Below are 243,793 nucleotides of genomic sequence, written 5' to 3'. Positions count from 1 at the left end.
CGGGCATGCTGGTGCATGCCTGTAATTCCAGTGACTCGGGAGGCTGAGGCAGGAGACTCGCTTGAACCAGGGAGACAGAGGTTGTGGTGAGCTGAGATTGTGCCATTGCACTCCAGCCTGGGCAACAAGAATGAAACTGCCTCAAAAAAAAAAAAAAAAAAATATATATATATATATATACACACACACACACACACACACACACATATAATATATATTATATATATAATTAACATACCTACAATTTCTATGTAAACTGTATAAATCATTTTTCATCTATTCATAGGGCTTAGCAACCATTACCACAATCTAATTTTTGAACATTTTTGTTCCCCTGACCCTGAACCCATTAGCTGTCACTCTACCTCACCTACCATTCTGACCTCTTACCCCTAAGCAACCACTAATCTACTTTCTGTAAATTTGCCTGTTCTAGACATTGCACATAAATGGAATTATATAACATGTAGTCTTAACACCATAACTTTCTAAGTTCTTGTCTAAAGTTGCCCCCCTTTTTATCTGTCATTTTTCTACTTTCTACTTGTTTCAAACTTTCCTAATTTGAGACACTTAAAAGTGGTTACATTTTGCAAACCAAGGCCATGTTGCTTTTCATTTTGTACCTTTTTGTAACTATTGAACTTACTTTTTTTTTTTTGGGAAGGAGTCTCGCTCTGTCGCCCAGGCTGGAGTGCAGTGGTGTGATCTTGTCTTACTGCAAGTTCCGCCTCCCAGGTTCATGCCATTCTTCTGCCTCAGTCTCCTGAGTAGCTGGGACTACAGGCGCCCGCCACCATGCCTGGCTAATTTTTTTGTATTTTTAGTAGAGAACGGGGTTTCACCGTGTTGGCCAGGATAGTCTTGATCTCCTGACCTCGTGATCTGCCCGCCTCGGCCTCCCAAAGTGCTGGGATTACAGGTGTGAGCCACCACGCCTGGCCAACTATTGAATTTTCTAACCTGTACTTTTTACTTTTTAAAGTTATCAACAGTGGCCAGCGCAGTGGCTCACACCTGTAATCCAGCATTTTGGGAAGCTGAGGCGCGTGGATCACTTGAGGTCAGGAGTTCAAGACCAGCCTGGCCCATGTGGTGAAATCCTTTATTAAAAAATACAAAATTAGCTGGGCATGGTGGCGGGCACCTGTAATCCTCAGAGGCTGAGGCAGGAGAACTGCTTGAACCCGGGAGGTGGAGGTAGCACTGAGCCAAGATTGGGCCACTGCACACCAGCCTGGGCGACAGAGTGAGACTCCATTTCAAACAAGTAAAGATAAAATAATCAACAGTGGTTATTATGAGCTACTTTTTCTTTAAATTTCTGAACTGAAAAATACATGTTATATTTTATTTTTTGAGATGGAGTTTCACTCTTGTCTCCTAGGCTGGAGTGCAATGGTGTGATCTTGGCTCACTGCAACCTCTGCCTCCCGGGTTCAAGAGATTCTCCTGCCTCAGCCTCCTGAGTAGCTGGGATTACAGGTGCCTGCCACCACTCCTGGCTAATTTTTGTATTTTTAGTAGAGACAGGGTTTCACCATGTTGGCCAGGCTGGTCTCAAACTCCTGACCTCAGGTGATCCACCTACCTCGGCCTCCCAGAGTGCTGGGATTATAGGCGTGAACCACTGCACCCGGCCATGTTATCTTTTAAAAATAAAACTTGGCCAGGCCTGGTGGCTTACGCCTGTAATCCCAGCACTCTGGGAGGCCGAGGTGGGCGGATCACGAGGACAGGAAATCGAGACCATCCTGGCTAACGCGATGAAACCCCGTCTCTACTAAAAATACAAAAAATTAGCCTGGCGTGGTGGCAGGTGCCTGTAGTCCCAGCTGCCCAGGAGGTTGAGGCAGGAGAATGGCGGGAACCCAGGAGGCGGAGCTTGCAGTGAGCTGAGATGGCGCCACTGCACTCTGGCCTGGGCGACAGAGCCAGAATCCATCTCAAAAATAAATAAATAAATAAAACTTATCACCTTCCCAAAGCCTTTCTTTTCCTCCAGGGTTTTGTCAATAGTACCTTGTTCTTAAATCAGTTGTCCTGTCTGTTCTCATCTCATGTATTCACAAATCTTTTCCATAGATGTCTCCAACGGCTGGGGAGGAGCCTTATTTCTGTGCTGAGGGTGGTAGGAATCAGGGTGGAATTGTGGCCATGCCTTCCTCCTGTCTCCGCTGCCTAAGAAGTTATCATCCAAGCTCCATTCTCAGTTCCCCCTAAATTGCTGCCCTACTCTAGTCCATATTTTCAATAAAACACTTTATACTGCATAACCGGACGTGCTATTTTTTTTTCTTCAGTGTTTTCTTCCCCACATGAGTTGTAAACCCCTTGAAGTACAGAGGGGCTACATCTCCTGGACAGAGTTAGGGTTTAGGCTTAGGAATATGATATTAAGTTTTAGGTGGATTGGAGAGTACAAGACAATGTGTTTCTGCATAATTGTAACAGGCTTGTACATCCTCTGCTATATTTACTCCTACAGAGAGGGAGCCATGCCGCTTTAGTCAAGATCAACTCAGAGGCTGTGAAATTGTAGGTTTCTGGATTTCTAGAAAAGTGTTGCGATTAGCAATGTTAAAAGAATAATGAAAAGCATAGTGAAGGATGAAGGTGTGTGAGTTAAGACTTTTCAGATTCTTGGAGGGGGAGATTTAAAAATGGCTACAATTTTTTTTTTTTTTTTTAGACAGAGTCTCGCTCTGTCCCCCAGGGTGGAGTGCAGTGGCCAGATCTCAGCTCACTGTAACCTCTGCCTCCTGTGTTCAACCGATTCTCCTGTCTCGGACTCCCGAGTAGCTGGGATTACAGGCACGAGCCACCACACCCGTCTTACTTTTTTTTGTATTTTTAGTAGAGATGGGGTTTCACCTTGTTGGCCAGGCTGGTCTTGAACTCCTGACCTCAAGTGATAACGCCTGCCTCAGCCTCTCAAAGTGCTGGGATTATAGGTGGGAGCCACCATGCCCAGCCCAAAGTTTTTTTGATAGGAGTCCGCTTTCCCTTTCCTTGGATTTAAGCTGGTCTTGGTGACTTATGTGACCAGTAGAATACAGAAGTGATGTTCTGGGACTTGTGAGGCTAAGTCATAAGAAGCCTTCTAGCTTCCAACAGGCCTCTTGGAATACACATTCGTGGAGTCGTGAGTCACCGAATAATAAGTCCAACTACCACGTGGCACTGAAACCACATGGAGAGCTGCAAATGAGAGATGGGCCAGGGAGGCCCAGCTTTCTAGCCTTCCCTGCCAAGGGCATGTGGGGAAGCCATCTTGGACCCTCCAGATGAGCCCAGTCATCACCTGAATATCCCCAGGCAGCTCTGGTGGTACCTCATGGGACAGAAATGTCCAGTTGAGCTCTGTCTGATTTCCTGACATAGAACTGCGAGATATAATAAAGTGGTGGTTGCTTTAAGTCACTAAGTTTTAGAGTTGTCACACAGCCAGCTGAAACACTTGGAAATACTGTGCTTGTGGCTTTTTTAATTTTTGCCAGTTTGATGCACTTAAAAAAACCAGGGGAGTATATGTTTTATTGCATTAATGATTAAAAGTATGCTAGTCTAAAAAATATAAAATAATTTAAACCTTATTTTTTTCTAGTTGACTTCTCAAAAATGGTGGCATACTCAAGAGCTCCCTTCAGAGTGGTTTCTTAATTTTATACTCTCTTTTTTCTTATTTCTCCATCAGAATCATCACTTTCCTAAGTGCTTTCTGGTAAGGTTGCAAAATTGGATAAGCTGTGACCCATTCAAACTCTTTCACCTTCTCTTTTTCCACTTGAGATTTTAGGAAAGATGGAACGGGGCTGGAGCGCTTCTGAGCGTGTCTTTGCTTTGAGTTCTCTCCCTCAGATCATTCGGTCTTGGTGTCCCTTCATCTGTTCCTTTGTCCATGCCACCTTGTGCTTACTGGTTTCAGTTTTGTGTGTTTTCTGGATATTTTCATGCTTTCCATCCTTTTCCCGTGTTAGTATTTTAGGGGAAAGTATTTCACTGGGAATTCTTTGAGGGAGCAGTCGGTGTTTGTGGTCTCTGAGGCCTCTGGTTTGTTCAGCCTGGTATATGTTTCTTTGTAAGACTCAGTTCCCTCTCAGGCACTAGATAGTCCCATTTTTTAGTATCTTCTGTTTTCTCACGTTGTGATCTCTTTTCCTCTTCCTCTATTTTAGTTTCCCATTTTGGAACCATATTGTATTTCCATGCTTCTTCCATCATCATTTCTTGATGCTATTGATAGTAGTACGCCTCTGCTTTAGCAAACTGGAAATCAGAAGACACGGCCTTAAGTTTATGAAGTGTTTCATTCTCCTGCTGAAACTTGTGGACTAAACAGTTTCCTCACTTCTGAAGAATGGACACCACCTAGGCTGGGCGTGGTGGCTCATGCCTGTAATCCCAGCACTTTGGGAGGCCGAGGTGGGTGGATCCTGAGGTCAGGAGTTTGAGACCAGCCTGGCCAATATGGTGAAACCCCATCTCTACTAAAAATACAAAAATTAGCTGGGCGTGGTGGTATACGCCTGTTGTCCCAGCTGGTTGGGAAGCTGAGGCAGGAGAATCGCTTGAACCTGGGAGGTGGAGGTTGCAATGAGCCGAGATCGCACCACTGCACTCCAGCCTGGGCGACAGAGCAAGACTCCATCTCAAAAAAAAGGATGGACACCACCTAAACCCTTATGAAAGGGAAGTATTAGAACATTTTAAGTTGGATGTCCTTTATTCTATTTCCATGGTACAGATCTAAAACTCCTACACCATGTCCCAGTTAGGGACACTTTTTTGTTTTCTTAGATGGAGTCTTGCACTGTCACCCAGGCTGGAGTGCAGTGGTATGATCTCAGCTCACTGCAACCTCCGCCTCCTGGGTTCAAGCAATTCTCCTGCCTCAGCCTCCTGAGTAGCTGGGACTACAGATGTGTGCCACCATGCCCGGCTAATTTTTGTAATTTTTAGTAGAGACAAAGTTCCACTATGTTGGCCAGGATGTTCTCGAACTCCTGACCCCAAGTGATCTGCCCGCCTCGGCCTCCCAAAGTGCTGGGATTGCAGTTGTGAGCCACCGTGCCCAGCCCCACATACCTCCTACACTCTCCTCCTGCAGTGTTCCCTCCTACCTGAGGACTTTGCCGTAGCCTTCCCTGAGGAATCAGAAGCAGTCCCTCCGGAGCTCCTCCCTCCTCGCTGCCAGAACCACCACCTTGCCTCTGTCCCAACTCTGCCTTCCTGCCTTTACAGAGGAAACGCTGCCCCTGTGCCTTTCCAAAGCCAAGCCTTCCACCTGTGCTTGTTGAGCTTCAAGACTCAATTTTGCAATTATCAGATTCCCTTTCCCCAAAATCTCCCTGCTGCTGGGTCACTCCCATCCACATACAAATAGGCTTCAGTATATGTCATCTTTAACAAAAGAGGAAAGCTCTTCCTCTATTGTACACCCTGCTCCGGTTTTTACCCGCCTTTTTTACTCCTCTTCACAATATAATTTGAGTAGTTACCTGTGTTCCTTCTCCATTTTCTCACCTCACCTTTTCTCCTCAATCCACTTTTGCTGGGTTTTCATCCCCCACCCCCTTTTCCCCCCACTACTTCACTGACTGCTCTTGTCTAGGTCGTCACTGGTTTTTTTCTTTTTTTGAGACAGAGTCTTGCTCTGTCACCAGGCTGGAGTGCAGTGGCACAATCTCGGCTTACTGCAACCTCCGCCTCCTGGGTTCAAGCGATTCCCCTGCCTCAGCCTCCTGAGTAGCTGGGACTACTATGGTCCTTATGTAGACCACTCTTCAATTTCAGCTTAAACGTCACTCCCTCAGATCTTCCACAAACTCTCTCAGAGAAAACCTCATCCTTCCATGACACTTACAGTAATTTATGCTGTTTGTCTAATATCAATGCTCCTCACTAGACTAAGCACCCCTTTGTGGGGGCAGGGGTGGTTATTCTCTGTTCAGTGCTGTCCGGCCAGCACCATTGGTGCTCACTGAACCAAATGCTGAACTAAACAGGCAGAGAGCACTTTCCCTCGAAACACTTGGGCCCCTTCTACCTCAGGGATAAGCTTTTTATGATTATGATTATTACTGGCTCCAAACTCCATGGTAAATGTATTTCCTCACCTGAATCTTCTTTTCTAATGGGGAATAGGACCCTACTGCAATCTGAGGGTCTTGAGTATTTTTAGCCCAGGCCAATCTAGAAGATCAAAAAGAGAAATTATACTAGGATTTGGAGAAAGGTTTCAGGAAACATGCTCTAGTGTGAATTATATTAGGGAGTTGATTTGGGACACAATTTCCATGTATAGCAGAAGGCATTTCTCTCTGCCAACAGGCAGGACTCTATGGTATGTTTAACTTCTGTCTTTGCCCGAAGGAAGGAAGGAATGCACTCTGATAAAATTTGAATAAACAAAGAGAGCCGCATTTTGTTTGGGGCTGAAACTGTCAGAAGTACCTTTATATTAACACTGGACAGAGAAGACCATATTGCTATTTCAAATATCACAAACCACTGTTTTTGTATATTATTGCTAGGACAAAGAACTTAGCTTTGATGAGAAAAGTTTTCAAAGTCGGTAAGTACAAGAAAACAAGCAAAAGTTGGTATGTACATTTTAAGTGCAGTTATGTGCAAAGTTATTAGCAAGCAATATAATTTATAAGCTGTCATTAATTTCCAACAACAGCTATCTAACATCTTTCATGATTCTTGACAAAGGTTTACATTTTAAACTGGTAATAAAACTGTATGACAAAAGTTTTTTAAAATTTAATGCAGAAAAATATAGCTGAGAAATATGTTACTTAGGATAGAGAACAGTCATGTTTAAGCATCCTGGAGACCTCTTCTTAATCTGATTAGTTAGTAAATAGGTTCTATGTTTAACAACCTGCGTTATAAATATTTTGTTTTCTTTGGTTTCTCTTAGCAAAATAAGGGAAAGATTTTGTAAGACAGAACTGGAAAAAACAAAAGACTATTTGTCTAGTAAGTATTAATAAAGCTAATTTCTTAAAAAGACAGACTCATAATACTGTTTTATATTTTTCTTTTCTAAGAGGTTCTTATATTGTTTCCATAGCAACATTTATTGAGTTTAGTATACACTAGGCATTACACTATGAACTTAAATGGATTATTTTACTTAGCCTTCCAAACAGTCTTATGAGATAGGTCTTTATTATCCCCTAATCTTAGCAAAGGGACTGAGGCTATGAGAGGTTTCATGACTTGTCAAAGGCCCCAGGAGTAGTTTCAGAGTCAAGATATGTGCCTACATGACTCCAGAGCTCATCATTTTCATCCTTGGGCTATACTTATTCTCAGATAGCTGAATATTCTCTTGCCCAAAATAGCAGGAAAATAATACCTACTGTTCCTCTGCACTCAGCCTCAATCATTCGGAGTCTGTCACCAAAGACTCAGATCCTGTTTGTTGATCCTTCGCTAGTCCCGTTCCACTTCCTCCTCATAGCACCTTGAGTCACTGCCTCATGCTGTTATGACGCCTTTTGCTTCCACCATTGCCCTATCAATTGCCAGCTTTATATACATCTTTGCTCCTCTCTCTCCAACTCTCAGTGTCTGCTCTCCCATGTTCTAATCACTCATTCTCTATTCTGCAAAGCACTGTTTTCCAGACATTAAAGTTTCTGACCCTCTTTCAGACTTTCAGCTACCTACTATTGATCCTTCAGGATGCCTTGGGCTGATTTCTAAGGCAACCAGAAGCAGTCACAAGCTTTTCTGTGTGTCATCGCTATCCTAGACTGAGACTACTGTGAGGCAGTATGTGAAGACATAGTATGGTTGGCAGGGAATGGGCTTCACTCAGTGTAAGCTGGGCTGAATGGTCAGAGAGAGAAGCTAAAAGGGGCTGTGTTTCAACAGGCACAGGCATCCCATCTCAGTGCAGAGAAAACAATGTAAAAGGCAATGAAAGCATCTGATTTGCTTTTCTTTGGCATATATGTTGAGTATTCTCCATGGAAATGGAATCAGTGTAAACCCTTGGAGAGGATGCTGTATGCATATTCACAGTAGTTGGAGGAGGCTGGGTGAGTGGGCAATTGGCTTAGTCATGTGGCCTCATCATCACTTAGCTGGGGTGTCACTCAGCTAAATACTAATGCTGGGGAGGTTTTAGCTTTAACACACTTTAATATATTTTTAGTCACATATTATTTATGTTGATAACTGGTCTTTAAAGATAGGAAGCAGGCCGGGCACAGTGGCTCACGCCTGTAATGCCAGCACTTTGGGAGGCTGAGGCGGGTGGATCACAAGGTCAGGAGTTCGAGACCAGCTTGGGCAATATGGTGAAACCCTGTCTCTACTAAAAAATACAAAAATTAGCCAGGCATGGTGGTGCGTGCATGTAGTCCCAGCAACTCGGGAGGCTGAGGCAGGAGAATCACTTGAACCCGGGAGGCAGAGGCTGAAGTGAGCCAAGATCACGCCACTGTACTCCAGCTGGGGTGACAGAGTGACATTCTGTCTCAAAAAAAAAAAAAAAAAAAAAAAAGGAGGAAGCAGGAAGCAAAAAAGGTACCAGTGTTGAAATGTTGAAATACAAATGAATGAAAATGATTCTGTATATTCACTTCAAGATACTCTCTACCATGTATGCAAGCTGCATTCATCCAAAGTCATCATGTAGCCCAATGAGACATCTCTAGTTCTTTAAAACAAATGTGAAAAGGAGAAAATACAGTAATTAATTACCTGGATTCTTACTTAGGAATTAAATCTGTCCCTCCCAAAATGTGCCATGTGCAGAGAAGTGATTCAGACTGTAGCCCAGCCAGATGTGGTGGTTTATGCCTATAATTCCAGCACTTTGAGAGGCCAAGTGGGAGGGTCACTTGAGCCCACAGGTTCAAGACCATCTTGAGCAACATAGTGAGACTTCTATCTCTACAAAAAAAAATTTAGGCCAGGCTCAATGGCTCATGACTGTAATCCCAGCACTTTGGGAGGCTGAGGCTGGCGGATCACCTGAGGTCGGGAGTTCGAGACCAGCCTGACCAACATGGTGAAACCCTGTCTCTACTAAAAATACAAAATTAGCCGGGCATGGTGGTGCATGCCTATAATCCCAGCTAGTCAGGAGGCTGAGGCAGGAGAATTGCTTGAACCCAGGAGGCAGAGGTTGCAGTGAGCCAAGATTGTGCCATTGCACTCCAGCCTGGGCAACAAGAGCAAAATTCCATCTCAAGAAAAAAGAAAAATTTAAAATTGGCCAGGCTTGGTGGCATGCCTGGGGTCCCAGCTACTTGGGAGGCTGAAGTGGAAGGATTGCTTAAGCCTGGGAGGTCAAGGCTGCAGTGAGCCGTGATTGTGCCACTACACTCCAGCCTGGGCAACAGAGTGAGACTCTGTCTCAAAACAAAAACAAAAACAAAAACAAACACCCAAAATCATATTCATAAATAGTTACAAAAAGTAAATATATGGCCAGGCGCAGTGGCTCACACCTGTAATCCCAGCACTTTGGGAGGCCGAGGTGGGCAGACCATGAGGTCAGGAGTTCGAGAACAGCCCGGCCAATATGGTGAAACCCCATCTCTACTAAAAAATACAAAAATTAGCTGAGCATGGTGATGCGCACCTGTAGTTCCAGCTACTCGGGAGGCTGAGGCAAGAGAACCTCTTGGACCTGGGAGCCGGAGGCTGCCATGAGCCAAGACTGCGCCACTGCACTCCAGCCTGGGCGACAGCATGACACTCTGTCTCCAAAAAAATAGGAAGCAAAAAAAATACCAGTATTGAAGTACAAATGAATGAAAATGATTCTGTCTATTCACTTCAAGATACTCTCTACCATGTATGCAAGCCGCATTCATCCAAAGTCATCGTGTAGCCCATTGAGACATCTCTAGTTCTTTAAAACAAATGTGGGCCAGGCGTGGTGGCTCATGCCTGTAATCCTAGCACTTTGGGAGGCCGAGGTGGGCAGATCATCTGAGGTCAGGAGTTCGAGACCAGTCTGGCCAACATGGTGAGACCCTCAACTCTACTAAAAATACAAAAAGGTAGACAGGCGTGGTGGTGTGCGCCTGTAATCCCAGCTACTTGGGAGGCTGAGGTGCAAGAATTGCTTGAACCTGGGAGGCAGAGGTTGCAATGAGCCAAGACTGCGCCACTGCACTCCAGCCTGGGCAACAGAGCGAGACTCCATCTTAAAAAAAAAATGTGAAAAGGAAAAAATACAGTAATTAATTACCTGGATTCTTAGGAATTAAATCTGTCCCTCCCGAAATGTGCCATGTGCAGAGAAGTAATTGAGACTGTAGCCCAGCCAGATGTGATGATTTATGCCTATAATCCCAGCACTGTGGGAGGCCAAGCGGGAGGGTCACTTGAGCCCAGGGATTCAAGTCCATCCTGAGCAACAGAGTGAGACTTCTATCTCTACAAAAAAAAATTTAGGCCGGGCTCGGTGGTTCACGCCTATAATCCCAGCACTTTGGGCGGCCGAGGCTGGCGGATCACCTGAGGTCGAGGAGTTTGAGACCAGCCTCACCAACATGGAGAAACCTTGTCTCTACTTAAAATACAAAATTAGCGGGGCATGGTGACGCATGCCTGTAATCTCAGCTAGTCAGAAGGCTGAGTAGCCTCCTGTTGGTGAGCCAAGATGGCGCCACTCACTCCAGCCTGGGCAACAGAGTGAGACCCTGTCTAAAAAAAAAAAAAAAAAAAAAAACCCCAAAACCCAAAAAAACAAAACCAAAAAAAACTATAGCCCCCCAAAATAATATTCATAAATAGCTATAAAAGTAAATACATGGCCGGGCGCGGTGGCTCACACCTGTAATCCCAGCACTTTGGGAGGCCGAGGCAGGCGGATCACGAGGTCAGGAGATTGAGACCATCCTGGCTAACATGGTGAAACGCCATCTCTACTAAAAATACAAAATATTAGCGGAGTGTGGTAGTGGGTAGTCCCAGCTACTCAGGAGGCTGAGGCAGGAGAATGGCGTGAACCCAGGAGGCGGAGCTTGCAGTGAGTGGAGATGACACCACTGCACTCCAGCCTGGGCGATGGAGCGAGACTCTGTCTCAAAACAAAACAAAAAATTAGCTAGACGTGGTGGCACGTGCCTGTAGTCCCAGCTACTCAGGAAGCTGAGGCACGAGAATCGCTTGAACCTGGGTGGCAGAAGTCGCAGTGAGCTGAGATCACACCACTGCACTGCAGCCTGGGCAACAAAGTGAGACTCCATCTCAATTAACAAACAAACAAACAATACATGTATTTTATGCTTTAGAAAAGAATTTCAAACATCAGGTCATGTAATGGTTCAAAAGCATTAAATTACGTTTCATTCTACATTTTATATTAACTTGATCTCCAAACCAAACATAACACCATTTTAAAATTGATAAAAACCATGTCACTCAGATTTCAAACTCATGTGATATTAATTCAGCCAAAATTCTTATACATCTATGACCTGACGGGACCATAGGATACCACAAGCCCCTTTCATTCATTGGCTAAGAGTCAGGCATTGTGTGAAGTGCTAAAAGGCAGCCTCTTATTTACCCTCATGTGAAAAAAGAGAAGCCTCTTTTTTGATAAAGAAAAATATGCAGTCCTGAGTGTAAGCCTCCCTTTAAGTAATCAGCTTAAATTAAAATAACACTTATATAAAGAAAATCACACGGACCTAAAATTACTTTTTATTTAAGTACTATGTTGTAAATTGTTTCTCTTTTCTGACAAGAGAAACTAGACCAGAGAAAGAATATTTTTAAGCCAGTAAAATAAACAGAGAACTTTTCTGATAGTAAATCAGGTTGAAACAAACTATGAGCAAGACTGGGCTTTGCTCTGTAAGTGAAAGACTGCCTGAGTTGTGAAGAAAATGACTCTGATCTTCACACACCTAAATTTTAATCCTTCATAAAAAATCATGAAATGTGTTTAAAGAGTTATGGGAAGTCCTAGCTCATGGAGAAGATGGTGGTGATTGAATGGAAAGGGTTGTTAACCCCTTCTCACATAAAGTGAACTTGATATGAACTTCACAGTAAAATGCAAGAGCAACTTTTGGCATTGGAAACAGCGCCTTGCCTGCTGTCTCCATTTTGCAGAAGTCTGAGTGCATCCAATGGCATCTAAACACCAAACACGGACCCCTCCAACAATCCTATGAGGTGATAGGAATATCATCCCCATTTTACGTATGAGGAAACTTTAAGAGAGTTAAGTGACATGTTTAAGGCCACAAAGATGCTAAGTGGGAGACTGCAACTTAAACACCAATGTCTAAAAACAAAGCCTGTGATCTCATGCATATGCCATCCCACACAACCTTGGAATATCAAAGGAGTGGCAACAGTCTACTTTTGGTGAACTTACAATCCAAGTAGGCGGGAAAGAACTATATGCAAATATATCACAAGTGTAATAAAGGGGTAAAAATGCATTGCTTACATATTGAGAGATAACAAAGGGCTGGAGTCTTTAATGTGAGGTGGAACTGAAGACAGAGGCCTTCTTGGAAAAGGAAGTGCTTCTTGAAGTAGATTGAGAGCACAATCTGAGCAGAAATGTGGGAATACTCCTGAGACCAGCCAGGAGATGACTCAATCAAACTGGTTGTTAACAAGAGGAAGTTACACAAGCCAGAGTACCACATACACAGGGGGATGCTGGAAGCCAGAATATAGAGTACAGTATGGGGAAGGGACACTGAAGCCAGGACATGATGCAGAGGAATCTTGATGACTTTCCAAAACAAATAAAGACTCTGAAATGCTGTTAACAGCAAAGTGATTAAAAAGAAGAGATGCTTGATAAAAGATCCTGAAACCATAGGGCCTAGAAGCAGAGACAGAGAATTGGGCTGGTACACTAGAGGTGCAAGAACCTGGTTCTAGACCAGCACTGTTCAACAAAATTAGAATGTGAGTCACAGATGTAATAGAAAATTTTCTAGGAGTTTAAAAAAATAAAAATAAATAGGTGATTTAGTTTTAGTGATACGCTTTAACATAGTATATCCAAAATATTGTCAACCAACATGTAATCAACATACAAAGATTTTACACTGCTGTTCTTTAATCAACTTTCTTTTTTTAGAGCAACTTTAGGTTTACAAAAATATTGACTGAAAAGTACAGAGAATTCCTACATACCTTCTCTCCACAAGTTCCTCCTATTATAAACATCTTGTATTAGTGTGGTACATTTGTGATAACTGAGGAATCAATATTGATACATTATTATTAACTGAAGTCCATAGTTTACATTAAGATTCACTCCTTATCTTGTACCTTATATGAGTTTTGACGAGTATATGACACGTGTCCATTATTACTGTTTCATACAGAATAGTAGCACTGCCCTAAAAATCTCATGTCTGTACCTATTCATCTTTCCATCCCTCAATACCCTGAACCCCTGGCAACCTCTGATCATTTTACTGTCTCCAGAGTTTTGCTTTTGCCAGAAGTCATATAGTTAGAATCATATACTATATAGGCTTTTCAGATTGGCTTCTTTCCCTTAGCATTATGCTTTTAGGGTTCCTTTATGTCTTTTCATGACTTGAGAATGGCAATCCAGCTCATTTCTTTTTATTAGTGAGTAACATTCCATTATATGGATGTGCCAGTTTGTTTATCCTTTCACCTCCTGAAAGACATTTTGGTTACTTCCAAGTTTTGGCAATTATGAATAAAGCTGCAATAAACATTTGTGTGCAGGTTTTTGTGTGGACGTCAGTTTTCAACTGCTTTGGGTATATAACAAGGAGCACGATCACTGGATTGTATGGTAAGAGTATGTTTAGTTTTGTAAGAAACTGCCAAACTGTCTTCCAAAGTGGTTGCAGTGCATGTTGCCTCACCATCGGTGACATATGAGAGTTCCTGTTGCTCCACATCCTTGCTAGCATTTGGTGTTGTCAAACTTTAGCCATTCTAATAGTTGTGTAAAGGCATCTCATTGTTGATTTGATTTAATTTGAAGTTCTCTAATAACATGTAATGCTGAGCATCTCTTCATATGTTTTATCTGCCATCTGTTTATCTTTAATTGTCTGTTAAAATCTTTTGCCCGTTTCTAATTTGGCTGTTTGCTTTTTTATTGTTAAGTTTTAAGAGTTCCTTGTGTGTTTTAGATACCTGTCCTTTATCAAATACGTGTTTTGCAGTTTTTTTCTCCCAGTCTGTGGCTTGTCTTTTCATTGTCTTAACAGTATCTTTTTTTTTTTTTTTAGATGGAGTCTTGCTCTGTCACCCAGGCTGGAGTGCAATGGCGTGATCTCGGCTCACTGCAACCTCTGCCTCCCAGGTTCTAGCGATTCTCCTGCCTCAGCCTCCCAAGTAGCTAGGATTATAGGTGTGCGCCACCATGCCCGGCTAATTTTTCTACTCCTAGGAGAGGTGGGGTTTCATCATGTTGGCCAGGCTGGTCTCAAACTCCTGACCTCAGATGATCCGCCTGCCTCGGACTCCCAAAGTCCTGGGATTACAGGCATGAGCCACCATGCCCGGCCAACAGTATCTTTCACAGAGCAGAAAGTTTTAAATTTTAATGAAGTATTACTTAATTTTTTTTCTTTCATGGATCATGCTTCTAGTGTTATATCTAAAAAGTCATCACTAAACCCAAGGTCACCTAGACTTTCTCCTATGTTATTACCTTGGAGTTTTACAATTTTGCATTTTACATTTAGGTTTATAATTCATTTTGAGTTAATTTTTTACATTGGATATAAGGACTGTGTCTAGATGTATTTTTTTTTTTGCATATGGATGTCCAGTTCTGTGCCATTTGTGGAAAAGACTATCACTTTTCCATTGACTTGCCTTTGCTCCTTTGCAAAAGATCAGTTGGCTGTATTTGTATGAGTCTATTTCTGGGCTCTCTGTTCCATTTATCTATCTGTTCTTTCACCAATACTACACTATCTTGATGACTAGCTTTATAGCAAGTCTTGAAGTCCAGTAGCGTCAGTCCTCCAACTTTGTTGTTCTTCAGTGTTGTTTTGGTTATTATGGGTCTTTTGGCTGTCCATATAAACTTTTGAATGTTTGTTGATATTCAGAAAATGACTTCCTAGGATTCTGACTGGGACTACTCAGAATCTGAAGATCAAGTTGTAAAAAACTGATGTCTTAACAACATTCATCTTCCTTCAACGAACATAGATTCTCTCTTCATTTATTTCATTCTTTATTTCGAGGTTTGTAGTTCTCCTCACATAGATATTGTATTGGTCCTTTCTCACACTGCTGATAAAGACATACCCGAGACTGGGCAGTTTATAAAGTAAAGAGGTTTAATTGACTCACAGTTCCACATGGCTGGGGAGGCCTCAGGAAACTTACAATCATGGCAGAAGGAATCTCTTCACAGGGCAGCAGGAGACAGAGTGAGTGTCCAGCGAAGGGGGAAACTTCTTATAAAACCATCAGATCTCGTGAAAACTAACTCACTATCACAAGAACAGGATGGGGGAAATCGCCCCCCATGATTCAATTATCTCCACCTGGTCCCTCCCATGACACGTGGGGATTATGGGAACTACAATTCAAGATGAGATTTGGGAGGGGACACAACCGAACCATATCAGACATTAAACATATTTTGTCAGATTTATACTTATTTCTTTTTTCGTTGCTAATGTAAATGGTATTATTTTAAATTTCAAACTGTAAATGTTCATTCCTCTTTTTTTTTTGGAGACAGGATCTTGCTCTGTCGTCCAGGCTGGAATGCAGTCTGCAGTGGGATGACCTTGGCTCACTGCAACCTCCACCTCCTGAGTTCAAGTGATTCTTGTGCCTCAACCTCCCAAGTAGCTGGGGATTACAGGCACATGTCACCACGCCTGGCTAATTTTTGTATTTTTAGTACAGATGGGGTTTTGCCATGTTGGCCAGGCTGGTCTTGAACTCCTAACCTCAAGTGACCTGCCTGCCTTGGCCTCCCAAAGTGCTGGGATTACAGGCATGAGCCACTGTGCCTGGCCTGTTCATTTCTTTTTTTTCTTTTTTTTCTTTTTTTTTTTTTTTGAGACAGAATCTCACTCTGTCACCCAAGCTGGAGTGCAGTGGCTTGATCTCAGCTCACTGCAACCTCCACCTCCTGGGTTCAAGTGATTCTCCTGACTAAGCCTCCTGAGTAGCTGGGATTACAGGCATGTGCCATCACGCTGGGCTAATTTTTGTATTTTTAGTAGAGATGGGGTTTCACCATGTTAGACAGGCTGGTCTCGAACTGCTGGCCTCAGGTGATCTACCTGCCTCGGCCTCCCAAAGTGCTTGGATTACAGATGTGAGCCACTGTGCCCAGCTAGCCTGTTCATTTCTGATATATAGGAAAGCAATTTATTTTGGATATTAACAAGGCTGTATCCTGCTACCTTCCTGTAATTGGTCATTAGTTCCAGGAGGCTTTTTTTTGTTGTTGCTGTTTCTTTGGGATTTTCCACATAGACAATCATATCATCTGCAAACAAAGACAGTTTAATTCCTTCCTAATCTATATACCTTTGTTTCCTTTTATAGTCTTAGTACATTCACTAGGACTTCTGCTAAGACATTGAATAGAAATGGTAAGAGAGGACATCCTTGCCTTGTTCCTGATTAAGATCAGGAGATATAAGATCATTTTTTAGGAGAAACCACCTAGTTTCTCACCATTAAGTATGATGTTAGCTGTAAGACTTTAGTAGATGTTCTTAAATTGAGGAAGGTCTCCTGTATTTTAGTTTGCTGAGTATTTATCATGAATGGGTATTGAATTTTGTCAAACGCTGTTTCCATATCTACTGATATGATCATATGACTTTCTTTCTGATTTGAGGTGATGGGCTACAGTAATTGCTTTTCTAATATCGAACCAGTCTTGCATACCTGGAGTAAATCCTACTTGGTGATGGTGTATAATTCTTCCTATACATTGTCAGATTTGATTTTGGTATTAGAATAACGTTGGCCTCACAGAATGAGTCAGAAAGTATCCCCTTTGCGTCTATTTTCTGGAAGAGACTATACATAACTGGTATAATTTCTTCCACAAATGTTAAGTAGAATCTACTAGCGAACCCATCTGTGCTTGGCGCTTCTGTTTTCAGTCATTAGTCATTCATTAAACGTCTTTAATAGATACAGACCTATTCAGATCTTTTTCTTCTTTGGTGAGTTTTGGCAGATTCTACCTTTTAAGGAATCCATCAATTTTCTCTAGGTGGTCATATTTGTGGGCACAGAGTTTTAATTATATCCCCCTTTATTACTCATGGATAATGGACAATAAAGGTCCATGGATCAGTAGTGATGGTCCCTCTTTCACTTCTGATACCAGTAATTAGTCTTCTTTTTTTTCCTTAACCTTACTAGAGGTTTATCAATTTTATTTCACAGAACCAACTTTTGGGTTCACTGATTTTCTGTACCCATTTCCCCTATTTAATTTCTTTGATTTCTACTCCAATTATCATTATTTTTTTCTGCTTATTTGGGATTTGGCCTTTTTTTAGCCTTCGAAGGTAGAATATTGATTTTAGATCTCCTTTTTAAAGAATGCATTTACTGCTATACATTTCCCTCTAAGCACTGGTTTTGCTAAATCTCACAAATTTTAAGTTGTGGTTTCATTTTCATTTAGTTCAATATATTTCTTTTTTTCTTTTTCTTTTTTTTTTTGTGTGTGTGTGATGAAGTCTCGCTCTTGTCTCCCAGGCTGGAGTGCAATGGCATGATCTCCGTTCACTGCAACCTCCGCCTTCCGGGTTCAAGCGATTCTCCCGCCTCAGCCTCCCAAGTAGCTGGGATTACAGGCGCCTGCCATCATGCCTGGCTAATTTTTGTATCTTTAGTAGACAGGGTTTCATCACGTTGGCCAGGCTGGTCTCGAACTCCTGACCTTAGGTCATCTGCCTGCCTCAGCCTCCCAAAATATGGGGATTACAGGCGTGAGCCACCACGCCCAGCCTAGTTCAATGTATTTCTAAATTTCTCTTGAGACTTATTCTTTCACCAAAGCGTTATTTATAAGTGTGTTGTTTAATCTCCAAGTATGTTGGAATTTTCCAGCTGTCATTTTTTTTTTTTGAGACAGGGTCTTGCTAAGTTGCCCAGGCTGGGCACAAGTGATTCTCTGCCTCACTCTTCTGAGTAGATGGAATTATAGGCACACATCACTGTGTGTGGCTAATATCTGTTATTAATTTCTAGTTCAATGCCATTGTGGTCTGAAAGCAGACACTGCAGGTTTTCTAGTCTTTAAAATGTGTTAAGCTGATTTTTTTATGGTCCAGAATGTGGTCTACTTTGGTGAATGTTGTGAGCTTGAGAAGAAACTCTTAGGTGAAGAATTCTATAGATGTCAATTAGATCTAGTTGACTGATGATGTTATTTGATTCAACTATATTTTTACTGATTTTCTTCCTGGTAGATGCATCAATTACTGACAGAGGGGTGTTGAAGTCTCTTAGTATAATAGTGGATTCATCTATTTCTCCTTGTAGTTTTATCAGTTTTTGCCTGATGTAGTTTACCACTCTATTGGATGGTGTACCCACATAAAGGATTGTTATGCCTTCTTAGAGAATGGATCTCTTTATCATTATGTAATGCCCTTCTTTATTCCTAATTTTCTTTACTGTGAAGTCTGTTTTTTTCTGAAATTAATATAGCTACTCTAGGTTTCTTTTAATTAGTGTTAGCATGGTATAACCTTCCTCATTTATTTACTTATTTAATTTTGAAACAGGGTCTCTGTTGCCCATGCTGGAGGTCAGAGGCGTGATCATGGCTCACAGCAAGCTAAACCTCCTGTGCTCAAGTGGTCCTCCCACCTCAGCCTCCCAAGTAGCTGAGACTACAGGCACACACCACCAGGCCCAGCTAAAAACATTTTTTTTTTTTTTGTAGAGACAGGGTCTTGCTATATCGCCAGGGTCTTGAACCCCTGGCCTCAAGCAATCCCCTCCTTGGCCTCCCAAAGTGCTGAGATTATAGGCATAAGCCACCATGATTGGTCCATCCTTCTGCTTTTAATCTAAATGTGTCTTTAAATTTAAGGTGGTTTTCTTGTAGACAACATATAGTTGGGTCTTGTTTTGCTTATTCATGCTGACAGTCTGTTTTTTAACTGGTGTCTGAGATCACTGACATTTAAAGTGATTATTGATATAGCTGGATTAATATTTGCCATGTTACTTTTTTTTTTTTTGAGACATAGTCTCATTCTGTTGCCCAGGCTGGACTGCAGTGGCACAATCTCAGCTTACTGCAACCTCTGCCTCCTAAGTTCAAGCGATGCTCCTGCCTCAGCCTCCCGAGTAGCTGGGATTACAGGTGTGTGCCACCATGCCCGGCTAATTTTTGTATTTTTAGTAGAGACGAGGTTTCACGTTAGCCAGGCTAGTCTTGAACTCCTGGCCTCAAGTGATCCACCCGCCTTTGCAGATCAGTCAGAGTGGTGGGAGAAACTATAGGGAAAGGAGCAGGCCTTCTTTAAGGTCAGAAGGCTCTGCATAGCTTCGGGGGAGAAAGCTGAAGGCAGCTGTTCTCTAACCCTGAGGCAGAGGGCGAGGAGTATGTGCAAGGGAGTGAAGGGGAAGTTATCTTGATCAGGCTCGTGTGTTTGAAGTTGTCCAGAAACTGACCTTTGAACATCTGCACAAGGTTCCCTGAAAGGGGAACAATAAATGTTAATTATCCACAGATTGTGTTTGCTCCAGGCTTTTGGCACTGTACTTGCACTGAATAAAAGCAAGCAGCTCCAGCTTCTCGGGGCTGCACTCTGGCCACTTGAGCCGGGCAGTGCACTAGCTGCTCTGACACTTCATGCCTGTGTCTGAGTACTCATTTCATCCGTTGGTCAGCCAGGGTCTGAGGGACAGACCTGGCATGCCTTAGTCTCCCGAAGTGTTGATATTACAGGCTTGAGCCACCGTGCCTGGCCCATGTTACTATTTTTTTTTTCTGCTCTTGTTCTTGGTTTTTTTCTTTTCTTTTTTTCTGTTCCACTCTTTTTCAGCCTTCTTTTTTTTCTTTTCTTTTCTTTTTTTTTTTTTTTTGAGACAAGAGTCTTGCTCCGTTGCCCAGGCTGGAGTGCAGTGGCATGATCTTGGCTCACTGCAACCTCTGCCTCCTGGGTTCAAATGATTTCTCGTGCCTCAGTCTCCCAAATAGCTGGGATTACAGACGTACGCTATCATGCCCGGCTGATTTTTGCATTTTTAGTAGAGATGGGGTTTCACCATGTTGGCCAGGCTGGTCTTGAACTCCTGACCTCAGGTGATCCGCCCGCCTCGGCTTCCTAAAGTGCTAGGATTACAGATGTGAGCCACTATGGCTGGCCTGCCTCTTCGGGTTTTAAGTTAAGCATTTAATATGATTTGATTTTTTCTCCTAATTTAGTCTATCAAATGTTTTTGCTTTTTAATTTATTTTTAAAATTATTTTCATTTATTTTAACTTTTTATTTCCATAGTTTAAATGGTTGCCCTTGAGTTTGCAGTATACACTTTTTTTTTTTTTGAGATGGGGTCTTGATCTGTCACCCAGGCTGGAGGGCAGTGGCGTGATCTTGGCTCACTGCAACCTCCATCTCCTAGGTTCAAGCAATTCTCCTACCTCAGCCTCCCAAGTAGCTGGGTTACAGGTGACTGCCACCATGCCCAGCTAATTTTTGCATTTTTAGTAGAGATGCAGTTTTTCCACGCTGGCCAGGCTGGTCTCGAACTCTTGGCCTCAGGTGATCTGCCCGCCTCGGCCTCCCAAAGTGCTGGGATTACAGGTGTTAGCTACCGCACCCAGCCTGCAGTATACGTTTATAACTAATCCAAATTCTCTTTCAAATAATACTATACCACTTTATGAATAGCACACAAGTACCTTATAACAGCATTTCCATTTATTACCTCCCATCCCTTATAACACTGCCGTCATTTATTTCCATAAGGTTCAATGATCATACTACTTACCCATAAGCTATAATTACCAAATACACGTTTTTTCTGTTTTTTAAGATGGAGTCTCGCTCTGTCACCAGGCTGGAGCGCAATGGTGAGATCTCAGCTAATTGGAACCTCTGCTTCCCAGGTTCAAGCGATTCTCCTGCCTCAGCCTCCTGAGTAGCTGGGACTACAGGCACGTGCCACCATGCCCAGCTAATTTTTTTGTATTTTTAGCAGAGGTGGGGTTTCGCCATGTGGGCCAGGATGGTCTCAATCTCTTGACCTTGTGATCCGCCCACGTTGGCCTCCCAAAGTGCTGGGATTACAGGCGTGAGCCACCATGCCTGGCCCAAATACAAGTTGTTGTTATTATCTGTGGCCAACTGCTGTTAGATCAATTAAGGTTAAAAACATTTTTACCTCCATTTATTCCTTCTCTAATGCTCTTCCTTTCTTTATGCAGATCTGAATTTCTGAGCCACATTATTTGCCTTCTTTTTTTTTTTTGAGATGTAGTCTCGCTCTGTCGCCCAGGCTGGAGTGCAGTGGTGCGATCTCCGTTCACTGCAACCTCTGCCTCCCAGGTTCAAGTGATTCTCATGCCTCAGCCTCCCGAGTAGCTGGGATTACACGTGTGTGCTACCACCATGCCCCGCTAATTTTTTGTATTTTTAGTAGAGACGGGGTTTCATCATGTTGGCCAGGCTGGTCTCAAAGTCCTAAGCTCAGGTAATCCACCTGCCTCGGCCTCCCAAAGTGCTAGGATTACAGGCGTGAGCCACCATGCCCGGCCTATTTGCTTTCTCTCTGAAGAATTTCTTCAACATTTCTTGGAAAGCAGGTCTACTGGCAACAAACTCCCTCCATTTTTATCTGAGATAGTCTTTAATTCCCTTTCACTTTTGAAGGATAATTTCTCTGGATATAGAATTCTAGGCTGTTTTTTGTTCTTTCAATATTTTTTAAATACTTCACTCTCCTCTCTCCTGGCTTCCATGGTTTCTGAAGAGAGGTGTGATGTAATTCTTATTGTTGCTCCTCTATATGTAAGGTCTCTTTTTTCCTCTGGCTTCTTTCAAGATTTTCTGTCTTTGATTTCTGGTGCCTTATATATGATACACCTGTGTAGACTTTTTGGCATTTGTGCCTGCTTGGTGTGTTCTGTACTGTTGTAGTTTTAAAATTCAAATTAATTAGGGTCAGGCGCGGTAGCTCATGCCTGTAATTCCAGCACTTTGGGAGGCCGAGGCAGACAGATCACCTGAGGTCGGGAGTTCGAGACCAGCCCGACCAACATGGAGAAAGCCCATCTCTACTAAATATACAAAATTAGCTGGGTGTGGTGGCACATGCCTGTAATCCCAGCTACTTGGGAAGCTGAGGCAGGAGAATCACTTGAACCCGGGAGGCGGAGGTTGCGGTGAGCCGAGATTGCGCTATTGCACTACGGCCTGGGCAACAAGAGCAAAACTCCGTCTCAAAAAAAAAAATTAATTTAAATAAAACAAAAAAATTTAGTTCCCCAGTCACACTAGCTACATTTTAGGTGCTCAACAGCCACATGTGGCTAGTATCTACCACACTGGTGGCCAGATCCAGATAGTTGAGGAAAGGAGATCAATCTAGGGCTCCTGACAGTGAGTGGCCTGCAGAGGAAAGCACCTCCTGGACTCTGCTGGCACCTGAGGCACCCTGCTGCTCCTGTTCACCTCCCTGCCTCTGCTCATACAACCCAAACCTGCTTCCTGGAGTGTCCCTCCTCTCTGTCCTCAGATTATCTTTATTTTACCCTTTTTGCTCTGCCTTAACTTAGGTCCCATCTACTTACAACACCTTTAGAGGGAAAGGAGAATGTGTTTTACTTTATTACCTTTAAGAAACATGATCTAAGCCTGTTGTCACCATGCAAAGATCCTTCACATCACCAGGGCCTAGGGCCGAGCCTCACACTTGTGGCTTTGTAGACTCAATATTACATCTGATAACATTAAAAATGTTAATGGGGGCCGGGCACAGTGGCTCATGCCTGTAATCCCAGCAGGATTGGGAGGCCGAGGTGGGGGGGATCATGAGGTCAGGAGTTCAAGATCAGCCTGGCCAACATGGTGAAACCCTGTCTCTACTAAAAATACAAAAATTAGCTGGGCGTGGTAGCGCGCACACCTGTAATCCAATCTACTCAGGAGGCTGAGACAAGAGAATTGCTTCAGTCTGGGAGACGGAGGTTGCAGTGAGCTGAGATTGTGCCATTGCACTCCACCCTGGGTGATGAGAGTGAAACTCCATCTCAAAAAAAAAAAAAAAAAAGAAGTTAATGGGACCGAAAAATTTTTTTGTCACCATGTTATTGTCAAGTAAGAAAATGAAAAGCAAAGACAACTGTCTATTGCTAGCATCTCATAAGCAGAACGACATTCTAATAGTGTCCTCCATTTTCCCCCAAAAAGGAGGAAACTAAATGAAGCTATGTATTTTTTTTTTTTCATGGAAGACAAAAAAGTTGCCTCTGACCTTGAGCAAAATAGACATTTAGGAACTCACACAGCTCCAAACCTAGTATTTGTTTATCTCTTTTCCATTTCGATTTCTTTTATCTTTATTACCTTTTCTCCCTCCAAATGTCTGTTATTAGTTGTTTAACCTTGGGTAAGTTATTTAGCCTCTCTGATCTACATTTCCTAACTTGTGAAGTTGCTATAAGAATTAAGGGAGTTAACACATATGCTGGCCGTGCACAGTGGCTCACGCCTGTAATCCCAGCGCTTTGGGAGGCCAAAGTGGGCTGAGCTCCCAAGCTCAGGAGTTTGAGACCTGCTTGGGCAACATGGTGAAACCCCGTCTCTACTAAAAATACAAAAATTAGCCAGGCGTGGTGGTGTGCACTTGTAATCTCAGCCACTTGAGCCCAGGAGGTTGAGACTGCAGTAAGCTTTGATTGTGGCACCGCACTCTAGCCCGGGTAACAGAGTGAAACTGCCTCAAAAAGAAAAGACAAGCCAGGCGCAGTGGCTCATAACTGTAATCCCAGCACTTTGGGAGGGCGAGACAGGAGGATCACCTGAGGTCAGGACTTTGAGACCAGCCTGGCCAACATGGTGAAACCCCATCTCTACTAAAAATAAAAAATTAGCCCGGTATGCTGGTGCACTCCTGTAATCCCAGCTACTCGGGAGGCTGAGGCATGAGAACTGCTTGAACCCAGGAGGCAGAGGTTGCAGTGAGCCAAGATCATGCCACTGTACTCCGGCCTGGGCAAGTGTTAGACTCTGTCTCAAACAAACAAACAAACAAACAAATCAAAAACCAAAAAACACCACATATGCCTAGGACTTTGGACATTCTCATTATTTTTCAAGGCTGGCATGTCTTGAAGTGCCCTGGCTGAGGTTAGTGTAGGACTTAGGATAAGGATGAGGCTTTAGAGGGACAGAAGTGAAGTGGGACAGGAATATTAAGACCAAAAAGCCTCCTGGTCCACCTTCTGTCCAGAGCATATTCTGCTCTCTTTCTGATGCATTCCACGGGCTTTGCTTTTGTTCAAAATGAGAGCCGGTCTGGGAAAGGACTGGGAATAGTCAAATCTGCCATAAAGAACAAAATGGATGAAGCTTGACTTAAGAACATGAATACTGAGATATAGCATGCAGTTTTCAAGTTTAAGAAGTTGGAGGAACGCCTGAGAAGCTGCTGGATATTACATGGCCACTCCTTAGGTGCCTTCCGATTGTGGGAGGCACAAGTGATGCTTGGCAGTATTAACAAGCGTGGGGAAAACAAAGAGAGATCAGACTGTTACTGTGTCTTCGTAGAAAGAAGTAGACATAAGAAACTCCATTTTGTTCTGTACTAAGAGAAATTCTTCTGCCTTGAGATGCTGTTAATCTGTAACCCTAGCCCCAACCCTGTGCCTGCACAGACATGTGCTGTGTTGACTCAAGGTTTAATGGATTTAGGGCTGTGCAGGATGTGCTTTGTTAAAAATGTGTTTGAAGACAGTATGCTTGGTAAAAGTCATTGATATTCTCTAATCTCGAGTATCCAGGGACACAATGCACTGTGGAAGGCCACAGGGACCTCTGCCCAGGAAAGCCAGGTATTGTCCAAGGTTTCTCCCCATGTGATAGCCTGAGATATGGCCTCGTGGGAAGGGAAAGACCTGACCGTCCCCCAGCCCATAAAGGGTCTGTGCTGAGGAGGATTAGTGAAAGAGGAAGGCCTCTTTGCAGTTGAGGTAAGAGGAAGGCATCTCTCTCCTGCTTTTCCTTGGGAATGGAATGTCTCAGTGTAAAACTCGATCATACGTTCTATTTACTGAGATAGGAGAAAACCGCCTTATGGCTGGAGGTGAGACATGCTGGCGGCAATATTGCTCTTTACTGCACTAAAATGTTTGTGTAAAGCCAGACATAAATCTGGCCTACGTGCACATTGAGGCATAGCACCTTTCCTTAAACTTATGACACAGAGATCTTTGCTCACGTTTTCCTGCTGACCCTCTCCCCACCATTACTCTATAGTCCTGCCACATCCCCCTCACCGAGATGGTAGAGATAGTGATCAATAAATACTGAGGGAACTCAGAGACCAGTGCTGGCGCGGGTCCTCCGTATGCTGAGCCCTGGTCCTCTGGGCCCACTGTTCTCTACACTTTGTCTCTGTGTCTTACTTTTTTTCTCAGTCTCTCGTCCCACCTGACGAGAAACACCCACAGGTGTGGAGGGGCTGGCCCCCTTCAACAAGTCACCAGGCCACCAAGAAACCTCCTTCAGCTAGGTACATATCTAACACAGGCCCTTGGGGTCAAGAATGTCAAAACTCACCTCAAAAATTTATTTCTATTTCTCTGAGTTTCATTTCACTTTTTTAAACACACTTAAAACAATATTGTATCATCAGCTTTATTGTTGACTGGGAAAACTATGAGGACAGACAGGCTTAAATTATCTGTGCACGCAGAGGGAAAGATAAGGCATATTACCTTGTTGGAACTCTTTTTTTTTTTTTTTGAGATGGAGTCTCGCTCTTTCGCCCAGGCTGGAGTGCAGTGACGCGATCTCTGCTCACTGCAAGCTCTGCCTCCCGGGTTCACGCCATTCTCCTGCCTCAGCCTCCCGAGTAGCTGGGACTACAGGCGCGTGCCACCACGTCCCGCTAATTTTTTGTATTTTTTAGTAGAGAAGGGGTTTCACCATGTTAGCCAGGATGGTCTCTTATCTCCTGACCTCGTGATCCACCCGCCTCGGCCTCCCAAAGTGCTGGGATTACAGGCGTGAGCCACCGCGCCCGCCCCTGGAACTCATTTTTTAAAAAATTTTTTTGAGATGGAGTCTTGCTCTGTCACACAGGCTGGAGTGCAGCGGCGTGATCTCGGCTCACTGCAAGCTCCGCCTCCCGGGTTCACACCATTCTCCTGCCTCAGCCTCCCGACTAGCTGGGACTACAGGCGCCCACCACCACGCCAGGCTGATTTTTTGTATTTTTAGTAGAGACGGGGTTTCACGTGTTAGCCAGGATGGTCTCAATCTCCTGACCTCATGATACGCCCGCCTCGGCCTCCCAAAGTGCTGGGATTACAGGCATGAGCCTCAATTTTATATTTTGCCCTAGACTCTTATTCCTTAAATCTTCCTTAAAATAGTGGTTGCAAAATGGAGGCCCATGGGCTGGATTCAGCCTGTAAAACTGTTTTGTTTGGACTGTAGAGTTAAAAAAAACAAACAAACCCTGTATTTCCAGCATCTCATTAAAAATCGTATGAGGCACCGGACTTATAGTGGTACAAGACAGCAACTGTCTCTAGCTGACAGTTGTTTCCTTTAAAAGCCGTTAAGAGTTCTTTAATTTGCGAACCCTCGCCATTCACGGAATACCTGCTTGTGTTCTTGTATTCAGGGCACTGGAGTGCGTGCCAGCTGGTCTGGAAGCAGCTCCAGCAAGTCACTTACACGGTGGCCAGGGGCGGCCTGACTTTCAATCCGAGACCCGCCGGGAATGACTTTGGGATAATCACAACCTCCGGTCCTCAGTTTCCTTACCTGTGAAATGGGGCTGATAACGCACAGCTGTGGGAAGCACCGGCCCAAACGCAGGGCTTGGGGACACGACCACCATCCCCGCCCACGGGTCCCCGCGCCAGGCTTCGCTCTCCACCCCTCCCGCCGCGGGCCCCAGCGCTTCGCCGAGGTCGGCCCCGGGCGCCAAGAGGCGTGGTCGGCCCGAGCGGACCCTCGCGGCGGCCATGGCGTCGGTGGTGGAATACAAGGGCCTCAGGGCCGGCTACCACTGCGGCTACTGCGATTCCAAGGAGGGCAAAGCGTCCTGCGGTGAGTGTTCCCGACGCCGGAGTTGGCGCGGCCGCCGCGCCCCGCACAGGCCCTCGGCGGGGGAAAGGGCAGGCTCGCACCCCGACTCCCGCTTCCCTTCCCCTCTTGACTCTCCCCATCCTGTTTCCCTTCCCGCTCTGTCTCTCCGCCTCACCCTCACTGACGACGGCGGCCCCTTATGGAGAAGGAACGGAAATAGTGGAAAGCTGCCCTCGGTCAAGATGGCGCGGGCGGCGTCAGCTCCAAGAGGCGCCGGGCCGGCCGGGCCTGCGGGCGCCCGAGTGGCTTCGCGCGAGCCTCGGGAGGCTCCCGGGCGGCGCGCTGCATTGTGGGGTGGCGGCGGCGGCCGCGCTAGCGACGCGGGGCCGGGCGGCTGAGCGTTCGCGGGGCCGAGGCCATGGCTTTCTGGGCGGGGGGTTCGCCCAGCGTCGTGGACTATTTCCCTAGCGAGGACTTCTACCGCTGCGGCTACTGCAAGAACGAGTCGGGCAGCCGCTCCAATGGTGAGCGAGCCGGGCCGGCGGGCGTGGGAAGCCGGGCGCCCGGGTCTCGGGATCCCAGGGTCCCCCAGCGAGGACGCGAGGGGGCCGGAGCCCCTGGCCCCAGTGCCACGGCCGAGACGGAGGGGGCACTCTCGGGAGGGCCGCGGCGCCGGCTTAGCGGGGCAGCTTCGCGGTGCCTGTTCTGCAGGAAAATCCTAACCGGTGCCCGTACTCTCGAAATCGTGGTGGTCTCCCCAGAGTCGGGAGACGGACGCCCGTCTGGGGTAGATTGTGTGAGGTGAAGGACGGCGCGCAGTGCCAGGGAACGCCCCAGAGCCGTAGTTAATGGCCGGGGCTGACCGGTGGGTGCTGCGGTGGGAGCGTCCCGGGAGCGAGGGCGAAACGCGGTGCAGAGGGAGCTGTGGGTGTGCACACAGGTGCCGGTCATGTATGAATCAGACTTCCCTGGACGAATGTACAGGAAGGATGAGCCCTTTGCATCTCTGGGTTAAAAAAAAAAAAAGTTAAAAAAAAAAAGGACAAGAAACTGGTGACCGCGGTCGCTACCGGCGAGGGATTCTGTTTGTCCTGATCTGTTTGAAATTTTTACCATTTGCTTATATGCCGTGTCTTTCCTCCACCCACCCGGACGACAGCAAAGCCAGCCCACAAGTTTGTTTTGTTTTTCCATCGTGATTCAGATTTCTTTGGGGGAGATTTGTTGCTGGTAAACAAAACATCGTGTTTATTTCCTCTCTTGCCATGCATTTGCCAATATAGAATGTAGACTCTATTATTTTAATAGAACAGTCTAGCTTTGTGGAAAACGAGATTCGCATGAAAACACACAGGCATTTTCCATGAAAAAGGTGTAAGTGGGGAATGATTTGGTCGATAACGGTGTGTGCATTTGCTCCTTCATTAAAAGTGTTTATTAAGTGCTACTTGTGGGCAGCGGTTTTGAGTAGACAGTTATGCAATCGTTAGAAGTGAGGATTATGAAGACTAAATGGAAAAATGCTTCCAGTTTGGACTTAAACGGAGAAAATCAACAGGATGCAAATGGCTTATGCGACATGATTACAGTTCTGAAAGGAAGAAGGCCCGGAAGTACACCAAATCGTGACAGTGGTAATATGGCCTTAGAGTATTGTGGATTTCTACCTTCTCTTTTTCAGAATTTTTGTATTTTGGCTATAATATTTATCAAATCAATAAGTTACATTAAACGTGCCTAAAATTAATATTTTAATAGGTCATTACTTATTTTTTTCCAATAATTGTGATAAGAGAAAATTGGCTAACATAAATGTCTTGTATTTCACGTTTTGTCGAAGAAACCTGCCTGCAACCTTTCCATCAAGAGAAAATAATCATCAATTTCTAGTATCTCGATTTTAATTTTAATACTCTTTATTATGGGGCATCTACTTACTTGGTAGGTGAGTTTTATTTTTTTATTTACAGATGATGAAATTGAGGCTTATTGGGTAACTCCTTAGTGTGAGTGAGTGCCTGCCAGGTGTCGGGATATTTCTGTTGGACTCCAGTGCCATGCTTTTCCCACTATATTCTGCTCTATCAAGCCTGTCATATCTCTGATGTGATTTACTGTTTACAAAAGGGAAAAATCCATTTATTTATTTATTTATTTTGAGACACAGTTTCACTTTTGTTGCCCAGGCTGGAGTTCAGTGGCACAATCTTTGCTCACTGCAACCTCCACCTCCCAGGTTAAAGGGATTCTCCTGCCTCAGCCTCCCGAGTAGCTGTGATTACAGGTGCCCGCCACCACGGCCGGCTAATTTTTTTGTATTTTTAGTAGAGACGGGGTTTCACCATGTTGGCCAGGCTTGGTCTTGAACTCCCGACCTCAGGTGATCTACCCGCCTCGGCCTCCCAAAGTGCTGGGATTATAGGCATGAGCCACTGCACCTGGCCCATTTCTTTTTTAACTTTAATTTTTTTTTTTTTTTTAAGAGGCAGTCTTGCTCCTTTGCTCAGGCTGGAATGCAGTGGTGTGTTCATAGCTTACTGCAGCCTCAAATCTCAAATTCCTGGTCTCAAGCCTCCTCCCACCTCAGCCTCCCAAGTAGCTGGGACCACAGGCACAGGCCACAAAACCTGATTAATTATGATTATTATTTTTTTTTTGTGAAAACAGAGATTTGGTATGTTGCACAGGCTGGTCTTGAACTCCTGACCTCAAGTGATCTTCCATGTTGGCCTTCCAAAGTGTTGGGATTATAGGCTTGAGCCACCACCTCATGAAGCCTTTAGTTCTGATATGCCTTTAAATGTTTCCTCATAGTCTTCGTTTTTTTTCATAGTTGCGTGATTATTCCATCATGTTGACAACATCATAGCCCCTGTAATCATCTTCCTGTTCCTTGGCATTTGAGTTACTTTCTTTCTTTCTTTCTTTTTTTTTTTTTTTGAGACAGAGCTTCACTCTTGTTGCCCATGCTGGAGTGTGGAGTGCAATGGCTCGATCTCGAGTCACTGCAACCTCCGCCTCCTGGGTTCAAGCGATTCTCCTGCCTCAGCCTCCCAAGTAGCTGGGATTACAGGCATGTGCCACCATTCCCGGCTAATTTTGTGTTTTTAGTAGAGATGGGGTTTCACCATGTTGGCCAGGCTGGTCTCAAACTCCTGACCTCAGATGATCTGCCCATCTTGGCCTCCAAAAGTGCTGGGATTACAGGCGTGAGCCACTGTGCCCAGCTGAGTTACTTTCAGTTCTTACACTTAGAAGGAATATTGTTACATACTTTTCTCCAATTTTTGATGCTCAAGACTGTACTGTAAATATATACCTGTATATAAATCAGGAGAACTAATAAGCACAAAACATTTTGCTAAGTTTTCTGAAGAGACCAGCATGTTAAATCATTGGGGATATTTATTAAAGTTTGAAGGTCTGATGCAGTCTGATTGCAGTGAGGACTTAAATTTATGCTGTCATAGAGACTATTGACTAATCCTCAAATAAATATAATTAACTTCGATGTGTTTTTTTGAATGAAAATATATATAGTGTCATTCTTTATTTGTGCTGTGTGTATGCCCAACTAACAGCTGTGAAGTATGTACAAACTTTTCATTTATCCAATATGAGTGTTTTGGAATTTTAACCTAAACACTCCTATTTTTTTTTTTTTTTTTGAGATGGAGTCTCACTCTGTCGCCAGGGCTGGAGTGCAGTGGCGTGATCTTGGCTCACTGCAACCTCCGCCTCCCGAGTTCATGTGATTCTCCTGCTGCAGCCTCTTGAGTAGCTGGGATTACAGGCGCCCGCCACTATGCCCAGCTAAATTTTTGTATTTTTAGTAGAGATGGGGTTTCACCATGTTGGCCAGGCTGGTCTTGAACTCCTGACCTTGTGATTTGCCCGCCTTGGCCTCCCAGAGTGCTGGGATTACAGGCATGAGCCACCGTGCCCGGACACACACTCCTATTTTTAAACCTCACACTTTGAATTTAAAAAAGAAAAAAGGTTACCCTGCCGTAATTAACACACTACTTATTTTTTCAGGCATGTGGGCACATTCCATGACAGTACAGGATTATCAGGATCTCATAGACCGAGGATGGCGAAGGTAAAGCTTCCAGATACAAAGAGACTTCCTACTGTTACTCAGGTTCTTGAAAAATACAGCATGCCTTTGAAATGCTTTCCTGTTGGAAAGAGGTTTAAGAAAAATTTTTATTATATTCTTTTATGTAGTGATTTTTTGTCTCCTTTTTAAAAAACTTTGTTAGGAAAATGTCAAATATCTATAAAAGCAGAGAGTACATTAGAATGAACCTCAAGTACCTATCACTAAGCTTCAGCAGTTATTAACGTTCTGCCAATCATGTTTGATTCTCCTGCTCCACCTTTTAATATTTAACAGCAAATTACATCAGTAGGTTATTATGACATTTATCCTATCAATAGATAGGCAATAAGTATGTATCTCTAAGAGAGAGGTCTTTTTTTCTTTTTAACTTATCCACAATGCTGTATCACACCTTACAAAATTAATAAAAATTCTTTGATGTTACCTGTTACCTACTTTTTATTAGATTTTCCAGATTGTCTCAAAAATGTCTTCTTTAACAGTTTATTTGGATAAGGATTTCCTTAAAGTCCACACATGGCCTGTTTTGAGTAGTTATTTTTATGTGGATGATTTTTAAGTAACTCTTAGGTAAAGTTCCTTGTGTAAATATAAGTAATATTAAATACTGTACGCTAATACTTGCCAAAGACGTGGGATTGGGAGCACCAGCTGAAATATCACAACTTTCCTTAAACTTAATGAGATTCAAAAGGTAGACATAGGTCAGATTTTAAAGGACTTCACATGCCATGATAAGGAACTTTTTTTTTTAGAGACATGGTCTCGCTCTGTTGCCCAGGCTAGAGTCGCTCTCTTGCCCAGGCTAGAGTACAGTGCCATCATCATAGCTCACTGTAACCCCAAATTCCCACACTCAAGTGATCCTCTTGCCTCAGCCTCTGCAGTGGCTAGGACTACAGGTGTGCATCACAACACCTGGCTAATTTTTCAGTTTTTTGTAAGATCTTGGCTATGTTGCCCGTGCTGGTCTCGAACATCTGGTTGCAAGTGTTCTTCCAGCTTAGCTTTTCAAAGTGTTGGGATTATAGGTATGAACCACCATGCCTGGCCAGAACTTTTTAGAAGGCAGTCATGGAAGGATTTTATGGTAAGAGAGAAATGTGAAGGAATTTGTTTTAGAAAAGATTGTTCAGATGGCTGAGAGGTATTTGAGGGGGGGTCATAGAGGCAGGAAGATGAGTTCAAAGGTTATTGCGCTATCCAGATGTGCGATGATGAGGACTGTCACCTTAGTGGCAATGGTGATAGAGAAGAGGGGACAATTTAGGATAGGGTTTAAAATGAAGGAAAGCTTGCTAATAGGATATAGAGGTGAATTCCAGGGAGGAGTTTAAAATGACTCCCAGGTCTCTGACTTGAGAACAGAATGAACAGTTCTGTTAGTACCATAGACCTGGAATGCATGGAAAGAAGCGGGTTAGTTTTGGGGTACTCCGTGCTGGTGCATGTGGAATACCCAAGTGTGGTTGTCACAGGCATCACATACATGAGTCCCACAGCATCGTGGGCATTTCTCTCATTGCCCTTGTGGTATTGGGGATTGGTGGCAGGTGAAGGCAGAGCAGGGGTGGCAGATGCTGGTGAGAGGGGAACTGAGATGATTGGCCGTGGGGTACACAAGTAAAGCTTTAGGAAATAAAAGGCAGGGTTCTAAACTTTGCTACACGCACTTTGAAGATTATTTGGCTTATGAAGAGTAATTAAACCTACATGCATTTCTACAATGTTGATTAGATTTTTAACCTTAATTTAATGCTCCTGTGCTAGGCTGTTTTGGTGCAAGTGAAAAATATATAAGACATTAACAAACTATTTTTATAATTTTAGAAGTGGAAAATATGTGTACAAACCTGTCATGAATCAAACATGTTGTCCTCAGTACACAATAAGGTAAGAATTTTAATTAGTAGAAAGAGGATTTATAGTATGAAGATTGTGTATAATATTTTAGTAGTCTCTTGTGCTTTTTTAATGTTTATTTCCGCTCTAGGTAGATGTCCTTTAAAAGGAAAAGTAAATGAGTTATGTCTTTTCTTCATACTGATGCTGTATTTATGTGCTGATCAGTAGGTTTTAGTAATATTGTTTGATTGGTTCAGATATAAATATGTGAAAAAAATACCCTCTTAATTTAGCAATCTTGTCAATGAATGCCATGAAATATTGGGAAAATGTTGGTAAATATTCACATTACTTTTGGATATTAAATATTATAGGACTTAGCTTAGAATTTTCTGCATTCTGGTGTATTGCTTGACACAGTGCTTGTGTTCAAGCAATGCTACAGGCTCCTATAAATTACTTGGTAGGTTCACGTTCTCATGTTGTGGGATTCAGGAGGACAAGAGAGACCTCGGGTTAAAACAGGAGAAACTTTATTGAGTGCACTTAGGCCCAGCTGACTCAACGTCTAAAAGACTGGGCCCGGAACAAAGACTTTTATACACAGTTCACAGAAGGGGGTGGGCTAGCTTGAAGCAAGCTTACAGTGGCGTGAAAGCAGGGATACAGAGGCAGGACAAACTCAGGATTGCACATGACCGTTGCCAAGCAACCCAGATGTCCGTTATCTAGGTTTGCCTGGGCTTATCCCATAATCTTCACTATGGTGCCCAGGCAGCTGCAGTTCAGGCCTACTCAGGCTTCTCATGACATTCATTGTACTTCTCAGATAAAACAATACTTGAAGTCACTAGTTACAGAGAACAGGAATCTATGAACTCATTCCGTAAAACAAAGGAAAATTTATTTTTTCTTCTCTGCATGTTGAGTGCTGGGAGAATCTCCAGAGCACACTAGATAATATTATCAAGGCTTTTCCTGGGTCTGGGCCGTGCCTGTTGCTGCCTCTGGGACAAGTCGGCCTAATACAGGAAAGCTTATTTATCTTTCTTTTTAATTTTATTTTTCTTTAATTTCCCACCTCACTCACTTATAAGTGGGAGCTAAACCTTGGGTACTCAGACATAAAGATGGCAAAAGTAGAAGCTGGAGACTACTAGAGGAGGAGGGAGGGCGTGAGCTAAGGGTTGAAAAACCAACTTGGTATGACGATCAGTACCTGGGTGGTGGGATCATCCATATTGCAAACCTCAGCATCATGCAATATATCCAGGTCACCAGCCTGTACCTATACCCCCTGAATCTAAAATAAAAGTTGAAAAAAAAATTAATTGGAAGGAAGAGGGCTTAAATTTAATCTGCCACTTACACTTAGAGTCCAGTTTTTTTTTTTTTTTTTTAAAGAGACGGAGTCTCGCACTGTCGCCTGGGCTGGAGTGCAATGGCGCGATCTCGGCTCACTGCAACCTCTGCCTCCTGGGTTCAAGTGATTCTCCTGCCTCAGCCTCCCGAGTAGCTGGGATTACAGGTGCCTGCCACCACGCCCGGCTAATTTTTTGTATTTTTAGTAGAGATGGGGTTTCACTATGTTGGCCAGGCTGGTCTTGAACTCCTGACCTCATGATCCACCTGCCTCAGCCTCCCAAAGTGCTGATATTACAGGCGTGAGCCACTGCACCTGGCCCAGAGTCCAGTTTTCTTAAATGGGAAACTTAAACCAAAGTCTATTTTCCTACAAAGTCTTCGTTGGATTTTTTCATAATCTTTTGGATTTTCCATGTACCTTCTCACCTCACCCTAACATAGAAAAATCTTCTCTCTTATTCTGGTTATAAGGTCATCATCATCTTTTTCTTCTTTTTTCTTTTTTTTTTTGAGACAGGGTCTTGCTCAGGCTGGAATGCAGTAGCACAACCATGGCTCACTGCAGCCTGCCTGCCAGGCTCAAGTAATCCTCCCACCTCAGCCTCCCAAGTAGCTGGGACTGTAGGTACACACCACCAGGCCTGGCAAATTACATTTTTTTTTATAGAAAAGGGGTCTTGCCATGTTTCCTAGGCAGATCTCACCATGTTTCCTAGGCTGATCTCGCCATGTTTCCTAGGCTGATCTCCAACTTCTAGGCTCAAAGGAGCCTCCTGCCTCAGCCTCCCAAAGTGCTGGGATTATAGGTGTGAGCTACTACTGCACCTGAACCTTTTTTTTTGATAGAAAATGTGAAAAGTGCGTTAACATTTTGAAGCATGTATTTGCCCCCAATTTCAATGTGTATATATACTCATAAAATTAAAAGACAGTTTTACTTTAAGAAATGAAAAATTAAAAAATTAAACAGTTTTTTGTCCATTAGTTTTTTTGTTTGGTCCTCAAAGCTGTCTCCCTTGGTTGCTCTTAACTTGTTTTTGGGTTGCAAACCATTTTGAGAAGTCGATGAGAGCTGGCCTCCTGCCCAAAGGGATGTAGACAAAAATATGTAACATTTTGCATATCCTCCCCACCGAGACTGAGTCTTGCTGTGTCACCCAGGCTGGAGTGCAGTGGTGTGATCTCAGCTCACTGCAGTGTCCGCCTCCTGGGTTCTAGCAGTGCTCTTGCCTTAGCCACCTGAGTATCCGGGACTACAGATGCCCACCGCTAGGCCTGGTTAATTTTTGTGTTTTTAGTAGAGACGGGGTTTCACCATGTTGGCCGCGCTACTCTCGAACTCGTGATCTACCCACCTCAAAGTGCTGGGATTTCAGGCGTGAGCCACCATGCCCAGCACATTTTGCGTGTTAATTTTAGAATGATCGCAGACTCCCAAAGGTTCACTGATACTTGATTAGGAGCTTTTTTTTTGAGATGGAGTCTTGCTGTCGCCCAGGCTGGAGTGCAGTGGTGCTATCTCGGCTCACTGCAACCTCTGCCTCCCGTGTTCAAGCGATTCTCCTGCCTCAGCCTCCCGACTAGCTGGGATTACAGGCGTGCACCACCACACCTGGCTAATTTTTTTGATATTTTTAGTAGAGATGGGTTTCACCATGTTGGCCAAGCTGGTCTCGAACTCCTGACCTCAGGTGATCTGCCCGCTTCAGCCCCCCAAAGTGCTGGTGTATCTGGAGTTGGTTCCTTCTGGTGGGTTCTTGGTCTCGCTCACTTCAAGAATGAAGCCGCAGACCTTCGCAGTGAGTGTTACAGCTCTTAAATGTGACGCAGACCCAAAGAATGAGCAGCAGCAAGATTTATTGTGAAGTGTGAAAGAACAAACCTTCCACAGTGTGGAAGGGGACCCTAGTGGGTTGCCACTGCTGGGTAGGGTGGCCAGCTTTTATTCCCTTATTTGTCCCTGCCCATGTCCTGCTGATTGGTCCATTTTACAGAGTGCTGATTGGTCCATTTTATAGAGTGCTGATTGGTCCATTTTATAGAGTGCTGATTGGTCCATTTTACAAACCTCTAGCCACAGAGCACTGATTGGTGCGTTTTACAATCCTCTAGCTAGCTACAGAGCGCCGATTGGGGCGTTTTACAATCCTAGCTACAGAGAGCTGATTGGTGCATTTTACAATCCTCTTGTAAGAAAAGTTCTTCACGTCCCCCCCACCCCCGCCCCGACCCAGAAGTCCAGCTGGCCGTTGGATTGGCAGAGGATGAGAAAAATGGGGTCTGGTTTGCTGACACTGTGTCATTACACAAAGAATAGAATGACAGAGTATCCTGTGCTGTCCTCTTTCAGTTTTCGTGGTTATAAAGAGAAGGTATCTTCTAAGGCAGAAGTCATTTGTCTTCAATTAGCAATTTATTGGATTATGGACAGGATTCTATTCATAAGTTTGAAGTTGATTGGCTTAATCTGTGATCAGAAAAGGGTGATTTCGATTGGTTAAAGAAAAAAGAATCTAAATTGTATTTGGTGCCTGTTACATGGAAAGCACTATTCTAAGCATATTGCCTTTATAAAAGGGGATTCATTAACATTGCAAAATAAAGTAGTTATGTGATTTTTGCATTTTACGTGGCATCAAATGTTTCCTGAATTGCGTCTCTTTGTAATTCATTATACATCATCTTTTTTTTTTTTTTTTGAGACAGAATCTTGTTTAGTCTCCCAGGCTGGAGTGCAGTGGCGCGATCTCTGCTCACTGAAACCTCCGCCTCCCAGGTTCAAGTGATTCTTCTGCCTCAGCCTCCTGAGTAGCTGGGACTACAGGCGCATGCCACCATGCCCTGCTAATTTTTGTATTTTTAGTAGAGACGGGGTTTCACCATATTGGCCAGGTTGGTCTGGAACTCCTGACCTCATGATCCGCCTGCCTTGGCCTCCCAAAGTGCTGGGATTACAGGCGTTGAGCCACTGGGCCCAGCCACATCATCTTTTTATGGAGTCATTTTCCATATTTACTCTTCTGGTTATTTTTACCTTGTATATAACAGCAGTTGCAATGAGAACTTAGATAAAGGAAAGGGGCTTATAGCTAACAGCTTAGCTTCTTGTTAGTCAGTAGGGACTCTCCAGTATGTGTGTATAAATGAGGATGAACTTTTCTGGCTATGATTTTTTAAGTTTTTTATTTTTATCAGAATTCCACATGCTCATTAAATGTCAAGTTGCAATAAAGTTTGTTTTGGAAAAAGCAATCCCCCAACCCCCCTGTCCCATTTCCTGTTCCCCTAAGGCAGTCATCTTGAAACATTTTAACTAATTCTTTTGGTTTTTCATCTCCCTGTCTTTAAGCAACATGCTTATATAATTGTAACACTTGCATTTTTTTTCTTTTTCTGTTAGTTTTCTCCATTATTTCCGGGCTTCTCTCTGTGGAAGATAAGGATTTAGTTTTCTCTTATCCCTGTTTCCCTGCCACATTCAAGCTCGTTTTTGTCCCCATCCCTAGCTTTCCATTCAGAAGTGTGATTTTGGGCAGATGTGTTCATATCCATTGTGACTGTGTAAATATGCTTCACAACTGAACCATGGCGGGTACTGTGATTACTTTTCCTGCACAAGTTTTTGCTTTCCTTGGAGTTACTAATTATCTTTTTTGTTTGCATAGTGTATATAACTATGACCAGATTATTTTGAAAATAAATCCCAGTTATGTAAGTTTTTTCTTAGTATATTTAAACGCATCAAGTGCTATGATCGCTTTTATCTACTTGAGAAAAGTCCCTTGTGGAGCCTTCTGACCGGCTTGATCTGAACAGGTTACCCCCTGCACCTGAAGCATCACGGTCAGCCTGGGCTATTTTTTTTTTTGAGATGGAGTTTTGCTGTTGTTGCCCAGGCTGGAGTGTACTGGCACAATCTCAGTTCACTGCAACCTCCACCCTTGGGCTCAAGTGATTTTCCTGCCTCAGCCTCCTGAGTAGCTGGGATTACAGGCGCCCACCACTATGCCTGGCTAAGTTTTGTATTTTTAGTAGAGATGGGGTTTCATCATGTTGGCCAGGCTGGTCTCGAACTCCATACCTCACATGATCCACCCACCTCGGCCTCCCAAAGTGCAGGGATTACAGGCATGAGCCACCATATGTGGCCTGGGCTATTCTTTTTACTGTCATCTTGGGGATTTTTTTTTTTTGTTTGAGACGGAGTCTCGTTTTGTTGCCCAGGCTGGAGTGCAGTGGCGCGATCTTGGCTCACTGCTCCCTCTGCCTCCCAGGTTCAAGTGATTCTCCTGCCTTAGCCTCCCGAGTAGCTGGGACTACAGGCATGTGCCACCATACCTGGCTAATTTTTTGTATTTTCAGTAGAGACGGGGTTTCACCGTGTTAGCCAGGATGGTGTTGATCTCCTGACCTCGTGATCCACCTGCCTCAGCCTCCCAAAGTGTTGGGATTGCAAGCGTGAGCCACCGCGCCCGGCCTGGGGATTCTTTTTAGCACCTGAGTTGGAAACCCTTCTTTCTTGGATTATTCCCTTGTTTTAGTGAAGCACATCTTCTAATAGAGAAAGTGCATAAGAGTTACATTTTTGAGACCTTGTGTGTCTGCAAACTTTGATTCACTGCTCAAACTTTAGTTTGGGAGGGTACAGAAGTGCAGGATGAAAATAATTTTTCTAGAATTTTGTTCCACTATCGTATTATTACTGTTGAGAAGTGCGGTGATATTCTGATCCTCATACCTTTGTCTGAGACGTGTTCTTTCTCTTTGGAAGTGTTCCTTTTTTTTGTTGTTGTTTTTTGTTTTTCGAGGCAGAGTCTCGCTCTGTTTCCCAGGCTGGAGTGCAGTGGTGTGATCTCTGCTCACTGCAAGCTCCGCCTCCTGGGTTCATGCCATTCTCCTGCCTCAGCCTCCTGAGTAGCTGGGACTACAGGTGCCTGCCACCACGCCCGGCTAATTTTTTGTAGAGACGGGGTTTCACCTTGTTAGCCAGGGTGGTCTCCATCTCCTGACCTTGTGATCTGCCCGCCTCGGCCTCCCAAAGTGCTGATATTACAGGCATGAGCCACTGTGCCTGGCCGAAGCTTTTCTTTTCTTCTCTTTTTCTTGTTTTTTTTTGTTTTGTTTTGTTTTGTTTTTTTTTTGAGATGGAGTCTCACTCTGTTGCCCAGGCTGGAGTGCAGTGGTGTGATCTTGGCTCACTGCAAGCTCTGCCTCCCAGGTTCATGCCATTCTCCTGCCTCAGCCTCCCAAGTAGCTGGAACTACAGGTGCCCGCCACCACGCCTGGCTAATTTTTTTTGTATTTTTATTAGAGACAGGGTTTCACCATGTTAGCCAGGATAGTCTCGATCTCCTGACCTCGTGATCCGCCTGCCTCGGCCTCCCAAAGTGCTGGGATTACAGGTGTGAGCCACGGCGCCCGGCCTCTCTTAGGAAGCTTTTCTATCCTCTGTTCTACATTTCATAGTCAGTTTGGCTATGTGTCTGTTTTTATCCATCACAGACAAACTGGAGGGGCCCTTCTTATCTGGGGGCTCGTCCCATCTTATCCTTTAGTTCAGGGGAATTTTCTTAAATTTTTTATTCTATCTTTTCACCTCCATTTTCTTTTTTAATGCCTTTATTTAGATTTTGGACCTTTTAAACTAGTCTCTGACTTTACCTTTTCTCTTCAGTTTTTCATCTTTTTTGCAGAATCTTCTGGAAGGTTTCTTCAACTTCAGTTTTCAGGTCTTCTACTTAATTTTTACATTTCTCCTGTCATATTTTTACTTTTGAAGTTGTTTTTGTTCTCAGACTCTTATTTGTTTATTTAATAACACCTTGTTATTTTATGGATGTAGTGGCTTAATAAACGAGATCTTCCTAAGGATTTTTTTAAAAGGTTCTCTTCTTTCTGTCATGGTCTATGTCCTCCAGGTTACTTTCTCCAGTTTGTTCGGTACCTATCTTTTCAGTGGAGGCTCTTCTCGAGTGTCTGGTGATTCTGACTTTTCAGTGTTCCATTGGAAATTCCGTGTACCTGATGGGTTTGGTTTACTGTGGGTCTTGGGTGTTTCTCGGCCTTGTTTACTGTGGGTGATCTGGCTGGGCTCTTCTGTTGGGGAATCCCTGATGTTAGTATTTTTAGGTCTGATCACATTCTGGAGAGAAAGTATTTCATAACCTGCTGTTGTTCTGGACCTGGGTTGGTGATCTCAACATGTACTGTGTACACTTTTATTTAAGCCGTTTTCAGTAGTACCGCTGCTTTCAGCTGTGGCTTGCATCCATCCTGTAAGAGGCTCTATGTTACTCTTTCCTGCAAGTTTGCAGTTTTCTGCTGGGTTGAGTAGGGAGTCGTCTAGTCATCTGCGGATGGGAGAGGGGATCTGACATCTATCCTAACTGCTTCGAAAACAAGACTTTGAAGGGATCTTTCTATTTTTAGACCTAACTTTCACTCATATTTCCAGAGCTATGAGGTGTCACCAATCCCTAAGACTTTTAAGGGTAATATAGAGAAAATTGGCTTTTTTTTTTTCCACTGTTGGCCTAGGATTCAACTTTCTTTGGTCTGTTAAAACAGCATTGCTTTGTATATCTGTTTTCCAGCTTCTAACACTTCTGTCCTTCTCTTTTTTCTAGTGTTTTATGTCTTTCTCTCTTTAAAAAAAAAAAAAATCTCTTGCTGGGAATGGTGGCTCATGCACGTAATCCCAGCATTTTGGGAGGCCGAGGCAGGTGGATCACGAGTTCAGGAGTTTGAGACCAGCCTGACCAACATGGTGAAACCCTGTCTCTACTGAAAATATAAAAATTAGTAGGGCATGGTGGTGCATGCCTGTAATCCCAGCTACTCAGGAGGCTGAGGCAGGAGAATCACTTGAACCTGAGTGGCAGAGGTTGCAGTGAGCCAAGATGGTGCCAGTGTACTCCAGTCTGGGCGACAGAGTGAGACTCTATCTCAAAAGAAAAAAAAAATCTCTTAACTATAATCTTAGTGTGATGTGGGCTGGGATTAGAGGCTACATTAAGCCCCATCTTTAACCAGAAATCTCAGGCATGAGATGGTCTCATTGTACTAGGTGATATCCAGAACTGATTTCATTTCTTCAAGGTTTGAGTTCACTTTTTAAATATTTATTTTGCTTTCCTAGGTGCCGACCTTTACAATTTCAGCCTTCAAAATCTCACAAGAAGGTTTTGAAAAAAATGTTGAAATTTCTAGCTAAAGGGGAGGTTCCCAAAGGAAGTTGTGAGGGTAAGATGGGCTGGGTCTAAAAACGATTTACTATCTGTCTTTGCAACGGTCCCACTTTCAGTCATCTTGGGAAGGGGAAGGGTCATTAATACAGTCATGTACTGCTACTACTATGATGACAGCGACTACTGTTAGCACTGCTATTACTGTTACCATCGGCCCCCAAGTCAAGGCATGGGAATATATATCAGAAGAGTTTAGCGTGGAAAGAATATTGAGGATCATGTTAAATTTGTGATTTCTTGGAGTTTATCAAAATATCTGTTTCCAGAATGCTTTGATAACTCATCTTTCTTGATCCTAATACTATCCTTATGAAGTAAATAGAAAGTGCCATTGTCTCTCAAGAAGCAAGTGCTTACATGCAGCTTGGACAAGATTGCCCTATTCCTTTTAATGCTGAATAAAGATCAGCTTTTCTGTGTTTGAATAAGGCTTTACTTCAGTAAATTATACTGTTTGAAATCCTCTTATTTGTGTGATCAGTTTTGAATTGTGAGTGGCTTTGCTAAAACATAATAGCATTTATTTAACTTTAGTTACACATGATTTGCTTTTTTTCTTAGTCTTTTTACTAATTTTGGTTTTATTTCTTTAAATTTTCATATTGGGGCCGGGGGCAGTGGCTCACGCCTGTAATCCCAGCACCTTGGGAGGCCGAGGCAGGCGGATCATGAGGTCAGGAGATGGAGACCATTCTGGTTAACATGGTGAAACCCTGTCTCTACTAAAAATACAAAAAATTAGCCTGGCGTGGTGGCAGGCGCCTGTAGTCCCAGCTACTTGGGAGGTTGAGGCAGGAGAATCGCTTGAACCTGGGAGGCAGAGGTTGCAGTGAGCCGACATTGTGCCACTGCACTCCAGCGTGGGTGACAGAGCAACAAAAAATTGGCCGAGCTTCGTGGTGCACGCCCGTAGTCCCAGCTACTCGGAGGCTGAGGCACAAGAATCAGGGAGGTCAAGGCTGCAGTGAGCCAAGATCCTGCCACTGCACTCCAGCCTAGGTGACAGAGCAAGACTCTGTCTCCACCAAAAAAAAAAAAAGGAATTAGGTTCTGAGTTAGAAAAATGAACATGGAGATAAGCATTGAAGATGCTGTCCATTTGTAAATTGGTGGTTGCCTTTCTTTTATTTTTGGAGACGGAGTCTTGCTCTGTCGCCCGGGCTGGAGTGCAGTGGCTCAATCTTGGCTCACTGCAACCTCCACCTCCCGGGTTCAAGGCATTCTGTTGTCTCCGCCTCCCGAGTAGCTGGGACCACAGGCACCCGCCACCACATCTGGCTAATTTTTTTGTATTTTTAGTAGAAACGGGGTTTCACTGTGTTGGCCAGGCTGGTCTCAAACTCTTGACCTTGTGACCTGCCCGCCTTGGCCTCCCAAAGTGCTGGGATTACAGGTGTGAGCCACCACATCTGGCTGCCTCTCTTTCTTTTGTAGTGTTTATATTTGGTTGTTTATTTGACTTGTTACAGGCTTCTGAATTATCTGTGCCTGGAACTAGGAGTGATGTACTCATTAGAGTAAAGGAATAAACAGCTATGACAAAAAGATACCAAAATGCAATAACTAAAAGAAAGATAAAAGTCTGTTTCTTTCGGGGCCGGGTGTGGTGGCTCACACCTGTAGTCCCAGCACTTTGAGAGGCCAACACAGGCGGATCACGAGGTCAGGAGATCAAGACCATCCTGGCTTACACGGTGAAACCCTGTCTTCTCTAAAATTACAAAAAATTAGCCGGGCTTGGCCGGGCATGGTGGTTCACGCCTGTAATCCCAGCACTTTGGGAGGCCGAGGCAGGTGGATCACGAGGTCAGGAGATCGAGACCATCCCGGCTAACACAGTGAAATCCCGTCTGTATTAAAAATGCAAAAAATTAACTGGGCATGGTGGTGGGCGCCTGTGGTCCCAGCTACTTGGGAGGCTGAGGCAGGAGAATGGCGTGAACTTGGGAGGCGGAGCTTGCAGTGAGCCGAGGTCGCGCCCCTGCACTGCAGCCTGGGCGACAGAGGGAGACTCCTCAAAAAAAAAAAAGTCTGTTTCTTTCCTCACATAACAGTTCAGTGTGGGTGTTCTAGGTTGGCGTTCAACTCTTCTCCCCACCAGCCATTCTGGGCTTTTCTTTAACATGTGATTTCCCAGGTTGCTCTGGTTTTTACTAATCCAGCCATTGTGGGGAAGGGTAGAAGTTCAGGGTCGCAAGTTTCCTTTAAAACTAGTGAGGCATAATTGGATGTATCAGTTGTGTTATGTTCTGTTGGCAGGAGCTTGGTCACCACTTGTAAAGGGACTGGCAGTACATTGCCCTGCTAGGGCGCCACAGTTTTTGTTTTTTTTTTTTTTTTTTAATTTACTGTAGAGATAGTGTCTCACTATGTTGCCCAGGCAGGTCTTAAACTCCTGGCCTCAAGCAGTCCTCCTGTGTTGGCCTCCCAAAGAGCTGGAATTACAGGCATGAACCACCATGCCCAGCTGTGCCAGTCTTAAGTGCAGCTCTCTTATTTTGGAGGATGAGAATGGATTTGGTGGACAGATAGTAATTCTGCCACAATGGATAATAGGAACATTGTATTTCTGTATTTACCTAACTGTATCAAATAACCCAGCTGATGGATTTTTAATTTCTTCTGATTTGTAGATGAGCCCATGGATTCCACAATGGATGATGCTGTTGCGGGTGACTTTGCATTGATAAATAAACTGGATATACAGTGTGATCTTAAAACACTCAGTGATGACATCAAAGAGAGTTTAGAGAGTGAAGGAAAAAATTCAAAGAAAGAAGAACCTCAGGAATTACTTCAGTCACAAGATTTCGTAGGAGAGAAGTTGGGCTCTGGTGAACCGTCACATTCAGTTAAAGTTCACACAGTTCCTAAGCCAGGTAGTAAAGATTTTTGATACCAAGTCATATTCACGGCTTTGCTTTTTGCTGAGTCATTTTAAACCCTGGGTCTTTCCATCAGCCAAAAGGATGACTTAGTCGTGCAGTCTGTAAAACAGAACCCTGCTTTGTTTATTATTGCCTAGAATTAGATGGACAAATCATGCCTTTTACAAACTACTATGCTTAAAAAGCCTGTAACAATAGCCTTATCCCTAAATACAGATATTTTCAAAGAGTTCCATTTCTACTTACTACTTTAGGGCCTTACAGGGTTGAGAATCAAATTTTTCTCAGTGAAAAGGAGTGATAAACATTCTTATTTTAACATTAAGTGAGACAACATGAATTATAGTTATTATGTCCAAAATACAGACATTATAAAATTCTTCAGTTTATCATTAAATTTTTTAATGTAATTTTAGTGTATTTTAGTTTTAAAATGTCCAGATTTTGATGTTTAACTTTGCCTTTAATCAGGTAAGATTTTTTTATGTTATTACTTATAAAAGAATTAGGCTTAATAAGTTTATCCAGTATTAAATGAATTTAATATGTGTGTATATGACTCTTTTAAAATTATTTCGTGAAATGTGAAGTTGGATGGTTATTAGTTTATTAGATGTGTCAGTTTTTGAATTAGTTCTTATATTTATGCCAAATGATCCAAGGGAAAGATTTTTAGTACTATTTTAGTTTTTCTTGTCTAAACTATGTTACACATGTTAAAGTAGAGAAAATTCTCCATTTGCAATTTTATTGAATAGTTTTTTACATAAGGTTTTCATGTTAAGTTGATTTTGGTCTGAGATTTCATCCTAATTAATACTAATAGTTCAAGAAAATATTTATTTTTTAATTTGAGACAGGGTCTTGCTCTGCCGCCTAGGCTGGAGTGAAGTGGCGTGATCATAGCTCACTGCAGCCTTGAGCTCCTGGGGCCAAGTGATCCTCTTGCCTTAGGTTCCTGAGTAGGTAGGAATACAGGAGCTTGTCACCATGCCTAGTTCTTTTAAAATTTTTTGTAGAGACAGGGTCTCACTATATTACCCAGGCTGGTCTCCAACTCCTCACCTAGTTATCCTCCCACCCTCGCCTCCCAAAGTGCTGAGATTACAGGCATGAGCCACTGTGCCCAGCTCCCAGTGAAATATTTTGAATAATTCAGACAGTTTCTTTCAACTATTTCTCTCTGGGGGGTAGGGTCAATTCTTTTATTATTTTTTAATAAAATTACTTATAGTTTGTCAAATTTAAAAAATCGTTATTCAAACATAGATGAACATAGATTGAATAGTATAATCGACTTCCATGTACTCTACCTGCATTTGAAACAATTACTGACTCATGTCATAGCCACTCTTGTTTCATCTAGTTCCCCCTTCCAAAATTATATTGAGGCAAATTCCAGACATTGTGATATCCTGTATTTCAGAATACGTTTCTAAAAGATAAGAACTTTAAAAAAAATATTCACAATACCATTATTATACTTGAAGAAAATTTCTTAATGCCATTGAATAGTGTTCAAATTCCAATTTTTAAACATTTGTTTGTGTTAGGATCCAGATAATGTCCACATATTGTGATTGTTGATATATTTAAAAAATCTCTTACGGCCAGGAGTGGTGGCTTACAACTGTAATCCCAGCACTGTGGGAGACCGAGGCAGGTGGATTGCTTGAGCCCAGGAGTTTGAGACCAGCCTGAACAACATGGTGAAACCTGTCTGTACTAGAAATACAAAATATTAGCCAGGTGTTATGGTGCATGCCTGTAGTCCCAGCTACTTGGGAGGCTGAGGTGGGAGGATCACCTGAGCTTGGGAAGTCGAGGCTGCAGTGAGCTGAGATCGTGCCTCTGCATTCTAGCCTGGGTGGTGAGAATGAGACCCTGTCTCAAAACAACAACAACAATCTCTTTTGTTCTAGATATTCCCCTTCCATCATTCCTCAACTGGGTTGTTTGTCTTGGGTTGTTTGTTCCACTTTCTGTATCTGACAGGTTACGTTTGCAGTTTAACATGTTCCTCTGCCCGCTTATAAATTGATAGTTGGATATAGAGCCTTGATCAGATTCTAGGCTAAATTTTCTTTTGTCTATTTTTTTGCCGTGGGGCAGGGGGGCAAGTCTTAATCAGATTTGAGTTTGAATTATTTGAGGATGGGCAAGATCACTTCATGGGTGTTAGAGTGGTCTTTCAGGAGATGTGTAATGTCTGGGTGCTTCTCTTTTTGTTAGTGCTAATAGTCATGGATGTTCCATGCTTAAATTCATGTATTAGATACTCTATCATTTCTTCGTTTCCTGGCTGGCTGGACTGCTTCTATAAAGACAGCCTTCCGCTCATCTGTTTGTTTCTCATAAAAACCCATAGCAAAGGCAGGATATGTTCTTTTTTTTTGAAAGAATCTCACTCTGTCGCCTACGCTGGAGTGCTGTGGCGCGGTCTGGGCTCACTGCAGACTCCACCTCCGGGTTCCAGTGATTCTCCTGTCTCAGCCTTCAGAGTAGCTGGGATTACAGGTGCATGCCACCACAGCTGGCTAATTTTTTATATTTTTAGTAGAGACGGGGTTTAGCCATGTTGGCCAGGCTGGTCTCGAACTCCTGACCTCAGGTGATCCACCTGCCTTGGCCTCCCAAAGTACTGGGATTACAGGAGTGAGCCACTGCACCCGGCTGGTAGGATACATTCTTGATTCCTTCTTTTTATTTATCATTTTTCAAAATAACGTCTAACAGTGACCAGTTAGTTTTCTTGTTGGTATCATTGGGAACTCATGGATCTGAACATACTGCTGTTGCAATCTGTTGCTCCTCTGAAAGCTTCTTTAAGTTGGCTTTTGAGGCCTTTCGACATAATCCTGGTAGTCTTTGACAGCTTCCTTACTATTTGGCATGATATTATGCTCCTGGAGCATCTTGTACAGGCATTTCTTCGAGCAGTTGTGGTTCCTTTTAGTGGGAATTGGTATTTGGAGATCACACACTAGATTAGGAGTGCACATTATTGCTGCTGGCTTGGTCATTGTTTTCTAGGCTTCGTTGGCAAATAGACTTATGAGGTTATGAGTTCATACTGATATTTCCAATTCAAATTCAGGACTACAGCATTTTAATCTTTTTTTTTTTTCGAGACGGAGTCTCGCTCTGTCACCTAGGCTGGAGTGCAGTAGTGCGATCTTGGCTCACTGCAAGCTCTACCTCCCGGGTTCACGCCATTCTCCTGACTCAGTCTCCCTAGTAGCTGGGACTACAGGCGCCCACCACCATGCTAATTTTTTGTATTTTTAGTAGAGATGGGGTTTCACCGTGTTAGCCAGGATGATCTTGACCTCCTGATCTCGTGATCCATCCGCCTCGGCCTCCCAAAGTGCTGGGATTACAGGTGTGAACCACCGTGTCTGGCCGCATTTTAATCTTTTTCTTTATTTTTTTTTGACACAGTCTCGCTCTGTTGCCCAGGCTGGAGTGCAATGGCGCTATCTCAGCTCACTGCAACCTCTGCTTCCCGGGTTTAAGTGATTCTCCTGCCTCAGCCTCATGAGTAGCTGGGACTACAGGTGTGCACCACCACACCTGGCTAATTTTTGTACTTTTAGGTACTTTTAGTAGAAATGGGGTTTTGCCATGTTGGCCAGGCTGGTCTCGAACTCCTGGCCTCAAGTGATCCACCTGCCCCGGGCTCCCAAAGTGCTGGGATTACAGGCATGAGCCACCGTGCCCAGCCATACCTTTTTATCTTTTTCTTTTTTTTTGATGTTTGTAGTTTCTTCTGCACTGAGAAACCTAGTTCTCAAGAACACTGAGGATGGTAAAATTAGATTAGAATATCACACATTAACCTTTTGCTTTTTCCCACATTACACAGTTTTAGAATAACAACCTTACTTCCAGCAGTATGGTTACTGAAACATTAAAAACTATTTTTGCAGGGTTCTTATTTTTTTCACTTAAGGTATCTCTCACTAAAAATCCGAGACTATTTAAAAATCCTTGGATTTTGGCCGGGCTCAGTGGCTCACACCTGTAATCCCACACTTTGGGAGGCCGAGACAGGCGGATCACCTGAGGTCAGGAGTTTGAGACCAGCCTGGCCAGCATGGTGAAACCCCATCTCCATTAAAAATACAAAAATTAGCTGGGGGTAGAGGTGCGTGTCGGAAATCCCTGCTCCTCAGGAGGCTGAGGCAGGAGTATTGCTTGAACCCAGGGGGCAGAGGTTGCAGTGAGCTGAGATCACGCCACTGCACTCCAGCCTGGGTGACAGAGTGAGGCTCCATCTCAAACAAACAAAAAACCTTGGATTTTTTTTTTTTTGGAACCTGCAAAAGCAAACCTGCATTTCCTTTTTATTTTATTTTATTTTATTTTGAGACAGGGTCTTACTCTGTCTCCCAGGCTGGAGTGTAGTGACACGATCAGGACTCACTGTAGCCTTGACTTCCTAAGCTCAAGCAATTTTCCCACCTCAGCCACTGGAGCACTTGGGACTACCAGTACACGTCACTACACCTGGCTAATTTTTTGTATTTTTAGTAGAGAGGGGGTTTTGCCGTGTTGTACAGGCTGGTCTTGAACTCCTGGACTCAAGTGATCTGCCTGCCTCAGCCTCCCAAAGTGTTGGGATTACGGGCGTGAGCCACCACACCTGGCCTAAAAAAGTTGATTTGTAGAGATGAGGTCTTGCTATGTTGCCCAGGCTGGTCTGGAACTCCTGTGCTTAAGGAGTCCTCTCACCTTGGCCTCCCAAAGTGCTGGGATTTAGAGACATGAGCCATCATGGCTAGCTTGCATTTCCATTTTAATTTAAAAAATATTACAAATCTATTCCCTTGGACTTAATTAGAAATTATGTAGGTCTCCTAAACTCTATTTAAATCACCTGGGACTAATCAGGAATTCTTGAGTTGCTTTGAACCTCTGTGGGTGCAGGGTTGGTATAGTGTACTGATTTTACACTGATGATCTATTTTCATTCTGTTGAAGCAATTTATTGACCTGGGAGATCTGTATCCCCTAATATGCTGAAATCCTACTTTTTTTTCTCTCTCTTGGAGACAGAGTCTCGCTGTGTTGCTTAGGCCTGGAGTGCAGTGGTGTGATCTTGGTTTGCTGCAGCGTCTACCTCCTGGGTTTGAGCGATTCTCCTGCCTCAGGTTCCCAAGTAGCTGGGACTACAGGTGCACGCCGACACTCCCGGCTGATTTTTTTGTATTTTTAGTAGAGACAGGGTTTCACCATGTTGGCCAGGTTGGTCTCAAAACTCCTGACCTCAGGTGATCCGCCCGTCTCGGCCTTCCAAAGTGCTGGGATTACAGGCGTGAGCCACTGAGCCCCGCCTGAAATCCTACTTTCCACTGTAGTAACGTAGTATTTATAAATGTAGAGCAAAACAATCATGAGAAGACTTACCCAGCCCAGTGACTTAATTAGTGTAAAGACGATACAGGTAGTCAGTCCTTCATAAAAATGCTGAAAATGTGTGTTTCTTAGTTCATGTTAGTTTTAAATTTGCTTATAAATTTATAACTTCTGTAAGGAATGTAATTTTCAGTATAGAAAATGGAAGGTTTTGAAAATTACTATTTATGGAATGTTTATATAGGTAAAACATTATTTTAGATGTTGGTAATACAAATAATAGCTAATAATAATAGTTAACCCTAATTGAATGGCAGTTAATTTTTTATGAGCTGCACAGGTATTAACTCATTTAATCCTCACAGGAACTCTATAGGTAGGACTGGTTTTTGTTTTTCTTGTACAGACAGGGAAACGTGCCCAAGGTCAGCTAGCCAAGTGACAGAGCCTCGTCCATGACCTCAGGCAGCTTGTGTCAGACAGAGTGTGTGTGCTCAGAGCAAATTTGAGAAAAGACACAGTCTGTAGTCCAAGAAAAGTAATTCTGTTGGTCAGTAGAGTAATAGTTATAGAAATGGTCTTTTGTTACCTGGTTCAGACTTAACTTAGGCTTATTTAAAGTCATTTTTTAATAAGTAAACTTTATTTTTAGTTAGAAAACATGTTAATGAAGTTGTGATACAGTCTGAACTGTTTGTGAACTCACTATTTTCTCATCAGATTGGTTTTCATTTGATCAGCTTATGGTCTCAGGCAAGCCCTTTAACCACTCTAGGTTTTGATTTTCTTCTCTTTAAAAACTGAATTTGCTAGTTTTATAAACCTTTTTTTTTTTTGCTGACTTTGATATGGTTTGTGAGTACCCTGTTTTGGGATTTTTTTTTTTTTTTTTTTTTTTGAGACGGAGTCTCGCTCTGTCACCCAGGCTGGAGTGCAGTGGCGCAGTCTCAGCTCACTGCAACCTCCACCTACTGGGTTCAAGCAATTCTCCTGCCTCAGCCTCCCAAGTAGCTGGGACTACAGGCGTGCGCCACCATGCCTGCTTCATTTTTTTAATATTTAGTAGAGACAGGGTTTCACCGTGTTAGCCAGGTTGGTCTCAATCTCCTGACCTCGTGATCTGCCTGCCTCGGCCTCCCAAAGTGCTGGGATTACAGGCATGAGCCACTGCACCGGGCTGTTTTGGGATCTTAAACACCTTATTTCTTTAATATCTTCTAAAAAATTACTAGCATAATGTTCATTGTTGGAAAATTCGGCCAGGTGCGGTGGCTCACGCCCGTAATCCTAGCACTTTGGGAGGCCAAGGCAGGTGGATCACGAGGTCAGGAGTTCAAGACCAGCCTGACCAGCATGGTGAAACTCCGTCTCTACTGAAAATACAAAAAATTAGCCAGGCATGGTGGCACACACCTGTATTCCCAGCTACTCTGGAGGCTGAGGCAGGAGAATTGCTCGAATGGTCCGGTAGGCAGAGGTTGCAGTGAGCTCAGATGGCGCCACTGCACTCCAGCCTGGGTGACAGAGCGAGACTCTGTCTCAAAAAAAAAAAAGAAAATTTGGAGAAAAGAGAACACTACAAAGAAAGGTAAATCCTGTCTCTGTTTCTGAAACAAAGTAAAATGACTGTTACCATGGTGTCTCCTTTCCAGGTTTTTTTCTAAGTATTTTTATTTAGTTTATAATAGTAAAAATTTTTTTATTTTAAAGGGATGTCAGTTTGATATTTGGTCTGTTAATTAGAACAAAACTCTGATTAACTACAGCTGAACTAATGAGACCCAAATACCTGCAGTATTTGGAGAAAGACACAGATACCTTCAACTAAGCAAGGATTCCTTTTTTGTTTTTTGAGACAGAGTCTCACTCTGTCGCCCAGGCTGGAGTGCAGTGGTGCCATCTCAGCTCAGCACAACCTCTGCCTCCTGGGTTCAAGTGATTCTAATGCCTCAGCCTCCTGAGTAGCTGGGATTACAGGTGTGTGCTACCACACCTGGCTGATTTTTGTATTTTTAGTAGAAATGGGGTTTCACCATGTTGACCAGGCTGGTCTCGAACTCTCAACCTCAGGTGATCTGCCCGCCTTAGCCCCCCAAAGTGCTAGAATTCCAGGTGCACAAGGATTCTTTTAATTTAAAAAAACCTGTCAGTGTTTGCGCTGGGATCAGTATTCCTTTATACCTGGTTCCTAAGTATTTATGTTACCAGTGCTTTCAGAGAAATGTCCCTCAGAAATGTTGGGCAGAGATAGCAGTGTCCTTTTAATGCAGCAGGTACTTTGATTTGATTGTGTTCTTCCTCACAAAGGCAGAGAAGTGGATGAATGTTTTTTTTTAAAAAAAGATATTTGGGCCGGGCCTGGTGGCTCATTCCTGTAATCCCAGCACTTAGGGAGGCCAAGGTGGGTGAATCACGAGGTCAGGAGTTTGAGACCAGTCTGTCCAAGGGAGTTTGAGACCAGTCTGGCCAACATGGTGAAACTCCATCTCTACTGAAAATACAAAAATTAGCCAGGCACGGTGGCACACACCTGTAGTCCCAGCTACTCGGGAGGTTGAGGCAGGAGAATTGCTTGAACCTGGGAGGCGGAGGTTGCAGTGAGCTGAGATCATGCCATTGCACTCCAGCCTGGGTGACAGAGCGAGACTCTGTCTCAAAAAAAAGAAAAAAAAGATTTTCAGCAGTAAGAGCCACCTTGGAAAGTTTCTGTGCTATTTACTTTCTCTAGCAACTCCCACTTCTAAGGTAGAATTTTAGATCCACTTACAGCTCTGTATCAGGATCCTCTGAAACATCTACCCCAAAGCTAGCCTAACCATTGAAACTCTTTGGACTTACACTGTAGAATCTTTGAGACATGTGAAAAAACTTTTCTAGAACCAAATGTGATTGGTCTAATATTTTAAAATTCTTTTTAGGCAAAGGGGCTGATTTGAGTAAGCCTCCATGTCGAAAAGCAAAGGAAATCCGGAAAGAAAGGAAAAGGTTAAAACTAATGCAGCAGAACCCAGCTGGAGAACTTGAGGGTTTCCAGGCTCAAGGTCACCCACCATCTTTGTTTCCACCAAAGGCTAAATCCAACCAGCCAAAATCACTCGAAGATTTAATTTTTGAGTCTTTACCAGAGAATGCATCACACAAGTTAGAGGTACTTTGGAGGACTTTTGTTGTTTGTTTTATTATGATTTTTTTTTGTTTGGGCATATCGTTTATTTTTATTTGAAGTTCTAATTAGTTGATGTTTGCTAGTTAAATAATGAGAATTTAAAAGAAATTAAAGAGAACTGGGAAGAAGTAACATTTGTATTTACTAAGTTAACTGCTGTTTGAGGGAAACTCCTTTTTTTTTAAAAGACTTTTTGAGAATACATAGTTGGCCACCAAACTTGTGAAAACAGTGTCAATTTTAGCATGCTACCTTGATTGAAATTTAATAGTTAAAATGAAAGAAATACTCTTTAAAATTGTGTTTTTAGCAGTTTTGGTTTAGATAGTGAAAGACAATAGATTACACAAGGCAAATCACTATTTCATCCATTATAATATTCTGATCTTGGTAAAGACAGCAAATGGTGTCATATACATAAGCCAGCAGTTAGGAATTATCTAAATAGGGCTAAATTGTACTGCTGAAATCCTCTCTCATTAGTGCCAAAACCACTTTGGGCATAATATGAATACTTTTAGAGCCAAATTCCTCCATTTTTCCAAATTTATTTTCGTTTCTAGATCAGATCAAGATTTCTCAGTATTAGTTTCTCATATATAAAATTCAAAAACAAGGGCTGGATGTGGTGGCTCACACCTGTAATCCTAGCACTTTGGTAGGCCGAGGCAGGTGGATCTCTTGAGGTCTGGTGTTTGAGATCAGCTTGGCCAACACAGTGAAACCCCGTCTCTACTAAAATATAAAAATTGGCCAGGCGTGGTGGCGTGCACCTGTAATCCCAACTCCTAGAGAGGCTGAGACACCAGAATTGCTTGAACCCAGGAGGTGGAGGTTGTAGCGAGCTGAGATCACACCACTGCACTCCAGCCTGCGTGACAGAGCAAAAGACTGTCTCAAAAAAATTCAAAAACATTAGCCATAATGATTTTTATCTTATTCTCATATGTGATTAGTAACTGGTCAGCCTTTGAATTTTGTAGCTTACTATCATCTAAAAATATCACTTATCACTGAAGTCCTGATAATAAAAATTAACTTTCATGCATTCTAAGCCTTAATTCAGTATATGTATTATCAGACGTAGAATTTAGCTTTTTTTTTTGAGACGGAGTTTCACTCTTGTTGCCTAGGCTGGAGTGCAATGGCGCGATCTCGGCTCACTGCAACCTCTGCCTCCTGGGTTCAAGCGATTCTCCTGTCTCAGCCTTCTGAGTAGCTGGGATTACAAGTGCCCACCACTACGCCCGGCTAATTTCTGATATTTTTAATAGAGACAGGGTTTCACCATGTCAGCCAGGCTGGTCACGAACTCCTGACCTCAGGTGATCACCCGCCTCGGCCTCCCAAAGTGCTGGGATTAGAGGTGTGAGCTACCTTGCCTGGCCAGATTTTAGCTTTTATAACTCCTTGGCTACTCTGATTTGGATACAGATTTTTTTGTCCTTCCAAAATTGTAAACAGAGTTGAATACACTACTTAAAATATTTTACAAGGTGTCTTTTATCTTTGATCATAAATAGTAATGTATTCAGGAGGCCAAGCACGCTTAACATAACAGTTCTCCAGTGGTTACTTGTACTTTTTGAATGTAATGATACTCAGGATGTATAGAGATCTTTTACCACTGGGTGTCGCTCTTTCTTCATAGAATTACGTCTCACGGCACACATGTCCAGTTTCCAGCTGTTTTCATTGCATTGCATTTGACTGTTTTACTGTTCTGTTTTGCTAATACATTTTAAGTGGCTAGTAAATAATGTTAAAGTAAATGTTAGCCATTACTGCGTGCAATTACTGTTTTAAACTTATCCTTATTTTACAAGGTTACTTGACCAAGATGGTGACATTGTAAGATTTGAACAAAGGAAATGTGACTTCAGAGTCATGGTTGTTAACTATGCTATGAAGTAGGAAAACTTTATGAGGTCTTTTTAACTCAAACAGTCAAGTTTTAAGTTGAGGGTTAGCAATGATGAATGAGTGGCCAAAAAATGTATTCATATTTTTAGTCTTTCTTAGAATTACTGGTAGTTGTGCACAACTAGAGGGTATTTATTTGTGTGTGTATGTGTCGTGTGTGTACGAGTGCTGGAAATACTCTGCCAGTTTACAGTAGAGGCAGGCTTACATAATTCAGTCATGAAAGCTGAGGCTTATAGTTTAGAGGGGATCGTCCTCTTCTTAATGAGTCTGTAAGTTACAAAAATAACTTTTTTCTTTATTTACTAACTGGTTGGTTTTTAATATTAAAATATTTAGGTGCTTTAATAATTGTTGAAACTTGGTTTCTTGGATGGGAGTTACTCTTAATGCATATTCCACAGAATGAATAAATGAATGAATTAGTAAACTTGTTTTTTTAACTGCTTCTGAAGGTGAGGGTGGTGAGATCATCTCCACCAAGTTCGCAGTTCAAAGCCACACTTCTGGAGTCTTACCAGGTCTATAAACGTTACCAGATGGTTATTCACAAGAACCCACCTGATACGCCAACCGAAAGCCAGGTCAGCAGGCCAAGTGTAATTTTCCTGTGCAAACAGAGCTTTCCCTTCCACTTAATATCATTTAATGAAATCTTGGTTTATTTGTGCTACATTTTATTTGTGTTCAATTTGCAGCATATCTGCAAAGACCTAAGACTGAATTAATGGACATTCTGAAAGTGCAAATTTTACCTAGTGCCATGTTAAGTACCAGCCATGTATAATTTCAGAGTCAAAGTAACATGTAAAATTATTTAAAGTCACTATTTTAGATGCATTTATCTAAAAGATAGTAATAGAGCTCTAAATTAAAATACCTGTGAGGAAAACTCAGGAAACTATATTTTTATGGTAGATACGTACTTTGCCTAACATGATTTTAATGCTTTATCTGTATTTGAAAGATGTATGTAGGAATAATTGATCCCAGTTAAATTATTCTTTATTAATGTGCTACCCTTGCACAATTGAGTGGGACTAAAAAAGGAAGATAGTAGAACATTTTAATAGAAGAACTCATATGCTAATAATTTTGTAAGTTAAATGACCCAAGAAAAATCTGTAAAGGAAAAAAGCTTAAAACACTTAGTATAAGTAGAGGTGGCAAAAGTAGCGATCATCACCATGATTAACAACAATATTGACTCTAGTTTATGCAGAAAACTACAATTAGTGGAGAGAGAGAAAAAAAAAAGAACAAATTGTTGGCTCTTATGAGGTTGAGATTTTCATAAGTTTTAGTACAGTTAGCACTTCGGTCTCTGCACCCGTCTGCCTCGTCTAAGGTTTCTTTTCATGACAAATTCGAGTTCGAGCTTTGGCGTGGATTTGTGGAGATCTTACTGTAGCCTCACCTTCAGAAGCATATCATCAGAGATGTTTCAATAGCATTTGCTTGTATTTTCCTTGCTCTGAAGGTGAGGTTAGTACCTGTCTCCTTTGAGGACCCAGAGTTCAAGTCGTCTTTCAGCCAGTCCTTTTCTTTGTATGTCAAGTATCAAGTGGCCATACACCAGGATCCACCCGATGAATGTGGGAAGACTGAGGTATTGTTAACTGTTGTTTTCTGTGTTGATAAGGTTGTCTGGGAAGAAGTATAATATATACCATTTTCTTGTCAGGTGGAGCTGATGACCCTTTCAGTGTGTATTACTGAACTTCTGTGAACACTCACATGACTCATACATGTGAGCATTTTAAATCCTTAGAAAAAAGGATTGCAAATTCAGGATGCGTTCTTAGTGTTTTCTCTAGGAACCTGAAAGTAGTGGTTTATAAGGTCAGTCATCCACTCTAGGTCAACAGTCATTTACTGAGTGCCCATCGTGTGCCAGACTGTGCACCACAGAACAAAAGGAGTCTCTGTCTTCAAGAAATTGATAATCAAATGGGAAAGACAGACCAATAAGCAAAAATACCTTAACAACAAGTGAATTAGAAAGAAATACCTACACCTAACCTACCGAACATCATAGCTTAGCCTCGCCTGCTTTACACATTCTCAGAACACTTATAATCTGCAGTTAAGCAGAATCATCTAACACAAAGCCTATTTTATAATAAAATGTTGAATATCTCATGTAATTTATTGAATACTGTACTGAAAGTGAAAAACGGAATCGTTTTCCATCATTGTAAAGTTGAAAAAGCATAAGTCCAACCATTATAAGTTGGGGACCTTCTGTTAGATATAATATGGTTTAACGGGCGTTTATTGAGGGTCTGTCTTTGTCAGTCTTGGGATATTGAAATGAATGAGATGGCATCGTTGTCACAGTAGAACCATGGTATGTTGGAAGAAAGAGGCCAACAGATGCAGAAGAATTAGAGTTTTGATTTTTTGACTGCTTTTGTTTTTTTAATGACACGATGTGTAAGCTAAAAAGAGAGGGTTAATACAACAGGAGTTAATGCTGCATGTTCCCTGAGAAAGGGCTCACTTCCCAGATCCCCCAGAGTCTTCTGGTTAAAGTGTCATTTGCAGACCTGCAGCATCAGCAGTACCTGGAACACAGACTCTCAGTCCTATTCATTCAACATCTACTTTTTTTTTTTTTTTTTTGAGACGGAGTCTTGCTCTGTTGCCAGGCTGGAGTGCAGTGGCGCAATCTCTGCTCACTGCAACCTCCACCTCCCGGGTTCAAGCGATTCTCCTGCCTCAGCCTCCTGAGTAGCTGGGACTACAGGCGCGTGCCACCACAGCCGTCTAATTTTTATATTTTTAGTAGAGATAGGGTTTCACCATGTTGGCTAGGTTGGTCTTGATCTCTTGATCTTGTGGTCTTCCTCCTTGGCCTCCCAGAGTGCTGGGATTACAGGCATGAGCCACCGGGTCCGGCCAGAATCTACATCTTAAACTGGGTTTCCAAAGGATTCAGATGCACATTTCAGTTTTGAGAGGCTATGTCCTAGGTTCCCTGTTGATCCATGCCACTGTGGGTGATAGCATTTGCAGATAGTAAGGATTCTGCTAGGCCTAGGAAGCTTCCTTTGATATTCTCAGGGGGTCTTTTTGCTTTCTGAACTTTCCTCCTTCCTAGTGCTCTGGAGATGATGCCTTTCTACCTCCCTGCTTAGCAGGTAGGAATAGTTGGACAAAATGTTTCTGTGGCCCGGTGTATTTATTCAAGACTTCCCCAGGAGCTTCTCCTAGTAGGCTTCAGGCCTCTGGGAAGTCCCTTTATGCAGACTTAGAGCAGCACTAAAGGCATTCATAGTCTGAATTGGGGTGGTAGACAGGTATGCAATTCCAGTGCCTTTAGAATTAGCCATTGGATTAGTAGGGACAGCCAGCTTAGTGTGAAACTGGAGGTTAGAGAGGTTTTTCTGAGGGAAGTGACATTTGAGCCAAGTCTGGAAAGATGAGTAGGTGTTTGCCAGGACAAAAAGGGAGAAAGGTGTTCTGGGCAGCAGGACTAGCAAAATGCAGAGGTGTGGAGGGTAAAATTGTATGCCATTTTGAGGAACTACTATTAATACTTAGTTTAGTATGGCCAGAACATAGAGTACCTGTTAGGAGGTAATAGGGGATGAGGCTTTTTTTTTTTTTTTTTTTTTTTTTTTGAGACAAAGTCTTGCTCTGTCTCCCAGGCTGGAGTGCAGTGGCGTGATCTTGGCTCACTGAGCCTGGGCTCACTGCAGCCTTTGCCTCCCGGGTTCAAGCAGTTCTTCTGCCTCAGACCCCTGCGTCTCTGGGATTACAGGTGTGTGCCACCATGCCCAGCTAATTTTTGTATTTTTAGTAGAGACAGGGTTTCACCATGTTGGCCAGGCTGGTCTTGAACTCCTGACTTCAGGTGATCCACCCACCTTGGCCTCCCAAAGTGCTGGGATTACAGGTGTGGACTACTGTGCCCGACCAAGGGATGAGGCTTTTTGGAGGTTTAGGTAGGAGCCAGATTTTTAAAAAAATAATATTTTAGAAATACTTAAACTGCGACATACCTATCAGCAGTCTTCAACTAGCCTCAACATGCTGCCATTCTTGTTTAATCTATCTCTCCATACTTTTTTGTTGTTATTTTGCTGTACTATTTTATACCAAATCTCAGACATATCATTTTATAATTAAGTCCTTCAGTATGTATCTTAACTGACTTAAAATGTGGGATGATCAGATACGTGCCTCCTAATGTAATCCAGTAAGAAGTATAAACCACCACCTGTGGAATGTTCTTGCTAAAGAAATTGAATCTGGATCTATCCAAGCTTCTAGATCTACTGACCAGTTCACAGGAAATATGAGGGGTAAAGGAATACGTTAAAATGACACTTGGGCACTTAGATAAATTACCTAGTTTCTTTAAATAAATTAATAAAGAAGCACTTAAAAAGGGAACTCTATTCTTAGATTAAAAGTTATTAATATAGACATCAAAAAATATATAACTACAGTACCATTATTACACCCAGCAAAATGTATATTATTTAATGCTTAGTACATGTTTGATTTTTTTTTTTTTGGTGGGGGGAGACAGAGTCTTGCTCTGTCGCCCAGGCAGGAGTGCATGGTGCCATATTGGCTTACTGCAGCTTTGCCTCCCAGGTTCAAGTGATTCTTATGCCTTAGCCACCTGAGTATCTGGGACTACAGGCATGTGCCACCACGTCTAATTTTTGTATTTTAGTAGCAATGAGATTTTGCCACATTGGCCAGGCTGGTCTTAAACTCCTGTAATCCTAAAGTGCTGGGATTACAGATGTGAGCCACTGCACCTGGCTGATATACTACATTTTGTTTTCCACTCATCCATTGATGGAATTTTTTTTTTTGAGCCGGAGTTTCGCTCTTGTCAACCAGGCTGGAGTGCGATGGCGTGATCTCTGCTCACTGCAACCTCCGCCTCCAAGGTTCAAGCGATTCTCCTGCTTCAGCCTCCCGAGTAGCTGGGATTACAGGTGCCCACCACCACACCTGCCTAATTTGTTTTTTTGTATTTTTAGTAGAGATGGGGTTTCGCCATGTTGGCCAGGCTGGTCTCAAACTCCTGACCTCGTGATCCACCCGCCTCGGCCTCCCGAGGTGCTAGGACTACAGACGTGAGCCACCGTGCTCAGCCTTGGGTGGTTTTTATTGTTTGGCTTTTATAGAAAATTCTATTATGAACATTTCACGTTCACGTTTTTATGTGGATGTGTATTTTCTTGGGTGTATACGTACGCGTGGAATTACTGGGTCACGTGGTAACTCATGTGTTTTCCTTTTGAGGATCTGCCAGACTTGTTTTTCAGAGAGTGAAATCATTTACCATTCCCACCGGAAGTGTATGAGGGCTCTGCTTTCTCCCTCCATGTGCTCACCAACACTTGTGTCTCTTTTTTCTTAAAATTGATTTTTATATTACTTGTAGCATGTGTAAAGTGGTGTCTCATTATGGTTTTGATTTGCATCTCCCTTCCTGTGCTTTTTGGCCTTTTGCGTTTCTTCTTTGGAGAATTGTGTATTCTAACCCTTTGCTCATTTTATTTTTTATTTATTTATTTTTTGAGACAGAGTCTCACTCTGTCGCCCAGGCTGGAGTGCAGCGGTGCGATCTCGGCTCACTGCAAGCTCCGCCTCTCGGGTTCGGGCCATTCTCCTGCCTCAGCCTCCCAAGTAGCTGGGACTACAGGTGCCCGCCACCACGCCCGGCTAATTTTTTTGTATTTTTAGTAGAGACGGGGTTTCACCGTGTTAGCCAGGGATGGTCTTGATCTCCTGACCTCGTGATCTGCCTGCCTCAGCCTCCCAAAGTGCTGGGATTACAGGCGTGAGCTCCCACACCCGGCACCCTTTGCTCATTTTTTAATTGGATTGTCTTTGTTACTGAGTTGTAGGAGTTTATTATATATATTCTGGGTACAAGTCTCTTATGTATGTGATTAGACTCTTTCATTTTGTGAATTATCTATATCCCTAGGAACATTTCCTGGTGCAAATCTATTTTGTCTGCTCTTAGTAGAGCCACTCCATGTTGTGATTCTTGTTTGCATGACACATCTTTTTCCTCCTTTTACCTTCAATCTGTTTGTGTCTTTGAATGTAAAGTGTGCCTCTTTTAGACACCATGTAATTGACCTGGGTTTTTGTTTTTGGTTTTTTAAAGTCCATAGGGAGAACAGTGTCCCTTTTCATTGAAGTGTTAAATCAGTTCACATTTAATGTTTTGATTGAACTAGTTGAATTTATGCCTTCCATTTTACTTCCATTTCCATTTCCTCGATATGTCCATGTTTTTTTTTTTCCTCTGTTCCTTTTTTTTTTTTTTTTGAGATGGAGTTTCGCTCTTGTTGCCCAGGCTGGAGTGCGATGGCGCAATCTTGGCTCACTGCAACCTCCGCCTCCCGGGTTCAAGTGATTCTCCTGCCTCAGCCTACCTAGTAGCTGGGATTACAGGCGTGTGCCACCACGCCCGGCTAATTTTGTATTTTTAGTCAAGACGGGGTTTCTTCATATTGGTCAGGCTGGTCTCGAACTCCTGACCTCAGGTGATCCGCCTGCCTCGGCCTCCCAAAGTGCTGGGATTACAGGCATGAGCCACCGCACCCAGCCTTCCTCTGTTCCTCTTTTACTGCTTGCTTTTGCATTAAATATTTTCTAGTGTATTAAACGAATATTTTCTAGTGTAACATTTTAATTCCTTGAATGATTTTTTTCACTATATATTTTTAAGATATCAGTGGCTGCTCTAGTATTTAAGATAGAGATCTTAATTTACACAATTGACTTCAGATTTATATGAACTTAATTCCAGAGAGATGTAAAAAAATGTTACTTCTGTATCATTTTAGTCCCTCTTTCCCTTTTTTGTGCCATTATTGTTATACATATTACATGTATCTATGTTAAAAATTCAATAATTATAATTATTCCTTTATATAATTGTGTCTTTTATAAAGTTGAGAAAAGGAATAAGAACAATTAGTTATTTATAATTTCTTACGTTAACCAGTTTATTTACTATTTCTGGTTCTCATTTGTTCTATGGATTCAAATTACCTTCTAGTATAGCTTTGCTCCTCTCTACTTAATGAAATTACTGTCAAATACATTAATTTTCTCCATGTTATTGTCCCAATGGTACAATTATCTACATAACGTTTTTACAATTTTGTTTTTTTTTTTTTTTTTGAGACTAAGTCTCACTCTGTCACCCAGGCTAGAGTGCAGTGGCGTGATCTTGGCTCACTGCAACCTCTGCCTCCCGGATTTAAGCAATTCTCCTGCCTTAGCCTCCCGAGTAGCTGGGACTACATGTGTGTGCCACCACTTCTGGCTAATTTTTTGTATTTTTAGTAGAGATGGGGTTTCACTATGTTAGCCAGGATGGTCTCGATCTCCTGACCTCGTGATCTGTCTGCCTCGGCCTCCCAAGTGCTGGGATTACAAGCGTAAGCCACCGTGCCCGGCCTACAATTGCTTTTTAAGTCAGTGAAGAGAAGAAAGGACAGTATGTATTTATTTATGAGAAGCCTCTGATGTCACGCCCTAGAGGGCTCAGCCTGGGGCATATGCACAGTCACCCTGGATGTCAGTGGTCTTAATAGTGTTCTTTTTGTCTCTCCCTGATCTTTTTAAAATGTTTACCACTGAGGCTGGGCGCCATGGCTCATGCCAGTAATCCGATCACTTTGGGAGGCCAAGGCAGGTGGATCACCTGAGGTCAGGAGTTCGAGACCAGCCTGGCCAACATGGTGAAACCCTCTGGAGGGTCCTACTACTAAAAATACAAAAATTAGCTGGGCATGGTGGAGGGCACCTGTAATCCAGCTACTCAGGAGACTGAGGCAGGAGAATTACTCCAACCTGGAAGGCAGAGGTTGCAGTGAGCCGAGATGGTGCCATTGCGCTCCAACCTTGGCGAGGGCGACAAGAGGGAGACTGTGTCAAAAAAAAAAAAAAAAAAAAGTTTTGTCACCGTTTGTGTCCCACCCAAACTTCCCCGTATCTCTTTTCCAAATAAAGAGCACTGAGGAACCCCCTTTCCCTAACCCCTCCTCCCTTCTCCCCCAAATCTTTCTGCCACTCTTGTGCTCTCTTTGAATGACACCTCTGGTCCAGGTAAGATAATTAAATTTGGGGCTCATTAACAGGGATTAACCTGCCAGTTGCCCTAGTGATAGTTCTATTAAGGAGATGGTCACTGCTGCAGATGAGATTCTTCACCGGTCGTGTTTTCATCCTAGAAATTCTTTCTCCACTTGGCAAACCCTTGGCCTACAGATAGAGAGTGCACTATCTGTGGGGCTGACTGCTGAGAAAAACTGATTGGGATGTGCTACTTGGCTTCCCAGTCTTGAAGCATGGTGTTTTATATTGAAAGAAGCTAATTTTGGTGTGGAGTTCAAATGTACTTTTCCCCTGTACATGACTACAGTTTTCTACGTCAGGAAATGGCCAGTGTTCATTTCTTCTCTTTCTGCTCTAATGCAGAAAGAGAAGCCAAAAAAGTTCTTTGAAAAGTTTGCATTATACTGACTTGCTTTAAGGGACTCTGTACAGTATCACACTGTGGTGTAGTTTTGTTAATATAAGAGGGAAAACTAATTATGTTCAAGAAAATACATTTTTTGCTTTTTTCGTTGGAAAACATTTAAAGTAAAAAACAGTTAATATGCCTATTTGAAGATTTCAGGTAACCAACCACATTAGTGCATAAAATCCAGTCTGACTCTGTAAAATAATCATTTAAATACTCTGAAAAATAGGTTATTTTTTGAGAAATTTGATGCAAAGATAAATATAGATTGCCTGGCTATTCTAAGCAATTCTTTTCAGTAACCTTAATACAGACATCATTAAGAAATAATTTTTAGGCAGCTAGAAAGGGTAAAAGTTCTCCGTGGAATTTTCCTTTAATAAAAAGCAGCTCTAAACCATTTCTTCTCTAACAGAAAGCACCCTGAGGAGTCAGGCATAGATATGCAAACTAGAAGCTTTTATATGTAAATGCAGGCAGCTGTACCTGCAAGCCAGGTATATTCAATATGGTCTCTCCTGCCCTCTTTTTCCTGTCGCCACCATGTGCCGGCATCCTGGTAACCTCCATGTAAAATCACATGTTCAGGTATCATGGCCACCACCTGGTGGAGGCCACATTTGCATAATAAAAGACTAGGGTGGGAGGGTCAGTCTTTTCGAGGGCTATATAAATGGCATACCCGATCAACCCAATCCCCTGAGCCCCATGTAAATCAGTTACCACCTCTTCAGTCCTCTGTACAAAACCGATTGCCTTCTGCCACAAACTGGAGACCCTTTTTGGGCAACCCACTTTCTCAGCTTGAGGAAGCCTTTTCTCTTTCTTTGTCTGCTAAACTTTCTGCTCCTAAACCCTCTCCTCGTGTGTCTGTGTCCTGAATTCTTTATTGACCGTGACAAAGAACCAGGGTATATACCTCAGACAGTGGAGCCGTTTCAACATCTTTAGAAAAGTAGCACATAATTGCAAATAGTGAAATAATATAGGACTTTGTAAATTAATCCAGTATGTGTGTTTCCATGACTGTTTTCAGTCATTCAGGTAGATATCAGATTTTCAGAAAGTAATGTGATATAAATTGGAGTAATTTGTGACCTGTCTCGTTTATAATACAGTATAAAGCTAACTTTTAAGAATCTTTATTTTTCAGGATACCAGTAATTCTATGTGATAGAAACATGAGATTTTAGCTGAAATTCTATTGATGTTATTCTTTAGAAAATACTGTTGTCTAATAATATGTGCCGTTGGTTTCCTAGAATAGAGTTGACCTCTCATCTCTTCTTTACTGTCTCAAAAACAGCCTAGTCATAAACCCAGTAATCTCATCATACTTCTGCATTCACTGACTAATTGTTTCCCAAATTTTATTATCAACATTATCAGACATAAAGGAAAATTGAAAGAATGGTTTACTGATTATACTGATGACCTGTACATCCCTCACCTAGTTTCAACAGTTGTTAGTTTTTCTTTGCTTTATCTTTTTTTTGTGTATGAGTCATTTTAACATCCATTATATATCATGACATTTTACTACTAAATTCTTTAGCATACATGTTCAAACAATGAGATGTGCTTCTACAAGACGTGGTATAATTATAACGCATGAGAAACTTAATGATAATTTGTAAATATCATCTACTATTTAGTGCTTATTTTACATTTTCCCATTTTAAAAGATATAGTGTTTAATCAAAGTTTATTACATTTTGTGATATCGTTTTAGATTCTTTTATTCTAGGGCAGCTTCTTAATTTTTTTCTGTAATATTGACTTCTTTTCCTTAACTTTCTACTTTGAAACTTTTGGAGTTTTTGAACAGAAAAGTTGAAAGAATGTAATGAACACCCAGACTCCATTCACCAATGTTGACAAGTTGTTAACAACTTTGTTAGGTTTACTTTATCTTTCTCTCTTGAACCATTTGAAAGTTGTGCATGTTATGACATTTTGCCTGGATGTGCTAAGCATACGTCTCCTAAGAATAAGTATATTCTCTTATATAACCACAATATTTACTCTTTAAAAACTGTAGAAATTCTATAACATCACAGTCCATATTCAGATGTTCCAAGTGTACCAAAAATACCTTTACTTTTTTTTTTTTTAAGAGACAAGGTCTTGGTCGGTCACCCAGGCTGGAGTACAGTAGCATGGTCATAGTTCACTGCAGCCTTAAACTTCTGGGCTGAAGTGATCCTTCTGCCTCAGTCTCCCTTCTGAGTAGCTAGGACTACAGGAGTGGACCACCATGCCAGGCTAATTTTTAATTTTTTTCCTTTTGTAGAGGTAGAGTCTTGCTATATTGCTCAGGCTGGTCTTGAACTCCTGGCCTCAAGCAATTTTTCTGCCTCGGCCTCTCAAAGTGTTGGGATTACAGGCATGAGCTATTGTGCCTGGCCCCAAAATAGAAAATAGCTTTTATAGATGAATGAAAATAGGATCCAGTCACGGTTCACACATTTTACATGAACTGTATTGTGTTTATGTTATGTTTATGACTGTTCTGTTTCTGTAATCTTTTTTGATTTTTTCATTTAATGACTTTGACATTTAACCCAATTATCTTTAGAATGTTCCGTATCACAGTTCGGTTTTTGTTGTTATCTAGTAATCAGATTCTTAAGTGTTCTTAAAAGTTTAATGTTTTTAGGTGTAGGTTATGTGTACTTAAAAAAAGTTTTTTATTGAAGTATAACGTATATACAGAAAAGTATGCATAAGTGTTCAGATAGATGAAATTTCACAAATTGAACTCACTGTTAGATTAAGAAATTGCTACTCGGGAAGCTAAAGCGGGAAAATCGCTTAAACCCAGGACGCAGAGGTTGCCGTGAGCTGAGATGGTGCCACTGAACTCCAGACTGGATGCAGAATGAGACTCTGTCTCAAAAAAATAAATAAATAAATAAGTTGATTACTACTAACTCCTCAGAAGCCCCTGCTTGTTCTTTTCCATCACTACCGGTATTTTCTTGACTTGTAAAACTACAGATTAGTTGTGCCTGTTTTATACTTAATGTAAGTAGAATCCTACTCTTTTGAGTGTGGTTTCATTTGCCCAACATTATGGTAGTGTGAGTTATCTATTTTATTTTGCCTGTTGTAGTAGACTGTTAACTCTCATCGCTGTATAGTGTTTTATGTATGACTATCCAGAATTTATCCCTTTCTACTGTTGGTGGGAATTTTAGTAGTTCCTGGTATGAGGCTACCGTGAAAAGTGCTGCATATGTACATCCTTATACATACCTTTTGGTAAACATACGGACACATTTCTATTTGATGTGTGCCCAATAGAAATGCTGTGTCGTAGGGTGTGCAGGTGTTCAGCTTTTTTCATATTGTCAGTTTCCTCTAGGGCTTGTGCCAGTCTTACTCTTTTACTGTATCATATCAAGCAGCATGTAATGTCGGTTGTCCTTCATTTGTGATGGGGACATTTAAGTCTGTTGTCACTTGGTTTGCTCACTTGGTTGAATAACAGCCATCAGCTCTCTTTATTATTATTATTATTCATTTATTTTTTGAGATGGAGTCTTGCTCTGTCGCCCAGGCTGGAGTGCAGTCGCGTGATTTCGGCTCACTGCAAGCTCTGCCTCCCAGGTTCATGCCATTCTCCTGTCTCAGCCTCCCGAGTAGCTCGGACTCCAGGCGCCTGCCACCACGCCCGGCTAATTTTTTGTATTTTTAGAAGAGACAGGGTTTCACTGTGTTAGCCAGGATGGTCTCGATCTCCTGACCTTGGGATCCGCCCACCTTGGCCTCCCAAAGTGCTGGGATTACAGGCGTGAGCCACTGCGCCCAGCCTCTTTATTATTCTTATATTTTTTTCTTTGTAATTAGATCTTCTCATTTTAAAGGCATGTTATACCCTTATTATGATAATATTTCTGAGGTAGGAGGAATAACCTCTTTCCCAATAACCTGTTGTCCATTTGTTTTAGCATCTTTGATGATCCTTGCCTGAAGTAGTTATTATGGAGAGGTGGGAGAGGTAGCAAAATGGTGATTTGTCTAATTGTATTATTGTTTCTACACTTATTAGCTGAAATTCTTTCTCTCTGTAAAGAAGAGATTTCTCTCTGTATTCACAACTCCCTACCTCTCACCATCTTTTTTCCTTCTGATAGCATTGTAGGCTCATGGCCTTATATGAAGTGCTATAATCCATTGCCATCTGTTTTATTTTTTATTTTTCTTCTTATCGTTTTTTGAGACAGAGTCCTGCTCTGTTGCCCAGGCTGGAGTGCAAGTGGCGTGATCATAGCTCACTGTAACCTCAAACTCTTGGACTCAAGCAGTCTTCCCACCTCAGCCTCCTAAGTAGCTAGGAGTACAGGTGCACATCACTACATCCAGCTAATTTTTAAATTTTTTTTTGTAGGGGGGCGTCTTGCTGTGTTGTCCAGGCTGGTCACCTGGCATCACCTGATCCTCCTGCCTCAACCTGCTAAAGTACTGGCATTATAGGTGTGAGCCATTGTGCCCAGCCTGTAATGTTTTTTAAATTAGTTCAGGGAACTTCCTATGAGAGATGGAAATAGGAGGCGATATCTACTTCTGAGGGATGCTTATTTTGAGGATAGTTATCTTATATTCAGGTGTATGTATATTCACTTGTTTAGACAATGAGTGTGGAAAGGAAAGGTCGTGATGAGTCCATTCTGACCCCATGGAGACTTGAAAGGAGACGGTGGAAGCTGCGCCACTGTCTCACTCCGCCACCAGGTGGTGGTGTAGATCGAGAACCCTTTGCTCTTTCATCTTGGCTCAGCTTGCTCTCTGCAAGTTGTGTGTTCACAGCCCAAGAAGTATGAATAAAGGCTTCTTTTTCTATCATTTATTGTAATTTTCATTGAGGCATTAAAAGGATAATTACAAGTGATTCTTTGCTTGTTAAAGGTTTTAAATATTTTCTGGACTTTAATCTCGAGAAGTTTTCATCTTTATTTTTTTTCCTCTTAATGGCTTACATTTTTGTATATGAAAGTAGTAACTTATATTTAGAAAATTATTCAGTGTATTAGAGAATTGACATTCTCCAATTAGGCAAAGACCAGACAATCATATATAGGCACACACAGTAAGTTCTCACTTAATGTCATTAATAGTTCTTGGAAACTGTGGTCATAGGTGAAATGACATACAAGGAAACCAGTTTTACCCTAGGCTAATTGATATAAACAAGAGTTAAGTTCCTACAGCATATTTCTGGTCACAAAACATCACCAGACTTCTAAATAAAAACCAAAGCACTTCTAATATTAAACATTGAAATAAATGTGAGCTATACATACATTTAAGAAAGATTAATAAAAATAAGTAAGATATTATTAACCCAGTGATTTCAGTTCAGGTGGCGGGGAGCTGTAGCCTATTCTGGAAGCTTAGGGCGCAGGTTGGACACTCACCCTGGACAGGAGTCTGTTCCACCACAGGGCATATTCACGCACACACCCACACTCACACTGGGACCATGTATACACAGCAGTGAACCTAACGTGCACACGTGTGAGATGTGGGAGGAAACTGGAAGACCCAGAGCAAGCCCACACAGATGTGGGGGGAATTGCAAGCTCCACACAGACAGTAGCCCTGGCCAGGAGGTGGGTTTTTTTTTTTTTTAAATCATCAATGTATTTTTGGTTTTTGTTTTTTATTTTTTGTAGAAGCAGGATCTTGCTATGTTGCCCAAGCTGGTCTCATACTCATTGAAGTTATAACAAAATGATGTTGAGCAAAGCAGTGCCACCTGAGAACCTGCTGGTGCTACAGGTTGAGTATCACTTATGTGAAAATCTGAAATCCAAAAATGCTCCAAGATTAGAAACTTATTGAGTGCCAACATGACAATCAAGGGAAATGCCCATTGGAGCTTTCAGATTTCAGATTTTTGGATTAGGGATACTTAACCTGTATTTTATAAATATTTAACTCTGGCATATAATTAACAGAATGATAGTAAGATCCGAACATTTTGAAACTTTTTAATATTTATTTAATATTTATTTATTTATTTAGAGACAGTCTTTCCCTCTGTTGCCAAGGCTAAAGCTCAGTGGCACAATCTCGATTCACTGCAACAACCACCTCCCAGGTTCAAGCGATTCTCGTGCTTCAGCCTCCCAAGTAGCTAGGACTACAGGCGCATGACTCCAAGCCCGGCTAATTTTTGTATTTTTAGTAGGGACAGGGTTTCACCATGTTGGCCAACCTGGTCAGGAACTCTGGACTCAAGTGATCCGCCTGCCTGCCTGCCTTGGCCCTCCAAAATGCTGGGATTCCAGGTGTGAGCCCCTGCACCCAGCCACATTTTGAAATGCTTTAGGCATGTTTTTTTTTTTTTTTTTTTGAGACGGAGTCTTGCTGTCACCCAGGCTGGAGTGCAATGGCGCGATCTTGGCTCACTGCAAGCTCCACCTCCCAGGTTTATGCTATTCTCCTGTCTCAGCCTCCCGAGTAGCTGGGACTACAAGCGCCCACCACCATGCCTGGCTAATTTTTTGTGTTTTTTAGTAGAGATGGAGTTTCACCGTGTTAGCCAGGATGGTCTCGATCTCCTGACCTCGTGATCTGTCTGCCTCGGCCTCCCAAAGTGCTGGGATTACAAGTGTGAGCCACCGCGCCCGGCCTCTTTTTTTTTTTTTTTTTTTTTTTTTGAGACGGAGTCTCGCTCTGTTGCCCAGGCTGGAATGTAATGGCATGATCTTGGCTCACGGCAACCTCCACCTCCCAGGTTCAAGCAATTCTTGTGCCTCAGTCTCCCGAGTAACTGGGATTACAGGCACGTGCCACCACACCTGGCTGATTTTTGTATTTTTAGTAGAGACAGGATTTCACCATGTTGGCCAGGCTGGTCTTAAACTCTGGATCTCAGGTGATCCACCTGCCTTGGCCTCCCAAAGTGCTGGGATTACAGGCATGAGCCACTGTGCCTGGCCTAAAGCACATTTTTTAAAGCCAGGCTAACTTACTTGAATAAAGTAGAGAGCTTAGGCAATTATTTGTATAATTCAATTAAGGAAGCCAGTTTCTTTAAGCAACTCCTAAGTCAGGGAACACTTGTGTATTGTAGTCTGTGTCAAGGTCCGTGACAAGACATTTATTACTAATAGTAGTAAAGACATTTATAACTAATAGTAGTTAAATGACCAAAGCTTTTCAGTCATTTACTATTGGAGAGAGACACTGTTATATCTCAAGCATGTTCCTTTTTGGGGAGATCCAAAGGGGTGGAGTCAAAACTAGCACTGGGAACATTCATCTTTCTTTCCTTCCGTTTCTTCTCTCCCTTCCACTCTTTTCCCTTCCTCCCTCTTTTTCATTGTTTGACATAGGCTCTTGCTGTGTCACCCAGGCTGGAGTGCAGTGTCGTCATCATAGCTCACGGCAGCCTTGAACTCCAGGGTTCAAGCAGTCTCTCCTGCCTTGGTCCCCTGAGTAGCTGGCACTACAGACATACGCCACCACACCTGGCCTTTTTTTTGAGAGGAGACCTTGCTGTGTTGCCCAGCCTGGTCTTGAACTCCTGGCCTCAAATGATCCTCCCAAAGTGCTGAGATTACAGGCATGAGCTACTGTGCCAAGCCAACATTTAACTCAAAGTTCCTTTCGGTCAGTAACTTCCTAAAACTTGTCTCAGATCACAAAATCATACCATCATACAACATTGGAGGTGAAAGGATTTTAGGATTATATAGATGAATGTCTCATATTTAAAGAATTAATTAATTTGCCTAAGGTAACATGAGTAGTTAGTGGCAGAGCAATGTCCTGAAATTGCAGTGCTTTTTTTTTTTTTTTTTTTTTTTTTTGAGTCTGGGTCTCACTGTGTCGCTCAGACTGGAGTGCAGTGGTGCCATCTCGGCTCACTGCAACCTCTGCCTCCGAGGCTCAAGCAATTCTTCTGCCTTAGACTCCCCAGTAGCTGGGATTACAGGTGCTCGCCACTACCGCCCGGCTAATTTTTGTATTTTTGGTAGAGATGGGGTTTCACCATGTTGGCCAGGATGGTCTCCAACTCCTGACCTCAAGTGATCCACCCGCCTTGGCCTCCCAAAGTGCTGGGATTCCAGTCGTGAACCACCGCACCCCAGTCTGCAGTGCTTTTTATACTAGACATGATGTTGCCATTTGTAAAAGTTAAAGTGGGCCTCAGTAAAATATGGAGTGATTGACATCAGTGAGTGAAGTGTTCATTGTAAGCAAATTTTCCAAGCATTGGAAACGTTTTTTATTGCTGAGATATTATGTACTCTAATAATTTAAAATGACAATGTTCCCAAAATGTCTTGTGTTCTTCCTCAGCTTCTCAAACAGAATGCCGAGCAGGACTTGCCTGTTGATAATGGCTCTCATATTTTCCTAGGAATATTCTTCTGCTCTTGTCGTATTTCAGTGTGCCATGGGCTACTGCTTTTATCTCTAAAGTTACTCTGTTGTCCCCTTTATCCTTTCTCTTTCTTGCTGACAATTCTTGTGTTAGTTTGTCTAGTATTAGCATTTGTTCCCTTTCTAATTTGTAATTTCTTAATATGCTCGTTAAAATATGGAGCACCTAAGTACTGTCGAGGCATTTGGTAACTGTTTAATCAGTGAGTAAATCAGATAAAGATCTCTTGCTCTTGTGGAACTTGCATTCTGGGGGTGTGGTTGGGGGAGAATGGTCAGAGATAGTCATTAAACAATAAGCATAATACATCAGTAAATTATACAGAAGGTTAGCAGGGGGTGTTGTGGGAAAAATAGAGCAGGTATAAAGGAGGGTTGGAAGTATCGATTATTGGCTTGGAAACTAGATCACCAAGTTTATTGTTAGTAAAGTTACAGTCAAGAGGAAAGTGGGAAAAGGAGCTTGCAGGACTCTTCTGTAAGTTGGGAATATAAGCATTAGGAGGTGCCTTTTTGAGTCCTCATTTTCACTTCTATTGTTTTTTTCTGGGGTTTTGTATTTGATTTCAATGTCTGAAGTTCTGGAGTAGCTTGATAATTGACCTCTGCTTAAGGTTTAGCTTTATATAACAATAATTATTACAATTAATTTGAACATACATTGTTTTCTGAAAGTTGAGGATTAAGACCATGAAATGGGATGTTAGCTGTCAAAAGGAATGCTTGGCATGAAATGGATGCTGATTCTTGATTAACCTCCTGCCTGAGAACAAATGTGCCCAGTGATAGACTCTTTGGATTGAATGGTGTGAAGGTGATATCAGTACTGCCAAACAGTGCTTGCTGTGTTTACAGTTCCATACATTTTGGGTCAGGATATTGTTGACATGAAGGCTGAGTAGCATCCAGGGTGAAAATGTGAACTCTAATCAATCATTTCTGCCTTAACTCTCATCTCCTCTACCTACTACCTGTGTGGCTTTCAGCAAGTTCCCAATTGCTCAGCTCTCTTCACTCCAGGTTCCTCATTTGTATACAACACAATTTGTTGTGATAATTACATAAGGCTATACTTGTAAAGGTGCTTGGCCAAATAATCATTGACTAAACTTTTGTTACTAGGTCTGGATGATGTTATTAGGAACTGTCAGAGATCCTGAGGTCAAGGGCAAGTAAGTGATCCTTCTGGTTACCCAGTCAGCATTTGCACATGAAATTTTATTTTTCTTGGTTGTTTTGTTTTTCTTTTTAATTCAAATATTCGTCTGAATTAAAAGAACATATGTTTTACATTTTAATATTAAAATCAGCCTATTCAAATAAAAAAAGAAGTAATATTCAAAACCACTCAGTTTGATTTATCAACATATAATTTTAGTCTTTGAGAATTTTTAATATTTTAATTTTTCCTTTTATGCCACAGAAAACCTGTAGGCCGGGCACGGTGGCTCACGCCTGTAATCCTAGCTCTTTGGGAGGCCGAGGTGGCTGGATTGCCTGAGTTGAGGAGTTTGAGACCATCCTGGGCAACATGGCAAAACCCCATCTCTACTAAAATACAAAAGAAATTAGCCGGGTTTGGCGACGTGCACCTGTAGTCCCAGCTACTCAGGAGGCTGAGGCAGGAGAATTGCTTGAACCCAGGAGGCGGAGTTTGCAGTGAGCCGAGGTCGTGCCGCTGCACTCCAGCCTAGGTGACAGAGCAAGACTCTTTAAAAAACAAAACAAAGCAAAACAAAAAACTTGTAAAGAATTTTTAATATGTTGATTCATCTATTATACCACATAAAACCTGTAAAAGATATCATTTGGGAAAAGATTTATTTGTGATTTTCTTTCCTTTTTTTTTTTTTTTTTTTAAGAGACAGGATCTCATTATGTTGACCAGGCTGAAGTGCAGTTGGTTATTTGTAAGTATTATGATCACTGTGCACTATATCCTTGAATCCCTGGGCTCAAGCGATTCTCCTGCCTCAGCTTCCCAAGTAGCTGGGACTACAGTCACGCTCTAGTGCCTAGTTTCTATTAAAATACGTGTATTTCTTAATTGCTTTACCTAGAACTGGAGACAAAGGAGCTATAGGTGTCCTGTTTTTTTATTCTGGTGGTAGAGCTTCTTGTTCATACAGGAGCAGATCTCTCGTTTTGATAAGTTAGCTATATTGGGGTACTGTAATCCATAGCATACTTTGTGCTCGTTACACTAACTTATAAAAATACTGTATGCAAGAGTCTGAAGAAATACACAATGCCCAGCAGAGTGTCTGGAATGGAGTAGAAGCCCAGTGAACATGTTTTGAATGAATGAGCAGCTGAGTTGACTACTTTTAAAAAAACAGCTGGAGAGAGAATTCAGTTGTTGCCAAATTGAAAGCTACTTGGGAAGAAAATAGTGTTCTTGAAACTTGTGACATGAAGCAAAAAGGAAAATTCAAATGATGTCATAAGCTTTTGACAGTTGTTCTACTATAATAAGTAAAAGCTGCTCTTAATTTCCTGAGTGAGAGTGTTGAGCAATTTACATACAATGAGTTAAGCACATTTTAGTGAGTGCAAAGCTCATGTGATAGAAACAACTTTGCTGTGAGTGCCATTTGTCTTTAGCTTTTGTATTTTAGGTCTGTTTTTCACATTAAAACTGAAGAGCATCAAGTTTTATGACCTCCTGGTAATCACTTGACAAGTGAACAATAGTACCTTTTGATGGCTAGTCTAAACAAGGAAAGTTTGTATTTTCACTATGGTCATTCATTATATATGCCAAATAATTTTAAGTAACTGCCTGTATGATTAAAAAGCAGTTGATTTTCATCTAGTCAGTAGTAGTTAATTATAAAAGTAAAACATATATTACATATGGTTATTTATCCAGAGTATAATTCTGCCCTTAAGAATATGTAAAAATAGGGAATATATTTGTATAGGTCTCTAAATATTTATATATATATACATATATATGTATATATATATTTGTGGGCTTTTATGTGACATTTATTCCAGAAATAGCTCAAAATTTTGTAATGGCTTTCATATTACTTTTTCCTGGACTGTGGAAGAATGTGATTCTTCTATTCAAGCAGTCATATAATCATTTAATTCGGGGCATGTTCCACTCACTGTGGTAGATACTAGGGATGCATAGATGAATAAGACATGTTTGGTTCTTGTATGTTTTAGCCCACAAATAAAATTTAAAATATAAGTGTCATTTCATAGCATTGCATTGATGTTAAAATGTTAAAGATCATTAGTAATACATGTACCTGACAAGATGTGGGCGTATTCAAACTTGCTTTACATTAGTTGGTCTGGTAAATTATGCAAGCAGTACCTGTAACCATTATCAATATGTTTATGTTAATATAGTCATTTATTCTTAATAATAATCAAATAGCTAATAACATATTCCATTTTTATTACTTTGACCAGATGGCATTAAAAACAAATTTGTCTTTATTGTGGTTTCCTGCTAATTTTGATTTCTTGGTTTTGTGGTATTTTCTATTTATCCCTAATTTATGTTATTTGGATTTTTGGAAGACACCCAATTTTTTAAGGTTAATTTGAAAGATTTTGCCTAGCCTAGTGTAATTTCAGTGATACCTAGTTTTGTCCTCCATATTTCTTGGTATGTATTCCTTGCTCCTCACAAATGGTATGTGCTGGAAGTTTTTCTGCAGGAAGCTAGTGCTTGGAGGACATGGATGTTCCCAAGAAGGTCTAACAAGAAGGGGACAGGTTTTTACTTCAGCATTACTGGGTCTTCCTTACTGGTGACTGCTTCTCTCTGTTTATGGAATCTCACCGTGACCTGATGACTTAATTCTATAGAGTAGCCAGGGGCTGTGAAGAAACATGGGAGAAAGAAACGATTATGAATATTCATTTACTCATTGATGAATTACTCCCATTCACAAATGAATGGATGCATTTATTCGTTGAATTCACGAGTAGTTGAATGCATGTAGACATTTAAGTAGCAAATATTTGAGTCCCTACTATGTGCCAGGCATTATTTTGGACTGAGGATGTAGCATAGGGAACAAGATAAAGTTCTTGCCCTCAGGGAGACTATGTGTTAGAGAGGAAGATAAATAATAAGTATGCAATATAGTGCCAGAGTAATGTGTGCTAGCAAGATACATGGAGGGATAGAGTGAGGGACAGCGTGGTGGAAGGTAAGAATAGATAAGGATATCAGGAAGAGGCTCAGATAAAGGAAGCTCGTTGACAGACACCTCTATAAAGAGCATGCACTTTGTGCATAGCTGGGGGAAGTACATTTCAGGTAGTTGGGAGAGTACCTGATGTTTTCAAAAAACATCCGGGACACTGATGAGGCCGGAACACAAATCATGGTGGCATCTGTCTTGATGATTTCTGTTGCTTGTGAAAGTTTTTTTAAAAAAATCCCCACCTATACTTTTTGCCATTTGTTAGCTGAATTTTTCAGTATCATAAAATTGTGTATTTTGTTGTAGACTTATTTTCTTGTTACCTAAACACCTATTTGTCACCTTATTTTAGTGTTATTTTAGTTAAGCTGAGACTCTTCTTGTTGGTATCTCTGGATTTTATTGCTTTCTTGTTGAGTTCTGGTTAATGGTATTGTTAAGTCCTTGGTATAATGAAGGGAAACCATAGATTGGAAAAGGTTTTGAGGTTCTGATGGTAATTTTGCTGTCTGTAAAATAATGTAACATTTTTGGATCTCAGTATGTAAAAGAGGTGAACTAGATAATTGCTAAGATATATCTTAGCTGTCAAATTGTGTGCTTTCACTGATTTTAGGAAAAATCCCCAGGTGGAACTATAGTTTTTTCTTCTTTTTATTTCCTTTTTTAAAATTAATTTTTAAGTTTATAGTGTAGTAAAGTGCATAAATCTTAGGTGTATAGCTTGTTGATTTTTTTTTCTTTTCTTTTCTTTTTTTTTTGAGACACAGTCTCCCTCTGTCGCCCAGGCTGGAGCGCAGTCGTGTGATCTCGGTTCACTGCAACCTCTGCCTCCTGAGTTCAGGCAATTCTCGTACTTCAGCCTCCCAAGAAGCTGGGATTATAGGTGTGCACCACCATGGCCGGCTAATTTTTGTATTTTTAGTAGAGACAGGATTTTGCCATGTTGACCAGGCTGGTCTCGAACTCCTGGCCTCAAGCAGTCTACCCGCCTCAGCCTCCCAAAGTGCTGGGATTACAGGTATGAAACAACACGCCTGGCCAAATTTTTACTTATGTATATGCTCTTATAGTCACTGCTCGGATTAAGAGAGAACATTTTCAGCATGCTAGAAGGCTCCCTCGTGGCCCTTCCCAGTCAGTATTTTCCTACCCAGAGGTTAACTACCCTTCTATCACTGTAGATTAATTCTGCCTGTCCTTTAGCTTCATATAAATTTATCATACAGCATACACTCTCCAGTCTTCTTTTACTTAACATTCTGTGTGAAATCCATGTGACATATAGTAGCAGTTTTCTTTCAATGCTATGTAGTATTCCATTGTGTGGATACAGCATAATTTATTAATCTGTTCTACTATTGCTGGGCATATGTGTTGACAGCTTTTGCCTGTTACGAATAAAGTTGCTATGAACATTCTTGTACGTATCTTTTGATGGACATAACACTAATTTCTCTTAGATATATACCTGGGAGTTACACTGCTCAGCCATGGAGTAAACATCTTCAGCATTTATAGAAATGTGGCCAGTTTTCCAGAGTGCTTGTACCATATAAACATGCTCGTTGTGCCACATCCTCATTAACATATGGTGTTTTCTGATGCTTTAGTTTTAGCCTTTCTGGTGAGTGGATAGTAGTATTGTATTGGGGTTTTAATTTGCTATTTGCTGATGACTAAATAGGGAGCTTTTTACGTATTTATTGGCCATTTGAATATGCTCCGTTTTGTTAAGTCTTTAAGAGTTTGCCCCCCTACCTTTTTAAAGTTGGATTCTTGTGTTTTTTCCTTATTGACTGTGAGAGTTCTCTATATTCTCTGATATGAGTCTTTTGATATATATATATATTCTAAATATCTTTTTCCAACCTGGAAATAACTATACTCCATACCTAGGAAAATATTATTTTGGAAGAATCTAATTTTGAAAGCCTTTGAGTTTTGGTACATTTCTAAACACTTAGCTTGCAGATCAAGAATGTCAGCAACAGATGTAAAGATTTCTCTTGTATAAAATTTCGGCCTTAGTGTTTACTTTAAAAAACCAGAAGGTGTTTTTTTCTCTTAAACATACTTGTAAAATTATTTCCATACTTCTTATGAGATGTTTTAGTATTTTGTGCTGGTATTTATTTAATGCAATTAACATATAGGCCTTAGGTCATTAGCGTCCTATGGCAAATGATCTTCCTGTTAGAGGAGCAAAGGATTCTGAAATCAGTACAGAATGCCACCAGAACCAGAGTCTTTCTTTGGTGGGTGTTCTGTTTGATGATTTTGCCAAGAACATGTTTTTCTTTGTGATTTTATATGAACTCTGTTTATGATGATTTTGTTTGCTGCTGATAATGTTGGAAAGCAACACAATTTTTTTTTTTTTTTTTGAGACTGGAGTGTCGCTCTGTGGCCCAGGCTGGAGTGCAGTGGCGCTATCTCGGCTCACTGCAAGCTCCGCCTCCCGGGTTCCCGCCATTCTCCTGCCTCAGCCTCCCGAGTAGCTGGGACTACAGGCGCCCGCCACCACGCCCGGCTAATTTTTTGTATTTTTAGTAGAGACGGGGTTTCACTGTGTTACCCAGGATGGTCTCGATCTGCTGACATCGTGATCCGCCCGCCTCGGCCTCCCAAAGTGCTGGGATTACAGGCGTGAGCCACCGCGCCCGGCAGCAACACAATTTTTTAAGATTCCATTCTTTTTGAGTGTAGCTCTTTAAGATATAGAATTGTTATACTGTTATCTGGATTTTATAGATTCATATTGCAAACTTAAAAGTTTAATTTTAGAAACAAACTAGGCTTGAAGGTAGTAAATAAATGATATTTTAACAAGTTCATATGTATATCATTGGTGTTAAGTATAGAGCCACCATTTCTATTTATAAAATATATGATGATTATTATAGTGAACGTAGGAGGTAGATATTAGTGAATAACCTAACTTACAATCCAAATCCCTGTTGCTGTTAGAAATTAGGGAGAAAGGTGCAAAAAATAGTAAAAAGATATTTAGTGAAGTAGCTCATTAATTAGGATATGTGTTAGCAAACTTTGAAATCAACATTTAGAGCAAAACATTTATAACTAGCTCTGCATATTAGTGTTTTATGGGCTTTTGTGATTCTGGGCAGATACTAGAATTTTTCAAGAGGCATTTTATTATAGTACATCTGTGGCATTGCTTTGAGCATTTGCCCATAACATCACCAGGAATATTATTGGGTAGGGACCAGAACTCTTAAATGGGGGAAAAAAAGGGCGAATAATTCATTGATAGTATTGGATTTTCTGCCATTTTTGAGAGTGCCACACTGAGTATTTTCAGTGAGCAATTCTAGTAAGCACAGATTGGGGAAAACAAATCAGAGCTGGTAGGGACCAGTGTTGCCTAAAATGAGCTTTGTGGAAAATGGATTTTGTGGAATGTTAATAGATATTATATGAAATTAAAAACAAAAATCTCTAGTCATGTAACTTTGGGAAACACTTGACTGAGGTTGAAGTAGAAGAGTTTTTTTGTTTGTAAATACAGGAATGTGAAAAGCCTTTAATATATCAGTGTAGCCTGCAATTCACTAAGGTAAGGAGGAAGGGGAGGTGAGGCCGCTATATAGTAAGAGCATTTCCCAGACTTACGTGGCCATGGAATCGTTTTTTAGAGAGTGTCTCAGGAGACTGCCGTGCCACAGGATACCACCTGGGGAAGGTGGTTTGGCTGAAATCCTTTTACACATCAAAAACCAAGACCTGGCTGGGCGCGGTGGCTCACGCCTGTAATCCCAGCAGTTTGGGAGGCCGAGGCGGGCAGATCACCTGAGGTCAGGAGTTCGTGACCAGCCTAGCCAACATGGTGAAACCCCGTCTCTACTAAAAATACAAGAATTAGCCAGGCGTGGTGGTGGGCGCCTGTAATCCTAGCTACTCGGGAGGCTGAGGTGGGAGAATCGCTTGAACCTGAGAGGCGGAGGTTGCAGTGAGCCGAGGTTGTGCCATTGCACTCCAGCCTGGGGGACAAGAGCAAGACTTCCTATCAAAAAAAAAAAAACAAAAAAAAACCAAAAAAAAACCCTCAAGGCCCAAATTACTTAAGTGGGTAGACCTAGGAAGATTCTAATCCTCAGGCAAAAAAGGAGATATAATGCTTCAGAAGACAAAGGTTTAACTATATTGGAGTGTAAATAAGATTTTTGTTGTCTTTTTTTTTTTTTTTTTTTTGAGACGGAGTCTCAGTCTGTCGCCCAGGCTGGAGTGCAGTGGTGCGGTCTCGACTCACTGCAAGCTCCGTCTCCTGGGTTCACGCCATTCTCCTGCCTCAGCCTCCTGAGTAGCTGGGACTACGTGCCCGGCTAATTTTTGTATTTTTTTTTTTTTTCTTTTAGTAGAGATGGGGTTTCACTGTGTTAGCCAGGATGGTCTCGATCTCCTGACCTCGTGATCCACCCGCCTTGGCCTCCCAAAGTGCTAGGATTACAGGCGTGAGCCACCACGCCTGGCTAATTTTTTGTATGTTTTAGTAGAGACGGGGTTTCACCGTGTTAGCCAGGATGGTCTTGATCTCTTGACCTCGTGATCCACCTGCCTTGGCCTCCCAAAGTGCTGGGATTACAGGTGTGAACCACTGCACCCGGCCTTGTTGTCATCTTTTAAGATGTTTTGAATCTTAATGTCTAAGGTGCCAAATGTAATCAGAAGAGGTAGCACAAACAATCCTTTCTGCTACGTTGCTTGCAATTGGGATAGAGAATAGCTATAAAAAAATGAATTTAGGGAATTACTTGAATCTGCCCTTTTTACTCCCCACTAATAGGTTAAATAAGATCTTCTCAAACCTTAGCTTCCACTCCTTGTTAAATACAGATTTAATTCTCATTCTTTTGATGACTTTTTAAATGGGCGCTAGCTGTGTCTTTTGGCTGCTTTGAAGGTTTTATTTGTCTGCAATGAAATATGAAACAATAAAACTTTTTTCTTTTGTGGAATCAAATTAATTTCTTAGAGTTGTAGATTTATCAGAGACATTCTTTACATAAAACCTAGTTTGCACTGCCTTAGAACTACCAGTTATTTATAGTGTAAATATGTGCCAGAAATTGAACAGGGATGGGAAGGGAGTCTAAAATGTTAAGTTAACATAATTTAGAGTCGTAACTGACTTAAGGCTTCCAAATTCCTGATAGAATTTAGTATTTTACAATGAGGTGTAATTTAGATTGATAATTGCAAAATTTTTAAATAAAGGTTTTATTAGATTATAATCTAAAATAATCAGACCTGTCCCCTGACAAATTATAGGACAGTAAGTGGAAGTAGGGTACAATAAGTGAAAAGCCCAGGAAATATAACTGGAAGTATATTTTGTTAATGTGAGGAAATTTTGGATATTTGATATGACTAGTTATAAGATTTGGAATTTCACTTTGGCAAATAGTGACACCTTACTGATGTTCCTTGGGTTAGGAAAAAAAAATGTTATTTATCTTTGTAAAAAATGCCTTTTGGTGTTGAGTGTTTCCTTTTTCTTTAAAAGATAGGAATTTAACCACGGTTACTTATTAAACAAATAAGGCATTTCAGGAGCAAAGTGGCTTGAATTATCTGTTGAATAGTTTATATTACAAAGAGAAAATAATTATCATTTTTCTGGTACCTTTTTTTTTTTTTTAACTTACCAAAAAGGAAGTCATTACATCCAAATTGCTAGGATCTTTTGACAAAATTAGCAGTGTATTTTCTTTGGTCCTTATTCCCCCTACCCCTATACTTAGAAAAAGAACTTACTGATTGTAACTAATAGGAGGTCTAACTACAATTTTGTGCACTTGGAAAATGGTTTAGAAAATTTTGGTAAGCATTAAGTGCTTCTTTGGCGGGAATGAGAAAGGATTATGTTATGAGTCAGGCTACCGATGATGAATAGAACAATGGTACCAGGCTTGGTAAATGAGAATACTTTAAGAAAAGCAAGGTCAGTAAGAAGCTGTGGAGCGTGAGCACTGTCTGTGTGTATCCTTTTTCTTTTTAGAGGCCTAGAGGATTTTGAAAATGGTACTGATGCCTTTTATGCCTGGATTCTAAATATAGACCATAATTCTTCAGTTTTTTAAAAAAAATTCAAGACTTGACAGAATAATTGGCATTTAGAATTTTTATAAATTTTATCAAGTGAATCAAATTGACAGTGTTATTAATATTGTTACAGGTAACTTAGCTGTTAAGTTTAAAAAGCCAAATATCATGCAGGTTATTCCTTTATTGAACTATGTTAAATCAAGATACTCCTAGAAGTAATCTTTAAAAGTGGGTACATAGGAAGATAAAGAATATGGCTATGTTAACCTACGATTGTTATTAGAATGAGAAAATTATATGCCCATCTGCAGAATCAGATATTTTGTAAAACATATTACATTTTTTATGTTTTCAATATTACGCCCAAATATTTTGAAAAGGATCTTTCTCTTAACTACTGTTAACTTTACCCATTATTTATTATTAAGTAGTCCTATTAATATAGTCATATCAGACAAGTGATATTAATGTGTGCAACCATCTGCGTGCAGCCGTAGTCTTTTTTTTTTCAATAGACTTTACTTTTTAGTAGTTTTAGGTTCACAGCAAAATTGAGCCATAGTCCTTTTTAATAGTAATCAGACATCATGATAGTGTTTGTTAAGGAATCTATTTCTGCTTTCAATTGCAGTGTATATAGAAAATGTATTTTGCAGTCTCATTTTTTTATAATTGTTCTTTCAAAGTATTACCATTTCTACTGAATATAATATGTACAGTTTCATTATGAAGGAATTTACTAAGTAATTAACTGAAGTGAAACATAAAAAAAAATGGGTTTTACTGATGCTCTAAAAGAGAGAAGGCATTTTTTGAAATCTTTTTCATGTCGTGGGAATAGGAGTGTCAATGTGTGTCTTGTGATTTGTTATTCTGTTTTTACTGCTTTAGGATTGAAAACTTTTACTTAATGTATTTCACATTTTGGTGGCTTCAAACAGGATGAGAATTTTTTAGGTCTATTTTGAAAAAGCTGTGACACAAATGTGGGACATATACACATGCCAAAAATGTGTATAAATTGTTGAAGCTTCAAGGAGACATTAGTTTTTATAGACAACATTTATATTCTTGTCTTCATTGTTATTTAAAGTAGCTTCTATGCTAATTAATGCATCAATTACTACTGAACATGACTTGCTTATAAATTCAAAAGTATTTGTATAATATTAACATTCACTTTTGGGGAAAAGCGTAGAACCCTTCAGAATCAAATTTCTGATTTTAAAATCAAAATTTACCATGCCTCATTTTTCTCCACTGTTAAAACTGGCTAGGCTTTGAACTGGCACTTCTTATTCTTGGGAGGAAGGGTAGAGATTGTCTTAGGTTGGGCTGCAATGAAAGAATCCAAGACCACAAAGCTTGCATTTTAAATTTCAATAAAATTATTTGCTTCATGTCAGCATTAAGAAGACTTAAAATTTTGGTATATTTTGCACTTTCAGAAAGTTATCTTAAGAGTTAATGTAATGGAACTGCATATTGATATTTAAATTAAGAAAAAATTCTTACTGTTTGCATTTTGTTTTTTTCTTTTCTTTCCTTTTTTTTTGCTTCCTACTGAAGTGTTTACATTTTAATATATTGTCAACTAGGGCCTAAATGATACTATTTAATTGAATGGCTTTGGTATGTGTTAGTGATATTCTAAGAATATATTTAGTGTTTTTGGTGGGAGTATGTGATAGATTTTTAAAACTTTGTTATGGAAAACCTCAAACATTTACAAAGTAGATAGAATCACGTAATGAACCCTAATCTCTTGTCCTCACTCATTTAATGTCATGTCTAGTCTGTTTTATCTTACTTGTTTTTTATTTTTGGGACAGAGTCTCGCCCTAGTCTCCTAGGCTGGAGTGCAGTGGCGCAATCTTGGCTCACTGCAACCTCCACCTACCAGGTTCCAGCAATTCTCCTGCCTCAGCCTCCCAAGTAGCTGGGATTACAGGCGCCCACTACCACACACAGCTAATTTTTGTATTTTTATTAGAGACGGGGTTTCACCATGTTGGCCAGGCTCGACTCGAACTCCTGTCCTCCCTCAGGTGATCCACCCGCCTCGGCCTCCGAAAGTGCTGGGATTACATGCGTGAGCCACCACGCCCAGCTAGTCTGTTTTATTTTATACTATTCCATATTACTTTTCTCCCCACTTCTCCAATGATCATGAAGGGAATCCCAGACATCATATAATTTCATTGATAAATATTTCAATGTGTAACTCTAAAAGAGAATACAAGTTATTTGTATTCCCTGCGAGTACTAGCTTTGTTGTGGGGAGGAAGTTCATGAGTGCTTGGAAACAGTCCTGTCATTGTATTTTATTGTAGTTAATTTGCATTTAGAAAGATCAAGAGTGTGTATTATTTGGGTATTATTAACAGTAAATCTCAAAGGATTTGAAATGTTGAATCTGTAAATAACAACAATGAAAACATTATGAATTACCGTCATGTATATGCATGAAGTTATGTGACGGTCCTCATTTCAGAGGTATACTACAATTTGCTTTGTCATTTGTTTCTATCCCCCTCTATAATATGTTTATTTAAATGCTGATCATATAGCATTTAGTTTCAGGTGATATTCTATATTCCTCTATGTGTGTCATAAAAAGAAAGAGAAAGGTGAGAGAGAAGGGAGAAAGGGAGAGAGAAGGAAGGAAGGAAAGGGATATGGGACTGAGAAAAGAGAAAGATCAGAACATGGTAAAGACCACAGATGAGATGCCAAATTGTGGAGCTAAAACCTCACCTTCTTCTCATTCTCACTCACCTGACCTCTCTCTTGGTCTTTCCTCTCCCCTGGTCTTTCCTCTCCCCTTTTGTTGGTCTCCTCATTGGTTTATATCTTCTTCTCTTGGCATTTACTGAACTTTGCCTGTCAAATTTAGGTCAGGAAGATTGCTGATTTTTCTCCTTAAAAGATGTTTTTATTATGTAGGAGTTGTGAGATAAAATTTAAACAAAATATTTTAGGACTGATTTGTTGTGCTTTATGTGCTTTTATATAGATTTTTAAGAATATTTATTGAAAGGAATTCAAATAGGTGCCTCCTATGGACTAGGCTGAACCTTTCTATTCTCTGGATGAATTTTATGGACACATTAATTTTCTATAATCTTTGGGTTCACTTTAAGTGGATTTACTGGAAAATTGTATAATAATTTTTTCTTTTTCTCTGTGTTCCTTTTTGCCGTCTGTTTACTGGATGAAATGGATTCTGTTCAAATTTGACTGCAGTTCACAAGATTCCTTTGCAGTTCACCCTTGGAGGTAAGAGTTACTCACTGACCTTAATATTAGAATTGGTAATTGAACACCATTGTTGATATCTTTCATTAGGCATTTATTTGATAATTTAGGAGTGCTCATTTTGGTGGGACACATATATTCTTCAATAACAGTAATGGAGTGAGTTACTGCAGGCTTTTTTTTTGGATAAAAGTTTCTAGAAGTTATATCAATAGCAATTCACTTTCATGACAGGTTATTGCCTCTTTTTAAGTATATTTTCTTTCTGAATAAGTAGAGAGAAATCAGTCCTTCATTTTAAAGAGGCTTGTTGTATCTTCATTACTCCTGTAACTGTTTATTTAACAGCAGCCTTATGTTCTGTAAATTGCCATGGTATTAAAAGAGAGCTGGAAAAATCAGAGGCAAAGGCTGTCTTCAAGGAAGTTTCAGTTAGAGAGACCACTTTAAAATCCATGAGTTGACAAGAGAAGAGCAAAGTTATTGAGGTGCTGTTATAGCAAGGCAATATTCTGGGTTCTTCATTCACTTTTTCATTTAATCCTCATCATGGTTTTCAATGTAGAACTGAGAATCCAGTGATAAAATTGTGAGATAAAGAAAAACTATTAGATGTTTAGAGAACTAGATATCGTTATGAGCTGCATTTGCAGAAAAACTTGTAGATGATCATCAAGACTTGGAAAAGGAAGTAGAGAAAGGGTGGAAGCAGAGTTATGTGAAGAAGTGGTGGGACTTAGAACCGAAACCGGGTAAGACCTTGCCTTCACTTACTAGCTATATGACATTGGGTAAATCACAACTGCCCTGAGCCTCATTTTTGTTATCTTTTAGATGCAAATAATAATTCCTACCTCTCAAATAAGTGATGGAAATGGGAGCAGTTATAAACTGTGCTAGTCACATCATGGCACTATTTTGTGTTCTCCTCTTAGGCTTCAGCTCCACGTGATGAGACTCTGTTCCTTGCCTTGCACTTGTCCTTCCCTTTGTGCCTATTGTTTATTTCATTTTATGCTTTCCCAACTTCTTCAAATCATATTCGTCTTCAGGGTTGAGCCTCAATACTGTGTCCTTCCTGAGACCATTTCTGCTTTTATAACATTTTGTTTATTTGATTATTGAAACTATTATTGCTGATAATGTGGTGTGGCCTACACTGGCGCATTGAAAACGTGTGGTAGCCAGCCTGAGTGGTCACCAGGAGAAATGGACCAGACCAGAGAGGGTAGTCCCATCCAGGTTTGGTCACATTGTCTGAGTATCCAGGATCAACGGGGAAGCAGAGTGGTATAGTGGAAAGAGTCTAGGCTTTGAAATGAGAGAGGCCTGAGTAGCCCACGGGCAAGTCATTGACTCTTGAGCCCTTTTCCCTGATCTAAAAATGGAGATAATAATACTTACAGGGATATTAAAATTAAATGAGATGATCTGTGGCAAACACTGAGCACAGCGTCTGGCAGATAGAATTTTAATTAAGAGTTAGGTGTGAAGTGAAAACCAAACCATAAAAAAGTTGAAGACAATATAAGTTTTATAGCCCACTCTATAGTTATGGAAGCACTTTCTAACTTCAAAAGCAATGGAAAGTATCAAAAAACAAAGAGTGAAAAAATTAATTTGAGTATGTAAAGATCCATAATTTTGTACATGAAAACAAATATAGCTAAAAGGTAACTTGGATAAAGTATGATGAAAGGGTTATACTTAATGTAATGATCTTCTAGAAGCAATTAATATGAATTTCTTTTTCATAAAATGTGGTTGGATTTTTATCAGGTAATTGATAAGATAAAATACAAATGGTAATAAATGTGTTTTAAATGTTTACTCCTATTAGTAATAAAAGAAATGCAGTTTAAAATGACAGTGATCTATAATTTTTTTTTAACCTATCAAGATATCTTATTTTTTAAGTGAATGCTTGACAAGATATAATGAGATGGGATGTTTATAAACTTCATCCTTTCTAGGAAGCAGTTTGGTCACATACACTAAAGGCTTTATATACATTCATACCTGTGGTTGAGTAATTGTAGTTCAATAATCACTGTCAGAGAGTTCATCAAAGATGCGGACAAAACTTACATAAAAATGAATGGTAAAAAATTGTAAACAATCTAAATGTACAACAGGAACACGTCAAATAAATTATGACACAGCCATATGATAGAACACCCTACAACCATTAAAATGGAGAATATGTGTTCGGAGTATATATTGATGAATAACACATATAAAATACATTTGATATATTGAGAGGTAAAAGCACGATGCAAAATTATACATGCAGATCTCAGTTTAAACACAATTTAAGTGCACAGAAAAGTAGAAAGGAGATGCACAAAATGTTAACAACTACAAAGTGTTGTTTTATCCTTTACTCTTCCAGTAAAGGGCCCACAGTGGGTAGAGGTGCATTGGTAGCTTTTTGGTAATGCTTCTTATAATCAGTGTTTGACAGGTGTACAACGGGAGTCTCTTTGATTTGATGTGGAAACGGCATCTAACCTTGGGAAAAAGGGGCTGGCAGGAACTTAGATGAGATAATGTTGATAATGTATAATGCTTTGCTCTCATTTTAGCAAAAGATTAGAGGAATGAACAGGAATAAGGGTTTTTAGCAGAAGGCAATTAGGCTGGGTTGGCTTTCCTGTACAGGGACCAAATAAGGAGGCTTGAGCTTGACGTCCACTTTACTGGGGCAAGTAGCAATTTAAGGCTACTACTCACCGATGGCAAAGATGCTTCTTAATAAATCTTAACAGTTGACGTCTCTCAAATGTAAGCTCATTGAGAGAGGACCCTGTTTTTCTTGTTTTATTGCTTTCCCATTCTTAGTATAGGTAGAATATAGTAGGCACTGAGTCAATAAATATTTGTTCAATGAATGAATGAACAAATGAATGAATGAATTTGGTGGGGCTAAGACTGAGAGTAGCAGTCTTTCATCCATAATTTGGTAGGACTCAGCTAAAAGTAGACAAGTTCCAATATTTACATTTTAATGTAGTTAACAGTCTGTCTTCCCAGTTAGACTGTACCTACTTAAGATTGAGAGCTTTGTCCTTTGTAATCTTCGGATGCTCTCAGTTATAGATAGGTCTTGGAGTGTACCTAGAGTACACTAGCTGCAGCTAGAGTATATAGAATATACAAATTTTTTTTTTTTTTTTTTTTGAGACAGAGTCTTACTCTGTCACCCAGGCTGGAGTGCAGATAGCACTATCTCAGCATACTGCAGCCTCTGCCTTCCATTTGAAGCAATTCTCCTGCCTTAGCCCCCCAAGTAGCTGGGATTACAGGTGCCTGCCACCATGCCTGGCTAATTTTTATATTTTTAGTAAAGACAGGTTTCACCATGTTGGCCAGGCTGGTCTCGAACTCCTGACCTCAAGTGATCCACCCGCCTGGTCCTCCCAAAGTGCTAGAATTACAGGTGTGAGCCACTGCGCCCGGCCACAAATATATACTTTTAAATTACATATTACTACTCTGGTTAAGTATTGGGAATATATGTGTGGAAGTTTCACTCTTTGGTGAAAAGTAGTATCCAAAGTTTAATGATAATTTCTGTCTGTTTCTGTCTGCTTTCATCATTTAATGATCTGGAGTGGTATTTACCTTGGTTAATTATCTTTTTTATTACTGGGTTTATGACATTGGAGAGGAAGAGAAATCAAAATTAAAGATGACCAATGTAAGTCTCCTTTCTTGATGGGAAATATTTTGAGGGCTTTCTGTTGATATTTTTCTAGTTTGCAATTCCACAGGGGCCACTTGAGGACTTAAGTTAGTGGCAGCTACCCCTAAGTCTCCACCAGCAGCACTAAGCAGGGGCTGCTGTTCCTTTGCCACCACATAGCTCCTGACAGCCAAACCAAAGGCAAGGCAGGAGAGTGCTGGGAATCTCTGAATGTTTAATTTTGCCATTAAGCTTATGACTTAGCTGGAGAAGGAAAATTACAAATATGGTCTATACCCAGCACCTTCTTTAATTTTGAATAAAAGTCAAATTATTCTGGCAGAGACAGTAAAATACATGAGAGTTGCAGTTGAAAACAAAGCCGACTTTAAACTTCACTTTCTCCACAATGACTACTATGAGTGAACCATGTCCCTTTGTTGTAAGTCCTAAACAGTTAACTGCCACATGAATCTAATGAAATTGTCAGGTTATAGTAATTACATCAGTAATTTGATATGTTGTCATTTGAATGGACCATGTGTGGAGAGTCAGTTACTTCCCTCTGTGGGGCTGACCCTTTTACATTCCTGTAAGCTGAAGACTAATAGAGCTCATTAAGCTTTATGGGAAAAGAGCTTTTATCACCTCGTCAAGTCAGGCAACATATTTCCATTAGATCCCTAATTTCGGGTGGCTCTGTAGCTGCTGATATGTACTCCCCTGCTAGGCTTACACCGGACCCCGGCCTTACAGACATTTTTATTGACATTTCTAAGTCTGAATTACATTTTGTGTGGCACCACTTACAGATGTCTTCAATTAAATGTGGGTAAATAAAAGGGATTATATATCAGAGCCCGAAAGATTCTTGAATTTCTCATCTGAGTCAAACTTTGCCAGCTAGTCCAGTAGGGCACAGTCTCATTGTCACTTTTGTAGGTAGAGAGCTATAGGAGAGGCATTTATAACAAAAGTTAAACCAGGTGTGAATGTAGGTCACCTAGGTTTCTCTTCAGGTGTGTCCTTCTGTTCCTTCATTTCAAAATTTTCTGTATTAATAGGATAATAACTTACTGATAAGTTAGCACCTCTGGTGTACAGGTACTGTGCTTTCCACTTCCCTTATTTTAATTCTTACAGAATGTCAATGAGGTAGATATTCCCAGTTTTCTTATGAAGAAAATTGAACCCAGAGAGGTAGATTAGGTAGGTGCTCAATATCACAGCTACTAGTATGTGACAATAATCACAAGATAGGAAGGAAATAGAATGTGGTTAAGATTCTAACATTACATGAAGTGATATGATAGTATTTGAAAGAAGACCGTGATTAGTTAGGGAGTATTTAGTAAGCCCCAGAGCAGGGTTTCTCAACCTTGGTACTATCAGCATGGTGGGCTGGATAATTCTTTGTTGTGAGGAGCTGTCCTGCACATTATGGGAAGCTTAGCATCTCTGGCTTCTGCTCACTAGATGCTAGTAGGACTCACCCCTCTGAGTTGCAACAAAATGTCTCCAGACTTTGCCAAATGTCCCTAGGGGGACAAAATAGCTTCCTGTTGAAAACCACATCCCTAAAAAAGCCTTAAAAAAAAATACAAAGAGGTATCGTTAATAAGCCAATTTAATGATAAAATGTTTCAGTCCAACAAAAGACGAGAAAAAGTGAACAAAAAACATGTGGGACAAATAGAACAAATAGCAAGATGGCCCACTTAAATTCAACCCTACTGATTATGATGGTACTAAATATAAATGGTCTAAGTGAAAACTCTGCTTCATGGTAATTTCTGTTTCTGAACGTCTGCACGTTCAACACTAGCCAATGGTCATACATCAGGGGTCCCCAGTTCCCAGACTGGGACCAGTACTGCTCTGTGGCCTGTTAGGAACTGGGACACTCAGCAGGTGAGCAGCGAGTGAGCGAGCATTGCTGCCTGAGCTCCACTTCCTGTCAGATGTGCTGTGGTATTAGATTCTCATAGGAGCATGAACCCCATTGTGAACTGCCCATGTGAGGGAGCTGGGTTGTGAGCTGCTTATGAGAATCTAATGCCTGATGATCTGACTTGGAACAGTTTCATCCCTATACCTTCCCCTTCTCCCCTCTGACCCTTGTCTGTAGAAAAATTGTCTTCCACGAAACCAGTCCCTGGTGCCAAAAAGGTTGGGGACTGCTGTCATACATTAGCTAATGAGCTCTTTGGGAACTGAATTTTAAATTTTTTAAATTTTAGTTAACTTAAGGCTAAGTGGCCACATGTGGCTAGTGACTATACTATTAGGGCAGATTGGAACATTCCAATTAAAAGTCAGAGATTGTCAGGCTAGATAAAAGGAAAAAATCAACATCCATCTTAAATACAGAGACATGGATAGGTTAAAAGTAAAAGGCTAGAGTAAAACACTACTATACGAATACTTATCCTAGGAAAGTTGGCTTATGCCTGTAATCCTAGCAACTCAGGAGGCTGAGGCAGGAGGATCAGTTGAACCCAGGAGTTTGAAACCAGCCAGGGCAACATAATGAGAACCCCCATTTCTAAAAGAAAAATAAAAAAATTATCTGGGCGTAGTGGCGTGTGCCTGTAGTCCCAGCTGTGAGAGAGACTGAGGTGGGAAGATCATTTCAGCCTTGAAGTTTGAGGCTGCAGTGAGCTATGATTGCACCACTGCAGTTCAGCCTGGGCAACAGAGTAATACCACATCTCTAAAAATAAAAATGAAAAAAAAACTTAAGAATTTTAAGTCAGAGTGGCTGTATTCTTATCAAAGTAGACTTCAGGGCGGCTGGGCGCTGTGGCTCACGCCTGTAATCCCAGCACTTTTGGAGGTCGAGGCAGGTGGATCACAAGGTCAGGAGTTCAAGACCAGCCTGGCCAATATGGTGAAACCCTGTCTCTACTAAAAATACAAAAATTAGCCGGTGTGGTGGCGGGCGCCTGTAATCCCAGCTACTCGGGAGGCTGAGGCAGGAGAATCGCTTGAACCCGGGAGGCGGAGGTTGCAGTGAGCCAAGATCGTGCCACTGCACTCCAGCCTGGGTGACAGAAAGAGACTGTCTCAAAAAAAAAAAAAAAAAAAAAGTAGACTTCAGGGCAAAGTTGGAAGAAAGAGTGACATTTCATAACAATAAAAAGGTCAGTTCATCAAATGAATATGCAGTAATTTGAAATGCGATCCACTTAATAGAGCCTCAAGATAACATGAAATAAAAACTAATAGAACTGAAGGGAGAAATGTAGTAGTTGGGGACTTCAGGACAACTTTCTCAGTAATTGATAGAACATTTAGACAGGAAATTAGAAGTAAAATAGGAAGCATGAACAACACTACCACACAGTATGCTCAAGAGTAGCAGTGCATGGGGTGTTGGCTAGCTATATGTATACCCCCCTTTAATTGCATGCAAATTAAAGGGTGGGTTATTCAGAAATCTCTAGAAAGGGGGCAGTAACTTCCGGGTGTTGCCATGGTCTTTGTAAACTGTCATGGCACTGGTAGGAGTGTCTTATGCCAATGAACAGCAAGGGCAACTAGAGGTCACTTTTGATGCCATCTGCTGGTTCCTGCTGGTTTTTTCATTTCATTCTGTTGGGACCGGCAAATAAGTCCTACAGGTTTCCTACCTCAGTAGTATTCATTTGGCTGTTAGGAAGAAAAGAGGCCTGGCGCGTTAGCTCATGCTTGTAATCTCAGCACTTTGGGAGGTTGAGACAGGTAGATCACTTGAGCTCAGGAGTTTGAGACCAGCCTGGGCAACATGGCAAAACCACGTCTCTACAAAAAAAAAAAAAAAAAAAAAATTAAAAAAATTAATCAGTTGTGGTAATGTGTGCCTGTAGTCCCAGCAATTCTGGAGGCTGAGGTAGGAGGATCACCTGAGCCCAGGAGTTCAAGGCTGCAGTAAGCCTTGATCACAACACTGCACTCCAAAGAAAGAAAAGAAAGAACCATAGGAACCTAACCATCTCTTGAGTCTGTCAACGTAAGAAGTATCATTGCTTGGAGTAGCTGTAGATATCAAGGTCTCTCCAATGGCTAGAATTCAGAAGGAATGGCTGTTACTCAAAACTGGGTCCTGTACGGAGCTTGCAGAGTCAGCAGTAAAGGGATGAGGTGGTCGGAAGGTTGAGTCGTTAAGCTGAGGAAGGGAGTTAATTTTACTGAACGAAGAGAACACCGAAAATCAAATATCCAGAAAGCTGGCCCAAATTCGAGAGCAGTGGAGATAAGGCTAGGAAGAGGGCTGAGCTGGTGAATTGGGGGAAGCTTTTACCTGCTCTCTGTTCTAAGGCCTGGGAGGCTCAGCTGTGTTTAAAGAGCCAGGCCCCGGGAACAGAGAGGTAACTACTCGGGGGACTAGACATCTTCAGAGAATAATTGGCACTCTGCTCTTGGTACTGAATTGAATCAGAAGCAGAAAGCTAGGCTGTGGCTTGATCATTTGGGCAAAAGCAGAAAATAGGAGTACATTGTTGTTGTTAACCCTAGTCATGAGGGCTTACGGTACTTCAGTTAGTTTTTGGATGTGACCTGATAATTGAGTCAGTGTAAGTTGCAGCCATATATCTCTTTTTTTTTTTTTTATTATACTTTAAGTTTTAGGGTACATGTGCACAATGTGCAGGTTAGTTACGTATGTATACATGTGCCATGCTGGTGCGCTGCACCCACTAACTCGTCATCTAGCATTAGGTATATCTCCCAATGCTATCCCTCCCCCCTCCCCCCTCCCGCCACCCCACAACAGTCCCCAGAGTGTGATGTTCCCCTTCCTGTGTCCATGTGTTCTCATTGTTCAATTCCCACCTATGAGTGAGAATATGCGGTGTTTGGTTTTTTGTTCTTGCGATAGTTTACTGAGAATGATGATTTCCGATTTCATCCATGTCCCTACAAAGGACATGAACTCATCATTTTTTATTGCAGCCATATATCTCATGATATCAACTGGAAGTCTTTTCCTAGAAACCAGTCCCATATGATAAATATACCAAAGTTGATTTCTGAGAATAAAGTACATTTAGAATAAAAAACTAAACATTAAATAAAAAATGCCAGGAGTTTCCTGGCTGAAGATTTTCCTGCTTGGGGCTTGGATTAGTATAGGCATCTTAAAATCCAAGTCATTTAAGACATCTTTTGGCTGGGTCAGTCTTCCTTTAGCGAGTAGTGGTGTTGCTGCAAGCACCTTTCAGTTGTGTTGAAAATTAGGGTCATCTGCCTTGACAATTTTCATTGCCCATTAGATGTGCATGAATGCTTCAGAAAATGTTTGAATAGAAAATCCTGGGGTGGATTAGTTTCCATGGGGACATCAGTCTTGTTTGATGTTGGCAGTCATTGAGTTCTCAGTCTGGGTTGTCACTGTGGGATGTATTTTTCCCTCATAAGAAATATTGTAAAAGCAGGAATCTCAAATTGAACTGACGACGTTAAGTAAGGGCTCACATAAGCATAGTTACTCTGGATTCTAAGGTGTTTACTAGAGTGCTTAATAAACACTGACCTGTAGAATTGAGAAGTTCGGGATTCTGTTACTTAGCCTTTTTGACAGTGCCTCACTAAAAGTCTTTTTGTTGGAGAATTAGGATTTAAAATAAAAGGAAATGTCAAAGTAAAGAAAATAACTTAAATAACAACGTCCTGATATTTATCTATTTGTTCTGCAGTAAAAATGCAGAAGTAAATTTCTTATTTCTGTCCAACTTATTAAAAACATTTACTGTACTTCCTTTCTCAATTACATAAGCTTGGTAAAGTTTCTTTAAAATTTTTATTTCAGTGCTTCTAGTATTAAGTTGTGAATGTTGGGGTAAACCTTTTTGCTTTCATGGAAACATTTAAATTCCAAAGAATTATGTCATTGACAAATACATTTCTTTGTTCATCCTTTGGTTTAGTAAGTAGTAAGTGGCTAAAATCTCTTACCTCTTGTGTTGACTAGAGCACGTTGATACAGTGTGATTGTGTGTTGGCATGGTGGACTGCAGAAGCAGTGTCCAGCAAGACAGACACTAAACTGAGAGTTGGGAATTTCAGGCTTTGGTCTTTCTTAGCATTCCCCTAAATTGGCTTTGTGGCCTTGAGCAAGCCCCTTAGTCACCCTGACCCTTCCTTTTCTCACTTACAGAGTAAGAGTATTCCAGATAAAGAGGTCCCTCAAAACTAAGTGAACTTAGCCAACATGTCAACACGTATTATAGCGTTTTCTCATTCTTAGATATTATGACCAAAGCCAATAAAAATTCACTTCCCCAACCTACTATACTTTCTCAAGTTTTGTGTCCACTATGCTGTTTTATGTTCTGTAACAAGCTGCCACTTTGGAATAATCCTACTCACATTTTCCTTAAAAAGCAAGTCTTTTTTATAAAAATTATTTTATATTTTGTGAGATGGAGCCTCACTGTGTCGCCCAGTCTGCAGTGCAGTGGCACGATCTTGCTCGCTGCAACCTCCGCCTCCCAGGTTCAAGCGATTCTCCTGCCTCAGCCTTCCGAATAGCTGGGATTACAGGCACCTGCCACCATGCCTGGCTAATTTTTGTATTTTTAGTAGAGACAGGGTTTCACCATGTGGGCCAGGTTGGTCTTGAACTCCCGACCTCAAGTGATCCACCCACCTTGGCCTCCCATAGTGTTGGGATTACAGGCATGAGTCACCATGCCTGGCCTAAAAATCAAGTCTTACACCATTACTCTGCTGACACAAATGTATGTCTCTTACTTTTGCCCTTAATATGGCCTGAACCATCATATTAATTACATCTCTTAATAAAATAATAACTTGTGGCTCACGCCTGTAATCCCAGCACTTTGGGAGGCCGAGGCGGGCCGATCACGAGGTCAGGAGATTGAGACCATCCCGGCTAAAACGGTGAAACCCCGTCTCTACTAAAAATACAAAAAATTAGCCGGGCGTAGTGGTGGGCGCCTGTAGTCCCAGCTACTTGGGAGGCTGAGGCAGGAGAATGGCGTGAACCCGGGAGGCGGAGCTTGCAGTGAGCCGAGATCCCGCCACTGCACTCCAGCCTGGGCGACAGACTGAGACTCCGTCTCAAAAAAAAAAAAAATAAAATAAAATAAAATAATAACTTTTCTTTCATAGGGAGAAATGGGAGATAGCTCATTGAGAAGTAACTGTTTTATATGAGCATTATAACAGACTGAGAAAGTATATAAATCACAAATTTCACAATTTTCTTGCATATCCTTTTTTTCTTTCTTTCTTTTTTTTGGAGACGGAGTTTTGCTCTTATTGCCTAGGCTGGAGTGCAATGGTGCGATCTCAGCTCACAGCATCCTCCACCTCCCAGGTTCAAGCTATTCTCCAGCCTCAGCCTCCTGAGTAGCTGGGATTACAGGCATGTGCCACCACGCCTGGCTAATTTTGTATTTTTAGTAGAGACAGGCTTTCTCCATGTTGGTCAGGCTGGTCTCGAACTCCCGACCTCAGATGATCTGCCCGCCTCGGCATCCCAAAGTGCTGGGATTACAGGCGTGAGCCACCGCGCCCGGCCCTTACATATCGCTTTTATACCTTCTTATATACATTTTAAAGTGGCAAAGATGAGCATGTTTGTTGACAGACCCCAAAGATGTAGCCATTCTGTAGTATATATATAATATATTAAAAAAATATAATATATAAAAATATATATATTATATATATATTATATGTATAAAATATATATATTATATATATATAATAAGGAAAAGTAGGTAAACTTTTAATTATGGTCATTGTTTTAGTGTTTGTTCCTAGTTAGAAACTATTCGGGTATCCAAAGATGATTTAAGTTGTTGATTTACATTAATTTACGTTTTAAAATTACCTAAGGATCTTCAAAGTTATGGTGAAGCCAACCCAAACCAAAACATATAAAAATGTTTGTCATTTGTTCAGCATCACGAGGGGAAATACAAATCAAAACCAAAATGAGATATCACTTCATACCTATTTGGTGGGTTATTATAAAAAAAAAATGGAAAACGGTAACTGTTGGCATGGTTGTAGAGAAATTGGAGCTCTTGTGCATTGCTGGTGGGAACATGAAATGGTACAGCTGCAGTGGAAAAATGTATAACAATTCCTCAAAACATTAAAAGTAGAATTACCATGTCATCTGGCAATTCCACTTGTGCATATATACACAAAAGAAAATAGGGACTTGAACAATATAGCAGTGTTCAGAGCAGCATCATTCACAGTAGCCAAAGGTAGAAGCAACCCAAGTATTCATCGGTGGATGAATGGATAAACAAAATGGTACATAGATATGAAGGAATATTATTCAGCCTTAAAAAGGAGGGAAATTCTCAATCACACATGGTGAATGAACCTTTACAATATTATGCTAAGTGCAATAAGCCAATTACAAAAGGACAAATATTATATGATCTACTTACATGAGGTACATACAGTAGTCAAGTGGCTACAGCTAGAAAGTGAAGTGATGGTTGCCAGGGGCAGCGGAGAGGAGAGAATGGAGAGTTAATTATTTAATGGGTACGTAGTTTCTGTCTTGGATGATCAAAAAAATTATGGATGGATTGTGTGGGTAGTTACATGATAATGTGAATGTACTTGATGATGCTAAACTGTACACTTACAAATTGTTAAAATGGGTATGTAGGTTGATTCTGTTTCTTTGCCGTTGTGAATAGAGCTATGATGAATGTATGAGTGCCTGTGTCTTTTTGACAGAATGATTTATTTTCCTTTAGGTATATGCCCAATAATGGGATTGCTGGGTCAAATACTATTTTTAGTTCTTTGAGAAATCTCTACACTGCTTTCCACAGTGGCTGAACTAGCCCATCAAAGGTGGAGTGGATAAAGAAAATGTAGTACATATACACCATGGAATACTATGCAGCCATAATAAAGAACAAAATGATGTCTCTTGCAGCAGCATGGATGCAGCTGGAGACCATTATCCTAAGCAAACCAACACAGAATCAGAAAACCACATGTTCTTGCTTTTAAGTGAGAGCTAAACCTTGGGTACACATGGACATAAAGATGGGAACAGTAGACAGTGGAGGCTATGATAAAAAGAAGGGAAGTGGGGCAAGGGTTGAAAAACTAACTGTTGGGTACTAGGCTTAACTACCTGGGTGTTGGGACCATTTGTATCCCAAACCTTAGTATCATACAACATACCCGTGTAACAAACCTGCATCTTTACTCTCTGAATCTAAAATAAAAGTTGAAATTTTTAAAAAACCCAAAGTGAAGTAAACAATAAAAATAAAAAAGTGGTTCAAACAAATTTTATGGATGTTTTACTATAAATAAAAAAGTTTAAACAATGTTTATCAGAATTATAATTCAATTTAGTTGAACACAAACTTAGATTTTTCAAAATCTTCAGCATTACAGAGGTATGATGTTAGCTTTTTTGATTAGTAAACCAATGAGCAGTTTTGGAAGTTCAGTTGAACTATTCTCTTTAGAAACCAACCCCTATATGACATCCTTCATTTTGTTACGCTTCGTTGCACTTCTCAGATACACCGTTTTTTACAAATTGAAGGTTTGTGGCAATCCTATGTTGAACAAGTCTTTTGGTGTCATTTTTCCAGCACCATTTTTTGGCACTGAAATATTTTTAAATCAACGTATATATATTGCATTTGGATGTGCTGTTGCACACTTAATAGACTACAGCATAGTGTAAACAATAGGAAAACCAAAACAGTTATGTGATTTGCCTTATTGTGATGTTCACTTTATTGCAGTGGTCTGGAACAAAACCCATAGTACCTGCAAGATGTCTATATTATTACTATTATCTTTTTGAGACAGATTCTGGCTCTTTCACCCAGGCTGGAGTGCCGTAGCATGATCTCGGCTCACTGCAGCCTCCTCCTCCTGGGTTCAAGCGATTCTCCTGCCTCAGCCTCCTGAGTAGCTGGTATTACAGGTGCCCACCACCACACCCAGCTAATTTTTGTATTTTTAGTAGAGACGGGATTTCTTCTTTTTGGCCAGGCTGGTCTCCAACTCCTGCCCTCAAGTGATCTGCTCACCTTGGCCTCCCAAAGTGCTGGGATTACAGGTGTAAGCCACTGCGCCCGGCCAGGTATGCCTGTATTATTTTTAAAAATCCACTCATGTATTATACTTAATACTAATAATTCTGAGAAAAGCGATAACTTTTTTCCCCTCAGACCAAACATTTTAAACTAGCCTTATTTATCCAAAGATTTACCTTGGTTATATATACCTGGATTCTTTTTTTTTTTTTTTTTGAGATATAGTTTTGCTCATGTTGCCCAGGTTGGAGTGCAATGGTGTGATCTCAGCTCACTGCAGTCTCCGCCTCCTGGGTTCAAGTGATTCTCCTGCCTCAGCCTCCCGAGTAGCTGGTATTACAGGTGCCCACCACCACACCTGGCTAATTTTTGTATTTTTAGTAGAGACCAGGGTTTCACCATGTTGGCCAGGCTGGTCTTGAACTCCTGACCTTAGGTGATCCTCCTACCTCAGCCTCTCAAAGTGCTGGGATTACAGGTGTGAGCCACCACACCTGGCCTATACTTGGATTCTTAAAAATGTTTCTGAGCTAGCAGTTTCTGTTAAGAGTTTCTTTAGTTTCTGTGAATTTGGAGAATATTTTAATTTATATACCTGCTTTCTTATCTCTGTAAATCAATTTTACAGAGCTCTTCTGTTTAAGAGCTGTAACATGTAATTTATTAATACCCTCTGGAGGTAGGAAAATATTTCACATACAATGAGAAATAACGGCTTTTTCGAATTATAGATGCAGAAACATGTAGAAGGCTTTTCGCTTCAGTTCTACAACTTTAGCTATAGATCACAAGTAAACACAGAAACTCATCGTTTCAGATCTCACAGGAGCTGTTTTCCTTAATTGATTAACTCACAAATATACAATTAGACAAACAAAAGGACTAACAAACCAGATTCTCTGTCATCTGTCATCCAACAGAGAATAGGTTTCTGTCATCCATCCAACAGAGACCATAAATGAAATCTACCTATTACTGTTGCAATCTTGCCAGTGCACCATGTTTCAGTCTTGTCATCTGAGGTAGTACATGGAATTATTTGTCTCATGACCAAGAAAATTAAGGAGTGTGGACACAGAGTGAGATTGGAGCAAAAGTTTAATAAGTGAAAGAAAAAAGCTGTCCACAGCAGAGAGGGGGCCTGGGAGAGGGTTGCCATTTTTACAGTTGAATACAAAAGCTTTTATAAGAATGCCCCCTCATCTCTGTAGCTGTTTGTGTAACTTCCCTTACGTGTGAAGCTGTCTGTGTAACTCCCCTTATCTGTGCAGCTGCGGGCATGTCTTTAGGCAAGCACAAAGTACAGCTTCTCTTGGTTGTGCAACTGTGGGTTTGTTTTGGGTAAGGTCCACCCTTCCCTGTGCAAGTTCCCGTGGAACCCACCGTGTACATGCCTGAAAAGGGGAGGAAACTTTTTCCTGGGAGCCCATGGGTTACACCAAGAACAAAGGCTTCTGTATTGGGCCTTGCTTTCTTACCTGTGCAGCTGCAGCCCGAGTTTTCGCCAGGCTGCTCTATTTGTGCCTGCAGCTTGATTTTTTAGGGTGTTTCTGTGTTTGAAGGAGTTTTACCAAAGACCCATCCTAACTGTCTGCCTGACCGTTTTTTTTCCTTTCTCATTACTACCATCCCTGGGGATAATATATGGGTCACGAGTGAATCAGAAACACAAAGGCACAAACTTAGTGGAGAAGCAGAAAAATACATAGAGAAACAGTGAGCAAAGTTAGAGCTTTATGGCTGCATGAGCATCTCTTTGGGAGCCAAGAAAAGTTGTGTTAGGCTTAACAGACTGTGAGGTGTGTTTCTCATTTACTTAGCTCCATCTAGTCTACTTGAGCTTCTCAGTGGATGACCTCCAGAACTGCTGACTATAATTTTTAAAAAGATAAAATTGTGACCTTCATGCAAATAGAGGACAAACACATGCCAAATATTGACTCAGTTAGTGCAAAACCAGTAAGGCATTAAAACTGGTACAAAGAACATTTAAGAATATGTGCAGATATTAAGATATATGCATGTGAATGAGATGAGATTGCTAGATTAGATAAAAACAACTGGTTATTGTCTTATATGGTGGTAAACCATGTAAGGGATTATTTGTTCCCCACCCCCAACAGAAATCTACAAGTTAACCTCTGCACCTGCAGAGTTGTAAAATAACCCAGTCAATAGAAAATCAAGCCTAGAGCTTCACTGAAAGAATACCCAGTGCTGTAGTCTGAATGTTGGTAGTCCCCCAAAATTTATATGTTAGAACCTAATACTCAGTGTCATAGTATTCTAAGAGGTGAGGCCTTTTGGAAAGTGATTATGTTATACATGCTCTGCCCTGAATAATGGGATTACGTGCCATTATAAAAGTGGTTGAAGGGAGCTACCTTCCCCTACCATCATGTGAGGAGACAGAAGCCACCATTTATGAGTAACAAACCCTCACCAGACACCAAATCTGTTGGTGCCTTGAATTTGTACTTCTCAGCCTCGAGAACTGTGCATAGTAAGTTTCTATTCTTTATAAAATGCCCAGTCTAAGGTATATTGTTATAGCAGCCTGGATAGACTAAGACACCCAATAATTACTCTTTTCAGATAATCTTTCTACCACCTATTTTTTTTTAACAATGATTTAAGTTGAGGATTCCTTATCTGTTCTATTTAATAATTACACATTAAGTATGCCATATCTGAAATGCCTGGAAGCAAAGTATTTCGGATTTTGGATTTTTTTCAGATTTTGAAATATTTTCATTATACTTACTGGTTGAGCATCCCAAGCCTGAAAATCTAAAATCTGAAATGCTCCAATATGCATTTCCTTTGAACATTATTTCTCAGTGCTCAAAAAGTTTCTGATTATGGAGCATTTTTGGGATGCCTGACCTGAACTAGTAATTCTTCAATTTAGTTTTTTTTTTTTTTTTTTTTGAGACAGAGTCTAACTTTGTTCCCCAGGCTGGATCAGTGGCATGATCTCTGCTCACTGCAAGCTCCACCTTCTGGGTTCACGCCATTCTCCTGCCTCAGCCTCCCGAGTAGGTGGGACTACAGGCGCCCGCCACCATGCCCGGCTAATTTTTTGTATTTTTAGTAGAGACGGGGTTTCACCGTGTTAGCCAGGATGGTCTCGACCTCCTGACCTCGTGATCGGCCCACCTCGGCCTCCCAAAGTGCTGGGCCACCGCACCCAGCCTCTTCAATTTAGTTTTTTAAAACTCTTTAGATTATAACATTAATGCATGTTTATTGAAAAATACAGAAAATAGAGGAAAAGAATTTAAAAATTACTCATAATCGCTCCATTGATAATACTAAATTTATTTTCCCCTGTCTTTAGTGTCTAATTGTCAGCCAGAAAATTAGGAATCTGTTGCACTTGATTTTTAAGTAACTTATCTAAAACTATGTGCCATTTTAACAGTGAGCATTACTAGTTGCATTTTCCAAATTTATTACTTTTTCATTTCTTAACTGTAGACTATTATTTCAAAATTTTAAATTTAGTTTTTGATGTTTTAGAGAAATGAAGCCACAGTGGCTTAGCACATCTTTGTGTTTCTATTATTTATTTATTTTTTTGAGACAGAGTCTTGCTGTGTTGCTCAGGCTGGAGTGCAGTGGTGCGATCTCAGCTCACTGCAACCTCTGCCTCCCGGGTTCAAGTGATTTTCCTGCCTCAGCCTCCCAAGTAGCTGGGATTACAGACACCTGCCACCATGTCCGGCTAATTTTTGTATTTTTAGTAGAGAAGGGGTTTCGCCATGTTGGCCAGGCTGGTCTCAAACTCCTGACCTCAAGTGAGCTGCCTGCCTCTGCCTCCCAAAGTGTGTGTTTCTATTTTTCAAACTTCGGTGAAGTGTTTCATGAAACTGTTAAAAAAAAATAAAAAAGCAAAACAGTTGCAGGAGTGAGTTATTTTAACACAATGCAGACTTTGTATCAGGTGCCTAAAAGGATTACCTTTGGGTGCCTCCATTAACTGTTATTTACTAAAAATTCGGGACATTAATTGTCTCATCATAGATTTTTGTATTGTACAGGTACAATGTGGGAGAGGTATTTTCAGCTGCTTTGGAAGAGAAGAGAACTCAGGTTCTGCTCTCTTAAAGCCCCTGAAGACTTTCAGTCTTCCTATCTTTGAACTTCGTAGTAAATCCCCTCAAATACTGGCCTGATGCCTGGCATATGACTCTCCAGTCTCCTGTTCTTTTGAGCCTTCACTGTGTTCTGGGCATAGCTAAGGTACATAGAAGCAGGTGGGTAAAGAGACAGGTCTACTTTATCACAGTAAATATGCACCCATTTTGGGAGCAGTTTGGCTGGAAGCCAGAACTAGCCTATTAATATTGATGACATTTCTACACAGTGCCTTTGGTATTATACCACATAGGTCATTAATCACAGAAGTCATTCCTTTCCTCCCCAACATTTAAGGTGGTTTTTCTTCTGTATAGGTAGAGGTGAAATTTATTATTATTTTTTCTTGTTATCAGCTAAATCCTTGAAATTGAGGAATTAGTTAATTAATTCTTTCAGATATCCAAAATATGCAAAACTGCAGACTGGTAAAGATAAATTACTAAATTTTGCTAGTCACATGACAGATTTATGTATGAGGAAATGAAAGATAACTGCTGTTTAAGTAACTTTGCTGTTAAGTTAGCTACTCATGTAATTTTGTAGACTCCATCTCAAAAAACAAAACAAAACAAAAACAAAAACTGACCTAGACTTTTTATAGTCTGCAAAGTGCTTTTATTTGTATATTGTTGTTTCTCACAACTAATGACAGTTGAGACTGACCGGTAGTATGATTCTTGTTTGAAAAATGCAGACATTGAAACTTTTATTTTTTATGTTTTTATTTTTTGAAACAGGGTCTTGCTCTGTTGCCCAAGCTGGAGTGCAGTGGCACGATCTCGCTTCACCGCAACCTCTGCCTCCCAGGCTCAAGTGATCCTCCCACCTCAGCATCCAGAGTAGCTGGGAGTACAGGCATGTGCCACCACACCTGGCTACTATTTTGTATTTTTAGTAGAGACAGGGTTTTGTCATGTTGCCAGGCTGGTCTCAAACTCCTGGACTCAAGCGATCTGCCCGCCGCAGCCTCCAAAGTGCAGAGATTACAGCTGTGAGCCACCACACCCTGCCTGGACACTGAAATTCTTTTTTTTTTTTTTTTTTTTTTTTTTTTTTTTTGAGATGGAGTCTCGCTTTGTGGCCCAGGCTGGAGTGCAGTGGTGCGACCTTGGCTCACTGCAAGCTCCACGTCCCAGGTTCACGCCATTCTCCTGCCTCAGCCTCCCAAGTAACTGGGACTCCAGCCTCCCGCCACCATGCCTGGCTAATTTTTTGTATTTTTAGTAGAAACGGGGTTTCACTGTGTTAGCCAGGATGGTGTCGATCTCCTGACCTCGTGATCCACCCACCTTGGCCTCCCAAAGTGCTGGGATTACAGGCGTGAGCCACTGCACCCGGCCTGAAACTCTTGAAAGAGGTTAAATTACTGTCTTACTTAGTTCAAATAGCCAGAAAAGTGTACAGTGGAGTTAGGGCTCAAATCCACATCTTTTGACTTTGAATCCTATAACCTGCTCAGTTTCTATTTGCCGCTTACAGTTGGCAGGCTCCTCTTCTACCTGTACTTCCAAAATAAATGGATATCAGTGATTCTCAAGAGTGTGGTCTGGTAATGCCAGGGGTCCCTGAGGCCCTTTCAGAGGGTCCTCAAGTTCAAAATTATTTCATGATACCAAGACATGATTACCTTTTTGACTAAGGTTTAAGGAAATACAATTCCACATATTGAAGTAGAATTCTCAAGGCAGTAAATAGAGAATGGTAAGTGAGTTAAGGAGGCTTCTCTAGGAATGGATGACTGAGCCTCCTGGAAAGCTAAGTTAAGGGACTGTTGTAAGACATAGCTCTTTTGGACCTAGTTGGGGTGGGGTGGTAGAGGAGAGTATAGAGAGTTGGAGGATACCCCTCCAGTGGGCTAAATAATTTGTATGTATGTATTGTTTAGTGTTGATTCTTTTTAAAAAACAGGTTCATTCTTGGTGTTTTCGAGCTTCTCTGTGTTAGGACATATAACGAAATGCTTATGTTGTTAATTGCTGCATGGAATACTCAATGCAACTGTGTGGATAGGTTGAGGTAATTAACCACTTCATTATTTGATAGTGAGTTAGTTTCTAGTTTTTCTCTATAACAACAATACTACGTGACCACTCTTATAGATAAATCTTTGTATTGATTCTTCAGTAAGGGCAAACCACTCTTATAGATAAATCTTTGTATTGATTCTTCAGTAAAGGCAAACTCCTAGCTGCAGGATGACCAGATGTGTTCATAAACAAACATCAGACATGTTTGTTAAATCAGTTTATGGTATTGGAGGGCAGGCACTGAATTTTTTTTTTTTTCCTGAATTTCTTAGCTAGGCGTGAGTGATCTGGGGGTTCTGGCTGCTCCAGCTGCAAGGAACACAAAGAGAATCAATATCTCAGGCTCACCTCCAACTCATTCTCCACAGCTGCCACGTACCTGTTGAAAAAAATTGTACTGATTGACTTACTAGCCAAATTGAGAAGAGCAGATCATTATTAACCAAGAGTGCTGAGTCGACCAGTTATCTTTTAGGAAAATGGCCTCTGACCTGCTTTTCTTGGATCATCTGTGAAGTGATGGGAGGCAGAGTAGATAGGTATATAGCTTATTGTTTCCTAAGTAATTATGAGGCAGCCCATATCTTACAGGAAGTGCTCTGCATTTGGGGAAGACCCCAGCTTCCACAGGAATTGAGAGATGGGAGTAATGTCTATGGTAGGACAAACTGGTTATGACTGGACTCAGAGGAGAACAAACCTATGAAGTAACTGAAGCAGGTTTTCAGATGGGAGGTCCAGGGATGAGAAACATGATGAAAATCAGAAACTGAGAAGGTAATTGTAGTTTGAACAAGTATTTCAAGCTGGTACAACAAGTAAGACTGATTTATATTTAGGGTTAACAGAATGCATTGTTTATTTAATAATGTGCTTATTGAGATTATACTTATATTCTTTTTTTTTTTTTTGAGATGGAGTTTTGATCCTGTCACCCAGGCTGGAGTGCAATGGGGTGATCGTGGCTCACTGTAATCTCCACCTCCTGGGATCAAGCAATTCTCGTGCCTCAGCCTCCTGAGTAGCTGGGATTACAGGTGTGTGCCACCATGCCTGGCTAATTTTTGTATTTTTAGTAGAGATGGAGTTTCACCACGTTGGCCAGGCTGGTCTTCAACTCCTGACCTCAGGTGATCTGCCCGCTTCGGCCTCCCAAAGTGCTGGGATTACAGGCATGAGCATACTTACGTTCTTAATAAATACTTTTTTTTTTAGAGGGAGTCTTGCTCTGTCACCCAGGCTGGAGTGCAGTGGCGTGATCCTGGTTCACTGCGACCACCGTCTCCTGGGTTTAAGCAGTTCTTCTACCTCAGCCTCCCAAGTAGCTGGGATTACAGGCGCCCATCACCATGCCCAGCTAATTTTTTCATTTTTAGTAGAGACAGGGTTTCACCAAGTTGGCCAGGCTGGTCTCGAACTCCTGACCTCAGGTGATCCGCCCGCCTTGGACTCCCAAAGTGCTGGGATTACAGGCATGAGCCACCGCACCTGGCCCTTTTTTTTTTTTTTTGAGTTTCACTCTTGTTGCCCAGGCTGGAGTGCAATGGTGTGATCTTGGCCCACTGCAGCCTCTGCATTCCGGGTTCAAGCGATTTTCCTGCATCAGCCTCCTGAATAGCTGGGATTACAGGCCCCCACCACCACACCTGGCTATTTTTTTGTATTTTTAGTAGAGACGGGGTTTTGCCATGTTGGCTAGGCTGGTCTCGAACTCCTTGCCTCAAATGATCGGCCTGCCTCTGCCTCCCAAAGTACTGGGATTACACGCATGAGCCACCACACCCAGCCGATAAATAAGTTTTTTAATGAATGAATGAATGAATGAATGAATGAATGAACGCACATTAGATTTAATGAGTCCTAGAATGATGTACTACATTGAAGTTATGGAAGAATTTAGACTTATTTCAGAGCTGCCTAATTAGCTTTTGACTTGTAGGTTTTCTGACATTTGACAGGCTTTCCACCTTAAATATCACAAACTGACAGCTTTTCTCAGTTTCCATGTCACCGCAGTGGCTGCTTTCATTCACGATTATTATTATTATTTTTTAGATGGAGTCTTGCTCTGTCGCCCAGGCCAGGGTTCAGTGATGTGATCTCAGCTCACTGCAACCTCCGCCTCCCAGGTTCAAGCGATTCTTTTGCCTCAGCCTCCCGAGTAGCTGGGATTACAGGCACGTGCCACCACACCTGGCTAATTTTTTGTAGTTTTAGTAGAGACGGGGTTTCACCGTGTTAGCCAGGATGGTCTCGATCTCCTGAGCTCATGATCTGCCCGCCTCGTCCTCCCAAAGTGCTGGGATTACAGGTGTGAGCCACCACGCCTGGCCTGTTCACGATTTTTTTTTTTTTTTTTTTTTTTTGAGACAGAGTCTCGCTCTGTCCCCAGGCTGGAGTGCAGTGGCGTGATCTCAGCTTACTGCAACCTCTGACTCCCTGGTTCAAGCAACTGTCCTCCCTCAGCCTCCTGAGTAGCTGGGATTACAGGCACATGCCACCACGCTAGGCTAATTTTTGTATTTTTAGTACAGACAGGGTTTCACTGTGTTGACCAGGATGATCTTGATCTCCTGAGCTCGTGATCTGCCCACCTTGGCCTCCAAAGTGCTGCAATTACAGGCATGAGCTACCGCGCCTGGCCTTTCACTATTATTATTATTATTACTATTTTTGAGACAGAGTCTCGCTCTGTTACCCAGGCTGGAGTGCAGTGGCGCGATCTCAGCTCACTGCAACCTCCGCCTCCCGGGTTCAAGCGATTCTCCTGCATCAGCCTCCTGAGTAACTGGGATTACAGGTACCCACCACCATGCCCAGCTAATTTTTTATATTTTTAGTAGCGACAGGGTTTCACTATGTTGGCCAGGCTGGTCTTGAACTCCTGACCTTGTGATCCACCCACCTCGGCCTCTCAAAGTGCTGGGATTACATGCGTGAGACACCGTGCCCAGCCGCATGATTATTTTTAAAGACAGGTAGTCTCATTCCTATCAGCCTTGAGGCTTACATTTTTAAAAGATGGTTTTCATAAAATTCACTAATATGTAGAAACTTGTTTATTTCTTGTTACATAGTTGAGCCTTCTGATTTCTGAGGTAGGTGGTTAGGCTTCCAGTTCAATAGCATGTTAGACAGAATATTGGTGTCCATTCACTGTTGTAGTTATAAGAGGTTAACATTTCTTCCAGTTTTCTTTTGGTTAGTGCTTCTTTTTGCTCACCTGCTTTACTCTTTGTATTGTATCTGTTTCTATGGAAATAAAGACTTTTTTTAAAGAGCCATGCTGTATATGACAGTGAATACTAAAACTGGTTTTTGACATAACTTATCATTCATGGAAATACTTTAAAGATGTATTTATTGCCCAGATAACATTTTATTTATTTATTTATTTATTTATTTATTTATTTATTTATTTAGGCAGGCTAGTCAAATGAAGCAGCGGGAATGGAGAAGGAACAAAGAAATCTGTACTGGTTGTTATCAGTTAGTCGTAAACACCACTGCCCTCAGACCAGCCCCAAACAGCATTTTAACACCACCAATGGAAGTTTGAGAAATTGCTGATACTGCTAGCACCTTAGTAAATCCTCTCTTGTGGTGGTTGTTAACCTTGATAATCTCCACAATTAATCCATTTTCCTCCTTTCATACAATACTCTTTGGAAGGGAGTTGTGTGCAGCCTGCACTTAAGTAGTAGGGAGTTATGCTCCCCTACCTTTAGGGCAGAATAGCTACATAAACTGTCTGGAATTCTTCTGCATGGGAGATTTGTGTCTTCTGCCTCATTTATTAATTTATTCAATCATATATATCAGTGTGGACTAATGAATATTTATCTCATACTTGGGATTATAAAGTCAGTACTGTTTTATTTTGTTGCTCAGATTGTTCTGGCTTTGTGCATTGGTTGCTCTTTCAATAGACTTCTGTGCTCCATTGGTATACCCCCTCAATGTTGGGTATTTTGGTTTTGGGTTTTTTTTTTTTTTTGAATAGTGCTACTTTACTTTCTGGTACTTCAGGCTGATCTTGTATATTTCCTGCCTGAGTTCTGGAATCAGCTATTTCTCCTTGGGGGCCCTGGTTTCTTTTATTGCAGAATAGTGTTAGACACCAAGATCTGGGTGCTAGGAATGCTCATTGCTCCTGGGGTGGTGTTTCTTCTAGACCCTCTCAGCTGACAGAACAAAGAAATATGTGTGTATGCTAATGCATATATATGCACATATCTATAATCTATGCACATTTATAAATATTTCTTTGTGTAACTGTGCATCTATACTAAGCTAAACATGAGTTCTTATTAGTGTTTCCAACTCTAATCCATTAGCACATGAATCTTTCTACCTTTTTTCCCTTGCTTATCTGTAAATTCCCACTGTAACTGTAAGAAACCTGATTCTTACTGTCTGCCATCCATTTACTGAATTGGTCACCTCCAGTATTCGTGTGTAGAAGTATCAGAATTGTTAACCAGTAACTCTGTGGGAAACAACTTTATCAAGTAGGATACGGTGCTTAGGTGCAGAGTTCCTGTTACCTTCATTCTTAGAAACCGCTTTCATTTCCAGAGTTGCTTAGGTCAGCAGCTTTCCCCTCCCTCAGCAGTTTCAGTAAGGTAGTTTCATACATTTGTAATATAGTTAGATTCACTTGTCACAGCTTGTGTTTCTTCCTGGGATGCTGCAAACTCCTAAATGATTTTTTAAAAATTTGTATGCATTACAGTTCATTCTTTTGTGTTGTAATGTTCTGTGGGTTTTTACTGATCTGTTATTGCTGCAATATCATATAGAATAGTTTCACCACCTAAAAGTCCCTGTGCTTCATCTATTCATCATTCCCCTAATAGCCCACAAACTCCTGCCAACACTAATCTTTTTACTGTCACTGTAGTTTTGCCTTTTACAGAGTCTTCAGGCATACCTTGGAGATAGTGTAGATTTGGTTCCAGACCATTGCAATAAAGTAAATATCATGATAAAGTCACTTGCACAAAATTTTTGGTTTCCCAGAGCATATAAAGGTTGTGTTTACACTGTAGTCTCTTAAGTGTGCAGTAACATTATATCTGAAAAAACAACTTACATACCTTAAATAAAAAATGCTTTATTGCTAAAAAATGCTAATGACGTGAGCACATGCTTAGAAAAATTGCCCCAATAGACTTTCTAGTGGGGTTGCCACAAACCTTCTTTTTTTTTTTTTAAACTCATTATCTGTGAAGCAAAATAAAACAAAGTGCAATTAAATGAGACATGCCTATAATTGGAATCGTGCAGGATATAGCCTTTTCAGATCGGCATCTTTCACTTAGCAATATGTAAAGTTTCTCGTGTGTGTGTCTTGATAGTTATTCTATTTATTGCTGAGTAATCTTTCATTGTATGGATGTACCATAGTTTATCCATTTGCCTATTGAAGGACATCTTGGTTGCTTCCAGTTTTGTGTGGTTATCAATAAAACTGTTATAAACATTCACTTATAGGGTTTTAGGTTTTTGTGTGACATAAGTTTTCAAATCAATTGGATGAATCCCTAGGAATGTGATTGCTCTTTTTTATGTTGAGATCTTTAATTTTATGAGCAGCTCCTAAATCATCTATACCATTTTACATTCCCACCATCTGAATGAGAGTTCCTATTACTCTGCATCCTTACCAGCATTTGGTATTTATTCAGTTTTTGGATTTCAGCCATTCTAGTAGTTTTGTGGTATTATCTCATTGTTTTAATTTGCAGTTCCCTAATGGTAAGTGATATTGAGCATCTTTTCATATGTTTGTTTGCCATTTGTACATCTTGGGGTGAGGTGTCTGTTCACATCATTTGCCCCTTCTCCCTTATTTTTAAAAATAAAGACAGGGTCTTGCATAGGCTGAAGTGCAGTGGCACGATCTTAGCTCACTGCAGCCTTGAACTCCTGGGCTCAGAGGATCCTCCCACGTCGGCCTCCCAAAGCACTGGGGTTAGAGGCATAAGCCATGACACCCAATATTTTGCCTACTTTTTAATTGGGTAGTTTGTGTTCTTGTTGTTGAATTTTGAAAGTCTTTGTATATTTTGGATACCAATTCTTTATCAGATATGTCTTTTACAAGATTTTCTCCCAGTCTGTGACTTGAGTTTTTATTTTAACAATGTTTTTCACAGAGCAGAAGTTTTTAGTTTTAATAAAGTACAACTTAGCAGTTTTTTTGTTTCATGAATTGTGCTTTTGGTGTTTTATCTAAAAACTCATTGACAAACCTAAGTTCACCTAGATTTTCTTTTATATTATCATCTGGAAGTTTTCTAATTTCTCATTTTATATTTAGGTTTATGATCCATTTTGAGTTAATTTTTGTGAAAGGTGTGAGGTGTGTGTCTGGATTCCTTTTTTTTTTTGCGTATGGATATCTGGTTGTTACAGCACCATTTATTGTAAAGAGTATTCTTTCTCTATTGCATTGCCTTTGCTGCTTTGTCAAAGGTCATTTGACTATATTTGTGTGTGTCTGTTTTATCTCATTGACCTTGACCTATGTCTGTTCTTTCACCAATATCACTCCATCTTGATTATTACAGGTTTATAGCAAGTGTTGACATTGGGAGTGTCAACAGTTTTTTCCAACTTTTTTCTTCCACAGTATTGGGTTCGCTAGTCTGAGACTTTTGTCTCTACATAAACTTTAGAATCAGTTTTTTGATAGCTGCAAAATAGCTTGCTGAGATTTTGATTGTGATTACATTAAATGTATATATCAACTTAGGAAAAACTGAGATCATGACAATATTGTCTTCTAATCCATGCACACATAATATTTTTCTGGTTTTTTAGATCTTTGATTCCTTTTGTCGGAGTTTTGTAGTTTTCTGTGTATATTTTGTTTGATTTATAACTAAACATTTCATTTTTTGTTGTATTGCAAATGGTATTCCAAATTCCAGTCATTGTTGGTATATAGAAAAGCACCTGACTTTTGTATATTACCCTTGTATTCTGGGACCTTGCTGTAATTGCTTATTTCAATTTTTTGTTGTTACTGATTTTTGTTTGTTTGTTTTAACCTACCTCAGTCATGTTATCTATAAAGAAAGACAGGCTTTTCCTCCTTTCCAGTCTATACACCTTTTATTTCCTTTTCTTATTGCACAAGCTAAGCTTTCTAATATGATGTTGACTAGGAGTGATGAGAGAGGATATCCTTACCTTGTTCTTTCTTACTAGTGAGTATGCTGTGAGCTGTGGGTTTTTGCATATATATTATTTAGCTAATTGAGAAAACTTTCCTCTGTTCCCAGTTTGTTAAGAGTGATTAGTCATGAATAGGTGTTGGGTCTTGCCAGTAATGTTTCCTGCATCAATTGATATGATCATATGATACTTCTTCTTTTGACCTATTGATGTGGTGAATTACATTGATTGTTCATTAATTGCCTTTTAAAAAGCTGCTTTTCTAATGTGAAGTCAGCCTTGCACACCTGGAATAAATTTCTCTTTTGTTCATGGTATAATTCTTTTTATATATTGTTGGATTTGATTTGCTAATATTTTGTTGAGGATTTTTGCATCTGTGTTCATGGGAGATTGATTTGTAGATTTATTTTCTTGATTTTTTTGCTTGGTTTTGGTGTTATTCAACCTGTTCTCATTTTTTTTTATTCTCTTCTAGCTTTTATTCATATAATTCTCTGATTTTAGCTGTGTGAAAATGATGTACAAGTAGTATTATATTTGTTCACTTGAATTAGTAATCTCTAACATTCACTCAGTCTCCAGGAAAGGCTGTTTTATGCTCCTTGATACTGTTCTTTATATGGTTTTCATTTAAGATCAGTTATATTTAAAATGTTGAATTTTAAAATGAGAAATGTCATTTAACTAGCTATATTTACAGGAAGATGGTTATATTCTGAAATCTCTAGATTTTTCCTGTGAAGTTATAGTTAAATTAAGATAATAATGAAGAATAACTTTGTTTTCCTTTGACTAATAAGGAGAAGTATCATAGTCCTTTGTACTTACACAAGAACTCTCACCTAGAAGATACAATGGGATTGTGTACCTTCTCAGAGCTGAGGCACTCACAGAACAGGCTTAACTGGCAGTATCTCACCTCACCCTTTTCTTTTATGTTCCTCATATTTTTCTCATGCATTTCTTTCCTAACCTTTGTGTGAAATAGAAGAACATAGTTTTTATTTTTTTATTTTATTTATTTTATTTCAGTAGGTTTCTGGGGAACAGGTGGTGTTTGGGTAAGTCCTTTAGTGGTGATTTCTGAGATTTTGGTGCAGCCGTCACCCAAGCAGTGTACACTGTACCCAATGTGTAGTCTTTTATCCCTTACCCACTCTTGCCCTTCCGTCTAAGTCCCCAAAGTCCATTGTGTCATTCTTATGTTTTTGTGTCCTCATAGCTTAGCTCCCTCTTATAAGTGAGAAGATACAGTGTTTGGTGTTCCATTCCTGGGTGACTTCACTTAGAATAATGGTCCTCAACTCTATCCAGGTTGCTGCGAATGCCATTATTTTGTTCCTTTTTATGCCTGAGTAGTATAGAAATGGAAGGACATAGTTTAATAGTGATTTTCTTATCCTGTAAAATGCTGTATTTCCTACTGTCAAGTATTAAAACAAGTAAATTGAAGAAAACATAAATTGATTTCTCTTTTTGAATTTTGTATTTAGTCAGTATTTCTATGATGAAAAAGTTTTGCAGCTTAATATAGGGTGTGACTAGGGATGATGATGGAAACAAAGAGGAAAGTTAAGGACTTATTAACCTGAGGAAAATGAAAGTATATATTAATTATAAGATTATTTTAATATTAAAAAAATGGCTGTTTGTGCCTCTGCTTTTTCTTAGGCAGAGACTCCCCCTAATGGGCCAGATTGTGGCTATGGCTCCTTTCACCAGCAGTACTGGCTTGACGGAAAGATCATTGCTGTGGGGGTGATTGACATCCTCCCAAACTGTGTATCATCTGTGTATTTGTACTACGATCCTGATTATTCGTTTTTGTCTTTGGGCGTCTACTCTGCACTACGGTAAGATTGCTTTTTGCCGTTATTGTAGTGGGTTATATAGAACTTCAAATAATTACTCATTTGATTATATTTAATTATGTAACAGTAGAAGTCCTAATTGACAGTGTATTATAATGATTTGTTGCTAGTCTCTTACATAGAATACATACTACTATATAATAGGTAATAGGTATTCTATATGAGTTAAATACTCCTATATAATATATACTTATATATAATTTGTAATTTTCATTTAAGAATATATTTAAAGTCACATTGAATTTTAAAATAAACATCATTTAACTAGTTTATAGGAAATATACATATTATATAAGTATATAGTTATGTAATATATAAGTAAATATTATGTATAACTAGTATCTATAATCTATAATCTCTAGTACTTTTATATTGTATTTATAAGGTACTATCTTTAGAACTGATGCCAGTGTCTGATGGTAATTCTCTAGCTTTTTAAGGTATCCATCTAGTTAAGAAGTCATTGTATTTGTGGGTAGCTTTTGTTGTTTATACATTTATTTAAGGCCCCCTTCAGAACTACTTATATTCCTTAAACGTTATATGACTTATATTCTTGTCATCATTATCTTCTACTTTCTTTTTTCCTTTTCAAATGAGATGGGGTCTTGCTGTGTTGCCCAGGTTGGTCTCGAACTCCTGGGCTCAAGTGATCCTCCTTCCTCAGCCTTTCAGGTACCTGTAATTACAGGCTTGTACTACTGCATTCAGCTTTATATTTTTTACTATTAATTAAACGTTAAGTTAATGCGGTGTAAATGAATCAAAGTAATATGAGGCTACTGGAAGAAATATACATGTATACAGAACAGACCTGGGGAATTCCTGGCCGACTGGTTGAATTTATGACCCTCATCAAAAGATAATTTCCCTTTTGTGTCCATGGCTGCAAACATATGTATGCAGCACAAAACATTTTTAATGGTGAGAAGATTGGAGTCTTCCTCCAGTTTTCTCTATTTATTTCTGTTTGTCTATGTGTATATGTGGTGGAGGAGGGGAAGGAGGGTTGGGAACTATTTTTCTTTTGTTTATCTGGGAGCTTGAGTCTCTCTTTTTCTCACTGTTTACTATTGTGTCATACTTTTCTCTTTTCATCTCTCAGTCTTCATGTCTGATGGTCACGTTTTCACGTCACAGTAAAATGTACTGCCAGATTATTTTTGTGTATGTGCTTTTTTATGAATTATAAAAGAGTTGAAATTTTTCATTAAATCAGCAATTTAATGTTTTTAACAATCTGGTCCATAAGTGATTTTTTTGTGTGTGTTTCAGTGGCCCACAATATAAAGTTCTTTGTCTTAGCATTTTCAACTTGACTTTTTTCTTAATGCCAATTTTTAACAAATCCACAATTAGGTAATATTTACAATAGATCTCCATAACAGTCTTTTTATTCTTATGTATTTAATCACATTTTTGTATAAAGTAGTTTAAAAATATTTATGGCTGTTGGTGCTCTCACTGAAATTGAAATTGATAATTTAAAGTATTCATGTTTTATAACTTTAGATTTTGCCATTATTACATAACTTCAGAAGTTTTATTTCAGAAAAGATATATTTTCTTTGTACCTAAATCAGTCAATACTTTCAAATAATTGCTGGTTTTTTGTTTTGTTTGGTTTTATTTTTGTATTATCACTTCACAATGTGTTATAGATTTTTCTAGGCTTCTCAGATGGATTTTTAAGGGTGAAATTTATTTCTACATAATAAGCTCTGGCCTGTGTCTGAAATATTTCATGGCTCAATAAACTGAGTGATAGTTTAGATATTGATATGGTAAATAATTAATTCCCAGCAAAATTAGCAAGAGTTCTATTGATCACCTTGTATATCCCTGCAAATACTAGAGCTGGAGAGCCGGGAGGGAGCAGGAGAGGAGCCTGAGGTCATGAAAGGTTTGCCAGTTGAGGGTGGGATGGTTGCGGCTGCTCTGCGGTCTTGTCACTTCCTTTTGGTGCTCTTGAGAAGATGAGTTGCGGAGTTTATAGAAAAGGAAAGGCAGCCAGGGGATTGACCTCTTGAAGCAAAATTGGAGAAAGTAGGTTACCAGTTGCTAATTCTGTTATTGATTTTAATGTATTTTGGTGAAATATTTTACCCTCAATTTCTTAAGTTTCTTAAGCAATCCAACAATCAATATAGTTTTATGTTTTTAGATTTATATAATGTAGCCTGTAGATTTTTATTTTTTTATTTTTTTAATTCATTTTTGTAATCAGCCTCTGCTTATCCATAGCCTGTAGATATAAGAATTGTTTGAATTGGGGATCATGAGCATGGCATTTGTTTGCATATTTTTAGAAAGATACATTTTAAAAAGGTAATTACACTCATAGACATGAATAAGACAGGTTTCTGGTTTGTCCAAGCAGACCATAAATAATAAAACAGACAACTTAATTTCAGATACTCCCTAGCACTGTGACACAAATAAAATTAGAGGTGGTGGGCATGAAGCCTGTTTTATATAGATTGGTCTTTCCTCGTAGAGAACAGGTGACATTTCAGGGGCAAAGGAAGAAGAAAAGGAATCAGTCATGTAAAAATCTGAGGGTAGGAAGAAGTTCAAGTGAAGGTTAGCAAATCTAAGTGCCTCGAGGTGGCCAGGAAAAACAAAAATGCCTTTTGGGCTCGGGTGTAGGGAAGGACGTAGAGAGCCTTATGCAAGGGGCACAGAGGCAGGTGGAGTTGGTGAGAAGGAGGCAGGTGGAGTGAGCTGGTGAGAAGGAGGCAGGTGGAGTTGGTGAGAAGGACGCAGGTGGAATAGCACTTGTAGGAGGGTGGGGAGGTTGGGTTTTATTTATATGTGGTGCCAACCCACTGCTGGGGTGGGGGATTGGGAGATCTGATTAATATTGTAAAAGATTACTTGGCCTGTTCTGTGGAGATTATGGAGGGGTAAGAGTGGAAACAGGAGGCTGCTGGGAAGCTGCTGCAGTCATCCAAGGGCACCATAATGCTGCTTGACCCAGAATATCTGAGGTGGAGGTGGTAAGAAGTGGTCAGATTCAAGACATATTTTAGAGAGAAAGCCCAAAAGACCTGCTGATGGATTGGACATTGGGATGAGAAGAAAAGAATTAAGGGTGACTCCAAGGTTTGGGGCCAGAACAAATCCGGAGAGAGGTGATGAAATGAACTGACGTGGGCAGGACCAAGTGGATTGGTACCCTGGCTGGGTGGGCCTTCTCGGAATTGGTGGTCTTACGCTTGCTTGTGTCAGTGCATTCTTTCCTCAGTTTGAACTTTGAGAGTGGATTAATTCTGGAAATAGGATTTATTCTGTTATAGGCTAATATTGTTTAGTCTGGTTGGATTTAGAAATAATTTTAATTTAAAAATGAATTCTTACGGTAATAATTCTTTAAGGATTTAAATTTGAAGTAGAAAAATGCACAGAATATTGCATTACAAATACATTTCTTTAGAATTTCAAGCATCAATTGCTACTAATAAAGAAAAGAATACCTTCAAGAAACAAACATAAAAACAAAACTACTTTCCTCATACTTTAGAAATATACTGAAGTTTTACTAAGCACTTTCAAACTAGTCATTTAGCTGGGCAAGTAGAATGAAATTCTGTGCCAAGATTTATCAGGATGCAAATGAAAAAAAATTCATGCATAGGCGTTATAGTGGAGAGACTGACAACTTCTTACGTTTGAGTTACCTGGCTTATTCCAACAAATACAGAAAATGTGGTGAGATAACATGGTATTTCCTGCTGTCTAGTTTTAGGGGAAATAAATATTAAAGTTGTGCCTAGATAAAGGAATGAATTAGATGTCATATGCAGCTGAAAGTCTTTGCATGTAAATGGTCATAATAATAGTTATTCGTCCTGTAATTTATTGGCTTTTGAGTTTTCTAAAATGTGCTGTACTGTTTTTAACCTGTTAAGCCCAGATTCTTTGAGAACCATAGGGCATGATGAATAATAACAGGACACTGTAGATCTCTTTAATTTTATGCTGCTTGAAGTTTAGATCAGCTACTTTGTCCAATAAAGTGTAAAACCTGAACTTAGATGCATTTGCTTAAAATTATGTAGAGGGTTTTATTATTTCTTTAGTAAAAATTGTATAGTGTTTTAAAAGTAGTTTTTCTTTCAATATTTGTAATTTTTTGATAGCTTAATACCAGATTTTATCAAATGTTTACCATCAAATTACACAGATATTTGTACATTAGAACCAGAATTAACTGCCTTCAGCTTTCTTCTTTTTCTTTTCGCAGAGAAATTGCTTTTACTAGGCAGCTTCATGAGAAAACTTCTCAACTCAGCTATTATTATATGGGTTTCTACATTCATTCATGTCCCAAGATGAAATATAAGGTAAAGTTGATTTTCACATATGTGTATTTTTATTATAGAAAAATGAATCTCTCATAAAATTTTTATCTCAGGGCACTGGGTTTGAAGCTTTGAAGGAAGGACGAATGGGTTAATAGGAAATCTCTTTGCTGCCTCAGAAATTAAGCTCTCTGTAATGAGAACCACAGCCTCTTCTGCTCTTGTAATCCATTGCATTATTGTGAGATTTAAGTATATTTCAGAATTTCCCTTTAAAAAAAAGTTTTATGACTCTCGTTAATGAAACTCTTTGATGTTTCCTGAGTATGCGTAGCCCACTATAAAAACTGCAGAGTGAAGACCAATGCAGAGGAGCAGACCCACCGCCTTCCACCCACCGCGATAGCAATAACAAACACGTCTGCTTTACTTAGAGTGAGGCTTTCAGCTCTGAAGTTGCATGGATCTTCTACTTAAAACTTGTGAGCTAGGGGAAGATTAGGGGCATTTTACATCAAACCAGGGTATACAGTGGTCTGGTCAGTGGCCTAGGAGGACATGGGTTTTTTACTATAGAAGATGTGGAAGAGGAAAGGAAGGAGTAGCTCAAGAAGAAAGTAGGTAGGATGGAGAAGGACGTTTCTAGGAGAAGAAGCAGTAAAAGAAAGGATTTGGAAGGGCAAGTGCTGATGATGTATTTGTAGAGGAAAGGGTAACTGAAGGACTGTGCAGGACCCTGAAGGCCAGGCTAAGGTACCTAAATTAGGCACCTGGGAGTCATCAACAGTTGTAGAGCAGAGCAGAGTAAATCAGAAAATATACATATGTCCACACATAGAAATATGACTTAACGGGGGTTTTCAGACATGCCACATTAAAGAAAAAAGTGTAATTGAACCCCTGTGTACCCATTACCCAGCTTTAGTAATTTTCATGCATTTATTTCATCTATTCCTTCATTGCCACCTCCACCCTCTCTTGAATTATTTTGGAGCAAATCAAAAGTATCACTTAATCTGCCAATATTGTAGTGTGTATTTCTAAAAGATAAGGGCATTTTGAAAATGTAATCACAATTTCATCATATACCTAGAAAGTATTAGCAGCGTTTCCAAATATCATCTGATCAGTGTTCCTATTTCCTGTTTCCTTTATTGTCTCATAATCTTTTTTACAGTCAATTTGTTTGACTTAGGACTCAGTAAGGTTCATACATTATATTTGCGATGTGTCTCTTAAATCTCTTTAAATCAATAAATCCCCACCCCCCTCCCCCAGCCTTTTTTCTTTCTTACAAAGGAATAATTCACAGGACTTGGTGATTAATTACATTTGGGGATGATTATATTTCCAAATCTTTGATGTTAAGCACTGAATGACTGGGGAGATGGTTCGATTTCAGAAATTATGGATTCTGAAAGTAACACTGGCTTTGAGAGACCAGTGAAAAAGCAGTGCCTTGCTGGTTTTACATTGACAGTCCAGGTAAGCTGATCAAGGTGTCCTGGCATTTGGAGATTTTCTTTTGAGCTCATATTTCAGTGTACATTGTAGGGAGATAACCCCTGAATTTGGTTATCTTCAAAAACTTCCTTTATGCCTGAATTACTAATTCACTTGATGGGCCTTAACATATGTTCTGTACAGAAGGAAAAGTATGAGCATATTTCCGTTTTGCCTAAAAATAATGATTTGCTTACGTTTTTACTAGTGTTTTATCCTTCTGGCTCATTTTCATCTGGTACTAGATCTAAATTAGTTCAGAGCAGAAAACTCTAGTACTCAAGATACTTTAATGTATTTATAAGACTCAAAGAAAACTCTGGCTGTCCTTATATTAATCTTCCTTTATGTAGTACACGACCCATTCAAATGAAGTATTTTCATACTAGACTTAAGGACTTGCACAGATTTCACTTTTATGTCTCATCTGTGATGGCCGTTCCAGTCTCACAGCATTTCTCTTGAAAGTTTTTCATTATGCCTAAGCTAAATTCTAATTTGCCCTATATTTTAACCTGGGTCTTTGTTTTTTTTCTTTTTTCTTCTTTTCCATTCGTGGAAATGTTGAATATAGTTTCATCATCCTTTTCCTCTTCATGAAGATGTTTTGCTGACACCTTTGTTGACTCTAGTCCAGACTAAATATTTTTTATTCTTTTGTCTCCTTCCTAGGTAGAGCCCTGCTTGGAAGTTCAAGCCAGCCTGTGTATAGTTTTAAGTTAAAGATTTTAAAAATACCCTATGTGCTTTTCAGTCTACCTTAATTATATCCAATCCAAATCCATAAGAATTATAGCTTCAAAATATTTATTTTTTGTTTAATTCCATTTATATGAGAGGTACCCCCATGCCTGCTTGCCTTCTGGTTTACTTTCTTCCTTCATCCAGGAAATGTTTATTCAGATCCTACTGGAAATAACAGCCATGAACAATACAGGCAAGATCCCTGATTTCTTGGAACTTCCATTCTAGTGGTTCACTAACAGTAATCAAGAAGACAGATGTCAGATAGGGATGAGTGCTGTGTGGTAGACATTAATTAACTGAGTGTGGCTACTTTAGATTGTGTAGTCAGAGGGTCCTCTCTGAGGACAAATGTTTAGGCTAAGATTTGAATGTCACAAAGTCAGCCAATGGGAAGTTTTAGGGTCATTTCAGAAAGACACTGAGGAAACAGCTAGTGTAGCACTGCCTAGCCTTTAGTTGCTGCAGTCGTCAGTTTTGACTGGAGTTTATGACCTGGAGAACATTTTCATAAGACCTGTGCTTAGGCCATATCTTCAGAGATTTTAAGTAATTGAACTCTGGGATCAACCATGGGCATCAGATTTGTTTAATGCTCAGAAGATTCTGATATGAAGTCAGACTAGAGAATCACTGTACCAGATTATTTTTTCACAGCTGAGAGCCTCATGAGGAACTAGAAAGATAATTATTCCCCATTTTAAAGTTTGCTGTTTTCTGTTTATTAAATTCAGAATTACTCCTATTGAAGAAGCTCCTATCTTTGCCCTGTCATCTGTGGCCTAGAACATGGAACACTGACCAACTAGAGAATTCCCATTTTTACCCCCACTTGAGACCTTTATCTGTACTGTACTGTCGTTTTTTTTCCCCTTCCCTTTGCCCCTCCCCCAAGCTTGCAAATTCCCCATCTTATCATTTTTCAACTCCAGTAATCTCTACTGGACTCTTAAGACTAGATTTCATCATTCACCCACCTACCCCATAGCAGTTTACATTTCTTCCCAGAACTAGTCTATCTCCTGTGCATACATTCCATGAGAATCTAATTGACATTTAACTTCTTGTGTCCCAGGTGGCAAACAATGTGCCTGCTACATAGTAGGTATTTAATGCTTAATATACATTTGTTGAACTAATGAATGAAAATACTAATGCAGAGAGCTGACGAGTATGTAGGATAGTGAGAAATGCCTTCTTTTTTTTTTTTTAACAAAGATTTGTTGAGCATGAATGGGATGGCTTCCCCTTTACAAATAGGTTATAACTTAGTAACAGATACGCAGTTCTAACAGAATGTGATAGGTATTGTGACTGATTATCTTTGAGTATTGATAAATACTCTGATAGCAAAGGGAGGTGGTGACACAGGAATGTGTAACAGTTTGGAGAAGTTGCTTGACTTCATCTGGTCTCAGTTTTTGCAACTGTAAATGGGAGTAATGTAGAAATTAGACAGGTTGTTATCTGCATTTCAGTATAGACTCTACCTAGTTGGGTAGCATTCATAAAATCATTACCTGAGCTTTTGTTGGGACCTGTCAAGGCTCTCTCTGTTTGTATACTGATAAATGACATCCAAATTTCTAAATGCCTGCTCTTGTTGTTAACCAGACTTCTTAGATTAGTTTAGATGCTGGGGAAAAGGAAAGGCATATATTACTGAATACCAATACTACCTCTCTCTGAAAGTTCCCAGAATTGCGGACACTTGTCTTTTACTTAGAGGCCAATGGCAGAGTATTAGTCCGTTTTCACGCTGCTGATAAAGATATAACTGAGACTGGGAAGAAAAAGAGGTTTAATTGGACTTACAACTCCACATGGCTGGAGAGGCCTCAGAATCATAGTGGGGAGGTAAAAGACACTTCTTACGTGGCGGTGGCAAGAGAAAATGAGGAAGATGCAAAAGCGGAAACCCCTAATAAAACCATCAGATATCGTGAGACATTCACTACCATGATAACATTATGGGGGGAACCACCCCCTTGATTCAGATTATCTCCCACTAGGTCCCTCCCACAACACGTGCAAATTATGGGAGTACAATTCAAGATGAGATTTAGGTGGGGACACAGAGCCTAACCATATCAGACGCTGAGCTCTGTTAGGGGATAGTGCTACAACGTAGGGAACCTTTAAGTAACAAATCTTATATTGTGCCATGGGATGTCTGTCAGCTTTAGCTTTATCTGTTTAGGACAAAAAAAGTCTCTTTGAGCTCAGGTATTTATTCTGAATAAAATGGTTAGTTTGCTCCATTGGAGTGAGGAGAAATTGGTACATTTGTGCTAGGACTCCAACCTGTATGTTATAATTAATGGCAATCTAATACTCAGTGCTAGGCCACAGAGATCAGAAAAGAGTATCCTTTCTATGCTAGCACCATTGTAATATTCCTACTTATCCCACAAACTGAGCTATTGAATTTCAGGAGGACTAGTCAGGGTGTGTGGCGGAAGATCATGTCACTCCTTTAGTCCCTCTTCCAAATATTGCATCAGAAGCTAAGACTGTAATTTCTGTTTACTTAGGGATAAAGCTGGGCAATTCAGAATAATTTATGGTCACTATAGATTATTGCCACTTCATTCCTGTTTTTAAAATAGCAAGTTACTGTGACTGTAGATCTTTAGAGCAACAAGTATCATTATAAAAGATGACTGATTATATACATTTACTGGAATTAGTGGCTGGTTTGGGTTGGTAGAAATTACTTCAAAAGCAGATTGGTCTTTTTTTAAATAAAGTAAAGCTGACATGAAAACTAATGTTGCCATGTGGGAATTTCTTTCTGCCATTTTTTTAGAAAATTTATGTTTTTTCAAATCATGAGTCTTGACAAAAATCAATTGACAAATCAGGAAATTGAGAGAAAGTATTAGAATTGTCCTTCAAGAATTAAAACTAAGCAGTCAGCATGAAATGTTACTAGGTTGAAGGAATCCAATGGATGTCAAGTCAAAAGAAAGGACAGGAGGAAAGCCTGACTTGCGGAGCTGACAGTTAAGGTTGACATTCGCAGGAAGCAGGACACGAGTGCAGAGGAGGGAGCAGTCGTCGTCTAATCAGTCAGTCTTGCTTGTAGCTGTGTTATGGAATGTGTGTGTGTGTTGTCTGTCTGCTGATAATGATGTAAATAACAGTGTAAATATAAATATTAATAAGTTTATATGCAAAATATGAGTTAGTGTTCCAAGAAATAACAAATTTTGGAAGCAAAATAAGTTTATAAATAAACGTATGTGTGTAGTGCTGCTTATTTGCCAAGAAATCCAAATGTTAGGTTATTCGAAACAGTATCTAACAATGTTCACTGGAGTTTTCCAATGTTTTAGTATTCACTATAGGCTAAAGATATTTGTAATACTACTAACCTTAGTATTTCTTATTAAGTAATTTTTAAGATATCCATTATAATGAGTAAGGAGTCTGAAGAATATTGGAAGTATTAAGAATAACTTGTGATTTCAGGAATTATAGTGTTTCATTCCCAAGTCCCCAAAATTAATATGTTTAGAATTTGGAAACATGATCACAACTTAGGAAACTGAGCTACAGTCCAAAGTAGAGAAAGACAATCTGGGACTCAATGTTCCCATTTAAATAAAACTTTAAATTTTTTCCAATATATTACGTTCCCATTATTTCTTCTTGGGAGGGGGAATTCCGAAAATCTGAAGTAAACCTAGTGATTTTGTAAGTATTTGTGAGATAATGATAGAATTTTGAATATTAAATTAACTTCATACAGTCAGCATTTTCCTGGCATCATATTTTGGGAATACTTTTGGGTCTTCAACAACATATTGATTTTAATACTTTATATTTTAAGAAAATAGTTTCCATTGCCTTATGATTGAAAATGAGTAATTTTAGGTAACTGAGGGATTAAAGTTATTTTCATTTCAGTTAAGGATATTGTCTTTGTTCTTTCTGTATTTATATAACAGGATACCTGAGGTTTGAGAATTTATAAAGAAAAGAGTTTTATTTAGCTTATGATTTTGGTGACGGGAAAGTCCAAGGGCATGGCACTTGCATCTGCCCAGCTTCTGGTGAGGGTCCTATGCTGTGTCACAGTGGGGTGGAGAAACAGAAGGGAGACTGGAGCAGAGACCTGCAGGAGAGCCTGGGTTTATTTATAGTAACCTGCTCTCAGGAACACATCCATTCCCATGAGAGTGAGAACCTACTCACTCCCACTAGACAGCTTTAATCTATTCCCGAGGGCAGTTCTCCCATGATCCAAACACTTCCCACTAGGCCCCATCTCCCAACACTACCACACCAGGAATCAGATTCCAACATGAGCTTTGTCAGGGGCAAACCAGGTCAAACCATAGCAGATACCATGTTATACTTGCACATGAGAACCCTCAGTTACAAAGGAATAGCACATCTGCTTATTAAAGTAGATCTTTTCAGTCAGAAAATGTGCTGTTCAAAATTGTAAGATAGGTGTTGGTCCAAGCATGAATGTTCCTCATTGCAAATTGAAGGTCTAGAACTAGAGACCAGCAAGAAATAACTCACAGAAAATGAATTGCACACTATTGTAAAATCTCTCATTTTTGAGATTGAGTGGGGGTAAATTTAGCCTACGGCTACAAAAATAGTTAAAATTATATTTTTTCTTAGCATGAAAGTATGTAAAGCACTAGTAATGGCATATTTTTGCCACATTGTAAAGTATACATGGAAAAATCTACGAACATGTTTTCTATCTGGTATTAAAGAATAAAAGGAATTTATTTCTTCAATAGGAGCGATTTTTTTCTTTCTTTTTTTTTTCTTTTTTTTTGAGACAGAGTCTCGCTCTGTCGCCCAGGCTGGAGTGCAGTGGCATGATCTTGGCTCACTGCAACCTCCGCCCCTCTAGGTTTAAGCAATTCTCTGCCTCAGCCTCTGGAGTAGCTGGGATTACAGGTGCGTACCACCACGCCCGGCTAATTTTTTGTATTTTTAGTAGAGATGGGGTTTCACCATCTTGGCCAGGCTGGTCTTGAACTCCTGACCTCGTGATCCACCTGCCTCGGCCTTGCCAGGAGCGATTTTTTTTTTCTTTCCTTTTTTTTTGTTTTCTTTTTGTGACAAAGTCTTGCTCTGTTGCCAGGCTGGAGTGCAGTGGCACGATCTCTGCTCACTGCAACCTCTTGCCTCCTGGGTTCAAGCAGTTCTCCTGCCTCAGCTTCCTGAGTAGCTGGGACTACAGGCGCACGCCACCATGCCCAGCTAATTTTTGTATTTTTAATAAAGATGGGGTTTTACTATGTTGGCCAGGATGGTCTCGATCTCTTGACCTTGTGCTCTGCCCGCCTCGGCCTCCCAAAGTGCTGGGATTACAGGTGTGAGCCACCATGCCTGGCCAGGAGCAATATTTTTAACAACCAAGAAGGAGCAGCCTGTTAGGTACCTGGTACGTGCTAGACACTGGGAATACATTTGTAAGCAGTGTAGATGAGGGTTCTGCCCTAGTGAAGGTTACAACTTAGGAGGACATAGGTAATTACAATATAGTGCATAAAGTGGTAATGTGACAATTGAAACTAGATTAATGTTTCATTTGGATTTTCTTACATAGATTTGTACATGTAAGTTTCTTCACCATATATTTATTGTATGATGTAAAGCAAATTGAAGTATTGAACAGCAGGTCTGAAATAACACAAAAGAGCTCATTTACCTGATCTTTTGTATTGAGTAATGAGCTATCACAATGGCATGCTGAAATGATGTGTCTGTCTTTATGTGTAGTGAGCCCCATGTTTTGGTAGATGGTTTTCAAAGCTGTCCACCGTCAGGGCTTCTCATCCCTGTCTGTGCATGCTGCTCCACCCATCAGCAGTCTAGGCTGTTTTCCTAATCCTAGATTGGACTGACCTGGTGACTTACACTGACTGATGGGTAGCCTGGAAGGAACTGCCTGGGACTTCTGGGCTCAGGCCTTGTCTGGCAGCATTCACTTTCTCTGTCTTTGGAGCTAGCCATCATAGTACCCTGCTGAAGAGAGAGGCCACTGTATGAGGCCTGAAGCCATCTTGGATGTTTCAGCTCCACTCAAGCTGAATGCACCTGCGTGACTGAGCTCGAGACAGACCAGAAGAAAACCCACCTAGCTGAGTTCTAGCCAACCCACAGAATCATGAGGAATAATAAGTTATTGTTTAAGGCCACTACGTTTTTGGGTGGTTTGTTACTCAGCAATGGATGACTGAAACACATGGTGTAGGTATGAAAGTGACACCTTCATTCTCTGTTTTGCTGTGCACACTCATGTCTTGAATTGAACTGAGTGGATTTGAGACGTTTCTGATGGTGTAATGTAAGAGTTTTGGCAAAGTCACTTAATTTCCACATGCAGTCATGCCTAGAGATGTGCTCATTGGGCTTATGAGAATTAGTCTTTATAAGACATTTCATTTAATATCCTGACATGAGCTTACGAGGTATCTTAACATGCTGACAAATTTTTATTTTGCTTGCCTTGCTAATGGTGAGCACTACAAGAGGAAAACCAGTATGTGGTCATCGTCATAGTATATAGACAGGATGCATTACAGTAAATTCTCCTCCCTAAGGAATTTTGCTAATAAGTAGCAGTTATATTCTTGTGCATCATATTCTCTAAAATGCTTTTGTTGAATTTTTTGGTTTTATTGTTCATTGTTTATGGGTTTTCAATAAAGACTGATTTACATTGCATATATTCTGTAGTCATTACATTACATTACATAGATATTTTTTGTCCATGACCATAGTCTTACATGTAAGGCACAAGATAGTCACAAAATAATTTAATGACAGGTGATAAATACAGTCATTGATGAAAGGAAATTGTCTTCAAATGTTGTGCTGTCATTGCTCACATGAGCTATTGTAATAATTGTGGCCATTGTAATGAGACTTGGTACTGTTTTAGTGTAGCTCAGTATCAGTTCGGGGACTCAGGCACTGGTTGAAATTAGTGGAAATTGTATTTTCAACTGAGAAGAGTTTCTCCTGGGAGGAGCTCATCCTGCTGAAGCGGGAGGGGTAGTGTGGTTTTCTGGCTGCTGTCCGCAGTGGTGCTGGTCCTCTTGGTCAGCTTCTCTTACAGTTCCAAGGTGGTGGCTGCCCATTCAGGAATTGCGGGCCATCAGCAGTGACTAGAATCAGAAAAGAATTTTCTCTCCTCTGTCTCCTCTTTTTAAAAAAAATTTGCTGGGCACAGTGGCTCATGCCTGTAATTCCAGCACTTTGGGAGGCTGAGGCAGGTGGATCACGAGGTCAAGAGATTGAGACCATCCTGGCCAACATGGTGAAACCCCGTCTCTACTAAAAGTACAAAATTTAGATGGCCATGGTGGCGCACACCTGTAGTTCCAGCTACTCAGGAGGCCGAGGCAGGAGAATTGCTTGAACCCAGAAGGCGGAGGTTTCAGTGAGCTGGGATTGCGCCACTGCACTCCAGCCTGGCGACAGAGAGAGACTCCATCTCAAAAAAAAAAAAAATTATTGCCCATCAACAGTAAAGAAAATGTGATACAGATATACTATGGAATACTACACAGTCATCAAAAAGAATGAAATTATGTACTTTGCAGCAACAAGGATGCAGCTGGAGGCCATTCTCCTAAGTGAGCTAACATAGAAAACCAGATACCACATGTTCTCACTTATAAGTGGGAGCTAGACATTAGATACACATGAACTAAAAAGAGAGGAACAGTAGACATTGGGGACTACTAGAGTGGGGAGAGAGGGAAGGTGGCAAGGGCTGAAAAACTACCTGTTGGGTGCTGTGCGCACTACCTAGGTGACAGATTCATTTGTACGCCAAACCTCAACATCACACGATACACCTTTGTAACAAACCTGCACATGTACCCTCTGATTCTAAAATAAAAGTTGGAAAAAAATTATTGTTGCTAGGTGCGGTGGCTCATGCCTGTAATCCCAGCACTTTGGGAGGCCGAGGAGGGTGGATCACAAGGTCAAGAGTTGAGACCATCCTGGCCAACATGGTGAAACCCTGTCTCTACTAAAAATGCAAAAACGTTTAGTGGATGTGGTGACGCATGCCTCTAGTTCCAGCTACTTGGGAGGCTGAGGCAGGAGAATTGCTTGAACCCACGAGGTGGAGGTTGCAGTAAGCCGAGATTGCGCCACTGCACTCCAGCCTGGCAACAGAGCGAGACTCCATCTCAAAAAGAAAAAAAAACATTCTTGTTGGTTGTGGTAAAATACACATAATGTTTACCCTCTTAAACACTTTTAAGTGCTCAGTTTGGTGATATTAAGTACATTCACATTGCTGTGCACCATCACCACCTTCCATGTCATTTCTTCATCTTACACAATCAGTACTCTGTACCCAATAGACGATAGCTCCCCCTTCCCCACCCCTAAGAATTTGACTATTCTAGGTACCTCAAAAAAGTGGAATCATAGCATTTGTCTTTCTGTAACTGACTTAATTTACTCAGCATAATACCCTCAAGATTCATTCATGTTGTCACATATGTCAATTTCTTTCCTCTTTAAGGCTGAATAACATTTCACTGTATATACCACATTTTGTTTATTCATTTATCCATTGGCATCTGGGCTGCCCCAATCCCTGGGCTGTTAATGAATAATGCTGCTATGGACACAGGGTACAAATATCTCTTTGAGACTCACTTTCCCTTCTTTGTGTATACCCGTAAGTGGAATTGCTGAATCAAAGGTAATTCTATTTTTAATTTTTTGAGGAACTGCCACCCTGTGTTCCATAAGGCCATACCATTTCACATCCTGCCAGCAATGCACAAGTGTTCCAGTTTCTCCACATCCTCACCAGCACTTGTTATTTTCTGGGCTGCCGTTTGTTTTTCCTTTTAATACTAGCTATTGTAATGGGTGTGAGGTGGTTTGTGTCTCTTCCTAAGATTGAGGAAACCCTCACTGAGAAGCCTTCTAGCAGACTTCACATGTTTCGTTTGTCAGAGTTGTGCCTCTTATTTGTATGTGAGCTAATCACTGGTAAGGAGTTAGACTTAAGGCAAGCATGGTTGGTAATGGGAGAAACTGCTTCCTTGAGCACAGGGTCCTGCAGAGTGTGAACATCTGAAAAATTTTTAAAATTTCTGCCTAAGCCAATATTTTCTTTAAACTGAGATATGAAATATATTTTTAACTGAGCTGTTGGTTTAAACATTTCTGTCTGTGTGTCATATTTGTAACCTGTATTGTTGGAAAGAAAACTTCAATAGAAATGAGTCCTTTCAACCTTCATTCAGATTTTAATTGTGTGCCTAATGATACTCATCATATTAACCTTACTTTATTTCCCATAATTCCATCTTGGGAATTAGTGGAAACTATATTATTTAATAAATTATTATATAACTTAATATTTAAATTAAAGTGGAAGGTGGTTGGTGGAAATTATAATTTCTTTTAAAATTAATCCATTCTTAAAATTACTGTATTAATTTCACATCTCAAAATTTTATATATAGGCTTTTTTCCTTTTTTTCTTTACTTTGTCTCCTTTTTGGCGTATGCTTGAAAATAGCTATTCACTTTTTTTTTTTACTGTAAACATAGGGTTTCCCATGCTTTTCAAATATTTATTATTTGCATGCAAAGCTTAGTTCTCTCTTTTTAACCCCTTCTCATTTCAAAATGATTACATTTGAAAATGAAAATTAGAGTATATAGAAATGTTGTTAGGCATAATTAAATTTTTTCCCCCATATTATCTCTCAGAGTGCTGTGTAAGGCCATTCTATGATCTGAAGAAGGTATTTTGACTGAATTTTTTATACAGACATGTATGCTGTCCAAAGTAGACAAAGTGATTTCAGGCGGTCTGTTTGGTATCATGATGTGGCCAGACATCAGATCATTGAAACATCAGAAAGAGTTCTGAAATGTCAGAAAAGAAACAAAAGGCTAAATCCGTCTGTGATTAATTATGCTTATGTGAATGTCTCAGCTTGATTGTGAGAATTGGAATTCTGCAGGGCTTTGCCCAAAAGTAGGTGCTTGGCCTTACTATTATGATAGTAAGCACCTACAAAAAAATGGAATTAACAGAGCTGCGTCTGCAAAATCATGCACTACTGAAACCCCCAAGTTTCCAAGCTTTTCAAAGTTTCCTGACCAAACACGTTGGTAAATGTTATTTCACTATAGCCTTGCAGGCCGGGGTGATGCATGTGGACACACGTGGTAGGTGACTTTGCTACTACTGGACTGAAAGGAATACAAATGATCTCATCAGTTAACCCACAGCACAGGACAAAATACTGGATTCTTTTGATTCAGCATGTTTTCTTGATGTCAGATGTCCTGTGAATTAGACGTAGTCAGTGAGAAAAATTACCACAGGAGAATTTAGTAAGGGATTTTTGATGCCCCCTAGAGGTAGTGGGAGGTAAAAGAATTCTCATGGTCATCACAAATTCTTATTTAGAACACTGTCACATGTGGGGAATTTTGCCACACCAGAGTCAAAGCAGTTCTTTACTGTTCTAAGCTTCTCATTACAGATGAGAAAATTGAAGCTCAAGATGGTTAGCTTGCCCAGAGTTTGCCTTAACTCACATTTTAATTTTACCCACGAGAAGAGTTTGAACTTAAGAATTGAAATTCATGTAAATGGCATTGCTTATCAGATATATGATAAGGTGTATAAAACTTTCAATTTTGGAGTATCCTAAAGCACTTGCCATGTTAATTAAAGGTAAGTTTTAAGGGGAATTCAAGTACATTTAATCGTGTATATTTTTCTGATCCTTTGTCTAATCTCTCTCTTTACAATGAACTAGAAAGCTTGATGTAGTGCCTGATTCCCAACCTTGGAAAAGAATCAGTATCTGTGGAGCTTTCTAGAAAATGCTAATGTCTGAGCTCTACCCTGGCCTACTGAAGAAGGAAATGTGCTTCCTTCTCTTGCATAGCCCATGCTCTGGCTGCTGGGCACTATCTGTGTGCACGGAAACTTTTCTGCCTCCAAGCTCTGTGTGTTGTCTTGCACTGAGATGTTTTTCACTTGCCCCTGCGTGTAGAAGTACGAACTGCTTTTCCAGACCAAGTTCATGCACAGGTTTTCCCAGGAAGTCATTCTCTGTGTTTTCCCCACTTCACCTTCACCTTCTCTACTCCCTACATTCTAAAGCTGGAGGTAATCTCTTCACTTCCATGACCTCTTCTCATTATTTGTTTTGTTTTGTTTTGTTTTTGTTTTTTTTTGAGAGGAAGTCTTGTTCTGTCGCCCAGGCTGTAATGCAGTGGTGCGATCTCAGCTCACTGCAAGCTCTGCCTCCCGGGTTCATGTCATTCTCCTGCCTCAGCCTACTGAGTAGCTGGGACTAAAGGCGCCCGCCACCGTGCCTGGCTAATTTTTTGTATTTTTAGTAGAGATGGGGTTGCACTGTGTTAGCCAGGATGGTCTCGATCTCCTGACCTTGTGATCCACCCACCTTGGCCTCCCAAAGTGCTGGGATTACAAGCATGAGCCACCATGCCTGGCCGACCTCTTCTCATTTTTAAGTGCTTTATCTGTAGTTCTCCTTGGACTCTGGTTGTTTTTAGGTGTATATGATGAGTCAGTGTTTATGGAGGGCCTCTCCTATAAAACATCGTGAGAGATGCCCAGACAAAAGGAACATTAGACATGATCACTGCTTGTCCATTTGTGAGCAAACTGTGTCTTACCTGTCACTGTCACCAGTGCCCAGCAAATTAATTGGCAAATAAGGTACTCAGTGGAATTAAAAAAAATTTTTTTTGGGGAGCCTGCATTGCATGTGAAAGGTGACTCTGCATGGATAAAAATGAAAAAATGAAGGAAAGTTATGAGTACTGTGCACGGAAGATGTGGTACGAATCAAAACTGTGGAGTTAGGAAAAATTTTAGAAGTTCCCTTTCAGTAGTACAGCTTATGTTTTCTGTGAATTCGTGTCTCTTACCTACCTGTAGTTTCTTTTTAAGTAAACTTATTGAGGTGTGATATAAATACAGAAAACTGTGCCAATCTTACATATACAGCTTGATGAATTTTCACAAAGTGAGCACACCTGTGCAACCACCCAAAACAAGAAACAGAAGGTGCCCAGCACCCCACAAGCCCATCACTACCATCCTTGGTTATGGTCCCATCCCCCAAGGTAACCACTGTTCTCACTTTTAACACTACAGACTAGTTTTGCCTGTTTCTGTACTTTGCATAAATAGAAGCATTCAATGTACTTTGTTTTTTGATAGGTTTCACTCAACATTATCTTTGTGAGATTTATCCATGTGGTTGTATGTAGCAACAGATCGTTTATTATTGCTGGGTATGGTATACTATTTAATGAATATACCACATTTTTTACACCCATTCTACTGTAGATGGATTGTTTCTAGGTTTTGGCTAATATAAGTGCAGCTGTGAACATTATGTTACGTGTTCTTTGGTGAACATATATATGCATTCCTGATGAATAGAGATGTGGGTGTGAGTCGCCAGATCATAGGGTATGCGTGTGTTTAGGTTTAGTAACTATTGCCCATAATTTTTAAAAAAGTGGTTGTACTAATTTGCGATCCCACTGGCAGCATATGAAAGCTCCATTTGTTTCACTTCCTGATGGGTGTGTAGGGAGTGGTGGTACATTGTGTTTTTTGTTTGTTTGTTGCCCAGGCTGGAGTGCAGTGGCGCAGTCTCAGCTCACTGCATCCTCTGCCTCCCAGGTTCAAGTGATTCTCCTGTCTCAGCCTCCTGAGTAGCTGGGATTACAGGCATGCACCACCACGCCCAGCTAATTTTTGTATTTTTAGTAGAGATGGGGTTCCCCCATATTGGCCAGGCTGCCCTTGAACTCCTGACCTCAAGTGATCCATCTGCCTCAGCCTCCTAAAGTGCTGGGATTACAGGCGTGAGCCACCGGGCCTGGCCTGAGTTGTGGTTTTAATTTGCATTTTGTAGTTGATTGTCAATGTTGAGCACCTTTTCATGTGTATCGACCATTTATAAAGTGTCTTTCAAGTCTTTTGCCCATTTATCTATTAGGTTGTCTGTCTTAGTTGTCTGTAGTTCTTTCTAGATAAGAATCCTTTGTTGGATAAGTGTTTTACCAGATACCTTCTTCCACTCATTGCTTGCCTTTTTATTCCCTTCATGGTATCTTTTGATGAGCAGAAATTTCTAATTTTAATGTGTCCACCTTATCAATTTGTTTTCTTTATGGTAATGCTTTTGTGTCTTTATCAACAAATATTTGCCTACCCTATGGCCATGGAAATGTTTTCCTGGCCAGGCGCGGTGGCTCACATCAGGAATCTCAGCACTTTGGGAGGCTGAGGCAGGTGGATCACGAGGTCAGGAGATCGAGACCATCCTGGCTAACATGGTGAAACCCCGTCTCTACTAACGATACAAAAAGAAATTAGCCAGGCGTGGTGGTGGGCGCCTGTAGTCCCAGCTACTCGGGAGGCCGAGGCGGGAGAATGGCGTGAACCTGGGAGGTGGAGGTTGCAGTGAGCCGAGATTGCGCCACTGCGCTCCAGCCTGGGCGACAGAACGAGACTCCATCTCAAAAAAAAGGGAAATGTTTTCCTATATATTTTAGGAATTTTATAGTTTTACCTTTTACAATTTAGTACAATAAAAGAAACGATTTTAGTATATGGTGTGAGACAGGGTGCAGGACTGATTAATTTTGCTAGATGGATAATTTTATGTAGCTTCTTAAGGACACTGCCATGCATATATCAGTTTAATAACTTAGTTAAATTATTTGTATTATGATGAAATGTCTCAGCTTTCCCTTTGTCAGACTAGCATTGATTCCATTAAATGGGCAAAATACTAGTTTAACTGTTGCTCTCTTCCTGTAGAATTATATTAGCCAGTTTTCTACAGCAAATGCATGGTTGAAGCACTGTGCAAATAAGTCATTTTTGCTCTTGTAGATTTCTTCCAAATAACCAAAGCAAACCATGAGGACCTCTTTAATTAAAACAGGATTATATGTTTGTGGAAATTCAGTTAAGAGAATGATTAAAACACAATGAAGAGTTCTTAATAATTGTGCTATCAAACGTATTTGCCAGTCACGTCCCATTTTTGTCAGTTGCGTTTTATTATTGTTAATGGCATATATGTTTGTTTAATTATGCAGAAATTTACAATTTTTCTATAATACAATCTATTAATGCTTTTCCTTTATGGTTTCTAGCATGCTTCAAAAAGACGTTCTCTACCCCACATGTTAAAATGATGATATCTAAATTCATTGATTAGGAAATTTTCATCATATTGTTAGGTGACATAATATGCTGTTGCAGTTTTTTTCCCCTTGTGAATTGTGTGTGGTGTTTATTTATTTATTTATTTATTTTTGTTTATTTTTTGAGACAGAGTCTTACTCTGTCACCCAGGCTGGAGTACAGTGGGATGATCTTGGCTCATTGCAGCCTCCGCCTCCCAGTTCAAGTGATTCTGCCTCAGCCTCCCTGGTAGCTGGAATTACAGGCGCATTCCACCATGCCTGGCTAATTTTTCTATTTTTAGTAGCGGCAGCGTTTCACCATGTTGGCCAGGCTGGTCTCGAACTCCTGACCTCAAGTGATCTGCCCACCTTGGCCTCCCAAAGTGCTGGGATTACAGGCATGAGCCACCACGCCCGGCCTGTTTTACTTTTTTGGTTTATTTTTAAATTTTAATAGGTTTTTGTTGGGGGGCGGGGAACAGCTGGTATTTGGTTACATGAATAAATCCTTTAGTGGTGATTTCTGAGATTTTGGTGTACCCATCACCCAAGCAGCGTACACTGTACCCAATGTGTGTAGTCTTTTTTTTTTTTTTTTTTTTTTGAGACAGTCTTGCTCTGTCACCCAGGCTCACTGCAAGCTCTGTCTCCCAGGTTCACGCCATTCTCCTGCCTCAGCCTCCCGAGTAGCTGGGACTACAGGCACCTGCCACCACGCCTGGCTAATTTTATTTTGTATTTTTAGTAGAGACGGGGTTTCACCATGTTAGCCAGGATGGTCTCGATCTCCTGACCTCATGATCCGGCCGCCTCGGCCTCCCAAAGTGCTGGGATTACAGGTGTGAGCCAATGTGTAGTCTTTTATCCCTCACTCACAGTTTGTTTTTATGAGCCCATGTATATAAAACAGCATGTATTGTGAGTATGCATGGAAGCATATGCATGGAAATGTTAACAGTACTGCTTTCAGATGAGTATGCGTTATCTTTATAGCTATTTCTTAAAGCTGTTTTCATTTAGAGTAAAAGGATCAGAAACCCACAAGGAGTACATTCCATTCCAAGAGAATGATATTCGTTGATTTATGATCACATTCTTATCCTTAAATACTTCATTCAACTTTTAAGTGATTGTGTGATTTTCAAGTTAATGAAAATGAATTGATAATGCAATAGTGAATTATCTTCTTTTATCAGCACATTTACCCCATTGTTTAGACTGGAAATTGAAGTTTATCATAGAAACATTAATTTTAATGCTGGTTTGAGTAATTACAGCGACATTGTGGTTGGTATTATTGTGATTGCTAGGTCAAGTTCGGTTTCTTGATTTAAAAAAATGGTATCAGTATCACTTTAAAATACAATTCCACTTACCTCCAACTTATCTAGTTCTTATTCACTGTCATTTAAAATGATTTAACCTTTGTGATTTGAGGCAAGTTTTGTGGTTGTGTCTGTCGTGTATATATAATGTGGTTCAAGTGAAGGAAAATGAACTAGCCTGTTTATATTCAGGAGTCTTCTCTTGTTAAACAAGTTTTTAAACAAATTCTGTAAGTAGATCTTAAAGCTCCCTGCCTCACATTTACTAGCAGTGTCTTCCTCCCAAGATGATAATCCAGTGGGGTGTATTTAGAATAGAATAGACCTTTGGGTAAAATATATATGTTCATTTAAAAATAAAGGATTTTTTTCTTTACAAATAACCATGGACTTGCTCTGAGTTTGGTAAAGCATATGCGGCCTGCTCTTGATGCCACAGTTTTGTGTGTTTGAGTGCCTGCCTCTGCCATAGCAACTCGTTGCTCTAAATTGCTTTTTTTGGAGAGTGTTTTAAAAATTGCTATAAAATATTACTGAAATCATAGAAACATAGCTTTTATGTTCACGTGCTGATGTTTTTGCCAGAACTTTACATCTTTGACTAACTCACTTTTCTCTTAATGGTGTGATAATTGAATAGCTAATAACTCAGTAATTAAATTTAGCAATTAACCATCTTTTTTTTTTTTTTTTTTTTTTTTTGAGATGGAGTCTGGCTCTGTTGCCCAGGCTTGAGTGCAGTGGTGCAATCTCAGTTCACTGTAAGCTCTGCCTTTCAGGCTCAAGTCATCCTCAGCCTCCTGAGTAGCTGGGACCACAAGCACACACCATCATTCCCGGCTAATTTTTGTATTTTTTCTAGAGACGGGGTCTCACTTTGTTGCCCAGGCTGGTCTTGAATTCCTGAGCTCAGGTGCTGGGATTATAGGCATAAGCCACTGTGCCCAGCCTTAACTATCCTTATTGTTAACTTTCATCAAGAATCAAATTATTTTTAAAGGGAAATTCAAATTTTAGTTGTAAAATTTAAAGATCTAGGGTTTTATGTGGGATAATCTTATTTTTAATCCCTTCTTTACTTTGCGTTAGTGCCCTAGGGTTGGAACCATCCTTGTTGATGATAGAATCTCCCTATAGGCTTTGACTGTGACCTCTTCTCTTCTGCTTTTGTATAACATGTTCTCACCCCTTAACTGATGGCTTGACTCTTCTTATCTTTCCTTTACTCCTTTTCATCTTACAAGATTCATCTCAGGTTGCCTGACTCTCCTTGATACAAAGATACTGTTTCCATTGCAGCTTAGATGCTGATATCAACGTTTATGGGATTGTATTATAGCTACTTCTTTTCACATCTGCCTGTCTCATTAGATTGTAAGCTTTTGTAGAGAGGGGATTTGAGCTCTTCTTTTTTTTTTTTGAGACAGAGTCTCGCTCTGTCGCCCAGGCTGGAGTGCAGTGGCGTGATCTTGGCTCACTGCAAGCTCCGCCTACCGGGTTCACACCGTTCTCCTGCCTCAGCCTCCCGAGTAGCTGGGACTACAGGCGCCCGCCACTGCGCCCGGCTAATTTTTTTGTGTGTCTGTGTATTTTTAGTAGAGACGGGGTTTCACCGTGGTCTCGATCTCCTGACCTTGTGATCCGCCCGCCTTGGCCTCCCAAAGTACTGGGATTACAGGCGTGAGCCGCTGTGCCCGGCCTGAACTCATGTTTTTAAGCAGCAATCTCTGATTTATGGTAAATGTTCAATAAGTCTTTGGATGCATGGATATAGATATGAGGATAATGAATCATTTGCTTACTGGTTGGGGGAAAATGCATATCTACATCAAATAAAGTGGCATTGTTTGACACTTCTACAGGATAGGTCTTTTTATAATTTTGGCAATATTAATGAAAGATAAGTTTATTAAAAAGAGTGTTTCTTTTTAAAGTAATGACAAAACTGTTGTGTTTGAATTGTCAGATAAATGAACAGTAGAAATACCCTTGCATTGGCACTTTCTTCAGATTCTTTTCAGGTATTGCAAATAATTTAGAACATTTGTAGTTCTGAAAAGATAGTCCTGTATAATATTATAAATGGCTTATATTTGGTTTATGTTTGGATGAAAGGCTTCTTTTTAGATGAAATCAGTCACGTTCAGGGTCATATGGCTATAGACAAATAGTTTGATTTACAAATATTTTTATCAGTCCATTTGTGCTGCTGTAACAAAATACCTGAGACTGGGTAATTTATAAACAACAGATTTTTATTTCTCACAGTCTGAAGACTGGGAAGTTTAAGATCAAGGTGCCAGTGGTTTCTGAGTCTGGTGAGGGCTGCTGTCTCTGCTTTCAAGATGGCGCCTTGAATGCTGTGTCCTCATGTGGTGGAAGGGACAGGAAAACAAAAAGGGGACAAATAGTGTCCTCACGGGGCAGAAGGACAAAAAGGGAACAAACACAGTGCCCTTACCTGGTGGAAGAGTGAAAGGGGCCTAAGCTAGTTCACTCCAGCCCTTTCCTAAGGCACTAGTCCATTGATGAGGGTGGAGCCCTCATGACATAATCACTTTCCAAAAGGCCACACCTCTTAATACCACTACAGTGAGGATTAAGTTTCAACATGAATATTGGAGAAGACAATTCAAACCATAGCAGTATCTGATTAAATAAAATCTATTATATGTAGCACCCTTGAAACAACTAATAGAATATAGTATAAAATAGTTTTTCTAATAGTTTTTCTTTTAAAATAGTATAAAATAATTTTTCTAGGGAGTATGATAATAAATTTTGTATAATTGTATAATATAAACTTACAGTCTAAACACTATTTTAACAAAATACCATCAATTTGTTCCGTTCTCTAACATATTAGCTATAGTAGGGCAATGAAGTGAAATGAATAGGCGCCCATTCTGAGTTCCTATTTCTGTTTGCCCTAAAATAGCTATTCTCTATAGGATCAATTTTGTATCCCTCTTTTCCCAGTATCTGGAGACATTTTGGTTGTTGTAACTGGGATGGTGGGGGATGGGTATGTGTGCTACGGGCATCTGGTGGGAAGAGGTCAGGATGCTGCCAAACATCCTGCAATAGGACATACCCCAACAGCAAGGGGGAATTATCTAGCCCAGAATGTCACTAATGCTGAGGTTGAGAAACCCTGTTTAAACGGTTAGTGACTTGTCGAAGTCTGTAGGGCATTACGGTTGCAGCGCTTCTGTGGGTAGTCTGACTCTTGCTTTCAAATAAGAACCTACAGAAAGATTAACTTTGAGTTCACCATAACAAGCTTGAAATAAACTGTCCTGTATGACACACCAGAGAGAAGTTTCCGTCTAATTCATGACCCTGTGCAGCCACGAACTCACTCATTACCCCAGGACCACCTTAAATTTTCTTTGAGGGTGCTTCTGTGTGACCTTTATGTCAATTTAAAGATAATTAATGTTTCTCTACAATGAGATATGTCTAGCAAATATTGAGGTCCTTCAGAAGCAGTGGTAGCAAGAACAAAGAAGGTAAACATTCCCGGCCGGGCGCGGTGGCTCACGCCTGTAATCCCAGCACTTTGGGAGGCCGAGACAGGCGGATCACAAGGTCAGGAGATGACACCATCCTGGCTAACACGGTGAAACCCCATCTCTACTAAAAATACAAAAAAATTAGCCGGGCGTGGTGGCGGGCGCCTGTAGTCCCAGCTACTCGGGAGGCTGAGGCAGGAGAATGGCGTGAACCCGGGAGGCGGAGCTCGCAGTGAGCCGAGATTGCGCCACTGCAGTCCAGCCTGGGCGACAGCGAGACTCCGTCTCAAAAACAAAAACAAAAAAATTCCCAAGATGTGATGCTTGCTTTTTCCAGTTCTGGTGTGTATGGTAGGGTCTTATTTTTAGTATATGTAAATCATTGTTTTTCTGGCCATTGTAGAAATAAAAAGATTTGACAGCATCATAATAACCAAATGAATTGAATTACTTTCACTCTAGCAGCTAAATACACTTTATCTTTTTTAGTACGAAGAGCACCCTGTTGGCACATATATTTGAGGATTGGAGGTTCTAGTATTATAATTTTCCATTTTAGTGGGGCAGAGATGTTTGGTATGTCCTGTGCTCATGTGCTTCAATCTCTTAGAACCAAGCTGATTTACCCAAGTTTACGTGCATATATATGTGTTTAGAAATTGTTGCCTAGTATCCTACTTTGCTGGTGATGTTAGAATGAAAGCCAGTTTTTCCACCCTTCCTCATCCCGCCAGGATGCTCCATCACAGCTTAGGTCTTCTTTCCTTCTTATATCTCTATCTGTTCTATTTGTTCTTACGTCTTTATCTTCATTCTATAAAATAGGATAACTGTAGAATTTTTTCATACTTCACACTTTCAGATGCCATATTGTCCAAGTTTGTGGCAGTAGCTAATGGGAAGTGACCTTGAGTAACACAGTCATGTGTATCTTGGATATGCAGCAGTAAGTTGGAAATGACAGTGCTGAGAAGTCATCGTCACCAGCTTCCTCCATCCTGCCATCCAGTCCTGTGTCCAGCCTCAGCCATAGTACTGCTCAAGGATGATTTACATTGTGTGCGAATCATTTTGCTAGAAAATCTGTGGTGTTTCATATAGCTCTCTTAAATCCAGATTCCTTTGCTTGATCTTTGAGGGTTCCCTTTTCTTCCTGATCCCTTCCTGTCTGCCTTTAGACACACCATTGCCCAATACAGGCATCTTCCTTTCATTCTTTTCACCAGTTCATTTCTCCTCTTTCTTTGACATTCCTTCAGACATTATTTAGTCAATTGAGAGGTGTGCATTTGTGTATATAGTGTATGTATGATTTACGATTGATCTGTCAGCCCTGTAGTGATTTGCAGTAATCCTCCCATTTTTTTCTGTTGTGTTTGTCTTATACAGGGAAGTCCGTTTCACTCAGATGTCCGCCATGCCCACACCCCTTTTCTGAGGGACACTGCTATTCCCATAGACTCTGCTGAAGAGATTAGGGCTTCATAAACATGGATCTGAGAAGTTTTGAATTGTAGGCAGACTTTTGTACACAGCCACGTTTATGTCAAAGATAGAGTCCCTGGGTTACTTTCTTCTGGTTTTCAAAGGAGTCTGTGAATCAAAAGGTATCCAGATGAGAGAGCAGGGAGCTGGGAAGGGGAGCAAAAGCAGAGCCAGTGAATAGCAGATGAAAATACAGGCTGGGGCCTCCTGCTGCTGAGGGGACATAAATAACCTCCTGTTCCACCTGCTTGCCAGTTCTTGAATTATGATCTCTTATCCATGAGGTCTTCATCTAGCCTGGGTTTCCTCCTCTTCCTAGATAGCCTGGAATTCTCTGGAGGCCTGACCCTACATGACTAATATTTCTGTCCTCATTTCCTTATGGGCCTCCCTGTAATGTTATGTTTCCCTCTAACATGAGTATGTGCTGCTTACTGGAAGCACATGAGTGAATTTCTTTGTTTCTTCACCCAAAGAGCCATAGTAACAACTTTTTCTCTATCCACTAGGGAGGGTAACAGCTGTGCCACATGGCTCTGTGTCCCTTTCCCTGGGTGCTCAGTTTTGTGGTCAGTACTTGACCGCAAATAAATGAACCTCTTACCCAAGGTTGAGATGGAGAATGAGGAGGGATAAAGAGCTGGCAAAATATTGTGTAGAAACAGGAATTGATGAGATCAGAATAGATTTTGATCTTTCACAGAGAGTAAAACATTTCATCCTCTGTTTCTAAGGTGGTGTCCTTAGGGTTGTGATGCAGAATTCAGAAGAGTGTTTGATGGACCATGTTTGTGTTGGGCTTGATTTCATATTTAGTGAGATAAATGGCTACATAAAAACATTGACTTAAAACTGACGTGAGCAGATGGTAGAGAATATTCTATTATTTCAAATTTTAAAATAGTGAAACAGATTAATAAGGTCTAGGTTTTCTTCCCTGAGAATTTTAACAAACAAGTATCAGTGACAAACAGAATGTTAGTTGTAGTGAAAGAGGTATACGACTGTCCTATCTAAGAAACAGAGGATGTCTCAGCTGTTTTGGCCTATATCAATGAAAACTGAGATCAAGGTGATGATAATGAGTTGATAGTTTTTTTGTTAGATAGCTAATCATTACTTTTGTGACCTGGAGCTATCCCAGTTTAACTTAATTTGAGCCATAATTTTTCTAGGGACTTGCTGCTTGCATGTTTAGCTACACGGAGTTTTGAACTTGATTTACAAATGAAATTATAGTGAAGGAGGGAAGAGAAGGGAAAGGCCATTGTTATAAAAAATCAGAAAATGTCTATGTTCTTTTTTTGCAAATTCTTCAATAACATTTTTATTAATTTTTTAGGGACCATAATAATAAGCAAAACATAACATCAGAAATGTAGAACTTACTTAAACTAACCAGCTGCACTTCTGTGAATTTCGAGGGAGGAAGAGTTTTTAAGTGCTGCCTGACTACCTTGATAGGCCAGGAATTGGAAGGACTTAAAGGGGGTCTTGGGAGAATAAGGACATCCTCCTCCTCCTTCTTCTCCCCACCCCCCATTTCTCCCTTTGTTGCCATTTATTGATTTTTTAAATTGTAAATTTTCTTCCCATCTGTTTTGGGTAAACAGGAAAGATGATATTTTTCCTGTGTGGTATTTGTGTGCCTCTGTTGTTATAGAGTCAACATACCGTGGCTACATATTTTAGTTAAGAATTTGGGCCAGGTGCAGTGGCTCATGCCTGTAATGTCAGCACTTTGGGAGGCCAAAGCAGGTGGATCGCCTGAGCTTACGAGTTCCAGACTAGCCTGGGCAACATGGCAAAACCCAGTCTCTACAAAAAATACAAAAATTAGTCAGGCGTGGTGTCTCATGCCTGTAGTCCCAGCTACATGGGAGGCTAAGGCAGGAGGATCACTTGAGCCCTGGAGGCAAAGGTTGTAGTGGGCTGAGATAGTGCCCACTATCAGTCTGGGTGACAGAGGGAGACCCTGTCTCAAAAAAAAAAAAAAAAAAAAAAAAAGAATTTGGAATAAGGTTCATAGAAGGGAAATTTCTGCCCTTTCCGTATTCAAGGTCTTATATTCCAGTATAGCACCACGTAGTTACATTGCCCCTAGCTCTCAAGGAAAACACTATGAGAGTGTGATAATAGTTTTTCATATTTTTTTGGATACAGGATTCTAGAAAAAAATGTAGAGACATAGTTAAGTAGTTTTATTGTCTTAATTTAGATTAAATCAGATAAATTCATTCCCAGGAGTTTTGCTGAATTCTTTTTTAGGGTCAGTTTAGTAGGATTGGTGAGTCTTGCATGAGGATCTGGTAAGCAGTTTTACTTGTTTTCCGAGCATGGGGAAAGGTATGGTTTTGTTAATCCAGGTCTGCTTTGGAAACGTCACATTCCCAGACATAGCCCAAGGCCTTCAGTTAGTATTCCAAGTAAGATAATAAAACCAGACAGCTTAGTTTCATATTGTGTTACAATTAATAGCCAAATATTCAAAAAGCCTTCCTTTTTGTTGAACTATTTATTTGTAAATATTTTCAGACTTTCAGAGAAGTTGGAAGGATAAAAATAGTACAAAGAATACCGGTACAGTGTACTCTTTTGTCAGATTTACCTATTGGTAGTATTTTACCCCATTTGCTATATCTGTTGTCATTTTTTTCTCCCTCTTTTCTCCCCCTCTCTCTCCCTGTTTATATACAGATATGTGAATGTATGTTTATATACTTACACATATGCATGCATATTATTTTTTGAACCAGTGGTCCTTTACTCCAGAATACTTTAATTTGTATTTGCCAAGAATGGAGAAATTATCTTATAAATCACATTACAGTTATCAATTTCAGTAAATTTAACAGCAATACAATACTTTATATACTGTTTGTATTCCAGTTTTGTCATTCGACCCATAATGTCCTTTATAACATCAAATGGCAAACTTTATTTTAAAAAATTTGTTTTGGCTGGGCGTGATGGCTCACACGTGTAATTCCACCACTTTGGGAGGCTGAGGTTTGTGGATCTCGAGGTCAGGAGTTCGAGACCAGCCTGGCCAATATGGTGAAACCCCGTCTCTATTAAAAATACAAAAATTAGCTGGGCATGTTGGCATGCACTTGTAGTCCCAGCTGCTCAGGAGGCCGAGACAGGAGAATTGCTTGAATCCTGGAGGTGGAGATTGCAGTGGGCAGAGATTGCACCACTGCACTCCAGCCTGGGCGACACAGTGAGACTCTGTCTCAACAAAAACAAAAAAAAATTTGTTTTAAGTTAGAGTTATATACTAAATGGAGAGATTTTGATTTTGATAGGAGGAAGGTATTGATGTTTCAGTCATACTAGTCATATGTAATATTCCAGAAGAACTTTACTCTTAAAAATACATATTTAGTGGCCGGGCGCGGTGTCTCACGCCTGTAATCCTGTCACTTTGGGAGGCTGAGGCGGGCAGATCACAAGGTCAGGGTATCGAGACCATCCTGGCTAACACGGTGAAACCCCGTCTCTACTAAAAATACAAAAAATTAGCCAGGCATGGTGGCAGTCACCTGTAGTCCCAGCTACTTGAGAGGCTGAGGCAGAAGAATGGCGTGAACCTGGGAGGCAGAGCTTGCAGTGAGCCAAGATTGTGCCACTGCACTCCAGCCTGGGTGACAGAGTGAGACTCCATCTCAAAAAAACAAACAAACAAACAAAAAACATATTTAGCAGTTACCCCGAAAGGCTGAAGAACTTTGAATAGGATTTTTATATCACATGACAGAAAACCAAATAATTTACACATGCTTATTAAGCAAAGGAATAGATATTTAAAGAAAGTATAAAAATTGTTCTGCAGTAAACCTTGTTTTATCCAAAATACGGGCCATACATTCGTAGCAGAGTTGTTCTTTTCAGAATGTCCAGAGCTCTTTTGTGGTTCTTACTGGTTAATTGGACATCACTGGTTCAGCCTTCAGTAAACCTTCCTCACCTGGGCAGAGTGGAGATGTTCAGTGTTGATCTTTCTTGGCATTTCACTGTTGACCACTAACCTCTGGGTGCATTGTTTTTTTTTTTGTTTTGTTTTGTTTTGTTTTTTGTGGCTTTCCAAATTGCACACACTCCTGGTTTCCCTCACGATTCTCTGACTGCACTTTTTCATCTTCACCAGCCCTTCTTCTGTTTGCCCCTTGAATGTTGAATGTCCCAGTCTCTTCCACCTCATTGCATAACTTTTTTTCTTGATGTGTAAGTCCCTAAGTGCCTTTTGGATGTCCAGGACATCAAAACTATCTTTTTAATAATACTGTGTTATTTGCCCTTTTCCCTGTTGACATTTGCATTAATTATACAAAAGCAACTGTGATGGAAAACTGCTAGCGTCTTAGCACGAATCAAGGCATGGAAACATACCAGTAGCTGCGGTGCACTCGCAGTAAAAATAATGCCAGTTTTACTTAAGAATGTTCTTGATGAAACAATAAAGATTATTTAATTATAAGTACATGTGTTTTTTCCCCCATATTCAGTGTGATGAAATGGGTAGTATATGTAAAGTGCTTGTGCTGCATCCCAAAGTACAAAAGCTGTCTCAGGAAAAACACTCGTGTAGCTGAGTTGTATGCTAAACTGTAAACCAGCTGCTCTTGTCATTGGGTGCTTTTTTTTTTTTACTTGAAAAAACAACTGACTTGGTTATTCAGACCTGGCTATTTGAGAGACATTTTCTCAAAACGAATGTAGCAAACTTGTCACTTCAAGGAAAACAGCTGACACTGTTTGTTGCCAGTGATAAAATTCAAGCTGTCAAGTAAAAATGACAGTTTTGGAAAACTTGTGTTCATCACTATGGACCTAATCGTTTCTAGTACTTAAAGAATTCTCTGATGAGATCAGTGGTGATGCTAGAAAACATGATTGATAATTGGCCATTGAAACATGTCAACATTTGGGAGATCTGCCTAACTCAGTGAATCAGTACTTTCAAAATAACTGATGTATTATGTTACAGATCATAAATGGGTGAAAAATCAAAGTGCAAGATACATCAAAAGAGTTTAGTATTCTATAGAGTAGAAAAAGTTCAGAGATACGACTTTGGATTTCACATTGGGAATAACCTTTAAGAAATTACTTGTGGAAACTGCTAGTGCGATTTTGGTGTAGTATCAAAGATTACTCACAGTTACATGAAAAGGCTGCTAAGTACTGCTTCCTTTCCCAACCGTATCATATATTTGTATGAATTTTCCCACACACATAGTGTAATGGGCATTTTTTATTAATTCACCACTGTTAGCCCTGTTCACTTAAAATAAGGTGGCTTTTGCTATAAATTATTCTATAATATTTATAGTTGAAGATATCAAGCAAGTTGTGATTAATAGGTCTAACAAGTGGATATTGCCGGATAGTTTACAACCTTTAATCTTTGCATATGAGTGGAGTTTGAGAATGTGTGCTCAGATGCTTCCACGGTTGCCACTGAAGAGTTAAATCACGAGCTATATTAATTTGCCTCACTCTTCCAGTCCTCCTCGATCCTGGGATCTTGCTGTCGAACCCCATCTTCTGTTAGTGTTCCTGTTGCTTGAGCTGTAACCTGCTGTTGCTGTCTACTTCATGGACTGCTTTTCATTGTTTCCTGGAACCCTCTCTAAATCTTGCCCAGCTTGATATGTGTACTTTCCATATCTGGTCATCCAAAGTCCGGATTCTTTGTCACAGATCAAACCCTGATTTTGACAGTGGGTTTAAAAACATGGCTGTTTTATATATTTAATTTGAGAAACATTCGTACATCTACAAATTCACAGTAATAGAGGAGTTTTAAATAAATCCTTATTGAAATATACTATACGTGTAGAAAGGTTTACAGATGTGTAGATCCCCACAAATACCACAAGATAAACAGACCCTTGAGCCCCCAATTGTCTCCTGGAAATCGGCATTTCTCTCTCTCCCTCTGGCAATTACATTTTTTTACAGTAAGAGTCGGCAAACTTTTTCTGTAGGGGGCCAGATAGTAAATACTTCAGGCTCTGCAGCCACAGGCAGTGTGTGAACAAATGGGCATAGCTGTGTTCCAGTGAAACTTTCTCTATGGACATTGAAATTTTAATGTCATGTAATTTTCACATCACAAAGTGTTCTTTTGATATGTTTTCAACCATTGAAAAATGTAAAACCCATTTTTAGTTTGTGGGCCATAATAAACAAGCAGCAGACCAAATTTGGCCCATGGGCCATAGCTTGCTGACCCCCACTTTACAGTATGCCACTCACCCACTCTTTTGCTTACTCTGCTGCTAGTTCAGCCTATACAATAAGTTAACATCTAAATTAATTTATTGAATATCTAAATTAATAAATAGTCTAAGTCAGTGTCATCACGTGCATCATCTAGTGCATTATAGCCATTCTCCTCCAATCACAAAGATCAGCTATAATATAAGTACAGTTTGCTATGTGAAGTTCAATAATAAAGTTGCCCTGGTGTCTCTAGAACATGTATTACCAAACTGGGATACAAATGTTAAAATGGACTCCTACTTACATAAATGAAACTTATACTCTATGAAGTAATAAACCGTGAGTTCTTCCATGTGATTTACAAACTAAATGTAATGGCGATTGTTTGATTACCTTTGGTTACTCTTCCTTTCTTTTTGAATTTAACTTCTCAGATTCTTAGCCAATGTTCAATCATTCTAAATTTAAAGGATTATATAGTGTAGTTTTTCAGTCAGGAAATAACTCTGTTGTGAGTGCTTTGAAGTATTGCTAAAAGTCTTTATTGTCACCTGCGTGATATCTTGGGAAAGCAAATATTTAATTCAGCTAGCTTTTACTGAGGCCTGCTCTGTGTGAGGTACTTGGAGGACCTGCCTTAAGTCACTCTTTTGGTACTGATGACTTAGACATAGGCCCTGTCTTCAGGGAGCTCTTGGAGAGGATCAACATTAGAAAAATATCTTGCACGGTCAAACTGGTAAGTTCTAGAAAAAAGGAACAAAATTCTGTGGGAGCACAAATGCATGCTGGTAGGAGGGAAGAGAGGAGTATGTATTCATTGAATCTGACTTTTTCTCCTAAATTTTAAAAATGTCAAACCTGCAGAAAACTTGAAAGAACAGCATAATGAACACCCGTGTACGTTCACCTGAAGTCACCAGTTAACAACATCTGGCACATTGCTTTATCTTTGTATGTGTTGCATACTTAATAAGTGTATGTAGGTGTGTATTTTCTCTGCTAAACCATTTAAAGTAGGTTTCAAACATCAAGACATTTCACCCCCAAGTACATCAGCTTGGATCTGAGAACAAGGATATTCTCACACCTAACTGCAACATCATTGTCATTCTCAAGAGATTCTAATATTCTTACAGTAATATCATCAAATAGATAGTTCATGTTGAAATTTTCCAGTTGTCCTGATAGTGTATTTTATTCTTTCCCCCCCTCAATCCTGGGTTTAATCAAGGATTATGTATTTCATTTGTTATGGGTTTTTTGGGGGTGGGGGAGTCAGGGTCTCACTCGGTCACCCAGACTAAAGTACAGTGGTGTGAATACAGCTAACTGCAGGGTCAACTTCCCAGGCTCAAGTGATCTTCCCACTTCAGCCCCTCAAGTAGCTGGGAGTGCAGGCATGCTCCATCACATCTGGCTAATTTTTATATTTTTTGGTGGAGACAGGGTTTCACCATGTTGGCCAGATTGGTCTCGAACTCCTGAGCTTAAGCCATCCACCCACCCTGGCCTCCCAAGATACTAGGATTTACAGGCATAAGCCACTGCGTCCAACCTGCTATGGTTTTTTAAAGTATCATTTGAGTTTCCTTTTTATGGTTTCATGACATCAACAGTTTTGAAGAGTTTAGTCTCCTGTAATTTGAATTTGTCTGGTTGTTTCTTTATAATTTTATTAAGTTTACTCACTTTTGCGGGAATACTACCCATGTGATGCTGTGTCAGTCTCAGGACATCACATTAGGAGTCCCTTACTGTCATTTTGTCCAAGTATTGGTGATAGTAAGTTTGCTCACTTGGTTAAGGTGACATCTACCAGACTCTCCACTGTAAAGCTGCTTTTTTCCTTTGACTTACTAAATGTATAATATAAATAGTCATATAGTGGTCTGCGGGGCTAGACTTGGAGACTGAATATCTTGTTGCCCACAATCTTTTGCCAGTGGTAGGTTCTTTTTGTTTTTGACAGTTTCTTGCAAACGTTAAGGATTTTAAAAACATTCTGTGATTCCAATTGTTTGTAAATATTTAAAATATAAATATGTATGCATTCTTTTAATGAAAAGCTGCTGACAGTTGAACTGTAAATACATTTCTTTATACAATTTAAACATTTTAAAGTATTAGTACCATTTTAGCAGAGTTAAGATCTCGTTCTCAGACACGAGAGCTGCGTTCAAATCTTGATTTTATGCTTTATTGTATGTATGTACAGCCATTATAAGACTCAATCTCTTTATCTGTAAAATAGGGATAATCACCACCACTCCTTATGGGATAATTGTGGAGATTAATGAGGTAGCTCATGTAAAGCAGTTAGGATAGTGCTCAGCTTATAGTAACTACTCAATAAATACTAGCTTATTGTTGCTTCAATTAATACCAAAATTGACTTAATTATATATTAGTATAATCTTTACTAAAAGTTAGTAACTTCAAGTTGTAGAAAGAAAAAATTAAACGTTTGTTTATTATTTTATTCAAATTTCATGCTCATAGTACATTTGGTTTATTCTAGATTTTTATATGCCCTACAATTACAGCTAGATATTTTTGCTAAAAGTACTTTGGAAGGGTTACTTTTAATTGTCTTGTGTGATTCTTTGCAGTCATAGTGTAAGTGCTTCCTGCTGTTATTGCGGAAAGAGAAGACTCAGATGCTTGTAAATCATACACTTCCCAAAGACTAAAGTTAACTGGTACAGGCTTTACATATTTATTTAGCGATAGATTTTCATATCTGTTGCTCACAAACACACAGTGGAGTCTGCAGAGAGTTAAAACTCCCTTAATAAATAGTCTCTGTGAAGATAAAAAGAAGTTAGTAAGCATGGAGGCTATCATAAACTGCTATGGTTGTGTTGGAAGCTCTCAGGAGACAATTGAGCTCCCACTGGCCAAAATGTGGACAGTTTGAGCTTCAAAAGGATAACAGTAGTAGATTCAAACACATTATATATCTTCAGACTTACGAGCTTATAGTGCAAAAAAAAAAAAAAAAAGTTGCTAGAATGTGTGCTGCGTACCACATTGTATTACTCAGACACTCATCACCAGAAGCTGATAGCTCAACAGCTGATGGATCACCAGCCTGTGCTCAACAGCTTCCAAACATACTCAATGCTCCAAACATTTACGCCCAAAAGTATAATCATCTCTATGACTAATACCATAATTTCAGGCTCTCCGTAATAGTAACTTGTCAAAATTATACTTTTCCCACATCTGGAAGTTGTAGATTTCAGCTTCAATTTTATTAAACTATTTTCAGAGAGTTCTGATGTGGTAAACTGATAATTATGCTATTTCGGTATCTCTAAATTGTTATTGTTTGGTGATGATTGGCTCCTTAAAATTTTAAGGACATACATTTTTGGTGTAAAGTCCAAGATAGGTGCCATTGTAGAAGAACTTTATTTTAATGGTATAGTCATTGAATGAAGAACTAAGGGTTCTCAAGTTATCATTCAAAATTCCCTGGTGTTTGTAACATAATACTTTCTCCACAATAATTTAAAATTCTGTGAAATTGACTTGACTTTCTCACCTGTAAATAACTATGTTTAAGTTAAAAATGGTCATGTTTATCATGGTTACATGACTGATCATTTTTAGAAAGGGAGGAAATAATCTTGAACTTGCTACTAAAGTGTAGGCACTACACAAAAGCTGTTACATTAACTTTCTACCAAGTCCTTCCTTGCAGAAACACACAGAATACTGATGGCATCCAAGGGGACAGGATGTAAATTCTACCAGAACCCCTACTGCTGCACAGTGGAGGGAGGAAAGGTTATCCTTAAACTTGAAGCATTTAAGTCATTTGTGATGAATTTTCCATCAGGCCGAAAAAAAGGAATGATTACCAAAGATTACACCCCTGGGATAAATATGAGGTTAAAGCTAACTTCTTATTCCCCTCAGGGGTGTAATTAAACAGACCTTTATGATTAAGGCTTTCAGGCACTGAAAAATGTTTTCTGTTTTCATATTCTGGAAAAAATCATGGCTCCAGATAGAGATATGATTAGTTAGAGACAGCTTACTGACTTTATTAAAGCCGTGTATTTGTAGGAAACTGTTTTTTAGCATTGTTTGATTCAGGGCATATACATTTTAAAAAGAATGTTGAAAAATAAAACCAATTTGTTTCTGAGGGGACAGATCCTAAATGATTCTAATTAGGCAGATCTTTATAAACAGGAACATAGGACATTGCTGACACAATTTAGGTGTTCATACTTATTTCTGATTTTAGGTTGGGAATTTTAACAGAAAAAGAATATTAAGATTGTGGTTCTAATCTTGGTTTTGCCAGTAATTAGCCTTGATCAAGTCACTTAACTTTTCTATATCCCTCCCTCCTCCTTTTAAAACATATTTAAATGCAACTAGGGAAGTCTGAGGTCCAATTTTAAGATTCTGTGGTTCTCTCTTTTTAAGAAATACGATTGGACAGAAATCAGCTTAACTGAATAAGTATTTATTGAGAATTCGGTCCATACAAGGAATTCTTCATATGCATAGGGAACGTAAAGAAATTGATGTACTCCCAGCTCTTAGGAAACTCCAAGTTTGAATTTTAGGTCAGGGGGTGGAAGGGGAGGGGTGATGTAAAAATAAGAGAAACACAGCATATAAGCAGACAACTCCAATAGATTGTATTAAGTTCTAGAATAGGCCTCTGTGGAAATCTAGATATCTCCTAAAGACGTCAACGCTGACCCTTCCAATCTAAATTAGATTTCCCCATTGTATTGGTATGCTTTTTCTTCATAGCATTTATCATACTTTGTAATAACATTTCTGTATGATTATTTCCTTAAAGTTTGTCTCCCCTTTTGGACTAGAAAGTCCCTGAGAACTGAACCTGGCAGTGCTGTTGTTCACCATGGCATGCCCAGGACCTTGCTAAGGACCATGCTTAAGTCCTTAGTATGGAACGTGGAAGACGGTAGGCATTTAATAATGAGTCATTGAATGCAGGACTGGCAGCACAGGGGATGGTTCAGCCTGGGGATGGGAGCAGTGGGTGGTGAGGTGAAGCAGAGTCGAAGGAAAGCTTGGTAAAGTAAGAGTAGGCAGTTTTTAGGTTGGGTCTCAAAAACGGAGTAGGGGCCAGGTGCGGTGGCTCACGCCTGTAATCCCAGCACTTTGGGAGACTGAGGCCAGCAGATCACCTCAGGTCTTGAGTTCGAGAGTAGCCTGGTCAACATGGTGAAACCCTGTCTCTACTAAAAATATAAAAATTAGCCAGACGTGGTGGTGGGCGCCTGTAATCCCAGCAACTCGGGAGGCTGAGGCAGGAGAATCACTTGAACCTAGGAGGCGGAGGTTGCAGTGGGCCAAGATGGTGCCACTGCACTCCAACCTGGGCAACAGTGCAAGATTCTCTTAAAAAAAAAAAAAAGTGGAGTAGACATTGAGACCAAATGGGTAGCCTTGCCAGGCAGAAGATAGCCTGTGAGTACCCCGGGGTGAGTGAGTTAAAGGTAAGAAAGTAGACTGAAAGCAAATCTTGTGCCATGGACTCAGATACATGGTACAGGTTATCTCTCGACTGGAGAGCTTTGGCAAAAGGGCTGTGAATCCATTTGCACGCAGTGGATATAGACTAAGGGCACACACTTGTGAGTATAGTACTATTATTATTTTACAAACACAGATTCTATTGGGATTTGTAATATCCAGACTCATTTAAGAGCATTCATGAATTTTTAGTGATTTATCTCATTGTAATTTCTCATCAACTGTAACTAAAATTACAAAAGGCCCATGTTTTTTTTTTTTTTTAACTTTAAAAAGGGATCTTCCTACTTTCCTTATAGATATTGGAGAGCCAGTAAGAGGTTTTAAGTAGGGAACTTACATGATCAGTTCTCTCTAGCAGGAGTAGGAGGATGGATGAATTCAAAGGAGAAAACTTGGAGTCAGCCCCCTCACTCTTGTCTAGGTGAGGGTGGCCTCAGCTAGGGTAATGGCAGAACCAGTGATTCTAAGTGCTGTTTTCCAAGAAAGAGCCTTAAAAAAGCAAATAAACACCTAAATTGGTTCTTCTTACAAACATGGTGAATGCCAAATTTATATATAGACACATATATGAATATTCATATGCATATTTAATCTTTAACAGAAACTAAAGAGGCTTAGAGTTTTTCTTTCTCTCTTTATATTATCTTCTTTGTCTTCATCTTTCATTCTATGTCTTATTTTAAAAATCCTTTTCAACTTACGACCCTTCAGTTTGAAATTAAATTTGGGCCGTAAGTTGACTCCTTGAATCTTTGCTTCACAAGGTTTCTTTGTCTTTTTTAGAAGAAAAAAGATTAACTCAGGGTTTCCAAAATAAAAGCAAAGATTGTGATTAAAACTGAATTAGAATCTTGATTCTCTGTTATTTGCTAATAGTAAAATAAATAGCTCAGTCTTAAAGAAGCTTTAAAGTAAGTCCCGGAGCCTTTGAGAACGCTTGGATTTTAATTAAAGAAATACAGAATACCGTCACTTTCTGTTTGTCAGTGGAAAAAATATGTATTTTTAAATTTTCAAAGCTTAGCCTAGCAGCACATGGAGTACATCTGTTGGCTTTCAGAATTTGGGGAACACAAATGGATTCAGATGTTTAGGTCCTTTGTCTTTACTGGTCTCAGCTCACCTCGCCAACTGAGCATGGCACAATCCAAACACAGTTTTTGAAAACAGAGCAGCTAGAGTTACTTCTAAAGCACTCTCTTGGGGACTGATAAAGTCAATCTCTGTTTATGTAATGAAATCAGGGAGCAAGGGGTCTGCTGTAGTACTTTGTGGATGGGATTCCACTGGTGTTGTCTTTCAGGGGAAAGACTGGGTTTAATAAGCCTTTATTCTTACTCATTTTCTCTGGGGGTACAGCCCACTCTAATGAATTATTTTGAACTACTTTTGTTTATGTACTGTTAGAGCATCTCTTTAAGCAGTCGGTTTTAGTACAATCAATAGATTTATTGTAGAAAATTGGGATACTAGTGTCAACTTTACATGATAAAAGACTTAAACTTTATCTAGTTAATTTTTTTGTTGTTGTTCAGTGCTACTAATGTTCAGTGGCTGTGTGTGTGTGTATTTAAATAATATTGTCTTTTTGGTGTACTTACATTTTAATTTAACTTGAACTTTCAAAATAGACTGCTGGTTTAGCCTCTTTTCAAATATAAAATCCTTCCTATTCTTCAAAATATTTATAAAGTATTCTTGAGAGTGAAATCTCATAAAGATCTTTGGTGCAGGACCAGAGTTCAAAGGAAAGTTCGTTTGGTTTTGATTTGAAAACTGTAAAAACAAAGTGCCATCAAAATGGCAGGGCGTGAATTGGTAACTTCAATTTTATTGCAATCGGCCAAGCCCATCCCCAGATGTTTCCAATTAAAAGCCAAGAATGCTAACTTGGTTGAATATCATATGAAAGTATTTCTTTTCTGATTTTTTTTGTCTGAGAAAAATAACAAAGTCTCAAATGCTTTAACTCTAATTAAAGAAATAATTTCTCATTTGCATGTTTAAACTTAAAAAATAGTATAATATTTAAAGAGAATTCTTACATGTCACATTAGTAAACCTGTGTAGTTCTGAATACATAGGGCTTCACATCCGTCTTCTTATAAAGGCCAAAGGAAAAAGAAAGATTTTTAAAAAGATGTTAAAGCCCTTTAAAATTAAAATCACATATTTCTGGATTTACTATCGTAATCAAAGAGTGGACCTTTTAACACAGGATTTGTTTAAAAAGGGGTTGTTAGTAACTTCAGTGCATTTTTCAGTATTGTTATAGGGAATTTTCCATTATAATGTAAATAATAGGTTTTTCTTTTATTTCTGATGAATTGTATATTCAATTGTAAGAAGTACTTCTGTGGAAATCTAGGAAGATAGGAAGATGTAATCAGATAAAAGAAACCATAATGTAATTTAAAAACCATGAGTTTTATAATATTTCTCCAGCTAATACCAAGACACTTACTGGCAATAAATTTGAATTTATGGAAATTGGCATTTGTTCAGAGAGAAGATGGAGTTACTCTTTATAACTAATCTAACGTTAACATTTTGGATATAAATTTAAGTTTGAAGCTTCCTGAAACTGTAGACACAGGACCACATGCTAGCTGCAAAGATGAAACAGTTGTTTCTCATTTCATCTCCTGTTTGGTGAAATTTTGATGGACAGGTATTTGAGAGCTCAGGAGGGAGACAGCTGTATGGGTCTTGGATCTGTATTTGCTATTGGTGAGTGCCTGTTTTTTTTTTTGTTTTCCTAAACATGGTGCTACTTGGCCTGTAAGACATATTGCAGGAGGGACCTGTTCTGAGGAAGCTCCAGCTGCTGCTTCAGAGAAAGCTGATTCTTTCACCTGTGCATTCTACCACAGCTTGTTGACAGCTCTTGTTGCTGTCCTCAGTATTGCTGGCTGCTCCAGCTCCTTCGTGCTTCTGTAGCAGCCTGTGCCCACCACCCGTTCTTGATCATGGCTGTGAACGTTATTGGGGCCAACTGCCTCCTCTTCCCCAGCAGAGAATGAGCACCTCACAAGGCTTTTTTCGTCTTTTCCTCCTTGATGTCAAGCGGAGTCCCTGTGTATATTGAACTGAGTTGTGATTTTTAAGGTTTTCGGAAGTTATTTTGAAAATACATTTAAAAATTGTGCTTTTGTTTTTTTAAGGTTTAGGCAGGAAATGAGAATAGGAATAGAGTCTAGCTCTCAGTTCATCACTACTATTTTATCATCTTATTGTTTTATCTATACAGTAGAAGTAATGTCTGTCTTCATTACCTTTTTTTTTTTTTTTCTTGAGACAGAGTCTTACTCTGTCACCCAGGCTGGAATGCAGTGGCACGATCTTGGCTCACTACAAACTCCACCTTCTGGGTTCAGGTGATCCTCCTGCCTTAGCCTCCTGAGTAGCTGGGACCACAGGCGTGTGTCACCACGCCCAACAATTTTTGTATTTTTAGTAGAGAAGGGGTTTCACCATGTTGGTCAGGCTGATCTCGAATTCCTGACCTCAAGTAATCCACCCATTTCTGCCTCCCAAAGTGCTGGGATTACAGGCGTGAGCCACTGCACCCGGCCTGTCTTCATTACTTTTTAAAGTTATTGTGAGATTTAACTCAGACAATGTGCAGAATTATTATGAGGACTATGTTCTTAACAAATACAGAGAGAAGTAATTATTGTCTTTGTTGTTACCCACCAAAGTGGCATTGTTCAACTCTCCTAACAGATGAAGAGGCCCTTTCAGAAGTTGCCTTTCCTTCTCTTTTTTAAAGTGAAAATTAATATGAAAAGCTGTACATCTCTTTTGAGATAAATTTATTTCATTGGCATATACTTTCAATTCAAAAAAACTTTAAATTGACATGAGCCAGTAGTTTCTAACCTTCTTGAGTATGAAAACCCCCTTTTTAATTTCAGTAACTCTTATAGCCCCTGTCTTGATTATGTCCTTGTAATTCTAGCATTTGGTGATAATTCACTGAATTCCCAAAGGTTGAGAACTATTCTTATATAATAAGAACATGTGGGAGCCACATCATAAATACAAATTCAGCAAATACTGCTTCATGCATGCCATGTTAATGAGCAAGGCAGAAGGTGTTAAAGTAATGTCCACTGTTTAGAAAGTGGAAGTAGAAATGGTATAGGTGGAGTGTACTATGGTCGTTGTTCATTCACCCAGTAGTTATTTACTGGGCAGGTTTTGGAACACATTAGTGATCAAGTTAGACTAAAATCCCTGACTCTACATTCTAACAAGTAGTTTTCTATAGATATAAATAAATAAGGAAATTAACAAGACGGTTAGACAGTGATAAGCCCCATGGAAGTAAAACGGTAGGGAGGATAGGTGGGCTTCATTGAGAATGTGACGTTGAGCAAAAACTTAAAGTAGCTGTGACCAGAAGAGAGAACAGTCAGTGAGAATCTCTGAGGTGGGAGCAGGCCTAGCATGTGCAAGGGACCGCAAGGAAGCCAGTGTGGCGAAGGTGACATGATGGAGGAGGATAAAGCGGTAGACGACCAGTCTGAAGGGTAACATGGGCCGTGCCACTCAGGGCCTTATAGGCTGTGCCATGTCTTCGTATTTTTTTTTTTTTTTTACTCCCACTCAAATAGGAAGTGTGGTATGTGAGGAAATATTCTATTTTTAAATGGATAGTCAGCACAATAATGGTTGCTAGGGGCTAGGGGGCAAGGGGATGTGGAGTGACTGCTAATGGGTACTGGGTTTCTTTGGGGATGATGAAAATGTTTTGGAATCTGATAGTGGTGATGCTTGTACAACCTTATGAAAACAAAAAGTGCTGAATTGTACAATTTAAAAGGGTGAATTTAATGGTATATGAATTACATCAATGAAAACATTGCAAAAAAATGGATCACTAGGGCTTGCTGGAAACATTTTTTGCTCCTCCTCTGTATCAGTTTATAACTTTCGCCTTTGAAAATTCAGATTTCTAACTAGTTACAGTTTAACTGAGGGAAAGTCTCTTAGTGTTGTTTGCTGTGTTTTAATTAGAAGTAAAAGACGTTCGTCGACTTTAAAGTATCTCTGCTGAAATTATTACTAATTGTGAAATCCAATTTTTCCACGTACATATGTCCTTTTATACTTGTGTTCATTGTTATCCAGTAAGATATGATAGTGAGATAACTTTTAACCTCTGGCTATCAAAATGATTTTAATTTTTAGGCTGAATTCTGTTACATTTTGTTAAACTAAGATATTTTCCATGTATTTATTTTGCGATTCTTTTATAGGGTAAGAAATTGGATCAATATGATAATGCTCTTCAAATTATAGGCTAAAGCATGCAAGTGAGAAGAATGCCTTTGTTCATTCCATTAACCAAAAACCAAAAGTATATGATCTCCTCTTCCAGAAGACACAGTCTTTTTTAATAGAAATAGAGCAGGAAGTGCATTTAGCTAGGGTGTTTTTCTTCTCCTTTCAATGTTTTAGATTTAACTTTGGCATTTCCTAGATTTTCATTCTATGACAACCTAGTAAAATTAATTGAAATATTATGAGGCCATATTTTAATTTTTTTAATTGAGTCTTACAAGTAGTCTAAGTGGTTTTCATCAAAGAAAAAGACCATTGAATATTACAGCTCTACTTTGTGTAAAACATTAACTCTTCTGTGGTAACTGAAAATATAGACGTGCATAGGTAGTTTGTTTCATTTTGTTTTTGAGTTTTGTTTTCCAGTTCTAAAACAGTTTGTAAATAGTTGCAGAAGTTAAAATCGTTTGGTGAAGTCAGGAATCATAGGATTTGCTGAACTTTTCCCTTTGACGGCTTTGAACTGAGTGATGATCCCTCACCAAAAAAATGTTTAATTAATAATAAAAAGTAAGCATCCTTTCTCTATGTTTAGTATTTTTAAACGTTATTTTTTAACTTTTTCAGGCATCTTATCTTGAACTATGTTATCCTCTGTGGTAGCCTTCCCTCTTGAAATAGGTGCCCTTGCTTGGTAAGATTTCCTTTTGTTCTTGTTGGACGGCTGAATTTCTGAGGACTTGCAAAGGATGTCTAGCAGTCATCTTCTAAAATTGTGGATTGAAAGAACTCTCCAAAAAACTGTGAGAGAAGCCCTGTCAGACCAATTACATTTTCAAAATTTTGAGTACTTAGAAAATCTGTGGTAACTCATTTCTTCTTATTTACAAAAAGTCAGCACCCTAGGAAAGAATTAATCTGCTTTTACCTCTTTGTTCCAATCTGAATGAATGTACTTAGAGGTTGATTAAATATTTTTTCTTCTGACCATGGGAAACTATGTCCAAATCCTTAAGTAATTACATTCTTCATACAAACATTTCTCATTTTCTTATACTAGCTGAAGAGGCAGGGTAGCTTTCAACCCCCTGTGTTTTCGTTTGTGTGATGGTGACTTTGAATTGAGCTTTAAGCACTTTGGTCATTTAACTCTCGACCAGCTTAGTTTAGAAAGCATAACATTTCAAAGTGGTTTATTTCATAAATCTCAATTCTTTGACGGCTTGTGAGAATATCTGAAACACTGAAATGAGCCTGTACTTAGAAGAAAAATAATGTTTTAACCTAGTCTAAAAACGTGATTTCAGATGATGAGCAGAAGTTAAAATGTATGCATTTATGGTCTTCGAGTGAGATAAACTGAGTATTTAAAGAGTTAAAAAGTGAAATATCATTGTATGAGCAGGTGTTACCTTCTTAGAGCACTGTGAAAATTTAGAAACTTGGGACAGTTGTACACTGTCATATTTTTTATGTTTTATGCATACTTCATCTTTATCCAGCTTTATCACTCCCAGTAGGTTGTGAATTATCGAGAGGCATGCATTTGTTCATCTTTTTGTTCCAGCCTTTAGTGCCTGTTACATAGTGAGGATTTATGTAATGTTCATTGACTAAATATTCTTTTTTTAAAAAATTTTTATTTTTATTTTTTTTGAGACAGAGACTCACTCCATTGCCCAGGCTGGAGTGCAGAGGTGCGATCTTGGCTCACTGTAACCTCTGCTTCCGGGGCTCAAGCGATTGTTGTGCCTCAGCCTCCAGAGGAGCTGGGATTATAGGCACGTATCACCATGCCCGGCTAACTTTTATATTTTTAGTAGAGATGGGGTTTCGCCATGTTGGCCAGGCTGGTCTCAAACTCTTGGCCTCAAGTGATCTGCCTGCCTCGGCCTCCCACGGTACTGGGATTACAGGCATGAACTACCGCCCCCAGCCGACTAAATGTTCTTGATGGTCAGCATCGTTGTTAAATCTAGGCACTGGATTCAGGTGGCTGTTGATGAATCTGCGTATCCGCAAGGTTTATGTTATGAAGGAAAACAGGCTCTGTTTTAACCTTAAGGACTCAAAAGTTGATGTCCGATCACCCCCATCTCCACCCTCGATATTTGTCCTGTGCTTTTTTTGCCAGTGAGCATTCAGTTCCACCTTATATTAGAAAATGGGGCCATTCGTATGTTTAAGGTCTTATGTTGTTTTTTGAGATGATACATATGTTCTTTTTTTTTTTTTTTTTTTTACCAGACATTCTTGGTATTCTCTTCTCCTTTTTTTTTTTTTTTTTTTTTTTGGAGACAGGGTCTTTGTCACCTGATCTGGAGTGCAGTGACACAATCACTGCTGACTATTGCCTCTACCCTCTACCCTCCTGGGCTCAAGAGATATTCCCACCTCAGCCTCCCAAATAGCTGGGACTATAGGTGTGCACCACCATGCCCAGCTAATTAAAAAATTTTTTTGTAGAGATGGGGTCTCACTGTGTTGCCCAGCCTGGGTATTCTCTTCTTTTATGTTCTGCTGTCACAAAGATCAAGATATGCTATTCCATTTTTATTAGTGTTTCCTTATTCATGTTGGTAATATTTTTGTACCAAATTCAGAATCCTAGAACAATTAAGTAAAATGAGCCAGAAAATTCTACAAATGAAGAGTGATGAGGGGGAATTAAATCTCCAAGATGTTAAAATATAATATAAAGCTTTAATAGTTAAAACTATGTGGTACTGGTACTTGATAAGACAGGTCAGTATAACAGGATACGTAGAAAGTCTTGAAAGAGATTTCCCTATATATGGGAATTCAGTAAGTTACCAAATTAGCAGGGGAAATGAAGATTGTTTTAAAAATGATGCTGAGGTCACTGAATAAACATTTGAAAGAAATTAAGTTGGATTCTTTTTGTATACCTTATATCACAATAAATTCCAGATGGAGCATAAATGTAAATGTAATATTATGAAACCATGAAAGTACTAGAAAAAATATGAAAGTATGCTTTCATAACCTTGAAAGTGAGGGTGGCCGTCTTAATTATTGTGTAAACCCAGAGCCCATTTTTAAAAATTATCGATTTGACCACACATCAGATTTTCATATGGCGTAAGAGTATGGCATAGAAAGTCAGAAGATATATAAACTTGGAAAAGATTTGTGACATATTTTACAAACCAAGGGCTTAATATATAAAGAGTTCTTAATATATAAAGAATTGTTTAATAAGGAAAGGCCAGCAATTTAACAATAAAATGGGCCAACTTTATGAAAAAGAAAAATGCAAATTCCTCTAAATATATGAAGATACATAATGCTAATTAAAACCACATGAAATGTCATTTTTTAGAACAGCAAAGATGGAAAGTTTTGGTAGTATACTATCTTGGTAAGGATGTGAGGGAAATCAACTTGGGAGCATAATGTTGCTGATGAGAATGTAAAATGGCACAACTTCTGTGGAAAGTCATTTGACACTATAAAAGTTAAAACCCTTTTACCCAACATTCCCAGTTGAAGGAATTTATCCTAGGCATATTCACAAATGATATGTACAAGAATATTTATATTTTATCAAGTGTTTCACCATTTTAAACCAACAATATGTAAGTTCTAATTAGTCCAAATCCTTACCAAAACTTGTTTCTTCCGTCTTTTTAAAATTTAGCCATTCTAGTGGACATGCAGTGATAATGATAATTTGTTATGGTTTTAATTTGCATTTCTGGTAACTGACAACGTTGAACATCTCTTCACATGCTTATTAGGCATTCATATATCTTTGGTGAAGTGCTTAAGTGATTTGCCTTTTTTAAAAAAATGCATTGTGTTCTTATTATTGAGTTGTTATAATTCTTTATATATTCCGGATACAAGTCTGTTTTTAAATATATGTTTTGTCAAAATTTTCTCCCAGTTTTTGGCTTTCCTATTTATTTTCCTAGTAGTTTTTTTGAAGATAATTTTGAGGAAGTATAGTTCATCAGTTTTCTTCCTCTATGGTTGGTTCATTTTGTTTACAAAAGAAAACTTCTATACTCCCAGGTCAAGAAAATTTAGTCCTTTTTTTTCCCCAGAAGTTTTATATCTTTAGCTTTTATATTTAGCCTTTTTTCCGTCAGATTTGCAAAGTGATCTATCACCAAGAAGGAAAAAACAGACTTAGAAGCACAGCTTTAGGATGCTGTCTAGTTTTCTGATTCATGTCCTTTCCCCCAGTAAAACAGTTTCTGAGTTAATGGAGATAATGCCATTGTTTTTGATAAGATAGATAGCAGTGAAATATCTGGCTTTATTACACTTCCTAAGTAAATCCTCAATTCATTCCTAATTCTGTGTTTGAATATTATTAGATGCGTCTGTAGACCACCTGGAGCTGCCCGTGGTAGATGGCCTTCTACTGCTGTAGGGCAGTGAGGCAGCAACAGTGCAGTGAACCAGCAACAGTGCAGTGAGCACTCCAGGAAAGCTGAGTCAGAGACCTGACTTCTGGTCTTCACCCTGTTATCTGCTCCTATTGGAATAGAACAAAACTCTCCCTCTTATCCAACAAGCCTTCCCATTTCATCTAGAAGAAAATTCCAAACATCTGACTGCTGCCCAGAATGTCCCCCAGAATCTGATCCATCCCACTGTTCCATCGCTGTGGTGCCCTGCCATTTCCTGTTCCTTGGAGTTTTCTACTTGGCCCAACTCTGTGTCTTTGTTTATGCCGTTCCCTTTATCTAGATTGTTCTCATTTCTTTTCATCCTACCCTAGGCTTAATTCAGTCAGTCTTAAGTCCTCAATAAAACCCCATATCCTCCTTGAACCCTCTCCCAGCCACTCAAACAGGAAAGAATGTTTCCTCACATTTTGTGGATGTATAGCCTCTCTTTTTGGCTTCCAGACTTCTGAATGCTTTGCGAGCTAATAGGACGTGGTGTTCATTTTGTATCTATGCTTCATATGGTGACTCACACAGCACCTGGTATAGAGCCTTTCCGTCGAACAGAATCACTGCCGAGCTCTTAGGCTGTATTCTTTGTAATGAGTTTTGCACTGGTGTTTTTCAAACTCTATGGTGTAACTCATTTGTTGCTTGTAAAAGCAGTTTTGGTGGTTCATGAGCAGCATTTTTTGAAAAATGAAATAAAATAGACTAGAACATAACATCGGTAAGCATTGTATACTAAAAGGTTTGTTTCTGGTTTTATGTTTGCAAATATGTTTACTAGGCTGTGATATAGAATGTATTTTGTACTATGGGTTGTAGTAAAAAACAATTGAAAAACACTATACTAGATTTTAACCTCTATAATAAGTTTTAAAATTTAGAAGCGAGACACTTGGAATTTTAAATAAGCTCAAAGAATACAAAACCTTGATAGTTATGAAAATTTTCACAAAATGTTTTCAAATAATTTGTACCATCTTCATTATCCCCATTAAGTGAATGATTTTTTTTCTTTAGCATCTATTGTATAGTCTTTGTGTTAGATTTGAGGTGTATAATTGGATTATAAAAATATAAATTGGCCAGGCACGGTGGCTCATGCCTGTAATCCCAGCACTTTGGGAGGCTGAGGTGGGCGGATCACCTGAGGTCAGGAGTTTGAGACCAGCCTGGCCAGCATGGTGAAACCCCCTCTCTACCAAAAATACAAACATTAGCATGGCGTGGTGGCATACACCAGTAACCCCAGCTACTTGGGAGGCTGAGACAGGAGAATCACTTGAAAACAGGAAGCAGATGTTGCAGTGAGCCAAGATTGCACCACTGCACTCCAGCCTGGGTGACAGAGCAAGAATCTATCTCAAAAAAAAAAAAAAATATATATACACACACACACACACACACACACACACACACACGTATACATATATATACACATATATACATATATACACACATGTATACATATATACACATATATGTATGTATACACACATATATGTACACACACATATATATATACACATATATATGTACACATAAAATTTTTAAATGGAATTTTAAGTGGGATTTTTGAAGAAAGTTCAGTGGATTATCAGATGTTTCCCTGAAACTTGTTTCTTAAACTTCTCTTTATTATACGTTTATCAGTTTAGATTGCTTATAGAAGTATATTGATAAAACAGTACTTTCTACTACATTAGAGAAGAATGAATATTATCAACTGAGTCTACAAATCACAAATTAAAAAATTTGTCATTAAGGATAGTGAAATTCCATGTTGAAAAATAAGTTCACTTTATACAGTGCTCTAATACATGAAAAGAAACTTCTCTTTGTTAATTAACTAGTATTTGAAAGACAATTTTGAAACTGGTTATTCTCAAGTCAGCTCAGCAAGAATCACATTGAATATTTCTTCCAAAAGGGAGTAAAAACTCGAATTTTCCAAATCAACACAGGCATCCTAAGTCGTGGTGTTTAACTTTCAGAGAGCCTTGAGTCAAACGTGCTTTCATGAGATGGGAAAACTATCAGCTACAGGGTTGCTTAGTATTTACAGTAAAACAGTTTCTGGTTGACTTTTAAGTTTTTGCTTTAAACCTTTCCTAGAGCCCTCATCCCTTTATCTCTGGCATTGCTGTGTTAATAATGCCTGTGCCTTTTTCCTTCACTTTTCTTCAGGGTCAGTATAGACCTTCTGATTTGCTGTGCCCTGAGACATATGTTTGGGTACCCATTGAGCAATGCCTGCCTTCACTTGAAAACTCCAAGTACTGCCGTTTCAACCAGGACCCAGAAGCAGGTATGTTTGGAGCTGAGCTCAGCTGGAAATCATTGGCTTTGTTTTTATGATCCATGTGTGTGTGGCTGTGGCTCTTAACAGGGTCCAGGTAGCTTTGTATATTATAGAGTATGCTGTGCATGAGTGTGTGTGTGTGTGTAAGATAGAGGAAGACTTTGCACATGCACACAAACTCACGCAGTTTGGCACAAAATTAAGAAACCTCACGTGCTCGTGCACTTACTGACCTAGCTTCTCCCATTAGATTAGTTTTTATATGCTTTGAGGGGCTGATATCAATATCCATATCTTTTCCAACTATCACGGTGCCTAAAAATTGTCTGCTAGATGGATTATTTAGTCAATGTAGAGAAGATGGAAATATTGACCAACTGGACCGAATAAAGTTGTAGGATGGTTTCATGGAGGCAAACAGACTGTAATGGATTTTGTGACAATACTTTTTTTACTTTCTACTTGTATCTCTGGCGTACCCTTCCAGTATAGTCCCAGCCATATTTTGTTCCCCATTGTTCCCCTTTGGATGTTCTGTGTACTAAGAGTATATACAGACATTGAAAGTATATCCCTGGCTGGGTGCCGTGGCTCACACCTATAATCCCAGCACTTTGGGAGGCTGAGGCAGGCAGATCACGTGAGGTCAGGAGTTCGAGACCAGCCTGGCCAACATGGTGAAACCTCCTCTCTACTAAAAATACAAAAACTGGCTGGGCATGATGATGGGTGCCTGTTATCTCAGCTAGTCAGGAGGCTGAGGCAGGAGAATCGCTTGAACCTGGGAGGTGGAGGTTTCAGTGAGCTGAGATTACGCCATTGCACTTCAGCCTGGGCGACAGTGTAAGACTCTGTCTCAAAAAAAAAAAAAAAAAAAAGCATAGCCCTGGAGTTAGGCTTCCTGGATTCAGATCCTGGCTTCATGATCAGCTGGTAAACTGTATGCCCTTAGGCAATTTAATAATCTCCCTTGTCTCAGATTTCTCACTTTTAAAATGGAGGTAATAATAGGACCTACTAGCTGTAATGAGGATTAAAATGAGATAAACATGCTAAGAACAGCCCCCTATTACTGTTTTTTGGTGGTCACTAGCCAAATTAGAATGCTGCATCCTATATATGCCACAGGCTTTTGTCTGCATTTACTTTTATTTACTGTGATCCCTCTCTGCAAAATCGTGCAGTTTTGTTTACCTCCCTGTAGTCTAAGTACCACTCACAGTTCAAAGTAGCCCTCCTCCACACAGCCCTTGTAGTCCTCACGGCATTTAGCCGTGGCTTTGTAAGACAGGCACAGGTGCTGATGCTCTCAGGATGGGTTGCATTAAGTTGACATGCTTGTCTTCCCCTTAAAGTTCCTTGATATTCTCAGTTGTGCTTAATTGAACTTTGAGGTCTCACAGAACCCCACCACAGAGGAGATGCCTGATCCATATTTCTTAAGAGTATAAACATTTTTCTAGCTACCACCCGTTGTCTAAGTTTGGGAAAAAAGAAGGAAAGATCAATGGAAAGTCTGGAGGAGAAGAGAGGAGTAGATGGAGCAAAACCAAATGAAAGATAAGGGGGTGGGGAAAGGGACGCAGTAACTTCTTCAGTTCTAAGATGTGCATTTGTTTCACAAATCAGGTTTTTTGTGTAAAAAAATTGGCCCATGTAATGTATTTTGTTACCTCCTTGAAAAGCTGTTATGAAATCAAGAGTGACTCTTTCTTACACATGATGATACCTTAGAACCTGATGACGAGTGACCATAGGGACCCAGCTGACTCATATGCCAGGTACCCTGGCATTAGCCCCTGTTTTTCTAGATGTTTAGGTTTCCTAGAATAACCAGAGTTTTATAGTTCCCACACCTGAAATTATTAGCCAGCGTCTGATCGTTTCATTCTGAGTAAAGTTACACCTCATTGATCAGATATGTTGCTTAAAAACAAACATTAAATTTGTCAATCAATTTTGGAGTCAGGCTCAGAGCCAAAGGCAATAGTATTATAAGAGAAAGCATATACTTATCTACTCTCCTCTCTTCCCTCAAAAGAAATTTCCCCTCTAGCTTTTTTAGGGTCAGTCAGTCTAGTCCCTATGATGAAAACTGCTGAACATCTTACTAAAAGATTTCATATTCACATATAAAACTGTTTCTGTATAAGTTGCATTCCAATTATATTATGATCCTAAATTTCTTATCCCCCAACTTACGATAGCTTCACCTTCTTTTTTTCCTTATTGGTCAGTTTTAAAGGTTGCATTTCTTCTTACATAATACTTAGAGACTAAACAAATTCTCCTTTTATAAAGTTGAGAAGGTGACTGAATAATTTCCATCCATTGAATAGACATTCAAGTAAACATTCATGTTAATAGATTTTAAAATTATTTTCCAGAATAAATACTAACAAACATGGCAAAAAAGATTTAAAGTCTCATAATGACCATTTTTGTCAAGAACATACTGTATCCTGGTGAGCGATGAATATATTGTATGTTCTTTTCCTGTAACTAGTAGGTTACATTTCTTATGGCAGTAGCTTTAGCTCTTAACATTGTTTAGAATTCATTTAGAAAGAAGTAAATTTCTTTGAGAATAAGTGCTTTGAAGAAATTGAAGATCTTTTTTTCATATGCTGAATCTGTGGAACTTTCAAGAGAATACCACACAGTTTTATCAGTATTGAATATCACAGTCCAGACACTATTTGAAATCAGACTTATATCCTGTGGTTTTAGGAAATTAAAATGCAGTTACATGCTGGAATGTATTCAGCCTGCTGTGAAACATGGTCATTTGAGGTTTAAATGGCAATCTGTGAGAAACGGTTCTCTTCTCTGGGGCCAGTTTTACTTTTACATGACCCAAACTTTGACTCAGAAAATAGAGCTTAATATGGGCAATAATTGTTGTTCGTCAGCATGGTGCTTTTTTCACTAAATCTTGTTTCTCTTTCCAGTTGTTGAGTAGTTAAATTACTCTGCAAAGGCACAGTTGATCACTATAGGCTTCAGTTAAACCAACTGTGGCTTCAAGGTGTGTCACTGGCCAGTGTTAAGGAAAATCACGTTTTCCCCCTATCCTTTTGTATATACTACTTTGCGGTACTGTGGGGGGAGGGATTGACAAGCTGCAATAACTTGGAAAATTCTAAAGAAATCCTTTTGTTCTTAAATAAGTACTTTGTTTTTCAATGCAGGACTTCTGCCTACTTCAAAGAAAGGGGTTCAAAAGTTTCTCAAATGATTTTTAAGTAAAAGTCTGTTAGATTTTTTAAATTAGTAACTGAATATGTATAGATTTCAAAAGTTCTATACACATATATATATACACATATCTGTGTGTATTTTTTTAAAACCTAAACGAGAATATTCTGCATCCTTACGTTGTCATTTTTACTTAATACTTTGTGTTACTTCTTACTTTTGATAAGGTAGAAACTTGCTTTTGGTAAAAAACAATTTGACCATTAATTTGGTCATAAGAAAACAAATGCTGCTACCCTGTGATGCCCAGTGTCTAATAAAGATTTTTTTTTTTTTTGAGGCCAGGCTGGTATGATCTTGGCTCACTGCAGCCTCTGCCTCCAGGGCTCAAACGATCCTCCCGCCTCAGTCTCTTAAGTAGCTGGGACTACAGGTGCACATCACCATGCCTGGCTAATTTTGGTATTTTTTGTAGAGGTGGAGTTTTGCTACGTTGCGTAGGCTTGTCTTGAACTCCTGGACTCAAGCGATTCACTCACCTTGGCCTCTGAAAGTGCCAGGATTATAGGCGTGAACCACCATGCCCAGCCAATACAGATATTTTACAGAAAAGCGTTATTATTTTTTGTAATATTTTGTAATTGGTTTAGAGCCGTAATAGATAAACTATGATTTGATTTGACTCTTAATGTTGGGCAAACATTATATTATCATTGGTATTAAAATCCTTGGTTCCAGATTTACAAAAAAAAAAAAAAAAAAAAAAAAAAAAAACTTTCTTGAGCATGTGCTGTTTCCCAAGCACTATCCTATGATTCCCCCTGTTACTCAGTTTATCCTGAAAACATAATTGAACATTTCATATTGACCCCTCAAATATTTTTTGTCACAAAAATAACAGGTAACATTTGTTTTAATCAGGATAAAAAATAATTTAAATTCAAATACTGCTCTATACTTGTTATAATACTTATTTTTAGTGTTCATTTCAAGGGGGCTACTAAGAATACTTTTTATTTCTATTTGTAATTATAGTAAGATATATATTTTACCAGAGTAGTTTACATTTCATTCTGTTCTATACATTGAAATGTTCGCAAAAAATCTTACAATTTATTTTTAATTTAGCTAAATCATTCATTATTAGTAAGGATATCAAATTTAAATTTGCTATAAAGAGACTAGTCCCTCAACGTGATTTAGTGCTTTATCAGTTTACCCAGGATAGTGAATTTCTAACACACCTTAATTCTTCCCAGCAGTTGCTAAAAATCTAAACTAATGTAAAGAAGCTCGTACCTAGTGTGAGCCCCAGAAACTCTGAGGTTCTAATCTATATTGTGTTTTTGCTGTTTAAAGGCCTCTTTCTTTTCTTCTCTCTCTACTCTGCCCATCATTCTTGCTGGCATGGTACCCTGGCATTTTTTTTATACTTTCATAGTTTCTCTAGCATATGCCCACAGAAAAAGTAAGTCCCACTCTGACCTTGATTGTTTGTGGAAGAACCAGTTCAGGAAGCATGCTGTCCTGCGTTCATTCACCTGTTTCTCCAAGCCTGGCACCACTTCCCGAGTGCTGTGTTGATGGACCCTCAAAAGGGTATACCTAAGCCAAAATGTCATTTTCATCACTGGGAAACAATGCCTAGTGAGAAAGCAACTTCCTAGGGCCCCTTAAAAAGGTGCTGCAGTAATAACTCATGACTAATAATAGTATCTTTCCTAATTATTTTAGATGCAGAATTCAGCTTTTTTTTAATACTTCTGAAGGTAAAATCGTTTTCATATCTGCATTTGAGGTCAAACTACCCACTTCAAGTTGCAAAATGAATGATGTTGCTTGCTGAATACTTAATAAACATATATTCTTTGTTGCCAATAAAGATGGTGGTGCTTGGATGTAGCCAGCTGGAAGTAGAATCACTTGTACACTATTATGTGCTATAAAGGAAACCATTGAAACAAGAAAATGTCTTGGAAATTTGGCTCCCAAGTTTGGTGAATCTGGAGAATGTATTTTAATATGGAAAATATGGACAGTCTTCTAATTTTTCAGTTTACTTTCTCTCCTCTTAAAAATATCACTCTATTGTATTATTACGATTTTTTTTCTTTTTTTGTGATGGAGTCTTGCTCTGTCACCCAGGGTGGAGTGCAGTGGCGTGATACCAGCTCACTGTAGCCTCTACCTCCCGGATTCCAGCAATACTCCTGCCTCAGCCTCCTGGGTAGCTGGGATTGTAGGTGCAAGCCATCACACCCAGCTAATTTTTGTATTTTTAGTAGAGATGGGGTTTCACCATGTTGGCCAGGCTGGTTCTCGAACTCCTGACCTCAGGCGATCCACCCGCCTCTGCCTCCCAAAGTGCTGGGATCACAGGCGTGAGCCACTGCACCCGGCCTGTATTATTACTATTTTTTTTTAGCCACTTATTCTCAAAGATATATTATGTACAATTTAGTATGGTGCTAACATGACTCTTGGTTTAAAAAGATACTAGACTTCCCTAGTTTGCGTGATCTTTTAGTGAAAACACTAAGAAACAATAATACAGGTTTTTGCTACAATATTTGGTGTGTATGACTGAAGTATAATGTTTTACTTGTTTGCATTTTCTTCTTGAAAATGTGAAAACTAAGATGTCTTAAGATAAAATTCAACAGTTGTTCTCATTTTAAAAGATTGCTTTAAAGCCAGTCTTGCAGAGAAATTTTAAAACATACTATTTTATAAATTTTTACCAGCCAGTCTTTGCTCAATAAGCCATGCATGAGCAGTGAGCTAATGGCTGAAACTTGTTAGAGCGCTGGCCAGACAGGTTTGAAAAGCAGACTTAAGATTTCCATTTAGCAACTAAGTAATATTTCTCTAATCCCTTTCTTTTTTCTTGTAGAATAGGTTTTAAAATTTCAAAGCAAGTGCCAGGCAAGGTGGCTCACACCTGTGATCCCAGCACTTTGGGAGGCCGGAGGCCAGGGTGGGAGAATTGCTTGAGCCCAGGAGTTGGAGTTTACAGTGAGCTGTGATCGCGCCACTGCACCTCAGCCTGGGAAAGAGAGCAAGACCCTGTCTCAAAACCGAAAAAAAAAAAATTTTCCCCCAAACAAGCAGTTCCTTTTATAGTTGCTCATTTATTTCATTTAATTCTGTAGTAAATTATAGAAATCATTTTAGTAAGCTCAAAAATATCGTGATGCTTTAGAGCATGTCTATAAATGTTAGTTACACTTGCTTTGTGGCATCTTAGAGTGCTGCTTCATTTGTTTGTATGGAAAAGTGACATTTTAAAAAATATTTTAAGGGAGTTGTCCAAAATGCCAATTAAAAAATAAAAATAAAGCCCATACCAGCTATTTAAGTGCTGGTTGAACTACAGAGTTTTATTGAAAATAAGATATCATCAATTTTCAGTTTTTTATTTTACGTACCATTAAAAAAAAAAAGTGCTGCCAGTTAGACTATGACTCCATCGGTTGGAAGATGCATGTGGGTTTTTGAGCTGTCGAAGTGTATAAAAGTGAGAATCTTAATATAGCAGAACCATGGTTCAGCCTGTACACTATAATACCTAGCAAAGCTATGGAGTGTTTAGGTGACTTGTTGTTTCTATTTTAAGGAGCTTTATGACATCTTAATTCTAAGCATTAAACATAATATAGATGGAGTGTGCTTTTATGTTTCAGAGTTTGAGGGTATTGAGTTTAGATATTTTATCTAAAAAATAAGATTACCACTATTGACTAGTGATAATAGAGTTCTTATAATATGCTGATCTTAGGAACAGATACTGTACTTTTAAAATTTCAAGAAAGCATGTAACTACCTCACAAGGATATTTTATTTTGATGAAAGTAAAAAACATAGGTATGAGCTGAGAGGAGTGTAAAAAGAAAGAAAGAAATTGTAAAAAACTTTTTACTACTGTATTAGGGTTCCCTAGAGGGACAAAACTAATGGAATAGATTATATAACGGGGAGTTTATTAAGTATTAACTCACACTATCACAGGGTCCCACAGTAGGCCGTCTGCAGGCTGAGGAGCAAGGAGAGCCAGTCCAAATTCCGAAACTGAAGAACTGAGAGTCCGATGTTCGAGGGCAGGAAGCATCCAGTACGGGAGGAAGATGTAGAATGGGAGGCTAGGCCAGTCTCTCTTGTCACATTTTCTGCCTGCTTATATTCTAGCTGCACTGGCAGCTGATTAGATTGTGCCGACCCAGTTGAAGTGGGTCTGCCTTTCCTGGCCCACTGACTCAAATGTTCATCTCTTTTGGCAGCACCCTCACAGACACACCGAGGATCGGTACTTTGCATCCTTCAATCCAATCAAGTTGACACTCAGTATTAACCATCACAACTACTGAAAAAGCATTAAAATTCTGTAAACATTAATGGTCTTCCTGCATCCTGTTTATAAGCAAATTTGAAATTTAAAAAATTTGTGTGATGTTAGAAGGCAGCAATAAATGTAGAAAATTAAAAACTTTGCTTAGCCAATAAATTCAGTCATCTCTGACAGTTAATGAATGATTATACATTAAATACATATAGAAGGGGGCAAAAGATGGGTATCCTAGGATATCATCAAGCTGTTCATCAGCTTTAAAATTTCCACATTTGATTGAACATTTTCGTGCCTTGTGAATTATCTGTAAATATTTTTTGTTTAACTGTGGCTTTATAGAAACACAACGTTGAATCATTAGCTTAACTGAGAAAAATTCTTAAAGGATACTTGATGCTGTATTTTGGAAACCACATAATTTGATATTCAATACAATGTCTACTAGTAATTGGAACAGCTGACTCGCAGACAGACATAATAGTCCAAGATTTAAATCATTCACACCCAACTTCATAGAAGAATGGAGTCTCTGCATTTTTTTTTCCTGCAAGGTATTTTTAAACTATTTAGATTCTTTTTTGTGGATGTTAATACTTGGTCTCTTTGCAGAAAAATAAGCTATAACCTGAAGGTATGTGAAGTTCTGTTTATTTTATAGTGTTCTTTTATGTCATGCTAGCAAAATGTTTTTAATATAAATATGGAACCTGGGATAAGATTCTTCTTCTTGTAAGAAACGTATTTTCCTAGCTGGCATTCGTTTGAAATAGATATCATTCAAAGAAATGGCTTGTTCATGCTTCTGTGCATCTTTCACTGATAATATAAAATCTGTCTGAAAATAAGAAGGGCATGTTGACAATAGGGAAAGAATTAAAGTTTCTGCTTTACTAACCCCTGTCAGAAAAGGAAAACCATAGTAAAGTTCTGAGCACTTCTCATGTTAAGGAGACTGTCTTAGCTTAGTTTCTCTCCAAAAGCAGATCTTGCAACACGGCCTTCCATTCAGGTTATTTATTTGGGAAATGGTCCCTTGGAACAGGAGTAGGGTCTAGGGAGAATAAACCAGGGAAGGAGGAAAAGTCAGTAGAAGGATGTGTTATTGTGTGATCCATCACTCTAAGGACTGGAGCTCAGTCCTTTTGAGACACCTGGTGTACATCTGAGGGGCCAAAGGAAGAAGGACTTATCTGCTGGCTTCCATTTTCCACTGGTTGATGGTATCGCACTGAGTGTTAATGCCTCTGCCCTTGAGTGTGTACGTGACAAATACAGAGCAGGCTCCTACATGTGTACCAGGCTGCTGCATCAGAAAGGTAGGAAGCAAGAGAGACAGACCTTGCCTGCCTGCCTACCTTCCTTTACAGGACGGCACCATAGTTGCGGCATGAGTCAGAAGTGAGGCTAAGGGGATGAAAGGCAGTGCCCAAGAGGTATCTAATACAGAAAAAAAAAAGTACAGACTGAGGTAGCATGTTGCCTCATGTCATTTGATCATGTCAGTTGCATGGGGCCAAGAAGAGTAAGGACCCAAAACATGGGAAGGTATTGGACTCTAAAAACAAACAAACAAAAAGCTAGCTTAATTTGAAATAGAGGAGCCAACCAAAAATAGAAACATAAATTTAAAGAATTCATAAATGCATTCACTCAGCATGTATTTACTGAGCCAGGTATTATGCTAATGGGAGGTGCCAGTCCTCAGGGAACCTAGTGATGACAGACAGTTATCAAGCACACTCAGATAAGTGTGACAAGTAGCATGTGGGAGAAGGAAGAGGCAGTGAGTCCCCATAGGAGGGTCCTCATTCCAGAATTTGACGGGGTGTAGAAGGTCAGGGAAATCTGCTTGGATGAAGTGGCCTAAGTGAAGATTTCAACAGGGGATGGAACAGAAGCACTAAGTGCTCCAGGTAGAGAACAACATATTCAGAAGGCCTGGTTGGCAAAGAGTGCAGCTGGACTTTAGAGCAGGCCAGATGCAGCTGGCTAGTAAAGGGTTTGTAAATCATGATAAGGAGTTGAGATTTTTATCCTGAAGGTAATGGAAGGCCATAAGAGATCTTAAGCACTAGTGCGCTTTGGCAGATGTGTTCTTTGACTCCACGTTGTGGAGAAAGAGTGGGAATTGGTTAAGAGCAGAGTTAAGAAGGGTTTGCATGCAGTAATCTGAGCAAAAGATGATGATGGTCTGACAGACTAGGGTGATGGCAGTGGGCAATGGAGAGGAAATGGATGGATGCAAAAGACAGTCAAGAGATAGAACCCACAGAATTGGGTGATTAATTGTGTTTGGTGGTGGGGAGGGAAAGAGTTTGTGAAGAGAGTTATGTAGGTTCTGACAGAAACTGAGTTAATGCTGACTTCTTTTCTGAAATGAGAAACAGGAGGTGGAGCAGGTTTTGCAGAGAAGAATGATGAGTTCAGTTCTGGACATGTGGAAGTAAAGGTGTTTGTGAGACATCTGGTAGAGATGTCAAGGAGGCAATTGGACATGTAGGTCTGAAACTCTGATGAAATCTTGGAAGGAGCCACTAATTTGGGAGACATGGTCCATGAGTGGCAGCCCTAAGAGTGAGTGAGATTGCCTTCTGGAGTGAAGAGCAGAGGACAGCCCCAAGGGCCCAGCATATAATGACTGAGCAGATGAAGAATTCCATTGGAGGCCAGAGAGGGAAGAGGAAGCCCAGAGTGTGGGATCAAGAAAGCCACAGGAAGCATTTTCCAGAAGCAGGAAGCAGTGACAGTGTCAGATTCTGCTGAGAGGACCTGAGAAACATCATTTAACAATCTTGGTGAAGACCTTGTTTTAGTTTTAGTGGGACTAGAATCGTGGCTTAAAAATAGAGTGAAAGTTAAGAAAGCCACCATAATGAAACTTGATTTTGAAGACACTGGCTAGAGTGGTAAGTCTGATGGAGGAAGGGGATGAGAGGTTTGAGCATTTTCAGAAGCTGAGGGAGGTCAGGGAAAGGAAAGAGTAAAGATCTTTCTTCTTTCTTCTACAAGAAAGATGAAAACACATCAGGGTCTGTGAGAAGGAATGTAGCATGAGAAAGATCAAGAACACAGATAGGAAGATTAGTTTTAGAGAGAAAGACCCTTCCTGTCTTAGGAGAGGATGAGGAAATGCTCAGTGGGAGTGAAGATAAAACGGGTGTGGCAACAGTAGGTTGAGCACTTTCTCACTTGATGCCTTTTCTCTTTCCATTGAAGCAGGTGCTGGTGAGGAGAGAGGTAAGAGATTTGAGCAGGTGTGTTAAGTAGCTGCTGAGAAGAATGAGAGATGGAGCTGATGGCCAGGCCTGGTTAAGACTAGTGGTGATGAAATCTATGTAGATGTGATGCTTCTTCAGCAGCCCGGCTTTTCCAGGGTTGGGAACTTACCAGGCCATTGCAGGGAAAGAGCAAGAATTGAAGACTTATGACAAAGAAATTGTTCTGAATTCAGTTAGGAAGGAACTGAAGAGAGGATAAATGTACCAAGATGACATAGAAAGGTCAAAGAATTGGAGGTCTCTATGAGAACTAGAGTAGTGGGGTATGTGAACAAGCTGGAAGGATAGGAAATGGTGTTGAGAGCGAGTGTCTGATTTTACTATTTCAGAGGTATGACAAGATGTGGCCATGGTATTGGGAAGCTAATGTAGGATTAAAGTGAAAGTCATTGAAGAAGACTGAGGCAGCCAAGACAACATCCACGTTTTTTAGCAAAAGCTGGCCATGGCTGGGTGCAGTGGCTCACGTGAACCTGTAATCCCAGAACTTTGGGAGGCAGAGGCAGGCGGATCACTTGAGGTCAGGAGTTCAAGACCAGCCTGCCCAACGTGATGAAACCCCGTCTCTACTAAAAAATACAAAAATTAGCCGGGCGTGGTGGTGTGCGTCTGTAATCCCATCTGCTTAGGAGGCTGAGGCAGGAGAGTCGCTTGAACCCAGGAGCTGGAGGCTGCAGTGAGCCGATGTCACGCCACTGCAGAGGAAGCCCAGAGAGTGAGATCAACTCCAGCCTGGGCGACAGAGCAGGACAATGTCTCAAAAAAAAAAAAAAAAAAAAAAAAAAAAAAGCTGGCCACATCTGGAGGTTTTTGTTTCTTGGCGCCATTTAGGTGTAAGAACGGTAATGTCCTGAATGACGATCCTTTTCATTTACCAAATGGTTCTAATGCTGCCAACCCCCAATGAACATAAAGGAGCATGAAGTGCCTCGTTTGTATCAATACATTATGGAGAATAAATAGAATACAGTTCTTTAGAGAAAGATACTTTCAGATTCATGTGATCCTTAGGGCATTAAATACGATGCACTCCATTGTTTTTTTGTTATTCTGTTTCAAAGAAAATGACTGTCTTGACCCAGTAAGATGATTTCATACCCCACTAAAAGATCACAGCCTACAATGGAAAGACACTGGTTGTCTCAACTTTTAAAGCTGTGTGTTAGGTTTCCCAATTTGTGGGTGTGCAGTTATTAGCTGTTAAACGTGAGGTTTTCAGTGCCCATGAGCATGATTTTCCTTTGCAGGAAAGATGATTCCAAGGTTTCCTTTAATTTTAGAAATTAGCATTCAGCTCATTAAAGTAACAATCTATTAAAGTAACATCTGTTTCTTCTTTAAAGGTTTAAATGCAAATTACAGATCTTATTTTCAATGTATAAGTCTTGCAAATTTTAGCAATTATTTTTAAGGAGATTTTGAATAATGTTTGCGTTTATGAAATCCTGATTAAATTTCTTTAAACATTTTAAGCTTATTTTACAAACTTAATGTATTCAGTTTCCCTCTTAATTATCTGACAAAGTATTCTTATAAACATAATGAATTACATTTATAGACACAATAAACGTAAATTTCTACTTAGTTTGAAATCACAAGTCTAAATCAGTTATTTACATAGTATTTCCTGTGGAATCACAGATTATTGTTTACATAGAAAATCTTCAAGAGTGCACTATCCAACTACTGGAACTAATAAGTGAATTTTAGCAAGGTTGCAGGATATGAAAGTTAATATACAAAAAATCACTTGTATTTGTACATGACCAGGTGTCCCCCTGCATCACTATTTGGTCTGCTCCATGAAGTTGGCATCTCTTGAAGCCAAGAGGTTTCTATCTTGACTGCATGTGTATCTCCTTAGCTCTTACGGTCTGTCCTTGATTCCTTTTTAACTCTAAAGAGATTCGAACTTGATGGAATCCTGCATTCTGTCATGTTCTTAGAATCGCTCAAATCTTAGGGATATTGGAGTTAATAGCCAGTTGAATTTTAGATATTGCTCATGACGTTTTCTGATTATTCATTTACAGCTTCCAAAATTGTTCTATTCACATTAACATTATTTATACCTAATACTTGACCATTGCTGTATAATACCAGGTAACTGGAGCATGAACGCTGAATATTTTAGTGTTTAAACTAGAAATCTAAAGGCAAGTTTTCTAGTCCCGCCAGTCATTAGCTTTGTGACTAGGCAGAACACAACTTCTCAGCCTCAGTTTCACTGTATGTGAAGTGGGAAATTCAGACTACATAAGTTAAGATCCTAATATGTTTTATGACCTCTGAATCTTTAAGATTCCTTTGTGAGAATCAAACTACTTAAAAGCTAGAATGCATTACATTACACAAATGTATGATGTATGATTCCAGAACACCCAAGTTAGTGTGTACCCACCTGTTTTCCATAACTGTGCTCAATTTCACCACACTGCCCTTTCATGCACCTTCTCTCTTCCTCACTGTTGTGATCAGAAGACAGAAGTTGCAGTTTTAGGTGAGGTCATGCGTAGAATAGTGTTTTCCAAACTCTCAACTGTAGTCCCCTGTAAGACATGCATTTTATGTTGACATATAATACTCACTTTCATGTATCTGTGCACACGCGTGCATGCGTGCACACTTACACAGCTGAAACAAAAATGTGCTAAATAGTACTCACCCTCACTCGTGTGGTACACTCTGGTAGTTTTGAATCTGTTCTGGTTTTTAATTTTTTAAAGAAATGCTGGTCACAACCCATTACATGAATTTCATGCCCAAGACCACTCACAATTTGACAAACACTAGCCTGGGAGAACTTGGTGGGGAGGATTGTCACTCCAGTTCTGCCATGAATTCTATTTTAGTGATACGGCAGTGGTAGCAGTGATTGCTGTGATTAATATGTATTGGTCAGAGCATTTTGCTAAAGGGTTATCATGTATCATCTTATTTCATCTTCATGATGACCCTCTTGCTCTTCTCTGTAAATAAATATTCATGAGGCCAATGACTGATTAGAGATAGGAGGGATTTGGGCAGGATGGTGGGGAGGGAAGATGAAGAGGGATGGAAATAAAAATACAGTTAGATAAAAGGAATAAGATCTAGTATTTGGTAGCACAATAGGGCAACTATAGTTAACAGTAATTTATTGTACATTTCAAATTAACTGGAAGAGTGGAATTGGAATGTTCCTAACACAGAGAAATAAGTGTTTGAGGTGCTGGTGTCCCGATTACCCTGACTTTATCATTCATTACACATTGTATGTGTGTATCAAAATATGACATATCCCCCTTTATGGGTATGTACAACTATTGTGATGCATCTGCAACTAATATATGCACATTACAGCTATTATGTGTGCACAAGCAACTTTTTAATTTTTAAATGAGAAAAAATGAACTAGAAGGGATTTGGGATGGGGAAGGTGTATTAGAGTATTCTTGTCACTGGAAGGACCTATGTAAATTACTAACTAGACATCTCATAGCATTGGCTAGAGACAGTTCTTTGCTGAATGACAGATAGATGCATCCAGGCTGTGGACCTGAAAGGTGAGGTCAAACTACAGAAGGTGCTGACCCAGCCAAGTTACTGTCCTGTGTGGCCATATTTGAGTGACCAGTTACTACCCTAGATACCGTCAGTGGAGGGACCCACTTTCTTAATGCTGGCGGTACTAATAAATAAAATGCCAACTTTGTACATGGCTTGCAATTTGTGTTTTATTCTTATTATGTATACACACATATTAGTTGTGGGTAAGAAACATCACTTGTAAATAGGTGAGATGACAGATTGGCTCTTTTCCTCCTCTCCTCTTCTATAGTAGATTTAAACTTAGAACTGTAGCACAGATCTTTGTGTTCTTTTTTTGTTGTTGTTTTTTAACTTTAAGTTCCGGGATGTGCAGATGTGCACATTGGTTACATAGTTATACATGTGCCACCGTGGTTTGCTGCACCTATCGACCCTTCAACTAGGTTTTAAGCCCCACATGCATTAGGTATTTGCCCTAATGCTCTCCCTCCCCTTGCCCCCCACTCTCTGACAGGCTTTATGTTCTCATAAAGGGTTTACTATCAGTAGTAATTAAGATTTTAATATTTTGTATATTTTACTGGGGTCAAATTTTGTAGTTTTATTGGTCAACTACATCCAAAGATTATGTCCTCAACTAGATAGTTAACTGAAAACTATCCAAAACTAAACAAAATTCTATTCTGTAGTATTATACAATATTGTTTATCTGTTTTAGCAAACTGCACAACTGTGTACCGTATGTTTAAAATAACTCTTTGCTTTTGTTTTCTTTGCAATGTAACTGTCTGTCTGCCAAGTGTCTGGTTTCTCCACATGTGTCTGCCTTTTGAGAAAGGTGTGACCTTACAGGCTTGTATTTGGACATACTCTAGACTGAAATACCGTGCTTATTCATTTTGTAATATAGTCAAAGATGCATTTGAGTGTGTCAGGGAAATTTCAAATTAATTCATTTCTTTTTTTAATCTTCATTTTTTTGGGGGGGGTCATTTAATTGTAAGTTGCACAGATAATTTCATCAGCACAGATAATTTCTTTGTTGAGCGAACAGCAGAGAAGTTTAAATACAGGAATCTGAGCCTTGATGTCAGGAACTTTGAGTTCTAATTTTACATTTAGATCGAAGTTCCCTTAGTAAAGAACACAGTTTCTGTCTCTTCCAGAGTAAGTTGTGAAGTGTGATGATTGCTTAAGAAAGAATGTAATGAACGTGCTCTGTAAAGCTCTGTAATAATACTAGAGCTGTTTGAACTTCTTCATTGGCATTTTTCTCACCTGCCATCTGTACTGACCTTATAAATCCAGAGCAAATGATTGCTTGTATGAGAGCTTTGATCTTCATTTTAAAGTAATGACATATAATTTCTCAAACCCTCAAATTAAACCAAAAAATTTTTTTCTAGGTTAATGACATTGCTTAATTTTCTGACCTTGACCTGTGCAAACTTTGAAGTTAGAGAGTATTGGGGAGGAGGGGGGATTAGATACCATGATATACTAACTGAATGTAAATAAGTATATTTCAACTCGCTTACCAAATTTGCATAATCATTTAAAATAATGCGTGTTTTTAAAAGTTCATGCAGTCCAGTGATTGTAAATTGAACTGTATTTTAATGTCTCTTTTTAAAAAACATCCTGTTCAAGAATCCATTATTGCGTATCCATTGATAAACCAAAGGCTCTCTTGCAACGAAGCTGATCAACCACTGTGTTATATTGTCATTTTTAAAATTAGGGTTTTGGAATATGTTTTCTTAAAACATTTAAACTGCATTCAAGATGACAAGAAAAAGTGGAAGTACCATTTAGTTCATTTTCACGTTTTGAATTTGCTGGTGTTACTAGAGTTTGCTTTTGGAGCATAGTCTTGACTTTGTAGAAACTACAGCCATTTCATAACTATGTACTTGAAAATATTTTTGAAAACAAATAATGCTTTAAAATTGTGATTTTTCAAGAAGAAGGGAGTATGCAGAGTGGAAAAAGCTGTGCTTTATAGTACTGTTTTGTTTCTAGTCACAATACTTTGTTTTTCAAAATACACTCAAGGAATAATTGGTATTTTAAAAAAATATTTCACAGAAATGTTTGAATTAAAAGGACTGTGCAATACTGCTGTATATAGGACCTTCTGATTCTGTAGTTTTCTGTTACTGTTATATAATAGGTTCAAGACTTTAAAAAAAAAGTCCCTGGATGTAAGAAGAGTTCGTAAAGGTTTGTTTTAAATGCCCAAAAGCTGGAATTTACTTAAAGTCTCAACCTTTAGGGACTTGTGAATAAATCATGTAAGCTGAGCATTGTGAAGACAGGGACTCAGTTTCTGTGTCAAACTCTGTTAGAACTGATAGGAGACACAGGAGAGAGTCCCAAGATGGGCCTGGAACAAAACAATTGTTTTACTGCTGTTACTGTCCAGAGTTTCAATGTATTGATGATAAAATTTTGCCCTATCGACTTGGTTGCTGGTTACCTTGCTTATTGAATGACAAGAAGAGCGTTTTAATATTTTTATGATAGGGTCTCCTACACCTTTTCATTGTTTAAACATTGCTTCAAAGTACACATGAAAAGTGTAGTGTAATGAAATAAAAACGAAAACCAAGAGCATTAGGTCATTTGGGGAGATTTAAATCAGCAGATAACAAATGGATTCCATTATAAGTAAATGTAAACTAACGAAAGCAGGGCAGAAGCTCTGAAGTAATGGTACATTCCTTTGGACTGGTAGCACAAAGAAGGGAGTGGGAGGGTCCAATAAAGATAAAAGCAAAACACCAAAACCTGAGTAGCTATAAGAGGTTTAAAGAAAACATTCCTTCCTCTGAGCAGAACATAGCAAAGCTTATTCTCTTTAGAACTTTTTGTGTAACACCTCAGAGAGAGAAGTTTGCTTTGTAGAAGTGGATTGCATGTTCCAACCTAGTAGTCAAAGAGAATGGAATCAGAAATCTTAGTTGATTATGCACATTGAATTTGGACTATTAACCAACAAGTTTTTTAAATAGCGGCAAAGCAATTTGTAGTTCATGGCTATCTCAAAAGTATCTGTAAATTCTGCTTAAGCGGTTGACTTTGGCTATGATTTACTATCTGGTTTGGGCCCAAATTCTTCTCACCATACAAATCATCAGTTGAGCTTTAGCAGTTACTGAAAGATATGGAGCTTGGGTATGGAGCATGACGTGACTTTGTTTCTGGATTCCTCGCCTCTCTGGAGAAGCAAACACAGACTACTTCAGGCTGTGAGGCGTGAGACAGGGCCTTTCATTCCGAATAAGTCTGGGGTGTTTTTGATGGGCCCCTTGCATTAGCATTGCTTTCTTAAGTTTTTTTGTGGTTAATTAACAAGAGTTTTACGAAGATTTCACATAATACCATTCTTGTTCTAAAAATGGATCAAGACAGCACATTTTAAAGTGATCATGACCTGATTAATTTCAACATTTATAACACATTCAGAAATGAAGAAAAATAATCCAAGAATGATTTAATTTGAGAATTCAGACGTTGAGTAATAAACATGTGGTACTAATTAACAAGAAAGTTGATAAAAGCGGGTAGTTGGCCCTGCAGATGTCTTCTGTAGCTTGTCTCTGAAGAACATGAAATGAAGATCATCGCCACAAACCACAGACATTTATTGGATGCCAGTTTGGCGCTATATCCTTGTCTTTGTATCCCTGATGTCTGGGGAATGTGGTGTCTGGGCAGTGGGGGTATACAAAGTATAAAATTCTGTTCCAGCCCTCAAGGAGTTTACTGTCATGTTGGGAAGGCTGTCCACTTATAAAATGATAAAGAACAACGAGAATATTGTTCTTACAAATGACAGGGATTTTCTGAATTTAAAAGCACCACTTTTAAATGGTTACAGTAAAGAAGAAACTAAAATCACAGTAATGGTTTACAGAAATAAAGTTGCTGAGATGTGAAACTGCATTTTTCTAAGTGTGTTGACCAAAGCGTAAAATGAATGTCACGTGCATTTTCTTTGCTGCTAATTTTTTTCAAGTATTGAGCTGTTTTGCTCATTCCATTTTAGTCTCCACATTTTGAGAGCAGATAGAAATGAATGGAAATGTAAAGTCTTTGCATTTTTTAAAAAGGACCTAAGAGTTACATTTCCTCTAATTTGTTTGCATAAAATAACTTGAAAACATTTACCATAACCATTAGCTCTGTTTATTGGCCTTTGCTCTCCGACCATTGTTTGGGATTAAAAATAAAACTAAAGTGTGTTTCATGTCTGGAGTGTGAACAAGCTTTAGGACCTTAAGATAAACTGAATAATGGCTGGTGATTCTGGGGTTAGAAGATGAATTTCCTTGTAGCCTTTCTTCCTAGATAAGTACTCCCTATGTTCATATTAGGAATGGTTCTATAATCTAAACAAACTGATTGTCATTATTTTGGCATTCAGAAAATCACTATTTAAAGTAGAGAGAGGCCGGGCACGGTGGCTCACACCTGTAATCCCAGCACTTTGGGAGGCCAAGGCGGGTGGATCACGAGGTCAGGAGTTCAAGACCAGCCTGGCCAAGATGGTGAAACCCCGTCTCTACTAAAAATACAAAAATTAGCCAGGCATGGTGGCAGGCGCCTATAATCCCAGCTACTTGGGAGGCTGAGATAGAGAATTGCTTGAAGCCGGGAGGTGGAGTTTGCAGTGAGCGGAGATTGCGCCACTGCACTCCAGCCTGGGTGACAAAGTGGGACTCTGTCTCAAAAAAATAAATAAATAAAGTAGAGAGAGATGGTTGTGTGTAACTTCAGTTACCTCAGCTTTTTGTGGCATTTTTTGAGGGATCTAATTTGGTGGTTTGTTTGTTTCTCCCCCCGCCACCCTCCAAGCCTTGGTTTCGTTCGCTCATGTGAAATGTTTCTTTATTTAGAATTTTTTTTTGCAAGCTTTTACTGGTTAAGTGCTGTTCTTGCTTTAAGGCTTCAGTGTTTTATATGCAAGATGTTTTAGGCATTCATTCATTCATTTAAGATTCTTTTAAAGAATGAATGTGTAAAGTATTATTTTGAAATTGTGAACAATGAAAGGTTCTAATAAGAGTTTTTTTTTTTTTTTTTAGTTAAGGAAATATCTTATAAATCCCCCACTTATCTTGAACAATAAGTAAGAATCAACCACAGTGAGTTATTGTTTTATTAAGTCAGGTCAGACTTATTAAAGTTTGGCTTTATTGATCAAAGAATTAGGTTTATAGCATTGTTTGAATTTTAAACCACAAAGAAGTAATTCGTCTTTAGGCTCAAAAGCAAATAGTTTTAAAGAACATGAGACATAATGAAACCTGAAAATATTTTAAATTTGTACATAAAACGCTATAGTTTTGCTTTTGTTTATAAAAATCAGCAGTATCCTGAAATACTACCTTTGCTAATCTCAGATTATTAGGGACTTTTATGTTAAAATAACTAAACTGCAAAGATATAGCCTAGTAAAAATATCCTAGATATTTTTCTGTATTTCCTTTGTGAGTTCTCTCTTTTTCTGTGCGTCTCTCAGTGTGTATACAGGGTGTATGTCTGTGTGTGTGTGTGTGTGTGTGTGTGTGTGTGTGTGTGTGTTTCTCTCTTGTCTTTCTTATTCTTAGTGTATCAGTAGTTCATGCCTTCTTATTGCTAAGTAGTATTCCATGGCATGGATGTTAGATATGTTATACTTCGTTTAGCCATTTAACCATTCACCTGTTGAAGGACATCTCAGTTGTTTTTCAGTTTAGGACTGTTACCAAAATAACTACTACAAACATTTGTCTACAGGTTTTTACATAAACTTGAGTTCTGATAAATGCCCAGCAGTACAGTTACTGGGTTGTGTGGCAAGTATATGTTTAATATTTTAAGAAACTGCCAAACTATTTTCCGGCATGGCTGCCATTTTACATTCCCAACAACAATGGATGAAAGATAACACTTCTTTCATGTTTACCCACATTTGGTTTTTGTTACTCCTTTTATTTTAGCTGTTCTAATGTATATAGTGATACCTCACGATAGTCTTAACTTGGGCCTCCCAAATGGCTACTGATGTTGAACGTCTTTACATCTGCTTGTTTGCCGTCCATTAATCCCCATCAGTGAAATGTCTCCTCATGTTCTTTGTGCATTTTCTAAATGGATTTGTTTTTATATTGCTGAGTTTTGCGAATTGTTATATATTCCAGATATGTGTCCTTTGGTAGCTTGTCTTTTCATCATTTTATCAGGGTTTTTCGCAGAGCAAATTTCCAATTTTAATGAAGTCTAGGTATCAATTTAAAAATTTTTTTATGCATCATGCATTTGGTGTTATGTCTAAGAACTCTTCACTAAGCCCTAGTTCTCAAATATTTTTCTCCTGTATTTTCTTCTAAAAAGTCTCATCATTTCACATTTTACATTTAAATCTATGATCCATCCATTTGGGTTTAAGTTTTGTGTAAAATGGGAAGTTTAGCTATAAGTTTACTTTTTTACTGGTTGATACCCAGTTGCTCCAACACTAGTTGTTGGAAAAGCTCCTCTTCCTTCATGAATTACTTTTGCAACTTTGTCAAAAATTAGTTGGCCATACTTGTGTGGGGCTATTATGGTTTGTTTATTCTCTTCCATGTATTTATATGTCAGTCCTCCACCAATACTACACAGTCTTGATTTCTGTATCTATATTTTTAAAAGTCTTGAAATTAGGGAAAAGTTATTCTCCCATTAGTCTTTGTCAGAATTATTTTCGTTATTGTAGCTCTTTTGCCTTTCCATATAAATTTTAGAATACTCTTGCTTCTCTTTGTAAAAATTCTTACAGAGACTTGATAGGAATTATGTTAAATCTATATATAAATTTGGGGAGAATTGACATCTTTACTAGGAGCCTTTGGGCCCATGAACATGGATTGTTTCTCCATTTATTTAGAGCTTTGATTTTTTTTCATCAGCAGTTTGTAGTTTTCAGCATGTAAGTTGACAAACTCAAAATAAAATAAATCTCTAAATTAACATTTATTTAGGAATCACAGAATTGCAATTTAGGGCATACATACAGACCATGGTGGTCTTCTGTATGTCCCAGGAACAAACAGAAGGTTGGGCATTTTATTAGAAAGAGAAATGTTATGTAATGTTTTGAAGAAACATTGACACTAGAAAAGCTTTTGGAAGCTGGCAATCTCTGATTGGTGAATGACAGTGGCAGGTAAAACTGGTCTTAGAGTCACAGCAGGTCGTTTCAGCAGCTCCTCAGTGAAACTGGTCTTAGGGCTACAGCAGGCCATTTCAGCATCTGGGCTTGTGGAAAATTCAATTATTGGAGCGGGTGCTATGTGCCCTGAGTGATTCCCCCCTCCCCTGCCCAGCCCCTCCTCTCTGACCTACTTAGGTATGACAAGAATGACCCAATTTGTGTAATCAACTTTCAGAGTCCTATACATATTCTTTTAGATTTACACCTAAGTTTTTTTTAAACAACTATAAATTGTATATTTTCATTTCAGTTCCTATGTGTTTATTGTTAGTGTATTGGAATACTATTGACCTTTTAAGTGCATTCACACTGTTTTGCATCTACAAAATTTTACCATCTTGCAAAACAAACTCTGTGACTGATTAGACAATAAATCTCCATTATTCCCATCTCCAGCTCCTGGCAACCACCATTCTACTTTCTGTCTCTATAAATTTGACTTCTCTAAGTACCAAAAATTAGTGGTGTCATACAGTATTTTTTGTGACTGGTTTATTTCACTTAGCATAATTTCTATAAGATTCATCCATGTTGTAGCATATGTTAGAATTTTACCTCTTTTAAAGGTTGTATGTATATATCACAAATTGTTTATCAGTTCATCCATTGGGTTGCTTCACCTTTTGGCTATTGTGAATGATGCTGCTATGACCATGGGTGTACAAATAACTGTTCATGTTCTTGCTTTGATTTCTTTTGTATATACTCCTAGAAATGAGATTGGTGGGTCATATGGTAATGCCATTTTTGATTTCCCAAAGAACATAGCAACTGCCCCATTTTACATTCCCACCAGTAGTGCACAAGATTTCCCGTTTCTCCATATCCTCACCAACACTTACAGTAGCCATCCTAATGAGTAAGAGTTGTGGGTTTGATGTACATTTCCCTAAATGATTAATGTTGTTGATCACCTTTTCATGTGCTTATTGGCCATTTGTATGTCTTCTTTGGCGAAGAAACTTAGTTCTCTAAATATTATGGATATTAATTTTATCAGATGTGATTGCAATGCAGCTAGTTTCTATGTGGTGATCTTGTATACTTTTGCTTCACTGAACTTGTGTAGTTCTTTGGAGGGTTGTTGAGATTTTCTACATAGAATATCATGTCATCTGCAAATAGAAATGGTTTTATTTCTTCCTTTACAGTCTGTCTGCCTTTTAGTTTTTTTCTTGCCTTATTGCACTGGCCAAAACTTCTAGTACTATTTTGAATAAAAATGATGAAAGGAGACACCTTACTTTTTTTCTGATCTTAGGGGGAAAGCATTCAGTCTCTCACCTTTAAGATATTAGCTATAGGGCTTTTGTAGATGTTTTTTTATCAAGTTGAAGACGTTCCCCTCCACTCCTCGTTTTCTGAGAGTTTTTATCGTGAGTGGTTGCTGAATTGTGTCAGGTGATTTTTCTTCTTTAAACTGTTAATATGGTGGATAGCATTGATTTGGTCTTTAATACTGAACCAGCCTTGAATTCTTGAAATAAGCCCTGCTGGTCATGGTGTGTAATTCTTCTGTATGTTACTGAGTTCTGTTTTCTAGTATTTTGTTAAGGACTTCTACATCTGTGTTCATAAGGGGATACTGGTTTTTGGTTCTGTCTTTTTGTACTGTCTTTGTCTAGTTTGGATTTCCTCCTCTTTTATTCTCCGAAAGGGATTGTGTGGAATGGGTTTTATTTCTTTAAATGTTTGTTCGAATTTTCCAGGCCCTTCTGGAGCATGAACGAGTGGTGGAAGCCTCATTGTCTCTATGCCATCTGGGAATGGAGGTTTTCAGATTTTTAATTATAAATTTAATTTCTTCAGTCTTTATAGGGCACTTGTCCATTTCATATTGGCTGAATTATGGCAGTTTGTGTTTTTTGAGATTATTGTCTAGGAGGTTTTTTGTTTTTGTTTTGCTTTTTGTGTAGGCCGCCCCTTTCCTGGTACTTTGGCTAGAGGGAGCCAAAAATCCCCAAATTTCGGGGATTTTTTAGTCTGTGTGTGTTGGCTTTTCAGAGTTGCCAACTTTTTCAGTGTTTTGCCGGGAATAGATGAGGCAAAAAGAAAACCCAGGGAGTTTATCACTGTGTCACTCCTCAAGTCTCAGAATCCTCAGTTGGATTACCGTCTTCTCTCACTTTTCAGAGTCTTTGTAGGGTTGTTTGATATATAATGTCCTGAGTTTCCAGTTGTACTTAGTAGGGAGGATAGGGAAAAGTAGGTCTCCCTCATCTTCCTGGAGTGGAAGGCCCCCTGTCTTATGGTTGCCTGCTAGTTAGGAATGCATAAACGATCACCCTTATTTTAGCTGTGCACGTCTGACTCCACCATGAAGAATATTAAGCATGTCGCAGATAGTTAATCTTTGAGAGCTAATTGAGAAAATCTAAAATTAATTTACTGCCTGGTAAAACTTGAACCTTATAAAATCTGATCCAAGTTTTACAAAAGGCTTATTTGTATCCTTCTAATACTGCTTACTATAATAACTTCCAGAGACATTATGGCAGGCAGTTTTAGGTTTAAAAATTCAAAGAAGAAAACCAAGTTTTACAAGAGTAAAGCTGTCAGAATAATAGAGACAATTATAATATATGATATCACCATGGCAGTCTCCTACTCCTGATCTTCTGAAATTGATATTTAAGGGACCATCAATATCTGTCTTCCTCCTTCTCCCTTTTTAACCTATTGTTAATCTATTGGTTTTTTTAGCCCCCACAGATTCACTTTATCAAATTGCCAATAAAATTAAATGGAAGTCTGCTAACGTCTAATACCAAAATAGTGAATCAGAATATTGCACTAAGATATAAAGTGACAACCGAGGTTATTTTGTATATTCTTATTGCACCTGAGTGTCATTCTGTCTAATTTGAAGCCTTAGTGGGAGCAGAAATGAAAAATCCCCACATGAATGTGGCAGTTTGGGAGTTTTCTTGCTACATTCTTGGTTTGTTAGTAATTTTCTGTCCTGGAGCATTATTTTTAAAGCCAAGTGGCAATAAATTGTTAATACACCCTTAGATTTGTGCACTGATATTTTTTAAGGCTTTGTATATGTCTGAATATATGATGCGGATTTTTTCCACATCATTATTTATCTGTAGGCCCCACTCGCACAGTCTAATTGTTCTGCAGTATATTCTGAATGTTAGCATAGTTTAAACCTCCCCACGATTTGAATATGTAGCCAGGGCTGGGAATCACTGCAGTGGAATTGAGCTTACTGTGTTTCTTACGTATTTTCTTTGAGAGTCTGAGAGTCTGGCAGAGCTTTTTTTCTTCTGCCTCCTTGACCATACATTTGTACTGAAGGGTGGATGAACCCTCAGAGGTGACTTCTCATGGAGGGGTAGGTCCTGGCCTGTGGCCAGCACTACCTGGGGGACTCTGCATCTTCAGAAGCTCCTTCCTCTGTTTCCAGCAGGAAGTGAGCCAGAGAGAACACAGTAAGCAGTGTCCTGCCAGCGACCTCCCTGTTCTGTCTACCCAGCTTTGGCCCACAGTGGCAAATGGTAAAAGCAGCAGTAAGCACTCTCTTTCAATGAAGTCTGAATGGACAGAAGTGTTGAGTTCTTGGTGGTTCTAAAAAAGTGGCACTACTTGGAGATCGACAGTAATGATAGCCCTGCTATCCTTCTTTAGCACCCACCTTATGCCAGACACTTCATATTTATTCTCCAGCACTTTAACTCTCTAGACAACAGTTTTACTAGAAGCAGCAACACATGAGTGATTATATGCTTGTTATTAGTGATGATTTGATGTGGAAAGTCACAGTTCTACAGCACATTCCAGTAAATGTGCAGGTAGCATACACATCTCTGCTCCTCACTCTGCACAGGTAAGCAGAGTCGCCTTCAGCAAAGCATAAACTCAGAAAACCTTGAGGTTCAGTAGGGAGGCTTTGGGCTCTTTTTCTGTGTAACCGATTTTAAATTTTTTAATTATGTTAGCTATTTAGACATACAATTTATGTAGTTATAATTAAGTCATACCAAAAATATTCTGTGGTTTGTTTTTTACATTAAAATTAGGATAGCTTGAAAATCATTCCCCATTGTTACCTAAAGAACTTCCTCAATCTTTTTTTTTTTTTTTTTTTGCAGGAACCGGTACAGACAAGGTCTTGCTATGTTGCCTGGGCTGGTCTCAAATTCCTGGCTTCAAGCAATTCTCTTGTCTTGGCGTCCCAAAGGGTTGGGATTACATGTGTGAGCCACTGTGCCCAGCCTTTGTAAAAATAAATCATATCTTATCATAGTTGTAGATTTATAGAAAAACGGCAAAGGTGTAGTGTAGAACATTCTCATTATCCCACACCCAGCTTCCCCTGTTGTTAAATGGCTTACATTTTTTTTAATTAGTTGACTTTTTTTTTTTTTAACAGCTTTAGGTTCACAGAAGAATTGAGCAGAAAGCTCAATTGCCCTCCGTCGCCCTTCCCTGAGCCCCCCATCATTAACATCTCACATTGGTGTGCTACATTTATTACAGTTGATGAGCCAATATTGATCCATTATTGTTAACTAAGGTCCATTGTTTGCATTAGGATATGTTCTTTTTATTTTATTTTTTTAAGACAGGGTCTTGCTGTGTCGCTCTGGAGTGCAGTGGCACAGTCACAGCTCAATGCAACCTCTGCCTCCTGGGTTCAAGCAATTCTTGTGCCTCAGCCTCCCAAGTAGCTGGGACTACAGGTGTGCACCACAGTGCTCGGCTAATTTTTGTATTTTTAGTAGAGTGGAGGTTTCTCCATGTTGGCCAGGCTGGTCTCAAACTCCTGGCCTCAAGTGATCTGCCCACCTCAGCCTCCCAAAGTGCTGGGATTACAAGTGTGAGCCACTGCGCCCGGCTGGGTATGTTCTTTGTGTTGTCCGTTCTCTGGGTTTTGACAAGTGTCTAATGACATGTATGACGTGTATCCTACAGAGGAGTTTCATGGGCCTAGAAGTCTCCTGTGCTGCATCTGTTCATCCCTCCCTCCCGCATCTCCATCCTCTGGCAACCCCTGATTCTTTTACTGTCTACATAGTTTTACCTTTTCCAGAATGTCATAAAATTGGAAACCAACAGTAATATAGCCTCTTCAGATTGGCTTTCTTCATTAAATGCATTTAAAGTTCCCCCATATCTTTATGTGGCTTGATAATTCATTTCTTTTTATTGCTGCGTAATATTCTGTCAGGTATAGTACCAGAGTTGATCTGTTTACCTATTGAAGGACATGTTTGTTGTTTCCACTTGTTGGCAATTATGACTAAAGCTGCTGTAAACATTTTTTGTGTATTTTTGTATAGACATAAGTTTTCAATTCATCTGGATCAATACCAAGAAGCGCAATTACTAGATCATATGGTTATTGCATACTACATTACTGATAATAAGTCTCCACTTTGGCGTACTTTTAGGTTTTCAATTTTGCTATCATAAACCATACCCTTAAGTATACATCCTTTTGCATATATACTAATGTTTTCATAGGACAGATTCCTAAAAGTGGGTTTGCTCTGATAAAAACAATGTGAATTTGCCTCTAAAAGGCAAATTGTACACTGTAGTATCCTGCCCTCACGTCATATGCAGTAAGTCTTCAGTTAACATCATCAATAGGTTCTTGGAAAAGGTGACTTTAAGCGAACTAATGTATAATGAAATCAATTTTATCATAGGTTTAATTGATATAAACAAGAGTTAAGTTCCTACAGAATATTTCTGGTCACAAAAGTATGACCAAATTTCTAAAAACTGAAACGCTTCTAATATTAAACATTGAAATAAATGTGAGCTATATGTACATTTAAGATTCGTAAAAGCTAGTAAGATAATTATTTACCTGTGATTCCAGTTCCAAGTATCAAGGGACCGGAGCCTATCCCCGTAGCTCAGGGCACAAAGTGGAACCAGTCCTCAACAGGACGCCATCCCCTCGCAGGGCACACGCACACTCACCAAGCTCACTCACACTGGGACCATTTAGACCCACCAGTTCACCAAATATGCACATCTTTGGGATGTGGCAGGAAACTGGAGTACCTTGAGAAAATCCACACAGACACAGGGGTGGGGGTGGGCAGATGCCACACAGTGGCCCTGGCAGGAGATGCATTTTTTTTCATCAATGTTACAGTGAAGCGGCCAGTGTAACAACTTTGTTTGAGAACCTGCTGTAGTATTATCAAGTCTCCTGAGGATTTGGAGGCCAGACTTAAACATGGTCATTGAATCTACACATGGTAGTTGAATCCACAGCATAGGTGCAATTTTCTAGGGAGAAAGTGTAGAGCAATGAGAGGAGGACCTAGAAAAGGACACTACGTAGCTTCCAACATTTAATAGGTAAAGAAGGGAGAAGTCAGTCAATGAAAAAGGATTGCCCTGGGGCAAGAGAAAACCCAGGATAAATAGTGTCAGGAAAGCTGAAGGCAGAGTGGGTTTCAAGGAGGATGACCTGGTTTTCTGATACGCTTTGCTGAAGGTGACGAAGACAGAAACGTATCCATTTTATTTGAGAACAAGGGGACAACTTTGACTTCAGTGAACAGAGTGAAGGTGACTGGGCCAAGATACACTTTAAAATAGATTGTAGAGTGAGTGGGAGATGAGGGAATGGCCATTAAGTAAATGCTCTTTAGAGAAGGAAAGAAAAATAGAATTAAGATAACTGGAGGATGAGTAGGGGATCACAGAGAGTTTGTTTGTCCCAGATGGCAGTCTTAAGCTTTTGTAAAAGTTAGTGAAAAGGAACTAATATAGAGAAAAAATCGATTATACAAGATACTATAATTTACAGAGATTATATACAGATTGGGCTGAGACCAGGAATGGGGAAGAGGATGGATTTCTAGATTGGGACTTGTGGCAATGTAAAAAAAGGAGTTTGGGAGGCAGGGCTAGGGAGGTCGGAAAGGGGATCCTCTTCAGAGATTAGAGCACCCTAAATTTCCCAGAAAATTGGGGTTATACCACAGACATGCCTTAGAGATATTATGTGTTCTGCTCTAGATCACTGCTATAAAGCAAGTCACACAAATTATTTGATTTCCCAGTGCATATAAAAGTCATGTTTACATTATGCTGTAGTCTATTAAGTGCACAATAGCATTATGTTGGGAAAAAAAAACTATCATACATAGCTTAATTTAAAAGTGCTTTATTGCTAAAAAATGCTAGTGATCATCTGAGCCTTCAGCAAATCATAATGTTTTTGCTGATAAAGAGTTTTGCCTTGATGTTGACAGCTGCTGACTAATCACAGGGTAGTGCTTGCTGAAGGTTGATATATGTCTTTGGTGTTGCTGTAAAGGAGTATCTGAGGCTGGGTAGTTTATAAAGAGGAGGTTTATTTGGCTCAGGGTTCTGCAGGGTGTGCATGAAGCTTGGCACTGGCACCTGCTCAGCTTCTGATGAGGGCCTCAAGCTGCTCCCACCCATGGTGGAAATCAGAGCAGAGCCATGGCATGTGCAGGGATCACATGGCAAGAGAGGAAGCAAGAGAGAGGAGAGGAAGGTGGCAGGCTCTTCTTACCAACCAGCTCTTGTGGGAACTAATAGAATGAGAACTCGCCTCCCCTGCTCCAGGTCATTAATCTGTTAATGAGGGATCCACCCCCATGACCCAAACACCTCCCACTGGGCTCCACCTCCAACATTGGACATCAAATTTCAACATGATGTTTGGGAGGACAAACATATGAATTATAGCAGGGTGGCTGTGGCAATTTCTTAAAATAAGACAACAAAGAACTGTACTGCATCAGTTAACTCTTCCATTCACAAAAGAGTTCTCTGTAGCATGCAGTGCTGTTTGATAGCAGTAGAACTTCTTTCAGAATTGGAGTCAGTCTTCTCAGATCATGCTGCTGATTTATCAACTAAGTTTGTCTAATGTTCTTTAAGTTTTTTGTTGTCATTTCAACCATATTTGCAGCATCTTCACCAGAGGTAGATTTTGTCTCAAGCAATCACTTTCTTTGCTCTTCCATAAGAAACAACTCCTCCTCCATGCAAGTTTTATCATGAGATTGCAGCATTTTGTGACATCTTCAGACTCCACTTCTATTTCTAATTGTACTGTTTTGACTGCAGCTTCAGTAACTTCCTCCACTGAATTCTCAAACCCCTCCAAATCATCCATGAGGTTTGGAATCAACTTCGTCCAAATGTCTGTTAATGTTGATAGTTTGACTTCCTCCCATGAATAATAAATGTTCTGAATGGCATTTAGAATGGTGGATCCTTTCCAGAAGGTTTTCTATTTACTTTGCCCAGATCTATCAGAGGAATCACTTTTATGGTAGCTATAGCCTTATGAAATGTATTTCTTAACTAGTAAGACTTGAAAATGGAAAATATTCCTTGATCCATGGGCTTCAGAATGGTTATTGTGTTAGCAGGCATGAAAACAACACTGATCTTGTATAACTTCATCGGAACTCTTGGGTAACCAGGCACATTGCCAGTGAGCAGTATTTGGTAAGGAATCAGAAAAACTGAGCAGTAGGTCTCAACAGTGGGCTTAAAATATTCAGTAAAATACGCTGCAAAGAGAACTGTTCTGTAAACAGATGTGCTGTCATCTAGGCTTTGTTGTTCCATTTATAAAGCACAAAATTTACCATAATTCTTAAGGACCCTTGTGTTTTCAGTATGATTAATGAGCATTGGCTTCAGCTTAAAGTCACCTGCTGTGAAAATCCTAGATGGCAGCTTCTTCCAGTAGAAGACTGTTTCATCTGCATTGAAAATCTCTGGTTTAGTGTAGCCACCTTCTTGATGATCTTGGCTAGATCTTCAGGGTAACTTGCTGTAGCTTCTATATTAGCACTTGCTGCTTCACCTTATACTTTTTTTTTTTTTTTTTTTGAGACGGAGTCCCACTCTGTTGCCCAGGCTGGAGTGCAGTGGCGCAGTCTCGGCCCACTGCAAGCTCTGCCTCCTGGGTTCACGCCAGTCTCCTGCCTCAGCCTCCCAAGTAGCTGGGACTACAGGTGCCCGCCACCACACCTGGCTAATTTTTTTGTATTTTTAGTAGAGACAGGGTTTCACCGTGTTAGCCGGGATGGTCTCAATCTCCTGACCTTGTGATCCACCTGCCTCAGCCCCGCAAAGTGCTGGGATTACAGGCGTCAGCCACCATGCCCGGCCGGCTTCACCTTGTACTTTTATGGAGATGGCTTCTTTCCTTAAACCTCATGAATCAATCTCTCCTAGCTTCCGCCTTTTCTTCTGCAATGTCCTTACCTCTCAGCCTTTAGAGAATTGAAGAGAGTTAGGGTCTTGCTCTGAATTAGGCATTGAGTTAAGAGAATGTTGTGGCTGGTTTGATCTTCTATCCAGATCACTAAGACTTTCTCCATATCAGCAATAAGGCTGTTTTACTTATGATTTGTGTGTTCACTGGAATAGCACTTTTTATTTCTGTGAAGAACTTTTCTTTTGTATTTGCAGCTTGGCCGTTTGGCACAAGAGCCATCAGTCTGTCTCAGCTTTCAGTGTGCCTTCATCACCATGTTTAATCATTTCTAGCCTTTAATTTAAAGTGAGAGACTTGCAACACTTAGAGGCCTTTTAGGGTTTTTAATTGGCCTAATTTCAATATTGTTGTGTTTCAGGAAATAGGGAGGCCCAAGGAGAGGGAGAAAGACAGCAGAAGGGCAGGTCTGTGGGGCAGTCAGAATACACACAGCATTTATCAATTAAGTTTGCCATCTTACATGGGCACAGTTTGTGATACCCCAAACCAATTACAGTAGTTAACATCACTGATTACTGATCATAGATCACCATAACAGATATAATAATAATGAGAAAATTTGAAATATTGGGAAAATTGCCAAAATGTGACATGATAAACCAAGTAAACACATACTCTTGGAAAAATGGCACCTATTCTCAATGCAGGGTTGCCACAAATCTTTAATTTGTAAAAACAAACAAACAAACAAACAAACCCTCAATATCTGAGAAGCACACTAAAGTCCAGCAAAATAACGTATGGTTATATTTCCTCCGGTAGAGGCTGTCTCCACAGAAAGCCAATACTATTGTAAGGAAAGTGAATTTGTATTTGCCCCTAAGATTAATACTATAATTTCTAATTTAATTTTATGCTCCAGGAAATTTTCAGAGGTATTGCTACTTAAAGGTATTTTTAGAAGTCTCTAGCTTAATTCTTTTGGAAAGAATCAAAGATCAACCCAATGCCAAATTCATTCTTTGGAAATTAGTCTTATGACTCCCTTTCATTGTAAATGGGAATTTGGCTTTGTGACCTAAAGAGGTCGCCTGTCCATTTACCATCATGGTAATAGCTTAATAGCTTTTGTGACCTGTGAAATATGGTAGAATTTAAAGCTATTGATTTAAAACAAAAAACTTATAGGCAAACTGAACATAATAGATCCTAAGATGAACTGATTCAATGTATTTGATAATTTTAAAAAAATTATTAGCTACACATATACATACTTATATTAAGTATAGTACCTTCTTTGTTCTTGTCTCAGGACTCTATCCTATTTAACATTTTTATTTTTATTTTGATAGCCACATTTCCGTTACTGTGCAACTGGTAAGGATCTCTTAACATGTCAGAAGAAAAGAAACAATATGAAAATACTTCAGTAGGCTGGAGTGATGGGAATATGTCAGAACAAAATTTAACAATGAGAAAAGTACAAATGCCATGCTTGGGTTCCAGAATACACACAAATATGAGGGAATATGATGGGAAGGTGAAGAACACAGTTTAGCACTAGCATTTTTGTATGGTTTGGCTCTGTGTCCCCACCCAAATGTCATCTTGTAGCTCCCATAATTCTCACATGTTGTGGGAGGGACCCAGTGGGAGTGAATGATTGAATTATGGAGGCAAGTCTTTCCTGTACTGTTTTTGTGATAGTGAATGGGTCTCACAAAATCTGATGGTTTTAAAAATGGGAGTTGCCCTGCACAAGCTCTCTTTGCTGCCATCATCCATGTAAGATGTGACTTGCTCCTCCTTGCCTTCCACCATGATTGTGAGGCTTCCCCAGTCATGTGGAACTGTAAGTCCAATTAAACCTCTTTTTTTGTAAATTGCCCAGTCTCAGGTATGTCTTTATCAGCAGCCTGAAAATGGACTAATACAGTAAATTGGTACCAGGAGTGGGGTACTGCTGAAAAGCTACCCTAAAATGTGGAAGCAACTTTGGAACTGGGCAACAGGCAGAGGTTGGAACAGTTTGTAGGGCTCAGAAGAAGACAGGAAAATGTGGGAAAGTTTGGAACTTCCTAGAGATTTGTTGGATGGCTTTGACCAAAGGCCCGAAAGCCATATGGACAATAAGGACCAGGCTGAGGTGGTCTCAAATGGAGATGAGGAACTCGTTGGGAACTGGAGCAAAGGTGACTCTTGTTATGTTTTAGCAAGGAGACTGGCGGAATTTTCTCCCTGCCCTAGAGATTTGTGGAACTTTGAACTTGAGAGAGGTGATTTAGGGTATCTGGCAGAAGAAATTTCTAAGCATCCAAGCATTGAAGAGGTGACTTGGGTGCTGTTAAAGGCATTCAGTTTTATAACGGAAGCAGAGCATAAAAGTTTGGAAAATTTGCAGCCTGACAATACAATAGAAAAGAAAATCCCATTTTCTGAGGAGAATTCAAGCTGCTTGCAGAAATTTGCGTAAGTAACAAGGAGTGGAATGTTAATCTCCAAGACGGTGGGGGAAAATATCTCCAGGTTATGCCAGAGGTCTTCATGGCAGCCCCTCCCATCACAGGCCTGGAGACCTAGGAGGAAAAAGTGGTTTTATGGGCTGGGCCCAGGGGTCCCTGTGCTGTGTACAGCCTAGGGACTTGGTGTCCTGCATCTCAGCCACTCCAGCTGTGACTAAAAGTGGCCAAGGTAGAGCTCAGGCTGTTGCTTCAGTGGGTAGAAGCCCCAAGCCTTGGCAGCTTCCACATGGTGTTGAGCCTGTGGGTGCACAGAAGTCAAGAATTGGGGTTTGGGAACCTCTGCCTAGATTTCAGAAGATGTGTGGAAATGCCTGGATGCCCAGGCAAAAGTTTGCTGCAGGAGTGGGGCCCTCATGGAGAACCTCTGCTAGGGCAGTGCAGAAGGGAAAGGTGGCATTGGAGCCCTCCCACAGAGTCCTTACTGGGACACCGCTGGGTGGGGCTGTGAGAAGAGAGGGTCACTGTCCTCCAGACCCTAGAATGGCAGATCTACCAACAGCCTGCACTGTGCACCTGGAAAAGCTGCAGACACTCAACGCTAGCCTGTGAAAGCAGCAAGGAGGGAGGCTATACCCTGAAAAGCCACAGGGGCGGAGCTGCCCAAGACCATGGGAACCCACCTCTTGTATCAGAGTGACCCGGATGCGAGGCATGGAGTCAAAGGAGATCATTTTGGAACTTTAGGATTTGACTGCCCTGCTGGATTTTGGACTTGCATGGGACCTGTAGCCCTTTTGTTTTGGCCAATTTCTCCCATTTGGAACGGCTATATTTACCTAATGCCTGTACCCCCATTGTATCTAGGAAGTAACTTAGTTTTGATTCTACAGGCTCATAGGCAGAAGGGACTTGCCTTGTCTCAGACGAGACTTTGGACTTGGACTTTGGGGTTAATTCTGAAATGAGTTGAGATGTTGGGGGACTGTTGGGAAGGCATAATTGGTTTGAAAATGTGAAGATACGAGATTTGGGAGAAGCCAGAGGCGGAATGATATGGTTTGGCTCTGTGTCCCCACCCAAATCTCATCTTGTAGCTCCCATAATTCCCATGTGTTTTGGGAGGGACCCAGTGGTGAGTTATGGGGGTGGGTCTTTCCCATGCTGGTCTTATGATAGTGAATGGGTCTCATGAGGTCTGGTGGTTTTAAAAATGGGAGTTGCCCTGCACAAGCTCTCTGCCTGCCACCATCCATGTAAGACATGACTTTGCTCCTCCTTGCCTTCTGACATGATTGTGAGACTTCCCCAGCCACATGGAACTGTGAGCCCAATTAAGCCTCTTTCTTTTGTAAATTGCCCAGTCTTTGGTATGTCTTTATCAGCAGTGTAAAAACGGACTAATACACAACATTTTTTATTTTTAAATTTCAAATTTACAGGAAAATGACAAGAATAATACAAAGAACATATGCATACCCTTCACTCAGACTCCCCAGTTATTAACGTGTTACCACATTTGCCTTATCACTTTTTCTGTTTTACTCTGTATTTTTTTCTAAACCATTTGAGAATAAGTTTCTGATATATTGCACCACTGTCCTTCAGTATCCCAGTGTGTATTAGCTGAAAACAAGGACACTTTTTTTTACATTACTAGACATGGCCATCAAAACCAGGAAAGTAACATTGAGATGTTACCATCTAATCCACACACCCTGTACAAGTGTTACAGATTTTCCCTGTAATGTCCTTTATAGCACAAAAATGCATACACACATACACAAGCCTATGTTACTTTTCTCTCTGTTTTTTTAGACCTAAGGTTCAAGTGAGGATCCTGTGTTACATTTATTGTTGTGTCTTTTTAGGCCCCTTTTGTCTAGAACAATACCATAGTATATCCTTGTCTTTTGTTACCTCGATATTTTTGAAGAGTCCAGTCACTTTGTAGTTTTTCATTTGTGTTCATCAAGTATTTCTTTGTAATTAGATTCAGGTCACATAGCTTTGGCAAGAACACCCTAGAAGTGATGCTGGGTTTGTATTGCATCATATCAGGAGGTATACAGTGTTAATTCATCTCTGTACTGTGACTTGAATTTTTATCACTTGGGGAAGTGGAATGTACCAGGTTTCTCCACTGTAAAGTTGATAAGTATTTTGTACATGTTAATAAGTAATTGGTAAATATTTTGTAGAAAGCTGTCCTGAGATGGTGTAAATATCCTATTGTGTCAGACTTATATCTACTGGTTTTTACATCCATTGACGATTCTTGCCTCAATCACTTATTACTGAGATGGCTGCCAAATGATGATTTTCTAATTCTATCACTACTTCTACTTTTATTAGTTGGCATTCTACAATAAGGAAAAGCAGTCCTCTTTCCCTGTTTGTTGTTTATATTGACTCACGGAATCTCATTCTAATCAATGTGTTATAAAATTGTTACTTTCATTATTTATTTTGAATGCTCAAATTGTCTCAGATTTGGCCAGTAGGAGCCTTTTCAGGGTGACTCATGTTTTCTTTTGACAAGTCCCCATCATTTTTTGAGCACTTCCTTTCTGGCACAAAATATTTCAGACTCATCTTATACTTTCTCTGACTCAGTTCTATAATTAGTCACGTCTCCAAGGAGCCCTAGTTATTTTTTGTGAAGAGTAATATTCAGAATACAAGATGTGAGTAATAAGTATGCTCATTGCTACCGGGGTTTCATTGCTTCTAAGCCCTCTCAGCAGACAGATCTAGGCAATATATGTGAGTTTATACACATACGTTTATATCTACCTGTGTATCTGTATGTCTATATCAGGGTATAAAAGTCATGGGTTTTCACCAGTATCTGGAATTTTAATCCAGCACAACAGTTTGTTCTAGTCTTCTCCTTTTCCATACTTGTAGCTCCATTCTCTGACTGAGAAATCTGGCCTCCCCATTTTCTCAGTATATTTATTTATATGCTCAGTTCCCTTGTATGTAACTAATTTCTTGACCACATGGGGCAGAATTGGCCCAGTCCTGCCAGCCTGAACTCACAAATGTCTCTTTGGCCCAGCCCCAGCACATAAACCAACTTCCCTCTCATCTTTGAGAAATCCTGTAATAGCATGTTTTAATTTACGTTTCTTTCATTATATTCTATGAGTTTTTAAGCCTCGCCTTTATTAGGATAAAGATAAACGGTGAAATAGGAAGTGTCTAAGATGAGTATTTAGGGGTCAAAACATAGAATAGAAATTTGAGAGTCCTTATTCATCATCATAAGAGATTTTATTAGCATTTTACTTGGCCAGTATTTACAGATCCTACCAGCAGTATATGTGCTGAGGTGATAAAGTTGATGTGATTTTTTTGTATGCAATTGCCTGATTTTTGCATTCTTTCTGCTTTTCTCTGGTGACCTTTTACTGGACTTTGATACCAAATGACCATAATATCAAAATTAACCTGGAGTTCTTTCTGGCTAGAATCATCTTGATAAATTATATAATTTATATTTTGTTATGTGACTTTTGGGAGCCAATGTTGTTTTTAATCAACATATCATGAGTTTAACTAAATTGCATAGATTTTTTTCCTTTGAAATATTATATTTTAGCCATGCCAGTTCAGCAAGAAAATGAAATAAAAGGCATTCAGATTGGAAAGGAAGAAGAAACACTGTCTCTATTCTCAGATGACATGACCTTGTACATAGAAAATCCTAAAGAATGTAAAGAACTATCAAATAAAATGAGTTCAGCATACACAGAAATCAATTTTATCCTACACACTTAAACAGTGAGCAATTTAAAAATGAAATTATCAACAGTTGCGTTTACAACAGCATTAAAATAGAATTGTTAGGAATAAATTTAACAGAGCAATGCAAAAATTATATTCTGGAAAATACAAAACATTGTTCAAAGAAATTACAGAAGACCTAAATAAGTGAAGAAAACATCCCATGTCCATGGATCAGGAGACTTAATATTGTTAAGATGGTAGTACTCCTCAAATTCATTTACAGATTCAGAGCAGTGATCTATTAAAATCCCAGCTGGCTTCCCTGCAGAAACTGACAATCATAAAATTCACATGGAAATGAAAGGAACCCAGGATAGCCAAAACAATCTTTAAAAAGAATAATAAAGTTAACACTATGTGGTCCTGGCATGCAGGTAGACATACAGATCTGTGGACTAGAGTTGAGAGTCCAGAAATAAACCCTCATGTTTATGGTCAGTTAGTTTTCAAAAAGGATGCCAAGACAATTCAGGGAAAAGGATACAGCCTTTCAACAAATGGTCCTGCATCTTTCAAAAAAATGAAATTGGCCCCCTACTTCACACCATATACAAAAATTAAAATGGGTTGGACCTAAATGTAAGAGCTAAAACTATAAAATTCGTAGAAATGCCAGGTGCGGTGGCTCACGCCTGTAATCCCAGCACTTTGGGAGGCTAGGGCAGGCAGATCACGAGGTCAGGAGATCGAGACCATCATGGCTAACATGGTGAAACCCTGTGTCTACTAAAAATACAAAAATTAGCCAGGCGTGGTGGCGGGTGCCTGTAGTCCCAGCTACTCGGGAGGCTGAGGCAGGAGAATGGCATGAACCCGGAAGGCGGAGCTTGCAGTGAGCAGAGGTTGCGCCACTGCACTCCAGCCTGGGCGACAGAGGGAGACTGCGTCTCAAAAAAAAAAAAAACCTTAGAAATATAAATTGGAGTAAATCTTTTTTTTTTTGAGACAGAGTCTCACTCTGTCGCCCAGGCTGGAGTGCAGTGGCGCAACCTCGGCTCACTGCAAGCTCTGCCTGCTGGGTTCATGCCATTCTCCTGCCTCAGCCTCCCTAGTAGCTGGGACTACAGGCGGCCGCCACCGTGCCTGGCTAATTTTTTTGTATTTTTTTTAGTAGAGACGGGGTTTCACCCTGTTAGCCAGGATGGTCTCGATTTCCTGACCTCACGATCCATGCGCCTCAGCCTCCCAAAGTGCTGGGATTACAGGTGGGAGCCACCACGCCCGGCCACATTGGAGTAAATCTTCATCACCTTGCACTGGGCAGTGTTTTCTTAGATATGATACAAAAAGCACAGGCAACAAAAGAAAAAAAATTGATAAATTGGACTTTACCAAAATTTAAAACTTTTGTCCTTTCAGAGACCCAGTCAAGAAGGTGTGAAGATAATTCACAGAATGAGAGAGTGTATTTCCAAATAATGCATTCAATAAGGATCTAGTAACCAGAATATGTAAAGAATTCTGACAACTCAATAAAAAGACAACCCAATTAACAATGGGCAAATGATTTAAACAGACATTTCTAAGAAGACATATGAATGGGCAATAAGCACATGAAAAGATGCTCAGCATCATTAGCTATTGGAGAAATGCAAATCAAAATCACAAAAAGATACTGCTATGCACCGACTAAGAAGGCTGCAACCTAGAAAGCAGCTAATAGCAGTGCTCATGAGGATGTGGAGAAATTGGAACCTTTGTATACTGCTGGTGGGAATGTCAAATGAGGCGGCCACTTGGGAAAACAGTCTGGCAGTTCTTCAGTATGTTGACTGCTAATAGATGTTATGGTTGCACAACTCTGTGAATACACTGTAAGTCCTTGGTTTGTATAATTTAAATGGGTGAATTACATGGTATGTAAATTATATCACAATAAAGCTGTTATTAAATGACATTTTACAAGCTTAGATATTTCTTAGTTTTCATTTTGACCAAAAATATTCCGAGTGAAATTACAACAGTATTACTTTATAGAATATGAACATGCGTAATTCTCTCAGCTGGAGTCCCAAATTAATTTCTGAGCCTCCCACCAAATGGGCTTAAAGAATGGGCTGGGAGCCTTGTTATTTCTGTCACAACTGCTCTGCATTTCTCGGCCTGTTCTTTTGCTATTTTATGCTGAAAAGCTTCCTTTCTTCTCACCTTTCCTGTCCCCTCCCTCGTAAAGATTAAAAAATTTGTTAATATCTCCTGTCACTTTAAAATATTCTAAATCATACTTGACTTTGAACTTCCAGAGTTGCGTTTTTGTAGAGTATTTCTTCCGCTGTCATTCATTTGTGGAAAATTTTAAATTATTAAATCAGTTTTGTCCAGCTATCTCCAGCCATCTGCCATTTATATAAGTATCTTCCTTGGAGTATGTAACTTGTTTTATTTATGTAGTAATGCTGTATGTAGCAGTAAATAATGAAGTTAAGAGAATAGACTTTCATTAATTTTTGGAAAGCCTAGAAGTTATAAAGTCTCTTTAAGAATAACAAATGAGTTAAATCCCCATAAGAAGGAGAAGTAAAGCTTTGATCTCTAGATTCTTGTCCTTTGAAAGCACCTGTATTGTGCATTTCATCTCCTGTGAATAAAAAGTTGGGGGAAAAAATCAAGTAGTTGTTGCCCACCAGTTTTCCTTGAAGATTAAAATTTCATGGAGTTGACAATATATTTGTATCGCTAGTGATCAAATGCTCATCTCAGAAGAGAGTTTGCAGGATTGCCTTTGGTTGTTATTGTATGAAATTAGATTGTGATACATCAGAGACAGGAAAAGTGGAAGAAGTTCTAGTTGGAACATATTTTTAAGACATCTCAGTAAGCCGAGAGTTTTTCTTAGATGAAATGGCACATGGTCCTTAATCTCCAAATGGCTTATTTTTCTGTTATCTTCAAGATCACCTAAGAAAATGCCTGTTGTGCTGTGTGGGTTCAGCTCTAGAGATTTTTGTCTACACTGATGACATTTATTAGGCAAGCAAGAAAAGATGATTATAAAGGGGTTTTGTAAGGATTTGGAGTACCTTTTTTCCTTTAGTATATAAATCATAATTTATTGTTAATGGCTTAAGTATTTTTGCTTAGGTTTTCATGTTAATTATGTAGAATATGCTAAGAATTAGAATCTGCCTTTCTTAGGAACGTAACTAAGTGAGTGTAAGACCACAGAACATTAAGCCCAGAAGACAGAAGTATGTTTTGCCTATAATGATAATCAGTAGTTTTTCAAGTTAATATATTATACCCACTGAAGGGGTAATTTGATGTTTCTTCCTTAAATTAAGGTATTGCTAGAATGTGATCCAAAACTCTGTATTTTAATATTTAAATGCATTTTATGAAATTGTTAAAACACTGGTAACTTGGATGGGTGTTTGGTGAGGGTAGGAGGAAACTGTAGAAGTGAGGGTTCTGCATGGGGGGCTGACGTCAGTCTCTGCTTTGTTTATTTCTATGTTACTTGAATTTTACAACAGGCATTACTTTGATGACTAAAAATGATGTAAAATTAAAAATTAATGTCGTTATTGAATATTCATTAATTAATTGATAACTAATTCCAAGACAGTTTGTTGAGTTCATTCAGTTTGATAGTTTTTAAAAATGGATAGTGTATCTTTCCTTTGTTTCTATCACTGTATGTCTTGTTGATCTGTGTTTCCTTTTTCTAAAGTACTGCAGTTGTAGCTTGATTTCTTTGGGTAGGCAGAATTCTAAATTTGAGTTACAATTAAAGGGTTTTTCACGTGAGAAAAGATAGGCTTAGTATTAATTTTTAAAGGGAAACTAAATGTTTTTATTTGCTTGTATGTTAATATCTGAGTATACCTTCTTGGTTGAATAAATTGTTCCTGACAGAATGTGCAAATTAAGTTTGAATTAATGTAACTACAGAATTAGATAAAATCTTACCTGAGTACTGAGGATTTTGTGAAATGTTAGAACCTGGTGTATTGGGCATTATGAACATTAACCCAGGGAAGCAGTTAGGTTTGAAGGAAGGTATGGGCAGGAGCTTGACAGATGCTGGCAACACATATTATTAGATGTTTCTGTGCCATTTTTATAGTCAAAGTGTGTTCATGGGAAAACTAAAGAATTTGGGACAGTTGACAAAATTAAGTCGTATTTTAGTAAATTAATTAAAAAGTTTCCATCAAGTTTCAGCATAGTCTGTGTGTTGGTGATAGAATTAGCACCACATTACTTGCAGTATTAAACAACAATCCTACAAGCTTCTGAAGGATTTGAACACTAAGACTAAATATAGTTGGATTTCCAAGTGATTCCAAGTGACTTGGATGCATTAACATTGAAGAGAATGAGAGGATTTTAAAATTCATTAGTATCACTTTTTTATAATTATGTATGACATTAAAAAGTGAATAGCTTCTCAATATCTGCTTTATAAGATACTTTATTATGGATTTGACAGCTTTGATCCAGAACAATTCTAGGCCTCAAAAGTGTTTTGGGTTAAAAAAAAAAACAAAAAAACTATTGAACTTGATTAATTTCTGTGCCATAACTCTATAAAAATGCTGTCAATTAATTTAGAAGTTTAGGAGACTTAATTGTATGTGTTTGTTAACAGATATCAGTGACATCATAAGCCAATTTGGAATTCAGTGGTTGAAACATAGATATTGTAGTGTTTCCCAAAAATATGACAGTGTGTAATTTTATAGCTTTTTCATGTGATCTCAATAAATAGAATGGAAGTCTATATTTTGACAAATGAAACAAAATTTCTGCTCTCCACAGGGAATACACTTTAAAATAATTGATGTAAATTATACATAATGGTAGGGTTTTTCATAATCTTGTATTTTTATTTGTATATATCATACTGGAAAAGAGTAAAAATTAAAGGATGACATTTTATTTTAGATAAAATGACATATCAGATCTCACATTCTTATTTGCTAGGGTGTTTCATTTATTGGGGTCTTAAAGTATATCTGTCCCCAAATATTTTAGGATAAAGGTTTAAACTGTTAAGCATCATTCTGTATAAATATAGACATACTTTAAAATTCCAATTTAAAAAATTCAAGGTTTTAGATTTAGAAAATTTTGTTTTGCCATTGTTCTTGCTGCTTTTTCACTTGCTGATCTCACCGATCTTCACTTTTTTATTTGTATGAGACTCTAAACATACTTGAATCTGCCTTTTTCCTGCTAGACACATTTAGATGGTGGAGATTGTTATTCATGTTGCAATGTGCACACATTAAAATATCCAAAATGGACAGCAGGAATCAAAGTATTGCCTCTTCCTTTGTTTGTCATTTACCCTGGTAAGGGATGTGATAACCTAGGACATGTTAAACATATAATTGTTTCAAAGTATGTGGACTTTCCCCTTTGGTTGGATAAAGTAATTTGTAAGAAACATAGTTTTAAATTCATATGTGTATCAGGATCTAAGCAGGAACACCAAAACCACTTCAAGTATTTACAACAGAGAAAATTTAATGCAGGGAATTGGTGATAACAGGCAGTGGTGTTGCTGAGAGCCAAGCAAGGCACAGAAAGGTGACCCAGAGATTAGCAGTAGTAGGAAGACACTGCTACCCTGTGCTGAAGAGGAAAGGGGGCCCAGGGGTCAGGGCTACCCAGAACCCTGACAACTTCAAGAGCAGCTAGAGCAGCTTCCAAAAAGCAGAGCCATGGAAGAGAGAGGAGAGGTTTGGGGGGAAAATGCCCTTGCTTCTTTATCCCCCCAGCTCCAGTCTCTTGTTACTGGCTGAACCCAGTTGGAGACCAGCTGAGCCTGCAGGAGCCAGCCTCCTGCAATACAGAGCAGAACAGGTGGAGGGCGAGGAATGGAGCTGAGGGCAAGCAGGCGCAGATGAAACAGCAATATTGAGAAGTTCCTTCTCTTGACAGTTTATGTCCATCTTCATCTTGATCTCCTTTGAATATGTCCCTGGACAAATTAACAATAGAAAACGACAATGGCACTCAGTTCTGTGGATGTGAAGGCCCTCTGGCTGGCATCGTTGATGTTCCTTTCTCCTCATCCCTCCATGCCATCCCAAGCTGTTTGTCAGTGAAAGACTGTGGTCTTCTCTGCCAGTGTAGAACTTCTTTTTGGCTAACAGCACATAATTAGCTTGTATCTCCTGCTACAAACCTCTGAACAGGCATAGAATGTAGTCATTTGGGGGAATGCCCTAACTGACATTCTCTAAGATGACTGAGATCAGCTAAGCCTCTGAAATAAATTCATATAGTAGGAACACTCTCATTTAGATGTCGGAAGAAGAGTGTTATGCCTGTCACTTTTGAAATTGAGCTTGGATGATTTCTCCTGATTAATTTATGTCCCTTTAGAGAAAGCAACGACTGTTGAGGAAGAATAAACTTTTTTTTTTTTTTGCTACAATTACAAAATAAGGGATGTAATCTAACTTAAGTATTCAGAGCATAGAGCCTTGTATGAAGTGGACATCCAGTAAAATGTTTGATTAAATTTGTAGTGAATGTACTGTGAAAAGTTGATCATTGGCTTTGGGCTTTGGGCTTTGAGAACTAGATATAGGAGTTTATAGCTGGAAGACTAAGAAATCTCCTAAAACAGTCCCGTTGATTTATAGAAAAGGAGGCTGGCATTTCTATTTTTATTTTCAGGAAATTCAAATTTAGAAAAATAAAATGCTTAAATTAACCTTAAAAACAACTATTTTTTAGATTACAAAAGTCTTGTAGAATATAAAAAAAGATGAGTTTGTGTGTGTGTCCCAGCGTGAAAGTCTGTAATTAATTCTACTCCCAGGAATTGATGCAGCAAATATTTATGGAGCCTCTACTGTGTGCTAGGTAGTGTTCTAGGCACTGGGGAAGTATTAGCAGACGAAACAGTTGAAATATTTCTTCTCACAGCACTTTATTCCTAATGGAAAGGGAAATAGGCAGTAAATATATGTGTCAGGTGGCGGTAAGTGCTATGAAGAAAGATGGAGGAGAACTAGAGTGGATTTTCTATTTTATGTGGGTCCAGGGAAGCCCTCTGACAGTGATCAGGGGAGTAAGAGGGTGAGCTGTCAGGTACTCTGGGGAAGCGGGTAATTCTGCGCAAAGGGAAGGGTTAGCAATACGTTCTATTAACAGGCTGACATATATGTCTCCAGATTTTTTATATTGGACTTTTAAATAAAATAACTATTGTTTATACTGTGCCTACTTTTGCCTTTCACTTAACAGTCTATCTTCCTTTGTCTTTTTAATAGTTGTGTATAACATTTCATTCTGTGGATATACCTTAACTCTTTACCCAGTTCTCCATCGATGGACATTCAGGCTGTTTCCAGTTTCTAAGAGAGAGTGTTGCCATAAACAGCCTCATACATGCATGGAAACACTTGTATGGGTGTTTCTCTAGGACAGTGGTTCTTTTTTTTGTTTGTTTTGAGACAGAGTCTTGCTCTGTCGCCCAGGCTGGAGTGCAGTGATGCCATCTCGGCTCACTGCAAACTCCGCCTCCCGGGTTCACACCATTCTCCTGCCTCAGCCTCCTGAGTAGCTGGGACTACAGGCGCCCGCCACCACGCCTGGCTAATTTTTTTGTTTTTTGGTTTTTTTTTAGTAGAGACGGGGTTTCACCGTGTTAGCCAGAATGGTGTCGATCTCCTGACCTCGTGATTTGCCCACCTTGGCCTCCCAAAGTGCTGGGATTACAGGCGTGAGCCACTGCACCCCGCCTGTGGTTCTTAACCCACTTTAAAGGGCTTGAGGAAATACTGAAGCTCAGGTCCCATTCAGAGTAGTTTTTGTATTAGGATCTCCGGGGAGGGGATCCAGGCTTTGGTATTTTTCAAAATCTCAGGTGGTTACAATATGTAGTCAGGCTTGAGAACCACTGCTGTAGGATTGTTCTTAGAAGTAGACTTATTGAGTCAGTGAAAACATTGTACATTTTAGTAGATACTGTAACATTATTCTCTATATTCTTTAGGATTAGGAGTGACTGCCAGTAATAGAAACCTAAGGTAATATTGGGTTAAACAAGATAGTTTATTTGTAATGTAAATATCTAGACATAGGCAACCTGGAGCTGGTATGGCAGTTTTGTTCCATGAAGTCCTCAGTTGCCCAGGTCCCTTCTAGCTTTTGTTTTGGCTGAACTGAAAGTAAGCTCTTAGCCCAAAACTCCAAGGTGGAGGGTAGGGATCCTGCCATGAAGTCCAACGTTCCAGGCAGCAGAATGAAGGAAAGGTTGAAAATCAGCAAAAGGTACAGGTCAGCTATCCTTTGGAAAAGATGCTTGGAAACTTCCACAAAACACTTCCACTTGTATCCCATTGGCCAGAACTTGGTCATGAGCCCACACCCAGCCACAGGAAGGCTGGGAAACAGGCTTTTGTCTGGGTGACCTGTGTACCCTGAAGAAAACCGGGGCTGGTTTTATATGAAAGAAGAGAAGGACAGATAGTGGCAGCCACCAACGGTCTCTTCCACGTCTTCCATGAAAGCTGTAGGAACCTGCCCTCCTACCTAAGACCATGAGGGTGCATTGTCCATACCTAGTAATTCACAACTGCAGAGTCAGCCAAAAGCTTCAGTGCAGAGATTAAAACTTCAGATAATATGTTGGTACAGGGAGAGGCAAAACAGACTTAAATCAGATGCAGGAATGATGCCGGAGAGTTGTAAACTTTATCATGTGCCAGAAAATAATAAAGGTGCAGGAGGCCAGTGTTCTAATTAGACACATTTTGTCTCTGCTTGGTGTTTCAGCTGTCATCCTGGAGGGTCTTTATCACCTTCAGCATGGCAGTTGTTACTTAATTGCTAACATACTCAAGTTTGTGTTAATATTAATGCTGCCCACCCTCACTTGAACATACTCATCAAAGATATCTTAATACATAATTTTTATATTTTAAGTTAAAAATTTTTTAAATTAAGAAATGAAGGCTGGGTACAGTGACTCAAACCTGTAATCCCAGAACTTTGGGAGGCTGAGGCGGGAGGATTACTTGAGGTTAGGAGTTCGAGACAGCCTGGCCAACATGGTGAAATCCCATCTCTACTAAAAATACAAAAATTAGCCTGGTGTGGTGGCACACACCTGTAATCCCAGCTACTTGGGAGGCTGAGGCAGGAGACTCGCATTAACTTGAGAGGTGGATGTTGCAGTGAGGTGAGACAGCGCCACTGCACTCCAGCCTGGGCGACAGAGCAAGACTCTTGTCTCAAAAAAAAAAAAAAAAAAAAAAAGGAAACAAAAAGTTTTGATATGTGACATTTTACAAATCAGTATTTTTTGTCGTTGCAGTGGATGAGGATCGCAGTACGGAACCTGACCGATTGCAGGTGTTTCACAAGAGAGCCATCATGCCTTACGGTGTTTATAAGAAACAGCAGAAAGACCCAAGTGAGGAGGCTGCTGTTCTGCAGTACGCCAGCCTGGTGGGGCAGAAGTGCTCCGAGCGGATGCTGCTGTTCAGAAACTGACCTGTTCACCTCTGCCGGGAAGTTCCTGTGTTGTGCTGATGATTTGTGCCAGGATACATATTCAGTACCTGTGGGGAAATAACTGTCACCACCCACAAATTAGACATTTTTTATTTTGACTATCTATGGCTTTTAAAAAATATTTTGTGGCAATGTATCTGTGAGAATCTCATAGTTAATATAAAGATTTTAAAACTGCATTATGACCTAGCCCCCATAATTGGGATTTATCATTTTGGAGGATTCTTTCTAGAGCAAGATACGCTCAAATTCTCCTGTTTGTATTTTGTAAAATGAAGAAGTGAATCTAAGTAACTTAATCACAGTTGTGCATTTTTTTTGGTTCTGTTAGAGAAATTAAAACAGACTGTTTCCTCAGGCCCATTTTAAACTGAACTTATGCTAGGAAACCTTAAGTATGGGGAAGGTAGAAAGTTCATTTCATCACTTAGAAAATATGTCTTCTCAAGAACAAAACTGTGCTGTTACAACTCAGTGTTCAATGTGAAATTGCTGCCAAATGTTATGTAGTTTAATAGAGAACTTGAAAAAATAAAACATTAAAATGGAGCTTGTGTTAGCATCAGGTATCCATTTGTTCAGGACAGTCCTGTTCATGTCTGTTGTCTTGGCATAGTTTTTTCCCCTAGAATATAGTACTCCCTTTTACTCTAAAAAATATCCCAGTTTGGACAATAAAATACATAATTACTCTAGTTATATTATTTGCTTTACTTCTAAAAATGTAAGAAATTGAATTTTTTTAAAGAAAAATGTTGGTTCCTGCCTTGATCTAAGTCTCATCCAAAGGAAATAAATAGTCACTAGTTTTTTATCTTACAACTCAGGACATTTGTCTTTGGTTATTAATGGAAATTAGTATGTGATTACTTTCATAGTTATGCCACAAATCACATTGAAGAAGGAATCATTCCGACCTCTGTTCCAGGACAAGAGCTAGAACAATCCATTTCTTGTCCTTTGATTTGAGAGTCACAGTCAGGGTGGCTTCTGCCACCCTTAGTAACTCAGAGCAGAGGCCAGCCCCCTCCTTCCCTCACTTTCTTTTGCTGAGTCCTTTGCCCACCTGTCAAGGTGGCAGGCACTGTGCTGGGTACAGGAGGACAGTCAGACATGTCCCTTCTTAGCTATAGTCGAGCTGTCTGGGAAACAGGATGAAAAACAGGAGGGTTATTTTCTTGTGCCCTCTTTGTCAGCTGATCCCCTCTTCTGCTACCAGCTATTTGGCCAGCAAGCCGTTTTTAGTCCCCACTTTGCCCATTTTTCTGTTTTGGTTCATCGTTTCTTAAAAGCCATGTTATAAAACATGGTAGTTTGAATCCTGTTGCTAATTTTAAACTTTCCTCTAAAATGTACTGAATTTTGACAAAAATTTGAAAATATCCTCAGCTAACTAGAATAAAAAGGATCATAAAACAATGATTTTAAAACTGAAATCTCTAGAAACTCAACATCCAAGTCAGCCGCATTTCTTCATTCAGAGTGTGTGTGTCACACCTGCCAAGGTGCTGCGTACTCTGCTAACCGAGCTAGAGTAGTGAGCAAAGCCATTTTCTCTGATCACAAGATTTTACATTTTTCTGGGATTTTGACCTGCAAAGTAGTCTCGTAAGAGCATTTGAGAGACTTACTTGGAACTGCCTTCAGAATCTATAGAGCCTTTTTTCTCTTTTTCCTCTAAAATGAAAAGAGCTTCATTTTATGATTATAACAAAAGTGACACTGTAAGCAGTTAGAACATTAAGAAGTATAAATAAAAAGTAAAAATCATCTACAACCCTACCATACTCAGAAGGAGAAAAGAACTGTCATGTATGTATACACACATACCTATGTAATTTTAATATAAATAGAATTATGTTCTACATGCTGTTTTATTTCCTCAACAGTAAATTATGGACATGTCTGAAATGTGAAATAAATTTCAAAATAAGGCTTCAGAAAGTGTAGTAAGTAATCTCTGCATTATTAAAAATAAGCAGGGTAGGGCTGGTACTTGGCTCGCTTAGCATTTGAATGTCCAACTTGGTGTTATCACTGTATCTTCCCTCCATTTGTCTTTGTGATTAGCATGTAAAATGGTATTCATAAAGATCACAACCCTTGAATATCAGATGAAGAGAAAACTTGACTCCAACATCTTACCACAACTCTGGTTTCTTCCTGCAGAATTCATTTTCAGAGGAAAATGATGAATCATCCCTGTCTGTGAACCACTGTGCTTTCCTTGAGGGTGGCATTGTAGGTTGACACCAGCAAAGACTCAGAGTGACTTGAGCATTGGAGATCCTTCTACTTGGCTGCTGTATTCATGCATTATGTTGGTTTGAGAATAGCTAGTGTATTGATCCAAGTAGTCAAAGTGTCTTAAAAGGACACCTATTTGTCCTTTTGAGCCCCAGCTGAGTGAATACTGATAGTGGACTAGAAAAGCATAGTCAAGAAAAGTGACCCACCTTGTTACTTGACCAGCAGTCTAGCTGAGAGATCTGATTTTATGTTCGTAACTTTCTGTAAAGAAAGACACAAGGACTTTTCAAAGACAGTTTATATCTTTCCAAGGCAGGAAGCTTTGCATTTGCAATCTTAGTGTTGTGTCCCTTTCTGATTTTCAAATACATCACACCTGCCTTCCTGTTTTGGGAGCAAAGATGTAATTTCAATTCCCCTTGCTACCGTCCTTATTTAAATTATTTCCATTCTAAGAGATTTTTGTTATTTTTTTAAATGTAATCTGAGCACTTTTTTGTATTCTAAAAGATAGATGATATCAGATAAATATGTTGTACATTTGATTAAAATTATTTAGATAAATATTACTATGTTGACTTTTAAATAGCTTTATCCTATTTTTCATTCATTTTGCAAATATTTGTTGTGTGTAGTTTCTTAACGTGTCAGAATCTATTATGTAAAAGAACCTTTCCAGATTTCTGAACAGTATATGCTTTGATTTTATAGGCTTTATATTATTTCAGTATGAATAAAGATAAGGAATATGAAACAGTTAACTAAAATGTATCTGTCGTTGCTAACTTGAAAAATGAAGTAGAAACAGTTGGAAAATGTTTGAATTAGAAGTTATTCAAGTGCACACTCTTTTCTAAAAGAAAGCCAATGACTATAAGGCAAAAGAAGTTTGACTGCATGTGGTATTTTTTGCTCTTGTATATGCTTTTTGAACAAGCTATTTGATAAAGCCTGAATGGAAAAAATAAAGCTGTTTCTATCTGCAGTGGCTCTTGGTGGTCATTACTTAAAAGACATATGTTTTCATCTTTAAATTCCTGAACACATTTCACCTGCTGTGAATATGTAGAAAACAGAGGTAAAACATTGGCTATATGAGTCATAAAATTTAATTTTCACTAAATGGAGTTCCAGACCATGTGGTTATCTAAATCAAAGTACGGTGGATTCCTTTCTCAGAGAGTAAAGTAAATCCCATTTTAAGCCAGAAGTCTGGATTTTCACAAGATAAATTAGGGAATAGACTTTTATAACCCAAAGGGATTCAAAATAGGACTTTATCAAATTCAAATATAATTTATCTTAGAACGTTTACAGAGAAATTTTAAAAAATATAAAGTGTGCTTTAATTGTTCATAATAGTCTGTGGTATATTTATGCAATACATTTACTAGTGTTTTATCTCTTTACAGTAAAGAGGGTCCTGGTAGGTTGGTGATAAAATGAATCCTATTTCCAAGTGATTTAAATATTAGTTACAATTCCCACTGTCATTTTTTTCCTCCAGAATGGACTTAGCCTTTTCTTAGTTGAAATGGACAGTGTTCATCAGGAAACATTTAGACAATATAGAAAAGAATACTGAAGAAAAGTAAAAACAATTTTAATCCCATCGGCAACAACTCCTGACTACCTTTCACGTTTCAGTGTAGACTAAGAATTAAAGTTGCTGTAGACGTTTTGTTTCCCAAGTTTTTATTAGAGCTTCCAAATAGCTTGCATGCATATAGAGAGCGTGGTTTCCTCATCACATCTCTTCATCTGCAATATGAAGAAGCAATTCTAAATTAAAAGTGCTGTTTTTAAAAGTTAGTATAGCAGCTCTTACATGGCATTTGTAATACCACTCGAAATGGAGCATTTCAGCCATCTTAGGGGCATTCTTGTCTGGCATGTATAAAGCAGACTGTTAGTGACTAGCACAAGTATTTTTGTTTCTTTGATCATTAAAGTTTGATTAAATGCAATATGTTTAAAAAGTGGTTTTAAAGATTTATTTATTTTGATGTTACAGGCTAGAGTCATTATAAGAAAAAGGTCCTTTGGGAGGCCAAGGCAGGAGGATTGCTTGAGGCTGGGAGTTCCAGACAAGCCTGGGCAACATAGTGAGACCCCATCTCTACAAAAACAAAATTAGCCAGGCGTGTTGTGTGCCTGTAGTCCTAGCTACCTGGGAGGCTGAAACAAGGATCGCTTGAGTTCAGTTCACAGCTTCAGTGAGCTATGATCACACCACTGCTATACAGCTTGGGTGACAGAGCGAGTCCTTGTCTCTCAAAAATTGTGCGTGTGTGTGTGTGTTTACACGTGTATGTATTTATATATATAAATGTACTCCCAACATATTATTCAATTGTGATTTTGAATGAAATTTTCTTCTGAACCTTAATTTTCCATGCTTGTCAGTCTGTGCCAGGGTCTTAAAATTATTTAACATAAGGTTTTTAAAATTTTAATTAATGTTAAATGAAAACTCATGAATACTTCATGAAATCCAATTCATCACACTTTGTTAGTTCAGTATTCAGTGAATCTGAATAGCATCTCTCAACTATTGGAGCTTTTTGATCGTGAAACAAGAAAAACAGCATTTTAGGTTTGTGAATTCAGAGCTTAAGGCTTTTAGCTCAGTCGTATGTCAACAGTTCTACATATTTGTCCAGAATATTTTAAAATATCGAGAGGTGGCCAGACTGTACTTCGGAAGTTAACTGTTGCTGATGTGAGTTACTTTACTGACCTTTAAGGCAAATACTGTACACACATATGTACATACAGCAAGAGAGCATGTACGCAGTGAAATCTCCCTAGTAATGGTAGGATGTCTCAGTTTTGATTCACGGAATCAACTTGATAAAGGGTTTGGATTTATGATTATGGTAGGAATGACACAAACTGCTAAGGCTGCCCTGTACAATAAGGTAGCTTTAGCCACATATGTCTAATTCAATTAAAATTTAAATTCGGGCCGGGTGTGATGGCTCACGCCTGTAATCCCAGCACTTTGGGAGGCTGAGGCGGGCGAATCACGAGGTCAGGAGTTCAAGACCATCCTAGCCAACATGGAGAAACCCCGTCTCTACTAAAAATACAAAAACAATTAGATGGGCATGGTGGTGGGCGCCTGTAATCCCAGCTATTCGGGAGGCTGAGGCAGGAGAATCTCTTGAACCAGGGAGGCGGAGGTTGCAGTGAGCTGAGATCGCGCCACTGCACTCCAGCCTGGGCGACAGTGTGAGACTCCGTCTCAAAAAAATAAAATAAAATAAAATGTGTCATGCTTTGGTACTTTCTTAGGTTTCTATGTGGTAAAACACTGTGGTACTATGACAGGGGAACATTTGTTTGTGGGCAACTTCCTTTGACACTTTGCGGTTTCTCATATGTAATTCCCATTGTGCAATCTAGTCCCACGTTTGATTTAAGTGCAGCTATGCCTATGTGCGTTTGTAGCATCTCATTACTATATCAGTTTCCTAAGATAACTGTTCCATTTAGATTTACAGTTAAGCTATGTACAGAGATGCTGCTTCCTTAAAGAACAATTTGAATGACTGAAAGATTAATTCAGAAATATTTACACAGGATTCCTGTTCTTTTATTTCCACTTTCAAATATTGCATCTTAAATTTTCTTCCAGGTTTCTAGTTTTCTAGTTGCATATTTATTTTATCCAAATAAAAAACTTTATCAATAACAATCTCTGAATCTATAGCAATCAAAGGATGTTCATGCATCTTACAAAAGAAGTCTACTCAAAAATCTTCAGTGACCTAACTCTGCAAAAGAAAGGTGGGAGAAAATAAATACTCATCATAACATCTCCCTTATACTGGTTAACATACAGCTGGTGGATAGTACACATGATTAAATCAGCCCAGAAGAAAGATTGGAAAGATTTATGGCTCTGCCTTTTGGAGATGTTTTATTCCTTTATTGCATTTTTTAGGGCAATTTTGATTACTAGGGTTTTTTCCCAGCCTACTTCTAACCCAAGCTGCGTGTCAATGTCTCAATCCATAGATCATATGGAATTTCAGTGGAGGCATTTCATTTAGATATGGGGAGGTTGGTCTGGACTTGCTTCACCAAAAATTGGTTGCTGATCCCCTTGGGCAGAGCTTGTGGGGGTGGGAGATTGGAAGGGGCCCCTGCTGACGGGCAGTGGCCATGGGAGTTCTGTGCAAGAATGAAGGGCAGCGCCTGCAGAAAGTACGAATGACTACTTCCAGTCTTCCTGGTTTCTGCCTGTTCTTGAGCCACGTTGCAATTCTATTTGTTATTTTACTAACAAAGCCAGGAAAATAATCAGTGTGTGGCCAGCAGTATGCAATTAATGCTTCTGCATCTACAGCAGCTGGTGATTATGCTTGAAGTATTTAATATTTCTGATAAAGTCACTAATTATTCTGTTGGGAAAGTTTGGAACTAAAGGAGCGAAGTTTAAAGGGAAAATCTGGAGACTAGTTTGGCCTTATTCTAATGAGTGTTATTCATTTCTCTTACCCATTTATTGCCTTTGTAAAGATACGGAAACTGTTATATGTCAGCATTATCGGTGTGTGATGAATTGTAGACCTCACTTATCTGTAGGCTGCTTATCTGGCCACTTCACCATCTGGAACATAGAAAAGGCAGAAAGGAAGGAAACACAATCACCGCTTAGCAGCTAGAATGGGCTGGAATTCATGCACCAAATCTCCTGCCTTATTCCTGGGAGCGCCATTAGGGCTATGTGGTATAGGAGAAAGAGCATGGGGCTTTGTGGAGATGTTTCTCTGAAGAAATTTTTGGCACCAAAGTAAAAGGAAAAAGTGAACTGGAAACAACGTGCTAATGGAAGGTTGCACATTTTACCCTGACCAGCTCTCCCTGTGCATGGCCGACAGCATTCCACCCGTGCCCTGTGGACAACCGTGGGTAGGGAGCGCTGACATCAGACCGGGAGCAACCTTCTGGCCACATTCCCCCAGCAAGCACCCGCATCCTTTTATTCACCTACTTAGTAAGTTAAAAGAAAAAGAAAAAATGTTTTGGAGAATCTGGACTTGGAAGGCAAACCAGACTAAGTTCAAGTCCTAGGAGCGCTATGAAGTGTGTGACGTTAGTGCCAGAAGGAAGTTCAGCAAACTTCAGCTTCCTCATCAGGAGTGGTGAACTGGGCAACCTGCTGCCCAGCTGATAGGAGTTGATGAGATTTGCAGGTGTAGACAGCTCAGCACGCAGCCTCGCTGCTGTTCTTCAGCCCGTTATATCTTGATCAAAGCAGGTATCAACCAAAAAAGAAAGGTCACAAGATTCAAGTTTTAACAAACATTACAGAAAAAAGGTGGAGTAAACTCTACTTAGCTAAGGTTATCTAAACAACAGGGTAGTTTCAGGCCAGTCGGAGAGTTGACTTTGGTAATGACAATGTTGAATTGTCCAGGAAATGGTTAAAATACATTTCCTATACTCTATTATAAGCAAATGTATAATGCAATGGAAATATTTCATAGTTAAAGCAATCAAAAGGTTCTCTTACAGGATAAATTACAGTTATCTGCAAAATTCACGATATCGGAACAGGCCTTCAAGACCGTGGAATTGAATCCATTTTAAATACCTGCTCACAAAGAAGACCCTAATGTCAGAAGGCTAAAAAGATGCTAATGGCTGCTGCTCTCTAATCGAATGTGGATAAACAATTATTCATAGGAACCCATTATTCATATTCATGAACAATTATTCATATTCACGGGAGCCTCACTCCAGTGGGGCCACCATTCAAGTTTTCCTTGGTATAATGGAGAAATAAAACGGGCTTGAGACCTGGGTACAATTATGCACATTTTTGTTTGTTTTGTTTGAGACAAAACTAAACGGGCTATCTGGAAAACCAGCAACATTTCACGGGCTCCGCTGATTGTCTCGCTCAGCACGCTGCCGCACGCAGTTACAGTTTAACTGATAATGACTAGACTGTTTTCATCTTGCCCCCAACTGCTCCGGCTTTTCTGCCTCCTTCTGCATCATTCTTCTGCATACAGGCGAATTCTGGAGGAGGCATCGCATCTTAAAATTGGCTTTTCACAGAGCCGCACAGGTTAGAGGAAGAGCAGCCTCAAATCAGGACATCGAAAGCACATTTTTTGGACTGGAAAAGTGGTGACGTTGGGTCCCGTGGGATGCTGCCTCAGTGGGAGCGAGAGTGGGCTGGAAGACAGTATTTGGAAATAGATCTGCAGCATTTTCCAAAAACAGGTGTTTATATAGTTAAACGTTGTTTTCTGAAGCCTCGTTAAAAGTGAATTCTGTTGTGTCCGTGGCTGTGTATCCAGCCCCTGGGTCTTCAAGCCTGGGCACGGGGAAGCCAGGGGGATGTTTTCCTGACACTGTCAGAATTGCTCTGCTCCCCATCCTGTTCCAACAGCTGCTCCGAGAGCCCCGATGGAAGCAGTTAGAATCTCAGCGGCGACTCTGCTGTCCACCTGGGCAGAGCCACTGGCTCGGATCTAGTGGAGGAGACACTGGCTGTGGCCCAACCTTGACCGAGAGAGAGCTGGCGCGGGAGGGGAGCGAGCCCTCTGCACTTCTCCCTTATTTTTAAGGGTGTTGCGTGCTCAGTTGACCCTTGGGTACAAAGTGGAGAGAAACTGGTCCCCTTTGCTCTTTCTGCCCTTTCAGTGACTTTTCCCCAAAAGCCACCAGGGGGCAGAAGAAGCCGCTTTGCTTTTTTTTTTTTTTTTTTAAACTTCTTAGCATTGGTCCATTGGGCCAATGTTTTTGATAGAAAACATTTTGACATAATTATATTTATAGCAAATAAATGTATGAATTCTATTTCCCATTTCCCACATCTTTGATTTTTTTCCAGATTTGGGTTGCCTTTGAATGAATTCTTCTGTAGCTAACTAAGGCAATTGTGAGGGGAGGTCTTCATTGAAGCAGGAATTTCTGCCAATGCATGATCTAGTTATGGGATCCCGTGTCTGATGCATCCCAGTCTCCCACGTTATTCTCTATCTTTCCAGACTTACTGGGCTGGGGCAGCCCTGGTTGTGTTTTATTTGGATTATTGCAGCAGGCTTTCAACCAGCGGCCATCCCAATCCTGTTATGCAGACGCCACCAGGCTCACCTGCCCAATGCAGCAGCCAGCAGATCTGTCTCTCCCCGGCCTAACCTCAGCCAGCTCCTCAGCCTGCCCATTGAAAGCTAAACTAGCCCACCTGGCAAGCCCAGACTTTCCTGCCAACCTTTCCCCTATATCCTCCTTCTATACACTGCTGTCTCAGGTCTTTCTTTCCTATTTCTTGATCTTCGCCAGGTCTGTTTCCTCCCCAGTCATGCTCCCTCCCCTTTAAGTGTGACCTAACCTTCTGGGTCCCTATCAGATGTCACCTCCTAACTAGCACCTTGTGTATAATATCAGGATCCCTGCCGGGCACGGTGGCTCACATCTGTCATCCCAGCACTTTGGGAGGCTGAGGTGGGTGGATCACCTGAGGTCGGGAGTTCGAGACCAGCCTGACCAGCATGGAGAAACCCTGTCTCTACTAAAAATACAAAATTAGCTGGGCGTGGTGGCAGGTGCCTGTAATCCCAGCTACTCAGAAGGCTGAGGCAGGAGAAACACTTGAACCTGGGAGGTGGAGGTTGTGGTGAGCCGAGATTGCGCCATTGCACTCCAGCCTGGGCAACAAGAGTGAAACTCTGTCTAATATATATATATATATATATATAATTTCCTACCATTGCATTTCTTTCATAAGGTTCTAGAAAACCAACCACGCAACTGGGGTCATAGGAATGGTGTGTGTTGGTCTCAGTTAAGGGAGCCAAAGAAAGGCCGGACTCGTTGGAGAAACCTGCTAGAGAAAACACCATGTGTTGTGTGGAGGCTGAATCCCAGCAACCGGGACCTCAGGCAGGGCCTGCTCCTGGAGCTGCTCGGGACTCCCTGGAAATATCTAGGAAGCTTTCCCAAGGAGCGAGTCCTAACTAGACCATATCAAGCTTTGCAGGCTCCGAACGCATTAAGAACAACAGAAACACTCGTGCAGAAGAGTGGTAAACGTGAGGTATAGAAGTGAGTTTTCCTTTGTAACCCTAGGAAAATACCAGTCTGTCTGCTTTTGAATGTGCAGCTACTAAAGATAATCTCTAAGAAATGCACCCTTTGTTCTGCCTGCTCTTTTGTTTCCTTGAAACAGACAGGTGGAAGTGAGAGGAATAGGTGCTTGGGGAGTGTTCCCAGAGGTGAAGGTGGTGCTTGCGTGGATGTCTGTGCCTAGGCAGGCACCTTCGCGGTCACCTGCTGCCAAATGAGCAGCAAGAGACAGGAGCAAATAAAGGAGCTCGTGCACAGCGGGGGGTTGACGTGCCTCCCAGCAGGAGAAGCACATGTGAGGGGAATTGTCTTGGGACACTTGGCTGTTGGTAGAACAGCTGCTTTGCATAATGAATTCCTGGCCTAATGGGTATGTAGATCCCAGCACTTGAGGCAGGACTGTTTTTGGTTTAGTGCTCACACACCAGAAAATAGAATGCGCCAATATGAATTGAAAATTCTTAAAAGGGATCAGTGTAATCCCTATTTAATTTGGACTTTTCCTCGTAAATTCATTTCGCAAATGGTAGGACATTCTACTAACCGACACAAAGGCGTTTTTCTACATGCTGAACACACTTCACCCTGGGAATAGTCCACTTGCCCCTAATTGAGATCCTAAAGGAGGGAAAAGCCTTGCAAATAAATCTCTGCAAGTGCAGAAAAGAGCTCTCGATGCCATCCAAGTGGCATGTGGAATAAAAGTTCCCTTCCCTTCAGGGTTTCACATGGCCACAGATCCTTGAAAATGTTCAGGAGGGTGAAGTGAGGCTGAACATCATTAGGAAGATATCACTGCTATTTTGCTTTACTCACTCTTAATTTCTGTTAACTCTTCCTAAATTTTATGAGACTGATGCTTTTCCTTGAAGCTCATAAGGCATTTAAGTGCAGGCCCAAATGCATGAGTCGTGCTGTTCCTCTCATTTGAATTGGGACTTGCATATGGAGATGAGTGCACAATGACGTTTGCAGAGAATTACCATATCACCCGATGGCAGAACATGCCCATTCCAATGGGCAGGCAAGGAGGGTGGTGCCAGGGTATGCTGTGGGCACACAGACCTAATACTAACCCCACACATCTTGGGTCACAGATTAACCACTCTCATAGAGGCCTGGGGCTCTCAACCTGCTTGCTGTTTGAAAGCTCTGTGCAAAACCCAAGTCACACCTATATGCTCCATGCATTCATTCCTTAACTGATACCTTCATCCACAGCTATCTGAGCACCTACTCTATGCTAAGTATTATACTTGTCGCTGAGGTTGGTATGGTTTGGCTCTGTGTCCCCACCCAAATCTCATGTTGAATTGTAATCCCCACATGTGAGGGGAGGGTCCTGGTGGGAGGTGATTGGATCATGGGGACAGTTTCCCCCTTGCTGTTCTTATGAAACTGAATGAATTCTCACGAGATCTGATGGTTCAAAAGTATGGCACCTCCCCCTTCAAGTGCTCTCTCTCCTGCTCCGCTGTGGTAAGATGCGCTTGCTTTCCCTTCTGCCGTGATTGTAAGTTTCCTGAGGCCTCCCAGCCATGCTTCCTGTTAAGACTGCAGAACTGTGAGTCAATTAAACCTCTTTTCTTTATAAATTATCCAATCTCAGGTAGTTCTTTATAGCAATGTGAGAATAGACTAATATAGATGTGAACAAGACAGATTGGAATTGCATTCTAGGGAGAGAGGGAATTTACAAGTAAAAGAATAAATAAAAAAAGGATGTTTGATTGTGCTCAGTGGTACAAAAGCCCATTTTGGACAAGGTGGTCAGGAAAGGGCTTTTTGAAGCAGTGCCAGTAAATGTGTGTTGATGGAATGAAACCATGAATACAGGAACATACAGCACTACTGGGGATTCAGAGGTGGGAGCATCATGCTCTTTGCTCTTCAGGAGTTCAGAGTCTCAGAGGATTGACTCAAAACCATGAGCTGGAATGAGAAGGGATCTAAGAGTTCAGATTAATCCTATGGATGTTCTTAGGAAGAAGGGCTGGTCTCTAATTGAAGGCAAAGAGGTCTCCTGAGACAGCTGATCTTTGACCTCAGGTCAATTTTAGGAAAGAAAGAGGCCTAGAGTGTTCCCGGCAGAGGAATATAGCCCTGCGCAGAGATAAAAAGACAGGGCATGTGTTGGGAACAGCATGAGGTTTAATTTGGCTGAAATATAGAGAACTTGAAAGAAGGTCATGGGTGCTGCGGCTGAACTGGCCAAATGGGGCATCTTGCTGAAGGTCTGCTTGTGTGGCTGGCATGCTATTGTCTGCAAACAGCTTTCTGTCTGGCAACCCCAGACATAACATTAAATACTGGTGGCAAGTTACCATGGCTGGAAGGATGGATGGTCTGAGGAGTCTCCACCATTTCCCTGCCACAGGGGAGAGGGAGCCACATACTCACCTCTCAGGATAGATGTGGAGCCCGCTGGAAACACAATCGACCAGCCCGGATGGTTTTTCACAACCCGCGAAGTTGGTCTGCTGCTTTCCCCAGAGGTCTAGGGTGGAATGTCCACAAATCCTAAGCCTTTCCCATGGGGAGAATCCAGTCTGAGGGGGAGGCCTGGCAGAAATGCAGAGGGTCCCACCAGAACAAGCCTCAGGACAGGTGCCATGAAGACAGCTCTGTGGACTCTGAGGGGTCAGATGAGGGGCTACATGGAGACCAGCACGGACCAAGAAATCATGGTTAAAAAAAAAAAATCAGTGAGGAAAGCATTTAAAACATGTTGCTGGTCGAGTGTGGTGGCTCACGCCTGTAATCCCAGCACTTTGGGAGGCTGAGGCAAGAGGATCACTTGAGCTCAAGAGTTCGAGACCAGCCTGGGTTAACAGCGAGACCTCGTCTCTACTACAAATAAAACCAATTTTTGAAAAATCAGCTGGGTGTGGTAATGCCTGCACCTGTAGTCCCGCTACTCAGGAGGCTGAGGCAGGAGGATTGCTTGAGCTTGGGAGATGGAGGCTAGGGTGAGCTGTGATTGCCTCACTGCACTCAACCTGTGTGACAGAGCGAGACCTTTCTCAAAATACACACACACACACACACACACACACACACACACACACACACACTCGTTGCAATGCCTATTTCCCTGGTTTTCCTAGAGGATTTTTAACATGCTATTTCCACGGTCATGTGGGTTTCACAAGCTGGCCCTCCAAGCCCTCTGAACAAGCTGCCTCTTCGTGTGATGTGAATTTAGCTGAGGGAGTCACTGGATTCTTCATACACCGGCATTTTCCTTTCTGGAATGCTGCCTCCTGGATTGTAAGTACAAAAACACAAAGTGAACGTGATGCAAACGCAGGAAAGAAATGTCTTTTTAACAAATCTTCGGCCGGGCGCGGTGGCTCACGCCTGTAATCCCAGCACTTTGGGAGGCCGAGGCGGGCGGATCACGAGGTCAGGAGATCGAGACCATCCCGGCTAAAACGGTGAAACCCCGTCTCTACTAAAAATACAAAAAATTAGCCGGGCGTAGTGGCGGGCGCCTGTAGTCCCAGCTACGCGGGAGGCTGAGGCAGGAGAATGGCGTGAACCCGGGAGGCGGAGCTTGCAGTGAGCCGAGATCCCGCCACTGCACTCCAGCCTGGGCGACAGAGCGAGACTCCGTCTCAAAAAAAAAAAAAAAAAAAAAAAAAAAATCTTCACAGGAGACATGCTAAGATAAAAGAGCAGAACACTGAAGGCCCCAGTGACTGAGGGGCCCGACAAGCACCTCACTTTCGAGCGGGTCCAGGTAGTGGCCGTCAAGACACTGCACCCCTCTGCGCTCCAGGATTTCTGCAACAGTGAGGCCCCTCCTCAAAAGGCAGTTTGGTTCTCGCAACCTCGCGCAATGAGGACAGGGCCAGGCATTACCCGCTCTTAGTCCTGAGCCATTCACTGGCTTTGTGCCCTTAAGAAAGTTCCTACTCCGGTCAGGTGTGGTGGCTCACACCTGTCATCCCAACACTTTGGGAGGCCGAGGCGGGTGGATCACGAGGTCAAGAGATCGAGACCATCCTGGCCAACATGGTGAAACCCCATCTCAACTAAAAATACAAAAATTAGCTGGGTGTGGTGGTGCGTGCCTGTAGTCCCAGCTACTCGGGAGGATGAGGCGTAGAATCTATTGAACCCGAGAGGTGGAGGTTAAAGTGAGCCGAGATCGCACCACTGCACTCCAGCCTGGTGATAGAGTGAGACTCTGTCTCAAACAAAACAAAACAAAAAAACAAAAATCCCTGCTCCTCAACGCCCCAGTCCCTAAAGAAGATGCTAGAACATCCACCTTCCCACTTCTCTAGGATTCTACAGGCCGATGAGTGTGTAGACACGACACTGGAAATAACCGCATATGCCAAGGTGGAGTCACACCAGGTGAAAGGCAAATGGACTCGGCATCAGACAACAACACAGTGGCCAGCTTGGTTAAGAAGGAGGCAGCGTGCTGGAGTCCCCCGCCATCCCCCCACAACCACCTTGGAAATTTGTTCCTACTCCTAAGTTTCTAGAGAGGAACATTTTGGGGAAATCTTTGATTTTACCCACCTTTTAAAAAGTAAACTTAAAAAATAGATAACATGCATGCAGAAAAATGCACACTTATGTTTACAAGTGTATGAGCTCAATGAATTTCTACAAAGCGAACGTACCCAATCCCACCTCCAGGCCAAGGTAGAGAACACGGCCATCATCCCACTCACCGCCCTCCACAAAGGGCGTCTCCGTTCAGGCTCTAGCCCCATGGTGAATCTGCCTCTCTTTGAACTCTGTATAAATGGAACATACAGCAGGCTGTCTTTCACGTCAGGATCCCTTTACTCAATATTCTGTTTGCAAGACTCCCTGTACCTTTGCTCATGTAGGATTTCATTCATTCTCATTGCTGTCTAGTATTCCATTGTGTAACTGCCACAATTTAGCCATTCTACTAGTGATGGACATTTGGGTTATTTCCAGAATGTTGGCTATAACAAATAGGTTTTAAGCATTCTTTTATACATTTTTGGAGCATATATGCTTGCATTTCTGTAGGATATATACCTAGAAGTGCCTACCACTTTTTTCTTTTTACAAATCTTTATTCAAAGATATAACACATTCTTGATATACATCCAAGTAATTTTTTCTTTTTATAAATGACAGATAAAATTGTACATATTTGTCATGTACAACATGATGTTTTGAAGTATACATTGTTGCCTACTTATTTTTTTAAGAGACAGGATATTGCTGTCTTGCCCAGGCTGGACTTGAATAGCTGGACACTAAGGATCCTCCTGCCTCACCTTCCCAAGTAGCTGGGATGACAGGCATGCACCACCATGCGTGGCCCCACCACTTTTGAAAACCTGTGATCTCCAGAACAAAGATGCCCAGACACCTCACTGGTGCACAGCAGGACTTACTAGAAATTCTCTTATGGTAATTTGTATCTGGAAAAATAGGAGAAATTACATTCACTAATTTTTGTTATAAAGATTAGCATTGACACCCACAGGCTGCAGGATAACAGACCATCGAGTGTACAATGCAGTGTAAGACATCCGAGGCTCCCTCACCCCCAGGTTAAGTAGATTTACACTTTTAACTAGATAGACCCTCACAACATGACAAGTGGCTTTAAAAAAAGTTGTGCTGGGTGCAGTGGCTCACGCCTATAATCCTAGCACTTTGGGAGGCTGAGGCGGGCGGATTGCCTGAGCTCAGGAGTTCGAGACCAGCCTGGGCAACATGTTGAAACCCCGTCCCTACTAAAATACAAAAAATTAGATGGGCACAGCGGCGGGCGTCTGTAGTCCCAACTACTCAGGAGGCTGAGGCAGGAGAATTGCTTGAACCCTGAGGGTGGAGGTTCCAATGAGCCGAGATAGCACCACTTCACTCCAGCCTGGGCGACAGAGCGAGTCTCCGTCTCTAAACAAAACAAAACAGAATTGTATACACACATGCACACACAGAGACTAAAAATAATTCTAATGATGCAAGCACAAGCAGGCAAGAAAATGACTGTGGCCATTTCTGCTCCTGGCTCTTCAAACAATTGACAACTTATCTGGCAAGAAGACCCACTGATTACAAAATAGTCAGTGCACCTTAACAACTGACCTCAGCCTAAGTGTATACTAAGCTTTGATATTTATCGCCTGGTGGGAGTTGTACATGTATTTAACATGTAAATAAACAACCGCACACGCACTGGCCGGGAAGCATGCTTGCGCTTGTCTTAGGTCAGATTTCCTAGGTGCAGAACCAGACCTGGATTCTTGGACAAGCGATGTATTGAGGGCATTCTCTCAGGAAAAGAGTGTGGGAACAGGACCAGAGCAGGGGAAGGACCTAAGCAAGGCTGTGGCCTCAGCCCGACCCTGCAGGGAGCTCGGGAGCAGACATCGCACCCCAGAGGAATGGTGGAGGTCTCCTCAGGAAGAAGTGGACCGGCCTCTTGCACTGCCCTAATCATACACTGGCTGTGAGCTGCTCCCACGATGGTGGGGCCGGGGTGCTCAGGTGTGCCTTGTAACCTCCCAGGTGAGCCTAGGGCAGCGCTCCAGCAAAAGGGGCAGCTGCTGGCAGCCAACATTCGCAGCAGCTGGGATCTGGGCAGGGCATAGCCGTGTCTACTCTCAGGCTCACCATTTACCAATGGGGTTCGTGGCCATAAAGTTCAGAGGCCACTGATAATCCAATGTCAGACTCGGGGATGAGAGCGAGGGTTGTGCTTCCTGCGGATGAGACACAGAAAACCCGTAAGCATTTGGCATGCGGCAGAGCAGCCCCACATTCCCATCGCACCCTGAGCACCTGGCATGGGCCCCCCAGCCCTCCTCTTCCACGGTCAGCAGCCATCATCTACACTGTGGTCATACCCTTGGACTATGATCTGTCTGTTCTTACATGGAGCCTCCGCAAGAGTTGCATTTGACTGTAAGAGCTAGAAGGACATGCTGACACAGGTAGGATGGTGATCTGGAAAAATTTAAAGGATGGCTTGAAGGAAGCTGTGAGGCGTTAAGCTAAGAACGAAGTCAAGGGTAAGAGAATTGACTTGGGGTAAAAAGAACACACACAGACACACACACACACGCGCGCACACACACACACACATAACAAGGAGAGGATGGGCTAGCCACCTGGAGCCAATGTGGAGAGCAGGGAAGAGGAGACCTAGTTCTCATCCTGGCTCTGTCACCAAAGAGCTGTGGGGCGTGGACAAGCGTCCTACCCTCTCCAGACCCAGCCCCAAGAAAAGCTTGACACCCAACCCCTGGATGGGGCCTGAACTGCCCATCCTGCCCAGGGCACCCCCGTCCTGCCCTGGCCCCGCCATCCATCCTTCCTGGGTGCTACTCCCTTCCCTGGCCCTGCCGGCATCTCCTCAGAGAGGCCTCTGTCTGCCCCGTCTAAAGGAGCCACTTGACCATCCTCTTTCAACACAGCAATTAGAACATTGTTTGAATTCTCGGCGTGGCCCTGCTCTTTGTGGGCCACTGTCCTTGTCTCTTTAGTCGCCAGTCAGTGAGAAAAGGGACCCCCCCGTCTTGTCTGCTGCTCTGTCGCCAGGGCTGAAACAGCACCTCGCTGTGGTAGGTGCTCAGCAAATACTTTCTGGAGGCTTCAACAGTCTTTGCTAGAGGAAAAAGGAAGATAAAAAGAAGAAAAGACTAGGGAAATTTTTAAATTATACATATACCTGGCACTAATAATACAGGCATTCTCAGCTAAGGCCACTCTTCACTTTTCTTTGAGAATATATACAGATATCCATTTTAGATCTTTTTTTTTTCTGTAGAAGTATAGAAACATGATAGCCAAGGCAATCGATTCATGTCTCAAATGATTTAAAAACACACACACACAAATATTTGTTTCCTTTAAGTTGCGCCTTTGGTCCCCCTCTCCCCTGCCTTGTAAGATGAAAACTGGAAAATCCCCACCTGTGCCTCTCTACGTGTAAGGTGACTTCTGTCTACTGCCTGGGCCTCTGAACCTGTTTGGGTGGGGCTGATACTGTGGAGTTACGAGGCCTCTCTGTTCAGGGCCCATCCCTCCAATCCGTTAGGACAGCAATCCCTGCACGCACAGCAAACAGCCTATTCCAGATGCTTTCCCCAGCCTTCACTCCAACTCTTGGAATGTGTGCTGTGGTCTGAATGTGTCCCCCAAAATTCATGTGTTGGAAACTTCATCCCCAATGCAACAATGCTGGAAGATGGGGTCTTTTGGGAGGTGTATAGGTTGTGGGGATCTCACCCTCACAAATAGATGATTGTGAAATAGCTTGATGGAAGGGGGTTGTGCCCACCCCCTTTTTTTTGTCCTTCTGCCTTCTGCCATGTGAGGACACAGTGTTCAAGGCGCCTTGATTTTGGACTTTCCAGCCTCCAGAACTGTAAGAAATAAGTTTCTGTTCCTGTAAATTACCCAGTCACAGCAACACAAATGCTCTAAGACAACGTGCTAATATGTTAAATGCATCATTGATAGGCAAGGCCTTATTGGGTCAATGGATAACCTAGTAAGTCACCAATATCAGGACTCCCAGGACCTGGTAGAGAATAAGACACTGTGTTAATGTTGTTTCCAGCACCCAAATTCCTCAGGGAGTTTTGGGGCCATGAGTTCCTACCTACACAGATCCCATTGACATTAATAAGAGACATGTGACTGAAGCCACATGCTGTGTTTGGAAATATATGAGCAGACTTACATGTTATCTCCTGGGAAAGGTGATCTTTTACTACTCTTGGAGGAGGTCAAAGAGAATCAAAACCAAATGTGTCTGCACTGCATGCAAGCTCATGTAGATATGTTTTTTAAACCCACAACTTTGCAAATGTGAATTATGTGTGATAGGTCAGAGGTAGTTAGTATAATTGAAATATAAACTTGCTGATGGCTCTATTAAGGATAGAATGCTTAGGACTTGAATAATTTTTGTACATCATGTTCTTTCCTCTCTGCTATGGCTGAAAAACATTGACTTTGTCATCAAATTATATTCTGCAGGACAGCTGGTTCCATATTCAGTTGGCAAGATGTTGCATGCACCTAAGGTGACATACATTTTCAACTTTGAAAATATACTTCAAAATCTCTTATATTTCACCTTCATGACTTATAATCATTGATTTACAGTCAGGGAATGTGCATGGGTTTTTTTTTTTTTTTTTTTTTTAACACAGTAAGGAGGGATAGCTTGCTGACCTGCTAGCAGTAGGAGACTTGATTGATTTTCTAAGAAGTGCTTCTGCTTGAAGACCCCTGCAACAAACGAATTTCATCTTGCAAAATGATGAGCTGAGAGTCCCCTGCCAGCTATGGCCAGGGAGTAAAGTACCACTCGTTAGCCTCCCCAGGATTCCAGCCTGTCGTTTTACATGTCTTAGCTATAAACTTTCAGCCAAAGTCAGGGAGCGCTTTTGGCTCTGCTCAGGGTGAAACAGTTGGCATTACACCTGCATGGGATAGCTTAGTAAATATTCCTTTATTCTGGCAATGGCCCCCTGATTTTTCTGTTTATCTCCTTCAGCAGTGTCATCTTCACTCATGGGACCACCTGGGGTTCTCTCCACCCAGTCTTCTCACCTCTGCTCCCAGCTCCACTCACCTGTTGAGCTCCTTCATCACAATGCGGTCCTCCCCGCCAGTTCTTGCTTCTTCTCTCCCATTCTGTGTGTGACACTGATTCCCCTGGTCATCTGCATTTGCAGCTTCCGTGCTATCATCAACTCCTCTTGTGTCCAACATTCAATCACTTGAAAATCAATGTCAATTTCATTTCCAAAGTGTCCCTGGCATCTTTATCCTTAGGTTCCTTGACATTGCTCAAGTTCACCTGCCCAATAGCTCTCAGCTCAGTGATTACAGTAGGCTCCTTACTGATATCTTTAGCTTCAGCCTTTTCTCTCCAGTCCAGCTGATGCTTTGCTAAATAATAGGAAAAGGATATTCCTTCCTAATATAAGAATGCTTTATTTTGCTTTTCATTGGTTTCAGATATTTCATTGACTGAAGCAGCCTTTTACTGTAAACTAAACTCTAAACTTAAATTTTAAACCTTATACCCATTAGGATGGCTACTATCAAAAAAACAGAAAATACAAAGTGTTGGTAAGGATGCAGAGAAATTGGAATCCTTGTGCATGATTGGTGGGAATGTAAAATAATGCAGCTGCTTAAAAAACAGTATGGCGGTTCCTCAAAAAATAAAAAATAGAAGTACTATAGGATACAACAACTCCACTTCTCAGTATAGACCCCAGAGAATTGAAAACAGAGTCTTGAAGAGATAATTTGTACATCCATGCTTGTGGCAGCATTATTCACAATAATCAGGAAGTGGGGACAGCCCAGGTGTCCATGGATGAATGCGTGGATGAGCAAAATGTGGCACAGACACACAATAGAATATGATTCAGCCATAAAAAGGAGGGAGATTCTGATTCATGCTACAACATGGATGAACCTCGAGGATATTATGCTGAGTCACAAAGAGACAAACACCATATTATACCACTTAGATGAGGTGTCCAGAGCAATAAAGTTCATGGAGAAACAGAGTGGAATGGGGGTTGCCAGGAACTGGCGGAGGAGGAAAAGGGGAGCTGTTGTTTGGTGGCTGTAGAGTTTCAGTATTACAAGATGAAAAAGTTCTGGACACTGGTTGCATGGCAGTGTGAATATATTTAACTTTACTGAACTGTACACTTGAATATGGTTAAGATGGTAAATTTTATGTTATGTGTATTTTATCACAACTTAAAAATTTACTTATTTATTTATTATTATTATTATTATTTTTTGAGAAGGAGTCTTGCTCTGTCACCCAGGCTGGAGTGCAGTGGCACGATCTCCACTCACTGCAACCTCTGCCTCCTGGGTTCAAGCGATTCTCCTACCTCAGCCTCCCGAGTAGCTGGGATTGCAGGCGCATGCCACCATGCCTGGCTAATTTTTTGTACTTTTAGTAGAGACGGGGTTTCTCCATGTTGGCCAGGCTGGTCTTGAACTCCTGATCTCAAGTGATCTGGCCACCTTGGTCTCCCAAAGTGCTGGGATTACAGGCGTGAGCCACCGTGCCCGGCCTAAAAATTTATTTTTAGATGTAAATTAAGCTTACGTTATGACATAGCATCCTGGTTGTCTGTTGTACTGTTTTATAAAGATGAATTTCAATATTTGGCAAGATAAGTTAACTTTGAAATGTAGAACTTGTAAAATAAAGAATAAATTCTAAAGGCAGAAATTCCAACTCTTTTCTAAGAAGGATGAATTAGATTCTGTGGAGTAAATTTATAGTATTTTAAGGATTCTTTTAGGCAAAGCTTTCCAATGGAAACTTGTTCTGTTATTAGCATGACCACGAGTCCCCGTGTTCCACGTTGCCCAGCATGTTCAGCAAGGTTGGGTGGCTGAGAACCTAGAATCTCAAGAACGTAAAGTTCACACATGCATTTTTTGTATTGGAGCACAAAAGGATTATGAGAGTAGTTAGTTACGAGAGTCTAGACCATGCCTCTGCCCATTTATCGGGAGACTTTCCATTCCCATTTCAAAGGGAGAGAAAGAATAATAAGAACCAGTGTCCAGACCATTTTAATAAATACAAAGTTCCCAGAAAGGCCTACTGTTCCAGACCTTCTGGCTCCTGCCAAATCCTGTAAAAATAAAGATTAAACTGTACAGATATTTGTTTTGTCTTGATTGCTGTTATTTTGTTTTGGTAATAAAAGTCCCCAGGCATCTGGCCTAAGAGAGAGCTGATGGCTCTAACTTTTGACACCAGCCCTCACCAGCCCCTTCAAGAAGTCACTTCTTCCTTGGCTGTATAATGCTCTCCTCTCCTTGAATCACAGACTCCGTGTTGCTCATGGGGCATGTGACACGCACTGTATTGTATTCAGCTGGCAACAGCAGGGAGCCGATGGCACTTGGCTGTCCCACGGAAGTGCTGGGTTCTAGGGTCAACTGTGTCTGGGGCTCAGATTCCTCATTGCTTTTTAAAATTTTGTACTTTTTAAATAATGTCAAGCTTTTTGAAAAACTGCAAGAATAGTAGAAAGAACCACTGCATACCTTTTGGGAAATTAAACATCGACACAATGTTGTTATCTACAAGACATCAAATTTCACCAATTTTCCTAACAATGTCTTTCGACTTTTTTTTTCCAGTCTAGGACTGTGCATTGAATGCATTTAGGCAGTATGGACCCATTCAGTTTTGACCACCAACTAAGCAAATCAGCCCGTCCCACTCTTTCCCACTTTTCAGTGGAAAAAAAAGTTGGTGATTACAGAGAATTGGAGAACACAATGAACTTATTATTAACAGCCTATATAAATCTATTATTATTTACCCTTGAAAATAAGATGAATTTAGCTGGGCATGATGACTTATGCCTGTAATCCCAATACTTTGGGAGGCCAAGGCAGGAGGATCACCTGACGCCAGGAGTTCAAGACCAGCCTGGGCAACCTTGTGAGACCCCATCTCTACCATTAATTAATCAATCACTCACTCAGATGAACTTACATATGACTTTATGTTATCAATCAATATAATAATTGAAAATAGCCAAAGGTAAATGAGAATGTTCATTTGATTCTATGTTGCTATCTATTTAAATAGTACAGCTTCACAAAGAGCAGTCCTCAAAAAAGTGTCCCTCTGCAGTAACAGGGGAGTTATGACACAAACACTTTAGTAACAGGTACAATGTCTTGTGGGTAGGCTAAAATTACTGTTGCATCACTGCCCTCAGTGGGTGATATGGTTTGGCTGTGTCCCCACCCAAATCTCATCTTGAATTGTAGCTCCCATAATTCCCACGTGCCATGGGAGGGACCTGGTGGGAGGTAATTGAATCCTGGGGGTGGGTTTTTCCCGTGCTGTTCTCGTGATAGTAAATAAGTCTCACAAGATCTGATGGTTTTATAAAGGGCATTTCCCCTGCACACGCTCTCTTGCCTGCTGCCATGTAAGACATGCCTTTGCTCTTCCTTCGCCTTCCACCATAATTGTGAGGCCTCCCCAACCATGTGGAACTGTGAGTTCATTAAACCTGTTTTTATTTATAAATTACCCAGTCTGAGATATTTCTTCATAGCAGTATGAAAATGGACTAACATAGTAGGGTTAACCAAACAACCCACAAGAAACCTAACAGTAACAAGAGAGACTAGAGAAATGGTCAGAAAAAAAGTTAATGGGCTGAGGGTGGAAGGAAGGCCTCTGAGGGTCTGTGTGAGCCGTCATACCTTATGTGACACCTCCAAGTGGAAGACTGAATTCAGCCTCTTGAAAATGTCATCTGTGCTACTATTCTCTGAAATATACATTAATTTCTCTAGCAATAAGGACTCCCAAAAGAGGAAAGTGTGAGTGTTTAGAGTTTGATGGTAAAAAGGAGGGTGTTAGAATTTAACAATTGTCATTGTAATACCCTTCTCCCCACATGTGCACCTGTCCTAGAGGGGTGTGTGTGTGTGTGTGTGTGTGTGTGTGTGTGTGTGTAGGGAGATCCTTCTCTGGATATCTTTGATCAGAGTGTATTCGTTTAGGAGGTCTTTGTATAAGATGAAATGGCAATAGCTAGTCCATCACATTGTAGGAATGTCAGCCTTATGCAAGAGTTGTGTCTAAGTTTCAAATGTTATTAATTTACAGGGATGACTGAATGATGTCAATTAGATCATTCAAGATAATCAGTGTCAGATCAGAAAGTAGAGACAAGCAGCCTTGGGACTGCTAGTTACTCCTTTAAAAAAGAAGAGAGAGAGAAAAAATTTTTTAATTACTTAAAAAAATTTTTAAATAAAGACTGGGTATCTCTATATTGCCCAGGCTGGTCTTGAAATTCCTGGCCTCAGGCAATCCTCCCTCATCCTCCAAAGTGCTGGGATTACAGATATGATAGATGAGCCACCACACCCAGCCAAGGGAAACTTTCTTTTTTTTTTTTCTTTCTTTCTTTTTTTTTTTTTTTGAGATGGAGTCTCTCCCTGTCACCCAGGCTGGAGTGCAGTGGCGCAATCTCGGCTCACTGCAACATCTGCCTCCCGGGTTCAAGCAATTCTCCTGCTTCAGCCTCCCTAGTAGCTGGGACTACAGGTGCACGCCACTGCGTCCAGCTAATTTTTGTATTTTTAGTTGAGATGGGGCTTCACCATGTTGGCCAGGCTGGTCTCAAACTCCTGACCTCGTGATCCGCCCACTTTGGCCTCCCAATGTGCTGGGATTACAGGTGTGAGCCACCGTGCCTTGCTGGAAACTACCTTAATAAAATATTTTAAACATACAAATTAGAGAGATGGATATAATGACCCCCATATACCCACTGCATAACCTCAACCATGCCATCTCAGGGCTGTTTCATTTGTTTTACCTTACTCTGACTCCTCTACCATCTCCAGAAGAATTTTGAATCAAACCCTGATGGCATATCATTTTATCAATAAATATTGCAGTATGTGTCTTTATAAGATACAGGCTGTTAAAATAACTAACCATAAAACCACTAGCACTCTTCATCACATCTCTATTTATTGCAATAACCAGTAATTCCTTAATATCATTGAATAGCCATTCAGTGTTCATATTTCAATTGTCTTATAAATTTTTTCACAAATTGTTCAAAATCAAATCCAAGTTAGGTCCATACATCATAATCAGTTAATATGGTTAAGTTTGTTTTAATCCCTAAATCCCTTATACATCATTTTTTTTCCTTGCAAGTTATTTGTTGAAGAAACCTGGTCATTTGTTCTGTACAGTTTCCAAAAGTCCAGGTTCTGCTGATTGTGGCCCCATCATGTCATTTAACATGTTCCTCTTTCCCCTGTACTTTTCGTAAATTGCTATTTAGAGCTCAAGGCTTAATTAAATCCGGGTTCAAGTTTTAAAATAAGATTCCTTCATAGATGATGTGCTCTTCCAACAAGAGTCAGAAAATAATCTGATGGTTTCTCTTTTTAGGACATTAGCAGCCATTAGTGACTGCCTGGATCCTTTATTTAATTGTAGGTTGAAAATGGCAATATTCAAATCTTATTCCATCCACACTTGAGATAATTTACCCTCATCAACTATGAGACCCCAAAGGTAGTTCATATAGAAAAGCCTTATTCTTTCTCTTCATTTAGCAACGTACAAAATAAGGAGTTGGTTATCTAGAACATCTGAAAGGTAACCAGTGAGTTTCTTTTTAAATACCATATGGTATTTTAACATAGTTTAAACATAGCTGGTGGATTTGAATCCACTGCAGTTTTTAGGACTCTAGGGATTTTACTTAACCAGATCAAATTTATGTCTATATCTCTTTTCTCCACGATGAAAAATCCCAGTTCCTGGCTGGGCACGGTGGCTCATGCCTGTAATCTCAGCACACTGGGAGGCCAAGGCGGGTGGATCACTTGAGGTCAGGAGTTTGAGACCAGCCTGACCAACATGGTGAAACCCCGTCTCTACTAAAAATACAAAATTAGGCGGGCGTGGAGGTACATGCCTATAACCCAGCTACTCGAGAGGCTGAGGCAGGAGAATTGCTTGAACCTGGGAGGTGGAGGTTGCAGTGAGCAGAGATTGCACCGTCACACTCCAGCCTGGGCAACAAGATCAAAACTCTATCTCATAAAAAAGAAAGAAAGAAAGAAAAAAATCCCAGTTCCCAATGATACCAACATAATTATTCTTTTCCTTTATCTTGTAACACACACACACACACACCAGTCTCAAAATAACAATACTAACACTGTCACTAATAATATATTTTCGGAAAAAAGTAATTCAGTTTAAGAACCTACTATGTGGAGATTTACTCTAGCTACTAAGGCTCTCCGTTGGTATTTGGGTCAATCACACATGGACAGGAACTAGGACCTCACTCAGGATTCGGCAAAGGAATGAGTTTGAGGAGTTGGAGTTGGTCTTGGCAGTGACTGCAGAGAAGACTTTGAAAACTGTGAAGCCCGGGTAGAGAGGGTCTACAGTTGTCCCTATATGTACCACTGCAATAAGACTAATGGCAAGAATCTTTGGTCACCTGTGGTCAGACTTGCATGTTAAACATTATTCTCCTTCTATGTAGCCTGGCTTTCTTTTAGGCCAAAACTAATTATATTTGAGCTCCTGGTTGGCAGATGCCGCTTCACAGGAAGTTACATCTGAAAGGAACTGCAGATTCAGGGAATATGGAGTCCAACCTGCTTATTTTACAGATGAGGAAACTGGGTGTTGGAAGGGTGTGGTGTGCTTAAGGTATGTTTTAAATGAACGTACGATGCAGTAGGAAATGCTCCTTTGGTCACCTTTCACTGAATTTGGGAGTGAGGAATCTTTAAGTCCAAATAATCTGCAAAATAATTTTATTATGACTTAGGTTAAACGTTATCATGGCTATCAGATCAGAAAATATAATGGAAATGGATAAGCAAGTCTAATGTCTAGTTCTCTCTTATGTTATCTGACCACACTCTCTAATAGCATGCATTTAAGAGTGATCAAATCACAAAATCTAGAAGATAATGCTATGCCACGTGCAGTTAATCTTTTTGATAATAAAGAGAAAGGACAATACCCTCGAAGGCACCTGAGTCAGCTTTCTGGGTTTCTGATCCCTTCCAGAAGAAATGAAAATCTAATAGAAAAAAAAAACTGTACAAAGGATTTAAACATCAATTCACAGAAAAAAATTAAATTACCAATAAGCACATGAAAAGATAAGCAACTTGACTCATAGTTGAAGAAATGCAAGTCATACCATTACAGACATACCTTTTCTCACTTGCAGAATTGTCAAAAATGTAAACAGGTGATAGCCAGTGTTAGGAATACCATGGGGAAATAAGCACTAAATACCCGGTGGCGTGGAGCATAAAACAATGTGACAGTGCGCCTCTACATTTTGACAGTATCTTGACAATCTCTCTCAAAATTCAAGATAGACATATCTTTTATAAACCAAAAATAAAATTCTAAGGCCCCTCAACCATCTGAATGGACCCCTTCTCTTGGCCAAGGGCATTCCAAAGTTAACCTGAAAAAACTAGTTCAGGCCATAATGACCAGGGGGAGCTGGACATGCTTCATTATACCTTCCTCCTTCTTGGAATTACTGATAGAACAGACTCTCTCAGTCTGATAAGAAGCATTTACAGTCTATTATCTCTGAAGCCTGCTACGTGGAGGCTTCATCTGTGTGATAAAACCTTGGTCTCCACAACCACTAATCTAACCCAGACAATCCATTCTATTGATAATAACTTTCAACCAATTGCCAACCAGAAAATCTTTAAATCTATTTATAACCTGGAAGGAGCCCCCTGCCCCCACACATGAGGAATGTGATCCCCACATATGAGGAAGCCACTTAGCAAGTGATGTTCTTCCAAAAAAAAAAAAAAAGGATTAATAAACTGTAATAAGGTAAATGCCCCTATAAGCCCCAGGCAGGTCAAGCAATACAACTTTGCCAGGTACCTCAGAAGGCCTTCCTGTACTCAGTCATGGTCACAAATGCCTTCCTCTCCCCAAAGTCACCACTATTCTTTTTTTTGTTTTTGTTTTTGTTTTTTTTTTGAGACAGAGTCTTGCTCTCTTGCCCAGACTGGAATGCAATGGCGTGATCTTGGCTCAGTGCAAGCTCCGCCTCCTGGGTTCAAGCGATTTTCCCACCTCAGCCTCCCAAAAGCTGAGACCACAGGGATGCACCCCCGCACCTAACTAATTTTTGTATTTTTTGTTAGAGAGGGGGTTTCACCATGTTGGCCAGGCTGGTTTTGAACTCCTGACCTCAAATGATCCTCCTGCCTCGGCCTCCCAAAGTGCTGGGATTATAGGCATGAACCACTGCATATTCTAACCACCATTATTCTAATTTTATAGCAATCCCCTCCATGACTTCCTATACTATAGTATTCCCCTTATTGCTTCCTTTGACCCATAACGTCCCCCTCCATACTTTGTTTTTCTTATGATTTATCTGAGTTGTCTGACAGTCAGTAGAGTTTCCCCCAGGCAGAATTTTTGCTAATCACACATGCATGATGCAATTCAACAAGTCCTCCTGTGCTCTGTGGATCCAGGGGCTTGATCAGACTCGGGTTTGATCCCTTTGGCAGACTGCAGGAGACGTGTAATGTCTTGTTTCTGTTTTGGGGATGTTAGCAGCTTCTAATACTCTATACCTGGGTCCACTAATTCCCTTGGGGAGGGGTTGCAAAATGGTGATATTCTAATTCTATCATGTGTTAGCTAGAATTATATAAGAAAATGCTTCTTCTCGCCTACTGTTACCCTGTTGTAAAGTTCACACAGGAAATGAAGGATAAATGTTAGCTCCTTTCCCTTTATTTACCAGTTTTCATGAGACTGAATTCTTTATTCTCTGAAGGTGACCAATTAGGTATACACACACACGTATATGTCTATATATTAATATATATATAATCATGAATCCATAGATTTAACGTGTTAATGAATTTTAATCCATTACAATCATTATCCTCATTAAAGCACATAGTGTCTCATCTTTGACCACTGGGAGGTTAGTGAGCATTTCTTGATAATAAATCATTCATTCATTTGCTCATTCACTTAACTTCTAGTCATGCATACATGTATTAAAGGCAAGACTGCATGATAGAACCAGTTAATGTAGAGGATAAAAACAAAGTATGGTCTCTGTCCACAAAAAGCTCACTTTCTATAACGAGAAATGACATATATACAGATTGCAACTGGAAGTTGTTATCATAGAAGATGTAGAAATAAAGACATGTAGTAATTTGGAGGTAAGGCTGCTATGATAAGTTAAAGAATCATCAAGTATCTAGGCCTCTTCTTTGCTCTGCCATCCTTGGCATGGGGATTCCATTTCTGATCTAAGACAACTGCTCCACCTCCTGCCGTGATGTCTAAATCTGTCCAGCAAGAAAGGGGAAGAGGAAAGGGATGTGTCGGTCTCCTTCTCTTTGAGGACTACACTGGGAAGTTGCACACGTCACTTCTGCTCACCTGCCACTAGCCAGAACTTAGTCTCTCAGCTGGAGCTTAGTGTCTTGGCCACACCTAGCTGCAAGGGAGGCTGAGATACATAGTCTTTCATGGGGGACCACTGCCTTTTCACTCAGCTGTGTGAAAACTGTGTAGACCACCAGTTCTCAAACTTTAATGTGCATATATAAATCACCTGGAATCTGGTAAAGTGAAGATTTGGATTCTGTGGGCCTGGGTGAATAGGTGGCTGAGGATGTTGAAATCTTGCAGTTCTTTTTTTTTTTTTTCCTTTGTCCATGAGGCATTTTATTTGTAAATATGTATTACAGCTCTAGGAAAAGAATCCCAGGATTTTCCCTCCTGTGTGTTTTGTCTTGCTTCTTTGTGATCCATGATCCCAGCTGAGATTATTAGTACAATGAAACCAAACTGGCGGGATGGAAGCAGGCTATTCTGCCATTTTTCTAGATCTCTGGGTTGCACATCAAATCTGAGGCTGATCACTCCACACTTGTTTAGCCTGCCTGTGAGGTTCATAACAATTTTCCCAGCTCTGTGATCATCAATGATTTCAAATTCGCCAATGTAACCATGCTTCATCATCACAGTGAGAAAACAGATGGTGACTTTGGAGCACAGCCTAATAAGAGCCTGGTGTTTGCCTCTCTTTTTGGCAGTGTTGATGCTCTTGAGAACATCAGCCAGGACATTCTTGCGCACCATTGTGGTGGCGCAGAAAGATGATGGAAAGAGGACAGGAGGGAAGGGCGCACAGAGTTATGGGTGAAATCTTGCAGTTCTAACAGGCTTCTGGGTGAAGCCGATGCTGTTGGTTCTTGGGCCATACTTAAGGAGACACTTGAAGAGTGTTGACAGCCTCATGGGAAGGTCCGTCTGCTTAGGGTGGCCCAGCCTTGAAGGCTGAGTGCTTGTTAACCTGTTCTCGTTGCTTATGCAGCTATCTGGGCAAAAGCCTTTGAAGAGCATTGCATCTTCGTATTAGATACAAAGATTGGCCTGGTGCGACGGCTCATGCCTGTAATCCTAGCAGTTTAAGAGGCCGAGGCGGGCAGATCATTTGAGGTCAAGAGTTTGAGATCAGCGTGGCTAACATGGTGAAACTCCATCTCTACTAAAAATTAAAAAAAAAAAAAATTAGCCGGGTGTGGTGGCACACGCCTGTAGTCCCAGCTACTCAGGAGGCTGAGGCAGGAGAATCACTTAAACCCGGGAGGCGGGGGTTGCAGTGAGCTGAGATTGCACCATTGCACTCCAGCCTGGGCAACAAGAGCTAAACTCCATCTCAAAAAAAAAACAAACAAAAACAAAGAAAAGATAATGGTCAGTGTACAAAGTGTAACTAGGAGGCTGTTTGCCTAAATTAATTTGTATATTAGCTTTTGTTCAAAATTTGGAGATTTCCTTGGGAAATAGTATTACTAACATAGTAATAATACTAATGAATTATTTTCTAAAGTCAAAAATAAATCACATTAACACACATTTCTTGGCACTATAAATATTTAGATTTGTGGTCTTCATCCAATTTTCTTCAAACACTTTCAAAAGTGTGAAAAATTATATTTTTTGCCAGTATAAATAGCATTTTTATTTCCTAGAGAAATCTAACTACTCCAAGGCCCTTGAAGTAGGCTATCTTTTACATTTTGTTAATAAAAATAGAAGCAAGGCTCCAGGAGAAACATGGACTCCTCGGCCTGGGGCAGCCACCCTTGCTGTGTTATCTTGCCTTCACCTCCATGTCTGAGCGCAGACTGAACTGTGAGCTCCAGGATGGCAGAACTGTATCCCATAGTCGAGAACAATCCTGGTCACTAGGGTTGGAGTTTGGAGGTTGGATTTCTTGATTTGTTTTGTACCTAGCAATTGGCCTGTTCTGCTTAGCCTGGCAACACCTGGAAAAGGGGCTTTGACCTCCCTCTGGCAAGGCATAAAGAGGGCTTTGTCAGAATAGCATAGGAGGGGTCAGGCGCTGTAACCCCAGCACTTTGGGAGGCCAAGATGAGTGGATCACTTGAGGCCAGGACTTTGAGATCAGCCTGGCCAACATGGCAAAACCCTGTCTCTACTAAAAATACAAAAAAAAAAAAAAAAATTAGCTGGGCGTGGTGGCGTGCACCTGTAATTCCAGCTATTCAGGAGGCTGAGGCATGAGAATCATTTGAACTGGGAGGCAGAGGTTGCAGTGAGCCAAGATTGCGGCACTGCTCTCCAGCCTGGGTAACAGAGCGAGACTCTGTCTCAAAAAAAAAAAAAAATAGCACAGGATTGTCGGGAAGATTATCAGAGGCAAGGTCAGTGAACCGTCAGGTGCTATGCAAACATAGAGCACTACTCTTGTGTAATAATAATGATAACTATTATTATTAGTTTCTGGGTATTGCCATGTGTCAGAAAACAAACGCTTTACATAATTCTCTCTTTTAATTCTCTTAAAAGTTGTATGACATAGGTGCTATTTTCATCTCTTTTTTTTTTTTTTTTTTTTTTTTTTT

The 243,793-nt window shown here is 40.1% G+C and overlaps 1 protein-coding gene and 2 pseudogenes across 41 annotated transcripts, besides 8 other annotated features; 1 reads left to right on the top strand and 2 right to left on the bottom strand.

Moving 5' to 3' along the window:
• Positions 1 to 3,641: 3,641 nt before the first annotated feature.
• Positions 3,642 to 27,295, bottom strand: ATE1OSP (ATE1 opposite strand, pseudogene; annotated as a pseudogene). The gene is made up of 2 exons (NR_120495.1): positions 26,973 to 27,295; positions 3,642 to 4,269 (listed from the first exon to the last, which is right to left on the bottom strand). The product of NR_120495.1 is annotated as an ATE1 opposite strand, pseudogene (transcript).
• Positions 24,879 to 25,173: a silencer, noted in NCBI's record as "tiled region #2750; K562 Repressive non-DNase unmatched - State 18:Pol2". NCBI's record gives its function as "represses a minimal TATA promoter and a strong SV40 promoter by Sharpr-MPRA in K562 cells {active_cell/tissue: K562}" and the evidence as "EXISTENCE:reporter gene assay evidence [ECO:0000049][PMID:27701403]".
• Positions 26,810 to 27,676: an enhancer, noted in NCBI's record as "NANOG-H3K27ac-H3K4me1 hESC enhancer chr10:123687446-123688312 (GRCh37/hg19 assembly coordinates)". NCBI's record gives its function as "activates a minimal SCP1, AML or CMV promoter by ChIP-STARR-seq in naive H9 embryonic stem cells {active_cell/tissue: H9 hESC(naive)}" and the evidence as "EXISTENCE:reporter gene assay evidence [ECO:0000049][PMID:30033119]".
• Positions 26,810 to 27,904: a biological region, named in NCBI's record as "NANOG-H3K27ac-H3K4me1 hESC enhancer GRCh37_chr10:123687446-123688312".
• Positions 26,995 to 27,294: a silencer, noted in NCBI's record as "silent region_2887". NCBI's record gives its function as "represses an Ori minimal core promoter by ATAC-STARR-seq in GM12878 lymphoblastoid cells {active_cell/tissue: GM12878}" and the evidence as "EXISTENCE:reporter gene assay evidence [ECO:0000049][PMID:35858748]".
• Positions 27,144 to 215,183, top strand: ATE1 (arginyltransferase 1). 40 transcript variants are annotated; one of them, NM_001439362.1, is made up of 13 exons: positions 27,144 to 27,260; positions 31,278 to 31,341; positions 33,196 to 33,258; positions 41,714 to 41,817; positions 44,456 to 44,701; positions 52,987 to 53,216; positions 55,613 to 55,741; positions 56,638 to 56,766; positions 85,569 to 85,601; positions 114,344 to 114,525; positions 118,790 to 118,889; positions 165,318 to 165,438; positions 211,749 to 215,183. In NM_001439362.1, exons 1-13 carry the CDS (start codon positions 27,176 to 27,178, stop codon positions 211,925 to 211,927), a joined length of 1,665 nt encoding a protein of 554 aa, NP_001426291.1. In that variant the 5' UTR covers positions 27,144 to 27,175; the 3' UTR covers positions 211,928 to 215,183. The 40 variants fall into 40 exon arrangements, 39 of the variants coding, with proteins under 39 accessions (NP_001426291.1, NP_001275665.1, NP_001426297.1 ...); NM_001437419.1 differs by lacking the exon at positions 27,144 to 27,260 and adding an exon at positions 27,576 to 27,763; XM_047424527.1 differs by lacking the exon at positions 27,144 to 27,260 and adding an exon at positions 27,876 to 28,104.
• Positions 27,485 to 27,904: a silencer, noted in NCBI's record as "silent region_2886". NCBI's record gives its function as "represses an Ori minimal core promoter by ATAC-STARR-seq in GM12878 lymphoblastoid cells {active_cell/tissue: GM12878}" and the evidence as "EXISTENCE:reporter gene assay evidence [ECO:0000049][PMID:35858748]".
• Positions 28,215 to 28,364: an enhancer, noted in NCBI's record as "active region_4141". NCBI's record gives its function as "activates an Ori minimal core promoter by ATAC-STARR-seq in GM12878 lymphoblastoid cells {active_cell/tissue: GM12878}" and the evidence as "EXISTENCE:reporter gene assay evidence [ECO:0000049][PMID:35858748]".
• Positions 201,297 to 201,356: an enhancer, noted in NCBI's record as "active region_4140". NCBI's record gives its function as "activates an Ori minimal core promoter by ATAC-STARR-seq in GM12878 lymphoblastoid cells {active_cell/tissue: GM12878}" and the evidence as "EXISTENCE:reporter gene assay evidence [ECO:0000049][PMID:35858748]".
• Positions 222,306 to 222,898: an enhancer, noted in NCBI's record as "OCT4-NANOG hESC enhancer chr10:123492224-123492816 (GRCh37/hg19 assembly coordinates)". NCBI's record gives its function as "activates a minimal SCP1, AML or CMV promoter by ChIP-STARR-seq in primed H9 embryonic stem cells {active_cell/tissue: H9 hESC(primed)}" and the evidence as "EXISTENCE:reporter gene assay evidence [ECO:0000049][PMID:30033119]".
• Positions 241,570 to 242,030, bottom strand: RPS15AP5 (ribosomal protein S15a pseudogene 5; annotated as a pseudogene).

This window comes from Homo sapiens, chromosome 10 (assembly GCF_000001405.40).
Source record: "Homo sapiens chromosome 10, GRCh38.p14 Primary Assembly".
Lineage (NCBI taxonomy): Eukaryota > Metazoa > Chordata > Mammalia > Primates > Hominidae > Homo > Homo sapiens.
The sequence above is the reverse complement of the archived record's forward strand: the minus strand, read 5'-3'. Positions and strand labels throughout refer to the sequence as shown.

What these genes read in the sequence shown, in the direction of transcription:
- ATE1 (NM_001439361.1), top strand. Translation starts at nt 28,717, where the DNA reads ATGCAATCGTTAGAAGTGAGGATTATGAAGACTAAATGGAAAAATGCT. An exon ending in TCACACAGTTCCTAAGCCAG is followed by an intron (nt 44,702 to 52,986) that starts GTAGTAAAGATT and finishes AATTCTTTTTAG; the next exon opens with GCAAAGGGGCTGATTTGAGT. An exon ending in ATGCATCACACAAGTTAGAG is followed by an intron (nt 53,217 to 55,612) that starts GTACTTTGGAGG and finishes CTGCTTCTGAAG; the next exon opens with GTGAGGGTGGTGAGATCATC.